This window comes from Panthera onca, chromosome F1 (genome assembly GCF_046562875.1).
Source record: "Panthera onca isolate mPanOnc1 chromosome F1, mPanOnc1 haplotype 2, whole genome shotgun sequence".
Lineage (NCBI taxonomy): Eukaryota > Metazoa > Chordata > Mammalia > Carnivora > Felidae > Panthera > Panthera onca.
In genome coordinates, this window is record NC_138355.1 from 4,906,405 (window position 1) to 5,171,388 (window position 264,984).

At 55.6% G+C, this 264,984-nt stretch overlaps 7 protein-coding genes and 1 long non-coding RNA gene across 18 annotated transcripts; 2 read left to right on the plus strand and 6 right to left on the minus strand.

The window, feature by feature from the left end:
• Positions 1–74,279: 74,279 nt before the first annotated feature.
• SRP9 (signal recognition particle 9) lies at positions 74,280–84,642 on the plus strand. Of its 3 annotated transcripts, none has more exons than XM_060643298.3 (4): positions 74,280–74,486; positions 79,477–79,545; positions 83,458–83,610; positions 83,972–84,642. In XM_060643298.3, the coding sequence occupies exons 1-3, from the start codon at positions 74,415–74,417 to the stop codon at positions 83,575–83,577; spliced, it is 261 nt and encodes an 86-aa protein (XP_060499281.1). In that variant the 5' UTR covers positions 74,280–74,414; the 3' UTR covers positions 83,578–83,610; positions 83,972–84,642. The 3 variants fall into 3 exon arrangements, with proteins under 3 accessions (XP_060499281.1, XP_060499282.1, XP_060499280.1); XM_060643299.3 differs by having other exon boundaries at positions 84,220–84,642; XM_060643297.3 differs by lacking the exon at positions 83,972–84,642 and having other exon boundaries at positions 74,281–74,486; positions 83,458–83,914.
• Positions 84,643–105,863: 21,221 nt separating this feature from the next.
• Positions 105,864–133,253, plus strand: EPHX1 (epoxide hydrolase 1). Of its 3 annotated transcripts, none has more exons than XM_078441307.2 (9): positions 105,864–105,882; positions 118,508–118,695; positions 120,452–120,632; positions 126,434–126,661; positions 127,133–127,262; positions 127,673–127,872; positions 129,117–129,225; positions 132,274–132,390; positions 132,835–133,253. In XM_078441307.2, exons 2-9 carry the CDS (start codon positions 118,513–118,515, stop codon positions 133,034–133,036), a joined length of 1,350 nt encoding a protein of 449 aa, XP_078297433.1. In that variant the 5' UTR covers positions 105,864–105,882; positions 118,508–118,512; the 3' UTR covers positions 133,037–133,253. The 3 variants fall into 3 exon arrangements, with proteins under 3 accessions (XP_078297433.1, XP_078297431.1, XP_078297432.1); XM_078441305.2 differs by lacking the exon at positions 105,864–105,882 and adding an exon at positions 106,409–106,539; XM_078441306.2 differs by lacking the exon at positions 105,864–105,882 and adding an exon at positions 108,161–108,381.
• A 639-nt stretch (positions 133,254–133,892) lies between these two features.
• TMEM63A (transmembrane protein 63A) lies at positions 133,893–161,764 on the minus strand. 4 transcript variants are annotated; one of them, XM_078441018.2, is made up of 24 exons: positions 161,654–161,748; positions 158,694–158,867; positions 157,210–157,409; positions 154,603–154,682; positions 152,869–152,935; positions 151,983–152,020; positions 149,564–149,706; positions 148,442–148,493; positions 148,164–148,272; positions 147,229–147,299; positions 145,774–145,854; positions 145,201–145,324; positions 144,981–145,114; positions 143,857–143,994; positions 142,571–142,724; positions 140,375–140,481; positions 140,196–140,282; positions 139,716–139,778; positions 138,285–138,447; positions 137,845–137,950; positions 136,323–136,490; positions 135,555–135,670; positions 135,255–135,317; positions 133,893–134,760 (listed from the first exon to the last, which is right to left on the minus strand). In XM_078441018.2, the coding sequence occupies exons 3-24, from the start codon at positions 157,393–157,395 to the stop codon at positions 134,587–134,589; spliced, it is 2,424 nt and encodes an 807-aa protein (XP_078297144.2). In that variant the 5' UTR covers positions 157,396–157,409; positions 158,694–158,867; positions 161,654–161,748; the 3' UTR covers positions 133,893–134,586. The 4 variants fall into 4 exon arrangements, with proteins under 4 accessions (XP_078297144.2, XP_078297142.2, XP_078297141.2 ...); XM_078441016.2 differs by lacking the exon at positions 158,694–158,867 and having other exon boundaries at positions 149,576–149,706; positions 161,654–161,764; XM_078441015.2 differs by lacking the exon at positions 158,694–158,867 and having other exon boundaries at positions 161,654–161,764.
• A 2,397-nt stretch (positions 161,765–164,161) lies between these two features.
• On the minus strand, positions 164,162–171,140 carry LEFTY1 (left-right determination factor 1). The gene is made up of 5 exons (XM_078440575.2): positions 170,223–171,140; positions 166,970–168,189; positions 165,714–165,960; positions 165,164–165,406; positions 164,162–164,879 (listed from the first exon to the last, which is right to left on the minus strand). The coding sequence occupies exons 2-5, from the start codon at positions 167,217–167,219 to the stop codon at positions 164,522–164,524; spliced, it is 1,098 nt and encodes a 365-aa protein (XP_078296701.1). The 5' UTR covers positions 167,220–168,189; positions 170,223–171,140; the 3' UTR covers positions 164,162–164,521.
• A 13,491-nt stretch (positions 171,141–184,631) lies between these two features.
• Positions 184,632–188,005, minus strand: PYCR2 (pyrroline-5-carboxylate reductase 2). The gene is made up of 7 exons (XM_078441348.2): positions 187,821–188,005; positions 187,670–187,740; positions 186,740–186,919; positions 186,421–186,642; positions 186,137–186,229; positions 185,782–185,945; positions 184,632–185,263 (listed from the first exon to the last, which is right to left on the minus strand). Exons 1-7 carry the CDS (start codon positions 187,885–187,887, stop codon positions 185,098–185,100), a joined length of 963 nt encoding a protein of 320 aa, XP_078297474.2. The 5' UTR covers positions 187,888–188,005; the 3' UTR covers positions 184,632–185,097.
• Positions 188,006–193,400: 5,395 nt separating this feature from the next.
• Positions 193,401–197,360, minus strand: LOC144614851 (left-right determination factor 1-like). The gene is made up of 4 exons (XM_078440698.2): positions 196,673–197,360; positions 195,423–195,669; positions 194,876–195,118; positions 193,401–194,601 (listed from the first exon to the last, which is right to left on the minus strand). The coding sequence occupies exons 1-4, from the start codon at positions 196,920–196,922 to the stop codon at positions 194,244–194,246; spliced, it is 1,098 nt and encodes a 365-aa protein (XP_078296824.2). The 5' UTR covers positions 196,923–197,360; the 3' UTR covers positions 193,401–194,243.
• A 22,496-nt stretch (positions 197,361–219,856) lies between these two features.
• On the minus strand, positions 219,857–234,116 carry SDE2 (spliceosome associated SDE2). 4 transcript variants are annotated; one of them, XM_060643306.3, is made up of 8 exons: positions 232,940–233,130; positions 232,056–232,110; positions 228,405–228,522; positions 226,678–226,789; positions 226,263–226,432; positions 225,463–225,577; positions 222,887–223,373; positions 219,857–220,189 (listed from the first exon to the last, which is right to left on the minus strand). In XM_060643306.3, the coding sequence occupies exons 1-8, from the start codon at positions 233,047–233,049 to the stop codon at positions 219,968–219,970; spliced, it is 1,389 nt and encodes a 462-aa protein (XP_060499289.3). In that variant the 5' UTR covers positions 233,050–233,130; the 3' UTR covers positions 219,857–219,967. The 4 variants fall into 4 exon arrangements, with proteins under 4 accessions (XP_060499289.3, XP_060499290.3, XP_078297256.1 ...); XM_060643307.3 differs by lacking the exons at positions 232,056–232,110; positions 232,940–233,130 and adding an exon at positions 233,940–234,116; XM_078441130.2 differs by lacking the exons at positions 232,056–232,110; positions 232,940–233,130 and adding an exon at positions 226,997–227,992 and having other exon boundaries at positions 228,405–228,493.
• A 1,676-nt stretch (positions 234,117–235,792) lies between these two features.
• LOC144614907 (uncharacterized) lies at positions 235,793–240,565 on the minus strand. Its single transcript, XR_013553211.2, has 3 exons — positions 239,907–240,565; positions 237,308–237,383; positions 235,793–236,897 (listed from the first exon to the last, which is right to left on the minus strand). It is a non-coding gene; the product is annotated as an uncharacterized LOC144614907 (long non-coding RNA).
• Positions 240,566–264,984: the final 24,419 nt, after the last annotated feature.

The following is a 264,984-nucleotide window of genomic DNA, read 5'->3' on the forward strand; positions in this document are numbered from 1 at the left end:
AGCCAGGGGTTAAATACTTCTAGTAGGTGAATTGAACTGCAAATCAAAAAGGAAATGAAGGGCAGAACAGAACCTCTCCTTCTCCTCTCTCTGCACTAACAATACCTGCTTTAGATGGAAGCCGATACGGATAGGCTCTACGTTTGAGAAAAGTGATGTTCTGGAGCCACAGGAATGTGGGAGCGGAGCGTGGCTGTGATTGGCCCACGATGTTATCTGCCAACCTGCCAGGCATTTACGTACCTCGGTTCATCCGACATGCCTGGCCTGGGAGGTGGGTCCCCTGAGGGTCATCCTCACAGCTCCCCAACGTGAAGCACAGGGAGGTTAGGAGGCTGGCCCCAAGCCACCCAAGCAGTAGAAGAGAAAGCCGGAAAGGCCGGTTCCGCGGGCCACGCCCTTAAACTCTGCCCCCAGTGGCCTGTTCGATTTCACTTCCTTGATTAAAGACAGAAAAAGAGAAAAGGGCTCAACGTCCACTTAGGAAACGGGACTAACATTTCAAAACAAAACAAAACACTCACAAGTCACTTACCTCTTCCTTTCTGCCCCAGGTAGTCCACCCGGTAAATCCTGGGGCTCAGGCCACCCGGCTATAAATAACCACCACCTGCCCCCCCCCCCCCCCCCCCCCGCAGGCAGAGATTTGGAGCCTGAGCCTGAGCACCCAGGCTTGTACCTCGCACAGTGTAGGGACCCAAAAAATGAGCTCAAAGAGTCTCCAATGAGACACCACTAATAATGTCTGTTTGTTTGTTTTCCAGAATAATAACGCGACTGAGAGTTTGTTTGCTTATTTTCCAGAATAATAAGGCTACTGAGAAGTGACCCCTTCGCCACCCCCTCACCTCAGGTATCCCAGGCTCACGAGGAGCAGAGGAACGGGTTCTTGAACCAACTCAGTGAACCAGGAGCTCGTGTAGAAACGCTTGGAGTGTGTTGGCTGACATTTTTGGTGGGATACAGGGCAATCGACAACAAGGCCAAGCCCAGGTGTGTTTTTAAAGGGATCTCCGGGGGCGCCTGGGTGGCGCAGTCGGTTAAGCGTCCGACTTCAGCCAGGTCACGATCTCGCGGTCTGTGAGTTCGAGCCCCGCGTCAGGCTCTGGGCTGATGGCTCGGAGCCTGGAGCCTGTTTCCGATTCTGTGTCTCCCTCTCTCTCTGCCCCTCCCCCGTTCATGCTCTGTCTCTCTCTGTCCCAAAAATAAATAAAAAACGTTGAAAAAAAAAAATTAAAAAAAAAAAATAAATAAATTAAAAAAAAAAAAAAAAATAAAGGGATCTCCAGAAGGATCTGCCTTCTCTTTCTTATTAATCTTCCAGTCAGTATCAGGGAGGCGAGATGGGGGAGGTGCCACACCCCCTGGGTGACCCCACGCTGCCTGGAACTTTGGTTGTCTGCAGAGCAATCGGGCATAAAGTCTCAGTCTAATAGGAGACTTAAAATCTCTGTAAAGGACTCGTCTATTTTTCTTCCTTTATCTTTTCGGGAGAGACTTTTTTAGGCCTGAAGGACTCACTAAAAATATATCACCAATGCACGTGGTTATAATATGTCAGGGAAAGGCCTTGGATGGAAGCCTACTTACTATCTTAGCCTCTCGTCCGTGCTTTCTTGTCTAATCCAGGTGGCATTTCAGATCTGTCAAGCATCTCGTCGTTCATGTTCCTTTAAATAGCTCCCGTTTTGTGTGTTTTTTGCAATGTTGCCCTCACTGAGCGTCTCACTGAAGTTGAGTTTACTCAGCGTCTCTCACTTGCAAATAATATTCCCCTTCAAAAGCTCACAGTCTGGGGGAGCCTGGGGGGCTCAGTCGGTTCAGCGATCGACTTCGGCTCAGGTCATGATCTCGAGATTTGTGGGTTCGAGCCCCGCGTCGGGCTCTGGGCTGACAGCGCGGAGCCTGGAGCCTGCTTCGGATTCTGCGTCTCCCTCTCTCTCTGCCCCACCCCCGCTCATGCTCTGTCTCTGTCTCTCTGTCTCTCTGTCTCTCTCAAAAATAAACATAAAAAACATTCAAAAGCTCACAGTCTGGTCTTTTCCTTCTTATTTTTTACTTTATTTTCTCCCCTATTGCTAATGAGACGATAGCTTCGAGTTGCTTGATTTGACTTATTTATATCTTCCGGCCTCTGTTCGGTATCAGGCCCGGTCTGGTGTTCCTTTCTGACTGAACGATGCCCAAATTAAGTTAAGAGTCAATTCCTAAGACAGCTGGCCTGCGATTCTTCATCTTCCTCTGGTATCCAGAGCACCAGACGGTCTGTTTAACATTGAACGTTGGCGTCTCTAGCTAAGCTCATAGTTTATGTCAGGTTTGACTCCCGGGACTTTCAAAGGAACTCTGTTCTGTGACTGGATGGGGGGTTACAAGCAGGGAGGGAAAGGTTCGCACCGTCTAGGTGGTGAGCAGAGACGCAGAAAACCTCTTGACGTGGGGCAATCTGATCTCTTCAGTGCCTCCTTGACATCAGTCCATCGCATGGAGGCCCGGAATGGTCTCCTAATGGTGGGGTTTCTGGTGAGACGACACTGAATGGTATACAGCAACATGGGCCCTGATGCTAAATCTAACACAACTACTTAGCCATTATTATCAACTTGTCAAAGAAAAGGAGCTTTTCTGCTTTGTCCTTCCCTCCAGGTCCCTTTAGCAGGCTTCTGATTGCCACTGACAAAAACCCAACGCCAAGTAGCTTAAGCAAAAACAAAGAAAGAAAGAAAGAAAGAAAGAAAGAAAGAAAGAAAGAAAGAAAAAAGAATTTACCATGTATTTCAAGTGGGATCTTCAGGCTAAGCTAGATCAGGGCTCAATGTCACCTTCTCCAGCTTCGTGCATTGACCTAGTCTCTCCTACTGCCCAAGTCCCAATGTCACATTCTTCCAGCGCTGTGATCCCCAAGCTGAACAGCCTGTCCAACCAGCAAAGACTCCAGACCAGCTTGAGCCGCATGACCATCCCGAACCAGTCCTCAGGACCAGGGTAAAGAGGTTCTCCAGCTGGCCAGGAGAACATGGGTCATGGGTCCACCCTGTGGTCACATTCTTTACAAAAATGATCACGATAAAGATAATTTATGCTAATAGATAATATTAGAATAGTCATAATAATACCCCAGGCCTTTGGGCTGGTCTCCCACATTGATGCTGAGCTCGGTCACGTGACTCACTGTGGCCAATGAGATAATAGCAAATGTGACACAAGCAGAGACTTGTAAAGTCTTGCTCACCGGGGCCTGCCCTTACGTGTTGCTCTTTGGAAACCAAAAATGCCACGGACACGTGAAGAAAGCTGGGCTCGTTTGCCAAAGAATGAAAGGCCACATGGACAGAAGAGAGTTGCCTGAGTGGAGGTCCTGGACCAACAGCCTGTCAACCCCAGTTTGTGAATGAGGGTTCTAGACCATCCAACCCCACCTGAGCCGATCCAGACCAAAACGACTGCCCAGTCAACCTACGGAACCATGAGAAATAATGGTTATCGCTTGAAGGCCGCTTAAGATAATGGGCAGATTGCTATGTAGCAAGACAACTGATATACCGATTCTCTTCAAGAAGTCCCCACGGTGTTGGAGTAGGCCAATGGCTGCTGTCGTGAGGAGGCGATCTGTGGGAAAGCCCAGCCGAAGCGTGTCCAGGTTCCGATGTCAAGGGCCACTCCAAGGACTCCTCAGGGTCCACGTGGGGACAGCACACCTCCTCACTGGTTGATTGGTTGATACACTGGAGAGTTCTTCAGGCAGAAGAGAGCGCAGGAAATGCAGGATGGGCAAGAGTGAGCAAAATGATAAAAATTCAGGGCCTCAAAATAAATAAAAACTTTAAAAAAGAGGGGGCGGCGCCCGGGTGGCCCAGTGGGTTAAGCATCTGACTCTTGGTTTCAGCTCAGGTCATGATCTCACGGTTCGTGGGTTTGAGCCCCGCATCGGGCTCTGTGCTGACAGTGTGGAACCTGCTTGGAAGTTCTCTTTTTCCTCTAAATAAATAAATAAGTAAATAAATAAATACCTTTAACGTAAAACAAACTAAAAAAGTTTCTTTAAATTTTTTTTTATGTTTTTATTTTGTTTTTGAGAGACTGACAGAGTGCGAGTGGGGGAGGGGCAGAGAGAGAGGGAGACAAAATCCGAAGCAGGCTCCAGGCCCTGAGCTGTCAGCACAGAGCCTGACTCGGGGCTCGAACTCACGGACCATGAGATCTTGACCTGAGTCAAAGTTGGACGCTTAACCGACCGAGCCACCCGGGCATCCCTCAAGCCTTGACTAAAATCTCATTTAAATGTTCCAAACTGTTCCCAGTGGGCTCACGAGATATTAATAGTCATTGTGCTCAAGTTTAAGGTTCCAGTGGGAACAGTACCCTTCTTAGGCCATCAGGTTGGTGGTGAGGGTAACTATGAGGACGATACTCCCTCTAATCCACTGGACTCTTCAGAATCACTTGACAAAGTTCTCAGTGAGGGACCACTGTCTGGCTAAGGAGCCAGGCGTGAGTTGGGATGAAACCCAGGTTTCTCTCCGATTTGAAAAAGACACTGAGGTCATCCTCCAGAAGAGTTCAAGAAGACCATTTCCTTCCAAGGAGAGAAGAGGAGAGGAAGCAAATATTCCTGGAGGTCTCAGAGCAAAATGTTAGATCTTGGCCTGTCGATGTACCAGGCGGCAATCCAGGGGAGTAACTGCAGAAAAGCTAGAGTTTGTGAAAGATCCAAGGAGGCTGTAAGAAGGAAACTTAGAGCTCAAGACACTTAAGTCTGACAGATGTGGATGTGGGGGTCAGGAGGAGGGAAGAACCAGGGCAGACTGGAGAGGAATGAGAGGCGCTTTGCAAATACTTGGGGCGAAGTGTTGGGCAAGGGGGTCCCGGACCTAGTCGATTACGTGTGCCCTCACCGGAGGACCCCTCCGTGTTTTTCTCCTTGGGGTCCCAAGTCACTCTCTGGTGCCCTGGACAGGTCGACTGGATTGTCATGCATGCCAGAGGTGGAGCGGCTTATAACAATCACTTCCTTTTTATTATTATTATTATTTTAGAGAGAGAGGAAGAGAGGGGCGAAGGGACAGAAAGAGAGAATCCCAAGCAGACTCCATGCTCAGCAAAGAGCCGGACATGGGGCTCGATCCCACGACCCTGGGATCATGACATGAGCCGAAATCAAGAGTCGGACGCTCAACCGACTGAGCCACCCAGGCGCCCCAATGATCACTCCCTCTTAAACGGTTGTAACAGCCAGCTTGCGCTGAGGGAATGATTTCTCATGTAGTAAAGCGTCAGGAAAGGCGGGGGGTGGCTGGTGTCTCAGTCAAAACTGTCTCTGTCTTTTGTTTTTACCTCCCTGAGTGTTAGTTTCTTCCTCTCCAATTGGCTCTAACCGCGGCCGCCAGCACCTCCTGGCTCCCCTCTTACTTGGCCATCAGAGGGGGGACTCCAACGGACTCCAAAGGACCGTGGGCGAGGAAACAGAGACCGACTTTCATCGACTCGTCTGGGCCGTGTGCCAGCACCCAGTCCAGCCTGGGTCCCACGCCTGGCCGGGGAACCCTTCTAGAACCAGACCCTGCAAGGAGAGAAAAGGAGGCTCCTCAAAAGAAGAGAGGGGTTTTCTCTGAAGATGGAAATAAGACAGCTGCACACTCTTCTGGCTTCCTTACAAAGCCTTGCTGCTTCCCAATGGACCGCTCGTTTAAGAAGTCAGATGGAAAAGAACAGAATAAGGTCTAAATAATGGCAGAGTGCCTACGGACCGAGTTCTGGGCAATGTCTCTCTCTCTCTCTCTCTCCCTTTATTTTCTTTTTTCATTTTATCTCCCTCCATATTTGACTTCCTCTTAATGTTTTATTTCTAAGTAATCCCTGCACTGAACATGGGGTTCAACCTCAGAACCCCGAGATCAAGAGTCGGACGCTCAACTGACAGAGCCAGCCGGGCGCCCCTCCGCGTTTCTTTTCACCTGGATGTGTAATCAAAATTGTGAACATAACAATAAAAACGAAAATACAGAAGAATAAAGAAAGCTTTTAAAACCAGCAGTATTAAAGATAACCCAGTCGTCTGCATAATAGAGATGCATTCAAAACACAGAAAAAGATTAAGATAACGTTTCAAACGGGTGGAAGGTGGTTTGTCAATCCTTAAATTATTTCTAATTCTCATGGAGTTTGTGATTACCCCTACTAACATCTTGTTGAGTTGCTTTTAGCCAATGTGTGGAACAGGGGCTTTGTATTATATTGCCTACTGAATTTTACTGTATAAATGTCTCCCTTTGTTGATTGGATGGACCAAGAGGTCCTCTCTGTATTTGTTTCTGTCTGTGCCCGTTTGGATTATTTTCAGACATCAATCCAGGGGCGCCTGGACGGCTCAGTCCGTTTAGTGTCCGACTTCACTCAGGTCATGGTCTCACGGTTTGTGGGTTCGAGCCCCGCATCAAGCTCTGTGCTGGCAGCTCGGAGCCTGGAGCCTGCTTCGGATTCTGTGTCTACCTCTCTCTCTGCCCCTCTGTCACTCACGTTCTGTCTCTCTCTCTCTCTCTGTCTCTCAAAAATGAATAAACGTTTAAAAAACATTTTTTAAGACATCAATTCGTAACTAAATAGAACCAAGAAGAAAGCCTGTAAAATCGGATCAACCGCCATGTTTTTAATTGATTTCATCCACCGTCTAAGTTCAACTTATTGTTTTTAAATAAAATGTATTGTACTATAATAGCACTCCCTATGTATACATTATTTCAAGGAGCTTTGGCAAATTTATAGGCCATGTGACCACCATTACAATCAAGGAAAAGAAAAAGTCCATCACCCCAAAAAGCTCTTTGGTGACTCCTAGTTTCCTTCCCTCCAGGCTGCTTTGTGTCATTACACATTAGGTTTGTTTTTCCTAGAGTTTCATACAGATGTGATCTCGCAGTGTGTACTCGTACATCACGTCCTTTCACATAATGTATTTGTGATCCTTCCAGCCTGTGTCCAACAGTAGATCGTTCCTTTTTATTGCTGAGTAGTATTCCACTGTATGGATAGACCGCAATTTGTTTATCCATCTATCTGTCGATAGACAGTTGGGTCCTTTCCAGCTTTTAAGCTATCGTGCATACGGCTGGTACGAACATTCACGTACAAGCCTTTGTGGGAACGTATGTTTTCGTCTCTTTGGGGTAAAGGTTTCGATTTGGAATGGCTGGATCACATGGTTAGTATATATTTGACTTTGACTTTACAGAAAACTGCCACACTGGCTTCCAAACTGTTGTGCCATTTTCTATTCCCCGTATATGAGAGCTCCCTTCACTCCACATCCTGTCAACACTTGGTCTGGTCGGCCTTTTCAATTGTGACCATTCTCGTGGATCTGGGTTGTTATCTCACTGTGGTTTTAGTTTGCATTTCCCTGGTGCCCGGCGATGTTGAGTGCCTTCTCGTGTGCTTGTTGGCCATCTGTATACTTCCCTTGGTCCTTGTTATCGCCGCTCTTACGTGGTTAGGCTCTCTGGTCTCAAATGTAAACTGCTAATTCAACTCCACTGCAAATCCAGGTCTGATCGTATCCTCACCCTACTGGGAAGCCTTCACGGAGCCCTATTTGCTCAGAATAAAGTTGGCACAAGACTTTTTTAAGACCAATTTCCTGCCACTTTCCTTCCTTATCTTTTCTCCCTATGCTTGCATTAAGGTCCAGCTTGAAAGCCTCCTCTTCTGGGAAGCCTTCCCAACCTCCTCAGGTAGAGCTAACATCTATCTTCATGCTTCTTTGGCGCTCGGCGTGAGCTGCTACCACAGTCCCCACCGCACCTGATGCTGCCCGCCTGCCCGGAGTGTAACTCTTCAAGAGCAGCACATTTTTTTTAATGTTTATTAAACACTGCACCCTCCTGCACCCCGAGGACCTTGCAATGACTCCTGCTTGGAACGGGATGCGTGACTGAGCGGACAAACACAACACCTGCCTTGAGACCGACGTCCACCCTCTGTAGACCTCCATTTCCTCATGTACACTGAACGTACGAGAGCCGATTCAGAACATCTTCCGGGTCTAGTGCTTTGAAATTCTATATTTTGTATTGGAAAGCGGGTGAAAGGGTAGGTTTCACCGCATTCCAAAACTGGTTGACGGTCCAGGGGCGCTAATTAGATGACTGGATTGTCTTTGGCCATGATGCTTGCAGGAGCAGCGTCTGATGTGAGAGGAAAGTGACAAGGTGAAAATGGCTCCCTTCCCAATCACCTTTGCTGGCAGACTCGGATGATGAACACATTGCACCCTTTGGGGCTAAATCTCAGCGCAGCAGCAATAGCACGTTCTTACGTGTGCCCGCGAGTCCATGCCATTAGGTTTCCATGTGTCATGGGCTTTTGCTTCCACAGTTTGAGGGAAGGCAGAAGGAAGAATGATAGCAGCGCCTGGACGGCTCCGTCCGTTAAGGGTCCGACTTCAGCTCAGGTCATGATCTCACAGTCTGCAGGTTCGAGCCCTGCATCGGGCTCTGTGCTGACAGCTTGGAGCCTGGAGCTTGTTTCAGATTCTGTGTCTCCCTCTCTCTGCCCCTCCCCTGCTCATGCTCTGTCTAGTCACAATTCAAGCGACCTAGTAATTCTGACTTAAATTGTAACTTGTAGTATTGATCATCTTTAAAAAAATTTTTTTTAAGTTTATTTATTTATTCTGAGAGAGAGAGTGTGTGAGTAGAGCAGGACAAAGAGAGAGGGAGAGAAAGAATCCCAAGCAGGCTCCACGCTGACAGCAAATAGCCCGACACGGGGCTCAAACTCATGAACTGTAAGATCATGACCCGAGCCGAGATCAAGAGTTGGATGCTTAACCAACTGAGCCACCCAGGCGCCCCTCATCTTTTTTTCAAAAAAAGGTTGTTTACCAGGTATATCAAGTTAAAAATATATGATGAGACTTTTTTTTTCTGTATATAACAGGACAAATATTGTTTTAAATAACGCAGGTTATCTATCATATGTTTAGACCCGTAAAATCCAAGAGTTTCTTTCCCCCATGATTACCCTGGAAAAAGTCAGAAATCGAAGCAGTCTATGAGAGCTTCTGAACTTGGTTCCGGTGTTGCAGCATTTATTAGCTGGCAACAGCCAGGGCCAGCTGTATAATTTGGATTTCAAATTTAGTAAGTGGTAAATGATTCGTAAGACCCAAAATACACCAAGCTTACAGCAGCGACAACATTGTTCGCAAGCATTTCAGAAAGACCACAAGCACGCTGCCAACATGTATTAATTGTTCTATAAAAAGACGCACGTGAAGACACGCTCCGCAAAGGCCTGATGGAGCTGAAACCGCATTCGAATAACCATGAACCGTCAGGTAACTCAGAAGTGAAAGCTGCTCGTGGAATTCTGTCACAACAGCCTTCCAAGACCCCTTCATATTTTGTAGGAGTTTTGTCCAAATTAGGGCCATTCTTCCTCCTCTGACAGTTTGAGAGCCACACGGGATTGGCCCATTCTACAGGTGTCTTTCCCATACGTAGTAGGTCGATATTCCCACCATTTTCAAAAAGGTGCCAGGCCAGAACTGCCCCTCTGGCTGGCTGTCTTCCACCATCTAGAAAAGGAGAGAAACGGTCTTGGGAAAGAGTCTACCCGGCGGGACTCCTGTAAAAAACAGGTTTCGTGGGTTTTTTGTTTTGTTTTGTTTTAACTCTACAGTATCCCCAAGAGAGTTCGGAACAGGAAAACCTCCCAAACGCATAATGTGAAGTGATTATTTTTTCAGGATGCTTACCATGCAGCTATCAAAAAGGAAGTTAATTATTTAAAAATATGGAGACATGGGGAAATGCTCTTTAACATACAGTGAAATGAGAAAACCAGGCTCTCAGATTGTAAGAATAGAATAAGGCCAACATTTATTTATTTATTTTTTAACGTCCATTTATTTTTGAGGGAGAGAAAGAGCACGCGAGAGTTGAGGAGAGGCAGAGAGGCGGGGACAGAGGATCCGAAGCAGGGTCTGCGCTGACAGCAACCAGCTCGACGCGGGCTCCAACATATACACACGGGTACAATATATGTACCTATGTACATAAGTACGTATACATATGTGTGGGCTGTGTGTTGGGGGGGTCGTATAGAATGGAGGGCTATGCAGAAAATGTTAATCAAAGTTATCTCTGGACAGTGGCACTATTTTTCTTTTACTTACTTTTCCATAATTTCTAAATTTCCTATCATGAATACTTCTTATTTTGTAATAAAAAGGTATTTTTTAAAAGATCTTTTAAAATAATTGATTATAGGCCTCTTTTAAGGGGCCAGCTCTTCTGTGCATTGAAAATACGATTTGGGGGGCACCTGGGTGGCTCGGTTGGTTGAGTGTCCGATTTCAGCTCAGGTCATGATCTTACGGTTTGTGAGTCCGAGCCCCGCATCGGGCTCTGTGCTGATGGCTCAGAGCCTGGCGCCTGCTTCGGATTCTGTGTCTCCCTCTCTCTCTGCCCCTCCCCTGCTCGCACTCTGTCTCTCTCTTTCTCAAAAATAAATAAAAAATTTTAAAAATTAAAAAAAAAAGGTCAAGATGGTAAATTTTATGGAATGTGTATTTTGCCACAGGAGGGAAAAAAAAGTAACATCTCTTAGCAGAAATTTAGGGATCTCTAGCATCACTTTTGGAGTTTGGGGGGTTGTTTTTGTTTTTTTTCCCAGAAATCAGAGACAAGTGCTTATTACTTCTCTGGAATGTCCTATTTTGTTCTAGTCACTCTGGGACTGGCTTAGTCGGTAAGTTATATCTGTATTTCACACTCACATGTCAGTAGTAATGGTAAGTGGACGAGGGCCGGGGACTTGGGCCTCTGGAAAAAGGATCAGAGCAGTGGTAATGTAAACGCTCGCAAGTCCTTCTAGCCATTTCAGAAACTGCTACTTCCTTCCCCCACTCCCAGTAAAATGTCCAAGTTTTTGAAAATCTTAGGTGTCTCTGAACCCTTTTAGAAATATAAGATCGTATGACTGTACTTTACTCCATACCCATCTATAAAGTCACTTGTCTTAAAAGACAGAAAACATTGATGGACCCCCCCCCCCCCGCAAAATTCAGTTACTTGAAATGGCTATACACACGTGGCTGCAAACCAGAAATGTAGACAAATACTTGACTTAATTATAACATTTGGTCCAACGCTCCTAACCTTGAATGAAGGAGAGATTGTCTCGTTCATCGGAATGACTTCCTTAACAATGAACCATTCATTCGCATGTGATTGCCCCAGAAGGAGAGAATTACCGGTTCTTCAAAGTAGCTTTATAAAGCAAAAAGTTAGCCTTTGGAGGGGTCAGAAAGGCTGGGAACAGGTAGAGGCAAGAATTTGGATCTGGATTCATTCAGCCGGTTCCACATGGATGTTTTTGGTCTGAGTTCTAAACCAGTGGCCCTATTCTGATTTTTTTTTAAATTTTTTTCTATTTACGTTTACTTATTTTTGAGACACAGAGAGAGACAGAGCACAAGTCTGGGAGAGGCAGAGAGAGAGAGAGAGACACGGAATCCTAAGCAGGCTCCAGGCCGTGAGCTGTCAGCACAGAGCCCGATGCGGGGCTCAAACCCACAAACTTGTGAGATCATGACCTGAGCCAAAGTCGGACGCCCAACCGACAGATCCACCCAGGTGCCCCGCTATTCTGATTTTTAATGCAAAGAAGTCTTCATCGTGCTGAACACAGCTGATCTAAAGGAGACTTTATGTGACCAGCACAGCAGAGGGAGCAAAGGCTGAGCAGGCCAAGTGGCCCCCGTCCTCTGTCTTGAAGCCAAGGTAAGACATGGGTACAGAGGTAAATAATGGAGGACGCATCTACTTATCCCCCTCGGGAGACAGTTTTTCACCCAGAATCGTCTACACAGCACCGTTCACCTGGGTTGAAGTCTCCTTAAAATAAAACAACTCCGTGCAGAGGGCTCTTGTAACGACAAGAAATCTATAATACCACGGGGCTTGACTAACCAAAGTTAGCAATGGGTTTTAAGGCAAGAAGAAAGAGGTTCGGGAAGACGGGGAGAGACAGTTCCTGCAGAAAGGCAGTTGGAACGAAGAGCTGACCCTGGGAGGAAGAACACAGATGGGGGATAGCGAGATGAGCCTGTGCTCATTATGGTCGTTACTGGTACCATGACAGTTTGACTGGCACAAGAGAACAGGAGCCCAAGGAGCGTGAGAGATTTATTCGAGGTCAGACAGCCAATCAAAAGGCAGGATGGAATCTTTATTCCACGTCTCTTGATTACACATGTTGACCGTCAAACTGCGGAGGTCGTAATTACAATGTTCGGCATTTGAATGGGAGATAGAGCATTTTCCTAAATCGTAAAGAACCAAAACGTATTTGTTGGCCGGGACCGCTTTAACAGAGCACCACGACTGTGTGGCTTAGCACAACAGAAATCATTGCCTTCGTCCTGGAGACAAGAATCCAAAGTCAAACTGTGAGGTGACTCCTCCCGAGGGCCACTCCACGTCTCCCGCCTAACTTCTGGTGGTTTTCTGGCAACTTTTCACATCCCTTGGTTTCTGCCAAGAGACTTCACTCTCCACCTTGATGTTCATACAGCGTGTTCCCCGTGTACGTGTCTGTGTCCAAATTTCCCCCCGTTTTTTATAAGGACACCAGTGATCTTGGATTAAGGGCTCACCCTACTCCTGTATGACCTCATCTTAACAAATCACATCTGCAGTGACTGTATTTCCAAATAAAGTCACGGTCTGAGGTCCCGGGGGGTCGACACATGGATTTTTGAGGGGAGGCAATTCCACCCAGAGCACACCTCTGCAAACCCAATGGCTCATCATCGATGCTTTTATTCCAGGAACTCTGTGGGACTAGAGATGATTTTAAGACCCTCTACTCTGCCACAGTGTAGTGACGCTGAATGCCTTAGGGCAGATATGTCTCCTGGGCGGCTCTGTGGTTAATTTTACTTTATTCTCAGGAATAAGCAATCATGAATACTTGATGGGCTCGTGAGCCAAATGCTTGGAATCCGTTGTTTGCATTCAGATTACAGGACACAAAGACCTTCACTGCATTTGGAGAGAGAGACCGGCAAATGAGGCGTCCACCCAAGAGCCTGGTCCCGAGGGTCACCTTTTCTGCTTTAACATTCAAAGGCTGATCCCAGGAGCAAACACTTTCCCCAAACAAGGGTCTCGCCTCATCCACTTACCAACTATGAAAACAGGTTCAGATCGGTGGTGTAATCGATGCCCTAACACAATCCGCGAGGACAGCCTGAGGGGGTGTTCTTTTTTTCTTCTTCTTCTGTTTGGTCCATTTTTTGTTGGTTTTGATGGAAATCTCTATTTTGAGAGGGAAAGTTATAATTGCTTACTGGAAACAGATGTTTTTTGAGTCAGTGGATTAGATGTTTTTATGACTATATTGATTTCGGTTTCATGGAATGTTGCGCACATTCAAATATTGTATACGTGGATACACACATGAAACCTATCTGTAAATTACCAACTGTAACAATAAAATAAGTACACGTGAAACCCACCACCCCGATTAAAGACCAGACATCACCCGTCACTCCCCGCTCCCCCGGGATGTACGTAACGTCCTCGACGTGTTGTTTTGCCTAGCGGTGTGTGGTACTCCCTGAAAGCAGTGGAGTGCAGGACGCCCGGGGGGCTCAGTCGGCTAAGCGTCCGACTCTCCATCTCAGCTCAGATCTTGATCTCAGGGTTGTGAGTTCAAGCCCTGAGTTGGGCTCCACGCTGCATGTGAGGCCTACTTAAAAAATAAATAGGGGCGCCAGGGCGGCTCAGTCGGTTAAGCGTCCGACTTCAGATCAGGTCATGATCTCCTGGTTCATGGGTTTGAGCCCCACATCAGGCTCGCTGCTGTCAGCCCGTCGGCGCAGAGCCTGCTTCGGATTCCGTGTCTCCCTCTCTCTCTCTCTGTCCCTCCCCTACTCGAGCTCTGTCTCTCTCTGTCTCTCAAAAACAAATAAACGTTAAAACAATTTTTTAATAAATAAATAAAACTGGGGCGTCTGGGTGGCTCAGTGGGTGAAGCGTCCAAATCTTAATTTTGGCTCAGGTCATGATCTCACCATCATGAGATCAAGCCCCACGTAGGGCTCCACACTGGCAGGGCGGAGCCTGCTTGGGATTCTCTCTCTGTCCTTCTGCCCCTCCCCCATGCTCTCTCTCTCAAAAAAGAAAGGTTTAAAAAATAGATAGATAGATAGATAAATGGAGGGTAGTATATGTAATCTTTGCTCGGCTCTTTGCATTCAACACTGTGGCTCTGGGATCTACCCCTATGGCCACACGTAGTTCTCACTCCTTTTCATTGTCACGTAATCGTCCCTTGTGTTGATGCTCCAGTTTACTCGTCCATCTTCCTGGAAAGGAACACTCGAGTCGTCCGCAGTTTGTGTGAATAAACAAACATTCCACGGGTCTCTCGGTACGTATGTCCCGAGTTACTCCGGGGCATTGGTTTTCAAACTTAAAAAAAAAAAAAAAAATTCTGGACACGCGTCATAAACGTATTCTGCACATACAGTAAGAATTGTATACATTTTCAGTCCCCACGTGGGAACTCACACTCAGATGAAGCACTTGATGAGACAGAAGTTCTCCTTACTACGGACAACGTCCCTTAAGTTTCTCTATTGTATTCCACGTGGTTTGTTACAAATGCTGGCTGTGTACTAGGACTTGGGGAAGCCGAAAGTTATACTTGGATTTTCGACTGCTCGGGGCCCACTGCCTCTGGCCTCCCGCCCTGTGCCAAGGTCGACTGTGTACCCAGGAGTGAAACCGCCAAGCCGTAGCTCTGTGCACGTTCAAGTTCACAACCAAATGCCACAGTGTTCTCCAAAGGGACCCTGCTGCGAGTCTACACGCCCTCTAGGGGTGGGGGCAAAGGCCCCAGTGTCACACCCCCTCCCGACACCTGCTCGCTCGCGCTAACCGGCGGGCTGTGCAAGGACATCTCACCGAGGTCTGCATTTGCAGTTCCCGGAGGAATGATGAGCCCGGACGTGTTTTTGAGTCTTTCCTCACCTTCTCCGCGACGTGACCACTCCTGCCTCTTGCCCACTTTTCTGCCGGGCTTTCTGACATGGCACCTTTTGGACAAATGGCGTCATGGCGTGGGCTCGTCTCACCCAGGGCTTACGTGGGAAGATAACCCCGTTCGGGGCGCGGGGAGCCAAGGAACTTGAGCTGGTTTGGGGGACTGAGGGTTTTTACCACCGAAGCCTTCCCGTCACCCTTGTCAGGAGCAAGCGTGCCTCAGGACTACTGCCCTCTCTCAGCTAGACCCAGGGCTCTTTCTCTTTGTCCCTTTCTTGAATGCGTAATAGTTGTCGACGATGACAATCTGAGGCTGTCAACCTCTTTTCACTGACACGGCTGAAGAGACAGCCACTTCCCCCCCCCCCCCCACCGCCCCTGCCCGGTGCCCTATCATATTTCTTTTCCACCCTTCTTACTCCCCTGCCCCCCTGACACCGGGATCATGGGCTCCTGCACACTCTAGAAACTTCTTTTGATGGCACCCGTGCTGTCATCTGGAGCTGAAATTCTGGACCTTCTCTCTGTGTCCCCAGAAGAGGTGGAGAGTCGCAGGCCACCGTGGGCTGGTGGCATTGTCGTGGCGCTGCTCACGGACCCCTGCCCGCGCGTCTCGCCCAGGGCCCCGTGCTGCCGCATCTGGGCCACCCAGGCCTTGTCCCAGGAAGCCTTTTGCGGCCGCGGGGTCCGTGAAACCACATCACAAACGGATGATGGTTTTCCATGGTGACCATGTTATAATTGGGGTCGGTGTTGTCGACTAAATCAAGCATAAACGTAGCCACCCCAATATCATTAAACACAAAATTCGAACAATACACAGGCCTCCGTAAGGATGAACTTCTGACCCTGAAAACGAGCGAGGTTCTGTTCGCCGCTCATGTGACCTGGAACACGACTTTGTTATGACAAGGGTCACGGGGCTCCTGTGGCTTTGTTTCGACGCCGTTACTCTCGGGAGCGGCTCTGGGCCCTGCTTCCCACATTTCAGGGCTCCCACCCTGGGCTTCTTGGAGCCCACGCACCTGGAGGGAAACTTTGGACTTGACATCCAGCCCCTCGGGCGCCCACCTCTAAGATGCCAAGCCAACAAAAGCAAAGGGACCAACAGGCCCCCTCCTCTGCTTCAGCCAGAGAACACTTGTTTTCTTTTTTATAAACTGAATCCCGTGTAAGAACTCGTTTTTCTAAATGCAACTTCTTATTTCTTTTTTTTTTAATTTTTTTTTAATGTTTATTTATTTTTGAAGCAGAGAGAGAGAGAGAGAGAGCATGAGGAGGGGAGGGGCAGAGAGAGAGGGAGACACAGAATCCAAAGCAGGCTCCAGGCTCCGAGCTGTCGGCACAGAGCCCGACGCGGGGCTCGAACTCACAGACCGCTAGATCACGACCTGAGCTGAAACCAAGAGTCGGACGCTTAACCAACTGAGCCCCCCGGGGCGCCCCCTTCCAGTGACATTTTGATGGCTGCTCAAGGACCCACAATCACCCCTGTCCTGGCTGCTATAACCTTCTGTGTCCTTCCTGTGGCCGACCGGGGCTGCCTCTCCAGATCGATGCCCCAGCAGTGGGGACACCTCACCTCCAGGTTGGTATAAGGGTCTGTCGTCAGTCGCCACGTGAGTGGTCTGCAACCCTATTCTGGAAGAGAATCAGCAAATCCAGTGGTTTTAGAGTCGAGAGAAGTCTTGGGGCCTTGATGCTCGTTCTAATCTGGGAGGGGGGAAGCTGCTTTTGGATTTCCGAGACCCCGGGGAGCTGGGGTGTGGGGTGGGATCATACTCGACACAGACCCCCCCCCCCGGGGACCAGAGAGCTTCCCTCCTTGCAGAAGTGGGGTGCAGGGGGCATGGGGTGGGACACAGCCGGGCCACCATCTCAGGTCCCCCAGCGAGTCTGAGATCCCCTTTGACCGTCCTGAATGAGATCTCTGCTCTGGGGCCCCCTATCCTGGTCCAACCTCCTTTGCTTTTATTTAGTTTGTTCGGGTTTATTTATTTATTTTGAAAGAGAGAGAGTTCGAGCAGGGGTGGGGCAGAGAGAGAGGGAGAGAGAATCCCAAGCAGGTTCTGCACTGTCAGCACAGAGCCCGACGCAGGACTCAAACTCACAAACCGTGAGATCATGGCCTGAGCCGAAACCAAGAGTCAGATGCTCAACCGACTGAGCCCGCCGGGCGCCCCAACAGCCTCCTTTGCTTTTAGAGAAGGCAACTGAGCGCAAATGGCTTCTCCAAAGCCACACGGTGATGTAGCAACAAAGCCGGGACCAGAACCCGGATATTCCTGGGGCGTAGGCTATGCCGATGCACCGTGACGAAACTCTCGGTCCCATTTCACACTATAGCATCAGCCCACCGTGCTCGGCGGAAAGAAACGTCTCTCGACCTTGGCCTCTCGTCTGTCCCACCACGGCTGACATTCCTGCTTGCCCTCCAGAGTCTCCTGCCTGGGGCGCTGCCCTTACCCGAGGGTCCTCCCCTCTGCCTGCCAGCACTGTCTTCTCTTCCCCCCCACCCTTCACTCCGAAGACACCCCCTTCTGTCTCACCCCAGCACCTGGACTTCTCTCTCTCCTCCTGGTCTTGGCACAGCACGTGCCCAGGACCCCTCGGAGGACAGATCGCCTGGAAATCCCGTCTCACGACAACCAGGAATAAACGAGCAGGGAGCCACACAAGGCTGGTTATCTGGAAAAGTCCATCACTACCACCGTAGACACTTGGAGCCACGTTCTCAAAATGAATGAGTGTAGGGAAGGGGCCGGATTCCCCAAAGACGGCGCGTCCTCCGCGGCCCATACGTTCTCCCTGTCGGCACCTTTCCGGCTGAAAAGAAATGGGAAAGCCGTGCGTGAGCTCCTCTCTGCTGTTCTTTAGATCAAGAAGGAATCCCACATGCTTCCACGGCCTCCATATTTCTCTCCCTTCTCTCCTTTCCTCTTTGTTTGAGGATCCAGACCATTGAACAGACAAGGGTCAGAGCTAAAAATAAACCCTCATTTCCTTGCACCGCCGATGATGTCATTCGCCGTGTTCTTAGGTCTCCAGAGTCCACACCAGACGCCCAGGCACTTGCAGAATAAGGCCTCGGATGGCAAATGGCTTCCTGAAGTCCGGGGCATTGGCGCGGCCCCGGGGCTGGGCTCCCCCCGGAGAAATTCATCCCGATCGCTGTTCACGTCCGTCACCTTTCACCCCGAGATCTCACCCAGATTTGTCGCCAAGCACATTGCTTACCAAGAACACTGCTCTCGGCAAAAGGAGGCCCGGGCTCCGCAAAATGAGGCGAGGGCCTGAGTGGCTGGGGGCATCTCCAGCCAAGTCAGGAATAAAATGTACTTTGTGAAAAGTAGAGAGAGATGTGTGAGACAGGTCCAGGCCAGGGTGGAGGGGGCAGGGCCCGCGCCCAGCAATGCCCTTTTCCTGGACCAAACACTTATTTTTTTTTTTTTAATTTTATTTTGAAGTCACCTCTATACCCAACGTGGGGCTCGAACTCACAGCCCCGAGATCAAGAGTCGCACGCTCCACCAACTGAGCCAGCGGGGCACCCCTGGACCAACCCTTTCTACAGAGGTCTGGGGAGTCCTGTCAGTGGCCTCCTCCTAAGACCACGATCGGCAGAGCGCGAAACACGGACTTCACCGACTCCACCCCTTGGTTTTGGAGGGTTAACTTCCTGGTAAACAAGGGTGAGAAAATAATGCACAACGATACTCCCTCCATACTTCTCGTGAACGTGGGCTTCCTAGGTCTGAGTACCTGGCGGCTCCCCTCGGTGATTACCATCTGGGGCGTTGGATGCTTCTGCTCTTTCTACCGACGTCCTCGAGTGTCAGCCAGACCCCCCAGCAGACGCAAAGACGTGATCGTCAAGCATAAAGAATGATCTCTTGCCTCCACAGGTGACAAAGCCCAGAGTGGCATTTGTCAATCTCAGCTTTCCTCGCTTCGCCTGAGTTTATTTATAGAGGCGAAGCCAAGCCTCACCCCCTCCACATTCTCTCCCGCGTCCCTGTGACCCAGCTCAAGCTTGAGCGAGTTTGCTGGTGGACAGTCAGTGAGGTCTGAATATTTACATAGAGTCAAGGAGGAACACACTTCAGTATTTTAAAAGCCTGGCCTTAAAAATAGCGGTACAAATATTTCAGGATGAAAAGAATCAGCCCCAAAGCCCTTCGTTAGCCCGTTCCCCGCACCCCCCCCCCTTTCGTAACCGGAAGACTTTTACGTGACCCACTGCATCTGGGGCCGGTGTCGTGTTTGCGATGTTTATATAGTAACCAAAACCTCCAGATAAATATTTTGTGTCGTTACAAAACGTTGAGCAGGCCCCAAACTTGGAATAATCTGAAAGAGAACGAAACACTCCATGTGGGGCAGTCGGGAATCCCCCCCCGCCAAACCGTTGCCGATGTAACTTGGACATGGGAAAAGAAAGAGCCGGCCCGAATGGTTGCCACATGTCTGCCGCGAGTGGACTTTGCAGGGGGGAGGGGAGGCGGGGGAAGGGGGCACGGAGGAGGGGGCTGCGCCCAGTGTCCCGACAGCTGGTCACGTGCGGCCCACCATCTTTGCACCTGTCAGCTGTCGCCCGGTGGACGTCTGTGTGATAAATGATTAACGGTCTCCACGGGGCTCTTCTTAACACTAAAAAATTCAGTGCATATGGTTCGGGCCGGCCCTCCGGCCCGTCCTATCTGGTGGTCATCGTGGAGGTACGTTTGTTCCCCCGGGGCCGTAAAGAGGAGTCTTGCGGCTTGTAGGAGAATCTTGGAGCCAATGACACAGAGCGTCAGTCTTTAGGGACGTGAGAGGAAGAAACCGTGTTTGGAGCCTTCGCGCAGAGCCTTCTAGAGGAATACGCGGGGTCGGTGCGGCGGGAGCGTGGAGAAAAAGGAACAGGAGCTTTGTAAAGACAAAGCGCACAGCTAAACTGATAGCATTCCACAGGAGAGAGAGAGAGAGAGAAAGAGAGAGGGAGGATGGGGAGAGGACGCTCCCAGGCGCGCACGCATCACGCGTGGCTGAGGGTTCGCGGGAACGAGGGGGCCGGTGGTCTATGACATAGGAACCACAGCTGTGGCCGCGTCCCAAGGTCGTCGTGAGGAATAAAAGCTGCAACGTACAGGCTGCTCACGACACCGCCGGGCACACGGTGAGCCTGGCCCACAGTCACCGCTACGACCCTGACCCGACCTCTGAGACGCTGCGAGCCACGTTTCGCAGCAACGACCAGAAACCTCGAGCGGCAAATCTTCACAAGGGCTTTGATCCGGAGCAGGGATGTTCCCGGGTCTGTTCCCCGAAAGCCCTGGCCTGGGGCGGCGGCAGCCCGTCCCCACCCAGGAGAAACCCTACCCTCACCCGGGCTGAGTTAGCAGAAGGCTGGCCTCCTCCCCACGCGGGGCCTTTTTGCCCTTGAGGAGTTCAAAGCATTTCTGGAAGCTTTGCTAATGGGGCAAGGAAGGCTGGGTGGAACCTGAGATAGCTCCCGCCAGGGCCTCGAGCCAACAGCTGTGGCGACGCATTTGCGGTGTCCCGTGTCACTGCATCTGACCCCGGGCCCGGGGATCCCTGACAAATGGTTTTCATCTGTCTGGAAGCCAACAGGAGGTGAATGGGAGCCAGACTCTGGCCCCAACAATGGTTCCCTGTGCACGCCGCCCCCCCCCCCTTATCCTCGTCCCTGCCAGGGAGTCTGGGGGGGAAGGCGGGTTCCCACACTTCGGATCAATGAGGGGACTATTTTCTCTCCTGTTTTCAGGACAGAGTTGTTTGTTTGTTTCTTTGTTTGTCTGTTTCGCTAGGACATTCAGGGAACTTTCTTGTCCCAGGGAACCTGACACCTGGGGCCCGCCTAACCGGTTTTGAGCACTGACCTTCATTTGAGGAGGAATGGTCACGCTAACTGTCCTTTCCTGAGCACCTACCGAGTACCTCGCAGTGTCACAGGTGCGTCGTGTACATTGTCCCACTTACGTAACAGTGTGTCCCCAGGACCCCGTTATCGAGCAGGACCCCCTCGATAACGGGGTCCGGTGATGGCCAAGGCGGAAACCGACTCGCTTTCCCCTCCACGGGCGGCCGCCTGGTGTTTTAAGGAGCATCTCAGAGCATTTTGTCCTTCTCAAAAATAGCTTATAAAGTTTCCTGGTCATCAAAGTAACGTATGTTGATGTTAGAAAATTTGCAAAATGTGAAATGCATTAAAAAGTACTAATTCTACCACCCCTTTAACTGTTAGAGTTTTTCCTCAGGTATTTTTCTGTGCATATATTTATACTATTGCTTCCCCCCCCCCCCAAAATTGGGAACCTGAACCTTTTCAGACTTTCCATAGAGTTTTAAATCTACTTAAAATACCAGGAAACCTATTTCACCCGGTGAAGAAACCATGGGCTTCTGAAGTTCAAATATAGCTCAGAAAGCCGGCCAAGCAATTTCTAAGAGGAGACTATATTTGGCAAAATGCCTTTTTCCTCCCTGACAGAGGCTTTAAGTGCCTGATCGGTTATTTTTCTGGCAGTGGGACCGCTTTCCAGAGGCAACCGGTGGCTATTAGCATCATTACAAGTTCTTAAACCTCTTTAGGCATTAATCATGCTGCAGATGTCGCAAAAATTTAGTGGCTGAGAAGGAACATACATTAAAGTCTCCAGCTGCCAGCTCAAGGTCACAGGGACTATAGCCTCGTTCTCTTAACGTGGACGTCCAGCCAGACCCCATCGGTGGCATTTTACTGTTGTTAGAAACCAAGGAGGCTTTGCTCTGCATGTAATTTAGCATTTTCTATTTTCACTCGGCCTCCCGGATAGCTGTGTGAGTTCCTTTAAAACATCACTCCTTGGGGCGCCTGGGTGGCTCAGTCGGTTAAGCGCCCGACTCTTGGTTTCAGCTCAGGTCATGATCTCACGGTTCATGGGTTCGAGCCCCACGTCGGGCTCTGTGCAGCTCAGAGCCTGCTTGGGATTCTCTCTCTCTCCCTCTCTCCCCCCCCCTCTCTCTGCCCCTTCCCCGGTTTACTCTCTCTCCCTCTCTCTCTCTCTCTCTCTCTAGATAAATGAATAAAATTAAAAAAAAAATTTTGGGGGGGCGTTGGTTGAGCGGCCGACTTCGGCTCAGCTCATGATCTCGCGGTCCGTGGGTTCAAGCCCCGCATCAGGCTCTGTGCTGACAGTTCAGAGCCTGGAGACTGTTTCAGATTCTGTGTCTCTCTCTCTCTGCCCCCCCCCCCCCCCCCCCGTTCATGCTCTGTCTCTCCCTGTCTCAAAAGTAAAATAAAACATTTAAAAACAATTTTTTTTGAAAGTCACTCCTTGGATAGAAAGCCCATCATGGGGTTCTCTCGTGGGCACAGAGTTTATACTCTGTTTTGATTGTACCTTTGCCCCTGAGATACGAAACAGTAGCATTTTGCCTATCGTGTCCGATCACATGGGATTATTTGTAGTAGAGGCGGCTTTGCCTGAAAGACAGCCAATAATCTTAAAAAGCTCTTTACGCTGGAGACACGCACGGGCTTCCTGGCAGGGTGTGCCTAGAATCGCAATGTCTCCTCTGCCCGGAACTGGCCCTTGGTGTCCACACCTTCTGCGCCCGCGTGCACAAAGGTACACGGATTGCTTGGGCGCTGAACGTGGTCGCCCTCTTCGACAACTTGAACTTCATCCCCGGACGTCGTACGAACCATTTCTGCAGGAGCATGCCAGCGGGACGGCCCTTCCCACGGCTTTTCCAGGCGGTGTTGCGCGTCCACTTGAGAAATGGCACGGGGCGATCGATTTCACCGGGGCCCTGTGGGTACGTACGGAAAAAATGTGGGAGCTGTGTCACAAACCACAGTGGTTTGCGTTCCGTGTAATTTGAAGACAAGATTCCTTTGCTGCCAGTCACTTACCTCCCATGTGACCTCCGTCGCCAACATTTCGTAACCGCCGAGTTTTTGCCAGCGCCCGCATGCAGAGATGGGTTTGTATTGAAAAGCACATGAGAACAGCACATTCTGATGTGGTTAATGTATCAGCAGTTTCCACCCGAAGCCTTGATGGCTGCCCGGTCCCTTTCAGGAAACAAAAGACCCGGGGAGGCCAGCTCATTCTGTTAGGGCTCCTGGAGGGAAGGGGGACAGGACGTCAGAAATAAAAAGAAAAGCCTTCTTCCTTTGAATTACCCGAACGTCCAAAGATGGGCACAGTCACAGGGGAGAGTACTGGGCTGTGCATTTTGATCTGATTTTTCGGACCATCCCCTTCCGACTGGGCAGCTCAACTGCGGCCGAAAACCAGACTCACAGCGGCTCCGACGCATAGAGGTTTCTTTTTTTTCCGAGTAACAAGGAGGCGGGAAGCCGGCGGGCCGGGCCGGGTCATCAAAGACTCAGCCCTTCTTCCTGGTCCACAAGCCTCGCCAGGTCAGGCTGTGTCCTTGCGTTTGCCCCGTCACGGAGGCAAGGCCGTGTCGGACGCCTAACCGGCCTGGGTTTTTAAGGCAGGAAGAAGGGGTCAGGGCCATGCTGGCCAGAGGGCCTCCCTTCATCTGGGAAGTGACAGGTCTCCCTGAACCCTGAACCGGGTCACGTGGCCACACTCAACAGGCTCGGGTGCTAGCTGGGAGCGCCGCCCTTGTGAACAGCGTGGCTCCGTTAGTGCCCAAGTGTGGTCAGAGGCTACTTGGGGACCGCGGCGGGGGCAGGGTGCTGAGCAGTCGTTCACGTGGGTTCCCGGAGGGGTGGGCATCCCACGCAAGGGCGTCCCTTGCTTACGTGACAGCAGTCCAGAAAGTTCTGTGCATACGTGAAAAAAAAAAACTGTTTTAGTTGATTTATTTTGTTAGAGAGAGTGAGCGGGACAGGGGCAGAGAGAGAGAGAGGGGGGCATAGAAAGAATCTCAAGCAGGCTTCACACTCTCGGCTCAGAGCCTGACGCGGAGCTCGAACTCACGAACCGCGAGGTCACGACCTGAGCCGAAGTCAGATGCTTAACCAACTGAGCCACCCAGGGGCCCCCAGGTGTGAAAATTTCTGTGATAGAATGCTAATTCCCCCTTATAATTAATTATTATGAAATCGCACTGGGTTAAAATTAAATTGGGTCATTTCTAAAAGGTAAATCTGACCATTGTAACTCCCCCTTCCGCCCCCCAAACCCCTGCACTTAAAACCCTTCAGAAACTTTCTGTAGCTTTGAAGGTAAAATGTAAAATCCTTGGCATGTCCCCTAGAGACCCCCGGGGACACAGCCCCTGTTTATTTCAGCAGCCTCTCACCTGCCTCTCTGCCTCAGGGCCCTTGCACCTACCCCTCCTTCTACTCAGAAGCCTCTCTCCCCCCTCTGGGCCTGGCACTCCCTGCTCATTCTCGAGCTCTAAGACGAGGGTTTCCCTGGAGAAACGCTCCCTGACCTCTCGGTCTAGCGTGGGGCAAACTCATACGAACACCAAGTGCCCCAATCTCCTTCGCGTGTATCTGAAATACTAGTCGGCAGTGAAGTGTTTCAAGTCGGCTTACCCTGCTAGAATGTCAGCTGGGCGAAGGCCCTAGCGTTCTTGTTTACTGCACCGGGTTCATTGTCTGCCGTGAAGTCAGCACTTAACAAGCATCACTGAATGAATGAAATGAAATATTAAAAGCACGAGACTGCTTTTGCTGACAATTATGCACTTGTGCCGCTCAAAACACGGTCCCCAAACCGGTGCCAGTCCGCAAGAGGTTGGCCGTTGACCTGCAAGATCAGTATAGACGCTGAAAGTCAGCATTGAGGGGCGCCTGGGTGGCTCGGCCGGTTAAGTGCCCGGCCCTTGATTTCGGCTCAGGTCGTGATCCCTGGGTCGTGGGATCGAGCCCCACGCCGGGTTCCACACTGAGTATGGAGCCTGCTTGAGACTCTCTCTCTCTCTCTCTCTCTCTCTCTGTCTCTCAGATTTAAAGAAAAGTCAGCGTTTAGAAACTTCATAGCAATTTTAAAAGTGTCACTCCATCGTTGGAAATTTTTAAACAGATAGTTTTAGAAACGTTCAAGCCACCAATAAAAGACAAGCATTTCTAACAATGGAGGGTCAGCTCCTCCCTCCCTGCGAGGGGGGTGGCCACGCAGCCCTCCCGAGTGGGGTCCTGTCCCCCAGCTTCACAACAAGTTGTTCCATGTGGACACGCGATGTCATTTGCCTGTGCCTCAGTTTCCCCCTGTGTAAATGGGGCTGATGACGATTCAGCAGGGCGATCCCACGCGGGGCGTTCAGAAACGCTACCTGAGCGTCTGATGTTATTATTCGTGATGCAGGAGAGAGCCATGTTGCACAAAATAAGAAAGGATTTTTAAAAAATAAAACACGGTTTTGATGCAAGTAATGCTTGGGCTATGAAAGCACGCTGAACAGGGATTGAAGTCAAACAGCACCGAGAATAAACAGCCCGCCGGGAGGGCGAGAGGCTGCGTGTGCCCCAGGCAGGCTGGGACCTGGCTCTGATCTCCTATCAAGGAAAATATTTGCACAGCAGGGCTGGCAAATTCGAGCACAGTTCTTCTATGGGAAAACTTGCAGTCAGAGAGGGAGGGATGCGTATATGTTTTTTACTCTAACATTCTTCTCCAGCTCAGAGCGGACGCCAGAAATCTCATCCTTAAGGCTGCGTCTTCTTAGTCGAACGAAGGCTCTCACGTAACATGCGTTAGCTTGTAGGTGGTAGTCTCTTTTGACGTTCTTGTCAGTCATTTACACTTTAGTATGAAGAAGGAAGTTGAGGGAGGCTTTTGCTCATTTCGTGCTCTAACGGGCCCTGGCTCCCTAACCCCACCCTGGCCCTGCAAGTCCTGCCCATCATGTTCAGCTTGGCTCATACCTTCCACTTGAACATCGCCCTGGGGCCGTCCAGCTTCGCTGTTCACCCGTCTCCCCGCCAGGACATGACTCGGCACGTGTCTGCACCCCGCCACCCCCCGGCTCCATGCGGCTCCGTGAGCGTTCATCTTATTCCTGTCTTGGCGCTCAGGGACCACACCTGATGCTTCCTGGTCCCCTCTCCTCCCCCGGCACAGACCTGCACACAGGACACTTCTCGTTGGGTGACGGGGAAGGCGAGGTAGAAGACCCAGGGCACCTGTGCCAGTGGAGGGAGTGAGGGGCAGGCAAGGTCATGGTGACCTTAAGAGAGCATTTTCGGTGGGGCATACACTGGGGGTCGAGCAGCAAGGGGGCTGGAAACAGTGTGGGCGGGAATTGCAAAGGGGAGTCTTTTTTCTCTCTCTTTCTTGCTTCCCTTTCCTCGTTGTCTTCTTTCCGTTTTAAACTTTTTTTAAGTGTTTATTTATTTATTTGGAGACAGAGAGAGCAAGTGGAGGAGGGACAGAGAGAGAGAGAGAGGGAGAGAGAATCCCAAGCAGCCTCCGCGCCGTCAGCGCAGAGCCCGACGCGGGGCTCGAACTCACGCACCGTGAGATCATGACCCGAGCCGAGATCAAGAGTCAGACACTCGACCTCCTGAGCCCCCCAGGTGCCCGTCTTTCCGTGTTACTGAGGTCTAAGGGCCCGGCAGCCACGTGCAAGGTCGAGGCGCGCAGCGCATGAGGACTTGACTTCCAGGTCGTGAAGCGGTGGCCACAGCCGGCTCGGCGCGGGTCGCCCCATACGCCCGCAGAAAAGCGAAGAAAAAACGGTTTTCTTCCTCGTGACGAGAGCTTTGAGAATTTACTCTCTTAGCGACTTGCACAGATGCCCCCACAGCAGCGTCAGCTACAGTCACCGGGCAGGACGTTAGTCCCCAGGGTCACTTGGCTCAACCGGGGGCTCCACCCTTCTGACCCCCGCCCCCACCGCACCTCTGGTAGCCGCCGTCCCTTCCCTTTCTCCGTGAGTTTGGACTTTGTTTCCCTTTGTTTTAGATCCTACGTGTAAGCGAGAGCCTGGGGTATTGGCGTTTCTCTGCCCGACTCGGTCCCTCCGCACGCGCCCCCGAGCTCCGTCCACGTTGTTGGAAATGGCAGGATTTCCTTCCTGGTACGCGCACATGTGTGAGTGTGCGTGTGTATGTGCGTGCACGTGTGTGTGTCTTCCTCGCCCACCGCCCGTCGATGCACGCAGGTTGTTTGCACGTCTGGCTGCAGGAAATAACGCACTAGGAGCACGGGGTGGGCAGCTGTCTCTTGCACACGAGCACGGGGTGGACGTGGCGTTTGGCTTCCCGGGGACAAACACCCCAAGTGGAGCTGCTGGACCGCGTGGGAGCCCCTCATGACCGCGTGAGGTGCTCCCGCGTGCTTCGCCGGTGCTGCCACCAACACCCGGAAGGGCTGCCTTTGGGCCACATCCACGCCAGGCCTGTCGTCTCTTGTCTTTCTGATGCTAGAAAGTCCTTTATAAAAAGAGGGGCGCCCGGGTGGCTCAGTCGGTTGAGCGTCCGACTTCGGCTCAGGTCAGGATCTCGCGGTTGGTGGGTTCGAGCCCTGCGTCGGGCTCTGTGCTGACAGCTCGGGGACTGGAGCCTGCTTCGGATTCTGTCTCCCTCTCTCTCTGCCCCTCCCTGGCTCACACTCTGTCTGTCTACCTCTCTCTCAAAAATAAACATAAAAAAAACCCTTTTTTTTTAAGAAAAAGAGTTTGTCGGGGCGCCTGGGGGCTCAGTCGGTTAAGCGTCCGACTCTTGACCTCAGCTCACGTCTCCATCTCAGGGTCGTGAGTTCGGGGCCCGCGTTGAGCTCCATGCCGGGCGTGGCGCCTACTTAAAAATAACTTAAAATGGGGCCACTTTTCAGCCGAGACCCCCCCAGCTGCCCCAGTCACTCAGTGTCACAGAGCTAGCAAGCTGTGGGGCTGGGGCTGTCCCACGTGAACAGCAGTGAAGGGAAGGACGAGGGACCCAGAGACGCAGGCGGCTTGGCAGGTTTGGTGACGGGAAACCGCGGGCAGTGGTCATCTGATGTCCTCTCTGTCTGTGAACTCAGGGTGGGGTGACGGCGGAGGGGCCATGGGAGAGCCGAGCACCTGGCAGGGTCCATCCGCCGGAGTGGGGACTGGTTCCCACTGGCCTCTCCCCACTTCTACCCTGCAAGCTGAGGGAGGGACGGAGGGCCTGTCTTGGAGGTGTCCCAGCCAAAATGCCAACGTAGTTCCAGAAAGAAGGAGGACTCCCTGGTCACCTGCTGGCACATGTCGGAACAATGGTCCTGCTGCGTCCTGGAAAACCGCGCGGCCACACCCCTGTCATTACCGTCCCTATAATCCTCCACCGGCTCTTGGATCAACTTTGTAATTTGTACGAGCGTTCGTTTTTGACTTGCTGAATCTCCGCAGCATGACGGCTTTTAGTTCTGGAATGTTCCGCTCACCCCATCGCTCATTCACTCATTCCACAAATGTTTATTGAGAGTCAGGCAGTGGCACCCGATTCATCCAGCGTGGACGCCCCCCTCCAGGGCCGGGGGACACCTCCGCTCCAGCCGGACTAGGACGGAGATGGTGCCCGGCCTGCAGGCAGCTTAGCCAACGTGTGTTGGCTACACAGGGCGGTGACTGTGACGCCAGAGGAGTTTAGGCTTCAGCTCCCACCTTTAAGTTGGAGACCCCGTCTTGCACTGGCCCCTTCCCAGGCTCTGGGAGCGGCCCTACTGTGTGCTTTCACGGTTATAAGGTTTTTGGGTTTTTTTAAGTTTATTTATTTACTTTGAGAGAAAGAGAGAGCACATGAGCAGGGTAGGGACAGAGAGAGAGGGAGAGAGAGAGTTCCAAGCAGGCCCCACGCTGTCCGTGCAAAGCCGGACTCGGGGCTCGAACCCATGAACCGCGAGATCACGACCTGAGCCGAAATCGAGCGTCAGACACAACCGACTGAGCCCCCCCAGGGCTCCCCGTCACGGTTCTACATTTTTATTAAAATTTCGAAAGTACGATATTTTCACTGGCGTCACCTCTATCTCTAACCAGCTCCCTCCGTCCCCTGCCCTCAAGTCAAGGGACGCTGGAGTGGCCACGGGCCTTTGGAGATCCGGCTAAGAGGAGCTACCGGGGAGACATTTCGTATGGGCCACGGGGAACATATTCAGGCTGCCTTTTGAGGTGTGCTGAGGTATCTCTTAGCTGGCCGGAGTAGGAGCGACTTCCAGGAACATTCCAGCCGCCCGCCGTGGAGACTCGCCCGTGCCACGCGAGGGAGCAGGGTCAGCTGTGGGGTCACAAAACTGAGTATGTCCTGGGCTCCTGGCACTGTGGGTGTGTGGGTGGCAGAGAGACCAGATCTTTCTCAAAGAGGGCCTCCAGAGTCGTTTAAGCCGCCGGCCGCTCGAAACGTGAACATACGCTGGGCCGGATGAACGCGCGGGCCTCCGTCTTCCCAGCGCTGAGAAACGGTCGCTCCCGCGTTCACCTGGCACTCGCAGACGCCCAAGTCCGGTTCAAGGCCTATCCTTGGTCCTAGGACATCCATCCAACCCTTCGAGTCAATGGCCCAACCTCCTGGATGTCGCCCTTGTGAAGACAGCTCGACCACTTTCTCCAACGGGCAGCTAGGTCGCCGTCAGCTATTCGGAACGGACACATCCGTCAGATCCCAACCCCCTTTCCGTAACATCCACGTAAATCCCGTCGCTGCCAGACTCGTTGGACCAAATGCTCTGTAAGCACCATGGTCACACCGGAAGCCACGACCGTGAGCAGCGACGTCCATCCGTTCATTCATTCAACAAATGTATGGAGTCCTTACTATGAGTCAAGCGGTGGGGGTGAAACATTAAATAAGACAAAGTCCCCTTCTTGGGAGAGCTTGCGGTCTCGTGGGGGTGGGGGTGAGCCAGCCGCACACTGAGAAGGGCGGTGATGAGCTCGTGGGTGGGGCGGCCCACGCGGGCCAGGCGAGTCAGGGAACGTTCCTGGGAAAGGCTGAGTCAGGCGCTTGGCAGGGATGCGGTGGCCCGGGCGGGTGGGGGACTGGATCAAAGGTTCCCAGGGCCGGCCTGTCATGAGAACCACCTGGGGGGAGCCTCACGACTCCCAGACGCACCCAGACCTACTGACTCAGAATTTCAGCGGGCTGAGCCTTACGAATCCGCCTTAAAAAAAAAAAAAAAAAAAAATCACCCAGTGGTGTTTTTTGATCAACCAGGTTTGGTAAGACGTGGATGCACTTTGTGATTCGGGGGTTGGGGGGGGGGGGGAGAAGCCTGCGGGAAGGGGGGCGTCATCTGGCGGGAGGAGAGAGAGGACACAGGTGGGGGGCGGCAGGGAGACTTTCCAGGCTGGAGGACCCAGAGCCCCCAGGTGGGCCGTGGGAACAGAGGGGGACACAGGCACTCAGCTTGGCAGGGGCCCACGTGGCTGCCGGCTAAGCCGGGCTCCCTTCAGCGGGCACAGCCCCAGGGGCACGGGGCACCGGGGCCTGCACCGTGAGCCGGACGGAGAAGGGCGGGCTGCCCAGCGACCCTGCGGCTTTCCGGCCCCCTGAGCTGTGCGCCCCGTCCAGCCTCCCCTTCTTAAGATCAAGACGCAGCTCGTGCTGCCATTTCTCTTTGAAAAAGGTGGGTTTTTTAATGTCTATTTGAGAGGGGGGGAGGGGCAGCGAGGGGGACAGAGGATCCGAAGCCGGCTCTGTACCGACGGCAAAGAGCCCGACTCGGGACTGGAACTCACAAACCTCGAGATCGTGACCCGGGCTGAAGTCAGACTCTGTGTCTCTCCACTCACGCTCTGTTTCTCTCTCTTTCCCAAAAAGAAATAAAGAATTAAAAAACATTTTTTTTTTAAAAAAGAGGAATGCTGCTCTGAACATTTGCCTATAAGTTTTTGCATAAGCATAGGCTTTCAATTCTCTTGGGTATGCTTGCAGGAGCAGAATTTCTGGAAAGCCCATGTTTAATTTTTTGTTTTTTAATTTTGAGACAGAGAAAGAGAGAGAAGGGGAGAGGGAGAGGGGCGGAGGGAGAGAGAGAATCTTCAGCAGGCTCCACCCCCCAGCACAGAGCCTGACAGGGGGCTTGATCTCATGACCCTGGGATCATGACCTGAGCTGAAATCAAGAGCTGGACGTTCCAGCGACTGAGCCGCCCGGGCGCCCCCCCACGTTTAACTTTCTGTTTCGCAAAGCAGTCGCTGCGTTTTACACCCGCACCAGCCGTGTGTGGACTTTCCCACTGCCCACACCCCCACCACTTGCTGTCACTGTGGCTCTCCTGGGGGGCAAAGCGGTTCCTCACTGTGGTCTCCATTCACACCTCCCCTGTGACGGACGACGTCCAGTGTGTTTTCATGTGCTCATTGGCCATTGTCTCTCTTCTCAGGAGAAATGTCTATTCGAAGCCCATGCCCATTTTTTTTTTTAACGTTTATTTATTTTTGAGACAGAGAGAGACAGAGCATGAGCAGGGGAGGGGCAGAGAGAGAGGGAGACACAGAATCCGAAACAGGCTCCAGGCTCTGAGCTGTCGGCACAGAGCCCGACGCGGGGCTCGAACCCACGAACCGCGAGATCATGACCTGAGCCGAAGTCGGACGCTTAACCGACTGCGCCACCCAGGCGCCCCAGGGCTTTTCGCTTTCTTAATGGCGTCCTTGAAGCATAAGAGTTTTTAATCGTGATGAGTCCAATGTATCTATTTTTTCCTCTGTCGCTCATGCTTGTGGTGTCATATCTAAGAAACCACTGCCTGATCCAAGCGCTTGAAGATTTGTTCCTGTGCTTTCCCTTGACAGTTTCATAGTTCAGCTCCTGCATTTAGGTCCACGACCCACTTTGGGCTCCTTTTTATAGGATATGATAGACACGGCTATTGTCGTTCTCTTGCGACTACTGTATCTTTGTCGTAAGCTTAGAAATCAGGGAGCGTGAGACTCCCAACTGCTCTTTTGCTGTTGTTTTTTCGTTGTTTTGACTATTCCGGGTCCCTTGGATTTCCATGTGAATTGTAGGACCCCTTTGTGGACGTCTGCAAAAAAAAAAAGGCAGCTGGGATTTTGGTAGGGAGAGTATTGGCGTCATCTGTTCTTGAAGTACGTCTATGAGGTCACTAAAGGAGTATTTATCACCTGTTAGTACTCCAGTATTTATTATCTGTTTGACGGATAGGAAACAGAGACCGGGACGGTGCATTTTTAAGCCCCTCTGTCACGGGGTCTGACAATGCTGTTTTCGACAGCCGAGCAGATGTCTCCTAAAATCCCATGATGCCTGTCTCCGTCTCTGTCCTCAATTTGCAAGCAACTATTTACTGAACAACTGCTCTGTGCCAGGCACAGTTCCAAGCACTCGACAATTTAAAGATCAAGCTTAAGAGAGGACCATTTGAAGCGTGCTGTCAAAGCAATTGTTCTTTCTGATTTAGAGAGACGGTGCCCCTTAGGGATGTCCGTTCTCTTGATCGTCCAGAAAATCCCAATTAAATTTTTTTAACGTAACAACTTGCAGGGGCACCTGGGGGGCTCAGTCGGTTGAGCGCCCCACTGTTGATTTCGGCTCAGGGCATGATCTCACGGTTGGTTCGTGGGATCGAGCCCCACGTCGGGCTCCGTGCTGACAGCACGGAGCCCGACGCGGGGCTCAAACTCACGAACCGTGAGATCATGCCCTGAGCCGAAGTCCGATGCTTAACTGACTGAGCCCCCCAGGCGCCCCGACCAGCAATTTAAAAACGTCGCATGAAGCCAGGGGACCCCCTTGGGTGCGGACGAGGCGAAGTTCACCTTCTGAGCCTGAGGACGTGGGAAGTCGAGGGGCAGGTGCAGGACTTAACCACAAGAGTGGCAGAGATGACTCAAGGTGGTTAAACTCACAGCCGGGACGGGCCCTGATTGGGAAGCCTGCACCCCGACGCGGTACGTGAATATCCGAGTCGATGCAAAACCCCAAATCTCGAGCCTCCAGCTCGCTTGAGCCCCCCCGACCCGCAGAGGTGAACCCCCTCCTTGCTCGGAGACGACTCTGTCTGTCCACTTGGGGACAGCACACCCCTCCCGCGGACTCCGCCCCCGTCCACCCTCCTGACCACTAACCAGGATGAAGCCACGGCATGGCCGGGCCAGAGACAGGCTGGGTCTGAGAAGGGCAGAGAGGCTGCTCTAGGGGAGCATCTGTCTCCTAGAGCCACTGGGAGACAGCGGGCAGGATTACGTGGGAGGCGTGGTGGCACGGGGGCGGAGGGGGTGGTGAGCAGGGGCGAAAGAGTTTGGAAAAGAGAGATTATCAGTTTGGGAATCGTCTTTCAGGACACAGGAGTCCAGGGGCACAGACTCAACGTGCTGCCTGAAGGTTCTAGAAGCGTGAAACCAACGACGGCCCTCGCTAAGTGAGGGAGAGATGCCAGGGTCGCCCGGCAGACGATGAGGCAGGGGAGACGAGGTTCAGAGAGGCGGGCATGCTGGAATCGATAACACTCTGTGCAGCAGGGGAGCCTGCAGACTGTACTCCCTGGGGGGGCCCGGAGGTAAGCGCGAGGGGGCACCAGTGTCACCAGGAGCCTGTCAGCTCACCAACAGTAACGGGGACTTTGGGGCGCCTGGGGGGCTCAGTCAGTTGAGCGTCCGGCTTCCGCTCAGGTCACAATCTCACGGTTCGTGAGTTCGAGCCCCCCGTCGGGCTCTGTGCTGACAGCTCGGAGCCTGGAGCCTGTTTCGGATTCTGCGTCTCCCTCTCTTTCTGGCCCTCCCCCACTTTCTCTCTCTCTGTCTCAAAATAAATAAACATTTTTGGGACTCCTGGGTGCCTCCGTCAGTTAAGCGTCCCGCTTTGGCTCACGTCATGATCCTGAGGCTTGTGAATTACAGCCCCGCGTCGGGCTCTGTGCTGATGGCTCAGAGCCTCGAGCCTGCTTTGGATTCTGTGTCTCCGTCTCTCTCTGCTCCTCCCCCGCTCGTGCTCTGTCTCTCTCTCTCTCTCTCAAAAATAAATAAACGTTAACACAATAACAAATGGTAACGAGGACGAGAGGACCCCAAAACAGCAAGGACCAGAAGTTAACCCCCAGAAGCCAGATGGCTGCCGTTATCATCATCCGGGGGCCGGAGCCCCTCAGAGGGCAGTGAACAGAACACAGCGAACATACCTGGGCGAAAAGCTTCTGCCCCGTCCGTAGGACCACAGACCGAGAATGGATGATCGGTAAGACGAGGTCAGCCGCTGCAATACACAGTCGTGCTCCTTTGCTCAGTTTCCGGAAAGGAGCTAGTTTGCAGACCCAGGACCCGTGGAGAGTTCAGGTCCCCGGTAGGAGGGCCCTTTAACACAACGGCAGTGCACGTGGCGGGCGTTCCCCCAGCTTTTCCCTAAAGCGGCCCGTGGTGTTTATGTCGGTAGCCGTGTGTTAGCTGCTCTTTCGAGGATCGAGACCCTGAGACCTGAAATTTCATCACGGCACCCCGGTTAGAGTGTGTGCGGAGGGGGGCCAGTTAGTAAATGGAGGCTAGCCCGGGGCTGCCCCCCTCCACTGGCCCCGTGTGTGCCCACGGGAGTCCACGGGCCCAGCAGGTGGTCATGTCCCCAGCCCCTGAATGTGTCATTAGAATGCACATACCTTGGGTTCTCGGCCTGCGGGATGCAAGCTATCCAGCAGAAAGGCCTTTGAAACGGCTTGGCCGGTACCACGCCTGTTCCCAGGAGCCAAGACAGTAAATGGAAAACAATCGCGCGTCAGCGGGGATGGAGAGGGGACGGGGTTTCGCAGCAACTCCTGCAAAACGATTGCAGAAGGAATTCAGGCTCCCGAGGGGTCTAGGGCTGGCGGTCCCCATCACGGCTCCGTTGATGGCCGGTCTGCGCCAGCACGCGTCGGGCAGACCCCAGGCGACGACAACAGATGACTGTGGTCCACCAGGAGGGAGCCACATCTGCAGCTGCCGTTTGCTGGGACAAATTAACATAATTGCACATAATATGAGGCCACGGAGCCAGGGAGTGTATTCTTTTCCGTCCCTACCAAAAGGGGATCAGAACACTGGATTCATTTGGAACAGACAACATATACGTTTACGGTCTTGCCCCAGGGTGGCGTTAACGCTCCTGCTCTCGGCGTGACGCGGTCCCGAGAGACCCGGACCGGCTGGGTGTCGATGACATCGCGCTCGTCGGACGAGCTGAGCCAGCAGGGACTAGTGCATTAGAGGCCTCCGTACCGCAGGATTCCAGAGATCGGGAGGAAGACACTCAATGTTCAGCAATATTTTTAGGGGCCCGGTGGTCTGGTGGGCCACAGGCCAACACGTCCCCCCAAAGTAAAGGATATGTTACTGGCTCCTGCACGTCCCGCCACAAACACGGGAAGCCCGCACCTGTAGGGCTCTGAGATTTACAGGCAGCACGTCGCACCCCCGGGAATATCACTTCCACCCACGCACCAGGCAGCGGGGAGGCCGGTCACCTTGAAGCGGGGCCAAGGGCAAGAGAGGGCTCTGCGGAGAGCATCCGGGCTGCCGCACTCGCGGCCCCACTGCGTGGACCCTACGGCCCGGGTGACCCTACGTGACTAGAGGTGTCAGCGGAATTTATGACACGCGCCAGCGGGAGAATCACAATTCAGATCCCCCAGGCTCCTGGAGTGAGTTCATGCCATCTGCAGCAGAGGATTAAATACCTTTCTAGAAACCTTCTGGCATGCCGGTAGGCCCTCCTAGAGACACATCTTGACCACGGGACAGGTGACCAGGCATCCAGAACTGCTCATCGTGAGCTTGGATGCCCAAGCCTTTGGCACTCTAAGCCAGACGGTCCTAAAAGGGCGCACCGTGAAATGGCAATGGTACATCCAGGATGGCCTGAGAGCAGGGCTGAAGGGCGGACGGGATCTAAGCCAGTTGGTGGGCCAGACCCCCGTGTCTACTGACCAAGCACCTCTCAACTCACTCCCATGGCTCCATGCGCATAGCAGGTTATGACCGGTTAGCGGAGAAGGGAAGATCCTAAGCGTGGTTCGTGGAGGGGTTGGCTCGATGTGTGGGTGCAAACTGAAAACGGAAGGTGGCCGCTCTGTGGTACCATTCGGGGGTGACCTCGAGAAACAATGGTAGGCGGAGTCCTCTCAGCGGCCAGACCTTCCGGTGATGAATCCGTCATCCGGTTTGTGAGAAAAAAGCAGCTGGGTGTGGAATAAACAAGGGCTCGTGAGTAGTGGTGAGCGGCTTGGCCTTGAAAGAGACACATCTGAAGGCGGGAACTAGGACGTCTGTGATTCGGACACATCGATGGACCTATGGGAGGGGGCGTGCCGTGCCGAGGTCACCGGTTAGCTCGCTAATGTCCCCGAGGTAGCACCTGCCGAGGAAGAAGTACTCAATAACCCGGTGGGCTGGAGTCACCCCAGTGCAGGCCACGGTGGGCGGGACACAGGCCACCCGTGGGCCCAATGGCGACAGTGCTCTCAGCGCCGCTGACCTGTGCGCCCAGCCTGCCAGCAAAGAGACCGGTCGGAGCTCCCTCTTTGGTCTCAACCCTCGAGGAGTCTAGCCAGCCGCCTTAGAAAGAGTCGAAATTAGATGTTTTTAACAGCAGACGGGCAGAAAACCGAGTATTCATGAGGTCTGGGCGGGAATGACTACCTTCATGGCTTTACAGCAAGAGAGGAAACCAGTGATGGGAAAAAATGACCAGATTTGAATATTTTAACACTTAAAACTTTTATGCAAATACAGAGGCAACAGACTGGGGAACAGTTTGCATTGGACTCGAGATGCAGAAACGAGGGGCGCCTGGAGGGCTCAGTCGGTTAAACGTCTGACCTTGGCTCAGGTCACGATCTCACGGCTCGTGGGTTCGAGCCCCACGTCGGGCTCGGGGTGGACAGCTCGGAGCCTGGAGCCTGCTTCGGAGTCTGTGTCTCCCTCTCTCTCTGCCCCTAACCCACTTGCACTCTCTCTCAAAAAATAAATAAGCTTTTTTTTTAATTAAAAAAATTTTTTTAACATTTATTTATTTTTTGAGAGAGACAGAGAGAGACAGAGTGTGAGCATGAGATTCCGAAGCAGGCTCCAGGCTCCAAGCTGCCTGCACAGAGCCCGACGCGGGGCTCGAACCCACGAGCCGCGAGATCGTGACCTGAGCCGAAGTTGGACCCTTAACCGCCTGAGCCACCCAGGCGCCCCACGTTTTTAAAAATTTTTTTAAAATAATAGTTTTCAGTGGTTGCAATGTATTTTGCTGGTGAGGAGGTACAGCCTTATTTCACTTGAGGCTTCCTTTTTCTTTTTTCTTTTCTTTCCTTTTTCTTTTTTGTAATTAATTCTGCAAGAGCTAGACAGGCACTCTGGGGACATCTCTGCCTTCCTCCAGGCGGGGCCTCAGCCAGCACCAGTATCCAAGGGCTCTGGGTTCGGTCGGCCGGCTCGGGGTCCCACCAGACCACGGGATCCACGTGGGGATCCAGAGAGGCCGGGGAGGGTGATGCCTGCCCGACCACCTCGTCAGAGGCCGTGCTGGAGCGGCCTGTTGAAGCAACCCCGTGGGGACACTGCAAAGTTGGCGACAAACCCTTTCAATCTGGGAACCGAGAGGTGGGAGCGCGTCCAGCTCCCCCCACCACCTCCCTCCGCGCCCCGCTTAGGGGACCTGTGCCTCCAGTCTCCGTGACTCTGGGCTCCGCGGGGACAGAGGTCCTGGTTCCACCGAGGGACACAGAAAAGCCTGCTCTCTGAGCTCCGGCTCCCATGTGGAGAGTCCCGGCTCTTTGTGCCAAACGACCGGCAGGCATCACGTCGGGGGAAAATGCAGCCGATGGGCAAGAGGAGGTAGGATGCTATGACGCATCGGGGGCAGGAGAGTACGTGTCCGCACGCAGGTGACTCCTGCTGTCCCCCGCCCAGTTCTGACGGCTCAGGGGCAAGGGCAGCCATGGTGGCCGAGAAGCACACGGTGACCCGGGACAGGTGCCTCAGAAAGAAGGCTCTGGGCCCCCCACCAGCAGAGGTGCTACCTGTGGGTGAGGGGAAACTCGGGTGGACACTGGGGTCAAGGGGAGAAGAGGAGGGTCAGCTCGAGCCCCCAAACGGTCTGCCCCACCCCCTTAAGTTGCTCCAGGAATAGCCCCCTGGGTCTGGAGGGAAATTTCTAGAGGGAGAGGATCTGGGCGCACGAAGGGTGGTTATAAGCGGTGCTGCGATGTGGTCCCCATCGGGACCCGGGGCCTTACGCCCGCAGCGGCCGGTGGGAACGCCAGTGCCCAGCCTCGCTGTCAGCCGTCCTGGGCTCACCCCTGTTGTGGAGTCTAGTTCCTTCCCGAGGGCCGTCCTCGGCCCCTGACAGGGGAATCGGGGACAGAATGGCCTGGCCCTGCGCCCTAACCCACGACAGCCCTGAATGCCCTTGGGGCTGGCGGACGGCCTCGAGGGGGCTGCTTGGCAGACCGATCCCGCCGCTTCCTCTCCCTGCTGTGGGAGCTGACCCCAGACGGCTCCTCGGGAACCGTCCCGCGTGCCCCCGGGGAGCCCACCGGGGACACAGGCATCTGAGCAGAACTGGAGGGAGCAGGAAGGGGAGATGGTTCCAGGCAAAGGGACAGCGAGCCCTAAGGCAAGACGGTCCCTGGGGTCAGGACAGCAGCAGCCGAGCCCTGCAGGGGAAGGAGCGGAGGGGCCGAGCGGGACCAGGACGCCATCACCGCTGGGACTGGGCTCTGTGTTCCGAGTGGAGGCAGGGCAGGGCTTGGATGCGAAAAGTGACACAGTCTACCTTCAAATGTAAACAAATCTGGCTGCTGTATCGTTGGGGCGAGGGTGGGCACCGGGGAACCGCTTAGAAGGGTTTGTCAGCCCCCCCTTCCCCGGGAGGGGGGGATAAGGACACAGCGGGAAGGAGTTGTAAACGAACCTGGTTCCAGGCGTGTTCTGCCAGCAGAACAGGGGGATCCATGCAGGTACGACAGAGAGAAACGTACTCAAGCCAACGGAAATTCCTCCCGCCGTGCTCTCAGGTCACTGTCCCTTATTTACGTTTTGCTGCTTTGGGTTTCCAGATATTGTTATTGAAAATTGTATAGAGGGGCGCCTGGGTGGCTTAGTTGGTTGTAAATAATAAAACATTTTTAAGAATGTTTGCATAGTACATTTACACAGTGTATTATTTTCTTTCTTTTTTTTAATGTTTCTTTTATTTTTGAGAGAGACAGACAGAGGTCGAGCAGGGGAGGAGCAGAGAGAGAGGGAGACACAGAATCCGAAGCAGGCTCCGGGCTCCGAGCTGTCAGCCCAGAGCCCGACGCGGGGCTCGAACCCACGAACCGCGAGATCACCACCTGAGCCGAAGTCGGACACTTAACCGACAGAGACACCCAGGCGCCCCACGATCTAGTGTTTTCAACCAATCGATCTTTAATGCTTTCTAGTTGTCAGTAAATGTTGTTCTACATGATCATTTTTTAATGAATTAATTCCCATAAAATTCCGTGAAATCAATCATTTTCATGAGTGTGTACTTCATCCCTTTTGGGGGGACTTTTAGATTATGTCTCAGCTTTTTACTACAGTAACCCCCATCACTCTAGGGTAAATGCTAAGAAGTGGGGTTACGAGGTCAAAGAACGCGCACATTTCTAGGGTTTTCGAGATGCAGTCCCAGTTGTCCAAGCACCTCCAAACTACACGATCTCCACACAGAGCTCTAATTCATAGATGAACATTGGCTTTTCGCTCAACGATGAACAAAATAGATGTGCCGAAACAAGCAAGAAGGAAGACACGAGCTCTCTTTGGAAGAATAATCGGCTTCCCAGGCAAGGACGTTACTTGCGGAAGAGAGAACAGAAGAGATAGATAGAGGGAAGGTAGCTGGACGCCTAGAACGTGACGAGGCAGGTGTGTACTCGTGCGGGACCTGACCTTCCAGAAGCTTCCGTCTGGCTTGGCCTCTGGTTAATGGGGCAGCCATCCCAGGGACTCTTGATCGTACTCTGCCTGCCTTGCACCTGTCCCCACGCAACACCCCTGTTAACACTTGTCCAACGCCACCTCCTCCTGCGGGTGGCTCTTGTAGGCTAGTCGTTGCTTTGGAGAGGCGCTAATACGTCCTCGTCCCTTCCAGCACGAACGTTTTCTGCTGGTTCACAGAAGAAATGGCGGCATTGGCAGAAAAACCGGGTCAGAGGTGGAATGCGGCTAGCACAGACTCCCACAGGAATCGGCGTCCTCTAAGATGACAGGCTCATAAGCCAGAGAAGACTCTTCTGTGGGGACATCAACAGCCACCTTGACCTCACGCCCTAGCCTCACGTCCCGGGCCCCAACCCAGGCTCATGGTCTCCCGTGGGCTCTAGCCCCTGGCTGCGATTAACGGCCCCACTTTTCTTAGCAGCCTGTGGAAGACACCTCATTTGTCACTCCTGACTCCCTCCCCTTTCCTTCCCGCGTCTGGGCTGCCGGCTGTTTCCATCCGCCCTCTCCCCTGCCCGTCCGCTCCTTCCCTCCATCACCTTGGCCTGCAAAAAGCTGGCAGTCCCGTGAACCGGGCTTCCACGAAGGGCCAGAGGACCTCCCGCAGCTCCACACGCGTGCAGGGTACCGTTTCTACTCTACTCTGGCCCCCTCCTTGCTTTTCAGCTTCAGCCTGCCTCCTCCCTCATGGTGCTCCTTATGATCGGACCCCCCCCCCCCAAAGCGATCACGTCCTGTGCTTCCATTCCAGCGTCCCCCTGGTCCCCTGGCCCCCGCCGCCGTCCTCCCTGTTTCTCGGTCTGCTGAAGCCCTTCTCATCCCGAAAGGCCGAGTGCCTTCTCCAGGCAGAATTCATTACCCTGTCTTCTGTGTTCCCACCACACTCCGTCTCCCGCCGGGGAAGTAGTGATCATGGTATCAGTTGCCTCCTGGTAGACAAGCAGTTCACTGAGGACACGGGGCATGTCTCTTTCATTTGTGGACTCCTAGGACCTCGCTCGATGTCAGGCATACAGCAGGTGCTTCCTAAACACTGCCCGAAACTAGGCTGACTCCGAACCAGATTCACGTCACCTGACCCTTATCCGGTGCCTTCGAAACGCTGCTCCGGAGCAAAGCGTAGGGAGGACGGGCTTCCCGTTAAGGCGGGGCGGACGGACTCCTGCCCCAACTCCCCGCCGGCCATTTCTGTCACCTGTTGAAATTCTAGTGGAAATGCACTCTTCTGGGTGTGGTATTACCTCCAGCTCCGTTGCGATTGTCCCTGGGAGGGATTAATTTTCACTACTGCTGACCCTAGTAAAGTGTTCGTGCTCGAGGGGAACTTGGAAGGTGCCCCAGCGCCTCTCCAAAGCAACGACCAGCCTTCAAGAGCCACCGGCAGGAGGACGTGGCGGTGGAGAAGTGTCTGGAACGCTGGAAGGAGGCAGGGCCAGGGCAGGGGTGAGGGGCTGCTTGAGGGGGCAGCAAGGAGGCGCGGGAGTCAGGGCAGGGGGTGCCCAGTGGGGGAAGGACGTGTGTGCTGGGAGGGAGACAGCAAAGTTCCTGCTACTCCCCAGTCTGGGCAAACGCGTTCCCCCTGGACAGTGCTGATCCCCAGTTCTGATTTCCAATCACCTCGCGTAAATCTCCTTTTTGCTAGAGTGCCAGAAGATTCTCAGGTAATTTTCCAATTTCAATTCGCCTTAATCTTAAAAATAAATACATGCCTCGTGGCGTTTTTTCAGAGGGGTGGGTGTTTGATGAAATAAAATGAGTGACAACAGGGTGTCACAACTCAATAGAGGTTTCGCGTGGCTGGTTTAGAGTTTCCCAGGGAGTGGGCGTTTGATGAACTGAAAAATGAAGCGGTTCCCAAGTCACTCTGCCCCTACTATGCCGATTTGCAAGCGCGTAACCTTCCTACACTGCTGGAGAGCTCCCAGCCCTGGGGTGAATGAACCCTGCAAAGCTAGTACGCGGAGCTCACCCGGCAGGCAGCGGGGAGAAGGCGCTGGAAGGAAACGTTAGCAGTCAGCTGATGGCAGCACGGCCCTGGGGGAGGCGGAGCCAGAGGCGGCACCAGCCAAGGCCACTGGACAGGCATCCCGGTTATGAGCCTTCCTGGGAACACTCAGGACAGCGACAGGTGGGAGCCCTGGCCTCACATTTCGCGCTAAAAGAGGCCACCGCCTGGGGTGCCCGGTGGCTCAGTCGCTTAAGCGGTTAAATGTCCGACTTCGGCTCGGGTCATGATCTCGCGGTTCCTGAGTTCAAGCCCCGCGTCGGTCTCTGTGCTGACAGCTCGGAGCCCGGGTCCTGCTTCAGATTCTGCGTCTCCCTCTCTGCCCCTCCCCCAACTTGTGCTCGCTCGCGCTTTCTCTCTCTCTCTCTGTCTCTCTTTCAAAAATAAATACACATTAAAAAAAAATTTTTTTTTTAAAGAGGCCACCACCTAAATGGGTTGAGATGCGCCATTCCGGCTCTTGGAAGTCAGAGGTTCACGGCGCCCGGAGAAGAGGGGAAAGGGAAAATTAGCCTTAAGTTAGCGTCTGTTTCTTCTCGGGCTCCGTGGTGCCTTTCGGGACTGGGAGAGACCAGGAACATCTTCCTATGTTCAAGGGCAATCCGTGACTTAACTTCACGTTGTTTAGCCCTGGATGACGTAGGGTCATCCGGCAGATGGAGAATATAGGAGCCTTTGGTGTGTGATGACAACCTCGGATTAATTGTCCGAATTGTGACCTTCCCATCTCCCAGACAGGATCCCTTTCTGCCAGAACCCGCCTCCAGGTCCCAGCAGGTGGTGTTGCCGATGTGGAGACACCTTCACAGGCGTCCTGCTGATCCTCAGGTAACTTTCATCCCTCCCCCCCCCCCCCCCCCCCCCCCCCCCCCCCCCCGTCCCCAAGGGCTCACTCCCTCTCCCTCTGGATTTTCCTGTTTCAAAACTCCGCCTAGCTGCCAGTGGATAGGACATCGATAACGCAAGTCAGGCCCCTGTGGACGTTGTCTGAAAACCAGAACTCTCTTTCAAAGGACATCTGTACCCGCTGTCCATATACGAAGCGAAAAAGAGAAGGTCCTTTGCTGAGCTCAGACGGGGGCCCGGAGCACCAACCTGCCCCTTCTAGCCCCTGGAGAGCAAATCCGTCCCGGGCTCCAGAATCCTGCCATCATCCAAATCACAAGGTCTCCATCTCCCAGGGAAATTTTGTCAGCTGGCATTTCAATGGCTGCTTTAAAATATTACAAAAGATCTGGCAGAGTCCCCACGGGAGGGGCGGGCACCTGCGTCCCGGCTTGGAAGCCAGCAGGCAGCACGGGGGAGTCTCGGTGACCACTGCCAGCTCGGCCCGGTGGCTCACTCGCTGCCACCCCGTTGGCTGTCGATGTGTCCCACGGAGCGCCTGGTTGAGGGAAGGCCTTAGGAGGAAGCAGAGAAGGGAGAGAGAGAGGGTCGGGCGGCGCGTCAGCTTGACTGTCCCAAGCCGCTTGCCTGCCGAGGCTTGTCCAGAAAACTGCCAGTGGCCGCTTGTGACCAGCCAGCAGGGAACAGACGTGCAGGGGCACACGCTCGGTGTCCCGGGGTTTCTGGATCCCGCACCCCTGTTGAGGGGGGCCACGCGAGCAGCTTCCGCTGGATCGCCTACTTAATCCAACACAGTCGTCGCTTGGATTTTTCTGGAAGGGGGGGGTGCTCTGCCTCAGTGAGCGGAGGAAGCTGCTTGGGTGTTGGAATTAATGAAGTGTAACGTGCGTTCTTGGGAACCGGTGAGCTGTTCCCAGGACAAGGAAGCCGTGACTCGAGGCCTGGGTTCGGGGGCTGATCTCAGGGGCCTGCTGGCCATAGCAACCCACCCCCTCCTCCCAAGTCCCGTCCCCGGCCCGACTCGCAGGCTCACTGTGTGCTCCAGCCAGGTCCCCAAGCTTCCTGTCCTCTGAAAACGGACCTGTCCCGCAGGGCACACGCCAAGAGGGTCTCCCCCTGTGGCATCAGGGACAGATTGTGACACTACTGTGGCCAGAGCCAGGGGGCTCCTGGGTGAGGGGCACTGGCCCCCCCAGAGCCTCGGCCCCATGGGCTCACCCTTGGGACTGTCCTGACAGGCAGCTTGAGGCAGTGAAGTCCGGGAATTGGGAACAGCACAGTCTGGGCTTAGGGACAATGATCATACATGCCTTACAGAGTCACTGCAAAGAAATGAGCTAAGAGATGTGAAGTCTGAGACCAGGGCTCTGCCCACAGCAGGTGCAGCGGCTTAAGTGTGAGCCACCTTTATTTTGACCCTGGACGTGCCTCTGTTCTATGCCTCAACCCCCCCCCCCCAAACGGGGCCACACTCCAGCCATGATGTCTTTCAGATGGGAAAACAGGGGCTGCGAGGGGCCATTGTACTGCCACCCGCCCCACACCCGTGTCCGGGGCCCCGCGGTGTGATGCGACGTGTGCCCCGGATGGGCTCCCACTTCTGTGCTCCAGAACCCGCTGGCAGGCAGACCACCCTTCTCCTCCTGCCCCAAGCTGGGAAGAAACACAGTCCCGTAGCCTAGATACGCGCATCTGCCTTTCCCCGGGGACGTGAGCCGCGCGGCTGTGACTGTGACCGCGGAGGCCCCGCCAGGCACCGGTGGAGCGGGACGTTCGGGAGCCGTGAGCTCTTCACGCCCCCCCCTCCCCTGTTTGGCCGCCCCTCTTTGGCCAGGCCCCGCCGTGCTCTGCCTCGAGGCACTGGAAGTCAGTGATCTCCGAGGTGGTTGGTTGTTTTAAGGGGATTCAAACGATCGCCAGTGTCTCGCGAAACAGAAAGTCCGGAAGGAAGGCCGAAATGCTTCCTTTCTTTCCTGCCTCCGACGACCCGAACCACAGAATCAATAACGCTGTTCCAAGCGTGTCCCCAGGATGAGACGAGAACCTGTTGGGGGGCCTGGCCGGGCGTCCGGAGCCTGCTGTCTCTGGCCGGGGCCCCGCTCTGCCCCGTGAGTGCCCGTCCCTGCCTGGGATGGCAGCCAACGAGGCCTCGCAAAGTTCTCGAATTTCACAGGGGGGCTTTGTACAGGGCTTGGGCCTTCACAACAGCGGGGGCGCGGTCTGCTTGCCCCGAGGAAGGCTCGCCATGTCCTCCTGGGATCCCACCGCCTGCCCTCACCGACTCTATCCTGTGGGCGCCTCCGAGCAGCCCGTGACATGGTGTCATGACCATTCCTGTCTTCCCTGAGGTCATGGACACTCGGGAGGGGGGAGCCCCACATGTTACCAAGGCAGCAGGGACAGGGGCAGGGTCCCAGCCCAGGCACAGGACTCCTGTCCGTGCTTCCCTTACCACGGCCGTCCCACATTCGGACATTTCTGGTGTCACAGACCATCCAGCCGCGGTTTGAGGACGTGCTGATTAGAGATCTCGGGGTAGCTGGGGTTCCGGACGTGTCGTGGGGAAGACGCTGTGGGGACCCTGTGCCTGGGGGGACAAGGGTCTAGAGGCAGAGCTCAGGGGTCACCCCTGCACGCTTGCCCCTGTGCTCACTGTTCCCGGTGGCGAGCAAAGTATTGATTGCGAGCCCCTCTGTCTACGGATCTGTGGGTTTTCTAACTTGTAAACAAAAGAGGCCCCGGGTGCTGGGGGCCCAGTCCGTTAAGCCTGGACTGCAGCTCAGGTCATGGTGTCACCAATCGTGGGTTCGAGCCCCGCGTGGGGCTCTGTGCCAACAGTGTGGAGCCTGGACCCTGCTTCCGATTCTGGGTCTCCCTCTCTCTCTGCCCCTCCCCCACTTGGTCTCTCTCTGTCTCAAAATAAATAAACATTTTTGGGGCTCTGGGTGGCTCCGTCGGTTAAGCGTCCGACTTCAGCTCAGGTCATGATCTCGCAGTTTGCGAGTTCGAGCCCCGCGTCGGGCTCTGTGCTGACAGCTCAGAACCTGGAGCCTGGAGCCTTCAGATTCTGTGTCTCCCCCTCTCTCTGCCTCTCCCCTGCTCATGCTCTCTCTCTCTCTCTGTCTCAGAAATAAACATTAAAAAAAAAAAATTCTATCGGGCATCTGAGTGGCTTAGTTGGTTAAGCATCAGACTTAACTGAGGTCATGATCTCGCGGTTTTCGAGTTTGAGCCCCGCGTCGGGCTCTGTGCTGACAGCTCAGAGCCTGGAGCCTGCTTTGGATTCTGTGTCTCCCTCTCTCTCTGCCCCTAACCCACTCGCATTCTGTCTCTGTCTCTCTCAAAAATAAATAAAAACATTACAAAAAATTTTTAAAAAGAAAGAAAGAAAGAAAGAAAGAAAGAAAGAAAGAAGCTTTCTGTAGCTGACGCACAGTCCCTTTTAACGGACGGCACGACCAGGCCATGACAGCAGCTGACAATCTTGTAGGTTTGCCCTGATCGCACCGCGATCGACACTGGTTTCCGCTCTACCGCCGTCCCCAAGGTGCAGAAGGGAGTTCGCCTTTTTCCTCCTTTTGCTTTTGCCACGCGGACTCACTCCCAGGGCTCAGAGCAAGGGGCAGGTGCGTGTGGGTCAGAAAGCCTGATGTGGGGCGCCTGGGTGGCACAGTCGGTTAGGTGTCCGACTTCAGCCAGGTCACGATCTCGCGGTCCGTGAGTTCGAGCCCCGCGTCGGGCTCTGGGCTGATGGCTCGGAGCCTGGAGCCTGTTTCCAATTCTGTGTCTCCCTCTCTCTCTGCCCCTCCCCCGTTCATGCTCTGTCTCTCTCTGTCCCAAAAATAAATTTAAAAAAAAATGTTAAAAAAAAAAAAAAAAAAAAAAAGAAAGCCTGATGTTACGCGAAGAGTAGATTTAGGGGAAGGTCACACTCCGTATTCAGATCAGTTTGCGTTCTTGGGCCTTGGCCTGGGAGGAGAGGAGGGTGCGGGGCAGGGAGCGTCCCCGGTGATCTCTGGAGTCCCCGTTTGACTGTCCCTCCCGGACCTGATAACATCGAGGTCCGCCGCTCCTGCCCTTCGCAGGAAGTTATTGTCCACGTTGAAGGTGAAAACGAATCGGTTCCAAGTAGCAGAAACCAAGTCAAGCCAGCTCACGCACGAAAGGACAAGTCACTGAGCGGGGTAGAGGGTTTCTCTCCGGCCCACCGGCGGGCAGGTGGGCGGTGGCCACAGGAGCGAGACAAAATTGGGGACGAAAGTGTCTCCACGTGACATCTCTGAGCCCACGTCCACTCCTCTTGCTCTATAATGGACTTTCTGTTTTATTTAGTTATTTTGAGAGAGAGAGGGCGTGGGGGAGGGGCAGAGAGAACGAGAGAGGATCCGAAGCAGGCTCCGAGCTGTCAGCGCAGAGCCCCATGCGGGGCCCGAACCCACGAACAGTGAGATCGTGACCTGAGTTCACCCTGTGCCCCGCACACCCTGCTGCCCCGTCCCGGTCAGGGGCCCCGGCTGCCACGGAGTGAGCCCTGGGCCGTGTGGCTTCTGCCTCCCGCCACCTGGCTTCTGGGCCAGCACACGTGGGCCTTTTAAGTTTTTGTTTATTTTTTTTTAGTAATCTCTACACCCAATGTGGGGCTCGAACTCACAACCCGAGACCAGGAGTCTCACGCTCCTGTGACTGAGGCAGCGGGCCATCTCCTCGGCTCTGGTTTGGGGGCCCTGCCTGCCTCCTCCCTCCCCCCAAGGCTCCCCTCCCCCAGCTCCCATCCTGTAGGGACCGGAGAGAAATGTCTCCCAGGGCCCGTCCCCTACTGACCCTCCCTCCCTCCTCCCACCGCCCCCAGTTTGGCCTCAGAGCTGACCCTCTGTGCTGACACCATCGTTCTCATCCTCCGGGCGGCTCATTACCCACCTTCACAGATAGGGACACAGTGACAATCTAAACCGAACGGAGAAAGCAGGAGACATTTTTTAAAAGAGAGGAAAAAAAGAACAGATAATTTCCAGAGGACATTAAGCTCCATTCAGGGACACAATCCCCAATCAACAAAATGCAAAGCAGGTGGTGGCTCCAGGGGGGCGGCTGAAAGGCAGCCCCGTCCCACGTGGCCTCTCTTGCTGGCCGCCCCACCCCCAGCACCAGCCCCACGACGTTGGGCGGGGGGAGGGGGGGGCGGTGCATGTCTGAAGGGTTCTGGGCCTCCCCTGCCTCCCTGAGCGCTTACGAGGCCTCCCTCACTGGGGAAGCTGAGTCTCCCTGAGAAGTAATTAACCCTCGTGATGTCTCCCGGAGCACTGATCAGGGTCGGGGGTTGAAGAGTTTGGCTTCTGGAAGGAGGGGAGGGCAGTCAAGCCTGGGCCCCCCGCACCCCGGCCCAAGGCAGTGGGGCGCTCCCAGCCAGCTCGGGCCTCAGGATTGTTCTGGGGGGGCCCCTACTCCCTAGCAGACTCTACCCGGGGGTCTGGTTCCTTTCAGCGTCTTTTCTTAACTCGGGAGTCAGACAGTAGCAGATGGGAAGAACCACCTGTGCTCAGAGAAGATACCAGGGGACTAGAGATCCAGACCGGGCCTCAGGGAGCTCACCGCCCCGGGGCGAGAGGCCAGACACAGAAAAACAGTCCATCGGTGCCGGTCACGCATTCGTGCGTCCAGCATCACGAGACAAGGTATTTCCCTGAGCCGAAGGCCAGGAGCACCAGCATTCGCCGTCTGTGAACCGTATCGGTTCTTCCTTCTAAGAAGCCTCAGGCTCCCTGCCAGCGTCTCGGGAAACCTTGGTCAGATTCCCCCTCTTTCATTCTTCTCCATTCCAAGGCCACGACGTCTCACTCATCCTTATTCCACAGCCAGGAGAGCAAGAAACAGGGGCCACAGGCCGGCCCGCCAGGCAACTGGCCCAAGGTCGACACAGACCCGAAGGTGCGGCCAAAGGTTTTAGAATCTCCACGGGCACCTCCGTCTTCACGCCCAGAATGAGTTCGCTGAGTGTCTAATTGTTAAGTGCCCTCTTGGAAGAGGCAGCGTCCAAGGAGAATCCGAGAATTGGGGAATGAGAGCCAGCACGCGGGGCTCGCTGTCGATACAGTGATAACGGAACGCGACGTTGACCGGGGGGCAAAGGGAGGCTGGGGTGTGAGTGATCTTCCTGTAAAGGACCGGATCCGAAAGAGGAAAGGTTTTGGGCTTTGTGGGCCAAATATCACACCTGGGTGGCTCCGTCGGTTAAACGTCTGACTTGGGCTCAGGTCATGATCTCGTGGCTTGTGGGTTCAAGCCCCGTGTCAGACTCTGTGCTGACAGCTCTGAGCCTGGAACCTGCTTCGGATTCTGTGTCTCCCTCTCTCTCTGCCCCACCCCTGCTCATGTTCTGTCTCTCTCTGTCTCAAAAATAAATAAAAACCTTTAAAAAAATATTTTTTAATTGTGTTAAATTACAGACAACATAAAATTTACCTTCTTCCCCGTAGGGAAAGGACAGTCTCCCCCCAAAAAATGATGCCAGGAGAACTGGATATCGAGAGGCAAAAAGATCTAATTGGACCCCTACCTTACACCATATACAAAAATTAACTCGGGGAGGCTGGTTGGCTCAGTCAGTTAAGCGTCTGACTCTTGATTTCAGGGTCTTGATCTCAGGGTCGTGAGTTCAAGCCCCATGCTGGGCTCCACGCTGGGTGTGAAGTCTACTTAAAACATTTTTTTTTGACTCTGGGCACCTAGGGGGCTCAGTCGGTTAAGCATCGAACTTTGGCTCAGGTCTTGATCTCGTGGTTCTTGAGTTCGAGCCCCGTGTCAGGCTCTGTGCTGACAACTCGGAGCCTGGAGACTGCTTTGGATTCTGTGTCTCCCTCTCTCTGCCCCTCTCCTGCTTGTGCTCTGTCTCTATCTCAAAAATAAATATTAAAAAAAAATTGTTTTTTAAATTGACTCGGGGCACCTAGGTGGCTCAGTAGGTTGAGCATCTGACTCTTGATCTCAGCTCAGGTCACGATCTCATGGTTCATGAGTTCAAGCCCTGCATCGGGCTCTGTACTGACAGCGTGGAGCCTGCTTGGGATTCTCTCTCTCCCTCTCTGTCCCTCCCCCTCTCAGACGTTGTCTCTTTCTCTCCCTCTCTCTCTGCCCCTTCCCTGCTGATGTGTGCGCACACACAAGTTCTTTCTTTCTCACAAAATAAACACTAAAAAAAAAAAAAAAAAAAAAGGACACCATCAGCAGATTCCAAAGACAAGTTTGAAATGAGAGAATATTTACAAAAGCCACTTTTCTGATCAGGGGTTAATACGCAGACGATACAAAGAACTCCTACAAGTCAACAACAGAAAAATCAAATAACCCAATTATAAAATAGGCCTAGGGCTTGCGTAGACACCTCTCCCAAGACGATGGCCAACAAGCATACACTCAACCTGACTAATTACTTGAGAAACAGAAATCAAAAACCACAGTGAGGTGTCACCTCACGCCCATGAGGATGGTCCCGATCAGAAGGAAAAACAAACCAACCAACCAGTAAATAAAGTGTGCTGGCCAGGATGTGGAGAGTGGGAAGCCTCGAGCACTGTAGGTGGGACCATAAAATGGGTGCAACCGCCTTGGAAAGCGGTGTGGCGTTTCCTCAAAAAGCTAAAAACAGACCCCGTGACCCCACTGACGGGTGTGCCGCTCACATCCGAAAGGACTGAAGCGCGATCTCAAAGAGATATTTGCACACCCATATGCACAGTAGCTGAGAGGTGGGGCCAACCCAACGGCCCTCAGTGGATAAATAAATGAGACACACCCATATGCACACCATGGAATATTATTCAGCCCTGCAAAGGAAGAAGATCCTGTCCGGTCACACGTTACATGCGACGGAACAGGGGCGAGACATGAGGACGTCGTGCTGAGAGTAATCAGCCCGTCATAGAAAGGCAAATGTTGTGGACTCCACTTCTGAGAGGCGCCTAAAGGACATTCATAGAAACAGAAGGGGGAACGTAGCCAGGGACGGGGAGAAATTGACAAGTGCTGGGGGACGGGTACAGAGTTTCGGTTTTGCGAGACAAATTCTGGAGACCCATCTTACGACAACGTGAAAACACAACACTACTGAGCCTTACGCTTAAAAACGCTGACGAAAGGGGCGCCTGGGTGGCGCAGTCGGTTAAGCGTCCGACTTCAGCCAGGTCACGATCTCGCGGTCCGTGAGTTCGAGCCCCGCGTCAGGCTCTGGGCCGATGGCTCGGAGCCTGGAGCCTGTTTCCGATTCTGTGTCTCCCTCTCTCTCTGCCCCTCCCCCGTTCATGCTCTGTCTCTCTCTGTCCAAAAATAAATAAAAAAACGTTGAAAAAAATTAAAAAAAAAATGTTAAAAAAAAAAAAATAAAAAAAAAAAACGCTGACGAGGATACATTTGATGGTATGTTTTTTTAAAGAAATATTTAAAGGCCCAGCCAGAAAAAAAATCTGTTACCATCCAAACTATTTTAAGTGTCCAATTCAGTGTCTGGGGATTAACAACCCTCTAAAAATTAAAAAAAAGAAAAAAGGGGGGGCACCTGGGGGCGCCTGGGTGGCTCATTGGTTAAGCATCTGACTCCTGATTTCGGCTCAGGTCATGATCTCACGGTTCATGAGATCGAGCCCCACGTTGGGCCCTGTGCTGACAGAGTGGAGCCTGCTTGGGATTCTCTCTCTGCTCCCCCTACTCGTGCTCTCTCTCTCTCTCTCTCTCTCTCTCTGAAAATGAATAAATGAACATTTAAAAAGCAAATAAAATAACAAATCAAAATGTAAAAAACCAGCCCTTACAAAAACAGGCTATCGCTAGATTTGGCCCACACACCATAGCTTGCTGACCCCTGGGCCAGACCGATTACACGAGACCCAGATTCGGCAAAATGCACAGGGTCTAATCCGGGACAAAGGGGAGTCATTCCTACACGAGGGACGGTAAGGTGGTTAAGACTCATCCCTAGATGTTCAGCTCTGCCTTGTACTGGCTGTACGATCTCAGACAAGTTACGCCCCCTCTCTGTTCTCAGCTCATCAGTAAAACTGGGGCGAGCACCGACCCTTCCTTGTGGCGTCATAGGGAGGCCCCCGCGAGAGGACAGGCAGAGAGCGCTGGGCGCACGGGAAGACCACGGGGGTGTCGGCCTCTAGGCCGGTCAGGAGGAAGAATCTGGAGCATTCCGTTCACGGCTGAGGCCGCTGGAATCCTGCGATGAGGTAGCGGTGGGATCCGTTTACTCCAGCGGACTGAGAGCTGTATGGTCCCCTCGCCCTGGGCCTCCCGTGAGGGAAGCCAGGCCCCCCAGGCTAACTGATGGGACATTGGACCTGCCCCTTGGCCGCAAGCTTCAATGCAGGGCAGGGCAGAGACTGTCCCCACCAGATACAAGTGGGGGTGACCGGAGCAGGAGGGGCAGGGGACGAGGGAGTCACAAGGAGAGCCCGGCGCAAGCCTCACACCAAGGGGCCCACACACTCTCTGTGTCACGCCAGTGGGTGTGCCCAGCGGTGACAGGGCCAGGGACAGGAGGATGGCCGTGCTCACACTGGCTCCTTAGCAGGCAGCAGAGAAATTCGGGATCAGGATCAGAATTCTGACACTCGCCCTTTAATGCCGGATTTAAAACAGCCTCCAGCTCCCACCCCCCAACCCCCCAGGCCAGCATCAGCATTCAGCCCCCTGTGGGCACAGCCCCGTGGGAGTCAGTGTGGGAAGCTAACTGGGAAACTTCAGCCGTGGCCATGGCCGTGGCGAGCTCACGTGGTTCCGAAACACGAGCCAGCGCGGGAGGCGGTCACGAGGACGGCGCTGGCTCCAGCCTGGTCCCTGAGTGCTTCCGAAGTGGGAGATGGGGCCTGGGGTTCGCACCCGCCCCCCCTCCCAGCGAGTCCCCAGGGGTCACTACCGGACTTGAAGGGCACCCAGGCCAGGTGGCGGGTGGGGATCTGTTTGGTTTTAGAGGAAAAACAACCACAGATCGGATTTCAAGGCTTTGAGTCTCTCCACGCCCTCCTTCCAGTCTTTTCTAAATAGCCTGGAGCCAGGACCACCCCCCCTCACCCCCCCCCCCCCCCCCCGCTCCAGGGGGGAGGTGGCCGGGCAGCCAGCCGGGCTCCAAGCCCCCAGACCACCTCCAGCAGTCTGTCAGGCTTTCCTGGAATGGGGGGGGTGGGGGGAGACAGGAATCTGTAGGAGTGTCCAGCCCAGTGATGACCAAGCCCGGGTGGTTCTGACACCAAGGGCAGGACGCCTGCAAGGTCCATACTGGGAACTCAACCAAGAACAAAAGAGCAAACGAGATCAATTTTCCTCCCACTGGAGCCAGGATTTTCTGAAGCCAAAGCTACCGATGTTCAGAAACGCCTTCACCCTGTGCGGGGACCCCACCCCCATCAGGACCCCCTCCGTCCCCCCTCCTCCTGAAAACCAGTCAGGTCCCTGCCCACTCACACCGGGACCCCTCCGAAGTGGGAGCAGCCAAAGGTTCACGAGTTACTTCCCCGAGGGTGGGTTAGCCCCCAAACTAGGGTCAGGAGTGAGGGCGTTTAGAGCCTAGAAGTCGCAAACCTCCCAGACGGTGCCCTCCCCAGCCCTGGGCACCGCGTCCAAAGTCAGGGAGGGGGTCGTGTTGGGACAGAGGACCACGTCACTCGTCACGTGTACCTTCAAACACAGCCTTTCCGCCACCCTTGGGGGGTTGTTCGGAGAACGGTGGCATCACACGTCGTCATTCCCTCCGCGGCATGCTGACCCCGCGGGTGTCAGACCCCAGGTCCAGGCGTCAAACCTCCGTGGCCGGAGCAGAAGACTGTCGAAGATAATACAGGAAGGTATGTTTAGACATCACGGCCCAAAGCTGGTTCCCTCTAACCGCATATTCCGGCTCCCACCGAGACAAAAATTTACATTAATTTGCATTTTAAACAATTGATTAGTCTTCCGAAGAGTACTGATAGACAGCAGCAATTACCAACCAAGTAATCAGTTGCAAATTGCCAATAATTGCTGTCATTTCGAGTGTGCTTTTTTTTTCTCTTCGTTTTCTTCTCTCGGCTCTGTCTCTGATTTTTTTTTTTTTTAAGGAAGGTCTACACCTGGGGGAGGCGCCTGGGGGGCTCGGTCCGTTGAGGACTGGCCCACGTCATGATCTCACAGTTCGTGGGTTCGAGCCCCACGTTGGGCTCTGGGCTGACAGCTCGGAGCCTGGAGCCTGCTTGGGATTCTGTGTCCCCCTCTCTCTCCGCCCCTCCCCCACTCACACTCTGTCTCGCTCTCTCTCTCAGAAATAAATAAACATTAAAAAAAAAAGTAAGTAGTACCCCCAAAGTGGGGCTTGAACTCATGACCCTGAGATCAAGAGTCACGTGCTCCACTGACTGAGCCAGCCAGGCGCCCCTACCTCTGCCTTTGATTTTAAACCAACAGATTTTTATCGACCTTTAGACAAGGCGTAGGCTAGGAACTGTGGTGCCTAAAACGGACACCATCCGAGTATTTGCAAATGAGATATTCGTGGTCTGGCGAGGGTAGGAACACGGAGAAGAAACCCAAATGTCAAAAGAATGGTAAGTGACGTGCGCCGGGCTCTGAAAAGGTGAAAACGACACTGGACGTTCGGGGAGTTTGGTCTTAAGTTGCTTAAGTCGTCAACGACTCCCATTTCCAGGGGAGTGTTGTCCTTTACCTCCGTGGTTTCCAAGCTTGGAAGTCTACGAGTGGTTGACACAAGCTCAACGAACGAAGCGCTCTATGGCCAAAACCACCTGGGGGACGTGCCAGTCGGGTTTTTTAACACGGAGTTGAGATGTGATTGACACACAGCCCGCGTCATCTCAGCGCCCACCCCGCGCAGAGCGTCACATAGGTTTCGAGAGTCAGGGTGCCTTGCAAACGAGTTCGAGACGGTGCAGGCCCCACACTCGACCTTGGAAGAGTCCCTCCTCCGCGCCCCGTTCCCCACACCCAGTACAAATTAGCATCTTCGTAGACACGGTGATTCTGGAGAGCCTAAACGTTCAACTCGGTTTACATGGCAGAGCTCAAACCTCATGGTCTCCCTGGAGTTTCCCTGAAAAGCCCAGCCCATACTCACCCCTCTTTCCTCAGATCTCCGAAAGCACTTTGATATCACCAATTCAGAGCTCCACCTTTGCCTGTCTTCTTTTTATACGGTTCCGAATCTCATACTGCCCAGCTCGGCCCAGAACGCACACTCTGTGTTCACTAACGACAAATCGGCCAGTTGTTAATTACACTCGAGGGTCGCGGAAAAGAGCGGACGCGGGACTCAGGAAACCAGAGTGGAGATACTGGCTCTGGCTTATTGACTGTGTGACCTTAGGAAAGTTACTTAACCTCTCTGGACTTGAGTTTCTTCAACTGTCCCTCATAAGGTCGCCGTGAGCATGAAGGTGAAGTGCCGGGCACACAGTCAGCATTCAATACACGTCGGCTGTTTTCATTACCAATCTGCAGTGCCTGCTGTCCTCGGTCACCGAGGGAGGGACAGAACATGGCCCGTGCGTGGAGAGCCAGACCTCGAGGGCACCCCGAAACACCGGCCCGAGACATTGATTGCTTATCTCTCCTGAGATCTCAAAGCACTTCAAAATCCCAACTTTGCAATTTTCCCGGGAGTCCCTTGACATAGGCTGGAATCCAATATAATTACCCTGGGTTGGGGTGGGCGGTTAGCGGCCTGCTCAAGGTTACTTCCCAGGGTCAACCGCAGGCCAGAAATAGAAGTTGGCTCCACGGTCACCTCTTTGTCTCAGCAGCTTCCTCTCAGCGTGGTTCTGGCAAAGATAAAGCACCAGGAGCGAGGCAGCACCTGGGGTGAAGGTCAAAGAACGGCGTCTGTGTTTAGCGCGGCCTTGATTGACGATGCTTTTGTCCCGTCGGCCTCTGCAGGCTGGCTGATCGCCCCAGCAGCCTCCCGTCCCTGCCCGAGCCTCAAAATAGTATTCCCTGACCTCCATTCAGCAGGCTCTGGAGGGAGAGGGAGAGCGGGGGCGCACCGGGCACGCCACGGGGAGGACTCCCCAGCACACAGCGGCTCCCTGACCTCAGACCTTCCTGCTCCCCACCCCCCGGGGCTGCCTTGGCCGTCGCCACACTCACTAGCTCCTTGGAAGGAGCCCACGGCTCCCTTGCCGCTTCCGTAAGCAGGAAAAGTTCTCTGCCGCCAGCCTCTCGCCCTAGCACGCATCCAGGGACCAACCTGGTCACCGGCCTATTTATGACCGTAAATGCGGTCCAGTGCAGGAAAGGGCACAACACAAAACCACATAAGGACAGCTCGCTGAGAAAACTCGTCCTGTGTGTGTGCCTGTGTGTTTTCAAACCCCTCTCTTTCCTCCCCCTCTGGTTCCTGAGTTCTTGCGTTTACAGTGATCACAGTTCACGGTTTATGGAGTCCCATGCTGCATCCGGGGCCTCCCTCGACCGCCCAGATTGTCACGGGGCATTTACTGCCTAAGTCACCCAGACAGGATGGGCAGGCGAGGTAGAAGGTGACTAGGAAGGGACAGTGATCTTTGTTGGGACCCCCTCATCGCCAGAAAGTGGTGTGAGGGGGTGACAGATGGACGATGGGGGAGCCCGGTGGGCCTGACTCCTTGCCGGTGGAGATGTGCAAGCAGGTGGGGACCGAATCGGGAAAGCATAGACGTACAAACAGTGAATTCCGGGCCACGCTCTGTCATCACGACAGTCATGCGCAGCGACGGTCTGATGACCCAGACGCTCTCCTCACGGCGAGAGGCACGGGTGGGGAGATCCGAGGGTAGCAGGGCAGCCAGGACCGGGGGCCGGGAGGCTGGGGCTCAATTCCTGATCATCTGCGCATTGTCTCTGCACCGTTGGTCAGCCGCTTCCTCCAGAGAGCCCTCCGGTTCACAGCCGCTGCTTGTAGGGCTTCACATCCGCTCTTTATCACGCAGAGCATGCCAAGCTCTTTGTTCCTCTGAGTCTCTCTGCCCTCCAGTAGTTGACAAAATGCAGAACACAGTGCTGCCTCTGCGAGAGAATGTGCTAGAATGTTCTGGAACCGTCCTCTCAAAGTGTGCCTGTCATGGGACACCTGGCTGGTTCAGTCAGTGGAGCGTGCGACTCTTGATCTTGAGGTCGTGAGTTTGAGCCCCGCATTGGACATAGAAAGAAAGAAAGAAGGAAAGAAAGAAAGAAAGAAAGAAAGAAAGAAAGAATCAGTGTGCCTGCCTAGAGCAGTGTTCCAAAATCTCACTTTTCACACTGAGAGCTAATATGCAAATCAAATAAAAAGATCCACTTATTTGCATTTTATATGTATTTTAAATGACCTTCCCCTGTACCTGATCTCATCCAATTATAGACACCATCAACAGAAGAAGCACCCCTTTTATTTTTGTAGACCACCAAGGGGAAAAAAAAAACTTACATTGATTGCAACACGCGTCCTGATTTCAGAGATATTAAAATCGGGGGGGGGGGGGGGTGGGCAGTGCATCTTAGAATTGATACAATATCACACGCAGAGTAATAATCTCCTTTTCATTAGCTTCTGGCAGTGAGTCAGGCCACCGCACCCCACCCTCTCTGCGAGTCTGATGTGAGGCCAGCCTGCTCCGGAGTTGATGCGGCTCGAGAAAGCCCGGGGGAAAGGAAGGTGGGGGTGAACGGATTCAGCGTTTCCAAGGACGAGGTACCACATGGGTGAGCAAGTCCAGTCCCCCCGCCTCTGCTTCCTGGGTCTGCCAAATAACGGAGCTCGGGATTCACGGACAGGGACCCGGGGAGGGGGAGGGACGAGCCTGTAAGGGGTCGCCCGTGTCCGAGGCAGTGTAGACCCTGCTGCAGGAACGGTCCCGGCCACGGAGCTGATCAACGAAGCCTCCGTGGAGAAGGCGTCCGACCTGAGCCAGGAGGCAAAGCACCTCAGGACCACAAAATGCAGGGAGGCGGAGAGACGGGCACCAGGACCAGGTGACCGTGCTGTCCTTTAGTGACAGCTGACCACGGGCAGCAAAGCCGGAGGAAGAGGTAGGCAGCTGACTTCAGGGTCGTACACAAATGCTTCAGGGTTTTGGACCTTCTCGGGCTGGCTGTGGCCACCATCCGGTTTTTGAGCTTGGGGGATCATTGATGTGAAACAACATTTCAGGGGAGAGGGGGGAGGCACCTAAGGAAAAAAATACAAGGAAAATACACCCCAAGATTTATTGGAGGGACTATTACCAGAAAGAGGACAGGACAAGACAGAGCGGTTTGGGGACACGGGTGGCAGAGGTCACCGACCTGGATGACCAACATGAGATCGGAGAAGAATCAGCCTTCAGGTGGCTGGAGGCAGTCGTGACGTTGGGGAGGGAACGGGAGGACGCCGGGTCAGGAATCGCTCGCACAGAGGTTCTGACGTCATGGGAAAAGATGAGAAGCAGAAAGGAAGGTTCAGGACCTCTCCGGAGAAACTGGTTTTTGTTACAAAGTATTTGAAACACGGGAGTAATATAGACAACAATAGAGAGGCACCTTGGACACACGGGGGGGGGGGGGGGGGGGGGGGGGGGGGGGGGGGGCTCCCAGACCCGGAGGGAGTGCTCCCAATTGGGGAGGGGATGCTCCCAGACCCAGCAGGGGTGCTTCCAGACCTGGAGGGGGGTGCTCCCAGACCAGGAGGGGGGATGGTCCCAGGCCGGGAGGGGGGTGCTCCCAGACCCAGCAGGGGGATGCTCCCAGACCAGGGGGGGTGCTCTCAGACTGGGAGGGGGTACTCCCTGACCCAAAAGGGGGGGTGCTCCCAGACCAGCAGACCATGCTACAAAGCCAGTCCAGAGAAATTATCAATTTCCTCTTCCTCCTGCACATAAAGGCTATGTTTGCAGGATACCGTAGTCTGGTAAGTGCGTAATAGCAGATGTCTAAAAAACAGTGTCCAAGAAAATTACAAACGAGGAGCATACCTCAATCAAAAAATACTTTATTGCAGGGGCGCCTGGGTGGCTCAGTCAGTTAAGCGTCCGACTTCGGCTCAGGTCACGATCTCACGGTCTGTGAGTTCGAGCCCCGCGTCGGGCTCTGGGCTGATGGCTCAGAGCCTGGAGCCTGCTTCCGATTCTGTGTCTCCCTCTCTCTCTGCCCCTCCCCCATTCATGCTCTGTCTCTCTGTCTCAAAAATAAATAATAAAACGTTAAAAAAAAATTAAAAAAAAAATACTTTATTGCAGTATTGCAATATTGAGTATTGAGTATTGAGTATTGCAGTATTGCAGTATTGAGCGCCTGGGGGGGGCTCAGTCTGTTGAGCATCTGACTTTTGATTTCAGCTCAGGTCATGATCCCAGAGTCATGGGATCGAGCCCCGTGTTGGGCTCTGCGCTGACAGCGTGGAGGCTGCTTGGGGTTCTCTCCCTCCCTCCCTCTGTCTCTGCCCCTCCCCAGTTCATGCGCGCGTGCTCTCTCTCTCTGTCTCTCTCTCAAAATAAATAAGTAAACTCAAAAAAAATACTGTATTACTAAAACATCCTAACCATCATCTGAGCTTCCAGTGAGTCGTGATTTGCCTGCTGCTGGAGGGTCCTGCCTCCCTGTTGGCGGCTGCTGACTGGTCAGGGTGGTGGGGCTGAAGGTTGGGGTTGGGGCAGTTTCTGAAAATAAGACAAGGTCGCCTCATCGATCGACTCTTGCCTTCATGAGCGAATTCTCTGGAACACGCGACGCGGCCTGATCGCATCTGACCCCTGGCGGAACTTCTTTTGGGACTGGAGTCCTGCCTCAGACCCTGCCGCTGCCTTATCGGCTCAGCTGATGTCCTGTTCCAAATCCTCCGTTGTCATTTCAACGGTCTGCCCAGCGTCTTCACCGGGAGGACCTTCCACCTCCAGAAACCATACGCGCATCCGGTCAGGTTTGACGAGGAGATCGCAGGCCTTCGGTCCCGTCTGCAGCCCCCACTTCTGACCCCGGTTCCCTTGCTGTTTCCACCACAGCTGCAGGGGCTCCCTCCCCTGACGTCCTGAACCTTCAATTTGTAAAAAATGCGATATCTGTGAAGCATAATAAAACGAGGTAGGCCTGATAAAAAAACACTCAGATATTCAAGTGTCCCTCTTCCCATGTATCTGCTTCAGATTCTTTTAAAAACATTTTTCCCCAAAGAAAAAACAAACATCGCAGATAAAACTGAGGTCACTCCCATTTCCCTCCTCCCATTCCCTGGAGAGAAACTCTATTCTCCTCTTGCTCTGTGGTCCTTCCAATTATTTTTGTTTCTCTTACGACCGAGAGAGAGGGACCCGAAAATATTAGGCAGGGATTTTAAATTGTTTATATACACAGTACAATAACATGCATATCTTTTTGAAATTTTCTTTTATTTCATTCAATACCTGTGCTATGTTTCGGAAATTCATCCATGATTATATACATGTATATTAATATGTATTATATTTATTTTAACTTTAATATAATATGTCCTTATATGCACATGCCAGGATTTACTTCTCCATAAACAACAAATCAATGGGCATTGAAGGTGTGATCCAAACATATGTTGTGCACGTGCCCAAGAGTTGTTTTTTTTTTTCATGTTTATTCATTTTTGAAAGACAGAGAGAGACAGAGCACAAGCAGGGGTGGGGCGGAGAGAGAGGGGGACACAGAATCCGGAGCAGGCCCCAGGCTCCGAGCCGTCAGCACAGAACCCGACGCGGGGCTCGAACTCACAAACCACGAGATCATGACCTGAGCTGAAGTCGGACGCTCAACCGACTGAGCCACCCAGGCGGCCCTGAAATTGCTTTTGTAATCTATGCCTTTTTCCTATGGGGTTGGTAGTTTCGGGATTTTGTTTTGTTTTGCTTTGCTTTTTTAAAGTTTATTTATTTATTTTGAGAAAGAGAGGGAGATTGGCAGACAGAGAGAGAGAATCCCAAGCAGTCTCCATGCTGTCAGCACAGAGCACAGCTTGGGGCTCAAACTCACAAACCATGAGATCATGACCTGAGTGGATATCAAGAGTCAGACAATTAACTGACTGAGCCATCCCGGTGCCCCTGTTTTTGTTTTTGTCTTTTAACTAATTTGTGGGAGTGCTTTATATATTTTGGGCAGAAATCCCCTGTCAGGTGCCTATGGTCGTAAATATCTTCTCCCCGTCTGTGGCTTGTCTTTTAACACTAGTCGGTGTCTTTAGTTTTCCTTTTCATTATGAAAATATTCAATCAACCACAAAAGTTGAGAAAAGAGTAAAATGAAGTCATATTATCCGTTACTCAGACTCAATTGCTAAAAGGCTTTGTCTCATGCACTTTACCTCTTTTTTCTGTCTTCTATCTCTGCTAACATATGTTCTTTTACTATTTTTTTTTAATGTTTATTTATTTTTGAGACAGAGAGAGACAGAGCATGAATGGGGGAGGGGCAGAGAGAGAGGGAGACACAGAATCGGAAGCAGGCTCCAGGCTCTGAGCCGTCAGCCCAGAGCCCGACACGGGGCTCGAACCCATGGACCGTGAGATCGTGACCTGAGCTGAAGTCGGACGCTCAACTGACTGAGCCACCCAGGCGCCCCTTTTACTATTTTTTAAAGATTTTATTTTGGGGGCCCCTGGGTGACTCAGTCAGCTGAGCGTCCGACTCTTGCTTTCGGCTCAGGTCACGATCTCGAGGTTCTTGAGTTCGAGCCCCAAGTCGGGCTCAGTGCCCGACGGGGCGGAGTCTGCTTGGGATTCTCTCCCCCACCCCTCCCCACTCCGATTGCCTGCACTCTCTCTCTCAAAATAAATAAACAGTTAAAAAGATTTTATTTTTAAGTAATCTACACCCAACGTGGGGCTTGAACCCACGACCCCGAGATCAATAGTCACGCGCTCCACTGACTGAGCCAGCCGGCGCCCCCCCGACTCACACATTTTAAAGCAAATCCCAGACTGTCCGTCACTTCCTCCCCACATACATCAGCAGCCGTCAAACCACGGTGGACACTCGGTAATCCTGCCACCGTGACACCTGCCAAAATGAACACTTTCTCCGCCACGTCACCTCGGACGTAGTGACTGTGGATACCTGGGAGTTTTTCACTGGGCTTTGATTTTTCTGTTGCCGATCACAGACGTCCCACTGCCTGGCCCCGGGGTTACCACGGCCATCCTTCTACGTGAGGACGACCCCGGAGGTTCCATCAGGTGGCAGCCAGAGAAGCCGGTGACAGCCTGCCCGCCCCCTGCGGTGTGCTCGGATCAAAGGGCGCAGATGTTTCCGGGGGGGAAAGGGGGGCTTGGGGACAAATACTAGATTCCCTTCGCTAGAAAGTCTAGGGATTCCTCCCTGCACTGCTGAGCCCGGCAAAAGAGCCCAAGTCACTGGAGTTAACGGGAAGATTGGAGCAGCTTTGGATAAGACACCAGTGAGGTAATGTCTGGTTTTTGTTGAATATCCCGGATAGATTACTCACCCTTGCTAGATACAAGGTGAAGATACCGTCGCGTACAAACGCAAATCCTGCGGGAAACGGGGCCCCCGCTGGCCCCGGACTGGGGAGCCCCTGTGCTGTCCCAAAGACCCCAGGCAAACGGCCCAGTCGGCTCTGTGATCTTTGCAAACTCCTTTTCCCTGGGACCCCAGGCCACCGCCGAGAAGCGAGGCGAGGTGCTCGCTTCCGGCAAGATCTCCTCTCTGGCTGCAGAAGAGCCTCGCGTAGCCAGAACAGGCCCCCAGGGCGGCGCTTAGCAACTCTTACCTTCTGGGCCCTCAATCCTGTGCCTGGACCAGTTCCTTCCATTTAAAAAGCACTTTCCAGGGGCGCCCGGCGGCTCCATTGGTTGAGCGCCCAACTCCTGATTTGCTCTCAGGTCATGAGGTCACGGTTGGTCGTGGATACGAGCCCCACATTGGGCTCTGCGCTGAGCCCGGAGCCTGCTTGGGATTCTCTCTCTCTCTCTCTCTCTCTCTCTCTGCCCCTCCCCGCCTCGTGCTTGTGCACACGCTCTCTCTCTAAAACAAACAAAAAAATTTTTTTTAAGTTTATTCACTTTTCAAGAGACGGAGAGAGAGAGAGCATGAGCAGGGGAGGGGCAGAGAGAGGGGGAGACAGAATCCGAAGCAGGCTCCGGGCTCCGAGCTGTCCGCACAGAGCCCGACGCGGGGCCCGGACCGCGAGATCGTGACCTGAGCCGAAGTCGGACGCTCAACCGACTGAGCCACCCCGGCGCCCCCAAGACAAATTGAAATGAACAAATAAAAAGCATTTCACGAAGAATTTCCACATGCATTGCTTCGATTCACAAGAACTTTGCAAGATGAGCAGAGAATAGTGAGGCCCGGCTTGGTTAAATGACCAGGCAGGGCTCCAAATGGGGAGCAAGGCCACGTGACCCAAGGCCACGTTTCCCTGCATCCACTGAGGGGGTTGGACAAAGCTCCCCAAGGTAGTCCCCTTCCCGGCCCAGGCCCGCCTTCACCCCGCCACACCCCCCTTGCCGTCTGCCAGGGCCCCCCCTCCCGCCCACAGCTGCCCAGGGCAGCCCGTTCTGCAAGGACACTGACTCGCCAAGCATCAGGGAAATGGGCCGACTGCCCCAAGGGCTCCCGCTTCACCCCACACACTCTCTGACCCTCGGCAGCGGGGTCCTTAAAAATGTCATTTCACAACGACCGTCCAGGCAGACAGCAGGGTCACGGGTGGTAATATCATCAGCGTTGGCCGGCCTGGCATCTCGGTGGCACACTCAACACTGGGCCAGGAAGGGTCTCCAGGGCGCGAGAGAGCAGCAAGCTGACGCTGTCCGCCACCCCACCCCGCGAGAGTCCTCCCCACCCGCCCGCCACCCGGCTCGGCTCTCTGTGCTGCGCGGTGCTCCCGGCTCCTCCTCTGCAGAAGCCACCAGCCCCCAAGGGGGCAAAAGGCTTTAGTAATCTGGACCTAAACAGCTCGATGTGGCGAATCACGTGTCGCAGCAGCACCTGCTGTCATGAAGGTCAACACCAGAGTGACTGCCTCTCACCGTCCCCGCCCGGCGAGCCGCGGCCAGAAGCCTGGGCCGAGCAGAAAGTCACGGTCAGCCCCGGTGTTGTATTTCACCGGTGGCTCTGCAAATTTTTTTTTAATGTTTATTTACTTTTGGGGGGGGAGGGTGGATCGAGAGAGGGGGGTACAGAGGATCCAAAACAGGCTCTGAGCCGCCATCACCGAGCCTGGCATGGGGCTCGAACTCACAAACCGTGAGATCACGACCTGAGCCAAAGTCAGACACTCAACCGACTGAGCCCCACCAGGCGCCCCGACAACGTGATTTTTTAAAAATAGAAACACAGTCAAAGGGGCACCCGGGGGGCTCAGTCAGTTGAGCATTCGACTCTCGGTTTTGGCTCAGGTCGTGACCTCGCGGTTCGTGAGTTCGACCCCTGTGTCAGGCTCTGTGCTGACAGCGTGGAGACTGCTTGGGATTCTCTGTCTCCCTCTCTTTCTACGCCTCTCTCTCTCTCTCAAAGGAAATAACATTAAGGAAGAAAGAAAGAAAGAAAGAAAGAAAGAAAGAAAGAAAGAAAGAAAAGAAAAATAAATTTTATTTTAATTTTTTTTTTAATGTTTATTTATTTTTGAGACAGAGACAGACAGTGCATGAATGAAGGAGGGTCAGAGAGAGAAGGAGACACAGAATCGGAAGCAGGCTCCAGGTTCCGAGCTGTCCTCACAGAGCCCGACGCAGGGCTTGAACTCATGAACCGTGAGATGATGACCTGAGCCGAAGTCAGAGGCTCAACCGACCGAACCACCCAGGCGCCCCAAGAAACACATTTTAAATATGTTCTTTCTCTCAATCCTCAGAATACAGCTGTGTTTGGTGACTGTGGATTCAAATGTCAGCCTCTCTTCCTTTCTTCTGATAAGGATGGAAGGGAAAATATGACCCCGCACCCAAAGGGAACAAACCGAGGCCACAATTGTTCAAGGGTAAATATGCACAGCAGGGGACCCTGGACTCCGACACAGCTCTCCTGGCCGCACCTGTCCAGACCCCGGGGTCCTGACTCCTCTCAAGTCCTTCCTCCGGTCGGTCCCCCTAAATCTCTCAGCCGTGCCCATCGTCACCCCTCCGGGCACGGTGCTGGGCTCTTGGAATCTGCTAGCTAAGCGAATTCTCTCAAAGCGCCTATGATGCTCCTTCTACACAGCAGGAAGCGGATGCCCGTGGTGGCTGTGGTGTCCCCAAACGGCGCCGGGGCCGTCTGGCTTAGTCCTAAGGGCTCGCCCGCCTCAGACTCACTCAGGGAGTCCCTCGAAGGCACCAACCGTCCGTATCCTTAGTCCCCAGCCCGAAGCACCGTGTCTGGGACAACGGATGTGCTCGGCAGCTACCTGCTGGGTAAGCACTCACGTAGCCCAGGACAGAGGCGGGGAAGGAGGCTTAGGAAGGCCATTCTGTCTGAGCCTGGACCCCCAGGCTTTCCCCGGGCACGAACTCCTTCCCCGGCTTTACCCAAGACCCCCAAACACCCCACCCTCCGATTGACTCTGAGCCACCGTCTCCTGCAAAGGCGGGACCTACTGCACGGCTCCGGGGGCCCCCAGCCTGCCGCCCGACGCCAGTCCCCGGGACCACACTTCTGTGTCTGCGCTTAGAGGCCACGGGCTCCCCGCGAAAGCTGGGACTCCGACTCGCAGCTTCCAAGGTCACGTGCGGAGGGCGGAATCAGATGGGGAGCCCTTCCCAGAACGTCCGGGCGAATCAGCTGCTCAGGTTGGGACAAATCCAGAACATGTGCCCACACGGGGCAGCGGATTGCACGCCCTAATGTGAGCCAGCTGGTCTGCAGAAATGGCCCACGGGAGGGACGGGGGCCTGGAAACCGCCCAGAGAGCAGACTCCTCGGGGGGGAAGTGATGAGTCGACTCTGCCCACGAACAAGGGCTTTACTGAAGTCCTTGCAACAGGCCTAGCAGCCGCTCGCCTTGGGGTAGCCAGAGCGGGGTGACCCCTGACCCTTGGCGGGGTGGGGGCGCCTGGGGGTTCAGTCGGTTGAACGTCCGACTTGGTCACGATCTCACAGCTCGTGAGTTCAAGTCCCGCGTCGGGCTCTGTGCGGACAGCTCGGAGCCCGGAGCCTGCTTCGGATTCTGTGTCTCCCTCTCTCTCTGCCCCTCCCCTGGCCACACTCTGTCTCTCTCAAAATAAATGAACGTTAAAAAAATGTTTAAGATGACTCTTAGATTCAAAGTTCTAAGGCATCTGGCCCCAGGCTTGGCACGGACATGGGTGAGCGTGGCCCTGGGGGCGGGGAACCGACGTGGCCACGCTGGGGGCAGCGTGGGTGCAGAGAATCGAGCCTGACACACAGATGTGCTAGGCAAGACGGGACAGGACGGCCGGACGGGACGGCTCAGCCTTGGGTCCGGAGAACAACTTTCTTCCACGTCTTCCTCTCTCAGCCACGGTCACTGCCGCCCATCAGCAAGCCAATTACCAGGTCCAATTATCTCCCTTCAGCCTCCTCCTGGCCCCAGCTGCCACGGCTCTTGCCAGAACTCTGCTCACCAACACCCTGGCCCTAAAAGCCCCAAGTCAGCGAGAGAAGGCTCTGCCCGCCAGGACCAGCTGCCGAGCTTCCCGACACCAAGATAGGCCACGGGAGTTCAAGGCCGGCTTCAGAGCGGTGCTGGGGCCCGTGGGCCGCTGCATCTGGACCGAGATGAGGTGGGGGCGCCCGGCCCCCTGGAACCGCAGCAGCCGATGGCCGCACCCCTACCCTAGGAGGTCGGGAGGCTTTCGAGGCCTGTCGCTCCACGGTCAGGGCTTGCCTAGAGCCGAGCCTGGGCCTCCGGGCCGAGCACGGCTGGGAGACGGGCCAGGGCTCACTCGGGGACGCTGGGAGAGTCCCAGCACCGTGCCACGGCCCGGCCACGTTCCCTTACGCTGCCAAAGCAGGTGTCCCACCTCTGCCCACGGGTGAGGCCGAGCCCCGCCCGTGTCTTCCTGCCCCGAGCAGGGGCGCTCACTCCTGAAGACGCCCATGCCGAGGAGCCCTCCGAGCGGTACCACGGTGACTCAGCCCCCCCCCTTGCGGCCCAGGGGACCAGGACCGGGCGCGCGTCGCCCGGGCAGTTGCGCATCCTGAGAAGCAGCAGAAGTGACTTGGGGCCACTGCTTGGAGAACAGGGGCATATTGTGCGGTTGGGTGCAGACGGCCATAGGACATCTGTCGGCCCTGTGCAGACGCCATCCGGGCCCCGCGCGGGGGGTGGACGGGCCGGCCGGGAAGCTGGGTGGTTTCCAACCGGAGTGGCAGGAGGGCGGCTGTGCCCGTGGGATGCTGGCGACCCACGTCCAGTAGAAAGGAGGTCTAGAAGCCACGAGGGACGTGTTTCCCCGCCCTCACCACATGCGTGTGACAGTCCGGATCTCAGCACGCGCACCTGACATGTCTCAGGGGATACAGAAACCCCACTAGTGGGTGATTAAAGAATGTTTTCCTAAAATCACTGGTCGGGGGGGGGGGCAGTTTCTCCCTGTGTCATCAGCAACACTGACTGAGCGGGACAGTCTGAAGTGTCTGGTTACAAAGGTCAGCGCCTGCCCCCTCCCCCGTCGCCCCCCCAGCCCCTGCATCCTGAAGACAGACCACAAAGGGCAGAAATGCTTCCCAGGAGCCTGAGCCACCAGACACACCCAGCTTGCAGCTGGTCGCTCACCGGGGGGACACGGAACACCCCACCTTTGTACCGAAGACAAAGGCTTTGCACACTTTGTTCCGTTCCTCTTTGGCAGTGGCTGGAGGGCTGGGTGAGGTGGGCAGAGACCAGAGCAAGGGACAGACACTCGGTGTGTGCCCAGCGTCTGAGGAGGAGAGCACGGCCAGAGGGGGGGACGGGACGTGGGACGGGGCAGTCAAGCCTCCGACTGGCTCAGGTCATGATCTCACGGTTGGTGGGTTCGAGCCCCGCGTCGGGCTCTGACAGCTCGGAGCCTGGAGCCTGCTTCGGCTTCTGTGTCTCCCTCTCTCTCTGCCCCTCCCCTGCTCTCACTCTGTCTTTCTCTCTCTCTCAAAAATACCTAAACATTAAAACATTTTTTAAAAAGACAAAGTCGAGTCGGGGTGCTGGGGGGCGGGTGGGAGCACCCAGCCCTCCGTGTCTCCAGGGGCCTCTACTCCCTTCAACGCTCTCTCTCCCAAGCCCACCAAACCCCAGGTACCCCAACCTCTCGCTGGGGAAGGTCCGCACCTGCCCCCTGAAAGCTGGTCTCTGCTCCCACCCTCTGCATTCGAAGGCCTGGCCATTCCGTCTGTCATAATCTGGCTTTTATCCTCAAATCCCAGCTCCCCTGTGCAGCCTGTCCTGATTCCCACCCACCCCCCACCCCCCCCCCCAGAGCAGAATCCTGAGACTTGATCGTGAACGCTGCTCATTACTGCTAGCCCTGTGCCGGACCCTGTCTTTCTTGTGCTGGGCCCACCCCGCCCTCACGAAACCCCAGCGAGTACCAGCTCAGAACGTGTCAATTGACTGCTGGACTGAATGACTGAAGACACAGGCAGCCGGGATCAGTCAGGAGCCTGCAGTCACCACTTCCCGGGCCACCCAGAGGGTTTCCAAGGCAGACCTCGCCGCCGAGTGGAGACGTCATCTGAGTTATTAATTAATGCAAACACAGTTCATCCAAATGCTCCAGGGCATGGTTAGAAAAAAAAATCCAGAACACTGAAAAAAAAAAAAAAAAAAGGATAAAAATAACATTTACCAGCCTAGAAATAACTCCCAGGCTTTTCTCCCCTCCTCCCCCCCACCCTGGGCCCCCGTCACCCTCCAGCTGGTTGTCCCCTTCCCGCACCTTCCCACTGAGCTTCTGTGGTGATTAACAGAACTCCCACCAGTGACTGCTAATTGGGTTAATGGAGGGACTGCGGACTTGTACTTGTCCCCGGGCTGCCGGGCCCACCGCCCTGGCTGCTTCCCGACTACCTGCCTCTCCTCTGTCCCCGGCTCACTAATTTGCAACAAACACCTCCATTGTCACCCACACGTGGGACTTTGGGGGTTCAAGTGAATCTCCCTAAGGCGGAGAACAGAGGACGCTGCTATTTCGGTTTGTCTCGCGGACAATGGGGCCATTCTCTGGGGCCCGTGGGCAGCGCGGGGACTGAGTGGTGGGGGGGGGGGGGGGGGGGGGGAGGGGGGGGGAGAGGCAGCCAGGCAGCAGCGTGCTGGGGCCCAGTGGGGGGAGCACATGGGGGCGAACCTGGGACTTCTCTCCCCAGCTTCTTGGGACTTGCATTTCATTCCAATGTATTTCAGATGCAACTGACAGCCAGGAGCCTGGGGATCTTGGTGTCCCCGCCTCCACGGGCGGGCCTCAGGGCTCCAGAACACCCTATTGTTTTCGAGATGTTTTCATTCTGCCCGAGTCTGTTTCACCTTAAACAGATCATTACCTGCCCAACTAGGGCAACGTCAGCCTTGTGGAGCGGGGTGCCCCTGGGACAGCCTCACACCTGGGGGCGCCTGGACCCGCAGAGGCTGGGGGTTGAGGGGGGCATCCGTGTTCTAACGCTTCTCTGATCTCTGAGCCCCTGGCTCCTGGAAGGAGCTTTGTCTCTTAGAGGAACTTTCTCTCCCTTTGCCCCTCCCGGCCTCGGGGTAATCCTACTGTCACCACCAGCTCCGGAGTGCTGGGTGGGGTCCCAGGGGCAGCTCTGGGCTACTCCCACAGACCCGCCAGGGAGAACTGTTTGGGGCACTGTATACAGTCACACCTTCTACTGTCTGGTCCTCACCGCTGAGCCCCTGGGAGGGGGGGGATGCTTATGTCCACCTGACTCCCCAGTGTGCCCCTGTGCCCAGGTCCTGGGGGCTCCATGTGTGGTCAGTGTTGCCTTGGGCTTTGACTGTCAGCTTGCCTTAGCCCTGTCCCCCTGTGCTCTCACTAGCGTGTGAGCTCCCCCCACGCAGCTTTGTTTTCACTGTAGCCCGGGAGAGGTGCTCCATGAGTAATTAATGAATTAAACTGGGCTGGAAGTTCCTGGCGATCAAAATAGGAGCCCAGTGCGGGGGCTGGGGGGGGGGGTGGGAGGCGGTGTCTCCAGAAAGGAAGGGTTGATGGAGCAAAACGTCACCGTCACCGAAGGCACCAGCAGCTTCCCCGGCTGAGCTGGGAGTGTGGCTCCCCGGGGACGTCTTCCTCGGGGGACAGGGACAGCTCCCTGGGACTTTCTGCTCACCACTGCCCTCCGCTGGACACAGGGACGCGTCCGCTTTCCTTCCTTCCCCACTCTGGACACAGCTACTGGGCTAACCGGTTTCTCGGTCTCCTCTTACCCGATTTGTTTCACCCTGACCGTGTGACCCAGGAAGGCACCGGAGGAACAGCGGCTGCTCTGACTCCCAGCGACTCGTGGGTTCATCAGACTTCTCACTTATAAGTCGCGTCGGGTGGGGGCGCCTGGATGGCTCAGTCGGTTAAGCGTGGCCTCCTGATTTTGGCCCAGACCATGATCTCATCATTGTGGGAGTCCTGCGTCGGGCTCTGTGCTGGGTGGGGAGCCTGCTCGGGATTCTCTCTCTTCCTCTCTCTGCCCCTCCCTGTCTCTCTCTCTCTTTCTCTCTCTCAAAATAAATAAATAAACATGAAAAATGAAAAGTAAGTCCCCTCAGTTTGCCAAGAAGCTGTTTTCATCTCCCTCCCCAAACGGAACTCGGCTGGGCCCCAGCTGGCAGGGATTTGGACACACGAATCTGAGGCTCGGGGAGGAAGGCAGGACTGAGCAGGAATTTGGGGGGAAGAACCGCAAAGGGGGACCCCCGAAGTCTGCTAACTCGGGACGGCTTCCGAAGGAGTTGGGGGCCCCAGGACGCAGAGCAGGTAAAGCCAGGTGGGGAGAAGGAGGGACAGGGCCTGGCAAGTCTGGGAAGTTTTAAAGACAACGGGGTGGGGAGTGGCCTCAAATGGGGCCGAAGAGTCTAGTCAAGAAAGGACGGAGAGGTGTCTGTGGGGATCAGCGGACACCTGTGAGAGCCGCTCAGGCTGCAGGGTGGCCGCAGGGTGGCCGGAGGGGACACATGCCACCCACGCGCTTGGGCTGACAGGGGGCAAGGATGGGAGAGCACAAGGGCTTTAGGTTTCGGCCTTGCTTGCTGGGCAACGGAGAGCGAAGTCCTGCACCGATCTGTGCAGTATAATCTACTCTCATACTTGGTTTCCACTTTTTCTTTTAATGTTTATTTATTTATGGGGGGGAGGGGAGGGAGAGGAGAGAGAGAATCCCAAGGAGGCTCCAGGGGCGGTCGGCACAGAGCCCGACGCGGGGCTTGAACTCAAGAACCGCGAGATCAGGACCTGAGCTGAAATCAAGAGTCAGAGGCTTACCTGACTGAGCCGCCCAGGTGCCTCCCAAGATTTTGTTTATTTTTTAAATTTTATTTCTTAATTTAATTTATTTTTTTTTTTCAAAAAAAATTTTAATGTTTATTCATTTTTTGAGAGAGAGAGAGACAGAGCATGAGTGGGGGAGGGGCAGAGAGCGAGGGAGACCCAGAATCTGAAGCAGGCTCCAGGCCCTGAGCTGTCGGCACAGAGCCCGACGCGGGGCTCGAACTCAAGAACCGCGAGATTGTGACCTGAGGCGAAGTCAGATGCTTCACCGACTGAGCCCCCCAGGCGCCCCTCAGACTCGGTTTCTTCATCACCTAGAAAGGAGAGTTGCACAGACCCATAATCCCCTATCCAAACTCCTTGCGGCCACATGCTTTTGGGAATTCACAGCTTACTGGATTCCACAAGGCAACACGGTGCACCCGCCGTGAACCACCTAACACCACCGGCACAGACCGGGCTCCACCCTGTGCTCAAACACGCCAAGTGGGACAAATAAAGACTCCAAACAACCTTCCAGGAGGTCAGGTCAAGTTTTCTACCAACAGAGTTACTAAGATACTTTTGTTTTTCTGGGCTTTGCAGATTTCCAGGGTTGTGATAAGGGCCGGAGGGCCCCCCTCACGGGATTGTTTTAACGCCCAAATGGGATACGTGTGTGTGACAGTGAAGCCAAGTGCACTTTACAGAGGGCACTCCTCTGGTAGCCTTCCGGAAGCCGCTTGTCTACAGCTGGGAAAATAACCTGGTTCAGAGAATGCATCGAGTGTAGCCGTGGGCACTGGAATGATCCACGGAAGTCTAACCTCTTCTTCATCCGCATTTCTCTCTCTTCAGGGGCCGGGCCCAGGCCGAGTGACGGGCACCCTCACCTTGGAAATCCCTGCTGTACTGTCACCCTTTCCGCCAAGGTGTGGTCTCCGTGAATCTGGGATGAGGTCCGCCTTGCAACTGACAGACGTTTCGTTCCTCGCTGCGACAGAGGGCAAAGCTGGCATTGTCTCAACTTCTATGGTCTTTTTTTCCTCTGGGTTTTTTTTTTTTAATGTTTATTCATTTTTGAGAGACAGAGCGGGCAGAGAGAGACTGAGACACAGAATCCGAAGCAGGCTCCAGACCCTGAGCTGGCAGCCCAGAGCCCGACACAGGGCTCGAACCCGCGGTCCACGAGTAGGACGCTTAACAGGCTGAGCCCCCCAGGCCTCCCGCTTCTGTTCTTGGTGGCTCTTCCACTCAATTCTCATTAACTGGGCCCCTGGCCCTCAGTCCTCCTCTTCATCATACCCTCTTTCCTACCCACAAGTGATGTTAGTAAAGTGTGGACAACGCAGCTCGCCATGTCCTCCCTCCCCATCCCCTGCAAGGCAGGGGGGAACCTTCCCCCGGTCACACATCTGTACCTTTGGCCCTCCCCTTCACGCTCTCTTTGAGATCCCGCTTTGCAATTTCTCCTGTACTTTTCATCTCTCTGTCTCGTACGATTCCATCTCTGGAAGTTACAAACAGGCGCAAGCTCTTTCCATCTTAAAAATTAACACTCTCGGGGGTGCCTGGGAGGCTCAGGCGGTTGAGCATCCGACTCTCGATTTCAGCCGGGGTCAGGATCCCAGGGTTGTGGGATCGAGCCCCGTGTTGGGCTCTGCACTGGGGCTGCTCTCTCTCTCTCCCTCTGCCCCTCTCCCCTGCTCTCTCAAATAAAAAATTAAAAAAAACAAAAAAACAAACCACTCTTTCTTCACCAATGTCTTCAAGCCACATTGTGAGCCTTCCGTGTATGGTTAGGCTCTGATAGAGTATAAAGCGGTCGCCTCCACTTTTCCATCTCTTCGCTTCTTTCCATCAATTGCACCCAGACCCCGCAGGCTGACGGCGGCCCATCCGGCCTAGGTCACCAACGACCACCATCAATCGACTTGTTTCGGGTCTTTGCACCTGTGCCCTGTCTGCCGCCTGAGATCACTGACTGGTCCCTCCTCAGAACCTGCTCCTCCCCTCACGTCAAAAACCCTCCTGGCCTCCTCCTTTTCTCTCTCTGACAATTTCCCCTCTGCCTCTTTTGTGGGCTCTGCTCCATCTTTCTAACCCTTCGAGCTTGTGGCTGTTCCCCAGGTTTGCCGTTAGTCTCCTTTTCTCAAGCTGTCCTCCCACGCTGTCCTCCCATGAGGAAGGCTCCCTGATGCCCTATCTGCTGATGACTGCTGCTTCACACCCCTCCTGCAGTTTCTGACGGAGACACCAGCTCAGCTACCCGAGGGCTCCACCTGGATGTCCCGAAGCTCAAGCCCGGAACTGAACGCCCCGTCTTCCCCAATCTCTTCCTAGCTTACTCTTTTTTCCTTGCCCCGTACGGGGTGACAGCTGGAGCCCTATGAAAGGCATTGAAAAACTCATCTATGGTGGCAGAAAGCAGATCAGTGATCGTCTGGTGGCAGGGGTGGGTGTTGGCAGGGGATTAAATATAAAGTAGCACAAGGGAACTTTCTGGAGATGAAGAAAGGTCTCCGATCCTGATTGTGGTATTGGGCATATTCACCAATAGGTATACACACATATACGTTGGTCAAAATGCAGCGGACTGTACGTTTAACACCAGTGTGTTTTACTGTACGTAAAATATAACCAAACAAACTTGGTGAAAGCAAGCGTCACCCCACTGCCTGGAGAGCCAAGGCACATCTCGTACCCCGGCGCAGGGCACCCTGGCTTCTTCTCTTCCCCCCGCCCCTACACACCCGCACACTCCCTGCTCCCAGATCTGAAGTGGGCCTGGCTGTCCCAGGCACCCCCGGACTCCGCTAGAGCGCCGGCGACCCCCAGGCCACCGCGCTTCTTCCGGGGCCCAGCGAGCCTCATAAAGGCCCGTCGCCCAAACTTTTCGGTTGCACTCCTGCGTTTCTGTCTCCTCCTCCCTCGCTAGGCTGCGGGCGCGACAGCCGGACCCGGTGGTCTCCGGGCTCCTGTCTTCTGCGCTTCCCGCCCAGCGGCTCCACCGCGGTAGCGGGACCCTGGGCCTGACCACGCAGTTCCGCTCCTCCAGTCCTGCAGGGGGCGCTGTGGCACCCTGCCACCTGTCTCCCGGCTCTCGACTCCTCCCGGCGAGCTCCCAGAGGCGCAAGCTCGCGGCTCCGCCCCTTCTGGCAGCATCCCTCCTTCCCATTGGGCGAGGGCGGGCCGGGCCGTCCAATGGGACGGGGCGTTGGTGCGAGGAGGCGCCGCCATCTTGGGACGCTGGGTCTTCGCACCGGTCGCTGGCTGCCCGAGGTGGGTGGAAGGTGGGCCGGGTCGCGCCGCCTGCGGTCGCGGGCCTCGCCTCCTCTCGCGCTCCGCTGCGGCCCCACGATGCCGCAGTACCAGACCTGGGAGGAGTTCAGCCGCGCGGCCGAGAAACTCTATCTCGCCGACCCTATGAAGGTAAGTCGCCGGCGGGGCCGCGGGTCAGGATGTCTTCCCTGCCGCCCGCGCGGCCTCCGGAGCTTCTCCAGTCTCCTGGCCGGTGCTGGTGGTGAGCGGAGACGGACTCTCTCCTCCCCGGGGAGCGGCCGGACGGGGTCCTCGCGCGGCCCTGCGCATGCCCTCCTCTCCCCCAGGCCCTCAACCTCCCCGCCGCCTTCGCTGGGTTTACGTGTCTCTCAGGGCAGGGCTCCTCCCCCTGCAGCCGCGGCCCGGGTGCCCTCTTCCGACCTCCTGCAAATAAAACCGGGACGTTTGTCTGTCCCCGCCGAGACACTTGAAAGAGGCCCCCCAGTTGGGAGGCATCCGCACCCCTTACAATCGTGGTTCTTAACCTTTCGGAGGTCGGTGCCCTCTTGAGTGAGAGTGCTTGCACCCTTTCCCCAGAACATCAGCGTTTGCAGATGGGTTTAGGGGGTTCGTTCACTACCGCCACAGAAGTCGTAAGTAGATGCCAGAGGTCAGGTCACCGTTAAAGGGCACGGAAGTCCCAGCGGCGGGAAGTTAAGCCTTCGGGTCTTGATTTTTCTTCCGCTGGAGGTTTTATTTATTTCGTTGTCATACCCAAAGAGTGTTTAAATAATGGGGCGCCTGGGTGGCTCAGTCTGTTGAGCATCTGACTCTTGATCTCGGCTCAGGTCATGACCTCAGGGTTCGTGAGTTCCAGCCCCGCATCCGGCTCTGTGCTGACAGCTGGGATCCTGGAGCCTGCTTCGGATTCTGTGTCTCCCTCTCTCTCTGCCCCTCCTCTGCTCATGCTCTGTCTGTCTCTGTCTCTCTCTCAAATATAAAGTAAGACATAAAAATAATAAGAAATAGCTCCTTGCTAATTAAAAAGCTTGCCAGGTTTCTAGACCTAGAAAAGTAGCAAGAAGCTGTAAGACAATAAAAAGTCCACTCTTTACAGTAAAAGGTTGCAATGATAAGAGGTGGTGGAACGGGTTAGATGTTTTGGGGGTTGAGTATGTTGTTTATGACCGGATCCCTGGCTCCTCCATTGGTCGACTTCCCTGTGTGCAGGGACGTTGCTTCTGGAGCTCCAGCTGCGGGGCAGTGCGGCCCAGGACGCGCGCCCAGCAGTACCCACAGCTACCAGAGTGTTTGAAAACAGGGCAAAGAACATACACGTTCCCATCAGGAGCCATCATGTTTCAAGAGCAGGGTCGGGAAAATGAAAATAAAATGGTAGTTACAGAGGATTGCTGTGAACACAGCCAGTCTAGAAGAGGCCAGAAGGGGAACCTTTCAGCTCCTCACCCCATAGAAAATCCCAGTGCCCTGGAAACCTCTGCCTCCTCATGACAGCCTTCTGCGGGTGTTTGTTGTTTTATAGGGATGAGGGGAGGAGTGCGGAGGGGGAGCTGGACCAAGTTTTCTTGGGCGCCTTCCAGGTGACAGCCATTCGGGTCCTTCTGCGTGTGATTTATGTGAGCGGTTAAGACCCTCCCTGGAGGGAAACGAACAGTCTTTGATACGTTAGCTGGTTTGCCCGGGGTCTAAGAGGTGAAGCCAAAGTTCGAACCCACTTCTCTAAACCCCGAGTCTGAGCTCTTCCTGCCGGTCTGTGAAGACGAAGGGACGTTTTCTCGGGACTCTGGAGCCGGTCGTGCGGAACCCTCTGTCCTCTTCCACCGGTTGAGCCCTTCAGCACACCCGCCACCTTTAACGTCGCTGGAGACGGTGTTCCCGCTGGACCACGTAACAACCTCCTAGTCGGTCCTTCTGTGTCTCCGGTCCCTCCTTCATTCACTCAGGCCACACCGTCTGAGACAAAAACCGACTTCTCTGTTTCCTGCTTAAATGGTGTGTTTACACCGATTGCCGGAGAAAGTCCAGGCTCCCGGTCCACAGTCTGACCCTCTCCAGTCTTTCTGGCTTTTCCTCCACTCTGGTGCCCTGACTTTCCAGAATTGTCTTCGTTCGTGCAGCTGCTTCAGCTTCTCTCCTGCCTTCTTCCCTAGAAGCAGAACGGCATGCATTTCCACAGCTGCCTTCAGGAAGCCTTCTCACCCCTCCCCTTCCCCCAACTTAAATCACTTGTTTTCTCTTCTAGCATTTCCCCCCGAGTATGCCTTCGTGGGATTTGATCCGTGCTGTCCTCTGTCTGGTGTTTTGGTTGAACTCATAAGAAAACAAGAACCTGATGGCTTTTCCTTTCTTTGTGGCGTCTGACCTGGTTGTCTTAGGTGCCCCCTAACTTACAAAATGGACCCTCTTACAGTGGCTCTCATTGCTCCTCATGAAGCCAGCAAGCATTCTTTTAACAGAGAGATGACTTTACATAGTTGTCCTGCTTTGTACGGTGTAAGGTTTTGTTGCGTTTCTGGAAAGCTGATTGTTTAAAACGGAATTAAATAGCAGAACGGAATTAAATAGCCCAATAAATAGAATCGGGTGTCCAAAGATAATCTAGTTGTAATTTACATAAGTGCTTGGTGAGTTCCCTTTTGCCCTTCACCAGAACAAATCTCATGGTGGCGGCCTTTTTGTCCCCCAATCCTGGGAGAGCAGAGAGCATGATGGGAAAGGCTGTAGGTTACAGCTCTTAATACCCCTTTTTATACTGTTTCCAGAATTGTCTTCAGATTTCAGGTTCTACGTTGTAACCATTTTAAAAACGTTCCTACTGGGGCGCCTGGGTGGCTCAGTTTGTTAAGCGTCTGGCTTCAGCTCAGGTCATGATCTCACGGTTCAGGGGTTCAAGGCCCGAGTCGGGCTCTGCGCTGACAGTGTGGACTCTGCTTGGGATCCTCTCTGCCCCTTCCTCTCTCTTGCGCTCTCCCTCTCTCTCGTTATTCTTAAAAAAGAATAATGTTAGCAAAGCTGTGAACTCTGTCGGGAGATGCTTTCTTTTAGGTGAGTCATTTTCTTGGCCGAGCAGTGAAAGGAATTGTGTAGCATGGCACTCAACGTAGGAATTATTTTGGAAAAGTTGAGGATGGAGACTTCTTTCCAAGACAGAGTTCTGCTTTTCTGTCGTAACGCATCGTGTCGTGCCATCATGATAAAGACGTGTTTGTGTCCGAATCCGCCTCCTGAGAGGCTGGAGGAGGGATGGCAGGGACCACCGCGGCGGGGCTTCCTGAGATGGATTTGGACCCAGACGCCCCGTCTGCTGTTTTTCCCACTGCTTTTCCCATCATTCCTCTGTGGCGGGGTGGCGGGTATTGCAGGGTAGGGAGAACTTTCTCCTCTGACCTCCTTAAGTTTTAAAACTGGGGACCCGCAAATCACCCTGACAAAGGACAGAGTAACAAGAGGAAAAAACCCCGACACGTGTGCACATGAACGTGCACGAGTTCACAAAGCAGTGTGACTGAGGAGACAGAATCGGGGCCTCTAACCTGTCTTACCAAGGTCCTAAAGTGTGGGAAGGAGGGTACCCAAAGGAAAGCGGGTTTGGAACTTCCGGGAAGAAGGGTATGCTGTGGGAATGTGTGGTAAATGAGAGTCGTAAGGTTTGCGATGCCCTCTTTTCCCAGTAAGGAAGAAAGGGACACCTTTACTCTTAGAAATTTATGTCGGGGCGCCTGGGGGGCTCAGTCAGTTAAGCATCCGCCTTTTTATTTCAGCTCAGGTCATGATCTCAGCGTTGGTGGGTTTGAGCCCCACGTTGGGCTCCATGCTGACAGCACAGCCTGCTTGGGATTCTCTCTCTCCCTTGCTCTCTCTGGCCCTCCCCCTCACACGTGCGTGAGCGGCTCTCTCAAAATAAGTAAACAAACTGGAAAAAAAAAAAAATTCATGTCACTTTTACAAAGGTTCATTTGTGTCCTGCTTGTAGCCAGAAGGGGCAGAGAGAGCTAATTGCTCTGAGCTCGGGTCAGTCCTTATGCCAGAGTGATAGGTTTGAGGTGGCATGGTGGGGTCCCCTTCAGTAAATAGACCGTCCCCAACTTAACGTTGGTTGGACTTTCGGTGCTGCGAAAGCAATATAAGTTCAGTAGAAAGCATGCTACGAATTTGAACTTCGATCTTTACTTGGGCCGGTAATCAGCAGACAACGCTCCCACGAAGCCGGGACCGCCGGTAGCGGGCCATAGCTCTCCATCGGCCACGCCATCAAGAGGATAAACAGCCGGTACGCTCCGAACCCCTCTGTACCCACGCAGGCATCGTTTGCAGTGTGGTGTTCGACAAATTACATAAGACGTTCAGCATTTTGTTATCAAATAGGCTTGGTGTTAGATAATTTGGCCCAACTGGAGGCTAATGTAAGCGTTCGGAACGTCTTTCAGGTCCGCTAGGCTGTGACGTTTGGTAAGTTAGGTATGTGAAATGCATTTTCGACTTAACGATATGTATTTTTTTAAGATTTTATTTTTAAGTAATCTCTACACCCAACGTGGGGCTTGAACTCAACCACCTCAAGATCAAGAGTCTACTGAGCCAGCCAAGCGCCCCCTTTCTTAAAAGTAATTTCTACACCCAGCATGGGGTTCGAATTCACAACCCTGAGATCAAGAGTCGGATGCTCTACCGACTAAGCCAGCCAGGCGCCCATGATATTTTCAGTTTATGATATTTTCATCTGACGGTGGGTTTATTGGGACATGACCCCATCATAAGTCAAGAAAGGTCTGTGTATCCTAAACCGACTGAACCAACCAGGCGCCCTTAAGAAAGGTCTGTGTATTCTTAATGCCAAACCACCTGAAGAGTCTCCTGGACGTTCCCTGCATGTGGGTGTGTTTTGGGAATTTTCAGTACATCTCTTCAAACTGGCTGCAAGTAAAATACCCGGCTTTTAAAAAAGTTTTTGAAAAACGAATTGTAGCGATAGGAATGGACAAAAATACCTTTTCCTACCTCATTTCGATAATAGCAAAGATGCTTCTGGGTGTTTTGGCTATTAATTCTAAAAGAGTGCTTTCAGCGTACCTGAAGACTAAGTTATTTTTGAAAAATGTGTTCTGACTTCACTGTTTCTAAATGTGTATTTTTATTTCAGGCACGTGTGGTTCTCAAATATAGGCATTCTGATGGGAGCTTGTGTATTAAAGTAACAGATGATTTAGTTGTAAGTATACATTTTTATTTGTTGCATACTTCCAGACTTGTTGGAATTAATCCTTTTGAAATTACTTATGTAGCATTTATACAGATCGCCTGTTAGGATGCTTACTTTGCATTTTGTTCCAAAGTCAACCTCATTCTAGAAGCTGCCTTTCTAGACTTTTGGGGAATAACTTCCTTCATCAATACAGTATGTCAGGTGTAATTTAATTACTTTCAGACTTGAAGCGAGAGGAGTGTGGAGACCCAAAGTGGACGCTCCTTATGAGCGTGTGAGAAGGTGATGGTATTTGAACACAGGTTCTAGGCTTTATAGTCCACCCTCTCTCCTTCCCCGTCTGCTCTGTCTTGTCACTTGCACACATCCCAGTAATCCCTCGGCCCCCTGCCACCTGCTCCCCACCGGCCACTGCTCCCCACCGCCAGTGGCCGTCTGCTGAGCTACTCTCCCCTGAGCTACTCTCGTCTGCTGAGCTACTCTGGGTGAGATCCCGTCAGCAGCCCCTCATTTTCAGACCTCATGTTCTCATCAGCTCGCATGTTACCGGACCTCCCTGCTGCTCTGATACAGGAAACCACTCTCTGGTGGGAATTATTTTGGCATCTGTGGTTCCATTTTATTTTTTTTCTCTCTTCTCTGTTTCATTCCTCTTTGCTAATAAATATTGGTTTCTCCAGGATTCTGTCCTTGGCCATCTTTCCATACTGCTTCTGGAGCGGTCCGTTCAGCCACGGAGCCCAGGACTGCCTGGGTCTAGGCCTGTCTCCAGATTTGTACATTTAGCTCATGCTTTTCTCCTGACTTGACGCCCAGCTCTCTGTTGAGCATCCTCGCGTCGGTGCTTCTCGGAATTAGCCCGTCTAGAGTGGAACCAGACTGCCACCTCCCGTTTCCTGGCCTTGGTTGGTTACACTCTCACCCACCTGCTCGGAAACCCTAGGATAATGTCAGGCTCCCTCCTTTCCCGTCCTCACCTGCACTGTTCTGCACTTGAAGAGCGTGTATTTTGATCCTCTCACGTGCCCACGTGCTCGCCCGGGCCTTCGGGAATGACTGGCCCGAGCGCCCTCGTCTCATGTCCTGCCACGAGGGCCCCGTCTTCGCTCTTCTCCCCTCAGTTCAGGGCATCGTCCTCACCTGGCGAGCCTGCCAGACTGGTCTCCTGACTGTGTGCCTGCCGCCAGTTCATCTTCAGTGGTCCCGAGGGACTTCCACAAACACACATTTGCTCATTAGGACCCTGCCGAGAAACCTTAGTGCCTTCCCCATCGCTGCTCGCGTGGCCGCAGCCTCGTGTCCCCTCCACCCTTCGCCTTTTCTGTTACCTGGGGGCTCCTGGGACCTGTGGGCTGTCGTGAGCTTTCCCACTTCTCCGTGCTTCGGAGGGATCTGTGTCCGTGTCTGCAGCTCTGAATCCCACCCCCGCCCCAGTGTGGCGAGACTGATGCTTCTCTTCCCAGACCCGGCTCAGAGGGTTGCTTCCCTCCAGCTTTTCTTTTTCACTCTCTTTGTCCTGTATCGTCATTGTTTCATCATATTTGTCTTTGTAGTAGATTGTGGGCTTCTGAGAGAACAGGGAGCAGAGAATTCTTACCTGTGTTGCTAGTGGTTAGCGTGATGTCTTGACCCGGAGGGTACTTAGCGAGCAGGCGTTTATTTTCCATTACTGTTTTCGTAAGGTTTAGTTTTTTAAGTTCTCTCTATGCCCAACGCGGGGCTCGAATTCACAACGCCAAGATCAAGAGTCACTCGCTCCATTGACTGAGCCAGCCGGGCACCCCGGTAAACATGTTTTTCGTAGGTTAGTTCTTTTAAACATCTTATAGTGACTGGAAATCACTTTTTGTCTCCGGTTACGTATTATACTTTTGCATCCTATATTTGTGTTGAAGGTCCCATTGTCAGGTTGCACAAATTCAGACTTTGCGTGACCACCACGTGTTCCGGGAACGACTTAAGTTGGGTGAGGTCACTGGAAACGTGAGACAGGACAAGTAAGCGGAGGTGCAGTCGGTCAGACCTGGAATCAAGGCGTTCGAATCCTAGCTCGGCCCTTTCCCGGCCCTTCAGCCTTGGAGAGGTTTGGGCCAAAAGTTAGGCTTTCCGGGCCTCAGTTTCCTGACCTGGAAGCGCCCCGGCGGCGGTCACTTACCCGACGTCGTGGCCGTAAACCACCTGTGGGGAAGGACACGGCTCTGTCCCGCCTCTTCTCGGGCCGCACGCATGTCCCTGAGCCTCGAGCGTTCACGCTGAGGATCGTTTCCCTGTGACGGGCACAGAGTGGAAACTGCTGCGTTCTGTGTTTAAAACAGCAAACAACACAGAACTGATGTTCACACAAATTGAGGACCTTCTGCCTCTGGTCGTGATTCTGCCTGGTTCAGGACTCCCGGGTGGCAGTCTTGGGGAGGACTTGATGCATCACTCCTGTGATTCCTGTGACCAGATCGAAATACGATCTTTTGTTTCTTTGTTAAAACTGCTGAGAGTTAGTCCGTGTTTGGAAGGAAGCAGACACAGTTGAACCCATTCTCCTGAACAGTAGATCTGGGAATCCGCTCCAGCGGTAAAAATCTGGTCTCTACTAACACTTGAAACAAGTTTGCGCACCTCCCTTGCTAATGCGTTTTAATAGTTAACGGTCCCTTCGCAAACTCAGCCTTGGGCTACATTTATTGTTGTCACCATGTGGCTTTGATTTTTCTATAATCCCATTTGTGCATCGGTTTTTCCTCCTCCCATGACTGATTTAAACATTTTCTATGAATCTGAAATCTTTTTTGTGAGACCGGAGTGACAAGGCAGATCCATTCGCCCTCACGGCCTCATCACGAGATTGTCACACCTCCCACGATGTGTGGGCAAACATTTTCAGTAAGTGATTTTGGAGGGCAGAGTGGATTCAGACCATTTGGGGATGATAAGATCGAACTGTAGATTACTTAAGTTGATGAACATTATTGCAGGATCGTTCATTCCCTTTGTTTAAGGCTCATGTGAACCCTTAAGATGGGCCGGAGAAAAATGGACCTATTATTACAAAATGAGGGAAAGAGCTGCCAGCTGAAATTTGATGTTTTTGAAGACTGTAGAAAAATGGTATCTGAGAGACCTCCAGCAGGTCTTAAGTACCTGCCTAGTGAACAGTGTAACTTACAGCAAAGAAGAATTTGATTAAAGAATTGGATTAAACATCGTACATCCCTTCAGCATATCAAGGTTGGACAGATTTATGCGGTTTAGTTGAGGCAGTGACCAGCTGTGAGCAAGTGATGCTGAATTTTCTCTTAAATTCTCATTACTGCCTCCTCCCCATCTCCCATTTGCGGTAGGAAAAGGGATCCTGATCCTGCTATGCTTTCCCCAGTATAACGCCATTATTTATGACCAGATCCCAGGGGAAAATAAGTTGATTCCAATCCTTGAGTCCTCATCAGACCCCACAGCAGGATTTAGCTTATTACTTAATTGGTCATTTTCGAGACACCTCTGATAGAGTTCATTTCATTTTTTTAATTTACAGCAGTGGAGTTGGGAATACTGTAAGATACTAAAGGAATGTAATTGCTGGGGTCTTAAAAACCTGAGCGTATTGGGGCACCTGGGTGGCTCAGTCCGTTAAAGCTTCCGACTTGGGTTCAGGTCATGATCTGGTTTGTGAGTTCGAGCCCCGCGGTCGGCTCTGTGCTGACAGCTCAGAGCCTGGAGCCTGCTTCAGATTCTGTCTGTCTGTCTCTCTCAAAAATAAATAAACATTAGAAAAAGAAAGAAATGATTGTATTTGCCTTAGTATGACCTCTGGAGGGAATGGGATAAAATGTGGTAGGAAAGACTCAGGTTTGTACCCAATCCTACATTTGCTACATTGTTAATCTAGTTTTATGAGTTAATGTGCGCTTTTGAAATTTCTGACAGTGTTTGGTGTATAGAACAGACCAAGCCCAAGATGTCAAGAAGATTGAGAAATTCCACAGTCAACTAATGCGACTCATGGTAGCCAAGGAATCCCGCAGCGTTGCCATGGAAACGGACTGAATGGTTTGGAAGGAAGATGACCCTTCTTTGGAAGTAAATATCTTTTGAATTTGAAAACAGTGTCGGGAGAGAAAATACCTTATGTAACTAAGTGGGCTCTTCAGAAGCGGGAGATCGTTTTTTGTACTTTTTTTGTAATGTTTGCGTTAGAGAGCTAGGACTGTAAATGCTTTCAGGTAGAAAGCCTTTATTTATTTTTGGAAATTGAACAAGAAATGCATCTATGTTGGAAACTTTTTGCAGATCGATGTTGGGCGAAATACATAATTATTCCATGGTTAAGTTTGTATCCGTAATTTGAAAATGAGCTGTCAATAAAAGCCCATTCTTCCTTAAATTTAGTGAATCTGTCTTTAAAAGAAAATGAACCGTACACATTTTGCTGCATTGATAGGTTTCTTTTGGAGCATAACAATTGTGTCGTTGAGGACCCACCACCGTCGGGTACGGTGAGTGGAATTCTGTGCACAGCAGCACACCGGTCTGTCTGTGGGCGAGGCGTCTCAGCTGTGTCTCCAAGTGATCATGGAACCAAGTGTGCTTGACCTAAAACGTTGCGGCTTTAGCCTGCATTTTTTACCATAAGGGATTTGTAGTATCATTCACTTGTTGAGCAGATCCAGCTTTCAGCTTTGAATCCAGCTTTCAGTGCCCGAGAACAACCGCAGTTACTTCAAGCGCATGGTCACTGCTGTACTGAGACCACCGTATTCCAGAAGGCCTTGCCACGCGTTTCCCATCTGTGTTTTCTCAGAAGGGCTAACGATGTGACCCGTGAAGTCTGCGGGTGTCTGCGCCACCGCTGCCCGTCTCTCCCTTCACCAGGATGTTGTGTGACTGTCACGATGTTATGTTGTCCGCTGAACCAGAAGTATGATGTTATTTGATACTCATCGTATAATTGTAACCTGAGTTTCACCACCTAAATGTTCGCGTGTTGCTTCCTATGTTAAAATATTTTTTGTTAGGAATTTGTCGTGTTGAACAACATTTTAACCTGGGAAATTCCGTCAGCCATATGACTTTTTTCATGTTTCCGAGAAGTCTATAAAATATTATATGGATGTATGTTGTCTCCTGAAGTTTTTAACTTCTCAAGAATTTATTGATTTCTTGACTGGCATATACTATATTCATTTAGTCTAAAATAAGCCTAGTGATACTGTAAGTAATTTTTTTTTTGTCTGTCAGTGCCTTTTATTGCATGACTTTCTGTGAAGATCTATGTTGATGGCAAGGTGGTTTTCTTGGTTAAGAAAAGTAACATCAAATAGTAAAGGGTATTTTGGGTTTGTGGTCCCCCCCGCCGCCTAGAATGAATGGGGTCACTGGAGGATTTTTTGGATCTTTTTTCTCTCATTTGCACCTTCCACTTCTTAACGGTACTTTGTAAAAATAACCTGGAAGGGACAGACTGGGATTCGGGGTCCTGGGGTCCTCGTAGCTCAGAGCAGAGGGTGCAGGCACGCCAGACTCCCCGGCCTCCAGTCTTGGCCCCACTGCTCGCCGACCCTGGTCTCAGGATGCTTCGGACACCGGGCTCGCAGGTGCTCCTGGGACTTGACGAGGGCTGAATGGCGTCACCTCTTTCAAGCCCTCAGCGCAGTCCCCGCAGCGGAAAGCTCCATCACAAGAGCTGTCGGCAGGAGGACAGTTCTCAGGGAAAGGGTATGGCCAGCCTTTAGTTTTATTTCATAATGTTAATTGAAGGATTATTTAGAGACAGCATCTGCCTTTTCTGCCGAGAGCTGTGTCTATTATTAAACGCTGCTTCTGGCAGTTGGGACGTGAGACGAGACTGCCCGCAACAGAGCGTGTTCTTCTGTGGGGAGAAGCCGAAATCCTTGAACCTAAAACTTGTGTTTATTTGTCCCTACACAAAATAAAGTTATTAGGAGAATCAGTTGGTAAACGTTTTGCATTTCTTAAACACCACATAAACAACAAAACAGCAAACATCGTACGTTCTGAAAACTGCAGTGCTGTATCCTTCGTTGTTTGTTTTTTGTTGTTTTTTCAATCATGAAGTGTTTCTAGACGCTGTAATCAGGCTTCCGGGGACGAATTTTGAGCACCTTGTCGGTGGCGTGTTTGATCCAACACTGCTGACGCTAAGACAAGCCAGGAGAAGTCACCGTGGTGATTGAGATTCCAGATGTAGTTAGCAGGTCAGATCGTCGCGTTTCGTGTTTCTCTGACAAAGGCCCACTCTCTGCACCTTGTGAAGTGTTGCTGGTCGGCCACACGTGTTCTCTGCCGTCAAGGGTTGGCTTCTCCCCCTTGGGCCTCCTGGCCGGCCAACCTTTTGTCTTAAAAATAATCTTTCTCAGCCACAGCTTTTAAGTCACCGATGAGACGCGGGATTGGCAGAATTTTACAGTCGATACCGCCCGCTGCCCTTAGAAATACCTAACGTTAACAACCGCCTGGTGGGCATGGCCTTCACAGTATTCTAAAACCAGTTCAAAATGAGACATGTGAGATTAGTTGCCCAGGAGCAGGAAGAGGTCCCGTCCTTCCCGCGTACTGAAAATGAACCTAAAAACCAGATCCCTGTATTTACTGCGCCCCTACCGTGCAACCTAGTAAAACCCGCCTTGTGGTAATGGCAGTATCATAGTAGTTCCTAGTATTTCTCTTCGAGATGCACAGAAAGTGTTCCCCTAGTACTGCGGTTAAAATTTAGGAGAGCGGAAGAAAGTCCCAAGCATGGCATCCCTCTTGCGCCAGTTGGGGGGCGCCTGGCTGGCAGAGGAGGGTGCAGATCTTGGTCTCGGGGCCGTGAGTTTGAGCCCCGCGTTGGGGGTAGAGGTTACTAAAAAACAAAGTAACAGCGCTGGTTGGGCTGGTTCCCGATGAGGCGGAGCTGAGTGCGTGGAACAGCTGTTTGAGGACCGTGAAAGGAAACCGTTGGATTAGGGGAGATGAGAGTCGGAAGTACCACTGAGCCAGCGGTGAGTCCTTTCTCCCCTTCTGGGATCCCCCCGCCTGAACTCGGCGCACTGAGAACCTAGAAGTGAGTCCCGGGGCGCAGACAGGGGACCTCAAGCCCTCTGGGTCTGGCTCAAGGAGTAGAAGGGTAACTCCTACTACGCCCAAGAGAGTGTAGAAATCCTTTGTTTTGGTTTTTTCCCTTGTTTTGTGTTCCCTTACAACCCTCCCCCAGGCAATCCCAGGATGGTCAGGGCATCAACTATAGCTGTGTTTCCAAGAGGGTAAGAGCCAGTCTCCACTGCATTTTTCTCTGCCCTCCATCTACTTGGCCTGGGTGTAAACACCGTGGCAAAAGAAGTCTAGTGGCCGGAGAACGAGAGAGAGAAGGAACCAGAAAGCACCAGAAGTCACAGAGAGGAAGAATTCAGAAAGTGACCTGGTAAATTGTGAACTCCTGGGTCCAGTGCCAGCCTGCACATATGTATGATCTGATCCTTTTCAGCAGACCAGAGACTCCGCCTGAACAAATAAAGAGCCCACCACCCAAATCCCGGACGGGCCACTGGGAGGCATTCACATGCAGTAGGTCCAAAAAGCACTGCAAAGATTTTGAAAGTTGAACTGATATTCCCAACTGCCTTCTGAAGGCTCGGATTCCAGTGTCCGATCAGTGTCCTATACACGTGAAACTAACGTTTTATGTCAGTTACGCCAGAATTAAACAAATAGATAAATAAACCTTTGCCTGCAACCTAACCAGGTTGACTGCCTGCTGAAAGAAAAACCTGGTATTTGCCATAGGATTTAAACAAGACCCAGTTTGATGATGTTCGGAACGTCAAGGAAACCATCCCGAATTACCTGGCATACCAGGAAATGGGGAGAAATCTCAACTCTCAGAAAAAGACCATCCGGAGATGCTAGCACTGAGATACCACAGATGTTGGGATTATTTGACAAAGACATTAAAGCAACTATTACAAAAGTGTTCCAGCAAGTAATCAGGAATAGTCTTGTAGGCAATGAAAAAACCCAAATCACAGCAAAGAAATAAAAGATATATATGTGTGTGTGTGTGTGTGTGTGTGTGTGTGTGTGTATGTATGTATTGTATATATATGTATATATATGTATGTATGTATGGAAGAACGAAGTGGAAATTTCAGAACTGAAACAGTAACCAAAATTAACTCCCAGAATGGTCTTTAGTGTAATGGAGGAAAGAACAAACTTGGGAGATAAACCAAGAGAATTTAATCTGAAGAACAGAAAAAGATTGGGAGACAGCAAAGACATGAGCAGAGCTTCAGAGATCTGCAGGACGATAATACAGGGTCTGACATTTGTGCCTTCAGAATCCCAGGAAGAGAGAAGAAAGCATGAAATATTTGAAGAACTACTGGCTAGAAACTACTCAAATTTGGTGAAAAACTTAAACCTATAGATTCAGGAAACTCAGAGACCCATGCCCCAACAAGTACATTTTTAATATCAAAAGATAGGTCCTAAGAGCTTTAAAACATTGCCAAGAGAAATTAAGATTTAAATGAGTGAGCTATTGCATTCACGTGTCAGAGGAATCCATATTATCAAAGTGTCATTTTTCCCTAAATTGATCTATACCTCCATTGTATCTCTAGTTAAAATCCCAGTAGGCTTTTTTGTAGAAATTGATACTCTTACCTGAAATTCACATGGAAAAGCAGAGGACCTGGTCGAGAATAGGGAACAGACCCACACACACGTGGATAACTGATATGTTATAGAAATGCAGAAACGAGTCATGGAGAAAGGACAGTCTGTTCAACAAATGGTGCTGAGATTATTAGATATTTGTTTTGGATTTTATTATGTAATCCACACCCAACATGGGGCTCAAACTCAACAACCCCAAATGAATTGCACGTTCCACCAACTGAGCCAGCCAAGTGCCCTGCAAATAATGTAAACTTTGGCCTCTGCCTTGTACCATATACAAATATTAATTTAAGATGAACCACAGGGGAACCTGGGTGGCTTAGTCAGTTGGGCATCTAACCCTTGATCTCAACTCAGGTCTTGATCTCAAGGTCGTGGGTTCGGGCCCCACATTGGGCTCTGCTCTGGGCATGGAGACAACTGAAAGGAAAGTATTTTAAAAATTTAAAATGAACTATGGATCTAAATATAAAGCCATAAAACTTCTAGAAGAAAATGAGGATTTTTGTGACCTTGGTTAGGCAAACATTTCTTAATCTGTATGCAGCCTATAAAAAAAAAATTAAAATCTTCTGTTCTTCCAGAGTCACTGTTAAGACAAGCCACGTATCAGAAAAAATTATCTGTGAGGCTCCTAGGTGGCTCAGTTGGTTAAGCATCTGGTTCTTGGTTTCAGCCCAGGTCATGATCTCATGGTGCGTGGGATCGAGTCCCGTATCAGGCTGTGCACTGTCAGCAGAGTCTGCTTGGGATTCTGTCTCTCCCTCTCTGTGCCTCCTCCACTCATGCGCTCACTCGCTCTCTCAAAATAAATAAACTAGAAAAAAAATTATTTGCAAAGCATATATATATAATATATATAAGAACTCTCATATAAAAAACTCTGAAAACTCAATAACCGCCCCCCCGAAAAAAAAGTACACAAAAGATTTGCACAAACACTTCACTGGAGAAAATGTACAGATGCCCAAAAGCTCATGAAAAGATGTTCAACATCATTAGTTGCCATTTAAAATCAAGTTTAAAAATAAGAAGAAGCAACCAGAATTCTCACGCAGCTGATCGGAATGTAACCTGATACAGCCATTTGGAAAACAGGCGGTTTCTTTTAAAATTATGCATACATTTACCACACACACAAAGGCCTGTATGTGATATTATGTGATATTATTTTAAAGTAGTCTCTACACCTAACATGGGGCTCAAACTCACAACCCCGAGATCAAAACTCGCATGTTCTATGGACTGAACCAGCCGGGCGCCCCAACTTCTACATGAATGTTGATAGTGGCTTTATTCACTAATAGCCCCAAACTGGGAACAACGGAAAAGTCCATCAACAAGTCCGGTTACTGGATAAACAAGTTGTGGCACGTCCACACGTGGCCATACCACTCAGCAATGAAAAGGAATAAACTGTCAACACACACAACAACATGGGTGAATCTCAAAATAATTATGCTGAGTCAAAGGAACCAGATGTGCAAGAGTTCCATACCGAATGATTTAACTTAGGTAGATTTCTGGAAACTGCAAAATAATCTACAGTGACTGCAGATCAGTGGTTCCCTTGGGGGAAAGGGGCACGTGAACAGAAGGAATTGCAGTGAGACGCGAGGAAACTCGGGGGGGGGGGGGCAGGTAACGGGGGTCTTCACCAACTCGCTCTTCCTGGGCTGCTCCCAGCCAGCATCTGACCACGGCAGGGGTGCCAGCAGCGAGCCAGTCCTGCCCCATGCGGCCTGGCCACCATTTTGGGTGGCACTGCCTTCTGAGGCTCTCCCCAGCCTCTCCCTTCATGGGTGTTTCTGCCAGTAAATCTGCACGCTTCCTATTCCAGCTTGGTGTGTTTTCTGGAGGACTTGACTTTACACAGTGCCTTCACGTGTGTGTCGTCTGAATTTGAAGATGTTTGCTAATTTTCTGTTGAGTTGTTGTCATTTCTTTAAGGGTTCTGGGGAGCTCGGACGAGTTCCTTAACTTCAGTGCCTCAGTTTCCTCCTATGTGAATGGCAATGATAATAATATTTACTTCATAGGGTTGTAATAAAGATGAAGGAAATTAATCACATGGAAAGCACTTAAGAGCGTGCCTGGCACATAGCAGTCTCTACGTGTTCGGTAAACATAAAAAAAAACAGCGATCCTGTGTGTGTTCAGAATGTCCTTTGCTATGTACGTTGCAAACGTTTTTGCCCAACCCGTCCCTCATGCTGCACTTTTGCATGGGGATGATTTGGTCCCTTGCAAACCAGTTTCTTTCCTGTGGCTGCCACATCAAATCACCACAAGTTTAGTGGCTTAAAACAACACGAATTTATTCCCTCAAAGGATCAGAAGTCCAAAGGGACTCTTAAAGAGCTGAGAAGTTGCCAGTAGGGCTCGCTCCTCCTGGGGCCTCTAGGGGAGAATCCATTTCTCTGCCTTTCCCGGCCCCTGGCTCACGGCTCCACATTACATCGCCCCATTTCTTTTTTTTTTAATTTTTAAAAAATGTTTATTTTAGTTTCGAGAGAGAGCAGGAGCAGGAGAGGGGCAGAGAGAGAGGGAGACACAGAATCCGAAGCAGGCTCCAGTCCCCGAGCTGTGAGCACAGAGCCCGACGCGGGGCTCGAACTCACGAACCGTGAGATCATGACCTGAGCTGCAGTCGGATGCTTAACCGACTGAGCCACTTGCACTCCATTTGCACCCCATTTCTGTCTTCACATCACCTCTGCCTCGTTTGTCCTTCTCGCTTCCCTCTTACAAAGACTCTTATGATTACGTGTAGTGCCCATCCATGTACTCCAGGATAATGTCTCCATCCCAATCACATGTGCAGAGTCGCTTTTGCCACCTAAGGCCGTATAGTCACAGGTTCTGGATATCTTTGGGGGAGCCATTATTTCTCAGCCTACTAGAGATGGGCCTTTTGTCAGACACAGGTTCCAGATTTGGACACTGGCCACTGTCTCTCCTAGTCAACGGCTTTACGGTTTGGGCTGGATGTCAGTGTGGTTGGCATCCACACACACAACTCAGAAGCACAGGAGAGTCAAAGCCTGTGAGCTCACCCTTGGCCAACTTGACCAATGGGGGCTGGGAGCTATTCATCCCGCTGGGTGGATGGCTCCGGGACTCAGTTTATAAAGCTCCTCAGAAGGTTCCGTAGAAGCAAGCACCAGTGGCCCAGAGCAGTGGCCAAGTTGAAAACACATCCTTGTATTGTCTTTTCCTCCTTTGAACCTCTCAGCCGTCACCCCTGTCCCTGGGATGATGTCCCAAATGAGCTACTTGTATGGAAGCCCACGTCTTACCCTCTGCTTACAGAAATATCTCAGAAATCAGAGCCAGGAAGAAAAAAGGAGGCAGGAAAAAGAGAGGAGAGGAAAAGCAGTTCAAGACTTGGATAACAGGAATCACAGAAGAAGGAAAATGAAGAAATCCTCAATAAGATGACTTAGGAAATGCTTGCAGAAGTAAAGGACATGACTCTGCAGACTGGAGGGCCCTCCTAGCGCCTCACGTTAACACGTAAAAGTAAACCGAGTATCAAAGCCAGTGACGGAATTTCAGAACAGTGCGGGTAAAGAAAAGATCCTAGAAGCTTCCAGAGGGAAAACGGGGTTCTTTAAAAGGATCGCGCATCAAAATGGCTTTGGACTTGGGGCGCCTGACTGGCTCTTGATCTCAGAATCGTTGAGTTCGAGCCCCACGTTGGGTGTAGAGATGACTTAAACAAATAAACAAAAAAAAAAAAAAAAGAAGAAGAAGAAGAAGAAGGAGGATGACTTTGGATTTGCCAGTGGCTACTACCAGAAACTAGGAGAGCAAGGCCATCAGACTTCTGAGGGGAAAATCTTTCCATTCTGGAGTTTTGCATTAATCACTGGGAAACAGCGAATAAAGACGTTTTCCAGCCACACTTCAATTATGTTTTGCTGAGGTAACAACCCCCACCAATCTCAGTACCGTGAACAAAGTTTAGTTTTGTGCTTACGTTAGAGGTAGCTGTGGTTCCACAATCCTGCTCCTGCTCCAGTGTCTTGACTCCAGGGTCGAGGAGGAAAGAGCAAAATCTCACAACAGCTCTCAAAGCTGGTGCTCAGATGTTCTGTCATATTCTCTTGGTCAAAGCAAGAGACACGTGCAAGCCTGCCATCGGTGACCTGGGGAATTATACTCATCTGCAGGGAGGCACCGGAGGTCACGAAGCAAAAGGCAGGATTGCCTGGGAACAGAATCCACACGATGTCTCAAAACTTTACCTCCCACCTCTAGGATGCATTCCTCCAAAATAAAGGAGTGAGCCAAGGAAGAGGGGGGTGTGGGATACAGGAAGCAGACTCGTAACAGGAGGGCCCCAAAAGGGTCCCCAGGGTGGAGGTGAAGGGGAGCCTGGCCGCAGTGGTGCACCAGGCGTGGGGCAAACACACTAGACCAGGCAGGTGGGAAGTCTCCACAGGCACTTAAGAACCATGAATTTGAAGCAAATCCAACCTGAATGAATTTACTCGGAAGAGCTGTGCATGACCGATTGGGGGGTTGGTGTTGAAGTTGGGGCTCCCAATCATGCAAAATTAAGACATGTTAATGTTAGGGAAAATGAGTTAAACAGGAAAAGAAAATTGATCATAGTTCTATAGATCAGCCCTGAATTGGCTTCATAACAATGAAAACAGTGAACAATTATATAACTAAAATTAGTTGGGGGATTTGGGCAAGGATGGGAGTCCACAGAGGGACGTCAGTTGAAGTAAGAGCTCACTTCCACATCTGTTGAGGCCTTCCACACGTAGTGGCGGAGATGTGAGTGGGGAAAAAAGGGAACCAACATAAATACACAAATATAAAAAGAATCCACTAGAAGGGTTAAACCTGGCTTTTCACTCTTCCAGGAGAACGGGGGTTGGGGGTGAAACTACTATTGTCTTAAACACTTTGAGCCATTTGACGCTTCAAATTAAAACTGACTAATGCTCAACATCATCATCATCAGGGAAATACAGATCAAAACCACAATGAGACACCACTCACACATGTCAGAATGGCTAACATTAACCACTCAGGCAACAGCAGATGTTGGCGAGGATGCGGAGAAAGAGGATCTCTTCTGCACTGCTTGTGGGAATGCAAGTTGGTGCAGCCACTCTGGACAACAGTATGGAGGTTCCTCAAAAAATTAAAAATAGACCTACCCTATGACCCAGCAATAGCACTGCTAGGAATTTACCCAAGGGATACAGATGTGTGATTTGTAGGGGCACATGCACCCCAATGTTTATAGCAGCACTATTGACAAGAGCCAAAGTATGGAAAGAGCCCAAATGTCCATTGATGGATGAATGGATAAAGAAGAAGTGTGTGTGTGTGTACACACACACACACACACACACACACACACACAATGGAGTATTACTCGGCGATCAAAAAGAATGAAATCTTGCCATTTGCAACAACGTGGATGGAACTAGAGGGTATTATGCTAAGCGAGATTAGTCAGAGAAAGACAAATATCATATGACTTCACTCATATGAGGACTTTAAGAAACAAAACAGATGAACATAAGGGAAGGGAAGCAAAAATAATATAAAAACAGGGAGGGGGGGCAAAACATAAGAGACTCTTAAATCCAGAGAACAAACTGAGGGTTGCTGGTGGGGTGCTGGGTGGGGCGATGGGCTAAATGGGTGAGGGGCATTTGGGAGGGCACTTGTTGGGATGAGCACTGGGTGTTAAACATAGAGGATGAATCATTGGAATCTACTCCTGAAATCATTATTGCACCAGATGCTAACTAACTTGGATGTAAATTCAACAATAAAAAAAAAAAAACCTGATTAAAACACAGGGTGGGGGGAGTTTAAAGAACAGCCCCCCCCCCCATCAGTGCCAAACTGGAACAAAATTATTTTCTAGTCAAATGAGGTGTAGAAACAATGCAGTGTCCGGGGCAGACCCACAGAGAGCTGAAGAGGGCCCTTCCTGACCTTGAACTTTGTGTTTACTTGTGAGCTTCTTGACTTCCTCCTGTTGACTTGCTTCTCACACAATTATGTCGTTGATCATTGCCCTTGAAACCCTGAGAACAGGGTACCGTCCAAGGTCTCGGGACACCTGGAGGAAGTGGTCTGGGGAGTCAGTGCAAAGTCACGTGGAAGAACTTTGGGGATCAGTGAGTAATAACCTACCTTTTTGGGGACGTGGGGAAATGTTTTCAAATCCAACAAAACATATCTTTCATTGGTGCCTGTTTTATAAATGTCAAATCCATAGAAAATCGAAGACTACTTCCTAGTAGTAACTCAGTACGTAGGATATATTCTGGATTAGTCATTCCTGATCTCCCCAACAGACACCTTTGCAAACTATCTTGCATCATGTCCACGGTCAAGTTTCTAGAAACTAGGGATTCTGCTCATGTTTTATTTATTGGGTGGTTCCCATGTGGGTGGTTATCATATGTATCGGTAGCCCCATATACTGACAGAAGACTGGCAAATATACTTGACTATGAAAATGATGAGTCGACACAGATATGAAATTACTCTTTTTATTTTATTTTTATTTTCTGATTTTTAGTAACCTCTACACCCAACATGGGGCTTGAACGCATGACCCTGAGATCAAGAGCCACGTGCTCCACCAACTGAGCCAGCCAGGTGCCCGATACGAAACCATTCTATATAATTAAATATTCTTACAAAATTCTCTCTCACCAGGACATTTTGTAAAATGCCTATCTGGTATCCCCACCCTCGCTTCTTTAATGTCCTGGTGGATTTGCAATCTGTTCATCTTGAAGTAATGAATCGTGGGCACTCTGCCCTCTTGAGAACCTAAACTGTAATAAAATGCGGGCAGGTTCTGATGCGATCAGCAAGCTCTCGGTTGGTGTCTGGTAAAGGAATTTATTGGTGAATATGGGGGGTGTCCAGATAGCAGATCGCGCAGGGCAGGAGTCCCGGGGGTGAGCCAGGGTGAAGGAAACGCTTGAGGTCAGGAGAGAAAGGGGCAGCGGTTTACAGGAACCGATCCGAGCCTGGGGTTTGAACTCAGGCACGACGCATGCTCTAGAATATGAAGGAAAAAGCAATGAACCGGGAGGGTCCGGTGACCTCAGAAAACAACAATTATAAGTTAATTCTTATTTGTATCCATGTGCGTGGTTTTTAAAAAATAAAATAATCAAGGCTTAGAATAAAATAGAAGAATCCCCATCCCTCATGTTTCTTATTCTACCTTCCAAGTCTTTTAGCATTTCCTTCGGTAAACGGAAATCACATAATGCGAATTTCCAGGTTTGTCGATTTGGGACATTGTCTATTGATTTTATGGTGGGTAAAGACTTAAGTCGTGTACCCCCACCTCCACTGCTTGGAATGCATCCTTCCCAACATAGTAACGGTGGCTTTTTGTTAGATCAGCAGTTTCCACAATCGTGACCACGTAAATACTACTCACAGCAGAGCCAAGCAGGGTACCGTGATTACGTTTTCTTTGTTTTTCAACTCTTTCTTTTGCTTATTTTTCTGTGTTCCTTTCCCTAGTTTTTTCCCCCCAAATCGACAAATGTCTATTCATTTTATTTTCCAGAAGCTTCTCTCTATCAATGTATGTATTTCATCCCCTCTCTGGGGACCTGCCTCCCGGTGCCCTGTGCCTGCTACACAGTTATCAGCCTGCTGTGCTCCTCTGTATTAGATCCCCTGTTCCCAGTGACCGTGTCCCCTTTCATAATTTACTCCCTTGTTTTGCCGGAGCACATCCGCTGGTTATGTCTCAAGAAAGGGTACACAAGAAATAAAAATGTTTTTAGTCCTTGCATGGGTGAACATGTCTCTAATTTGTCCCCATACTTCATTATAGGATTCTTTGTTGAAGATAATTTTCCTCCCTTTGAAGGCCTTGCTTCACCATCTTATGGCATCAGTGTTACTGCTAAGAAGACTGGTGACATTCTGGGGCACCTGGGTGGCTCAGTCGGTCAAGCGGCTGACTCTTGATCTCAGCTCAGATCTTCATCTCGGGGTTGTAAGTTCAAGCCCCGCCTTGGGCTCCACACTGGGCATGGAGCCTACTTAAAAAAAGGAGAGCATCTGGGTGGCTCAGTTGGTTGAACATCCACCTCCTGATTTCAGTTCAGTTCATGAACCCAGGGCTGTGGGGTCGAGCCCCACTTCAGGCTCTGCACTGAGTGGAGCCTGCTTAAGATTCTGTCTCTCTCTCTCTCTCTCTCTCTCTCTCTCTCTCTCTCCCTCCCTCCCTCCCTCCTTCCCTCCCTCACTCCCTCTGCCCGCCCTGCTTGTGCTCCCTTCTCTCTCTCTCTCTCTCTCTCTCAAAATATAGAAAAGAAGACTGATGACATTCTGACCAATGAGTGTTTGCATTGACCTCTTTATGTTTTTGTTTTTCTCTCTAGGAGTTTTTAGGAGCTTATCTTTTCTTCAGTATTTTGAAAGTTCACGACCACTTGCATTGGTGTGGTTCTGGCTTTTTATTGTGTCTTTTCAATCTGGAGACTTCTGTCCTTTCGTTTGGGAAATATTCTTGGATCATTTCTTTAGTTATTTACTTCTGTCTATATTATCTTTTCTCTCTTGTGGAACTCAGATTAGTCTGCAGATTTCTGGATTGATCTTCTGATTTTCTTTCTTTCTCTCTTTGCTGTCCTCCCTCCCTCCTTCCTCCTTCCTCCCTCCATCCCTTCCTTCCTTCCTTCCTTCCTTCCTTCCTTCCTTCCTTCCTTCTCCCACTGTCTATCTCTTTGGTTTGTGTTCTGTTTTTCTGGGAGAATTCCTTAACTCCATGTTCTGACTTCTCTGTTGAAATTTTTATTTCAAAAAGTGTTATCTAATTGTCTGAACGCTTCTTTGGTTTATCGCCTCCTGTTCCTGCTTCATAGATACAATTCATTTCTTATCTCTGTGGATATTCTAGCTTCTTCTTTTGCCTGTGAACACTTTCCTTCTGTGCTTTGCCTTTTATGTTAGAGGCTTTCCCCAAGTGTCTGATCATTTAATATTTAGGAGTGAGGCCCAAAAACACCAGTTGGAAGGTCTGTGTGCGTGGTGGGCAGGAGGACCCCAGGTTGGCCTCAGTGGAGGGAAGATGGGGAGCCACAGTTTTGTTATGAGGCCCCCAAGTGTCATTACCATTTGGCCAGTGGCCTTGAGGGTTTTTTTTTTCCTTTCCTTAGGGAGGGGACCCTCCCACATTCCCCCCATTGATGCTCGGACCCCTCTATTTTGGGTCAAAGAGCATCATCTTGGTTTAGAGGTTTATATTTTTATAACATCACTACATGAGTGGCCATCTTTTTTAAAATCATGTCCTCAGTGAGACTGAGACAACCAGGGGAACTAAGCAGCGTAGGATTAAGCACCCTTCCAGAATTAGGAGGATAATTTTTATGAGAGTTTCAAATCCCTCGAAAGTTGAAAACCATCCTCTAAATAACTCCCCAGGGTTTTAACTGTTTCAGGTCTGGCTGGGGGCAGGAGAAGTCCTTTTCATTTCCTCTGTGATCTCTTCTATGACCTTTTTTTAAAAAATTATCTATCTGTAGGCAGCAGGTGCCCAGCTTAAACTTTTTATGAACTCCTCCCTCAGAAGCAAGCAGGTAATCTAAGGCCCGGCGATTTTGATAGATGGCATTGTGCATTTCGGTTTGCTGCTTGGCCGGTAAGTCAAGAGCTCTGGCTGTTTCATTGGTGATAATTTCTACAACTGCTTGCAGCCTGATTATGCGGGTTAGCACATAGGTGGGAGTGCGGTGGCCCCAGCACCGTCCTCTGCCCAGGTGGCAGGGCCACGATATTGGATTATACACTCGGGAGGCCATTCGTTGTCTTTTAACTGCTGATTTGTGGGACATGCCGTTTCCTCTGAGTCTCCCTGTCCCCACACACTTGGACTCCCAAACGTCTCCCTCTGGCAAGCGGGAGCAGGAACAGAGATGGACAAAGAGTTCCCAGCACACGTGACCCTGACCAGCCTGGGGGGAGGGCTGTGTAGGCTGTCCTGCCACGTATCTAGGACAGTCCACCTGGACCCGCCATTTGATGGCTGCGCTGACACTGTCCCAGGCCTCTCAGAGAAGAGAGAAGTTAGACAAGGGGTGGGGATCTGGTTCAAGGTGACCTGGGGTCCCCCACCATTGGGTTTTCCGGGCAGTTAAGTTATAAAGTCTTTGGCCTAGGCAGGTTAAGTTTTTAACAGAGACGACGATGAACTTTGCCCCACCAGGCAAGAAGGTTTTTCCCAATAATTGAGCGTTTGAGAAGCCAAACCCCAGTAGGACTGGGGTATTTTGTTTTACTGTAAGGTTTGTGGGGATCAGATTTTCTAGTCTCTCATGGCCATTGTTTTCCCGTGTTGGCACCAACGAAGCATCCTGTCCACAAGAGGAAGGTGAGTGAGTGTTCACAGAAACCTCTCCCCACATTTGCAGCCGGCCCCGGGCGGCCTCGGCCAATCCCGTGGCAAAGAGCAGATCAAGAATCACAACGAGAGCAAGAAACAGGGCGTGACAGTGCGTCACAGCATGGAAACATCTAGAAAATAAGGACAGTCTTTTGTCCCACCAGACCTTCGATTCCCCAAGCTCCTGGCGTGCGTAGCTCAGTCAGCTTCCGGAGTGACTAAAGCAGGGCTGCGGTCTCCCGGAGCCTCTGGAGTGGAAGAATCTTCCGTGTGGTCAGCTTGCGCGGCGTGGATGAATCAGGAAAGCACTCCCGTCTTCGAGATGCCGGCTCCGCTCTGCCGTAGTGAATCCAGGGCCCCACTTCGGCCACCTTTCCTGCGGTAGGGGTGGACAAAATGACAGTGAACGGGCCCCTCCGGAGGGGTCTTAGGGGTTGGGCACTCCACCCCTTCACCCACACAGCGTCTCCTGGTTAAAGGGGCGAGCGTCCTGTGGTCAGACTCGCAGGGAATCGCTCCCTGACCCCGTGGTGCAAGGTGGTTAGGGTAGAGCCGAGGGCCCGCATCTGTGCTCGCGGGGTTAGCTTGTCTATCTCATTTAGATCCCCCCTCATGCCCTTGGTATTGGGGGGAGGGCGCCCATACAGGGTTTCGTAAGGGGAGAACCCCGTGGGCTTCTTCAGCTTCCCACGTGCGGCTGCAGTCTGCCTCCCGGAAGGTCCCTGATCTCTCCCTGCCTGATGTTAACCCTTCCCTATTCATCCCTCCCCTGGAACAGGGCCTGTGACTGGGTGGAGAACAGGGACGATGACCGCTCTGGCTTCTTCAAGCTGGTAAGGGGCGGTGCGGGGGTACAGCAGTTAGAGTCAACCCAAGGGTCAGCCCAGTGGCCACGGTACGGTTGACAGGGAGGCTGGCAGGCATGAGGCAGCATAAACATGAGCAGACGTGAAGAGAAAAACCCAAAGTAAAGATTCTGCCGACCAGCGAGACGGCATCTTAAGACGGCGTCTACGGTTTCCAAACCCGTCGGACAACCTCGGAGAGACCCTGACTTTGTAAACAACACACGTCAGGGAATCTCTCATAACCCAGGTGATGGAGAAGCAGGAGCATTAAGTAATCAGTGGTGGCTCTGTTTCCAGGAGTTTGGCCCTAACTTAGTGGAAAAAAAAACTTTTTTAAAGCCCCTGATGCTGGCGAGGTGTTATTTGGAGTTTTGCTGAGTATAAGCAGACAGTGTGCCTTACTTTGAGGTGTAAGACTTTTCCGAGAGCCAGGAGTCCGGCTAGAGAAAGAGTCAAAGCAGTCGTTCACCCTTATTCATTTGCAGGTGCTTGGGGAAGCCATACCTGGGTATTACTTTGTAAGGCAGAACTTTTATTACTTCCCGTGCCTTTTCTGTCTTGTAGGAGAAGGCCTTTACTCAGTTCGTACAAGTATTGGTCCATACCAGCAGGTGTTGGGATCCCTTTGACCTTGGCATCTGAGTGAACCTAACTGTCAGTCTTCCCTGGACAGCCTCCGGTCCCTCGATTATCTGGGAGAGCAAGTTTGTGGTTGAAAGGAGCGTTTCTAAGACGCCGATATTCCTGGCACAACTGTCCTTGACGATTTTTTTTTTTTTTTCTTCAGTAAACATCCTTTGGGCCCTTTGAGAAGTTTCGTCCCTCCCTCAATGAAAGGCCTAACGCTGTGTTTTATTAATCTTTTTAGCTCTGTGAGCTCGGTAATCATAATTGCCCAGCTCTGTTTGTAACCATTCCAAGGGCTGGAAACAGACCCCAGAGCCTAGGAGTCAGACCCCAGTTTAGTTTCTTGGGAGGGTAGGTGGAATTGGGTCTTTCTTAATAATTGATATAGCAGCAAACTATTTTCCTGAACCCTGGTATCTACAGCCTACGACATCCAGGAATTCCCCAAAATTCACACAATTGTTTATTCGGAGTTGGTTAGCACCACAGTCTCTAATTCAGTTATGACGTCCCTTCCCAGCGAGGGAGTAAGGCTCTCTGGCATTATCAGGAAAGAAAGAGAAAAAATTAGGTTTCCCAGAGACATCCCAGGGGCTGAGCGAAACATTTAGTTACAAGTTATCCGGAGACGCCTCTAATCGTCGTCGCGCTGTGTTTGGATGGTTGGAAAGGAGGACAGAAAAGTTCACTCTGGTCAACTTTTTTTAGACTTACCCGAGGCTCTGGGTTTCTGGTGGACAGTTGGTTTAGGGGAGCCACCGTGAAGAGCCCCAAGCCCCGGTCAGTCCCTTCCAGGGACACTGGTTGTCTGAGTCCTCACAGATACAGGGCCCCGAGGGCATTCAGATGTCCAGTGATCGTCTCCGCAGAAAGGGCATAGCTTGTGGGGTTTTCATTTCGGTTGTCCCCTCTGAGGACCTTCTCATTTTAGTGCTCTGAATTCACGGCCATATAAATGGCCATATAAATGGACCTCGGGAAGTCTGGTCTGACATAGTACGGAAGGCCACCACTAAGGCCTCAGATTTTTCTTTTCTTTTTTTTTTTTTTTTTTAATTCTCCTCTTGATCCTGGTTGTAATATACCCAACTGGCAGCTTGTAAGATCTCCTCCTTTTGGACCAACAGCAAGTTTTTGCCGTTTTCTCCGAATATCTGGGGCCCATCGAGTGACAAATTTGTCTTTTAGAATCGTCTCAGCCTCAGGGGTGTCAGGGGGGATAGCCGTATATTTCATGAGAGCCCCCTTAACCTTTCCAGGCAGGCCACCAGGGTTTTATTATGTGTCTGTAAGACAGTGGCTACTTTAGCATAATTGAAAGGCTTAACTTCAGACCTCCTGACCATATATAAAATTTCTTTTTTAAAGATTTTCCTTTATAAACCTTTTACAACTTTACTTTGCTTTTAGATTTGACCTAAGCCTTTTTTTTTTTTTTTTTTTTTTCCTCCTAAACAGCCAGTCTCATTTAGGACAAAATTATCTTTTTTTTTTTTTTTTACCTTTAACAAAAAATGTATTTTCATTCCTTATATATTTTTTATATATCCACTTTTCCACACGCAGATTGTTTTCCTTATTTCCATCTGTCTTAACTACATTTAGCAGAATTTTAACTCATAGAAACTTTAGTCTCCAGTGAAAACTAAGTATAACCAATTGTGACCTGTTACATCAGAATTTCTTAGGGGCGCCTGGGTGGCGCAGTCGGTTAAGCGTCCGACTTCAGCCAGGTCACGATCTCGCGGTCCGTGAGTTCGAGCCCCGCGTCAGGCTCTGGGCTGATGGCTCGGAGCCTGGAGCCTGTTTCCGATTCTGTGTCTCCCTCTCTCTCTGCCCCTCCCCTGTTCATGCTCTGTCTCTCTCTGTCCCAAAAATAAATAAAAAAAAAAAATAATAATAATAATAAAAAAAAAGAATTTCTTAGATGGCAAATTTTTGACTCAATTAAGCACAAAACATGTTTTCCCACAGATCCAAATATCCTTAGTTTTTTGCAACAAGTCAGAAGCACAAACCTACATATCTAGTAATTAGTGCTTTAGCCTCTTATCTCGTTAGACATCCAATGAATTCAATCCCAATTTATCATGCAAGCAAAAACTAATGTTTTAGGTTACCAAAGACTTTGAAAGCTATCTTTTTTTTTTATTTTTTTAAATTAGTTTTCTTTATTTTTGAGAGGCAGAAAGAGAGGGAGACACAGAATCCGAAGCAGGCTCCAGGTTCTGAGCTGTCAGCACAGAGCCCAATGCAGGGCTCAAACTCACGAACCGTGAGATCATGACCTGAGCCGAAGTCAACCGACTGAGCCACCCAGGAGCCCCTTTGAAAACTATCTTAACAATTACTCATGAAAACTATGAGACAGACGAAATTAACCATCACTTTAAGCCATCCTTTTGTTAACAAACTGGGACAGAGATAACATGAGCTCATTTGACCTTCAGCAAATCTAGGTAGAGTAAAAGTTCTTTCTTATTTAATGTTGATAAGCATTCTTTATCTCAAACCAACAAACTTAAATTGGCTCAAACATTGAATACGTTTTACTTGGGTCCACATAAGACAGTTTGTTCCCCGTGGTTGATTTTTCCCTGGGACGTTGGTGGGGAAATCTGACTTCAGGGGTCTTTGCTCCTTGACCTCTGGGGAGGTCAAACTCCAGGTTTGTTTTGTTTTTTTGTTTTTGTTTTGTTTTGTTTTGTTTTGTTTTGTTTTGTTTTGTTTTCCACCGGTGGAATTAGGCAGTCAGTGTCAGTCCAGAGAAGCCAGGGAATTTCCCTGAAACAAAGGGAGTTTCAGCAGCTGCTTGGGAATATTCCTTGAAGTCCCCGTTCTGAGGTAGAGTAACCAGAGACAGTTGGCTCTAATCATCACAGTCATTGGCCCAGCAAATGAGGGAGAGACAAGTCCCCGCACAGTCACACAGCGACTCCAACCCACCGCCGAGTGCCCAGCGCCTTAGAGTTGTGGCTTTGTTCCTCGTCCCTTTTGGAACAGCTAGGGCAGCTCCGGGAGGTGATCAGGCTCCCCTTCTGCCTCTCAGGGGCAGGTCTGCCAAGAGGAACCTGGGTTCTTACCAGTCTGATGGGCGGCGCTACCCTGCGCTGGTTCCTGGGCCTCACGGGTTCCGCTGGCACACATGGGGTCCTCGCCCCGGCCAGAGGGCTAGTCTCGCGAAGATCAAGTGATCCCCTGGTGCCAGGTGAGCCTCCTCTCCCTGCGCCCTGGGGTTCTCATCCCTGGTGACAAAGGAGGTGGAAACGCACCGTCTCTGAATCCCGGACGAGCCCCCAAGTCATGCAGCAGGATTTTCACACAGAGTCGTGACGTCAAGGCTTTTCTTTCCTGGAAGCAACTTTATTCCTGCCAACACCACTCAGTTGGGTTCCCACCCAAAGAACTGAGTCCCGAACACCACGTGGCATAGTTTTTTTAAATATATTTTCTACTTCCTTGTCTCCCGTATATGGTAACATGCAAACATGCAGTCTGATTCAGTGGTCTCCTGTTACAAGGTCGTGAGGGATGCTGTCACAGAGGCGTTTGGCCAGGTTGCCTTGAGGTTTTTTTGTTTTGTGTTTTTCTTTCCTTAGGGAGGGGACTCTACCACAAAACAGGGTTCCTGTTTTTTAAAAAAAGTGGTGGGTCAGATTTGGCCCGTGGGCTGTAGTTTGCTGATGCCCCACAGGTCTAGAGCAAGAATCTGCTCGCTTCTGGTTGAAGAAAGGTTTTCAGCTTTGTCTTGCTAACTCAGTCACCCTGCTTTTCACCTTACAAAAACTCGTTGACATTTCTCCTCTGCTGCTATCTTTTCTCCCACTCACTTTATCCCTGTGGCATTTACAGCTGTTTTCCCCCTCTGTAGTTATTTTCACGTTGTTTTCAGTAGCGGAGACAAATGCATGTTCGTTAGGTCCACAAGTTTTTAAGCTTTTTCTTTCAAAATAATTCCAAACTTAAAAGTTGTTGCAAGAATGGGACAAAGAGCTACCATACACCCTTTACCCAGTTACAAATTGTTAAGACTTTACAGCATTTCCTTTATAATTTCCCCCTCTAGATACAACCATTTCAGACCTGGTGTTCTATTCACTACTCCTTAAATACTTAAGTGTAGTTAAAAAAATTTTTTTAAATGTTTATTTATTTTTGAGAGAGAGAGAGAGAGACAAAGTGTGAGCAGGGGAGGGGCAGAGAGAAAGAGGGAGACACAGAATCCGAAGCAGGCTCCAGGCTCTGAGCTATCAGCACAGAACCCGACGCAGGGCTCGAACCCACAGACCTTGAGATCGTGACCTGAGCTGAAGTCAGATGTTCAACCAACTGAGCCACCCAGGTGCCCCTTCAGTGTATATTTTCTAAGAGCACAGATATTCACTCAGAAAAGAACTCAATTTTCCAAGATTTATGATGCTGTTGTTGAATCTACAGACCTTTCTCAGACGTCCCCCGTAAGTCCTTTCTAGAACTGTTCTCAGCCCAGGGCCGGGTCCAGGTACAACACTGTGGTTGTTTTTCAGGACTCTATAGCCTCCTTTAATGAGGAAAAGCCTGTCAGCCTTATTTTGTGTTTCGTGACACTGACGTTGTTTTGACATTGCCATTTTTGGAGATACAGGCCGTTAGTTTGTGGAACGTTACTTAATTTGGGTTTTGGGTGATTTTTCTCATGTGTTCATTTTTGACATAAAGAATGCTGTTTCCTTTGTGGTGAACCCAGAACTGATCTACAATTTTTATTTAAGATTGCCCCCCACCCCCACCCCCACCCCCCGGAAATCATTTTTCATTCTACTTGAGGTTCCTGGAAACTTTCCAGATGTTACAAGCACAGAACGGTCTTTGTTCTGATTTTTTTTTTTTAATCTAATGTATTCTAGAGGTCCCATTATATCCATTCTTTTGCTTCATAAACCTTTTCAGTGGCTTTTGACACATGACAGTGAATACATGACTGTCTAAACTTTGCCCTGTTGACTGGGACTCTGCCTTATTTATTTATGGACTGCATATACACAGACTGCGATTGGAAATGCCTTGCACTATCGTAGATTTCATATTCTAGTGCTGGGTGGATGATGGAAACAAGGAGGAGGGTGTTAGGACCCAGCAGTGAGCCCTGAGGTGACAGTCTCACCGCAGTTACTTGGTTTTATTTTTTTAATCTTTTATTTTTAGTTTATTTATTTATTTAGAGAGAGAGAGAGCACAAGCAGGGGAAGGGCAGAGACAGGGAGAGAGAGAAGCCCAAGTGGGCTCCAGCACCATCAGCCCAGAGCCTGATGTGGGGGTTGGAACTCAAGAACCTTGAGATCCTGACCTGAGCTGAGATCAAGAGTCAGATGCTTAACCCACTGAGCCCCCCAGGCGCCCCCACTGTAGTTCCTATAAAAACAGTTACTGAAATGTAATTCACACACTATGAAATCCACCCTCCTAAAGTGTACCGTTGAATGGGGCGCGCAGCCATCACCAGGACCTAAGTTGTACCATGATTTGTTACAGCAAATTTGAGTCCCTTGGTGAACCGGCCAGAACTTCTACGTGAAAGATTTGGGGGAAGGTTGGCGTGTGTGTGTGTGTGTGTGTGTGTGTGTGTGTGTAACAGACGGCAAGTTTTGGAAGAGTACAGAGATGCCAGGGCCCGCAGGGTGACAGAAGGCTCCTGCAGGAGGGCACCATTTCCGGGTGCGGCGCGAGCAAAGGCCTGGAGGCAGCGATGGTCCCGTGTGCCCGCTGGCCCGAAGCAGCCTCTCTGGGTGCAGGGGAGAGTCCGGGGCGGAGGTGAGCGGCCAGGCAGGAGGCCGAGGGTAAGTCAGTCCGCGGCACCCCGCCCCCGCGACAGGCCATCCGCCGGCTGAGGCTTGAGGGTGCCCGGCGTGGGGACAGTCGCCTGCGGAGCGCGGGAGCGAGGCGCCGCGGGGGCGCGAGCAGGTTACCGACCCTGGGCCGTCCCAGGGCCAAGGTCCGGGGATCGGTGCCCGCGGGAGCACTCAGCCCAGCACCCGCCGCTCCCGAGTCGGCGCCGCAGACCCGGGTCTTCACCGGGAGGACCGCGAACGGGCCCCGCTTTCGTGCAAGTGTGCCAGCGCGTGGCCGCGCGCGTGGGCGAGGTGCAGGGGCGGCGAGGTCTGCGGGGAAGAAGCGGGAAGGACACGCGGCGTGCGAGCCACCCCCCCCCCCCCCCCCCCCCCGAGACAGCCGGCCGAGGGGCCGCACTCGGACGCGCCTCTGCGCGATCAGGTGCGCGGCGGCGCGCAGGTGACGCGCCCTTCCCGGGTCGCCCGGGTAACCCGGCCGGGTCGTCCCCAGGCCGTGGGCCCCGCCCCCGGCCGCCCCTCGGGGCCGAGCCTGGGCGGGATCAGCGCGGGGGCGCCCGGGGCGGCGGAGCCACAGTCCCAGCGAACACGCGCCGGAGCCTGGGGCCTGGAGCCGACGACAGTAAGGGGCGCGGGCTGGGGGGCGGACGCGTCGGGGGGCGACTGGGGGCGCGCGCTGGGAGGACGGGTGTCGGGGCGCGGTCCCGGGGGGAAGAGTGGGTGTGGGGGCGCGGTCAGCGGGGGGCGGGCTCGGGGTGGGGGGGGCAGTGTGACTTACTCTCGCTTCGGGGACCCGCGTCTGCACCCGACGGAGGGCCTGGCGCGCCCATGCCTGCCCCCTCCGTGCCCCCGGGGCTGAAGGGGCGCGGCGCCCCCCCCCCCCCCCCCCCCGCCCCGCACTCTCTCCCGAGAGTTCTGCTAACAGGGTGCGTCGCGCCCCGCGGTGAAAAGCACGTGTTTGTCTCTGGACCCCTAAACCCTGCTCGGATCTTGAGTTTGGAAGGCGCTTTCTTGCCTTCGCTGTCCGCCGCCCCCGCCCCCGGGGGGAAAGGGGTGCCTACAGCCACCTGAGGGGACCCGGGCCTGGGACCCAGTTCGCCGTGTGGCCCTGAGTTGCACCCGCCCCTTTCTGAAGCCTAGGTGAGGCGACGGGATCGTGGGGGCAGCGGCTCTAGCAGTGGTCAGTCTTGAAAGCAGTTTGACTTTTTTCTCCACCTGCTCCCTCCCGCCCCCCACCCCTCACCCCCACCCCATAAGCCTCGGGGTCCGCAAAGCCTGGATGTGCCCTGCGCCCGCGTGGGCAGACACCCCTCCCCCTTTCTAGACTTCCCTCTCCCTGCCCGGGCAGCACCCCGGCTGGGGGGCGAGGAGGCCTGTGCATTCGGGGTCCCTGCTGTCCGTTCAGCGCCTTTGCTCGGATTTGTGAGCTCTGGTGGGAAATTGCTGAGGACACTGGCAAACGCTGTTTCTGTGCCCCTCCGCGGCATCGCCGAGAGCAACCGTTCTCAGGAGGCCTCGGGGGCTCCAGAAAGTAACACTGGCCTCTGCCCCGATGGCTGGAGGTTGTTGCCTGAGCGAGTAGGGGCTGGAGGGCAGAGCCCCACTGGGCCTGGCTTAGTAAGAAGTTCTGGGATTGTTCGGCTTGTATCCCAAACGTCCGCACTTGGAGGGCCATGTGAGGACACTCTTGTTTCCCTGAGGAAGCGTGGGCTGTGCTCAGGGGTGCCTTCTGCCCTGGGCGGGGGGCTCAGCAGGGAATGTGGACTCACTGGGCTCCCAGGTTTGCTGGGGAGAGGTGGACGATAAAATAAACTTGTAAAATGTAGAGTACGTGTGCCGTCGGGTGTAGAGCCCTGGAAGAGGGAAGGGGGGTGTCCGATGAAAGGGATGCCTCGTCTGAGAGATGGTGGTTGAATGACCCCGAGGAGTTGGGAGTGGCCGGTTGCCGTCGGGGATGACAGTGCACCGGGCTGAGGGAAGAGCAGGAGCAAAGGCCCTGTGGCAGGAGCAGTCCTGGCATGGATGAGCTTTAGGTCTGTTTGCTGCGGGCGGGCCTGGCTGCCAGCAGTGTCCTTTGGTGTGAATGACCTCTTGCATAAACTGAACCAGCTTGAGAGCGAGAGGACTCAGAACTTCTGAACCTATGCTGCCTCTCCCCCACCCCCCAGTTCCAGGAATGGGAGGAGCTCCACGGCCAGTAACTGCTCAGCAGGGCGGCCGAGGTGCTCCGACCCACGTGCTCCCCTGTGCCTTAGGCACTCTGGCCAGACCGGCCTCGGGGAGCAGGGTGCCTGCCGGAAGTGACCGAATGCCCTTGGGCAGGGGGGGCCTTTCGAGAAGGAGCACTGGCCATTGCAGGAAGCAGAGCACCTCCCCCAGGAGCCTCCCGCTCACGTCCGGGCACCAGCTGGAGCTCGCAGGGAGCCCCCGCCGTTGATCTGAGAGCCCAGCTTGCACAGGCTTGGTAATCGCTCACCCGACAGCTTTGACTTCCCTCCCGGGCTCCCGGCCCAGGCCCAGGCCCCACTTCTCCACCCTTGAGCGGATGACACAGAGCTGGGCTTAGGGGAGAAGCGAGGGCCGGGGGCGCCCGGCCGGCTCAGTCCGTAGAGCGTGTGAGTGTTGATCTCGGTCGGGGCCGTGAGTTGGAGCCCCAAGTTGGGTGTGGAGGTTACTTACAAATAAAATCTTAAAAATAAATGAACGAGGGAGATCTAAGCGTGAGCGGGTTGCCACCGCCGAGGGAGGAGCCCAGAACATACCCACCCGGGGCTGGGTGTGCAGAAAGAGCAGGTGCGTGTTGGTTCGGGGGGGCCCCCCTGGATCGCATGCCCAAAACCCACCTCTGCAAGGGCCCTAGAGCCCATCACTAGTGATTGGAGGGAACGCAGCGATGTGGACAGAGAACTGGTGTGGAGAGAAGAGCGGGGTCATGCACTGGCCGGGCCGAGACGTCCCCTGCCCGGGCCTGGTCCGGGGATGCAGGAGGACGGGCCGAGACGTCCCCTGCCCGGGTCTGGTCCGGGGACGCAGGAGGCCGGGCCAATCTATCTGCAAGGCTCCTCGTGGCTCAGTGGGTGGTGACTGTGTGGTTAAGTCCAAACTGATCATCAGGGAAGGAAATTTGTAGGCGGGGTGCGGTCGGTTCAGATGGGGCTAGGGTGGGCTTGAAGCCTGTGCCAGGCCCGCTGAGGGCAGCTTCAAGGACAGTGAGGGCTCCGGCCCCAGGGTGCGGGGCAAACCCTGGGACAGAGGGCAGGGACTTCAGATCGACACAGAAGTGTCACTGCCCAGCCCGGCGGGCCTCCTGGGGACAGCGGGGGACTGCCGGTGGGTGTTCTTGGCCTGGGCCTGGCCCTTTAGGAGCAGACGCTCCCGGGTGCCATGGGGACAAGGTGGGGTGCAGCAGGGAGAAGGCCTCCCCCCGCACAGATCCCCCAGAGCACCCAGCCACCCGCTGCCCTGAGGAGGGAGAAGTGGTTGGTGCTCCAGGAAATCCTCCCTGGCGCCCGTGAGAGGACCTTGCAATCCCATCCCTGCTTACATAACGTAACACAGCTGAGCCAGCCAAGTTCAAACTGGTGTTTTTGCTTCTGCTGAGGTGTGTTTACCTTGCCAAGGGAGGTCCTAGTTCATCGTTTTTTGACTCCTGAAGGCCTGGCCGACGCCCCTCCCCCCAGCGGGGCTCACAGACCTGAAGTGGCCCCCCCCATCGTCCGTGTCCAGCGGCTGGGGACACTGTCCCGCTGCAGCTAAGCCTCCCCCTCTGAGGCCTCGCTGGAGGTGCTTGCATTTCGGGAACAAAAGGGCTCTTCTGTCTGAGGAGCTCAGAGATGTTCCAGAAGATTCCATAGGAGGAACAAGAGGTCAGGTCAGGAACAGGGGTTTCTGCTGCCTTTGGGGAGGCCGGGTAAACTGTGTTCAGGGGTCTTCTTGGGGCTTCTGAGCCGGTGGGCTCAAGAGAACGGCTTTGCCCGAGCTTCGTTTTTGTGAGTCTCTTTAAAACAGAAGGAACCAGCCCTCACTTGTCGGGGTTAGTGGGTGTTCGAAGAGCCTTCCCTCCCAGGGCTTCTCCCCGCTTCCTCGCAGAAGGCCGTGGTGCCCAGACGGACCGTCCCCGCCAGGGGCCCACGGGCGGCCTTCAGCTGGCTGTGTCCTGCCCCCGGAGCTCGGGAGGGCGCAGGAAACCGGTGACCAGGAACAGGAGGCCCGGGTGGGCCTGTGCCTTCCCTGAGGGCCACCACCCCGGGCAGCGGGGACTTGGCTTTTCCCTAGGGGACGGGCGCCCTTGGCCTCACTGAGTGGTGATCCTCCCATGTGTTCCCCTTCTTGTCGGGACTGGACAGACGGGGCCTTCTGGAAAGTAAGAGAAGTGCTTTGGTTCTGGGGCCAGGATCAGTCCGGTCAGTGACCAGCACAGCTCAGGGAAGTCTGAGTCTCTTACCAGGTTTTTGGGGGGTCGGGGGAGGGGGGCAAACAGATGTACTTTCCGGCTTTCCAGGTTTTTTTTTTGCCTGTGGGAGGACCTGCTTGCTAGGCCACATTGTCTCCGCAGGAGCTGACGGGCCCTGCCACCAGGTGCGGGAGGGTGACCTCGTCCCCCTCACCCGGCTCCGGTCCCCGCCCTCCCACAGAGGCAGGGCTGTTTTGTCCACCAGGACCTTCGATGGAGTTCCAGAAGTCGTTTTTGGCTTCTGCGACTTTTATTCCTTTTTGCTGCCCAGACTTTGCCGCAAGCAAACTAACCCCAGGCCCAGAACATTCCCAGACACCGGACCCCGGGCCCGAGGGGCCGCCCTACGGGAAGCACAGAGGCCCTTTCGCTGCCGTCCAGACGGGAAGGCGGCTTAGGTTCCTCAGCCAGGGCCCAGCCAGCAGTGCTCTCTGGTTACACAGCCCTGAGGAGGCGTCCTGGGCCCGGAGCACATTGGTCAAGGGCTGGCTGAGCTGGGGGGCGAGGGCGGCAGAGTGAGGTCAGCGCTGGGAAGGAGATCCAGGGTGCTCGGCCGGGCGCCACCTGGCCCGCTACCTTTATCCTCGGGAATCGGAGTCTTTTCTCTGCTCAGAGATGCCAAGTGCCGAAACCCCACGGAGCACAGCGCTCTTTCCTCGAGGCGGCGAGCTGTGGTCCGCTCGGGCTCCTTTTCTTGTCACTTAAAACCGATGGAAAACTGAGCCAGGAGACAGAACAGGGTCTCAAGTGACTCCCTGGGCGCGAGCCCCCAAGCCCCTCCTCGCATCATTCAGCTTCAGGCCTGCGTGGAAGGCTGCGTAGACGAGCCTGGGGAGGGCTTGACTCGGGCCGGCCGAGTCCCCCCAGAGGTGCCGGGGGCCTCTAGCCCAGCCTGGTGGCCTCCCTCCTCCCACCGAGGCCCCTGCAGCAGGTGCTGGGCGTCCCTCGCTTTCTGCCTTCCGCCACCCTGGGCTTTGGGGCTCATGTTCCCCGGGTCCCGCCTGCTCTTTCCTCTACAGAGACCACCAAGCTTCCTGTCGTGGTCCCAGCAGCACATGTCTTCAGGGAAGGTTCCCTCGGCCTCCGCCCCCTCTCACCCACCTGTCGCGTTCTCGGGATTTAAGTGCAAAAGTGAATGCCCAGGGCGCCCGGGGGGCTCAGTCGGTTGGGCGTCCGACTTCGGCTCAGGTCATGATCTCATGGGTCGTGGGTTCGAGCCCCGCGTCAGGCTCCGTGCTGACAGCTGGGAGCCCGGAGCCTGCTTCGGATGCTGTGTCTCCTTCTCCCTCTGCCTCTCCCCTGCTGGCACTCTCTCTCTCAAAACTAAATATTAAAAAAAAAAAAAAACCTTTTTTAGCGAGTGCCCGTGTGGGGGCACCACCCCTTGACCGAGGTAAGTCCTTGACTCCCCAGCTCAGCAAGGCTGGACAAGTGGGGCCACCAGCCTGAAGTCATGTGGCTGCCGAGTGGCAGGAGCACAATTGGAGGCCAGAGGTTGGTGCCTAAACACCGGCCGGCTGACCCCTGGCTCCCTGGACGCCCCTGTAACACCAGCAACACAAGTCCTGTCTGTCTGTCTGTCCACTCAGGAGCAATTGGAGAGTCGGGTTGGGGGGCGAGGGGTCTGCCGGAGCGTCCCCTCCAAGGCAGCTGTATGTCCCTTCACTGCGGCCCAGAGCAGGGCCCCCACCCCCCCCCGCACCAGGAAGCCTGCACCACCCCCACCCCCACCCCCACCCTGTTTTTACTTCTCTATTATTCTGCTTTGTGGTTGCCTGCAAACTGCATTTTCCCTTCCCTAGGGGCTTGGCTCTGGGCTGTTCTTTCTCCCAGGGCTTGGCTCCCGGCCTGGAGGAGGTAAACAAGGCCCTTGTCGTGGGCAGGGGTGCAGGGCCCATCCCGCCTCGCCCATCTTGAGTCCCCGTCCTCGTCTGGCCACTGGGGTTCCGGGGAATAGGCTGTGGGGGCAGAGGGGGCGCGGTCCGGACGTCCTCTCCCCCTCCTCTCTCCCCTCTTCCCCCCATCCCTCCCCCTCCCCCCCTCCCCAGGCTTTCCCGCTCGGTCTGGGCCAGCTGCCACCAGACCCAACAGCGAGCAGGGATGGCGTCGGGGAGCCCCTGGGAGCGGTGCGTTGGCGGCAGGAGGGCGGGAGGCTCCCTGCTCCGCCGCCTTGGCAGGCCCGCCCTGGCTCCGACGGGAAACCATCTGCTTTTCCCTTTCCGCTGGATGTTCCTTTGCCTTCCTCCAGAGAGGTGTGGGGAAGGCGGCGCGGGGCCCGGGGAGGCACACACACCCCTGCGCCCCACTTTCTGTCTGGCTCGCCTCCCCCGTTCTCGCCCTGCCCCGCAGTGTGCTGTCCAGACAGACCTCCCCCAGAAGGAGCCGAGGCCCTCGCTCCCATGTGAGTCTGAGTCACTGGCAGGAAACCCTCAGGAAGCAGGGCAGAGGGCAGAGGCCTCCTGTGCCCAGAGCTGGGCCCTCCCGGCCTCTTTTCTCGAAGAAGAGCCCCGGATGCCCGGCCCCCACCCCGGCCAGTACAGGTGCGCTCAGAGCTGGGCTTAGCTGGTCTGAGGGTTCTCGCACCTGCCTGGGTGTGAGGCCGGGGGAGGGGCGGGGGTCTTTGAGGACAGGCTGGCAGGACTCCCCACTAGTGTTCAGCAAGGTCCAGATTCTGAGCCTCATCTTCTGGATCCCAAACCCTGGTATCTGCCGGCCACCGGGCACCCTGGCTCTCCAGTCTTCCTTCAGGGGGAATTTGCCAGAACACCACCTCCCACCTACTCAGCCTTCTCCCTGCATCCCACGGCCCGTGTCTCAGAATAGTCTAAGAAGTAGATGATATATATAACTCCTCAAGGAGAATTCAGCCATCTTTCTGGGCACGAGCTCTGGAAATTTTCAACATTGTCAGTGAAAATTTTTTTATTTTGATTTATTTTTTGACGTTTATTTATTTTGAGAGAGAGCGCGGGCAGGTGCGGATGTGTGGCCAGGGGAGAGGCAGAGAGAGAGGGAGACAGAGAATCCCAAGCAGCCCCCGCGCCGTCAGCACAGAGGACGCGGGGATCGAACTCATGAACCACAACATCGTGACCTGAGCTGAGATGAAGAGTTGAGACGCTCAAGCCACTGAGCCACCCAGGCGCCCCTCGAAGAATTTTTAAATTCATTCTTTCAGCAGAGATTTTCTGAGCATCCAGTACGTGCCAGGTGCCGGGGACCAGCGGGGAGCCAGAGAAGACATGGCCTCTACCCTCGGGGAGCTTACTTCCGGGGTGCGGTGGGAGGGTGGGGGCGATATTGCCGCAGGACCTTGAACAGATGTGACCGTGACTCGAGCTAGGGGTGGGAGGCGCACAGAGCTGAACTAGGTCACGGGAGGCTGCCCGGAGGAGGGACGCTGGATTTGAAATCTGAAGGATGAGCAGGGGTTCAGGAGCTGAGGGGAGAGGGTGCTCCCCCACCGCAGGAGGGCGAGGAGGGGAGAGGAGGGGAGGGGTGGGCGGGTCAGAGAGCACAGGCCCTGAAGGGTTAACCAAGCATCTCGCTGTTTCAAGGACAGCAGGAAGCTGTCCCGGGGTTTACACCAGGGATGTGCAAGATCAGGTTTGTATCTGCAGAAAGTCACTCTGGCCACAGGGCACGCTGGGGGCGGGACAGGGAGGCAGAGCACGTGTGAGGGGACAGGACAGGGCCTTTGCTCTGCTCCAGGGGAGGCGGCCGTGCAGGTGGATTGAGATCGACTTTGGAACTTGCCGATTGATTGGCTCCACGGGGGGGTGGAACGAAGGAGGGGGTTTCAAAGACGTCGCCTGGGCTCTTGGCTTGCCATTCGGGGGGTGGGTAGTGCCCGCGACAGCGAGGGAACCCCGAAGGAGACAAATTCAGGGGCCCAAGGTCACGGTGCGATCGCAGATGCGCGAGGAGGGGATGTTGAGATGCTCACGAGCAGGGGAGGCGGCAGGGGGCTGCTGGGGTCTTGGTGGGAAACACGCACCTGTCTGTCTGTGCAGGGGTGACGGCGGGAGCCACGTTCGCGGAAAGGGTGGCCCCATTCGGACACAGGTTCTCTGGCGCCCCAGCCAGCTTCGTTGTTGACCCACTGGTTTCCGGAGGCCTGTGGGTTTCCAGATCGTCCTTTTTACCCCCCCGACGGGTCCTTGGCCGCTAGAAAGTCACCCAGCAGGATCCCAGCCACAGCGGCTCAATTGGTCTTGTGTGGAGAGGGCGTCTGACGCACTGTGGAAGTGGGGCCGCAGGAAGGCCGTCGCCCTTCTGGTCTTTCCCCTTTAAAAAATAAAATTAAAAAAAAAACAAACCATAAAATAATCCCTCTGCCGAAGGGGCACAGGTTCGTTCTGTGACTCAGTCACAGCGCATTTCATCCCCAACCGGTGGCCAGTCTTACCCTTCTACCGAGAGAACAGGGAGACACCAGCTGCGGAGGCCACATTGTATGTAAACAGAGGTCAAGGTTCCGCAGAGAGAGGCCCCCTCCCTGCCCCCAGGGCTGGGGTGGGCGGGGCAGGGGCCACTGGTGTTTTGCATTCTGACACCTGTCAGGAAGTTGATTCTCACTTAGAGAAGCAGCCTGGGGGGCTCAGTGGGTGGAGCCTGCAACTCTGGATCCCAGGGTTGTGAGGTCGAGCCCCACGTTGGTTACCTAAAAATAAAATCTGTAAGAACCGAAAGGACAATTTTGAAGGCTGAGCATTTGTTGTTGAGAGTTTGTCCACGGGGAACTGGATATATTATTTCCCCGCCCTGACTTTTTTCAGTTAGTGAGGATGATGTTAAGGTTTATATAATAGAAAACTCAAAGCAGCGGTGGCTCAAACAATGTAGAAATGTGTTTCCCTGTCACACAAAGGAAGTTTAGGAGTAAGTCGTCCCGCGGTTAGCAGGAACCCATTTTCCATCATTGTCCTGGTGAAAACCTCATGGCCCCAAATGGCTACCAGAGTCCAGGCATCACACCTATGCCCCAGGAAGCGTGAAGGGGGAAGGGCAAAAGGTACGTGCTTCCCAGCCGAGTCCAGGCTCTTTCCAGTCTTCCACACACGGGCAGGATCCATGCACCGTTGTGCACGTTGTGCACTGCACAATCTTAGAGGATGCCACGCATGTCATCCTCTAGACGTATGTAGATCTACGTACAAGTGCTTTCTGGCAGATGGCAATGAGGCATCCTATGACAAAAGCAGCAGATTAGGTTAATTTTCTGGCAGCGTTTTGAAGAATGGGGTCTTTTCCTAATTCACACGGAGGTACTGTCTGGGCCACGAGCGGGGAGGAGGGGGGGGCTCCGCCCCAAATACACTTACAGCTCTTTGTCAGCACCTAATCGCCCCTTCAAATCCTCAGCTCGATGCTAAGCTGCAGGGAGCACCAGGAAATGCAGTGTTTAGCTGAGCTTTGCCAACAACAACAACGATTCCCTCCATTCGATTCCATCGCGAGGAAGGAAGGGGCCAATTTAGCCGCCAGGCTCAGCCACCCCGTGTCTCAACCCGAGGGCGCGTTTGGGGAGCCGGGGTTAGGGTGCCGAGTTTTGAGGAACTTGCCCAGGCCCCCTTTTTCTCACACAGCCATGCCGTGCTCCCCTCCCCAAGTGCCCGTCCTCGCCTCGCTCCGGAGTCTTGGCTTGTAATTTACAGGAGGGCCATCCGAATGGCAAACCCGATTTCTGAGTTAAAACTCCCGGCTTCATCATGCAAAAGGAACCGCGTACAAAGGAGGTGAGGTAGAGACCCGTCTCGGCCGGTGCAGGTAGAAATGGAAAGAGTGCGCCCCGGAGGTCCCAAGTGTCCACACCTGCGCGGAAGCCGGATGTAGATCCCAGAGGCTCCTTGCTTACACGGCGCACTGTCTCTCGGCCTCGTAAATCCCTGTTTATCCTTAAAACTCTGCTCCCCGCTCATCCGTGCAGCCTTTGTGGCCGACTTAACCACTGCTGCGTTTGCACGCTTCTCCTCGTCTGTGTAGACGGCTGTCATCACTTGTTCATCTGTCTGCCTGTCCTACCAGAGCATGAGCTCCTGCGGCACAGGGCTGTGACCCACCTCCTGTGCCTGCAAAGGGCCGGGCTCACGGTCACAGCCACGCGGTGACCGCCGAACCCGCCCGTGGTCCCACGAGCCAGTTTGCGTTTCCCCTCCCGGGGCCCCGATCCGAATCTCTTACCTGAAAAGAACGAGTGACTTCTGGTGCCTTCCAGACCGCATTCAACTTACAAGAGTTGACTTCGGCTTTTAGGACCAAGCCTCAAATGAGGTGTACATACGGTTTTGAAGCTTGTATTTTTGCCCCGAGCCTAACAGAAATACCGCCTTCGGTGAAACTCCGAGGCCGACGTTCCGTTTACCGGCGACGGGAAGCACCTGCCTGGCTTGACCTCCTGCGTTTAGAGCCGTTACCTTGCGGGAGTCAGGCTCCGAATCCTCAGAAATCGCCGAGTAAAGAGTCAGAACCCGGGCGGGGGGCCGCAGTCAAGGGCCGGCGTGCAGGCTCGGGAGGCCCGTGACCACGGCCACCCCAGGCTCCCCACGGGGTGTCCCCGCGGCGGTGACCCCGTGCACCCCTGAGTTGTGTCCCGCACCTGCCCGAGCCTGGCTCCTCAGGTGTCTCTGGCCCAGGCGACACACGGGCCTGTGCCCCCTGCACACTGTCATCGCGGTGAGTGCCGGGCCGGGCCCCACCACCAGAGGAAACTCCACGCTGCCGTCTCGTGGCCCTGACAGTGGCCTTCCTTTAGGAACGGTCTGCGGGACGTGCCATTTTGTGTCTGGCCCGTTCGGTGCGGACCGTTGGGGGCCCCCCTGCGTGGACGGATGGCGTCGGGGACGTTTCTAGGTGTGGGGCTCCCCACCTACAGCTGCTCGGTGTGGCGCACCCTCGGGCACCTTCGGGCTGGGTCTGCGCCTCGGGGCGAATCGCGGAGTCCTCGCGTTTGTGAATGTCGAGTTCTAGTAGATTCTGCCAGTGCTCCGGAGAGGTGGTGGGGAAGTCTGCTGCTAGATGTTGATTTCTCCTAGCTTCTCTCTAGGAGTGACCGCCACTACGGTTCCGACGGTGCCCTCCACGTGCCCTCGCCTCCTTAAAGGGAAAGGTCTCACTTGAGTCTCCTGGTGGCAGGGCTGAGGCCTCCCCAGCCTCCCCGCCTCCCCGCGTCAAGCTGGGGTGATGGCCGCACTGTCTGTCATACACAAAAAATCACCAGATCGAACACTCTAAGTGGGCGAATTATATGGCCCGTGAATTATGCCTCGATAGAGCTGTTTTAAAAAAAAAGCTGAGGGCCCCTGGGGGGCTCAGTGGGTTAAGGGTCCGCTCAGGGCATGATCTCAGGGGCGTGGAGCCTCCTTTAAAAAAATACAACTGGGGGGCGCCTGGGTGGCTCAGTCGGTTAGGCGTCTGACTTCAGCTCAGGTCACGATCTTGCGGTCCGTGAGTTCGAGCCCCGCGTCAGGCTCTGGGCTGATGGCTCAGAGCCTGGAGCCTGCTTCCGATTCTGTGTCTCCCTCTCTCTCTGCCCCTCCCCCGTTCATGCTCTGTCTCTCTCTGTCTCAAAAATAAATAAAAACATTAAAAAAATAAAAAAATAAATAAAAATAAAAAAAATAAAAAAATACAGCTGAGCCGCGTGGCCGTGTTCGGGCCCCCAACGCTCCCCGGGCCCAAACCGGGTGCGCCCGGCCCCTGATGGACACCCTGGGGACAGGCCCCTCCCAGAGACAGCCAGGGGCGGAGCCTCAGGAGCCCAGCATTCCTGGGGGTGGGGGCGCGCACACACACACACACACACACACACACACACACACACACGAGGGTGGAGAGAAGCTTCCAGAAGCATGGAGCAGAAGGCCCCTTAGAGAAACAAGAGGCCTCAGAAGTGCAGCCCCAGCATCCAGGGCCGCGAGAGGCCACCCTGTGTTGGTATTTTCCCAATTCGGTGGATGAATGTCACAGCTCTTGTCTTTTTCCTGCTGGTTTCTGTTTCTTCCACGTGCTCAGACTCTTCTTTCACAAGTTCCCGCAGTCGGGGGCTGGGTGGGAGGGAGGGTGGGGGTCGGGGTCTCGGCCGGGGGTGGGGGTGGAGGGGGGTCTCTGCACTGACGGGCCCTCCTCGCTCCTGCAGGAATCATGTGGCTGGAGATTCTCCTCGCCTCAGTGCTGGCCTTTGTCGTCTACTGGTTTGTTTCCCGGGACAAGGAGGAAACGCTGCCACTAGAAGATGGGTGGTGGGGCCCCGGGGCGAGGCCCACGGCCCCAGAGGACGAGAGCATCCGCCCTTTCAAGGTGGAGACGTCAGACGAGGAGATCAAGGTGAGGCCCCTTCCCCAGGCGGGGCTGAGCCGAGGGGAGGGCGGGGACGCCTGGCTGTGTTCCCCAGGGGGGCTGGGAGTGGGGTGCCCTCCGCTGTTCTCACACCGGCCAGGGGCAGATCCTACAGAGACGTGCCCAGCCCACCCCGTGCCCACCCCGTCCCCCTCTGCCCACCCGCCCCTCTGCTCCTCCCTCCCCTGCCCAGAGCCCGGCAGCACCAGGTGGGCAGGGGGTGCCAGCTGGCCCTGGGCGCGGGCATCACGGGTCACAGACACAGCTGCTCTCCCCTCCTCCGCTCCCTCCTGCCACCCTGGGGGTGAGTTTAGCCAGAGAAAGCGAGCAGGTTGTCATCAGGGCCTGGGCGGGGGTCCTGAGTGAGACGCAGGGCCGTGGTGACATCAGATGCTGGGCCGGCATTGGTAACGCGCCTGCTCTGTGACAGCTGTTCGAGGCCCCATTCAGTCCCCGTAGGAGGCAGGACCGTCGTTCCCTCTGCAGGTGCAGGAATTGAAGCTTTTTACCCAAGGTGACCGAGGGATGAGCAGGATTTGAACCCAGGTCCCTCAGCTCCAGAGCCCAGCCCCCACCCTGCACGCTGGAGTCAGCTGGGACGTGACCAGGGGGGTGTGCTGCCGTGGGAGCTGGGCCAGGAGGGTGACCCGGACGTCCCGTCCCGTTCTGAGCTCGTCGGAGCACGTGTGCGTGCAGGCACGGGCTGGGTGCTCGGAGAAGAGAGGGGCCCTCTCTCCAATAGCTCCTAGTCCCGTGGCTGAGAAAGGAAGGTGCACAGAGAAAAGGTAGCTGAGAGATGAGCAGGGGGTACGTGCTTTCACAAGTGCCCAAGTCGTGAGATTTCCGAGGAGGAAAAGAGTACAGAGCAGAAACTGGGCTGCGCCCAAGAGAAACCAGGCTGAGGATAACGCCTTTCGTGGGTTCCTAGACTTGGAGTCTAAAACGTCCGGAATCTGGGAGCCCGGGGTGCTATGGAGGACACCGAGGGGGCCCGGGCTGGTCCCCTGGCCTCGCCCGCTAGGCTCACACCTTCCTTCTCTCCCGGTCTGTCATTTTATCCCAGCCGAGTTACGGCGTATCGTTCAGTGCTGTGTACCCGCGTCCGCAAACCACAGCCCTGGGACAGATCTGTCTGCCCCCCCGGGTTATACAGCCCCCGTGTTAAGAATAGCCTTTACATCTTTAAAATGGCTGAGGACATAACAAGAATAATGTCTCGTGACCCGTGAGAACCACCTGGCCTTCAGACGTCAGTGTCTGCGAATAAAGTTTTACGGGAACACAGCCGTGTGCATTGGTCCGCGCGGTGTCTGTGGCTGCGTCCACGCTGCGAGGACAGAGTGGGCCAGCTGCAGCTGGAAAGGGCCTAGAACGTTCATAGTGCCTGGCCTCTTACAAAAAAGTGTGGCGGTCCCCGCCAGAGGTCAGCCTAGGTCCGTTAAAGATGCATGTAGCGGTGATGCACTTAAAAACAAAGAGGAGATATACGGGTGACGTCGAGGGTGAAGGACACAGCTTCGGGAACAGCTGCGGTCATGGGAAACGAGGTGCCTTCTGGGGAAAGCGGACGACCCCGAGGGCACCTGTGGCGGACCCGGGGCACCTCACCCTCCCCGAGGGACTTGGCTTCGCCTCCCCTGTCACGGTATCTGGCCGCTGCGGGTCTGCTCGCCTTCTGGAAACAAACCTTCTGTGCTCTGCCCCACCCACCCCTCTCTCCCTGGGGTCCTGCATTTCGCTCCAGGACTTACACCGCAGGATCGACGGGACCCGTTTAACCCCACCTTTGGAGGACAGCCGCTTCCATTATGGCTTCAACTCCAACTACCTGAAGAAGATCCTCTCCTACTGGCGGAATGAATTTGACTGGGGGAAGCAGGTGGAGATGCTCAACAGGTACCCTCACTTCAAGACCAGGATCGAAGGTATGTTCCCCAGACGCCAGCGGGAGAGGGGTGTGCGTCTCAGGAGCGGCCTTGTAGCTGCCGGAGGGGCCCCGGACCCAACTTAGGATCCAATTACTGGTCCTTGGGGTGTATTTACGGGCTGACCTCACTGGGGCAAAAAGGATGCAGAGTCCCCACGAATCCAGTGGGCTTTAGAGCGAGGCAGGAAGACACGTCAGTAATTTGAAAGCCAGAGATACGCAGAATCTGGTCCGCCGCTCCGTGAGGGTTTGGAGTCCGTGACGCCGTGACTGCTCAAGGGCGCTCGGTCCGGCGGTCAAGGTCCTGAGAACGATTGCCCTCCCTGTCTGCGGCTCGAGACCTGGCGTCCTGCCGCTGTGGGACGCCGCTGTCCCTCGGCATCACCTGGGAGGTCCCTTCCCGCCCAAAACTGTCTTGGCAAGGTGACCTCAAGATCATTTGGGGTGAGGGAATAGTTTCCTGGGCGGAAAAGCATTTTCCCCCAGTTCTGCTGAGAAGTAACTGACGCCCGTCACCGGGTAAGTGTGAGGTGTGGGGCATGATGGTTTGATTGACATCTGCTGTGAAGTGATCGCCTGGGTGGGGGGAGAGGGGGTGTGTGTGGGGGGGGGGTTCAGCTCACATCCAGCTTCTCCTGCAGAGACGATACAAGGAGAGAACAAACTCCTCTCCCCGTGTTGAGCTCTCGGGACTTAACCTGAACCTCCCTACGTACCCACAGCAGCGCCAGCTCCCGTCACCAGGCTGGACGGACGCCCCCAGGGCTCACCTTGACCTGGGGTGTGCACCTTCTGACCCCTCCCTCCAGCTCCCCCGCCCCCAACCCTCCTCTCGTCTCTTTTTTCTACGATTTCGGCTTTCGTTTCGTTTTAGATCCCACACATAAATGAGATCACGCGGTATTTGTCTTTTTTCTGTCTCTGGCGTGTTTCACTTAGCGCAGTGCCTTCAAGGTCCACCCATGTTGTCATAAATGGTAAGGCTTCCCTGGGGCGCCTGGGTGGCTCAGTCGGTTGGGCGTCCGACTTCAGCTCAGGTCACGATCTCACAGTCCGTGGGTTTGAGCCCCGCGTCGGGCTCTGTGCTGACAGCTCGGAGCCTGGAGCCTGTTTCGGATTCTGTGTCTCCCTCTTTCTCTGACCCTCCCCTGTTCATGCTCTGTCTCTGTCTCAAAAATAAATAAACGTTAAAAAAAAATTAAAAAAAAAAAATAAAAATAAATAAATGGTAAGGCTTCCTCATTTTTTTTTTTTTAACTTTATTTATTTATTTTATTTGCTTGAGAGGGAGAGAGAAAATCCCAAGCAGGCTCCATGCTGTCAGCACAGAGCCTGACTCAGGGCTCGAACTCATGAAACTCAAGGTCAGGACCTGAACCTGAAATCAAGAGTCAGACGCTAACTCGCTGAGCCACCCAGGCGCCCCCAAGGCTTCTTCGTTTTTAAAGGCTGAATAGTATTCCATTTATATTTATAGAGAGAGACCACAACTTCGTTATCTATTCATCTACTGATGGATACTTAGGTGGCTTCCTTGTCTCGACTACTGTAAATAACGCTGCAGTGAACAAGGGTGCGTCATCATCATCATCATCATCATTTTTAGAGAGAGAGGGAACCTGCGAGTGAGGGAGAGGGGCAAAGGAGGAGAGAGAGAATCTCATGCAGACGCCATGCTCAGTGCAGAGCCCAACCCGGGGCTTGATCCCACGACCCTGGGATCGTGACCTGAGCCAAAATCGAGAGTCGAAATCTCAACTGACTGAGCGCCACCCAGGTGCCCCCGTTATCTTTTTATATATATTCCCAGAAACGGAATTAGTGGACCATATTTCACTTTTCAGTTTTTGAGGGATCTCCATCCTGTTTTCTAGAATGGCTACACCAGTTTGCATTCCCACCAGCCAGCAGTGCACGAGGGTTCCCCTTTCTCCACATCCTCACCAACACTTGGTATCTCTTTTTGTCTTTAAAAAAAAAGCTTATTTATTTATTTTGAGAGAGAGCAGGGGTGCCCCTTTTTTGATCATGGCCATTCGACAGGTGTGAAGTGGTATCTCAATGTGGTTTTAATTTGCATTTCCCTGCTGATGAGTGATGGTGAGCATCTTTCCATGTGTCTGTTGGTTGTTGTCTGTCTTCTTTGGAGAAATGTCTATTCAGGTTCTTTGCCCATTGTTTTAATTGAGTTATTTGTTTTTCTACTATTGAGTTGTTAGGAGTTCTTTATGTACATTGGATACTAATCCCTTATCAAATGCATGGTCTGCAGTTAGTTTCTCCCGTTCCCCAGATGGCCTTTTCGCTTTGTTGATGGTTTTCTTTGCTGTGCAGAAGACTTTTAGTTGGATGTAGCCTCCAAGAAACTATCATCAAGACCCACGTCAGAGAGCTCTGTGTCTGTTTCCTTCTGGAAGTTTCATGGTTTCAGGTCTTACATTTAAGTCTTTGATCCATTTTCAAGTTCATCTTTGTGAGTGGTGTGAGGTAGGGGTCCAGTCTCATTATTTTCCATCTGACCATCCAATTATCTCAGCGCCATTTACTGAAGAGACTGTCTCCTCTCCATCGAGTGTTCTTGGCTCCCTTGTCAAAGCTTAGTTGACTGCATATGCCCAGGTTTATTGTGATTCTGTTCCGTTCATCTGTTGGAAACACTTATTTTAACCCCAGAACGATTGATTGATTAATTGATTGATTGATTTAGAATGCTTATTTACTTATGTTGAGAGAAGGAGAGAGCAAGCAGGGGAGGGACAGAGAGAGAGGAAGAGAGAGAATCCCAAGCAGGTTCCACACTCAGTGGGGAGCCTGACATGGAGCTCTAACCCATGAACCGTGAGATCATGACCTGAGCCAAAATGAAGAGTCAGACACTCAGTTGACTGAGCCCCCCAGGCGCTCCTTGGAACAATTTCAAATTTACAGAAAAATAGTGAGGACGGTACGGGAAGTTCCCCTGTACCCACTCCCAGTTTCCCCTTACTGTTAACCTTAGTCTGGTACATTTGTTACAAGGAATGAACCAGTACTGATATGTTAATACCTCCACTAAAGTCCATACTTTATTCAGATTCCCTTAGTGTTAAAAACATCTTTACTTTTTAAAAAATTTTTTATGTTAATTTATTTTTGGTGGGGAGGGGCAGAGAGAGAGGGAGACACAGAATCCAAAGCAGGCTTCGGGCTCTGTGCTGACATCTCAGAGCCTGGAGCCTGCTTCGGATTCTGCGTCTCCCTCTTTCTCTGCCCCTCCCCGCTCATGCTCTGTCCCTCTGTCTCTCAAAAATAAATAAACATTAAAAAATAATAATAATAGGGGCACCTGGGTGGCTCAGTCGGTTAAGCGTCCGACTTCAGCTCAGGTCACGATCTCGCGGTCTGTGAGTTCGAGCCCCGCTTCGGGCTCTGGGCTGATGGCTCAGAGCCTGGAGCCTGCTTCCGGTTCTGTGTCTCCCTCTCTCCCTGCCCCTCCCCCGTTCATGCTCTGTCTCTCTCTGTCTTAAAAATAAACGTTAAAAAAAAAAAAATTTTTTTTTAAATAATAATAATAATAAAATAAAGACTGAACAACACAGTGTCCACAGACAATGGGATATGGCTCAGATTTCCTCAGTCTTCACCTGATGTTGTATTTCTTTCCCGGGACCCCATCCCGGACACCCCATTACGCTTTGTTTCCATGTCTCCCTAGGCTCCTCTGGACTGTGACAGTGCAGACTTTTTACAAAAGGCTCACAGATCCTAACTTGCCTTGAGCCAAAATAGAACCCTACATACATTCTATTTTGGAACGTGGTTTTCCACTTGACAACACATCCCGGGGTCCTTCCGCGTTGCTGAATGCACTCCTATTCGGGGGCGCCTGGGTGGCTCAGTCGGTTAAGCGGCCCACTTCAGCTCAGGTCACGATCTCGCGGTCCGTGAGTTCGAGCCCCGCGTCGGGCTCTGTGCTGACAGCTCAGAGCCTGGAGCCTGTTTCGGATTCTGTGTCTCCCTCTCTGTGACCCTCCCCCGTTCATGCTCTGTCTCTCTCTGTCTCAAAAATAAATAAATGTTTAAAAAAAAATTTTTTTTTTTAAATAAAAAAAAATGAATGCACTCCTATTCATAGGAGACCTTACCTCCTTTGGAACATACTGCACGGCGTGCGGTTATTTCGAATTCAGATTGTCACCTTTTCATCTGAGTGTAAAGTTAGGGAACACCCACTCATTCGCGCCCGTGCTGGCGTGCGCACGGCGGTCCTTGGAAGCTGTCCCCCAGGAGGGGACTGGTGGCTGGGGGAAGGGCCGAGGCCAAGGCTGACTGTTCACTGTTCCCTTGTATCCTTTTTGAATTTTAAATATTTGAATTTTATTTTCTTGCTTTTTATGTTTATTTTAGTTTTGAGAGAGACAGAGCACGAGCAGGGGAGGGACAAAGAGAGAGGGAGACCCAGAATCCAAAGCAGGCTCCAGGCTCCGATCTGTCAGCACAGAGCCGGACGTGGGGCTCGAGCCCACAGACGGCAAGATCATGACCTGAGCCGAAGTCGGACGCTTAACTGACTGAGCCGCCCCAGCGCCCCTAAATGTTTGAATTTTAAAAGCGAAGGGGTGCCTGGGCGGCTCAGTGGGTTGAGTGTTCGACTCTAGGTCACGATCTCACGGTTTGTGGGTTCGAGCCCCGAGTCGGGCTCTGTGCTGATGACGCAGAGCCTGTCTCTCCCCTGCTCACACGTGCTATCTCTCAAAAATAAATAAATGAACTTTAAAAAAAAAAAAATGAAGACAGACGTTAAAAATCAAAGAGGAAGCCCTCCTTGTTTCCCGGCAGGTCTGTGGAGCCCCAGGCACCCCAGACCCAGGCTGCGGGCTCAGAACCCGGGAGCAGAGCTGGGCCCGGGCCTGGCGGGTGGCGAGGGGCCTGGAGGGGGGTGTCCTGGCCCAGCACCCGCCGGGACAGAGGCTGGAGGCGAAGGGACAAGGGCCCTGAACCTCGGCCTCCCTGTGATCAGCAATGCCGTTGTCTCTGGAGGCCCTGCCTCACCCCCCGAGGGAGGCCCAGGCCTCCTTGCAGAACAGGGAAGCCGGCACAGAGGCTGGAGCCCGGGGGTAGGGGCAGAGAGGACCCCAGAAAGTTCGGGGCGTGAGGGTCGAGGATGGCAGGCAATGGAGAGGAGGGAGGCCCTCTGGGACCACCCGGGCCGGGGAGCCAGGGGAAGACTCTCGAAGGCTCGCTGGGCCCGGGCCAGGCCACCAGCGCGGGGACGAAGCTGGCGGCACCTGGGTGCAGCCACAGCAGGCCGCTGTCCGGACGACTCAGTGTTTCGTGCTGTGACGTCCTGGGGAACCCCGAGGTGGTCCCAGGGTCAGGCGGTTTCCGGGAAGGGAACAGCCCTTTAATAGCTCTCGCCTCTGGGTTTTTAAACATCCAGGCACCCCTTAACTTTTTTTTTTAAGTTCATTTATTCATTTTGAGAAAGAAAGAGTGTGAGCAGGAGAGGGGCAGAGAGAGGGAGACACATAGAGATGACTTACAAAAATAAAATCTTGGGGCGCCTGGGTGGCTCAGTCGGTTGAGCGTCCAACTTCAGCTCAGGTCATGATCTCGCGGTCCGTGAGTTCGAGCCCCGCGTCGGGCTCTGTGCTGACGGCTCAGAGCCTGGAGCCTGTTTTGGATTCTGTGTCTCCCTCCCTCCCTGCCCCTCCCAGGCTCGCACGCTGTCTCTGCCTCTCAAAAATAAATAAACATTAAAAAAATAAAGAAAGACAATATCTCCGATGCCTGCCGGCCTGACTGTGCTCGTCTCCCCAGGGCTGGACATCCACTTCGTCCATGTGAAGCCGCCCCAGCTGCCGCCCGGCCGCACCCCCAAGCCCCTGCTGATGGTACACGGCTGGCCCGGCTCCTTCTACGAGTTTTATAAGATCATCCCCCTCCTGACTGACCCCGCGAACCACGGCCTGAGCGAGGAGCACGTGTTCGAAGTCATCTGCCCTTCCATTCCTGGCTACGCCTTCTCGGAGGCAGCCTCCAAAAAGGGTATGGGGGCTGCGGGGGGCGGTGTGGACCAGGCCTGCCCGCCAGGCGGGGAGCCAGCACACCCCCTCGGGCTCTGAGGCGGGCGAGGAGCGGTGGTGACCCACGCTGGCCCCGGGGCCCCGACTCCCGTGCCCTCGGGAGCTCCCCACATCTGGGCCCCGGGCTGTCCCGGGCCAGCGAGGCTGACCGAGCCCCACAGGAGCACACTGGTGGCTGGCCTGAGCCCATCGCGCCCTCGCTGCTTGGCTGTCCCCTCGCTGTCCCTCCCTGCCACGCGGACGCCAGGCTCGCTCCCTGCGGGGCACTGGCCACGGCCTCGCCACCACCGTTGGGCCCCGGGACGCCTCCTCCCCTCCTGTGAGCTGCTGTCACCCTAGCGGGGGGCAAGAGGGGTGTGAGGAATTTCACAGGAGCCCAAGAGGACCCCACGAGTGACTTCCTGTGACTCTGTTCTCCTTCCCTCCCAACCAGGCTTGAATTCAGTGGCCACCGCCAGGATCTTTTACAAACTGATGCTGCGGCTGGGCTTCCGGGAGTTCTACATTCAGGGCGGGGACTGGGGGGCCCTGATCTGCACCTACATGGCCCAGATGGTGCCCAGGTGAGTGTGCGTGTGCACAGCCCCCGCGAGGTCACTGTGTGCGCGGGGGCGGCGGGATCTGCCTGCGGGGGGCCACCGGGCGGGGTGTCTGTGGGCCCAGGGGGAGAGGACGGAGGGGCCCCTGTCACCCAGCCGCGCCCAGAGCTCTTTGGTGTGGATCCTCTCCGTTCGGTATCACACGGGGTTGGTGACGCTGGGCCAGGTGCCCAGACAGAGAGGGGCAGATAGAGGAGGGGAACGTCAGAGTGGACCCTTCTGGTGGCCTGAGCCCTGGGAGAAGCCAGAACTTTCTGGAAACTCTGTATTTCCCCCTCCCCAACGCCTCCCTCCTCCTGCCGGCCTCCCCCCACCCTTGCCCTGGCCCTGGCCCTGACGCCAGCCTCACCGGGGCCCGCTCTCTGCCCTCACAGCCATGTGAAAGGCCTGCACTTGAACATGGCTTTCATTTTAAATGGCCGCATCCTGACCCTCTTCCTGGTTTGGCATTGCGCGAGGCTCTTCGGTTTCACCCAGAGGGATATGGAGCTGATGTTGCCCTTCAAGATTTTCTACAGACTGCTGCGGGAGAGCGGCTACATGCACATCCAGAGCACCAAGCCCGACACCGTGGGTGAGCCGGCGCTCGGGACACGGCGGCCAGGGCGGGGGTCACGCCCCTTCCATCCAGCCGGGCGCTGTGGGGGGGGGTGGGGGGGGAGCTCACCCGCCCCAGAAGCCGCGCTCCAGGGGTGCACACCTCCTGGGAGGGACCTGAGCTCTTTCTTAGGCTGCGTGTCTCCGCTGAGGTCATTTGAGGTCAATTGTCCCAGACGACAGCTTGAGCTGAATGCCGTGTGCACTGGCTTTGACTCCTGACCCCTGGACTCTACGAGCCTGAACGGAGCAGGAAGCCTGGGGGCCCGGCAGCCCCAGGACCGTGGGGGGTGGAGGGGGTCGTGTCCATTTGTAACAGATCCCCTATTTTGGACGTTTAGGCTGCTTCTTACTTTTCACTGATCAGAGCGTATAAACCAAAAGCCCCACCTTTTCTTTTTAAATGTTTATTTATCGTGAGAAAGAGTGAGCAGGGGAAGGGCAGAGAGAGGGGGAGACAGATTCCTAAGCAGGCTCTGCACCATCAAGCACACAGCCTGATGTGGGGCTTGAACCCGCAAACCACGAGATCATGACCTGAGAAGTCAAGTCGGACGCTTAACTGACTGAGCCACCCAGGCGCCCCAACCCCACCTTTTTTTTTTTTTTTTTTTTTTTTTTTTTTTTTTTTAGTTTATTCATTTATTTTAATGTTTATTTTTGAGAGGGGAGGGGGAGAGAGCGAATCCCAAGCCGGCTCTGCGGTGTTCGCACAGAGCCTGAGGCGGGGCTCAAACTCACAAACCCTGAGATCATGACCCGGGCTAAGATCAAGAGTCTGACGCTTGACCAGCTGAGCCACCCAGGCGCCCCCGGGTCTATTTATGTATGCAGGTAATCTCTACACCCAAAAGGGGCTCCAGCTCGCGACCCCGAAATCCAGAGTCGCACCCTCCACCAAATGAGCCGACCGGGTGCCTCTGAGACCCCACCTTTTAAAAAACAGCATTCATACAGATCTCGCTTGTGGACCTCCCCGAACACAGGACGCTGCCCGCGTAGTGGGTGGGCTCCCAAGAAGCCGTGAGGGTGTCCCCCTTTTACTCAGATCGGGATTCCAAGGCCAAGGGTTAAGTAGACGGGGTGCAGAGCACCCCAAGAGTTGGGGCAGAGCCGTGCTCCGACCTGGGCGCCGCCCGGTGGGGCCCGCAGCACCCCGTGTCCTGACGGCCAGCTCGCGGGTCCCGGGCCTGTGTCACTCCCCGCCTCTCCCCTCGCCAGGCTGCGCTCTGAACGACTCTCCCGCGGGCCTGGCTGCCTACATCCTGGAGAAGTTTTCGACCTGGACCGATTCCGAGTTCCAACAGCTGGAGGACGGGGGCCTGGAGAGGTGAGCCCCCCACCCCCGCCCCGCCAGCCGTGGGCCCGCGTCCCGGCAGCCAGCGTCCCTCCGGCCGACGGCCAGCACCTTCCACTCACTGCCGGATGCTCCTCAGACCCTCACCTCGGTGAACGCGGCGCCAGGTCCTCCGGATGAGGAAGCGGACAGAGGTCCGGCGACTGGCTCCGGGCCTCGCCGCGGAGGGGTCAAGACCAGGGTCTAGCCCTTGAGAACGTCCATGCTCCATTTGCTAAATAGCACCCCCGCCCCCCGGGATCAGGGGGTCCAGAGGGCAGCGATCACCTGGGGTCCCCCCGCTCTGAACCCAGGAGAGCCCGGTATTGTGGCCACCTGCCCGTGTGCCCCGGGGAAGGCAACCCTGGACGCTGCCTCAGAAAGACTGGGGAAGCTTCAGAGGCTGCAGCCTCTGCTACCCAGCCAGCCCTGACCCGGCTTCTGCAGCATCCATCCCTGTCTTCGTTACTTCGGGGGCACGCAGAGCGCCGGACTCCGTGCCGGTGTGGGAGCAGAGGGAGAGGGGGCTGGCTCCCTCCTCGGGCGCGGGGACCGTGTCTAGGCCATGCCGGGCACGCAATCGACAAGTCTGTAGTGGACAGATGAGCTCTGAGAGACCGTCCAGAGAAAGGAGGCTTTGCCTTGTCTGAGGGGCGGGGCGGAAATGACTGGGAGAATCTACTGGATTTGGGCTTTGAGGGATGAGTAGGAGTTTGCCGGCGGACAGGGTGGAAGAAGGGAATTTAGGCGCAGAGAAAACACCAGGTGCTCCTGGAAAGGCTGGCTCGGCAGAGGCCAGGGCAGAGGGCAGGGACGCAGGGGCCGGGCCATGAACCCGTGCACAGCCCTCACCTTGGGATCTGTTCCCCACCCCACATTGGAGAGGCCCCCGGGGGGATGGGCCTCCACCAGGAGCTCCTAGGCAGGGCTGGCCCTGTTCCTTGCCCAACAGTACCTGCAGCCAGGTGAGGGTCCCCACCAGACCGCCCCCCACCCCCGGGCTGACCACCCACTGTAGCTGCTGCCTGGCCCCCGGGGGCACCAGAGCCTGGAGCAGGGGCAGGCACCATCAGCTCTGTGTTCTAGAGAGATCACTGACTACGGTAGGCCGGAGACGGGTGTGGTGGTAGTTTCCAAGCCGGGACCGGAGCCGAGGGAATACGGGAGCCCTTAGCCACCTCGCTGAAAGCCCAGTTCACAGGGTTTGAGAGCCGATTCTAACCATTCTGTTCCCATCGACCGCTCTCCATTTGGAGGTTCCCTCGTCTCTGTTCCCGCTCCGGGCCGCTGTTGCTGGAGACTAAGAATGTGGAAACGAAGATGCCTGATGAACATGTTCATCATTCTGGAGAAGCCTCTTTTCTCCCAAATCCTTCGTATTTTCACATTGTTAATGCTCTCCCTTCCCCCGTCACTATCTCAAGCTGCACCGGTGGGGAGCAGGGCAGGGGTGAATCGTGGTGCCGAGGACAAAAGCATATTTGGCCGACAGCCTCCCAAGAGCCGACACAAACAAGTAAATTCGGCAAATTGGCTTCGGTTCGTCAAAGTCACTGCCCTGGAGGCGGAGAGCTGGACAGGCGCAGTGACGCTGCGGGGCCTCCCCCCGCGAGGGGGGCAGGCAGGGCGTCGTGGGGTCGGTGTGAGGGAGGTGGCAGGGGGGGCGGAGGAGGGGTGCCTCGAAGTACGCATGTGCGCGTGCACTTGCGTCCATGAGCGCGTGTCCGAGAGGGGCTGGGCACAGAGCACACTTCTGTCCCGGACGTGCTGGGTGCCAGGTGCCCACTGGGGAACGGGACTGACATCTGAGCCTGGGGAGGGGTCCAATGGGAGGAAATGACCCTCTCTGTGCTCCAGGAAATTAGCAGTTGGCATCAGTGCAGGTGGGGCAGCATCGGGGGGTGCTGGGGGGACCCCTGGCTTACTGGCTGCTTACTGGGAGGGGGACGGAGGGAGGTCTGGGAAGACAGAACATAGTGAGAAGGGCGAGTGTGGATGGAGAGTTGCAGCGTCGGGGGGGGGGGGGGGTGCCGAGGCATGGGGGAGGGGTGGGGCAGGGGAGGGGAGGCAGAAGGCAGGCCCGAGTGGCATCGGACGGCAGACCGTGGGCAGGGGAGGGAGACTTGGAGGCGGATGGAGGGATCGGGCCCCCCGACAAGGAAGCTTAGATCTCCTAAGCCCCCAGGACTGAAATGGAGCAGGGAAGGCCCGAGGGGAGCTCTGTGCAGACTTGGGTTCCCTCAGGGAGGCTGGCGGGGTGGGGGCTGTGGGTGGCACGTGGCCATCGGGACGCACCGAGGGTTGGGACCCGTCCCCAGAGCTGGAGTCCCCTGGGGTCTGCGGACCAGCAGGTGGGTCTGGGTGGCCGAGGGCACTGGCAGGGCGTTGTGGGAATGAGAGGGGACAGGGTGGGAAGCTGGCGGGTCTGTGCACAGTGGATGTGGGGTTTCTAGGGTCAAGAGGACCAAATGACTCTTTCCTCCCCAAGGGTGGAGCCCCGCAGCCTGGGTGGGGTCCCCCTGCTCAGCAGTCCCAGCCTGAGTGTGTGTGTGTTGGGGGGGGGGGGTCTGCACAGGGCCCCATGACTCCTAGGGTGACTCACTTGGCGGGAAGCTTGTGGGTAATGCCAGGCGCGTCCAGGGGCTCCAAACGCTGCCTGGAAACCCCGTCCTGCCCAGGCCCCGGCAGGGGCGAGCCCACCTGGGGATGGTCCTCGAGGGCCAGAGGTGGGCAGCCACCTCCAGGCACCCGGTGGTGACCAGCCCAAAGCCCCTGGGTTCGGTTGTTCTCACCTGCTGTTTCCTGCCCAGGTGGGACCGCTCTGGGGGTGGTCGGGGGTGTGGGCGGCCGTGAGGGCCAGCGGAACCTGCCTCATGCACGGTCCGCATGCCGCGTCACCTGCCATCACAGTGGCTGGTGACCCTGGGCGGAACCTGCCTGTGCCCCGGTCGCAGTGATGTTTGAGGGGGGAAAGCAGGCGGGCCCGGAGGCTGCCCTCTGGTGCACCCGGGGCTCAGCGGCCGTCTGGTTCTGCTTCCGCAGAAAGTTCTCCCTGGATGACCTGCTGACCAACGTCATGCTCTACTGGACAACTGGCGCCATCACCTCCTCCCAGCGCTTCTACAAGGAGAACAGGGGGCAGCTCTTCAAGCAGGATCGGTAAGCCTGGCCCAGCCCAGAGGCCTCCAGGGCAGGGAGCCGCAAGACAAGCCGGCCTTGAACCCGAGGGCAGACGCCCAGCGTGAGAACGAATTTGTGGGCAGGCCGGAGGTGCTGGGAGAAATCTTGCGTGTCTAGAGTTAGCTCAGGAAGGGAACGCGGGGCCGGCCCGCTGTGCCACCCCTGCTTCCGGGGCCCCTTGGACCTTCACACGGAGACCCTCAGGTGGCAGCGGAGGGACAGGGGACACCCGTCCCACCTGGCCCTGTTCCCCAGCCTGGCCAGCCCTTCCAGAAAGGCCCTGGGTGGGTTGGAGTTGAGGGCGCGGTCACAACCCTGGCTCTGACCTCCTGTCCCCTCCGCCCCGTCCCTGAGCCCCCGCTGTGGGGACAGAAGGGGACCAGGATGCGACGTCGCCTCTCAGGGGATCTCTGTCCCTTCCAGGGTCAAGGTGTCGGTGCCCACCGGCCTGGCCGCCTTCCCGTGTGAGCTGATGCACGTACCGGAGAGGTGGGTGAAGGGCAAGTACCCGAGGCTCGTGTCCTACTCCTACATGCCCCGCGGGGGCCACTTTGCCGCCCTCGAGGAGCCGGAGCTGCTGGCCCAGGACATCCGCAAGTTCGTGGGGCTGGTTGAGCTGCCCTGATGCCACGGGGGTGGCCCCCGGGGCCGAGTCTCCCTCCCCGTCAGCCACCCCCTCCCAGTGCGGCCCCCCATCCCCCTCCCTCTCCCCCGCCCCGGCTTCTCTTGGCGAAGGTGTATCCCCACCCCTGCCCCCTCCCCTGCCCGTCCTGGGCCCCAAGCGCGCTGCACGCACCCTCCCACACGCAGGTGGATGCCGATAAATGATTTTAGTCCTCAGAGCGGCTGGAACCAGGTGACCTCTGCTTGTCCCGGCCCCACATGGGGTCCCCTCCCAGGAGAGCTGGCAGGCATACGGTCTGGGCTGGGGAAGGAGGCCCCACTCGACACCCCCCCCCCCCCACAGGGTGTCCTGGGCACCTAGAACACCCAGCAGGACCTGAGGCTGGGCGGTGCAGGGGTGGGATCTCAGGAGGCCTGGGCCACGCCCTGCCCCTGCAGGATGGAGCCCCACCCCTACCCCCTTCCCTGAAGGATGGAGCCCACCCCCCCAGCCCCACCCCACCCCTGCCGGATGGAGCCCCAGCCCCAGCCTCGCCCCTGCAGGATGGAGCCACCCCCCGCCCCCACCCACCTACCCCGTGCACAAGGGCCCCCCTGGGCCTCTGGCGCCCCCCGATAGCAGTGGGAGGCTGCTTCTCTGGCAGGTGCCCAGAACGGAGTCCCTGTCCCATGGGGAGAAAAATTTAGGCAAGGGGCCACCTGTCCTCACAGTTTAAGGGTGGTGCCTGGCCCAGTAGGGGCAGACACCCTCTCCTCCTCCCCCCTGCCCCGCTCAGGTTTCCCCCTGGCTCCAGGGCACTGGGAGCACTAGCCCCAGCCTGGGAGGGAGCAGGTAGATGGGGCCCTGACCTCACCAGTCTGGCCGAATGAGCGCTTTATTCATGGTCCTCCTGCCCTTGCCTGCTGCAGGGTGACCTGACCCAGCCACTGTCACTGGCAGTGTGACACGGAAACAAGGAGCCTGGTCCCTTCCTGCTCCCGCGGCGCAGCCCCGATGGGTGGGAGACGGCTGGATGCGGCGATGGGGGGGTCTGGGGGGGGGGGCCGGAAGAAACCTCGCCCAGCATCGCGGCCCCGCCCGGAGCTGCGCGCAAGCTCTTTGGTTATCGCTGGGTGTGTGCCCAGAGGTGGTGGGCAGTCCGTCCTCACAGAAGAGCAGTCCTTCGCTGTGTCCTCCCGGGTACCTGGGACAGCCGCAGGGGCTGCTGGGGCACCGTTCCCACATGTGGTCCTGCGGAATCACCAGGGATGTGTCCCAGCTACAGAGCTGGGACATTTATGCAGAAGGGGGACCCGGAGACGCACAGAGTCCCCGGCACGCACCGGCCCCCCTCCCCGCTGCTGTGACCAGAAAGGCCGCCGTTCCCTGCGTGGCGGCCCCGCCCGGTCTTCCTCGGCCAAGGGCCCGGGGAAACTTTCTGGGTCCGTCTTCCCAGAGCAGGTGTGCTTCACACAGGTCAGAGTAGTCCTGGGCCTGGTTGGGGCCCGAGTCAAGCCGCTTTTCCACCTGGGTCTCCTCCTCTCCGTCCTCGGAGCCTGGCCCGGCCGCCCTCAGGCCTCCTGGTAGGCAGCCGGCCTGCTGTCGCTGTCCCCAGGGCCCTGGGCGGGACACTGCCCCAGGACGGTCCCACTGATGTCACAGACGGCTCCATAAGTCTGCTGATGCTGTGGGGACAGGGCCGTTCTCTCCGAGGACAAGCCGCTCAGAATCCGGGGCACGTAGGGCTGCCAACATACGGGGGCATGAGCACCTGGGGCGGGGGCTGGGCACGAGATTCCTCCCCACTCCCCCCGCCGGCCCCTCCCCCAGAGCCTGGCTAAGAAAGGCATTTCCGCCACCCGCCTGCCCGTCTCCTCGTCCGCGGAGGCAGGTGCACCCCTGGGTAGTGAATCTGAGAACCGTCTCCCTGGGGCTGGTCCAAGGACTGACACCCATCAGAGTGCCTGAAGCGGCTGGAGAGAAGGCTGCTGCTGACAGAGTCTCTGTCGCAGCCCTGGCTCTTGTCAGGGACCCGGAGCAGGACGCCGGGGGCTTCACGCAGCAGGCCGCAGCGGGCATTAGCCACGCCGGGAAGGGAGGAGGGCGCCCGGTGAAACATCCAGCCCGCGGGACCGGGATGCCCTCTCCCGTGACCTCAACGTAGGAACGTGGGTGCCACGCGGTCGGGGCCCTCCTGTCTGGACAGGACATGCTCGGCACGTTGCCCGGGGACACTCACCGTGAACGGCGGTGGCCTGTGGGCCTCGGCCTCGCTCCCTTTGTCGCTGGCCGATTCTTCCGTCTGCAGACACAGCAGAAACTCGCGATGAGAGACCAAAGGCCCTTCCCGGATGAACACCCTCCCGGCACACAGACCGGCACCGCTCGGGATAAGAGCACCAGCTGGTGCCAGGCTCCCGGCAGCAGGGGCCGGGGCGGGCGGCACAGGGCAGGGCAAGGGGCGGGGAGCGCAGGGCGCACCCCAGCCCCAGGCCTGCCCACGGAGAATCTGCACGCGCTGGGACGAGGTGCCCCTTACCCTGTAGTTCAGAGGGCTGAGGTGCTTGAAGCATCCGAAGCAGGTATAGACCAGGCAGACCAGGATGGTGAGCAGGACGGCCAGGAAGGTGAACAGGGTGAGGGGGGCCTTCAGACCTGGGGACACAGGGATGCCAGCCTCAGCGGGGGGAGAGGGGCCACGTCTGGGGCAGGAGCCGTGCGTGACCTCTGCCTCGGGCAGAAAGGGAAGAAAAGAGCGTCTGCCCCCCGCCCTCCAGCAGCTGGGGTGGTATCTTCATCGCTGGGACAGAGGGACCCACTGGCCTCGCCCCCGGTTGGATTGCAGGAACTGGGACACCGAGTCGATGGCCTGTGCCAACGGTCAGCCCCCTCCAGGCTCCAGCGTCCTGGGCCAGGCGGGACGGAAGCTCCCCCACCTGGCTGGGGCACGGTCACGTCCCGTCTGCCTTTTTCTTTTCCCCGAGAGTGTCCGTTTTCCCTTCTCCACCCCCACCCCCCAAAGAGCAATCTGGCCCGCTTGCCCGTCCCCTCTTGTTCAGTCCCTGCGGAGCTCACAGAGGGACTGCCTTCTAAGGCTTCTCGAGCGACGCGGCCTCCTCCAGGGTTCCCCGGGCTCAGGCCAGCTCGGGAACCGGGGCGTCGGCGCTGTCCCCAGCCAGCCCTCAGCCCGGGTACCGCGTTCCGACTGGACACCGGGTTGGATGCTGTCGGGCTGGCGTGGATGCGGAAAGAGGAGGCCGAGGGCCGCCACCCGCCCCCACCCCGCCCTGGTCAGAGGGCCCCTCACCCAGGCGCAGGAAGGAGAAGAAATAGAGCCAGAAGAGGCACAAGATGGGGGCGGCCAAGGCCTGGTTGACGGCCGCTAAGTGGATCCTTTTCTCCAGCTTGGCCGGGAGGTAGGCAAAGTACAGGTTGTGACGGTCCACCAGGTGCTTGAGCAGGATGTAGGTGAGGCCTGCGGACACGGGGCCGTGAGCAGCAAGCCTGGTGGGGACCCAAGGGCCCCCGTGCCCCCTCCCTCCCGGGGCATCGATCTGTCCACGGCGCCCGGCTGGTCCGCCATCTGACTACACGAAGGCAAAGTGGGGCTCAAAGCAGATCCCGGCAGCTCGGGAGCACTCTCGCGCTCGCTCGCTCTCTCCCCCGCCCTCTCCCAGCTTCCCCCTGACCCCAAGGAGTAAAAGGCAGCTGTCATTCTGTCCCTAGGGAAGACAGAAATTCTAGGATCATTTTGCAGAAAGAAGTTACTTTGTACCGAATGCCTGGCCCGACCTCTGCCCGGGCCCTCCCCCGCGAGCCCCCCACCGTCCTTCCGGGCTCCCTCTCTCTGTCCCTTCCCGGCTCCAGCTGACCCTCCGCACTCATCAGGCGGCAGGTGCCGGAGGGTCCTGCCCCAGGGGCGGCACACAGGGTGGATGTGCTTCTGTTATGTCAGGATCTTTAAAATTTTGTTTTTTTATTTTTTTTTTAAAGGTTTTATTGTTAAGTAATCGCTACACCCAACACGGGGCTTGAACTCACAACCTGAGATCCAAGAGTCACACATTCCACCGACAGAGCCAGCCGGGTGTCCCTGTTTTGTTTTCAAAGAGTAATACTTTTGGGGCACCTGTGGGTTCAGTCAGTTGAGCGTCCGACTTCAGCTCAGGTCATGATCTCACAGTACGTGAGTTCGGGCCCCACGTCTGGCTCTGTGCTGACAGCTCAGAGCCTGGAGCTGCTTCAGATTCTGTGTCTCCCTCTCTCTCTCCCCCCCTCCCCCACCTGCGCTCTGTCTCTCTAAAAAACAGACACTAAAAAAAAAAAAAAGTAAACCTGTTGATTTTTTAAATAGTTCAAGAGTAAACGGAAAACTAAAACCTCCTCCCGCCCCTAAACCTCAGCTGCAGTGCCAGCAGTGTGCTGGGTGTTCTACTTCCTTCTAGAATCTTCCACCCGTCTGCAGTTCCTCACTTTTATTTTAGCTGCAAGATCTCTGTCTTTAAAGTCAAACAGTCCTCAGCTCAGATCCCGGGTCTACTCCTCACTCGTGTCACACTGAGTGTGAAAGGGGCCACAAACGAGATGCGTCGAGCGGTACGAGTGACAACCCACGGAGCGCACACATTCAGAGCGCGTCTGCCGCGCGGCGCGGTCACCCGCGAGCCAGGCGGTAGCTGCCGGACGCTGGGATCGGGGCGCCGCCAGGGATGGCCAGCAGGACCAGGGATGTCCCCGTGGCTCCCGGGCGCTGCAGAAGTCCTCAGTGTGCGGGGGGCACCCCCAGGGTGCCCCGAGGGGTCAGCCACCGCCCCCGGGGCCACACTCACCGAAGGGCGCGATGATGGGGCAGGTGATGCTGTAGGCCATGATGACGGTGAAGACGCACAGCATCCACGCGTACATGGCTCCGAACTCGTACTGGAAGGCCTGGTTCTGTGCCGAGAGGGCACGCCACCCGCCCACGCCACGGGGGCCGAGAGGGGAGGACTTTGGAGACGGGAGGCTCACGGCTGCCCCCTGCCCCACGGACCTCTCCGGCCCGCCCCGGGTGCCGTCTGCACGGACCTCTCCGGCCCTGCTCGCTTCACACCCAGGCCGCCGGGGGGAAAGGAGTCCCGTTCTCTCAGTGTTTCCCTTGCTCCAATCGGGTCTACGCAGCAGGCCCGAGAGTCCCGCGTCTACGCAGAGGACAGGTGCAGAGTGCGTCCCCCCCCCAGGACGCGCCTCCCGGGTGATCACCGGCCCCGTGGAGGGGGGCGGGGTGTACCTGCTTGATGTTCCTGCGGTCGGCGGCCGTCTTGGCCACGACCATGCGGCAGGTGTAGAGGACCAGGCCCGGCAGCCGCAGCAGCTCCATGCCGTTGCCAATGAAGGCCGAGGCGATGACGTAGTTCACGAAGAAGGCGCCCTGGTCGGGCAGGAAGACGCACCTGGGGGGCGGCCGGGCTGTGAGCCTCTTTCCCGCCCCGGGAGGGGCGCTCGGCGGGGCGGGAGCGGAGCCCCTGCATTTGGTGCGGATGCTCGCTCCGGACCAGGTGCGGCGGGGGAGGGCACGGAGGGGACAGGCGCCCCAGGGCCCCTCGGCTGGGGCAGCCAGACACTCGTGGGCAGCCCTGGGCGCAGGGCCGCGGGTGCACGGGGCCCGCAGGCTCCAACTCGGGAGCACGGGGGCACGAAGGCTGGGGTCCAGCTGAGGTCACTGAGAGCAGGGCCACTGGCGTCGGGGAGACGCAGGAGAACCCGTGATGGGAAGAGAACCGGGACAGGGCCATCCTGGAGCCTTCGCGGACGAAGGCGTGATGATGTGTCAGACGCGGCTGATGGTTCATGAAGGTGAGGGCCCAGCCCCGAGCGCCAGATCTGGCCATCTGGAAGCCACAGTCCACCCAGACGGGAGCTGGCCGGGTGTGTGGGTGCCCGCCTGTGGCCGCCAGCCCCCGAGCCCTCAGCCTGACCAGCAAGAACCCACGTGGAATAATTCGGTCTAATCTTCCCAGGAAACTCGGCCAGCCTTCCTACCAACCCTGGGTTGGATGAGTCAATGCCAAGGCGGGGGGCCGGTATTAGGGCCCAAAGGGTAGGGCAGTCGGGGCTCAGGCCGAGTTAACGGGCTGGGTAGCCCAGGGCAAGCTATTCCAACATCTCTGAGCCTCAGTCTCCCCATCCATAAAATGGAGAGACAATGGCGCCTACCCCCACAGCTTGTCGTAAAGGTTCAACGAGAAAAAGAATAAAGCATTTAGCCCGCAACGCCCTCTCAGGGGGACACACCCCAGAGACAGGTTCAATTCTGTTCTCCGGGGGTAAACAGGGCCCGGGCCCAACCACACAGCCGCGTGGCCGTCCCCACCCCGGCCTCCCCGGCACCACTGGGACCCACGGGTTCCTTCTCCCCGAGCGGCTCCGTTCTCAGTAAGTAAGTGAGTTTCCAAGAATGAACAAGACTGCCCCTGATGGAGTTTCAGCCTAAAAGATTAACCACACTTCTGCACACGTGGCACAAAGTGGGTCAGCTCCCATAGGGCGGCCTCAGCCCTGCCAGGGGCCGTGGGCTTCCCCGGCCCCGATGGCCTCAGGAGGAGACGTCTGTGCCGGGCACAGGCCGCCGCGCCCCCAGCCCCAGCGCAGCCACGGCCGAGCCCCCGTGGGACCTCTCCCCGGGACCGTGGCTCCAAAACGCAACGTGGCCGATACTTACTCCAACCTGATAGAGGCTTCGGAGGAAGTTTTGTCAAAGAGCCACCGAAAGAAAAAATCCAGACTGGAAGAAAAATGAATCCTGTAAGAATTTATGTCCAGCCCTCCAGGTGATCGCGACCCGTTTTCATTCTTCCCTGCTCTCACCAGCAGGCGGGACATCGGGACCCCCATCTGTCGTCTAAGGTGCCCCCACTCCAGAGCAGCCTATGAGGGGCTGCTCCAACGGCGGCCCCCTCCCTTAAAATCAACACAGCCGTGACTCGACCCTCCCCCTGGGCGGAAATGTTGTCTTCAAGCTTCCTTTTAAGGAAGAGAGACCGGATCTCCGGAACAATCCGTGAGCCTGCCGCCCAACGGCACCCCAAGTGGGAGGGACCAGCTTAAGTGTCGTCAGGGATCTGCATCCTCTAAAACCACTTGGGGACGGAGCCGTCCAGACCCTGACTGTGAACTCAGGGCAGGAGGTGATGACGCGTACCTGGTGAGGCCGAGGGACGGCAGGATCAGCACCATGAAGATCAAGAATATATAGACCTTGGACATCATGATCTCGTTTTCTCCTGACCTGCAGGAAGTCAGAGGTGAGCCCTGCCCGGTGTCCCCCCAAGACCCCTGCTGGGCGCCCACGGACGCCGTCGGGCGAGCGTCCTCACTCACTTGGTCCAGTGAGACTCCAGCAGCGTGGAGTAGTAGACAATGGTGGGGAGCAGGGCCGAGAAGGACCACAGGAGGAGGGTCGGGAAAAACTGACTGATGACCGGGTCCTGCAAAACACGGCCCACAGAAGACACAGGTGGAGGGGCTGTGGCCACGGGGGCTTGGAGGCCACGACCTGCTGTCACGGCGACTCCAGGAATTCCCGGTCGCCCTTGCCTTGCCCCCCAGGGCCGACGCTGTGCCCCATACAGAGCAGGTGTCCCGTGCCGTTGGCCGAACAGACCAGAACGGCGCTTGGTGTTAGTAGGGCTGGATGAGCAGAGAAAGTACCTTCACATACAACCGATCTCCACCTGTCTGACTGCCCAGAGCGACCGCGCCCCACCCCCACCCCCACCGCCAGCTCCCCTCTGCACAACCAAGGTCAAGTGGGAACACGGAAGCCAGGGCCTCCCCAGGAGGCCTGCCCGCTCAGCTCCCTCCCGCCCAGCAGTGACCTAACTCTGCCTGTGCCTGATATGCTCACTATTGCAATCACACGAGCTGCCTACTTTCCCTGATAAAACAGGCATTTTTAAAAAGCTGCGTACTGGGGTGCCTGGGTGGCTCAGTCGGTTGGGTGTTCGACTTCGGCTCAGGTCATGATCCCAGGGCCGTGGGATCGAGCCCCACGTCAGGCTCTGCACTAAGCCTGGAGTCTCGAGATTCTCTCTCTCTCTCTCTCTCTCTCTCTCTCTCTCTCTCTCTCGCCCTCTGCCCCTCCCCCACCCATGCACACTCTCAAACAAAAAATTTAAAAAATGCTATTGAGGGGCGCCTGGGTTGTTCAGTTGGTTAAACATCCGACTTTGTCACGATCTCGCGGTTTGTGGGTTTGAAACCCGCGTCGGGCTCTGTGCGGACAGCTCAGGGCCTGGAGCCTGCTTCGGACTCTGTCTCCCTCTCTCTCTGCCCCTCCCCTGCTCGCACTCTGTCTCTCTCTCTCTCAAAAATAAAATAAATATTAAAAAAATTTTTTTTAATGCTATTGAATGAGACGAGAGTAAATGAACTGTAGAAAACGGACGGAATGAGATCCAGGAGGGTCCTGTTCTTAGAACAGTGTTGCAAATATCTGTAGATTCTTGCTTTACCATAAGAAACCGAAACTGGTTTAGGGAGAATCGACAAAGAGGGTTCCACTCGGCGGATTCCACCCTCAAAAGAACAGACTTGGCCATACATCCAAAGATGCTCAAAGGTGTGAACGCTGACACGCTTCTAAAGATAAACAAAATTCTTAATGTGCGCAAGGGGTTATTATTGTTATACACCGAGTCGGGTAAGAAGGCCTGGGCCACACAGCAGCTTATGTGGTCACCATCACCAGAACCCCGCAAGGATCATCCGGCAGGTGCCTTCGCCCCAGCTTTGGGATGAAAACCCAGCGTTCGGAATTCGTCAGCTGGGGGACGGCACAGCGAGGCCCTCACGCCTTCTAGCCCCGCGTGCTTGCCCTGAGCGTGACTGACTGAATGCCAAGTGGAACTGGAGGAAAAAAAAAAAAAAGATTTAGGGGGATATTTCAACAGAGCCAATTATGGGAAATCAGTATCTTTTTAATTTTTTTACGTTTATTTATTTATTTTGAAAGAGCGAGCAGGGGAGGGAACAGAGAGAGAGCAGGAGAGAGAGAATCCCAAGAAGGCTGCACGCTATCAGCTCAGAGCCCGACACAGGGGCTCGATCTCACGAACTGTGAGATCACGACCTGAGCCAAAACCAAGAGGTGGACGCCTGAGCCCCCAGGTGCCCTGGGGAAACCAATATTGTTTTCAAGCAGAGGCCACTTCAGGAAGCGTTTCGTTGTCTCGATTCGTCTAAGATTTTAAATAATCATTTGTTGCCTGTCTAGAATCAACGAGTCGACGATTATGTAACAGATACTTAACTTTCCATCAGTATGTGCCGTTCAGTTCACACGACCCTACCATTGAACGTTCAGATTGATTTTGAAAACACGCACAGGCATGCGCGTGTCGTAAACCAGTGTCGTAAATGTGGCCACACCTGCTCAAGGCCTAAAGGCACGGACGTGAGCTGAAAGGCACGGCTCCTGGTTCAGCCCCCATGTCCCTGGGCTCCGGCCACCACCACCCCCCCCCACGCCTTCTCGTCCCCAGCCCTGCAGGACGGGCTTGTAGCGTGGTCACTCACGTTGAGCTCACGGATGGGTTTGGTGACATTGAACTTGTCTATGGTGGACAGGATGATGGCGGGGGTGGTCAGGAAGAAGAGCCCCACGAACAGAGTGAAGTTGATGCCCAGCCACTGGAGCCACCAGCGGAAGCCCTGGACGGAGAGGTTCTTCCTGCAGGAGGGGACACAGGCTTGGAGGCTGAGACCCCCCCCAGGCCGGGCTGCCGACCACGCCCCCGGTGCCCCCAGGTGGGTCAGCGGGTCACATCGAGGCCCGGCGAGAGACCAGACTGAGGCACTTGGACCCCAGGAGTACAGGTGAGCCCTCTGTACCGACCTTCAGCTCCAGCAAGGTCAAATGCGGGGTCCCCTTGAGTTCAGAGGGAAAACAGGTTATCCACTGCTCACACGGCTCCCCGGCCACAGCCCGGGGGCCAGAACCCACCAAAGGGACTCCACGGTCACCCAGACAGAACGAGGCTACGACACGGCCACGTCCGCAAGGCCTGGTGACCAGCGACACGGGCCCCGGGGGCTGGGTACACGCAGAGGGAGGGAGGGAGGGGACAGCAGTGCCCAGGCCCCACGGCGACCATGCTGGCCTCTCACCCCACCGAGAACACAGCAGCACGCTGCCCCCACGTTTGGGAAGCCCTGTGAACCATCAGAGGCCAGCTCGGAGCCCCGGAGACGCTCCCAAAGCTCGCTCTGGGCGGGGAGCTGAGGCCAGCCACGCTGGGGGCTCTGCTGGGGCTGCCCTCACCCCCGGCACTGTGCTCAAGGCTCACCAACGGCCCCCGTGGACGCGGCCAAGCTCAGCAGCGTGTCCCCAGGCTAGACCTAACGCCACACGACACAGCAGCCAGGGGCTACCGAGCCCGGAACCGGGGCTGGTCCGACTCAAGACAACATACACGCCGGATTTCAAAGCTACTGAGTATGAAAAAGAGACGCATCTCCACCAGAGGGTAACTGATCACATCAGAGTGATAATACTTCGGATATATAAGGAGAGAGAGATTATGAAATTAAGTTGAACAGTTTCCTTCCACTTTTTCAACGCGGCCGAAAGGAAACTGGAAATTATAGACGTGGCTCCCGGACACCCCGGATGCCGGGGGGCATCACTGGAGCGCAGTGCCGGGTGTGGATGCCCCCCCCCCACCTGACGCATCCCCCTACGCCCGCCCCAGGCCCAGAGCGGAGCCAGGAGCTATGGTGGGGGGGCCCTGAAGGCCAGCTCGCACCTGTGATGCCCGGCCTGGGGCCCCTCCCCCCTCCCCGGTCCAGGGCCGGGGCCTCACCAGCAGATGTCCTCGGGGTACGTGGCAAAGGAGACCGTCCACTTGGAGATACGGAGCTCCGCGCTGCAGGAGGACGGCTGGGGCTCGCCTTTGCACCGGAGGCTCTGACACTTGCAGGCGTTGAAGTCTTTGAGGATGCTGCCAGGAAGGAAGAGCAGACGTGGCCGTGGCCTAGACACCCGGGGCACCGCGCACATGCGCAGAGTGAGGGCAGACGCCGCGGGGCCCCGGGGCTGTTGCTCTATCAGCAGGTTGCTAGGTTAGCCGTTACTACAGCTCACGGGGAGGACTTGGCCTCATCCTCAGGACCACGCGGCGAGCCGGGGGTCACTCCTGCCTCCGCGTCAGGATCCCGAGGCTCTCCGGCTCAGGTGCGCACCCCGTCTGGCCACTGCACCCCTGGACCACGGCCGCTCCCTGCGCCATCATCACCCCCGGCCGCCCAGGAAGCCGGGGCCGCGGACGCACCGCGCGGCCGGGCCAGGGCCTCGCTGTCCTCACTTCTTCCCACCCTGACGCCCAGGGCCCCCCCGGACTGCCACCTGGACCCCCGCCGTCTCCACGCCCCTCACTCCTGCCTCAGCACGCCCCCCTTTCCACGAGCCCCTCCTGGCTCTGGCCTGGCTGCAGGGGACTTTTCCCGGGTGTGCGGTGCTCGCAGAGAGGGCAGGGAAGGGGCACTTGTGTGGCCGCCTGCGTCCCCCACCCCAGGCGTGACGCCACTCCAGGAGCCAGAGCCCGGTGCTGGGGCCCACGTGTGCTCCGCAGCCTGGCCCCGGGGCCGCCAGCTCTGCAGCAGGGAGACCCCCAGTGCCTGGGGTCTGTGCATCTGTGCAACGGAAAACCCAGCACAGAAGATCATCTGCGGTCCAGAGTGGACATCTGAAGGGGGGCGGCAGAATGCTGGACGCCTTCCCTGGCACGGCTGGTGGGAGCTCGGCCCGGGGGTGAGGCCACGTCAACCCACGAGGGACTCACCTCGCGCGAGGATCACCCCGCGCGTGTCACACGCACCTGGGCTGGGATGATGGGGGGAGTGTGGCCTGCCCCAGCCCCAGCCCGTCCCAGGGGCGGGTCGTAAGTCACCTGGAGGAGACAAAGGGCCCCGGACGCGCCCCACTCACTAGGTGGCCATGGACTTCTCCTGGAAGGTGACGAAGGCCATGCCCAGGGGCTGCTCCTGCACCCGGCGCTCCTCGTCCGCGATCCTGTCCAGCAGCCTGTCCCTCATGCGCGCGTAGTAAGAGACGGCATCCTCCTGAGGACACGCGCCCCCTTGTGACCACGGGCCCTGCGCGGGCGGCGGGGACCCCGTGGCACTCCCGCGGGGGGCCGGGCCCTCACCCACTCGCACCCCGGCACTTTGCAACAGCAGAACTGGCCGCAGGGCCTGGGGTTGATGAGGGTCCACTGGCCTGTCTTCGCCCGCAGGTTCGTGTAATAGGTCAGGCTCTTTTCTGTCTTCTTCCTGCAGGGGTGGGGGTAGGGGGGCACACGTCAGAGTCACCATAACCCTGCGGCACAGACCCCACGCCCACTGTCCAACCGCCAGGCCCAGGAGCTCAGCTTTCTTTTTTAAAGTTTATTTTGAGAGAGTCAGACAGAGAGCGAGCGCAAGCCGGGGAGGGGCGGAGAGCAGGGGAGAGAGAATCCCAAGCAGGATCCGCACTGCCCAAGCGGAGCCCGACGCGGGTCTCGAGCTCACGAACCGATCCGAAACCAAGGGTCGGAGGCTTAACCGACTGAGCCCCCCTGGCGCCCCAGGGGGTCAGCTTTCCAAACAAGAAAGGGGCAGAGCCCCCCCTCCTGCCTTCCCCCCTGGGGGCTCCGCCCAGGCCCCCCACCAGCAGCGAGGCGGCAGGGTGGGCGGCCCAGGAGGGAGGGACAGGCTTCCGGCCACTGACCAGCCCCGCTCACCTCTCCCTGCACAGGTGAATCAGCCTGGCCACGTCGTAGCACAACTGTACGTCCACCACTTCGCACGTGGGATATGCGTCCCTGTGCGCAAGGCAGGCCGTCGGAAAAGAGAACCCCCCCCCCGGCAGGAGAGATCCCCCCCAAGTCCCCGAGGGTACTCGGGGTACCACAGAAACCTCTTTCCTTTCGTCTTTTTACAAAGGGTGAAATTTTGAAATTCAACACAAAGAGGCCTTTTTTTTTTTTTTAACAGCACGAAAGCAATCGCCTGAAACTGAAAGGCTCGTGCCCGCTCGGCTGTACGTCAGCGGGCGCGTGTGGGGCCAGATGAATCCGGTTCGTGACCTCCTTCACCCACCCGGAGGAAGAGCACTATCGTCTGCTCTGGCTCACGCCTACCTTGGACCGTGCGGAAATCCTACCCAGCGTGTGGCCCCTTTTTGAAGATCACAGACCTTTCAGGTTCAATGAACGCAGGGGGCTCGCAGCCCAGCAAACGTCTACACCCGCGTTAACAACCGTAGTACGACCCTCACAAGTGCGCTGTGTGTGGACTCACACCGGCCGGGTGCTCCCACGGTATTCACTATGCCGTCCTCACCATAGCCTGGGAGGTTCTGTCCCCATTTTACAGATGAGGAAAATAAGGGCCGGAGAAGTTAAGCGACTTGTGCCCAAGGTCACACCGCGAGTGGCTGTCGGAGCCCAGATGTGAATCGAGGCAGCCGGGCACCAGTGGCCGCTAAACGATGCTTCCTGCCCACCAGACACGCAGAATCAGGCTCTCGCTCTCTGTTTCTACGAATCGCCGTCGTCCGCAAATAGTGCTGAGTTACACCGTGGTCACCCCGAGTCCCCGCGGCAAGTTAGTGGCTGCGGGACTGGGAGGGGTGCATTCGGACTGAATCCTCAGCTCGCCGCCCGGGGCAAGCCCTCCAGCCGGGGTCCCGGGGCCTCTGCACCTGCCCTCCCCTCTCCTGCTCCACACCCCCCTCCCCTGCATCCCTGGCACCACACACACACACACACACACACACACACACACACACACACGGCCTCCCCCAGAGGAGCCCTGCCTCCGCCTCCACCGCAGGACTCCTTGGTGCAGGTGCTCCCTCCAGAGACACCCGTGGGCGGACGCCTGTGCCAGCGCAGGCCCCCCCACCCCCCGGAGACCCGCTCGTGCCCTCGAGCTGTTTCTCTGCACCTACAGCCTGGCCTGTGCTCCAGCTGCTGTGGTCCCCCGGGGCGGCCTGCAGCGGACAGGCCTTCTAGACCCCAGCCTTCTAGACCCCAGCCTTCTAGAAGCCTTCCACAGCAGGCTGGCACACGGCGGCCATGGGATGCTCGCATGGCAGGGCCAGGCCCTTCGTCAAGTCTCTGGGCGCCCAAAGAGAAGACAGAGCGCCCGCCTGAGGCACCTGCCCCGCCTGGAGGGGCCACAGCCCTGCTCACCGGAAGTGGGTCTCCACCGTCTCCTTCTTGCTGTCTCGGGGGAGTCCCGTGATGAACAAGGTCCGCCTCACCTGCCAGAGACACACATGGGGGCGGGGGATGTCACCCCAAGGCACGCCAGTCCCCAGGCGGGCCCAGGGTTTCCGCCCTGTTCAAGCCCACCCAGCCCCGCCCCTCCCCACGGAACACAGTGAGAGCTCAGAGGGGCCGGTGCTCCCCTGGCAGAGCCCGGAGGGGGTCCTTCACATGCTTAACTGACTGACCCCCCCCCCCCAGATGCCCCTAATCAGAAAGATTTTAGAAGCTAATGTCAGGCATCTGGGTGGCTCAGTCAGTTAAGCGTCCGACCACTGATTTCGGCTCAGGTCACGATCTCCCGGTTCGTGGGATCGAGCCCCGTATCGGGCTCTGTGCTGACAGGGCAAGGCCTGCTTGGGGTCCTCTCTCCCTCTCTCTTTGCTCCTCCCCTGCTCGTGCTATCTCTCCCTCTCTCTCTCTCAAAAAATAAACACATAAAAACCTTAAAAATAACAAGTGAATTGGGGCGCCTGGGTGGCTCAGCCGGTTGAGCGTCCGACTTCAGCTCGGGTCACAATCTCACCGTTCGTGGGTTCGAGCCCCACGTCGGGCTCTGTGCCGACGGCTCGGAGCCTGGAGCCTGCCTCGGATTCTGTGCCTCCCCCTCTCTCTGCCCCTAACCCACTCGCATTCTGTCTCTGTCTCTCTCAAAAACAAACATGAAACAAAAAGAAATGTATGAAATAAAAAAAAAAATTAACAAACGAATGAACGAAAAGCTGAAGTCAACCGTGAGCACAAACATGCCAGCCAGGTCCCACAGAGGCCTCTTTAAGCACACGGCTCCCGTGTCCTGGCAACAGGCCGGGTCAAGGCTCCGCTCTGGCCCCACCCGTGACCCTCCCCGCCTCGCTCACCGAGTTCTCCTCCTGGTACTGGATGGACCGGGTGTGGTGTCTCATGAAGCCCACGGTGAGGAGGAGATAGATGACGGCAAAGACGGTGTGCAGCCAAAGGAGGTCATCGCTGAGCGGGGACACCTGCCATCAGGGCCCGGCTCCCACACAGGGTGGGGTTTGGGGGGGGGGGGGCGGGCCCTCCACGTCTCCTAACCACCCCCCACCCCCACCCCGCACAGCAGCACTGCCCGGGGCGGGCGGTGCCCGCGAAGCCCTGGCCCCCGCCCCGTACTCACTCCGTCTGCAGGTTTGCGATGGTCGTCCTCCCAAAGCTGTAAGGGTCTTTGTCTGCAGACAAGCAAGACACTTAGTCCTAGGGTCACACTAGGGAAGGGGGACGGGGGCGGCCCGCCTCGGTCCGTGGGTCTCTGAGGAAGCACGAGACGGCCAGGCCCGTCAGAGGACAGGGACCGGCCGTCCGGTCTTTTCAGAGCTGCACCAACCCAAGGCCCCGCTTTACCCCACAACCTCTTCCCGACCCGCCGCGTGGGTAAGTCACAATCGGAATTTCTCTTGCTTTGAGATTCTTGTGACATTCCTTGAGAATCTGAAACCCTCCTGAACGGGTCCCAAAACCGAGCTGGGAATCCCTGGGCATGAGAAGTGGATTCGTGGGGCCCCTGGCTGGCTCAGTCAGCAGAGAGTGTGACTCTGGATCTCGGGGTCGTGAGCTCCAGCCCCGTGCTGGGTGGAGAGAAAGAGAGAAAGAGAAAAAGAGAGAAAGGAGAAAGGGGAAGGAAGGAAGGAAGGAAGGAAGGAAGGAAGGAAGGAAGAAGGGAGGAGAGGTAGGAAGGAAGGAAGGGAGGGAGGGAGGAGGGAGGAAAGAAGGGAGGGAGGAAGGAAGAGAGGAGAGGGAGGAAGAGAAGGGAGGGAGGGAGGGAGGAAGGTGGGGAGGGAGGGAGGAGGGAAGGGAGGAGGGAGAGAAGAAGGAAGGGAGGGAGGGAGGAGGAAGCGGATTCTTTGGCATTTTGGAAGCCAGCCTCCCGCACTGGCAGGACACACGGTTCCAGGCTGTGACTTTGAGCGTCACGAACATCTCCCACACCCACTCACTGTGGCCTCCCGATTGTGATCGCGTGGGGGCAGGAAAGTATGAAACGCTCTCCGAAGGCCCCCGATCCTACGAGTCTTGGGGTTTTATTCCCCTTACTTAGAACCGAAGCTCACACCGGGGGCCAAGCTCCTGGCCCAGGCTCAGGTCCGGGGGTGGGGGGTGCCTCTTGAGAGGCACGGCCAGGCAGAGGGGAACGTTCCGGAGTCACCCCGAGGCCTCCTGACACCTGGGCCCGCCCCAGCCCCACGAGCCCCCCCCCAACCCCACCCCGGGCCGTGAGTCACACAAGACGAGGGGACATTACCCAGCAAATCACCCGAGAGGTTGACGGGCAGGATGACGCACAGGGACAAGCAGCTGACGACCACCAGCAGGAAGATGACATGTCTCTGGAAGGACAGGTAGTGGATGGCGTCCTCCCCACACCGCTCCAGAATCTGGTCATCGCTGCCCAAGACACGCACAGGGGACCCGGGTGAGCGGCAGGGCCGGGCCGGGCCGTCCTGTCTCCTCACATCCCAGGACACCGAGCTTTTTCGGTCGCACAGCTCAGGAGGGCGGAGGCAGGGCAAGCCCAGAGCCTCCTTCCCAGCGCCCTGCACCACACCCCCCACACCACACCCCCAGGCACCTGCTGCCCGCATCCCTGCAGACACGTGTGCAGGGGGAGGTCCCGCAGCCCCTCCTGCTTCTGTCAACATGTCAATTGTTCCGGGCTCCCCACCCTGCCGTCCGGCCCCCTCCCTGTGTCCTGCTGGCCTCATGGGGGCTCCGCCCTTTCCTCCTTGCCCTATTTGGACGCTCCGGCCCCCTTGGGGACCTGGAAAATTCCAGGCGTGGACAGCCAGAATGCCACAGAGGGAAAAGGGGGGTCTCCCTGAGGGTCCGGCTTCCAGAAAAGCAGGAAAATCCTGCACGGGCAGTGGTAAGAGAAGCGGGTGTCACGGCACCAAAGCAGATCCGAGAGGTGGGAGACCGGCGGGAGCCACGGGCCACACGGGAGGCGGTGAGGTGGGCACACCAGGCCGGCCGGGCACCGGGCGGATGCTCAGAAGCCAGCCTGGGGACGGACGCTACCCTGCGTGCTGTTTACCTGGAGGACAGAGCTTTGCACCTGACCACACCGGCTGCACTTCCCAATCACCTGTCAGAAAGTACCTGCCCTGCCCCCAACCGTGCGCACTAAACAAACAGGATGGGGGCCCAAACCTAACCCGGCGGCGACTTCCGACTTTCTTTCCTCGACAGGTTTTCTGGAGACACACCTCTGACCGACTCCCTATCTTGCCAGGAAGGCAAAGCCAAGGAAACTGAGGGGATGCTTTGAATGTCACCTGCGACACTGGCCGCGAGCAGCTGTTAGAATGCAACTGTGGCCTTAAAACAGTCAAAGTAGCCCTTCTGCAACAGGAAGGAGTGGACGCTGAAAACGTATCTAATACAGTGTTACAGGGACACAGGGAGTCCCAGTGTCTGATACAGTGTTACAGGGACAGAGTGGGGACACTCAGAGTACCAGTGACAGCCCCCCTCCAGAGAAATGCCTGTGCCAGCAGAGGGAACTGGGGGGGGGGGGGGGCACGGAACAGGGTGGGGTATGGAGGGGAGAAAGGGGGTATGGGGAGAAGCGGGGGTATAGGGAAGGGAAGGGGGATATGGGGAGGGGAAGGGGGGTATGAGGGAAGAGAGGGGGTATGGGGGAGGAGAGGGGGGTATGGGGAGGGGAAGGGGTATGGGGGAGAAGGGGGGGTTGGGAGGAGGGGAAGGGGGTATGGGGAGGGGAGGGGTGTATGGGGAGGGGAAGGGGGGTATGGGAGGAGAAGGGGGGTTGGGGGAGGGGAAGAGGGGTATGGGGAGGAGGGTCTATGGGGAGGAGGGGGGTGTGGGGAGGAGCAGGTGTGGGTGGAGGAGGGGGTATGGGGAGGAGGGGTGGAGGGAGGAGGGGTACAGAGCAGATCTGCCAACGGCCTTTGCGGGTTACCATGAACTGAGTGGGGTCCCCACCGCCGGGACAGGGGAGCGGCCTGAGCCCCACCCAGCAGTGGCCACAGGCCGCAGTCCCCCAAGGGGCACCCGCCGTGGGCACGTGTCAGGGGAGGGTCTAGGACACCTAAAATCCTGTGTGCAACGGACCCGCGCTCGGAGTGACCTGCCGCGTCAGGAGGAAACGCGTCCCAGTGACGGGATTTCGCGGTGGTGGGCAGGCAGGGGCCGGCCGACCCACCTCTCCCACTGTGTCGCCTGGGCCCCTCTTACAGTCGTGGAAACTGAGGCCCAAGGAGAGGAACGTACCCGACATCCCGCAACCACCGCATTTCATCAATTCTAAGAGGCCCTCCTCTTTCACCACCTCCGAAACCGCGCCTCCTCCTCCGCTCCCAGCCGCTCCCAGCTTCACAGGATTTCTCCCCACGGGCCCCAAACGTTAGAAACAAGGAAACTTGGAAGCAGAGGAGTTGAAGGTGCAAAGCGTTCCTGCCCAAAGCGAGGGGGAAAGTGGCTTGTGCGGGCCGTGTGGGCCACCTGCGTGCCCGGCCCCCACACGAGGCTCCGCCTCGAACCCAGAAGCATCTAGGGACCCATCTCGGCGTCAGGCATCCCGGCTCCTTTCCTCCTCGCCGGCCAAGCGCAGAGGCAAAGCCACCCGAGGAAAGACAGGCAGACACGCGCGCCCACCCGCTAACACACCCACCCACACTCACGCACACACCCGCTGTACTCACTGCAGGCGGAAGATGGCGGTCAGCCAGGGACAGCATCCCTGGGAACGGAGAGATCAGGGATTAGCTTTGAGCATCTCTGTCCCCGGGAGGCGGATGGAATCACCGCCTCTGACGGTCACTAACCATCTAACCCCCCGTTATATAGAAGCAGCGCTTTTGTCCCAAATCCAGCAAAGGCCACGGCTTGTCCCCAAGGCGACAGAGTCCACCGGCCCCCAGTCCTCTGGGACACGCACCCTGTGCCTGGAATTCTCGTAAAAACCCCTCAAGTTTTGACAGTTTGCTCCAGGGCCGAGGCCTGAACTTGAACCGAGAGCCGGTGAGAGCTCAGAGCGGTTCTGGAACTGTTCTGCTGGATGGCCCGCAGGGCTGACCGAGACGCAGGACGGACACAAGGAAACAAGCCTCACGGATGGGACAGCCCCCCCCCCCCCCAGGTGGGACTCTGGAGGGAAGAGGGTCCGTCGGCTGACTGTCCATCGCGTCTCTTGATCGTAACCCCTCCGCCCCCAAAGCTGGGCTGGACCCCGGCCCGCTGGGCACCTCCTCAGGGTCAGGTGCCAGGGAACCCGGCTGGGCCGCCCACCTCTGACTCGCCGCTAGCAGGCACGTCAGCAATGAACCGTCACACAGATCCCTGCGTGTGATCAGAGCCGAGCGCTGGGACCACAGGGGACTCGGGAGCCCCTGCCTCAGAGTTAACCCCGTGTCACCCCCTGGGCCTCCCCGCTGCACCCTCCCCGCGGTCCGTCCCAAGTCCAGAGGGCTCACCACCAGCACCTGCCACTCAGGACGCGGGGGGCCAAGTCGGCCCCCGAACCGGTACCCGGCTGCCCTGCCCCGCCCCCACCACGGCCACAGCCACGCCTGTCCCGTCAATACCAACCAGCTCGCTTTCAAAATCTTGTTGCCCAAAAGAGGACGACGATGACAGTCTCTGGAACCTGGAGTCGCTGGGAACACAAAAGGGAAAAAATGCCAGGAAATCCTTTTTCGAAGTCTGAAAACCTCCGTCCGGTATTCCGTCATCCCTTAGAGCCCGGGACCAAAGCTGTGGCCTTCCTCCAAGTCTGGGACAAGATCTAACTCAGCCCGTGAAACACACCCACCAGGGCGGCGACCGCACCTGGGCGTGCAAGACGCGAAACCCCCGCGTTACTTGGGCCAGGTGACAAGGGGTCAGGGCACTGGCAGGCCGTCCCCGCGCCCCGCACCCTGGGGCCTCGGCTCCGGGCCCACCCAAGGGGACTTCAGACTGTTGACGTTTGCGATACGTCTCCCGGCACGTCACATTAACCTCGTTTTATCAAATCGACACCACCACTGGCTGCAAGGGACATAATAATCTTATGAACCGATGAGAAAGACTGAAGTGTGACCGCCATTGATGACAAGCGGCACCCCACTTTCAGGGACAAGAAAATGGGAGCGTGGGCGTCTGGATGCTGGGGGGGGGGGCTCCCCTCCCCTGCCCTGTGTGTGGGGGGTTGGTTGAGGTGTGTGAATTATGTTCATTATCACTTCCAGTTTTCTAGAACCGATTCCAAAACCTCACTCGCAGGGGCAGAAGACAGGAAGAACCTTGACTTTCAAAGCCTTCACAGGCAGCTCTCTCATTTGACCTTCTGGGTGCCCTGCGGGGGGACAGGGGACAGGAGAAGAGAAACCCCAGAAGGTGGGGACTTGACCACGGCCTTGCAGCCAAGGAGGAAGCAGGGCCTCCTGGGGTTCACAGGCTCAGTACCTTTCCAGTGCACGGCCCCTCCTGGGACTCGGGGTGCCACAAACACATCACGTCCCCAGAGTCCCCCCAAAACTGTCTAAGGCTCCCAAGAAGCCCTCGGGGCAAGGTGAACACCCTCGGGCTTTCGCAAATGCCAGGACCCAGGAGGCAGGAGGCGGCAGGGAGCTTTCGCAGCGACGCGGCCCGTGCCTCGCACAGAGACCACAGTCCAACGCCTGTGCAGCAAGGGTGGAGGTCGGCCTGGGGAAGCCGAGCGGCCCGGTGGGGGGAGCCTGGCCACAGGGGTGTCTCCCCCCACTGCTTCCTGTCCTGCATCTGACACCAGGTCCCAGGCCGTGTGACAGCCAGCCGGGGCTGGAGACGCCAGGGTACGGACCTAGAGGACGGTCCCCCCTTGAGGAGTCGTGAGCAGCCAGCAGAGCCCAGGTGACGTCCAGCCAAGGGGGTCCCTGCTGCACCAGACTCACCCGACGCTGGCTGAGTGAGGGCCACCGGCCCACGCTGACCCTGAGCGGGGACAGGAGCAGCTCCCCGGGGGCTCGCCTCGCCCCCAGCCCCCAGCTAACTCATGTCAGAGAAGGGACACTCTTTCAACATTCAGGGTGAGGAAGAAGAGTGGCATCCCTCTCAGCTGATAACGAAAGCCCCGAGTGTGTAAAGCAACTAGACTTCCTCCAACAAGGTTCACGGCCAGGCCACGGCCGTGGGAGAGGCACCTGTGGTGAGGAGAGACGGCTTCTGACCCAGGCCTGGCGGACGGATGTGCTCAGTGAACACAACGTAGTGTCAGCAACACGCGTGGGCCCCCAGCCCCGTCCCAGTGACACACACACACACACACACACTCACGCTCTCGAGGTGACACGTCCTGGTTACCTGTCTGCTTCTGACACCAGGGCGATACGGCCATAATCCCAGAATCTCCTTCTTATGATGGAAAACACCAAGATCAAACACTGACAGGAGAAAAGAAACCAAGTAAAGTGACTTCTCATTAGAGACACCTGCCTTAGGGGCAAAGCCCACCAGCCTGAACCCAGCGGGGCTACAAGGGCCCAGAGAGGACACCGAGCCGCCCGAGGCCACACAGCTCAACCATCCGACGCTTTGCCCACCGTCTTCACGAGCGCCTGTCGCCGATGCCAGGGCACAGAGGCCACGAGCCCGTCCCTGAGCTGGCCCCGGCGCCCTCCTCACCACGAGCATCGGCCCCGCTCTTTGCTCTCAGGGCAGCAACAGCCAGGACCCCCACCCCACCGACCCTGCGCTGATCAGCCCTCAGTGCTCCTGAGCAGGAAGGCGAGACCAGGCCTCACAGCCGCCCAGGACCCACTTCCTTCCTCTTACACAGAACTGCACTTAATTACAGAGCGAGGAAGCAGAGCTCCCCCAGGCCGAGCCGGGTGCTCCCCCAGGCAAGCCCCGAGGACGCCAGCATGGGGCCTGGAGGGGGGACAGTGCCCACCGAGGAGCCTGGGCTCTGGCAGCTCGGTCTCCACAGCCTGGGGCCCTCAGCCGATCGCTCTAAACCCCGTCCAGCTGTAAAATCTGTAAGCTCCACACCACCTCCCCCGCGTTCACCTTGGCCGTCCTCAGACCCGGTCTTGCCTGGACAGACCACCGCCCTTCAAGGTTCAGGGAGGGTGACACAGAGCGGTTTTCAATTCGCCTACCCCTGCCGGCCTCGGTCACAAACTAGGCTTTCATTTCATTTTCTTTTCATTTCATTTCATTTCATTTCATTTTATTTCATTTCATTTCATTTATTTCATTTCATTTCATTCTATTTCATTTCATTCTATTTTATTTCATTCTATTTTATTTCATTTTATTTTTTATTTTCATTTTATTTTCATTTTATTTTCATTTTATTTTATTTACTTATTTTTTTTTAGGAACTAAGCTTTTTTTTTTTTAAGGTTTATTTATTTATTTTGAGAGAGAGACAGAGAGAGCAACCAGGGGAAGGGCAGAGAGAGAGAGAGAGAGAGAGAGAGAGAGAATCCCAAACAGGCTCCCCCAATGTGGGGCCCAAACCCACGAACTCGGAGACCATGACCTGAGCCGAAATCAGGAGTCAGATGCTTAACCGACTGGGCCACTCAGGCGCCCAGAACTGACCTTTTAAATGTGGGTTTGTCTCCCTAAAGGGAATCCAGAGGCCAGAACCCCACAGGGGCCGCGTCCCTTTCGGGACCGTCTCCAGGTGGGCGGGGAAGCTGGTGACTATTCCCGGAGGCAGGTGAGTCACGTCTCAGGACAAAGCTGAAGGCCGTCCGGCAAGTGCCCCCCCCAACCCCGCCGCCCCCTCTGCTGCCTTCTTGGGGTGTGTGTCTCATGCGCCCATGTTCTCCCAGCCGCTCTGGCTCACGTGTGCACCCATCACGTCCCCTGATAAACACCCAGCTCCCCTCGCCGGCGCCCCTGCAGCCGTGTCCACCCTCGCTCTCCAGCACCCCTTCTCGTTACTCCCACCAGCCCTCAGCGTCACCGGCGCACCCCCGGGACCCCCACCCCTGTCACCCGAGGCTGGTGTTCTCAACCTACACGTGGACTCCAAGAAACAGGTTGTCTGGCACCTAAAAGCCCTTCTCATAAATGTTTTTAAAGTTTATTTATTTGAGAGAGAGAGAGAGAGAGAGAGAGAGCGCGCGCGCGCGCGCACGAGCCAGGGAGGAACAGAGAGAAAGGGAGACAGAATCCCAGGCAGGCTCCTCCCCATCAGCACAGAGCCCACTGTGGGGCTCGAACCCATGAACCGTGAGATCAGGACCTGAGCCGAGATCAGGCGTCGGACGGTTGACCTACTGAGCCCCCTGGGCGCCCCACAGAGCCCTTTCTCGTGAAAGCGACCTGAGTGGCAGGTGGGTTCCCATGCCAGCCTCTAAGGTGCCACTGTGAGGCAAATCCTGGGGCAACAGGGCGGATCTGAGTCCTGGGGACACCCCCTCCCCAGTACGAGCTACTCATTTATACCCTCAGCGGGAGGTATGGCCACCCCACAGGCAGGAACACAAGAAGGGGCCCCGTGGCCCCCGGGAATCCCACCCAACCACCCGCGGGGGAGAAGAACAGCGTACTGCAAACCGGGGGACCCCCTGGGAACAGGCAGGTCTGGGCCACTGAAGGCCGTGAAGGTGGGCCTTTCCCCAGCTGTGTCCTCTGCTCCGTGACTGATCCCCTAAAAGGCCCAGGACCCAGCCGGGGACAGGAGGTGACATTTCTAAGCTGGGAGGTGCGGCCACTCTATTCCAGCCCATGCCTCTGGTCCCTGTGGACTGACCCCTTCCACGGGCCTCACCACGCGACAGGCTGACTCTGTGACCAGAGGGACAGCTGCGTCACCCGCAGAGCGCGGCTCCCCGGGGTACAGCAGGTGAGGGGCAGAGGTGACGTGTGAACTCGGGCACGCCTGATCCCATACCTGAGTTTTCCAGAAGGCCCGGGAGGAGAGCGGGGGACACGATTCAGGAGGGGACTCACCAGGAAGCAACTGACATCTATGAGCAGGACGGTGGGGACGCCCCCGAAGGTGACCCCCTGGAGCACGGTGCTGTTTTTGGCCGTGTTGTAGCAGTACGAGTCGTTGGGCTGGTCCCCGATGCCCAGCCGCTCACGCACGGACACCGCCTTGGACCGCCACAGCTCCAGGATCAGGGAGTTGTTCATCGTGCCCCTCCTCCCTGGAGAGCAAACCGGGCAGACAGTCAGGGCCAGGGGTCCCCGGAGGGTCCCCCACCCGCACTGGCAGGGCCCGAGGTGGGCACAGGGGCCGCTAGGCGCAGCCAGCAGCAAGCAATCAGGGAGAGGCGGGCACCGGGCCCCGCGTGCCTGGCAGAGCCCAGGAGAATAGCCCCATTGTGGGAACGGTCCCAAGGGTCAGATGGCCCGGTGGACAGCTCATCAGGACACAGCAGGGAGGGAGGTGGGGGGACAGGGGCCTGCCTCCTAAGAGGTGCCTGAGCTCCTGCCAGGAAAGTCCTCCCCGGGGAGCCCCTGGGGGCTTGGGGGGACAGTCAGGGGACAGAAACGAAGGAGATAAAGGTGGGAAAGACGAAAACGCAGGAAGAAACAAATCAGGAGGAAGGGACGTCCATCCAAGTACGCACACACGTCAGCTCCAGGAAGGCCCTGAAGGGGCAGCCAGAAAGGGCAAGGGGGGTGGTGGAAGCGGGTGGGAAAGAGGGGCACACCCCTGCCCTCCCGGGGAAACCCCCCCCCCCCCACCTCCCCAGTCTAACAGGAAGGCCCGGCCTTTTCAAAGCAAATACGACTCCAGGTTACTCCAGGCTGCTCGTAGACCTTTCCTCTCTGAGGCTTCTGGGAGCCCCAGGAAGCTAGGAAACCACCAGTGTTTGTCCCTGTCATCGAAGGCCCCCGAAGGCCCCCGAATTAGCGCCCCCTCACACCGTCTGTGGCTGGAGAGCCAGGAGCGATAACTCAGCAACCCTTCCTCAAGCTCCGACTCGTCTGTCAGGGAACTTCTGCGAGGTCTGCTATCTCTAACCTGCCACAGGGACAAAAATCTTGGGGACCAGAAGAAAAGGGACGGAGATATTTGGACTACCTGGCGATGCGGCTGGGGTGGTGACTGCCACTTCGACCCCCAGGACGGGCTGGCTGGGGACAATGTCTCTCACACACACACACACATACACACACACACACACACACAGGATGGACTGCAGGAAGCGGGTAGAGGCAGCTCCAAGGGCAAGGATGACCCAGGAGGCTGAGTCACTCTCTCACCCCTTATGAGAGGCTTGCCAATGGCCAGACAATGTGACGCCAGAGCCACGGAGCTGGTGGCCCTCAACAGAGTCACAAAGACTACCTCTGGGACGCAGATCTTGGTTTCCCTGCTTTAAGGGTCGCCCAGCAGCACCACCCCGGACAGAGCGCCCGGCCTGACGTTGTGAGGCCAGCGCCTGCCCCCCCGCAAAACCCCTGTCCTGCCTCACACATACCAGACGCCCAGGGAAGGAAGGACTGCGGGTGAGTCCCTGGGCGAGGTCCTCAGCCAGTGCTGGCAGAGACAGGAACAGTCCCGGCCGCCTCCCAAGCTGCCTCAGGCCTGCCACTCACTTCCTGCTGGGCTCTCCCGACCCCAGGACCGGGCCGCACGGCCTTTCCAGGCCTCCCTGAAGGAACGCAGAGTCACCAGGAGCTGCCTTTTCCGCTTTGGCTCACGCCCGCCCCAAGCCTCTGGACTCAGGGCCTCACATGCAGCCTTTGGTGTTTCCACCCTGCTTCCCCCGCCCAGCTCCCCCCCCAATCCCCCACCACCACCCAAACTGGTTCTGGGCGCTCCTCTGTGCTGCCTGCCCCTCTCCTCCTCCTCCAGCATCAGCAGCCTGACCTCTGGCTCGAGGCCTCGCTGGGCCCAGGGTGGGTCCACTCCACAGAAGCATGGGTGGCTGTGGGCCCCCGGTAAGGGCCTCCCCAAGGGTAGCTGCTACCCAAGGGCCAGAATCAGGAAAAGGGACACAGCAGAACAGGGAAGGCTTGAAAGGTAAAGAGGAAAGGAAAAATCACGCCCATAAAATGCTCACAGAGGGAGCACTGTCCCTGGAAAGGAGTGGCTGCTGGGGGCAGGCAGCCCTGGCCGATGGTGCTTGAGGCTGAGCAGAGCAGAGGTCCCCTGGGAGGAAGCCCCCCGAGGCTCCTCGTCTTCCTTGTACCCCCTTCCACCCCGGGCACACCTCTGGGTCCCTTCCCTCCTGCCAAACTGGCTCCCTGGCTGGTTTTACACAGTCCGATAAGAACTGGCCAGGTCGGCCAGCAAGGACTGCCAGCCTGGTGGGGGGGGGGGGGGGCCTCCGGGCTCCCCAGAGCCAGCCCCCTTCCGGGGGAGGGCACAGCTTTGGGGGGTGGTGGTCTCTCTCAGACCTTTCAGCTCGATCGTGGACTGTCCCTGCGCTGGACACACATGGCGTCCAAACTCTGCTGAAAGGTCGCGCTCCCTCCAGGGCCAGCTCCCCTGCACTTTCCCCAACAGGACGCTGGGGACACAGCCAGCACAGGGCAGCCTCGCGGGCTGGGAAGGAGGCCCTCCTTCATGGATGTGCAGTCCTCCCTGTGTGCGTAGACAGACCTATGTGAGTGCCTAGCACGTATCTATGCCTTCCAGAGGGTTCTCCACTACCAACGTGAGGGCAGGAAAGCCACAGTCACCCTGGAGGCCCCGCAGCCCCTGGAGCAGCAGGTGACTCGGGTCCCCAGCTCGAAGTTCAGCCCAGGTGCACCCCAGAGCCTGGCCGTGGCCGTTGGGAGGGAGGGCTGGGTCCAGCAGCTGGTCTCCCACTTGCCACAGTGCTAACCCACGGCCCACGTGTGTCCAGCAAGGACCGGCCCACGCAGCACACCTGACCACCTCCCCCTTCCTTCCGGAAACGCCAGAACGTAGCACCAGGTGCGTGAGCATCATCAGTTCTTACAAAAAGGCCCCACACAAATTCAGGGTATTTTTATCATCGCAGATCTTCCGGTTTTGTTACAATAACAAGACCACAAGCAGCCCGGGTCCCTCCACCACGGGAGGAGCGGACTCGGAGCTCCCAGACGCAGAAGAAGGTTGTGAAGGAAACACAACGGGGGCGGGGGGGGGGGACCCAGGAACCTGGACAGCTGTCCACCTCCAGAGATGTCAGCCCTGGAGCGTCAAGAAAACGGCCCAGCCTTTGGCTACAGTGGGAGGCAGCGCGCCCAGCAGATACCTGAGCAGCCCTGGAGTTTGGGCTCAGACAGCGGCTTACACGCTCAGTGCCTTGACTTCCTCCCCTGTGAAGCGGGGTGGTGGTATTTCTCTCAACCCGGGCTGTTGGGAGGCACACGCCTGAGACCGTGTGCATGAAGCACTCAGCCCAGCGCCTGGTCGGTGAGCACCCAAAAGGCTCCTGGCTTTTATTTTAAGTCACTTCTCCAGCCAATGGGAAACACAAGGTCAGCAGCCGGTCCAGGTTTTTCCCCTGTTAGTGCCCAGGGAACAGCCAGGGAGACCTTTGCCCCAACACTGAACAAAGAAGTGGTGTGAAGAGAGGTTTCTGCTTCTGCTCACGTCCACGTGGAGGCAGAAGCGACTCAGGGCTGTGACAGGTGTCCCGCCGGGAGGGGAGGAGGGAGGAAGACAGTGATGTGGGCCGGAGGGGAAAGGAGAAACAATACGGGTTGTTTCTCGGGTTGGGTTCGGGATGATCTGGAGTCTGTCCCCATCCCCCACGGCCTCAGCCCTGTCTGAGCAGGAGCCAGGGCCTCAGAAAGGCGGGTCTCCCTCCCCTGCCCCCTTGTGCCCGGGGCTGCACTGGTGGGCACAGCCCCCTGGCTTAACCGCGAAGCCTGGACACTGCGGGGGTGGCGCGCAGGCACTCCTGGGCCTGGAAGGAAGCTCGAGGTCGTCTGGTCAATCACCCCGGGCAAGTCCTGCGCCAGCGGCCGCCCCACCCGGGGCTGGGACGTGCAGGCCGCCCCGGAGTCTCAGGTAGCCCGTCGTCTTATCAGGTCCCCGAACCCGACGGTTTGGGTTTCCAGGTGGAGATCTCCTCCTCCTCCCCTCCCTGCAAGGCCCCCTCCCCCCACACCCCGGCCTCCCTGGACTCCAGCAGGGCCGCGGGCAGGGGTCACCGAGGAAAGGGCCCAGTGGCTCCCACCTGCCCGGGGAGGGGAGGAGGGACGCCCGGGGGGGGGCGTCCGAGAAGGAAGAGCCCCCCCCCCCCCGGCTGCGCTCCTGCTCCCCGGCCGGCCGGGTCAGCCCCCCAGCGAAGGCGGGGGGGGGGGGGGGGGAGGGGGGGGCGGTCCAAGACGGCTGCGGGGAAGCTAGAGAAGCACGTCCCCGCCCTGCCCGGAGAGGGGGTCCGCGCGGGCCAGGACCCTGGACTCGGCCCCGGGAGGGCTGCGGGCGACCCCGACCCGGCGCCCCTGCCCACCGTACCTGCGGCGCCCGCGCGGCGGCTGCACCTGACCGGCGGGTCCCGCCCCCGAAAAGTTTCAAAGTGAAACTCCGGGCGCCTCCCGCACATGCGCACCGCGGGCCCAGTTTTCGGATCCCGCCCCCGCCCCCGCCGGACCGCGCGCCGCCTCGGGACTTACGCCCGGAACCTGACCCCGCCCCTGCGCACCCGGGACCGCCCCGCGGGGGGAGGGGGCGCAGGTCCAGGGGTCCCGGGGCGCGGGGGCGGCTGTTCCTGGGGCCCTTCTAGGGGACCCGCTGGGGAGGGAGACCTGGATGGCGTGTGCCCTTGCAGCCCCGGCCTCCTGTGGTTGCAGCGATAAAGGCGCTCTCTTATCTCCCTACTCATCACCGTGACCCTGACCTGAGCCCCGGCCTGTGGCTCCCTGCGCTGGGCTGGGGTCCGGGTGTCTCCTGTTGCTTCCCTGAGGGGTTTTTTCCGTCCCATCTGGCCTCCTCCTTCTCCCCACCCCGCTCCCGCCCCCACTAGTTATTTCCTGGAGTTTGCAGAGGGCCCCTGAGCTCGGCCCGGTCCGCTCGGCCCCGGTCGACTTAGTCCCTGCGCTCTGCCCCTGCTCTTGGCCCTGGCCCGCTCGGCCCGGTCCACTCACCCCTGCGCTTGGCCCCGGTCCGCTGGGCCCTGGACCCCTCCGCCCGGTCCACTCACTCCTGCGCTCAGCCCTGGCCCGCTCAGCCCTGGTTGGCTCAGTCCGGTCGACTTAGCCCCTGCGCTCGGCCCATGTGCTTGGCCCTGGTCTGCTTGGCCCCATCCACTCACCCCTGCGCTTGGCCCCGGTCCGCTGGGCCCTGGTCCCCTCCGCCCGGTCCACTCACTCCTGCGCTCAGCCCTGGCCCGCTCAGCCCTGGTTCGCTCGGTCCGGTCGACTTAGCCCCTGCGCTCGGCCCGTATGCTTGGCCCTGGCCTGCTCAGCCCAGCCCGCTCAGCCTCTGCCCTCAGCCCTGGTCCACTCAACCCTGATCCACTTAGCCCCGTCCGCTCAGCCCCTATGCTCCACCCTGCAAGTTTGTGGACATCTATCCTTTCCTGCTCTTACCTCCGCTGCCCAGAGCCTCACACTTGATCCCCCCCAAGGTGATGGGGGTGGGGGGTGTTGGCTGGATGTCTGCCCCCCCCCACCTCCCCAGACTTATCAGACCTCCTCTCACACCCCTCTCCTGCATGTCCCCACTGCCTCCCTGCCTCAATTAATGCCACCAGCACCTGCCTGGTCTGTGCTGAAGGGTCCAGGGAAATGCCTGGTTCTAAGTTTATCTATTTTGAGAGAGAGAGAGAGAGGGCACACGTGCACAAGACAGGGAGGGGCAGAGAAAGACCAAGAGAGAATCCCAAGCAGGCCCTGCACTGTCAGCGCAGAGCCCCAGGCCCTGCTCAAACTCAAGAACTGTGAGGTCATGACCTGAGCTGAGATCAAGAGCCAGATGCATAACCCACTGAGCCCCCCAGGCGCCCCAGCAAGTGCCTGGTTCTAACTAATCTTTGTAATTAGAATGGTGAAGCCACCCACTGACCAAAAAAAGAAAAGAAGAAACGTCAGGGTCTTTGACTTCACAGCGAAGGGATTTCTAAATTTTATTTTCAGTAGGTTAAGTTTATTTCAAAATCAAGAGAAGGCCAAATGGGTGAGACGGTGTGTTGAGGTAACTAACCACAGCCCCTGTTATGGATCAGACAGTATGAGGGGTGCTTGGGAAAACACGGTTTCCTTAAATCTCCAGTAAGTATATGGGAGTCAGGAATCGTTCTGTTTGATGGGGAAGGAAATAGGGGTTTTCAGAGTGTGGAATTCAGAGCTAATTAATGCTGTGCAGACCGGCTAGGAATTAAGGTGTCCTGGCTGGGATCCTGCGACAAAGTCACAACAGCCCCTATAATCTGGGCATTCTAAATTGTCTGGGGCCCCCAGGTGGCTCAGTCGGTGAAGCATCCGACTTTGGCTCAGGTCATGATCTCACAGTCCTTGAGTCCCAGCCCTGCTTGGGGCTCTGTGCGGACAGCTCAGAGCCCGGAGCCTGCTTCGGATTCTGGGTCTCCCTCTCTCTCTGCCCCTCCCCTGCTCACGCTCTGTCTCTGTCTTTCTGAAAAATAAACATTAAAAAATAATAAAAATAAATTGTCATAGCCAGCGTTTTCCACAGTTGCTCCCCTCATGTGCCCCTAAATCTAAAGGAGTGAACTACAGGCTTGTGCGACTGATGATTTTCATCACAGACTTTTTTATTTTGTAGGAAGTAGAATTGAAACAAAGCCGGCTTGCTGTGCCCCGAACCGTAAGGCGTCCACCACGACAAAAAGAGGTCTGTTTCGATTGTAAGAGGACAGACACACAGGGCTCAATGTGTTTCAATCCTAGCTTCCTGTGTTGCTCGGCTCCTTCCTTGATTTTCTAAGCAGGTTGACCTAATCTCTATAGAACTTTCTGTTCCCTTGGGGTTCCGGGGAAAATAGAGAAATACAGAATAAAACGTGTTTCATTTGTTTATTAGATAATGCCCTTACAATCCGGGTTGGAAATGCATAACCCGTACTTGACTGGACCACGTAAGCCCTTTCCACAGAGCTTAGCCCAGACCCAGTGAGGGGACGAGGAGACAGTGACAGTTTGGGAACTGACAGAGGTAAGTGCTTGGGATGTGCAGTGAATGACCAGAGCAAAGCACGGGAGTCGTGACCCTGGGCAGAAAAATTAGGAGGTGAGCTGAATGGACACAGGAAGCGAATTCTGAGCTCAGTAGATTTGCCCAGCGTTAGCCATCAGCAGTCCTTAGTCCCCAGCTGTCCCGATGCATGGATGCACACAGAGGCAAGTCCATCGGAGGCCACGGCCAGCCCTAAGGCCCCAGCCTCCTGGGCACGGGCGCCCCGTCCCACGCGCAGCTGCACTTCTCCACCCTCATGTTGGGCAGGCTGACCACCTGGGGCCTGGGCCTGCCACCCTCCTTGACGCCCACGATCAGGGGCAGCGAGGTCGTCTCCGAGGCGACGCACTGTCGCGGCCCCGGGAACGGCCGCCTGAAGGTCGGGGGCTCCGGGGGCTGCTGGCACGCGCCCACACACTCGTAGGCCAGGAAGCCCGGGGGCTCCAGGACCCAGTTCTCGGCCCACCGCATGCCCCGCAGGTCAACGTAGGTCTCCTGGCGGCAGCAGCGGGCGCCCTCTGTCGCCTCGGGGTCACAGTCGCCCTGAGCTCTGCGGGGACAGGAGGGGCGCAGGTCAGCTGAGGTCACGGGGGGGGGGGGGGGGGGGAGGGGGGGGCACCTGGGAGGGAGATTTACCGCCAGCTCCGGTCACGTTGCACAGGCTGGGGTTTGCGCCGGGGACGGGGAACCACCAATAACCAGACCCTGCGCAGTACGTGACCTTAGTCCCGGGACGGGGGGGAAACCCCGCGTCCGTTGATTCCCACGGCGCCCCTGGGAGACCCCACGCCAACCCGCCCGTTCGGGGGGGCCCCCGAGGGCACAGGCGCCTACCCGTAGGCCCCGAGGTCCAGGGTGTGCAGCTCCAGCTGGGGCTCGCCCTGCCCCGTGCCCTCCTGGCCCTGGGACGCAAAGCGGAGCAGCGTGTGGGCGCCCGAGGCCCGCGGGCCCAGGTGCGCCCTCTGCACGGACACCTGCAGCAGCAGCGGCTGCCCAGACCGGCCCAGCTGGCGCCAGAAGTTCACGGCCTCGGTCACGTCGAAGGCCTTCCAGCCACTCCCCTGGAGGGACACCAGCCTGCGACACCCGTGGAGACGGGGGCCTGAGCTGGGGCTGGGGACACCCCCTGGGGGGAGCCTGCCCCCCCCCTCCCTCCCTTCTCTCCCCCCTCCCCCACACTAGGCCCACATGCCACCCTCTCCTTCTCCCCCTCCAGCCCCCTCCCCCTCCCTCTTCCCCCCCTCGGGGCCCACCCGCCCCCTCCCCCCTCCAACAGCCCTACCCCCCAATCCCCCACCAACCCCTACCCACCCTGCCTTGCTGGGCCCACCTGCGCGCCCATCACCTCCCCTCCCCACTGGCAGCCCGGCCACGGCCTCCCCACCTGGAGTCCACCAGGTAGGTGCGGTTCGAGCTGTCCTCGTGGATGCGCAGCCACTCGACGGTGACGCGGGCGCGGGCGCCGTGCGGGGACAGCCGCTCGAGCCTGCGCAGCGCCGCTTTGGGGACCGGCTCCTGGAAGAGGCGCAGCACGGCCTGCACCAGCTCGCTGTTGGGCGGCAGGCGCCCCTCCATGCCGAACACCAGCACGTGCGTGGAGGCCTCGGCCGCCAGCAACCTGCCCGCCACCTCTGGGGACGGGAGCAGGGTCAGGAGGCAGGTCAGGCCCGCTGGGAGGGCGCGGGGCCCAGAGCCAGTGAGCAGAATCCCCCAGGAAGGCAGGGAGAGGTGGGGGCGGGGCCTCACCTGCACAGCCGCCTTTTTTTTTTTTTTTAAGTTTATTTATTTATTTTCATAGAGAGACAGAGAGCGAGTGAAGAGGGAGAGGGGCAGAGAGCGAGGGAGAGAGGGAATCCCAAGCAGGCTCCGTGCTGACAGCGCAGAGCCTGACGTGGGACTCGATCCCACGAACCCCGAGATCACGACCTGAGCCAAAACCGAGAGTCAGACGCTTCACCGACTGAGCCCCCCAGGCGCCCCGACACGCAGCCTTCTTCAGGCGAAGGCGCTCAGCTAAAGTGGGAGGGCCAGCGGAGAGAGGGAGGCAGAGAGCCACCGTGGAAATCTGTGGTCACCAGCCGAGAGTGGCCTTTCCAGGAGGGAGGGCAAGAGCCCCGACTTCCTCTCCTCTCCCTGCCTGAGGGGCTCCTGCCCAGTGAAATGTCCCCAACCGGAGGAAGAGGCGCCTGGGGCCTGTCGCCAGCTCCTGTTCCCCAGAGGCACCAGGCCCCGTGTCCCCAACGCCTGAGGCTCCGGGCTGACGGTGGGACCACCTGACCACGGGCCACGTGGCCGCCAGCGGTCAGCTCTGCAGAGCGTTCAGGACCAGCCTCCTCGTCCCCAGGCCTCCAGGCGCCTGACCGGCCAAGGCCATCCTCCCTGTCACTAGCCCCAAGTCCCCTTTCTCTGTCTCCCCTCTTCCCACGGGACTTCTGCACCCACAAGGGTGTCGTTCCTGCCTCGCCTCTACCAGTGGGGCCCCTGGTGCAGACAGAGACCAGGGCCCCGGACGCAGCCACGCTCACAGTCCCATGGAGCTCCCCCCCCCCCACCCTACGACGGCCGCCCCGGGACAGGCCCGCCGGCCTCAGCCTCCCCACTCCCAACGAGCACCAGGCTGTGGCGGGAGGGGGACCTCACCTCGGACCCTCTGGCTGAACCTCTTCCCACGGGAGTGGGCGCCGTGACTGCGCCGCAACAGGGCCACGTACTGGGCCCTCACGTGGGCCGGGGTGACCAGCCCCTCCACGTCGCGCTGGTCCAGGACGGGCGCCTCTCGGAGGCCCAGCTGCCGCAGCAGGCTGGCCCGCACCTGCTCCCCGGTCAGGGCGGCCCCGGGGCCGGTCAGGGGCAGCGCCCAGAGCACCCAGCACAGCCACAAGGGCCTCATGGTGCCGCCCGGGGATGGGGGGCGGGTGTCAGAGCACACGCGTCCCCCGAGGAGGCTCAGCGAGGGTCCCAGCCCGGTGTGTGGAGGGCCGGGCTGGGCCAGCTTTATAGGCAGCCCTGAGCTGGGCCCGGGTGGAGGGAGGAGGTCACACCCCTCGGACCTCCTGGGAGCTCAGCAGCCAGACGGTCCTTGGGCCTCGAGGAGGGGGCCGTCTGGAAAGGGCACAGAGGCCCGTCTGGACTGTGGACAGCTGGCTGTTGCTATCTGCATGGTGGCCGGGAGGCCCTGCCTTGCTTCGCGCCACCTGCCGTTAACCTCACAGATGTGTCTCCTGGAGAAGAAGCAGGCGTCTCCTCTGTGCCACGTTTCCAGTCTCCCCAGTCACAGAACCGACCGGAGTGTGGCCCTGGCGTCCAGTTGCTGGCTGCAGGTAGAGTGCCTGCCCGCCACCAGGGCTCTTGGATCAAGGACCAGTTCTGGTGCAGGGATGAGCCTCCGGCCTGATGCTCGCAGGGTGGTAGGGACTGCTGAGATCCTGGGCTGTCCCCGGTTGGAAATTCCTGCTCCGGGGACCCTTCCCAGGCCAGGGAACCTATGATCATTTAGCACCGATGGGTGGGTGTCCAATAAGGACCCTCCCTCCCCCTCTTCTTGGCTGTTCACGGATTCAGACATTAGAGGGGGGAAACCAATCCATGGCCCCTTCCGACTTCTGAGCCAGAAACCGAGGGGGGACATACTCAGACTCACTAATTAGTTGCCGTTTATCTGAAGTCCGGATTTCAGTGGGAGTCCTATACTTTGATTTGCTAAATCTGGCAGCCAGAAAGCCAGTGTGGATTGGGACATTTGTTACAATGGGCCGCGGCAGCCCCATCCGTGGTGATGCGGAGGCGGGAGTCTGGCTTCCACCTGCACAGGGTCCCTTGGGCCAGAGATGCTCAACGGCCCTGGGGCCAGATCCTGTGTCCTGAGGGAGGAGAGGGGGGTGAGGGAATGAGGGATCAGTGCCAATGCCTGAGGGCCTGTTTGGACCCAGCCAAGGGCACCGTGGGGGACACCGGACCGGCCTGAGATGTGGGCAGCGAACCTGGCACCCAGCTCGTCCCGGAGAGATGGGTGGTGGGGGCCGGGCTGGGCAGGCGGTGGGAGCCACCACCTCCCTCTGCCCCTTCGGGCCAGGATTTGACCCCAGCCAGAGTCCAGGCTGCCACGTGAGGGCCACGGGAAAACGTGGGCTCGGAGGTCACCTTCGGCCTCCATGCTGGGGGACGAGCCCGACCGGACCTGGGCTCAGAAGCAGAGGGGACTCAGGGCAGTGAAGGCTGGAGCCCAGGAGTGGCTTCACGTCGGCATCACCCTGTCCCTTCCTGTTCAGGGCCGACTCTGCTGTGGGTGTCCCAGCGATGGCCCGAGGCCCGGCCCCAGGTGCCCTGGGCTGTCCCAACCCTGCCGCCCTCAGCCTCCCAGACCCCAGGTCTGGGGCCCACGTGGCCCCGTGGGGCCCTCCCAGGACGGCCGGGGTCCATGGGGCCGCCCTTGCCCAGGGTTCCCTCCACAGGAATGGGGACCCACGTTTCAGTTCGTCCAGCCCCTTCCCGGCAGGAGTGAGTCCTGGGCTCTCCTCGCTGTGCCACCCACGAGCTGTGTGGCCTCTTGAGTCACTGAACCTCCCTTCTGACAGCTATCTGCTAGTCAGCTGGGTGAGGCCAGTAGAGCCTTTCTGGAAGGACGCCTTTGCATTCAGACAAGGAGAGCTGATGTGGATCCGGGCTCCTAAGCCCCTCCCCATGAGCTCACAGGATACACATTGTTAATGCCCCCATCTGACAGATAAGGAGAGCACACACAGGCAGGTGATGAACTTGTCCAAGGTCAGGGGCCAGGCCGGGCACCCCTCAGTGCTCTCATTAACAGTCTACGACCTTGGGCAAGGGCCTCAACTGCTCTGAGCCTCTGTGAAATGTCCACATTGTTTTCCACCCAGGGTGTGGGGAGGGCGAAGGAGAACCGTGAGGTCCCCAAAGGGAAGGGAGGCACCAGGCTGTGCCGGGGTGAGAGTGCCCACTGTGCATCCCCCAAAATGGGCAGTGGGGCACCCTTTGGCTCCTAAACACAGCTTTGCAGGGAGTGCCTCCCGTCCCCTGGGCCCCCACGCTGCACTTGGGCTTCCTTTCCTGTCAGCTGCCTCTTTGTCCCCACAGGTGTCCCCAGGACACAGAGAAGGAGCCAAGTCATCAATAAATATTTGCTTAATTAATTGAAGAGAAAGGGAGGGAGGAAGAGAGGGTTATGGAGATGCATGGCTTCCAGAAGATCCTTCTTCAGGGCAAGATTTGGGGAAAGAGACTGGCTTCTGTGGGCATTTTTGTTTTTGAACGTTTTTTACTGGGTAGTCAAAAAAGAGAGTATTATTGCTGACAACTCTCCCCAAGAGAGAAAGAAAGAGAAAAGGGAGGGAGGGAGGAAGGGAGGGAGGGACGGAGGGAGGGAGGGAGGGAGGAAGGAAGGAAGGAAGGAAGGAAAGGAAGGAAGGGAAGGAAGGAAGGAAGGAAGGAAGGAAGGAAGGAAGGAAGGAAGGAAACAAGGGAAGGGAGGAAGGAAACAAGGGAAGGAAGGAAGGAAGGAAGGAAGGAAGGAAGGAAGGAAGGGAGCCGTCTGCGCTGGCCTACCGCCTAACAGTGATCGTTCTGTTTGGAGTTTCTGAGCCCTGGGCCTCTGGGTCATTAGAAGGGAGAGGGAGGGCAGCGTCTGCACTGAGGAGGGGTGGATGGGGAGGAGGGCGGGCCAGAGCGCTGTGGACAGAGACCAGCAGGCGGCAGGCGACAGCCGCCATCGGGAGCACAGCCTGGAGATGGGCCGGAACCGATGCTCGTCCTCCAGACGACCACCTGGGTGTTTTCTCGACCCGGGCCGTGGTTCACCGACGGGGAGGGAGCCCATCCACCCGCCGGGATCGCTGCCTGTCCCGGGGCTCCTTCGCTGGTGACCTACCTGTCCTACCTGTGTCACCGATCCCAGGTCCTACCAGAGCTTCCCTGCTTTTGTTCTGGGCGGAGTGAGGCCCGCGACACAGAGAGCAAAAGACAGTCTCGTCAGATACGGCGTGGAAGTTGCGGGGAAGGGGGCCCCGTGGGAGCTGGCGAGGAACCAGCTCCAAGCCCTCTGGGGCCCAGCCACCCTGCCCCCTCCAGCGGCTCCCCCTGCCCCAGCGCCAGAGGAAGATGCAGGGGTGGGGAGGGAGGTCCCCGTGCAACCACGCATGCGCCCACCGTGCACCGCTGCGCGGAGGCTGGTGCGGGTCCCCATGCGGCCCTCCGGGGGGCACAGAGGACAAGCACTGGGGGGGGGGGGGGGTCCTCCCCACACACCAGCAGTCCCAGTCCAGGGCGCCAGGAGCCCTGCAGGCCCCTTGTCACCCGCCAGAGGTCAGCCGCTGGCCGCATTGGTGGTGTGGGAGCCCCGAGCCTGCCTGGGTCACACGGGCAGGAGGACGGTGTGGGTGGGACAGCTCAGGGACAGGAAAGCCAGCCTCCCTGGGATTCTGGTGGGCTCTGAATATGGGGACATGGGGACCCCCACATTGACCTGATGGCCCCCACCTCCAGTCCGGTCCCTCCTCCCCCCCATCCCCTCAGGTACTTCCAGCCTCAGACAACTAAGTGACACTGTCCCAAACTGTCCCCAGGGAGAGAAAAGGGCCAAAGGAGGCTCCGCAGCTGCGGGAGGCCTCCTTCCTCCAGCCACTGCTCTTGGACACAACCCGGGCCACCCCACCCCTGTCCCCAGACGTGCCCCCCAGATCGCGGTGCCCCCTCCAAGACAGCTTCTGGCCCAAGGAAGCCTCCAGACTCAGGGGGCCACTCCACCCCGTAGTTGTGGGGCTCTGCCTCTCTCATCTCATCTGGCTGAGCCACCCAGGCGCCCCAAACTTAACTTTCTTAAAGTAAAACATTGTGAACATTAGCACTGTGAAAGACTCCTCCTGTTTATTAAGCGCCTACTGTATGTATATGATGGGCACTCTGTTGACATGTCAATTAACCCCAAGACGTTCCTTGCCAAAAAAAAAAGGACATAATTCCTAGTTTACAGGTGGAGACATATTGAAGAGGGTAGAAAACTCGCCGGATGACACGCAGCTCGTGGACGGCACAACGAGGAGAGCCCAGGACTCACTCCTGCCGGGAAGGGGCTGGACGAACTGAAACGTGGGTCTCCATTCCTGCAGAGGGTGCCCCGGGCAAGGGCGGCCCTGTGGACCCCGGCCATCCTGGAAGGACCCCAAGGGGCCACGTGGGCCCCAGGCCCGGGGTCTGGGAGGCTGAGGGCGGCAGGGTTGGGACAGCCCAGGGCACCTGGGGCCGGGCCTCGGGCCATCTCTGGGGCACCCACAGCAGTGCTGGCCCTGAAAAGGAGGGGACAGGGTGATGCCGACGTGAAGCCGCTCCTGGGCTCCAGCCTTCACCGCCCCGAGTCCCCAAATGTCCTCAACTGCAGGCCCTCAGTCAGAGCTGTCGAGGGTCTCCTCGTTCTCCCCACCCCAATGCCCCCTCCTCCCCTGGGGGACAGCAGGTCTGGCTTTGAGATGACTTCCCCGCCCAGCAGACCCCACAGAAGGCCCGGCTCTGCCCAGACCCACAGCCTGGGGGGCAGGGCCCCTCTCCGTGCATGACAAACGTGGGGGCCGACCCCCCCGTGACCAATGTCCCTGTCCACAGTGGCTTTCTTCTGTTTGATTGCCCCGTTGTCTTACGTCCCCAGCAAAACTCTTGAACCCAAGTGGAATCCACATCCGGGAGAGGGGCTGTGTTTGCAGAGGGCTAACAGGTCTGGGAGAGTGGCCCTCTGTCTGTCTCCACTGGTCCCCGTGCTGGGTCCACACTCAGCCTGCTGTATTGAAGGCAACTCACCGTGTCTCTGACCCCGGGCCAGAAGGGCCCCCTTGAGCCGCACACGGCAGGAGGCCAGGGAATGAACCGGCTTCTCTTTCCTCCCGGCTGCGGGGGCGTCTGGCCCGACCCCCCACACTGGGGGGTGACCATCTGGAACCAACCATCCATCCCTCGTCCTGGAGGCTGTGACTGCCGCCTTCCTCTGCCTTCCCCGCCCCCACAGTCCACAGGAATCCCAGACAAACTTTAATCAGAGGTACTCTATTAATTAAAACCCTCCCGAATTAACTCAAAACGGATCACAGATCTAAGTCCAAAATGCAAAGCCACAGAGGTGTCTGGCTGGTTCCATCAGTGGAGCAAATGATTCTTGATCTGGGGGTCGTGAGTAAGAGCCCCACATCAGGGGTAGAGTTTACTTTTAAAAATATATGCGGGCGCCTGGGAGGTCCAAGCATCTGACTCTTGATTTCGGCTCGGGTCATGATCTCACAGTTCATGAGTTTGAGCCCCGCGTCGGGCTCAGTGCTGACGGCTCGGAGCCTGGAGCCTGCTTCTGTTTCTGTGTCTCCCTCTCTCTCTGCCCCTAACCCACTCCCATTCTGTCTGTCTCTCTCAAAAATAAACATACGTTAAAAAAAAAAATCAAGTCAATTAAAACACAACAACCACCAAGCAAAAACCCTCCAATGACTTCCTGCTGTACTTTTGGATGGAACTCAAATATCTTAAAGCCCAGGCTGACCTGGGCCAGGCTCACCCCGCTGCCTCTGAGCCCACGGTTCCCCACTTGCTCCTCGACAGCCGGTCACGTGGGCCTTCTTACCGTCCGCACACCTACCATGCCGGTCCTACCCCAGGGCCTTCGCACTAGCCGTCCCCTCTGCCTGCAAGGTGCTGAGCCCTGACCTTGGCAGGGTTAGCTGATTCCTATCAACCAGAACTCAGATCAGACGTCACGTCCTCAGAAAGCCCTCTCTTGCCCATGCATAAAATCTGTGCGTCCCTTCCTGCCCCCACCCATCAAGGTCTCTCTTATCATCCAGCTTTATTTTCTTCCTGCTGCTTGGTGCTATCTGAAATCACCTTCTTTATCTGTTTGTTTAACTGCTTGTGGACCGACTCCGCATTAGAATGTAGACACCACGGCTCGGTGACTTTGTCCGGCCCATTCACGGCTGTGTCCCTGCGGGAGAATGGCTGCCAGCCCCCTGTGCTGGATAGTCGATCAATATTTGTTGATTGCATAAATGAAGTAACGAATGGCAAGATGGAGTCTTAGCTCTGTGTGAACTTGGTGAACGTCTCAGGATCTCCGTCTCTTCGTAAACTCGATTTTTCATCCAGCTCCAAAGCACTAGGAGAGAGCGAAGGGTGGGGGGCTTCTCCCTGCACAAACCCTCGTCCGCCTGAGAGGCTGCAGGTTCCCGCCAAGGATGGCCTCCCGGGGACCGGGAAGGGTCGTCAGCTCCCCAGCTGTGGCCCACCTGCCCCGGAGCCCCGGGAGCACCAGGCTCATGAGGGCAGGGCCGTTCCTCATGCAGCGAGCCCTGCTGTGGACCGGGAAGTCTCTGCACCCGCCTGGGACCCCGGTCCCAGCAAGGAGCGGGGCCCCAGGTCCGCACAGGGGCCCCAGTTGGTTCTGTGCTGTGGGGCTGACCCTGAGCCTTACTGAGGAGGTGAGCCCGACTTCATTTCCTTCTCCGGAAAATAGCTCTGAGGTGTGCGGTCTCCCCAGGCCCAGGAGAGGCTCTGGCCCCACCACCCGGGAGCCCACAGGGGCCCTCCCCCCGGCCCCCCGGTCCCAGGGCATCTCCTAAGAGGAGGGCACCTTGTGCATCTAGTGGGGGCCACACTGGCGGGGATGGGGTGGGGAGAGGGAAGCCCCACAGGACAGGGCAGAATCAGAACAGCAGGAAACACCCAGACCCCAGCCCGGCACAGTGCAGAGCGCCACAGGCGGGGGCTGTGGTCACGGTCACGGGCAGGCAGGTATGGAAAGGCTCAGAGCCGCCAGAAAGGCTCTGAGGGCAAGCTTCCTTGTTCTACAGACGGGGAAACTAAGGCCTGCTGAGGTCCTTGCTAATGGAGGGTCAAGGCTGGAGTCAAATGTCTCGGTCATGGGACGCCCCCCCCCCCCCACGTCTCCAACCCCAGGCCCCCGGAGCCCCACGCGCCCCCCATGCTCTGTGCAGTGGGCCCACGGGGCTTTCCTGCGGGAGAACAAAACTCCAGTTAGAAAGCCTCACCCCTGCAGTTAAAACTGGAGAGACACGGCAAGTGAGGGAGGGCCGGTCCCCAGGGCTCCGTGTTCCCCGTGCGGGGCTCCAGTGTCCTGCCCTGAGCCCTGGAAGGGAAGGAGGCTGCGGGGGAGGTGGGAGGCAGGGGGAGCAGTCTCGGGCACCTGAGGGCCGGTGTGACAACAGCCCCCGGGGTGGCTGAGGGAGCCTCGAGGGGGCACGGGTGGGACCAGTGAGCTGTGTGACCTTGGGCAGCCCAGGGCCCTCTCGGGACAAGAGGGATTCGACCTGCGTGTGCTCACGTCCCTCCAGCGACGCTGGCTCGAGACCATGGCCGTCTGCCCTGGTCAGGAATCATCCAAGACGTGTCTCTGTTTCATTCTGAGTCCCTTTTTACAGCTGGAGGTTTCCGCGAGAGGCGTCCGCTCTGTGTGAGCAGCAGTTGAGTGAAACAGAAGCATCCGCTGGGGTGCGTGCATGTGCGTGTGTGTGTGTGTGTGCGTGATGGTGCAATCCCTTCCCTGCAGCACTGGGGACCGAGGGGACATGAGCAGGCTAGCGGCGGTCCCAGGAGATGTTCTGGTGTCTCCGGAGCGGGGACAGCTGTAGGGAGACTCCAGACATGGGGAGCCTGGGGACAGCAAAGGAACAGAACGGGAGACACCACAGCCCCGACCGGCAGTGGCCAGAGGTGACCCCCATGACCGCACTGGTGGGACGGATGACTGACTCTGCAAGGTGGAGGCAGCCGCTCCAGCCACGACCTTCGCCTGCCGCGAGCCTCCCCACTCCCCCGGGTTCTGGTTCCGGAGCCCAGCTCCCTCCACCCGGATCACTTGTGGCCTCTGTCGCTGGCCAGGCCTCTCCTCCGCCTCGTCCTGCGAGCTCCCCGCACCCCCGCGCCCCTCCCCAGACTGCCTGCCCTTTGCTCTCTGGTCCTTCTCTTCCCCTTCTCCCTGTGACGTCCCTGTTCCCCAGACTCTGCGTGTTATGGGCTGAATGGTGTCCCCCAGAATTCATGGGCGGAAGCTCTAAGCCTCAGATCTCAGAACGTGACTGTACTCAGAGGTGCGGCCTCTAAGGAGGTGACTGAGGCAAAACGAGGTCGCGTAGGTGCCCACAGGGGATTTTCGTTGCTGAAACCCTCCGGGGGCTGGGGGACTTCTCTATACAGTCCGAGGAAACGGATATTCTGATGTCCTCACTCGGATGTGCACAGAGTCCTAACTACCCGGCTCTAAGTTACGCTGAGGCTAGTGCGTCCACACCCGGGGCCTCGGCCTCTGCCCCCACGTGTTGTTCGGAGGTGGGGTCCCCCGGCAGAGTGGGTGCTCTCGGGCTCTAAGTTACTGCGGCTCACCACAGCCCTGGGCGACCCGGAGCCTCGTTCTCCTGGCTTGTAAAAGTGGGGATCGAGACGCCCACTTGACGGGGCAACCAATTCAGACGGGCGACCAAGACGAGGCCCGGGCTTGTGAGGCTCGGGGCGGCCGGCGTGAAGGGCCCGGGCCGGGCCGCGACCTGTACTCGGCGCTCAAGGACGGCGGCCGCTGTTCGGTCGTTTCTCACAAGCCTGACCTCCTTGCAGGATCTGGCAGGTCAGTGAAGGGAGTCGCCGAGCGGGAGGCCTCGGCCCCTGCTTTCCCTCACCTGCCCACGGTCCCCACCGAGCCCCTTCTCAGCGAGTGAGGGTGTTTACTGAGCACACAGGGTGAAGCCTGTTGGGGGTGGGGGGTGGGGGCAGCTTATGTGCACAGTGATCACACAAACTCTTTTTTTTAAAGTAGGTTTCACGTCCAGTGCGGAGCCCGACACGGGGCTTGAACTCATGACCCTGAGATCAAGACCCGAGCTGCAATCAAGAGTCAGATGCATAACCGACTGAGCCACCCAGGCGCCTCTTAAATTCAGTTTTTACAGTTTTTTTATGCTTATTTATTTTTTGAAAGGGAGAGAGAGCAAGCGAGCGTGGGGGAGGGGCAGAGAGAGAGGGAGACACTGAATCCGAAGCAGGCTCCAGGCTCCGAGCTGTCAGCACAGAGCCCGACGCGGGGCTCGAACCCACGAACCGTGAGGTGGTGACATGAGCCGAAGTCGGACATCCAACCGACGGAGTCCCCCAGGCGCCCCTGCAGTCTCCTTTCTTAAGTGGAAATAGGCCCGCCCTCCACCCCCTGCTTAAAACCCCCGTGGGTGCTCCCACCTTCGATCGTGGGGTCCCACAGCCGTGCCACGCCAGCTCTGGACGCCTGCCACGCGGAAGACGCTACCGACGCCGAGTGCCGGTGGGCAGTCCCCGCCTGGCACAGGCACCTCTTCCCTCTGGAAGGTCCCCTTATCTTTCAGGCCCAATCTGCAGTGTCACCGCCTCTGCGGGCTCCTCGCGAGCACCTGCCGTCCGCTCCCGGCGCTCTTACCGCCTGTTGAGCGTTGACCGCCCGGAGGGACGGACTTACGGCCGTCCTTCCACGTCTCCTTCCCCCACCAGATCGGAAGGCCCTTCGGGGAGGAAGAGACTGGGTCACATCCGCCGCTCTGGTGTCCCACACACCGTGGGGCTCCGGGCGTGCAGATCGAGTAAATCACTGACCGGTGACCTCACGCGAGTCTCCCACCGAACCGGGTGCTGCCTCCACCTCCGCCCGCGTCACCCCCCGCGGCCGGGGAAGGACAAGGTGGCTTCAAGGCCACCTTCCGTCTCTGCCTTGCCTGTCCCCTGACCCCGCGGTCCCCGGGGTGTCCGACCCCCAGGGCTGCCCTGGACATCTCAGGATACTGACAGCAGCTCGGCGAGGGTCTTGGTAGGTGAATACTTTGTAGCTCATTTCAGATAAGCCGTAAATAAATGCCTCCCGACAGTAACGGCCACGTCTTTTCTCCGTCTTCGGCTCCTTTCTGGCGTGTCTCCTCGGACGCCCAGGCGTGTTGGCTGTGGCCACAGCTCGACTCCGTCCAACAGCATCTCTCAGACTCACAGGACGTGCCGGGGGGCGGCCCCCCCGACCACCCGAGGACTCTGAGGTTTGGGGTGGGAGACGAGGACCCGCCAATTCAGACAGGCGACCAAGACGAGGCCGGGCGCGTGTGGGCGAGGCTGGGTCTGGGGTCTGGGCTCAGGGAGCATCTTGGAGAGCAGAGGGCAGTAAGAGTGGAAACGGGACTCAAGGCTGCTTTCCTCTCCACTGGCCTCCATTAAAAAAGGCAGGCGAGGGGCGCCTGGGTGGCTTGGTCGGTTGAGCGTCCGACTTTGGCTCAGGTCATGATCTCGTGGTCCGTGAGTTCGAGCCCCGCGTCGGGCTCTGTGCTGACCGCTCAGAGCCTGGAGCCTGTTTCAGATTCTGTGTCTCCCTCTCTCTCTGCTCCTCTCCTGTTCACGCTCTGTCTCTCTCTGTCTCAAAAATAAATAAACGTTTAAAAAAATTAAAAAAAAAAAAAAAAGGCAGGCGATTGGGGCGCCCGGGGGGCTCAGCCGGTTCAGCGTCCGACTCTCGGTGTCGGCTCAGGTCACGATCTCACGGTTCATGGGTTCGAGCCCCCGCATCGGGCTTTGTGCTGACAGCACGGAGCCTGCTTGGGATTCTCTCTCCCTCTCTCTGCCCCTCCCCTGCTCGCTTGCTCTCTCTCCTTCTCTCAAAATAAGTAAACAAACTTAAGAAAAAAGAAAGGCAGGCGACCGGGGGCACTGGCTGGCTTGCTCGGTGCAGCGTGACTCTTGATCTCCGGGTCGTGAGGGTGAGCCCCACGTTGAGCGTAGAGATGACTTTAAAAATAAGGGCAGGCGATCACTTGGTTTGAGAACCAGTCTGGAGCCAGTGGTGCCGGGAACAGGGGCTGTGGCTGCCCCCTCCCCCCCGCCCCCCACCAGAGCTCTGGATCTGGGACCTGCCTTCCTAGCTGTTAAGTCCCCTGAGCCCCAGATTCCTTTCCGATCCCCATGAGAACAAGAGCAACTCCTGGTTATTGGAGCAGCGTCCTGTTGGACCGAGCCCAGCAGGTGAGTTCCCGGAGGACAAAGCAACTTGCCTCAGGTCACATGGCTACCAAGGGATGTGACTCTCCAGACCTCTTGGTGAGACCAAGGAGAAGCCTGGACACGGGGTGGGGGGGGGGGCCGCTCCACAAGGCCCTCCCTCAGCCGGGCCACCCAGGAGGCAGCGAGGGGTGAGGGCGGCCGAGAGGTCACCTGCCTGCACACCGGGGACGGTGATGCTGGGGGCAGGGGCAGAGGCTCGGAGGAGGAGGAAGATTCAAGAGCTTCCTTCTAAGGGATACTAAGCCGCTTTGTCACTGTGTCGCGGGGAATACGTGAAATCACCTGTCACAGCTGGCAGAGGCAATGAGATGGCTCCGGTGTCCCTGCAGGGTCTCCTCACGTGTCCGGCGACCTGGGGCCTCAGCGGTTAGCGCCTGGTGCCCTCTAGTGGCGCAGCTGGGCAGTGGGGCACCGGCAGCCAGAGCACGTCTTCCCGGGCTGTCCCTTTGTCAGGGGCACGTATGGGAGCCACCTGCTGTCCCTGAGCGCTCTCTGGGGGACAATGGGGGACACTGGAAAGAGGAAGTGGGGTCTGAAGACTGGGATTCTGGCCCCAGATGCCTTAAATAAGTGCCTTGGGTTATTCACGTGAGCGAAGGGATGCCCACGCCCCCCTCCCCCCACCCCACCCCCGCCTGCCTCAGGGACCCTGGAGAGACAGGTGACAGCTCCTCGCCAGGTCAAAAGCATTGCTGAAGAGCAAACTATTGCGCTCATGAGAAAACAAGTGACAGCGCAGGTCCCGGATGCCAAGGACGGTTGGAGGGCTGGTGTCGGGGAAGGGGCTGGGGCAGGGGAGCCAAGGAGGAGAAGGCGTCCCCCGCAGAGGCGACGGTGTAAGTGCGGCCGGGGAGGGCGGCGGGGAAGGGCGTCAGCAGAGACAGACACGTCCGTGCAGGGCGAAGTGAGCCTCCGGGGAGAGCCAGGCCATGGGGTTGGAAATGCTCACTTCCTGTCCCTTTCTCTTAATCCAAAAGGCAGGTAGGTCCGTACTGCCCAACCCGATCTACAGACTCAATGCTCTGCCTATCAAAATTCCAGGGGCATTTTTCACCAAACTAGAACAAACCATCCTGAAATTCGTGTGGACGCACAAAAGATCCTGCACGGCCAAAGCAAAGCTGGAGGCGCCAAACTATGTTACAAAGTTACGGTAACACAAACAGTATGGTGTCAGCGGGAAGACAGACACGTTGATCGAGGGAACAGAACAGAGAGGCCCCAAATAAACCCACACGCATACGGGCAGGTAATTACGACAAAGGAGGCAAGAGTATACAACCGGGGACAGTCTCTTCAATAAATGGCAGGAAAACTGGACAGCTGCATGCAACAGAATAAAACCGGACCATTTTCTCACACCACACACAGGAACTAACTCAAAATGGATTAAAGATCTGAAGGTTAAGGCCTGAAACCATAAAACTCCCAGAAGAAAACATACGTGGTAAACTACTAGACATCGGTCTTGGTGATGATTTTTAATTTTTTAAATGTTTATTTCTTTTTGAGAGACAGAGAGCATAGTGGAGGGGCAGAGAGAGAGGGAGACACAGAATCCGAAGCAGGCTCCAGGCTCTGAGCTGTCACCACAGAGCCCAACGCGGGGCTCGAACTCACAGACCTTGAGATCGTGACCTGAGCCGAAGTCGGACGCTTAAATGACTGAGCTACCCAGGCGCCCCCTGATGATTTTTTTAATTTGACACCAAAAGGAGAAGGAACAGAAGTGAAAATCGGCAAGTAGGACCACATCGTACGAAAAAGCTTCTGCACAGCTCAGGAAGCAATCAACAAAATGAGAAGGTGGCCTACTGACTAGGGGAAGACAGCATATCCGATTAGGGGGTTATAGCAGAAATAGATAAAGAACCCACACAGCTCAACAACAGTAACAATCATTTCATCAGAAAATAGGCAGAAGATCGGAAGAGGCGTTTCTCCAAAGAAGACAGACAACAGCCAACAGACACGTGAAAAGATGCTGAACATCACTCACCATCAGGAAAATGCAAATCGAGACAATGAGATACCACCTTACGCCTGTCAGAATGGCTAAAATCGTAAAGACAAGAAAACAACCGGCGTGGGCGAGGATGCGGAGAAAGGGGAACCCTCGGGCACCATTGGTGGGAATGCAGACTGGTGCAGCCACCGCGGAAAACGGCGCGGGGATTCCTCAAAAAATTAAAAACAGAAATACTACTCCACTTCTGGGTTTTCATCTGAAGGAAATGAAAACGCTGACTCAGAAGGGTGTCTGTCCTCCCACGTTCGCTGCAGCGTTATTTACAATCGCCAAGACACAGGAACAGCCATCCATCGACAGGTGAACGGACGAAGAAAATGCGGCGTAAATATGAGGGAATATTACTAGGCCATAAAAAAGAGTGAGACTTTGCCATTTGCGACAAGGACGCATCTCAAGGGCATTATCCTAAGTGAAATTCGTCAGATAGAGAAAGACAAAGACTATATGATACGATCTCTCTTACATGTGGAATCTTAAAAAACCAAAAACCAAAAACCAAAACCAGGATCATAGATACAGAGGATATTGGTAGTTGCCAGAGGCAGTGGCTGTGGGGTAGATGAGATGGGTGAAGTGTTTTTCTTGTTTAGTTTAAATGAATTGAATAACTTGTATTTTTTTTTAAGTATAATTTAGGGCGCCGGGGTGGCTCAGTCGGTTGCGTATCTGACTTCAGCTCATGATCTCGCGGTTCGTGGGTTCGAGCCCCGCGTCGGGCTCTGTGCCGACAGCTCGGAGCCTGGAGCCCGCTTCGGATTCTGTGTCTCCCTCCCTCTCTGCCCCTCCCCTGCTTCTGCTGTCTCTTTCTTTCTCTCAAAAATCAATAAAACACTTTACTGACTCAGAATGTCAGCAACTAGGAATTTGAAGTTTTTCCCATTAAAAGGGAAGTAGGAATATTTGCTTCTATGAAACAGAAAAAACTAAAACGTCTACTTCTTGAAGCACGTTTGCCAGAGGCTTAATACCGTCAGAACAAGGTTCCCACCCTCCAGAGTAGGCTGTGAGGAGGCCAGTCCCGACCCCGTCGGCTTTCTGGGTCTCCTTCCCAGGCCCCTGCCGGGGACCCCTGCCTCCACCCCAGCTCCTCACCAGCCGGGCCTTCCCGCCCTTCCTCCCGCGGAGGGCCCGTCGGAGGGGCGAGGACAGCTCAGGGCTTCGGAAAACGGGTCTTAGGTTTAGGCCATGGGCTTTCCTCCTCACTGGCTGCGTTCCTAACTTCTCCCAGCTCCAGTGTTCCCATCAGTAAAATGGGGAAATACTAATTCCACCATAATTCTCAAATTAGGGGCGCCTGGGGGCTCAGTCGGGTAAGTGTCCGACTCTGGGTTTCGGCTCAGGTCATGATCTCACGGTTTGTGGACTCGAGTCCCACGTCGGGCCCTGCGCTGACAGCGGGGAGCCTGCTTGGGGATTCGGTCTGTCTCCCTCTCTCTCTGCCCCTCCCCCACTCATTCTCTCCCTCTCTCTCTCTCTTTCTCTCTCTCAAAATAATAATAATAATAATTCTCAAAGATGAAATGAGGCCGTGCATCTTGCACATGTAACATCGCGCCTGGCGCTCGGTCAGTTCAGGCACTTCGCGTGTTTTAGGTCACACAGGAGGAGCTGTTGACCAGGAACAGCGACAGGGTGTGCTGCCTGGTAAGGGCTAGCTGGGCACAGGGACGTGTCCCCAGGTGGCCGGTGGAGAGCGGTGCAGACACTCCCCCCCTCTCCCCCCTTCTAACTGGGGAGGCCGCGTCTGCAAGCTGGCCGCCACGACCTCAAGGGAAAGAGAGAAAGAAAATCAGGTGAGAAGACCGCCTCGATGCCACTTTCCGGAAGTAACTACTGCTAACAGTGGGGCCGAGATTTGTACTGTTTCCCAGGAGAGCAAAACTGGGGCAGCAGAGAAGGAAGTTTGGGGGGTCCGGAGAGAAGCCAGCTGTGGAATGGGGATTGAGGCCTGCTCTGGTCCTGATGGGGGCGGGGGCAGGGGACGGGGGTGGGGAAGAGCAGGGGGCGGGGGCTGGGGTGGGGGGTGGGGGTGCCGGAGGCAGGGGGCAGAGGGCAGAGAGCAGGGGGCAGTGGGGAGGGGGGAGGGGGGCAGGGCAGGCAGTTACACACACACCTTCCTTACACCCCCAGCTCTCTCCGCACCGCCTTTTCTTCTGCCTGCCACGTTCTCCACGTCCCGTGTCCACACGTGTCCCTGGCCCCCGGGCCACCCCGAACAAGGACGGTCTTACTGACCGGGGACTGGGGCGCGGCCAGGCCGCACGGGCGCCGGGCAGGGGAGTCCTCGGCACGCGCTTCCCGGCGAGGCTGCACGGGCCTCCAGCACCAGCTCTTACTCCTAAAAGCCTTGCAGGGGGCACTCGGGCCCGAGCTCGAAACCTGCGCAGGCCTGACTCTCGGGGGGCCCCGTGACCCCCCCCCGGGAGCTCCCAGCCTCTGGCTCTGTCTGCCTGCAGCTCCGGCCCCCCCCCCCCCCCAGCCCAGGGCCACTCAGCTCTGTGGGAAGCTGGACGCACGTGTCCTCCGGGGGGTGACGCCCTCCTCCCTCTCCCTGGAGGTCGAATCCAGCCCTGCCCTGACCGGGCCGAAGGGCCGAAGCGAAGGGCAGGCGCCCTTAGCAGGCGAGGTCCCCCTGTGCCGGGTGGGCCCCGCGCACCAGGGACGAGCCAGGGCCCGGCAGTTGCAGGTCCTGGGTAAGTGCGTGTTGGTGGATTTAGGCCCGGGAGGGGGTGGCCTTGGGGGGGGTGACGAAAGATGAGGGTCACCCGTCACCTAGGCCAGTTCGCCAGCGGGCACAGCGCCCAGAGGACGGGATCGAGTGTCCGACGTGGGTGTGAGTCCTGGGCCTACTCTCCAGCCAATTGCACTCGGGCGACTCACTTCACATTTTTTTAATTTAAAAAGAATTTTTCTAACATTTATTTCTGAGAGAGAGAGAGAGACAGTGTGAGTGGGGGAAGGGGCAAAGAGAGAGGGAGACACAGGATGTGAAACGGGCTCCGGGCTCTGAGCGGTCGGCACAGAGCCCGACGCGGGGCTCGAACCTACGAACTGTGAGATCGTGACCTGAGCCCAAGTCGGACACTTTATCGACCGAGCCCCCCAGGCGCCCCAGGTTTTTGGCAGGGTGGAGCCTGTCATTCTGGCCCCACAGGGACGAACCTGGCCCACAGGCTCTCGGGTCTGGAGTCGAAGCCCGGCGGTCTGACTCACGCGAGGGGCCCGCCACGTTCTAGACCGCGTGCCGGACCGCTCCGCACGGTCTCACTGCACACCCGCCGGAACCTTTCGGTGAAGCGTGATCCCCTATTTACAGGATGACACCTGCACACCGGACTCGCCAACATCTCCCCGGTTGCCCAGCTGAAAGTGGGAGGACTAGTGCACTCGTCGCGACGGGCACCCGGCGACGGGTGGACGTGCCAAATCCCTACGTCGTACACTTGAAACGAATACGACTGTAGGTCAACTAGATGGAATTAAAGTAAAAATAAACTACCAGCAAATTGGCGGCGGGGGGGGCGGGGAGGGGGGGATTGGCAAAAACCAAGACTTGAACCCAGCGACACTGATGCCAATGCCACAGGCGGCCAGCCCCTGGGGACACGCGCGAGGGACACTGGCCTGCACGGGGAAACCGCAGTTCAGTCCGGCTGTGTGGACGGCACACCCAGCCTCGGCCCCACCAGCGACCAGCGGCTCCATGAGAGCTGCCCCTGGGCCTCAGCATCTTGCGTAAAGTGAGAGAAAAATCATCCCCCCCACAGAGAGCGCTGGTCTGGACCCAGCGTTCAGCAGGTAAGAGGCCCGACAGAGCTGGCAGCTTCCACCTTTGTGTCCGGGCTGCTGCCCTCCCTTCCTGCACCCCAGCCACCAGGCTCTTCTCTGCCATGAGCTCTGGTCCATTCTAGAACAATCTCCTGACCTGCTCCCGGGGGCCGGGACGGAGCAGAGTATCTTTCCAGCTCTCAGGGTCTAGCCCACAATTTCTTGTCTTTAGACAGTGCTCCCCACAGAAGCGGGGGGCACCCGGTAAGGTCCTGGAGTTCTCTAGAAGAAATTAAGATTAAGCATAAAAAAGCAAGGGAACAGGGGCGCCTGGCTGGCCCGGCTGCTAGGATGTGCACAACTACTGACTTTGGGGTCGAGAGTTCAAGCCCCACGTGGAGGGTAGAGCTCGTGTTAAAAAAAAAAAAAAAAAAGGCAGGGAAATACAAAATAAAACTTTATTGAAGCAACTAAACAGCAAACCAGAGAACACTTTGTTCCATGGGACACCTAGGGCAGGCGAGTTAAATATCCGCGCACTTTTCTAATTGGAACAACTTTAAGTTGCTCATACCTTTCCTGTCTGTAACTCAAAGCAAACAGCCCCGCTCACGTTTGTACCTCTGTGTCCTCAACCCGGCAGCAGGCCGACCCTGCCTCGGGCTCCGGCTGGAGGACGTGACCGAAGGAGCCGTCGGCTGCAGGTCTGCAGACCTTCTTGCCGAGCGGGACTCGGGACGCCCCCACCCACCGCCGGCATCAACCCCCCGAGCAGCGTCCCACAGACGGGATGGGAAACCAGCGTGGCCCGGCCTGAACGCATCTGAGGAGGATTCGTCACAAGGCCCTGCACACTAGGGAGCCGAACCCGGCCCTGCACAGCCCCTCGGGGATCGGAGGCCTGGTGGCCTCACTCCTTCTTGCCTCCGGGGGCCGGGTTTCTCGTCAGGAGCTTCCCGGAGTTGGAATGGGTCAGCGTGGACACCGTGGGGGACTCCAGCTTCACTCTGTCCAGGAGGGTCTTCTTGAGTGCGGCCGGGGAGATCTTCTCCTGGTCGGCCATGGACTGCAGCTCCCTGCGGACAGAGCCCCGCGGGGGTTACGGGAGCCCGAGCTTCACGAGGCTGCCCGGTGCGCACGACCCCGGGCCCCCGAGAACCCGAGCCCGCCCCAAACCACAAGCCCCCGGATCAAACGCGCCCGGAAGCTTCTCAGAAGTGCTCTTTAGCTACGTGTGAGTCACTACCGGGTGTGCAGCTCCCCACGGTGCCTGCGGTCACAGGAGGAGTCGGCATGGAAAAGCCCCGGGTTTGGAGTCAACGCTTCCCCGGCCCTGCCTCCACCACGTACTGGCCGCCTGAGCTTGGGGACGTCGTCTCTGAGCCCCACCTTGCTCACCCCGATAGATCACAGCCACCCCGCCACCACGGCCACGGTGGGCATTAGCGAAGTAAGGCCTGCAAGCTCTCAGGTGAATCAAGTCTAATGAACCGTGGCTCTGACCGGAGCACAGACTCTGACGCCGCTAATGGACCAGGGACGGCAGGATCTGCCCGACGGGGCTGGCCCACGGGCCACGGAGAGATTAACCCACCGTGTTCGGATACAGGAGGCCTCCACGGCGTTGATGAGCAGGGAGCGGAAGCCCCCGCTCTCTAGGAAGTGCAGGGCGTGGATGGTGGCACCCCCGGGCGAGCACACGTTGTCCTTGAGCTGGCCAGGGTGCTGCTCTGACGCCAGCAGCATCTTGGCAGCGCCCTGGGGCGGGAGGGAAGGAGGGGGGGCGGGAGCGGCCGGTGGGCCTTTGGAACTTCCACCCTTCCCCACACCAGCCCCGCCCTTCCCCAGCCTTACCCCGGCTTCCCCACCGTGCCCCACCCCCAGTTCAGGGACCCACGGAACCCCCATCCCACACCCCGGTCCAGAACGTGCAGCGTGTAGATACCAACCAGCAGGGCCTGGGCCCCCAGTCGGACGGCCAGGCGCCGGGGCAGGCCCATCTTCACCCCGCCATCAGCCAGCGCGTCCAGGGCCATGAATGCCTGCGGGGACACTCGCTGAGCCCCAGGGCAGCAGGCACTCGGGGCATTCCCTAGGGCCCACTCTCTCCCGGTGACCGGAACTGGCGACCGGAACTGGCCGCAGAGGCTGACCTCCTCCGCTAGCTGGCCACACCCCCAGCCCCAGTCTGCCTACAGCCCGCCTGCCGCCCTGGGTCCCCAGAGGGCCTCACGTAGGCAGGCCCGCTGCCGCTGAGCCCGGTGACGGCGTCGATCAGGTCCTCCTCCACCTCGGTGCAGAAGCCCACGCTGCTCATGAGCTGTTCCAGAAGCTGCCCGTCCTCCACCAGGGCGTGGGTGCCCGTGGCGTACACCGTGGCGCCCTCCCGCACCACCACGGGCGTGTTGGTCATGCAGCGAATCACCTTGGGGGCCGGCTGGAACGCCATCAGCTTCTGGGACGCGGAAGAGGCCCAAGTGAGTCCCTGCGGCGCAGCTTCCACCGGCACCCCGCCCCCTCCCACAGGAGCACCCGGGGAAGAGAGGGGGCACCTTCTCCACAGAGCTGATGGTGACACCGGCAGCACAGGAGACCACGATGTGCCTGGCCTGCACGTCCGCCCCGATCTCGTCCAGGATGAAGGGGATGATGTGCGGCTTCACGGCCAGGAACAGGACGTCACTGTGCCTCACCGTCTCCTTGTTGCTCCGGGTCAGGTTCACGCCCATCTTCTGCAGGAGGAGATGGTCCAGGCTCAGGGCGCAGGGCGGCCTCGCTGGGCCCATGTCCTCTTGGGGAGCAAGCGAGCCCCTGCCAAACCCACTCTGCCCCTGCAGCCTGGAATTCCTGTCCCTCGGGGAGTCTGCCCCTCCCCCCAGGGGCCCGAAGTCCCCTGTCCCACTACTAGGCGGGTGAGCTAAATGCTGGATACGAACAAGCTTCTCCGAGGCAGCCAGGAAACAGCTGTCTCCCATCCAGGGGTTCGCATGGAAAAAGGCACAGGCAAAGGGAACGGTGAACCGGGAGCGCCCAGTGGGAGGCAGAGGAGTTGGGTCCAGCCTTGGACCATGACTGGACACCTGTTCGCCAGGCCGCGCGGTCTCCGCGTGGTCCAGGGGCGACCCGGAGGTCACCCCTCCGCTTTGGACTCCAAACTGAAAAGCGGGGCCCTCCAGTTCTGGGAGCTGCCCAGATTTAGGGTGAAGAACTAACTCAGCCAGCTTTCCCAGCGATCACTCGTGCCTCAGAATAACTCCGAAAAGGGGCTACCGTGGGCTCCGCTTTGCAAAAGAGGAAACTGAGGCTCAGCGTGGTTGAGCACCTTAGCGTCGCACTGCCAGCAGGTGAATTAGGCAGTTTGTTCGCGGCGCATCAGTGTGCCGGGCGCTTAGCACACCTCGGCCTCCATCCGTGTCGGGCCCACCCCGCGCCGTCCGCCCCCTCGCCCGCCCCTCGGCCCCGGCCTCCCCGGCCCCGCCTACCCGGAGCGAGGACACGGTGGGCAGGTCCATTTCCGGGGAGCTGGCTATGATCCTGTGGGCCGACAGGATGCCTGCGGAGGACGGGACCCGTCAGCCGGCGCCCCCGGGAGTCCCGGACGCGGCTGCGGCCCGTCCGCCCCCGCGCGCTCACCTGCGGCCGTGAAGCCCCGCGCCAGCGCACAGGCCAGCTGGCCCGCGCCGATGAAGCCCACGCTCATGACCGCGGGAAGGGGCTCGGCGCCGCCGGGGAGCTGCACGAGGCCGGGCCGACAGAGCCCCCAGAGGCCCGCGCGCGCCCCGGAAGCCAGACCCGCGGGGCTTCCGGCGGCTTCGGGACCCCTCCCCACTGCCTCCGCGACAGACGGCGCCGCGCGCCACGCGAGGGCGGCCAATCCGCGGCCAGAAGCTCGACGGACCAATCCGCGGCCAGAACCTCGGACGGACCAGTCCGCGGCCGGGAGCTCGGGCCGTGTGCCCGCCCCTTGCGTCCGGGATTGGGCGGTCGGAACCTCCGGAGCGGAGGCCGGAAGTCGTGTCCCCAGCTGGCGTGTTCGTCTGGGGGCTCCTCCAGACGTCCGGGGGTTCCGGGCGCGGGTCAGGCGGAAGTGTGGCCAGAGTTGTGCCTGGGGCGGACCGGCCGCCGCCGACTGTGGGCGGGAGGCGTCAGCGGGTTGCAGGGATGAATGGGGCGGGGATCGGGCCGGCTAGCGGCGGCGCGCACCCGGCTGAGCGGGGCTGCCGCTGGAAGCCCCAGCTGCCCGCTCGCTCCCGGCCCGCGGGCGTGGTGGCCGAGCAGCCGGTCCTCGGCTGGAACCTGCAGGGCTCCCAGGAACTGGTCCCGAGGCGTGGTGGATAGGCTCCTTTCCGGTGCTTGGGAGGATGGACTCCTGAAGTAGGGAGGCGGCCAGCCCCCTGCCGGTCGACCGCCGTCTGTGCTTCCTAATTCGCCCTTTCCGGTTGATCTCCACCCAGGCACCCACCGGCGGGCAGAGCGTCCCCCGTGGGAACCGAGACTTACCCCTGGAGCGCAGGGACCGCCCTGAGCCTGGTGCCCGACCCCAAGACCGTGGTGACCTGACCTTCACTGCCCACCTGCTCGGACCCACGACCTGTGTCCCACACTTTCTTTATATGAACCTGGACGTGCTTTGAGCACTTTGGAGACGGTCTTTGAGACCCTAGTCTGCAGTCTCCGGGTGGTGGTCTCACCGAAATAAATTCCTTTCCTGTTTTCCCACCATCCGTCTCTCTGCCTTTGATTTTGTGCGTGGCCAGCACCCGAATCTGGTCTGTCTGGGACCCCCAGGGCCGGGTGCTCTCGCCCCCTGCGCCCCGGGTACAGGTAGGGCCCCGCCAAGTACAGGGAGGTCTATGCCTTCGCCACCCCACCACTCGGTGTATACGCCCCACACACGGGCGGTTTCCACTTCCATCCGCAGTAAAGGTGTAAGTAAGGGGCCTCGGGGACCGGGTGACAAAAAATACGGAGGAAGAACGCAGCATCCCTGAAGGATTAGCAGGAGCGGGAGAGACCGTGGCCTCCCCAGCCCCTGTCTGCCTGCGGTTCTGCAGCCCCGCCCCTGCCCCCTCCCTGCACCCCTCCCTGGGCGGCGAGCTTCCTCTACCTGCTCCCCCTGAGCAGGCCCCACCCTCTCGGTTCTTGCACCCTTAAAGGTGCAGGCCAAATGGTCACTATTTTTATATTAAAAGTTTTTATTTGTTTTTATTTTTTTTAATGTTTACTTATTTTTGAGGTTGAGAGGGACAGAGCCTGGGCAGGGGAGGGGCAGAGGGAGAGGGAGACACAGAATCTGAAGCAGGCTTCAGGCTCTGAGCTAAGAGCACAGAGCCCAACTTGGGGCTTGAACCCAGAACGGTGAGATCATGACCTGAGTGATGTCGGATGCTTAACCAGACTGAGTGCCCCCAGGTGCCCCATAACTTTTTCTGATTAGAAAAGGAATACAGGCAGGGGCGCCTGGGGGGTTCAGGTCAATCAGACTCTTGATTTCCGCTCTGGTCATGATCTCACCACCTCTTGAGATGGAGCTCCTCGCTGGGCCTGAAACCTCAAGATTTTCTCTCTCTCCTTCTGTGCCTCCCCTGCTCCGGCTCGCGCTCTCTCTCTCTCTCTCTCAATCTCTCTCTCTCTCTCTCAAAAAAGAAAGAAAGGAATACATGCATATTGAGGAAAATACGGGAAATACAAAAACAGTAAAAGTTAAAAAGAGTCAAAATCACCTACAATCACACTTCCTAGGGATAGTTTTTTGGAAACATTGTTGGTGTATTTCCTTAACGTTTTATTTTACAGGCGTATAGACTTTTTCATCCTTGGAAATAAATGATAAACGTAACAGTCGTGAAATTTCTATACTAGACACGTAGTAAGCATTTCCCAATGCCACTGAAAAGTTATATGAAACAAGATCTTAGTGACTACTTGGCATTCCATTATGTGGACGCGCCACACAGATGTAACCGCTGTCCCAAAGGTCAGAGTGAGGTCCATTCATTACACAGATGCCTACCAAGCCAGGTTCTGGGGAACAGCCATTGGCAAAGCAAAGTCCCTGTCCTCACAAACTTACATCAGTTTTTAATATTATTCACACTACTGTGAGGAAACCTTTGCCTAACTCTTTGGTTATTTCCTTAGTTACATGTGGTTAGTGGCTTTTGTTTTTTAATATTTAAAAAAAATTTTTATTTTAACGTTTATTTATTTTTGAGACAGAGACAGAGCATGAGCAGGGGAGGGGCAGAGAGAGAGGGAGATACAGAATCTGAAACAGGCTCCAGGCTCTGAGCTGCCGGCACAGAGCCCGACGCGGGGCTCGAACTCACAAGCTGCAAGATCATGACCTGAGCCAAAGCCGGACGCTCAACCGACTGAGCCACCCAGGCGCCCCATGTTTTTTAATATTTATTTTTGAGAGAGAGACAGACAGACAGAGCATGGGCAGGGGAGGGGCAGAGAGAGGGAGACACAGAATCCCAAGCAGGCTCCAGGCTCCAGCCTCCGAGCTGTCAGCACAGAACCTGACGCGGGGCTCGAACCCACGAACCGTAAGATCATGACCTGAGCCCAAGTCGGACGCTTCACCGACTGAGCCACCCAGGCGCCCTAACATGGTAGTGGCTTTAAAGGCTCCCCATGACGGCCACCCTCCCCTCCTCCCTCCCTCACCCCTACCTCCTCCTCCATTCAGGGGGTTTCAGCTGCTGAGGCCCCTCCCCCCTCCTCCCTCCCCACAGCGCCCGCCCCCCCTTCCCCGACAAAGTGCCCCCGCTTGTCCAGGTGCTTATCCCAGGGGCCCTCCTTCCTGGCCTCATGAGCAGGCTCCCATGTTCTAGGAATGGACGTGACCCACACATGACCCAGGGAGGATTCTGAACTGCTTCCCGCTAACCCTGTGGCAGAGCCCTTGCCCCCAACCCTTCCTGACCGAGGAGGTTCTCCAGGAAAGCACACTGTGCGTGCAGTTCTTCCAGCAACCCAGCAATTCGTGTTGGCTGTAGAAAGAAAAATGTAGTGTGATCAAAGGGAAAAACGATCATTGCTTTTAATCCCACCACCTAAAGAGATCCCACGTGACTCTTCAGAGTATAGCTCGACGCCTCTTTGGCTTACAAATCGGGCACGTATTACATCTGCGTCTGATTTCTTTATTTTTTTAGTGTTTATTTATGTTGAGAGAGAGTGGGGGTGTGAGCGGGAGAGGGGCACAGAGAGAGAGAGAGTCCCAGGCAGGCTCCATGCTGTCTGCGCAGACCCCGATGCAGGGCTTGACGTGGGATCGTGACCCGAGCCAAAGTTAGGAATCGGATGCCACCCAGGCTCCCCGCTTCAAGTCTCTGGGACTTCCTCTTCGGCCTCTGTTGGTTCCCACCCTGCTGGCAGCTCCCGGCTGTGATCTGAGTCCGGCCCCCCGACACGGAGGACAGGGAGGGACGGAGGAAAGAGGCCGCTCCAGGTGGGCAGGGGGCAGGTGCAGTGAACACAGGGAACTGACCTACGAGGCCTGTCTTGGGGCTGCAGGACGCTGGACCCCCGCACCTGCCCGCCACGTCCTAACAGGTCACAGAGCGGCCGCAACGGGGTTCGGTCACCCATACCCTCCAGATGGTCCCGGCGCCACATCTCTGTCTCAAGGCCGTCCTTGGGGCAGCTTCCCGGAGAGGGCTCCCGGGGCCACATTCCAAGGACAGCAGAGGAGGTGAGGCACCTCCATTGCCCGGGTCCAGCTCACAGGTCAACTGGCAGTCACGTCCTCTCATTGACCTTCCCAAGTAGCCTCATCTCTGTGCCTCCAGCCAGAGAAAGTTCTCTGCTTTGAAGGACTCATGTGATAAGATCGGATATACTTGGGTCATCCAAGATCACCTCCTCATTGTGAGGTCTGTAACCTTAATCCCATCTTCAAAATCCCATTTGACATGTAACCTAACGGGCTCCAAGGACTGGGGGGGGTTGGATGTACTCGGGGAGAATATTCTGTCTCCCGCACTGTCTCCCTGCGCTGATGAACACGTCCTTACATTTTGAAACGGAGTCAATCTCCTGGATTTGTTTTTTAGCTCACATCGGATGATGCGAACAGACTCGTCCCTGCCCCTGATGGAGTGTGACTGGCTGGGGGTCCACAGGTCGTTTAGAGCCACGGAGAGGTCACGGAGTAGCTGGTAGGATTCTTTAGAAGGGTATGATATCCTTCCTGTAGAGAAAACAGCTGTGCCTGGTGCCCACAGCATCCCACGCAGAAGGCTGTCTTCTGGAGGTGACCTAGCCATCTCTGGGTCAGAGCCACGGCCTCCCTCCCCACCTCCAACGGTATGCCTGCCACGTCCTCAGACCCTGGCTGTCCAGAGACTAACGCCACCGTCCCCTCCACTGTCCAGTTGTTCTTCGTTAGCTCTGCGGGTAAACTGAGTCCCAGATCTTCAACAGCCATGCAGAAGGGACTCCAGCTGACTGGGAAAGGTGAATGCAGGGGGACTGCCCGATGTGGCGGCTTCCAAATGACCCGGTGACTAATGCCCGTGTCGTCAGCCCGGCACGCTTCCTGGGGCTTGCAGCGGGAAGGAGCTTTATAACGCATTCTCCACAGATCTGCATCGCCTCGGTCTTGATTTCTTCACCTGAAAAATGGGACTAATAATACCTACCTCAAGGAATCCGTTGCAGGAATTAAGTGCTATCACGTATACAAGGTGGCCTGGTTTATGGGGAGCGCTCAGGACGTGTTAGCTTGCCTGCCCCACCACTGTCACCCCGTGCCCTGTCCCCATAAGAGTTAAATTCTTTCTTTTTTTTATGTTTATTTATTTTTGAGAGAGAGAGAGCACAAGTGGGGAGGGGCAGAGACCGAGGGGAATGGAGGATCCCAAGCGGGCTCTGCTCTGACAGCAGCGAGCCCGACGCGGGGCTCGAACCCACGAACCACGAGATCATGACCTGAGCTGAAGTCAGACGCTTAACCGACTGAGCCCCCCAGACGTGCTTTCTAAAGCGGAGGCACATGTGAGCGATCTAGTTTACTAGTTTTGGAATGAGACTCCGGGGAGGACACACAAAGGAAATGTAGTCCAAACTTGGCGATTTCCGTCTTCGGCACCCCAGAGGTTGGGGGTCTGTCACCCCCTCTCTTCATGTCATCACGTGACCTGGTTCCCCGTTACCGCCCCCGTTCGTCTTGTAAAGAGTGCGAGAAACAACGAACTGCAGAGACCCAGTGAAACATCACTTTATTTTCTTTGGGCCGACACTCCATTGTTTTTGCTACATTTGTTTTAAAAAAGGAAACACGTGTGGGTTCTGGTGGTAAATTCTCTAAAACGGGGGGGGGGGGGGGGGGGGGGAAGAAGCTAACTTTGCACAGGCAAAGCCAGGTCTGGGGAGGTGCAGGTGAGGGCAGGGCTCCCTGCCCCAGAGGGTAATGACTCTTACAGCTCATTCCTACCTCCTCCTTTTTCAGAGGAACCCGGTGGCCCAAAGTCTGCCCCATCTGCCTGAGGTCACAGGTGTGGCCCTGCTGGCTCCAGAAACCAGGTGTCCTGGGTCCCTGCCCACTGCCCCCAGCCGGACGCCCCTCGTCCTCCCTCCCAGCCATCTCCCAGGGAGCGGGGGGACCCAAGGACGTTTACAAAAGTCCAGAATGGGTCAACGTGTTGGGGAAACGGTTGTAGGGGAAACGGGAAGTTTTTGGTTGTGTTTTAATCCCTCCTGCCATAGAGTACATCAGTCTGTTTCTCCCATTCTCATCATTGGGGTGTGTTGTCCCCAAGCTTCGTTGGCGAATTTGCCAGAGAAGGTCCCGGCTGACCATCTGTTTGTGCTTGGCTACATCCTCTACAGAGCAGTCTGGGATTCCTTCTGGAACTCGGCAATCCCGCTGCGTTAGTTACTCCTGTAAGTGCTTGGGGTGAGGGAGGGACAGGAGGACAGGGGGAGGGGCACGTAGGCAGGAAAGTTACCGCAGGGGCCAGGGCTATGGTGCTAAATTGGAAGGTCTGCACCAAGGCCCCGGGCGGTGCACGGGTCCATCGGAGACCTCGGTGGCCACGGCCAGCCCTAAGGCCCCAGCCTCCTGGGCACGGGCGCCCCGTCCCACGCGCAGCTGCACTTCTCCACCCTCATGTTGGGCAGGCTGACCACCTGGGGCCTGGGCCTGCCGCCCTCCTTGACGCCCACGATCAGGGGCAGCGAGGTCGTCTCCGAGGCGACGCACTGTCGCGGCCCCGGGAACGGCCGCCTGAAGGTCGGGGGCTCCGGGGGCTGCTGGCACGCGCCCACACACTCGTAGGCCAGGAAGCCCGGGGGCTCCAGGACCCAGTTCTCGGCCCACCGCATGCCCCGCAGGTCAACGTAGGTCTCCTGGCGGCAGCAGCGGGCGCCCTCTGTCGCCTCGGGGTCACAGTCGCCCTGAGCTCTGCGGGGACAGGAGGGGCGCAGGTCAGCTGAGGTCACGGGGGGGGGGGGGGGGGGGCACCTGGGAGGGAGATTTACCGCCAACTCTCGTCACGTTGCACAGGCTGGGGTTTGCGCCGGGGACGGGGAACCACCAATAACCAGACCCTGCGCAGTACGTGACCTTAGTCCCGGGACGGGGGGAAACCCCGCGTCCGTTGATTCCCACGGCGCCCCTGGGAGACCCCACGCCAACCCGCCCGTTCGGGGGGGCCCCCGAGGGCACAGGCGCCTACCCGTAGGCCCCGAGGTCCAGGGTGTGCAGCTCCAGCTGGGGCTCGCCCTGCCCCGTGCCCTCCTGGCCCTGGGACGCGAAGCGGAGCAGCGTGTGGGCGCCCGAGGCCCGCGGGCCCAGGTGCGCCCTCTGCACGGACACCTGCAGCAGCAGCGGCTGCCCAGACCGGCCCAGCTGGCGCCAGAAGTTCACGGCCTCGGTCACGTCGAAGGCCTTCCAGCCACTCCCCTGGAGGGACACCAGCCTGCGACACCCGTGGAGACGGGGGCCTGAGCTGGGGCTGGGGACACCCCCTGGGGGGAGCCTGCCCCCCCTCCTCCCTTCTCTCCCCCCTCCCCCACACTAGGCCCACATGCCACCCTCTCCTTCTCCCCCTCCAGCCCCCTCCCCCTCCCTCTTCCCCCCCTCGGGGCCCACCCGCCCCCTCCCCCCTCCAACAGCCCTACCCCCCAATCCCCCACCAACCCCCACCCACCCTGCCTTGCTGGGCCCACCTGCGCGCCCATCACCTCCCCTCCCCACTGGCAGCCCGGCCACGGCCTCCCCACCTGGAGTCCACCAGGTAGGTGCGGTTCGAGCTGTCCTCGTGGATGCGCAGCCACTCGACGGTGACGCGGGCGCGGGCGCCGTGCGGGGACAGCCGCTCGAGCCTGCGCAGCGCCGCTTTGGGGACCGGCTCCTGGAAGAGGCGCAGCACGGCCTGCACCAGCTCGCTGTTGGGCGGCAGGCGCCCCTCCATGCCGAACACCAGCACGTGCGTGGAGGCCTCGGCCGCCAGCAACCTGCCCGCCACCTCTGGGGACGGGAGCAGGGTCAGGAGGCAGGTCAGGCCCGCTGGGAGGGCGCGGGGCCCAGAGCCAGTGAGCAGAATCCCCCAGGAAGGCAGGGAGAGGTGGGGGCGGGGCCTCACCTGCACAGCCGCCTTTTTTTTTTTTTTTAAGTTTATTTATTTATTTTCATAGAGAGACAGAGAGCGAGTGAAGAGGGAGAGGGGCAGAGAGCGAGGGAGAGAGGGAATCCCAAGCAGGCTCCGTGCTGACAGCGCAGAGCCTGACGTGGGACTCGATCCCACGAACCCCGAGATCACGACCTGAGCCAAAACCGAGAGTCAGACGCTTCACCGACTGAGCCCCCCAGGCGCCCCGACACGCAGCCTTCTTCAGGCGAAGGCGCTCAGCTAAAGTGGGAGGGCCAGCGGAGAGAGGGAGGCAGAGAGCCACCGTGGAAATCTGTGGTCACCAGCCGAGAGTGGCCTTTCCAGGAGGGAGGGCAAGAGCCCCGACTTCCTCTCCTCTCCCTGCCTGAGGGGCTCCTGCCCAGTGAAATGTCCCCAACCGGAGGAAGAGGCGCCTGGGGCCTGTCGCCAGCTCCTGTTCCCCAGAGGCACCAGGCCCCGTGTCCCCAACGCCTGAGGCTCCGGGCTGACGGTGGGACCACCTGACCACGGGCCACGTGGCCGCCAGCGGTCAGCTCTGCAGAGCGTTCAGGACCAGCCTCCTCGTCCCCAGGCCTCCAGGCGCCTGACCGGCCAAGGCCATCCTCCCTGTCACTAGCCCCAAGTCCCCTTTCTCTGTCTCCCCTCCTCCCACGGGGCTTCTGCACCCACGAGGGTGTCATTCCTGCCTCGCCTCTGCCAGTGGGGCCCCTGGTGCAGACGGAGCCCAGGGCCCCGGATACAGCCACGCTCACCATCCCGTGGAGCTCCCCGCCCCCTCGACGGCCGCCCCGGGACAGGCCTGCCGGCCTCGGCCTCCCCGTTCCCAACGAGCACCGGGCTACGGCAGGAGGGGGACCTCACCTCGGACTCTCTGGCTGAACCTCTTCCCGCGGGAGTGGGCGCCGTGACTGCGCTGCAACAGGGCCACGTACTGGGCCCTCACGTGGGCCGGGGTGACCAGCCCCTCCACGTCGCGCTGGTCCAGGACGGGCGCCTCGCGGAGGCCCAGGTGCCGCAGCAGGCTGGCCCGCACCTGCTCGCCGGTCAGGGCGGCCCCGGGGCCCGTCAGGGGCAGCGCCCAGAACGCCCAGCACAGCCACAGGGGCCTCATGGTGCCGCCCGGGGATGGGGGGCGGGTGTCAGAGCGCACGCGTCCCCCGAGGAGGCTCGGCGAGGGTCTCAGCCCGGTGTGCGGAGGGCCGGGCCCGGGCCAGCTTTATAGGCAGCCCTGAGCTGGGCCCGGGCGGAGGGGGGAGGTCACACCCCTCGGACCTCCTGGGAGCTCAGCAGCCAGACGGTCCTTGGGCCTCGAGGAGGGGGCCGTCTGGAAAGGGCACAGAGGCCCGTCTGGATGCCGCACCAGCCCAGGGCCTCTGGCTATTGCTGTCTGGGCAGCTCAGTGATAACTTTAGTGTCTGTTGAACTTCCCTGGCCGTGCCCCAGTCCTAGTCTGCGAAAAAGGGGGCCCATTCTGGGAGAACGAGAGTCCTATCAGGAGACCGTTTAAGTCTCTCCTGGAGACTAGTGTGGGTCTCCGTTTGGTCATCAGGCAGGAAGGACTCTGGGTTCCTGCAGCGAGCTTCCCCAGAAGCCCCTGGACTCATGTTGCCCCTTTCTCTGTCCCTGCCAGCCCCCCATCCCCCCACCCCGGCTCCTCTCCACAGGCCCTGGGAAGACCGTGTCCCGTCCATGACAGAGGAGGCCCCTGCGGTCAGGACCGGCTCTCCAGGGGTCCCAGGAAGAGCAGTTTTGCAAGTGTTTGCTGTCACATGACAGACTCGAAGCTCTTTAGGCAGGAACTTCATTCTGGGGGCCCTCCATGCCCTAAAACAGAGGCCACAGCTGCCCAGAGTCTCGTCCTGCCCACAGCCTCAGGTATGGCGCCCACGGGGGTGGGAGCCCCCAGTGCCACAAAACGCACAGTTGAGACTGGCTGGGTTCAAATATGGGGCAGGTCTAATAGCCAGCAAGTTCCTTATGCCTCAGTTTCCTCATCTGAAGGATGGGTAACAATCCGGTCTACTTCACAGGGCTGGTCCGGAGATCAAACGGATTAACACGCAGAGGATGTTCAGCCCGGCCCCTGGCAAGTAGTGGGTGCACGATAAGGGTTTGCCACCCTGATCACCTGTCCACCCAGTGCACCTCCAGGGCACGGCTTTCCTAAAAATGCCAGTAACGAGAACAATCGTTTCTCGAGTGCCCCCTGTGTGCCAGGAAGCCTTCTAAGCTCTGAACACGATTCACAGCAGCCCGAGGCGGCAGGCGTACCCTCCCGACGCGCAGCCAGAGCTCTGCCCAGGGAAGGAAGGTGTCCCGGCTCACTCAGCCATTGGAGGCCAGGAGGCCAGTGCCCAAATCTGTCCCCAGAAGCCCCCGCGTGGCGCAGGGGATTTGGGGAGGTGCAGGAAACATGTGGGCCTCATAGCCCGGTGTTCTGACACGGCCTGTGCCTGAGCGCCAAGGGGCCCCGCAGCCAGGAAGCCCCCCGCCTCCTCTGAGGTTCGCTGCGTCACTGACAGGTCTCCCACGCCACCCCCCTGCCTCTGTGCTCCCACACATCCCAGGCAGAGGAAGAGAGAAACTTCTCGTGCTCAAGGGCAGAATTGCCACCATGGGCGTATGCATATGAAATATGTAATAACCTGTAATAACGGTGGGGGGGGGGCGGTGCTTAGAACTGGAGGAATAATAACACTGATCGTGAACCTCATGGTAACATTGCCTACGGGTTACACACGTTCTGAGTGCTTTGCACACATTAACTCTTTTGTTTACACTCCGGTGTAATCCACATGTAACATTGTTAGTTTCACGTATACAAAGTAATGACTTGATTTGTTTACTGGGCCACCTGCTCCCCACAGTAAGTCTGGTTCACATGGGTCACTGGGTCACCACACGTAGTTACAGAATTGTTCTCCTTATGCCGAGAGCTTTAAGATAGTACCGAAAAAAAAATTTAATGGTTATTATTCACTTTTGAGAGAGAGAGAGCGTGAACGGAGGGGACAGAGAGAGAGGGAGACCCAGAATCCGAAGCAGGCTCCGGGCTCCGAGCTGTCAGCACAGAGCCCGACAGAGGGCTTGAACTCATGAACTGCGAGATTGTGACCTGAGCTGAAGTCGGACCCTTAAGAGACTGAGCCACCCAGATGCCCTATTGTCCCCGTTTTGGAAAGAAACTGAGCCACGACACTGCTCCCTGGCTTGCCCGAGGTCGTCCGAAGGGAAGGAAACGGGTTTTGGCACATATGTCCCCGGTACGTGGAAGGGTAAGACAGAAACCCGGCAGCAGCCGGACCAGAGGAGAATCGGGGCCTCAGCTCCTTCTCCACCGCCCCCGCCCGTCCCCACCCGCCTCGCATCTGCAGAATTAGTGTAATTCACAGGCAGGAGCCCATGTCAGAGCTCACGTCTCCCATAGTCTGAACGCCCCTGCACGGCGAGGCGCCACCCCTCCCTCCCTGCCCCCCCCCCTCCAGCGGCCCCACAGGCCTCCCGCTCGCTCTGGGCCAAGTGCATTCTCCCGCAGAAGGGAAGCTGTCGCTTTTCTTGGCGAGTGATTAGCAGGGACTTACTTGATGCAAACATTTGGGCCAAAAGGTGCAGAAGTGTCACATTCCCAGGCAAGCGGGACCGTGTCCCTTAGTCCTGGCAGCTATTCTGAGCTGGTGTCCCATAAATATGCAACGGTCCATCACCCTTGCCGAGGGGTGAGCGGAAGCCCGGTGGCTTATCACTGGCCAGTAGGTGCCAAGGAAGTAACACCTGGGCTGCCTCTTGCACGCCAGGGACCCCTCCCCGGGCCCCCAACATCCCGGCCCCAGGAGCTCCCTGGGGCTGGAGCCTCGCGGTGAGGCCGATGGGCCCCTGTGCTGGTTCCAGCAAGGACGAGGTGTCACAGGCTGCTGTGAGCGGACAGGATGCTCCCCTCCGCCGACACCTCTGGGAGCCCCCCGTGTCCCAAGCCCCTTTTGCACCAGGGGTAACCAACCGGTTACCCTGAAACTTCACTTTCCCAAGAAGAAAGTCAAGCAGAAAGACCCGCAGACCTTCCTCTGCTGGAATCTCTGCCTCCCCCAGGCCTGTCACCTTGCTCCTGGCCTGGCCTCCCAGCACGGAGAAGACTCTAGAGCCGAGTCCTGAGTGCGAACTGGACCGCGAGTCAACACCCAGCACCTCTGACTGAGGAATGGGCTTCTGGGCCCGGGTGCTCAGGGGGCCGTGGGCACCTGGGCAGGTGACTCTCCAGGATTGTGGGGACCTCCCTCAGGGGAGAGCCTGGGGGCCCTCAGCTCCCACCCCAGAGGGACTGCCCCACAAGGTGCCCCTAATTCTCCCCCGCATGCCCTACTCTGTAGCCTCAGGGATCTGAGAGCTGAAATGCGCCGTCCAGGCCATTCTGCCCGCCCCCCGGTTTTACTTTATTTATTTTTTATGTTTACTTGTTTATTATTTTGAAAGAGAGAGAAGGAGAGGCAGAGAGAGGGGGAGAGAGAGAATCCCAAGCAGGCTCCACACTGTCAGCACAGAGCCCAACGCGGGGTTCGATCTCATGAACCGGAGATCCTAGCCTGAGCCCAGATCAAGCTTACCCGACGCAGCCCCCCCAGGCGCCCCTCTCCCCCACCCCCACCTCCCGTTTTCAAAGCCAAGAAAACCGAGGCTCAGAGAGGCGACCACTTGGCCAAACTCGCACAGTCACGGATGGCTGACAGTTGAAGCCAGGCCGTCCAGTTCCCAGGCTGAGAGCTCCTGCCTCACGCTGAGGCCGGCAGGGCGCACCCGGCGGCCCCAGTGAGCTGGGGACTCGGTCATTCCGGGTCGGGCTTGGACTGGACGGGGGCCACAGAAAAGCAGACAGACAGGCAGCCCCCCTGACTCCTGAGGTTTCCTGGGCACAGGCTTTTGGTCCCGAATGTGGATTCCAGGCCGACTGAAGTTCTGCTGGGGAAATAAAGTAATTGGGCAATTAGCCAGTGGCCAAAAAGAAAAAACACGAATGTGGATTGGGACGCTTTTTCCGAGGGACTCATCAGCCAGCAGGAGGGAGGGTGGTGGCCTTTGTCATGCGGGGCGGGGAAGCAGGCCCACCCTGCAAACACTGTGACCTGTGGACAGTCTGGTCTGGCAGCCTGTGGGGTCAGAGTGGGCTCGAGAAGGGGGAGAACTACGAAATCACCTCTTCTGACCTCGTGGGAGGAAGACTTACAAAGCTGTCGAAATCAGCCCTCGCTCCCCCGGGGCTTTGTAAGGCAGAAGGCCAAGCCACTTACCACCCTGTACTGTAGGTTTCCAGTTCTGTAAAGACCTTTTTTTTCAGGTTTGTGTGTTTGTTTACGAAAGAGTGAGAGTGAGAGAGAGAGAGCGCGAGCTTGAGCGGGGGAGGGGCAGAGAGAGAGGGAGGCACAGAATCGGAAGCAGGCTCCAGGCTCCGAGCTATGAGCACAGAGCCCGACGCGGGGCTCGAACCCACAAACCATGAGATCATGACCTGAGCTGACGTCAGATGCTTAACCAACTGAGGACCCCGGTGCCCCTTTCTCGTGACTTTCTGGGTGACGTTTTCCTTTCTCCGCCTTACCTCCTTGTAAGAATACAGTATATAACACACAGAACATGCAACCTACACGTTCACCAGCTATGCTGTCCGTAAGCTCTGGTCCACGGCAGGCTGTTTATTGGTGGTTAAATTGGGGGGGAGTTGAAAGTTCCACGCAGATTTTGACTGCACAGGGGTTGGCGCCCCGACCCCCCCACATCGTTCAAGGGTAGGCAGTACTCCGCCCCCCTACGCATGCACACTCGGGCTCAGCACACGACCCAAGTCCCCTCCCTCCTCCTCAGGTGGCCGGTGCACAGCCCAGCCTCCCGGCTGGCTCCGACCTCTGCGTCGGGGACTCCTTGGTTCCTGCGGTGGCTCTCCCTGACCCGGTGCTGCCCAGCCCAGTCTTTCTGCACAGCTTGGCCGTGGTAGAGCCACAGCGCGGGCCACCCTGAGCTTTGCAGGAGGGCTCCCCGCCCCGCACCTGCCCCGTTCTGGCACCTTCCCTCCCAGGTCAGGTTTATTCTGTGGGCGAGCCCCGGGGTGCGGTGATTTCTGCCCGGAATCACCCAGGAAGCTGCAAAATCACGGACGGCTGGACCCCAGGCCTCCTGAGTGTGCCTCGCTGGGCTACACGGTCCAGGAATCTGACAGACGCAGGGGGGAGGCTGGCTGGGACTGCGAGAGCAGGCCTGTGAGGGAGACGACATCTGTTCTGCCATTAAGGGCATGGTAACCTGGCCCGTTCCAGACAATTCCTCGGCTTCCTGATTGCCTGAGAGAGGAAAGAAAGGGCTCAGAAAAAAAAAAAAAAAAAAAGGAAAAGAATTTTTGTCGTGAGGTCTTTTCTGGGCTTTACCTGAGCGTTCGAGAGTAAGAAGAGAGGGACAGAAAGGGGTTTCTCTCTCTAAACGCTCCAAACACAATCACGATCTATGCAAACGGAGGTTCCTATTCAACACTCTGGAGTTCACACCCTGTGGGTCAACATTTCCCTCTAAATCTCTGTTAATTCTCGGGGCGCGGGGTGGGGGTTGCTCAGTCGGTTAAGTGACTGACTTCAGCTCAGGTCATGGATCTCGCGATTCGTGAGTTCGAGCCCCACGTCAGGCTCTGGGCTGACAGCTCGGAGCCTGGAGCCTGCTTCGGATTCTGTGTCTCCCTCTCTCTGTCTCCCCCTGCCCCCGCCCCTGTCTCAAAAACGAATACACATTTAGAACATAAATAAATAAGTATTCTCCACCACCACCCTCTCCTGCGAAAAAACTCTTTTCTGTCTTTCTGGCTATCTTCACTTTCCAGAGCCCTGGCTCAGGAGCAGGAGGCCAGTGCTAAGTCTGAACCATGGCCCCTCTGCCTGGGGGACCCCCAGCCTGTCACTTCTGTGACACAGACCCAGGTTCCTCCTCCCGAGCACCCCTGGAGGCTCTCCCGAGGCCCAGCCCGGCTCCCCGCACCCCCCCCCCCACCCCTGCCACCAGCAGCACCCTGGCCTCTCACAGAACAGCCCGGGGAAGGTCAGCTACTGGCTGGCCCTCCGTTTCTTCTTTGCCTTGGAGACAGTCTCCACTGGCAGGTGTTACATAAAGTTCACTTCCTTCATGAAAACCCCTCGCTGGTGCTCTGACCACCGCCTCTCTCCCTGCCCGGTCCTCCCTCTGTTCCCTGGATGCCCTTGACCCCTCATGGGAACACTGGGTGACACTCCCTCTTGGCAATCTGGTGCCGGACAGAGTTATCAGCTTGGCCGGGGACGGACAGCCTCTGGTTGGAACCAGTAATCCTGCCCAGCCCGGTGCCTGGCAAACAGCTGGCACTCAGGGTTGGCGGGGTGGGGATGGGGGGCAGGGGGAGGGAGGAAGGGACGAGAGAATACATGGGTGGGCGAGTTCTTTTCTTTAATCTTTATTTGTTTATTTTGGGAGAGAGAGGGAGAGCATGAGCAGGGGAGGGGCAGAGAGAGGGAGAGAGAATCCCAGGAAGTTTCTGTGCTGTCAGCGCAGAGCCCGATGGGGAGCTCGAACCCACAGACCGCGAGATCGTGACCTGAGCCGAAGTCGGACGCTTAATGGACTGAGCCCCCCAGGCGCCCCTAGACGGGCAGTCACATTTTCCAGGCGGCAGGTACCGAGTCGGTCACGTGGAGCCAGAGCCCGGGAGCAGCAGCAGGGAGGCTCTCTCTGCAGGGCGGCTGATAGCGGGGAGGAAGGATGTGTGGGCTCTCCGGGGGGGACGGGGCAGGTGGGCTAAGGGCACAGGGGGCCCCCGGGAGGCCGTAGCCTTTTGTCAGGAGCTGTCTGGGGAAGGAAACGAGCTTTGGCCCTTTTGTCCCCTCCGGCCTGCTTCCCCCACTCCCCGCTCTTCATTAGGGAGTGTGACACCGGGGCCACCGCGCAGCCCCCGCACCTCCTGGGAACACCTGTTGCTTCCTGCGCGGCTCTCTCTGCCCCTTGAGCATTTGGCTCCAAGAGGTTCCTGGTGGGAGCTGGCGGGGTTTCTAAAGAGACGAGTGGGGGGGGGGGGGTGTGTGCGTGCGCATGATGTGTGTGTGTGTGTGTGTGTGTGTGTGTGTGTGTGTGTTAACTTACACGACCCGGTGGACGCCCCGCTCAAAAACCCCAGGTGCAGCCCCTCCCCCGCTCTGCAGTCCGTCCTCCCCTCAGAGTTTCAACAATCCCGTGGGTGACTTGGTCCCTCTGTCGCTTTGCAAACGTGTAAACAGCACACGCAAGCCTGGCGCCTCGGCCCCGGGGCCGCAGACGGTCTGTTGTGTCGCCAGATAAATGCAGGGGTCCTGCGTCTGCTCTGGGGTCACCTGTGCCGAGCCGGTGCTCGCAGCCCTGGGGACAGCTGCCACCTGGGAAGACACGCAGGAAGACAAGGGGTCTGCCCAAGTCTCTCCAGGGACAGGTGCCTGGTGTCGAGGCTCGTGGCCGAAACACCAAACACGTACCATCTCACGGAGGCTGGGCCACGGGGCCAGGAGCGGCTTTGCTAGATGGTTCTGGCCCAGGGTCCCTGGGGGTTGCGGTCAGGATGACAGTCAGGGCCGCGGGGCGGCCTCCAGCTGGGCTCGCTCACCCCTCGTGGACCCAAGGCAGCGACCCCAGGTGGAACTCTCCAGAAGCTCCAGGACGCAGCTGGAGGGAGGAGGTCAGGGCTGGAAGTAGAAACCTGGGAATTGTCTAGATGGAAGTCGAACGGGATGTCGCAGAAGCCAAAGTCTGAGACCCATTCTGGTTTTAGTTTCAAATGTGACACTTTGGCATTCATTTTGATTTTCTGAAATTCTCAACTAAGACAGTATTTATCTTGACTCCTGAGTTTCCGGAGCCTCCTGAATGTCGCGTGCAAGCTGAGTGCGTCACTGACCCCCCTCTGGTCCCAGCCCTCGTGGGAGAGGGGATGAGGAGGGGGCAGGAGGGGAGGAGGCTCGGTGGAGACAGGCCCTCGCCCCTCCGGCTCCCTGTGCCCCCCTCCGCTGTGGCCACATCACCAGGCTTGCTCCCGAATGTGGGAAAGGTGGGAGGAAAGCTTAGAACTTTCTAGAGCCCAGCCTCAGCCTCTATGGGACGTCTCCGGGCAGAACCCCCAGTGGCCTTTGCCCTCACGTCAGTTTCTTCCCTGGGGGGTGGCTGAAGCCCATCTAAGGGCAGAGCCCCTTGTGAGGAGAGGAGGTAAGTCCAGGCAGGGACCCCAAATGGTGTCCCGTGTCCCCTTTCCTCAGCAGAACCAAGAACAGGGGCAGGCTGGGGCCCCGTGGCTGCCTGCCCCTACCCCCACGGCGTGGCGCCCACGGTGTGTGTCTGTCCGGGGCTCCAGGCCCTCACGTGTCTCTACCCTCAAAACAGTGGAGGCTGGGAAGGGAAACTGAGGCCAAAGTGCCCAAACTAATTCCATGTCAAGGCCACGCAGCCTGTCAGGGGCCCCACCGGGATTTGAACCCAGGGCCCCTGAGCAGCCAGGCTGCCCCACTGCTCCTTAATCTCGTGGGGAACAAGCCCCTGATCCCAGTGGATGGGCCACTTCTGGGTGGGGGGCTCAGTCGGTTGAGTGTCCGACTTCGGCTCAGGTCGTGATTTCGAGGTTCGTGAGTTCAAGCCCCGCGTCGGGCTCTGTGCTGACAGCTCGGAGCCTGGAGCCTGCTTGGGTTCTGTGTCTCCCTCTCTCTCTGTCTCTCTCTCTCTCTCAAAACTAAATATTAATAAAGAGGAAAGGAAAGGAAAGGAAAGGAAAGGAAAGGAAAGGAAAGGAAAAGAAATAGAGTGATGAATCAGGAAATGTGTGCCTGAGACCCAGGCCAGACCGGCTGGCCTCTTCCCCCAGCAGAGACCCCCCCCCTCCCTGCTTCTGAGTGGCCCCAGCGCCTCCTGCCAGGCAGTGTCACCCTCTGGTCAGGCCCAGCTGGCCCCTGAGCCATCGTCCCCATCCTCAGAACAAGGAGAAGGCCCAGCCTTTGCAGGGTTGTTAAATCAGTACTTATGAAGCACTTAAAACGGTTGCCAGAACACGGAAAGCCCCAGGTAAGTGCTTTATAAAATAAAAAAAGGAAAAGAAAGGATCCCAGAGGCTGTTTAACTGACCCCGGGGCCCTCAGACAGGACCCATCCACGGAGCAGGGACGGAACAGCACAGCCTGGGCGGCAGGAAGGGAACATCACGCAGGCAGGTGGTCAGTGAGGACCCCTTGTGAAGAGCCGGCAGTCAGCAGGTGTGTTTACAGGAGCCGCCTTTTTTTTTCCCCAAGTTTATTTATTTTGAGAGAGAAAGTGTAAGTGGGGGAGGGGCAGAGAGAGAATCCCAAGCAGGCTCCACACTGTCAGCGCAGAGCCCGACGCGGGGCTCGAACCCACAAACCTCGAGACCATGACCTGAGCCGAAGTCGGGCGCTTCACCGACGGAGCCACCCAGGCGCCCCTTAATGTCATCTTTATACTCTCTGTGTTTTCCAGAATTCTTGCAAGCTTTTGTTCCAGAATCAGAAAAATGAGGGGTTTTTTGGGGTGTTGTTTTTTTTTTTTTTTTTGCGGCTGTTTTGAATGCACCGATGCTGGTGTTACAACAGATAACTCGTCACAACAGACGGCGTTACAATAACCTGCCTGCTTAGAACCTTGGGTGAGTGACGTAACCAGTGACACTGGGTCTGGTTAGGCACAATGAGGGGCGAAAAGAATGCCAGATGCGGCGGCCTGGCAGAAAGCGCCCATTCCCTGACTCGTCCCTTCGCCACGCTTTGTGCCAGAGGGGATGCCGCGGGGGAAGAGTCGTGCCCACCCCAGGGACGTCGGACTCAACCAGGCTGTTTATGGATCGGCTGTTTGCTGCCCTTACACTTTGGGAAAACGTTCAAGTGCTTCTTGGCCGCACAGGCTGAGCTACACTCCTTAACCCACAAAGTCAAAGGAACTTCCTTCCAAGCCCTCAGATGTAGAGCGTTTGCGAAATGGTCTTGCAGACTAGAGAGGGGACGTCCACGTGGCCGACAAACCCCAGCCTCGCTGGTCATCGGGCCACAATCCGCTGTCAGGAAGGACAGAAAGGGTTGACATTTCTCTGTGTCTCCCAAAGCCGAGCGCATCCGTTCCTATGACCGGCGTAGGCGTGTACCCGACAGAAAAGGGTCACGCGTTCCTCAAAAGCATGTGCTAGGCCGTTCATAGCCGGCCGTCGGTGATGCTCCCACACCGGAAACCATGCAAAAGTCCGTCGGTCGTAGAACGGACGCGGCAGGGCAACAAATGTGAATGGACAACTAGCCCGAGCGGTATGCGGAATCCCACATGGACGCGCGCACAACAGAACTGACTTCGCGTTCGGTTTCCAGAAGCCAGGATGGCATGTGCCCTTGGGAGGCGCGGCCCCGGAGCAGGCCTCAAGGGGCTTTGCCGGTGCTGGTGACGATCAGATTCTCGCTGCGCGTGCTGGTCACACAGTTCCGTTGTAAACAAGCCACCCTGTGCACTGCGGCTTAGTCACGGGTTCTCTGTAAGTGACATTCAGCAGTACGTTTATTGAAAGGCCCCATTGGGGCGCCTGGGTGGCTCAGTGGGTTTGTTCATTTCCATTTGTTTTGGGGGCGCCAGGGTGGCTCAGTCGGTTGAGCGTCTGACTTCGGCTCCGGTCACGATCTCGAGGTCCATGGGTTCGAGCCCCGCGTTGGACTCTCTGTTGACAGCTCGGAGCCTGGAGCCTGCTTTGGATTCTGCGTCTCCCTCTCTCTCTCCACCCCTCCCCCGTTCATCCTCTCTGTCTCAAAACTAAATAAACGTTAAAAAAGAAAAGAAAAGAAAAAAGAAAAGAAAAGGCCCCTTAATGAAAGGACGAGTTGAGAGCAGGAAGAAATACTTCCCTAGAACATCACCGAGGCTTGCCCGCCCTCGAAACCAGGGCCTGGTCGTCTTTCTCTCACCACGTAAGTTTACGTGTTTCTGCAGACACGCGTGATTGGAAACTAAGTTCCTTTTTGCGTATATTGGATCGATTTCCCGCCAGTACGAACTTCTGAATGCAGATGAGTGGAACTTGCGCTCTTTCTCTAGGGAAAATTTTCAAAGAAGTTTCTTATGTTGCCCTGGGTTTCTTTCTTCCCTGTGGTTAAACGATTCGACAGGCTCTTTTCTCAAGCTCTTTATTTTTCCCCCAATGTTGTCAGAGTCTCTGTCTCCTACATCCTGTGAAAGGAAGGAGAAGAGCCTGGGGTGGGGTCCCCTCCCTCGGCGTGAGGTGGGGGGACCTGACCCTGTCCCGCTGAGTGATCCGGGGGTACGGGCGCGGGGACGGGTGGGAGCCGGGACCCCGATCGGTCTAGGTCGGCCCCTTCCCAGGCCGACCGCTGCCTCCAGTACTGCTGTTGTAGATGAGCTTGTAGGACAGTCACAAGCCACGGGTTCAGCCAGGCGCCCATGAGCACATCCTCCCCGAGCCTGGCAGCTGTGACCCAGACGCGGCCTGGGCCTGGACGGCCCCCCTTCCAGGAGGGGAGACAGACAATAAAGAAGACACCAGAGAAACCAGATAAGGGAGAGGAAGTAAACAGGGTCATGAAAGAGAGAGTGACAGGGTGGCCTCCCCCAGAGGGGCGGGGGGTCATCTGGGATGGAAAGGGCCAGCATGAAGGGGGGGCGGAGAGGGCCGATCCAGGGAGGCAGCAGGGGTGTGGGGCCCAGAAAAGGCGAGGTGTGTGTTCCAGGAAGTGGCCCATGCGGCTGCAGACAGAGGCAAGGGGCAGGGGCTGGAGGAGGAGGGGGTCCCCGGCCATGGGAGGCCCTGGGAAGCCGCTAGGAGTTCTAGGCCAAGAAAAGTGACACGATCTGATTTGCATTTTATGTTTTAAACTTTTATCTATTACGTAATCTCTACCCCCACCGTGGGGTCAAACTTTTGACCCTGAGATCAAGAGTCACACGTGGGCCGCCTGGGTGGCTCAGTCGGTTGGGTGCCCGACTTCGGCTCCGGTCACGATCTCACAGCCCGTGGGTTCAAGCCCCGCGTCGGGCTCTGTGCTGATGGCTTGGAGCCTGGGGCCTGCTTCGGATTCTGTGCCTCCCTCTCTCTCTGCCCCTGCCCTGCTCATGCTCTGTCTCTCTCTCAAAAATAAACATTAAGGGGCGCCTGGGTGGCTCAGTCAGTTAAGCGTCCGACTTCGGCTCAGGTCATGATCTCGCGGTCCGTGAGTTCGAGCCCCGCGTCGGGCTCTGTGCTGACAGCTCAGAGCCTGGAGCCTGCTTCGGATTCTGTGTCTCCCTCTCTCTCTGACCCTCCCCCGTTCATGCTCTGTCTCTGTCTCAAAAATAAATAAACATTAAAAAAAATTTTTTTTAGGGGCGCCTGGGTGGCTCAGTTGGTTAAGCGTCCGACTTCGGCTCAGGTCACGATCTCGCGGTCTGCGGGTTCGAGCCCCGCGTCGGGCTCCGGGCTGATGGCTCGGAGCCTGGAGCCTGCTTCCGATTCTGTGTTTCCCTCTCTCTCTGCCCCTCCCCCGTTCATGCTGTGTCTCTCTCTGTCTGAAAAATAAATAAACGTTAAAAAAAAATAATAATAATAAATAAATTTTTTTTTAATAAAAAATAAAAAAAAATAAACATTAAAAAAAATTTTTTTTAAATCAACCAATAAAAACCCACATGTCGGGCCACTGCAAGTCTCCAAGCCCGGCACGTGTCAGGGCACAGGACGCTGGCCTGGAACTCGCATCCATAAGGGCTCTCATTCCAGCAGGGTCTGGTCCAAGAGCCCCACTCACTCCCGACTCCTGGGCTTTGTCTGACCGCACAGGGTCGTAACTCCAGCCCCCCAGCACTAGAAGGCACTGGGCCCAAGAGGGGTGCTTTAGGGAAGTGCCTCGTTGAATCCTGAGGCCACCTAGGAGGCAGGGACGCTGGCCCCTATTTCACAAGTGAGGACGTAAGGCTCACGGAGGTCGAATGGTCAGCCGGCCGGGCCGGGGTGGGGACGAGGTGGATTCTCCTCGGGAGACACTCAGACCCTCACCCAGAAACCCTAGGGGCCCCACAGGGGCAGAGGGCGACGCAGAGGTCCTCAGAGGCCTTTCTGGCACCTTCCCCTCTGGGCCGCGGGCTGGGCCCCGCGGGCTGGAGGCTGAGCCCGGCCTCCCCGAGGGGTGCTCTGGGGCCATTCTGCGGAGGGAGAGGCCGGCCGACCAGGCCGGGCTCGGGGAGGCTGGGCGGGCGAGGAGGCCGGAAGGTGATGGAAACAGCAGGGCCTCAGAGCCCCAAGTCCTCGGCCTCTCTGCGTCGTGTGCCTGGGTCAGTACTGGTCAGCCTCAGTGTTTTGTCTGTAAAACGGGGTGGAAACAGGGTCTGCTTTGAAGGGCGGTTGTGAGAAGCAAGATAGAAGGTGTTTGCACAGCGCTGGCGCTCAGATGCTGTGTTTATCTGGGGAGGCCCGGCGGGGGGAGGTCTGCTGGGGGCTTCAGGGTCAAGGGCGGCCGCCAAGCCTCCCCGCTCAGCCCCGGGCACTAGCTGCGTACGGGAGACCTCGGGGTGGCACGCGGACCCCCCCCCCCCCAGCTTGATAGCCTCGTCGTGTCAGGAGCGGGAGAGTAGCTTTCGACCCCCAAGTCACAGATTAGGTAGGGGACGTGGGAGATCGGGGCGGGGAGGGGAGATAATCCGTTTCACACCCCCAGTGATAATTCCGGCGAACCTTCCCCTGTATGTCCTGGGACGTCTTCCCGAGGTATAACCTTTGTTTTCGCATAATGATCTTGCGTTCTCTACGCACGAGTTTTATATCTGGCCGCTCTTACCTGTACCCCAGGTGCGATATTCCGTTCGTACGTCTTGCCATCATTTTCACCCGTTCTTTCCCCTTTACCCAGTTTGGGACTCTCCGTTTTTCCAAAACCCATGTTTCCATAAAGAATGAATGCCCAAATGCTTTCAAAATTGTTTTTATCAACAAACCCTATTTCTTTATATTTTACTTTTGTTTTTGAGAGCAAGCCTGCGCATGCGGGAGCACCAGTGGGGAGGGGCAGAGAGAGAGGGAGACACGGAATCCGAGGCAGGCCCCGGGCTCTGAGCTGTCGGCACAGCGCCCTACACGGGGCTCGAACGCACAAACCACCGGGAGATCATGACCTGAGACGCAGTCTGAAGCTTCACCCACTGAGCACCCCCCCCAGGCGCCCCGCCCCCCAATATGTTTTATAACACAAAAAGGAAGCGGTTGTCGAATATGCAAATTCCTCCAGCAGAAAACAAGAGTAAGTGAGTAGGAAGGAAGCATTTATGGAGAAGCAGAGGTTTGGGGGGGACTGTAAATGATGGGTTCACGGCTGCGGCGCGGAGGCAGAGGGGAACTGGGAGAATCCAAGAGCCAGGAAGGACTGAGTCTGGTCCAGTCCAGGCCGGCCGCCTCTAACCGTAAGCTGTCCCTTATTCTGTGTGGGGGACGGTGGGTCTGAGGGTCTGAGGGACCCTCCCCGCCGCCAGCCCCTCCTCGCTTGCCGATCCCGTTTGTAGGCGCCCAGCTCCCCCTGCTGGCAACAAGGGCCTGCCTTCCTCGCAGAGCTGGGCGGCGAATGGAGACCCCTTGCTGCATGTAGGACAGCCTCTCACATGGGCGCTTGGGCTGCTCTCGGATTTGCTTTCGGTAAACCATTCAGTTCCGGTCATTTTCCTCAACAGCCGTCCAAGGCATCCCATGTCGGCAGGCGCAGGTTTCAAACACACCCTGTGGATGGGCCGGGTGATCCACTGATGAACGGGGAGAATATTTGGAATTCTATTATCGCCTTATAGGATACATCACATTAGTCCAACAGTACGTTCCCTCGTTCAATAAATATTACCCGGCATGAACGAAGCAGGCAAAAATCTCTGCCATGAATGGAGCTTATTCTCCGTGGGGGGAGAGGGATATTTGATAAGTAAAATAACTAGTAGGGAGCACTGGCAGATGGGAAAGGGCAGCGGCTAGTCCCGACTGAGTGAAACACACCAGATTTCAAAGACTTAGTACCAAAACAAAACAAACAAAAAAAAAGCAAACTATCTTATTATTGTCTTATATTGATTACATGTTGAAATGATATTTTGAATATATTGGGTTCAATAAAATGTTCGTTTTCTTTTTTTATTTAATTTTTTTTAATGTTTGTTTATTTTTGAGAGAGAGAGAGAGAGAGAGCATGAGCAGGGGAGGGGCAGACAGAGAGGGAGACCCAGAATCCCAAGCAGGCTCCAGGCTCCGAGCCGTCAGCCCAGAGCCTGACGCGGGGCTCGAACCCACAGACCACGAGATCACGACCTGAGCCGCAGTCGGATGCTTAATTAACCAGCGCCCCTGTACTCTTTAATGTGACTGTGGGAAAATTTCAGATTACGTGTGCGGCTCACGCAGCTTTTCTTATTTTTTTTAAATTTTTTTTCAACGTTTTTTATTTATTTTTGGGACAGAGAGAGACAGAGCATGAACGGGGGAGGGGCAGAGAGAGAGGGAGACACAGAATCGGAAACAGGCTCCAGGCTCCGAGCCATCAGCCCAGAGCCTGACGCGGGGCTCGAACTCACAGACCGCGAGATCGTGACCTGGCTGAAGTCGGACGCTTAACCGACTGTGCCACCCAGGCGCCCCTCACGCAGCTTTTCCATCGGACGATGGTGGTCCCCAGAATACTCCGGCACCTTCTGTTTATTGAGCACCCACAAGCTGTCAAGCATTTACCTACAATCTTATTTAAGCCTCGGGAGCCGAGAATGGATAGGACCCCCATCTCATGGCAGGTTTAGGGACCTGAAGCTCGGAAAGTTTACGTAGCTCGTTTGAGAAAACGCTACTACAAGGTGGGAAAGGCAGGATTTGGTCCACCAGGGCCACACTTTGGGCCGACGCTTTCCGGCCAGTCAGCACGGCGGCAGCACTGAGGCAGCCCCAGCCGGCAAGATGCCCCTTCCGACAGGTCACTTTGGCCGGAGGCTCCTTCGTCGGCCTGGCCGAACCTTCCTGGGAAATGCGTTGCAGTCTGGGACTCCTCCTACACTGGCCTCCCTTCTTCCCTCGCCTTCCATGGGAGTCCTGCGTCTGGACCCTTCCTGCCCACTTCTGCACAGGCCCCCAGAGGATCTCCTGGACGTCTATCTCCTCCCAAAAGACCTCCATTCATGGACAGGTGGACATGTTAAACAAAAAAAAAGAGTATTTGCAAAGAGATCAACTTGAGGGATGAGAGGAAACGTGTCCCCATGAAAGAAACAAGATCTGGTTAAGCGTCTGACCAACTTCGGCTCAGGGCATGATCTCGCCGTTCGTGGGTTCTTGCCCCGCGTCGGGCTCTGTGCTGACAGCCCGGAGCCTGGAGCCTGCTTCGGATTCTGGGTCTCCCTCTCTCTGCCCCTTCCCCACTCACATTCTGTCTCTCTCTCTCTCTCTCAAAAATAAATAAAAACATTTAAAATTTTAAATAAACATTTAAAAATTGAAAGAAAGAAAGAAAGAAAGAAAGAAAAAAGAAATAAAGAAAGAGATTCGCCAAGCCCAGCGTGCACGTGCACATTTATAAGACCAAAGCCAGCGTGACCAGGTCCGATCTGGAGGGAGAAAGATTTTCTACGGGAAAAATCTAACTGTTGAATCGGCAAGGACATGAAGAGTGGTAAACGGCAGACTGGATACGACAGAAAACTCAGGTTCCGTGGGAACAGAGCAGAGAAAAAAGCAACAATTGAGTAGTAGGAAAAAAATGGTCTAAAATAAGGCCAGTCTTGAAACCTCAAAAGGGTCACCCGATACTAAGAACTATTAAGGAAGAGACCACGCCTAGAAATAACCTGGCGACTTTTTAATGTTTTTTTCATTTTTGAGAGACAGAGCGCAAGTGGGGGAGGGGCAGAGAGAGAGGGAGACACAGAATCCGAAGCAGGCTCCAGGCTGTCGGCACAGAGCCCGACGCGGGGCTCGAACCCACGAACCGCGAAATGGTGACCTGAGCCGAAGTTGGCCTGACGCTTAACCGACCGAGCCACCCAGGCGCCCCACCTGGTGACCTTTTTTGATTGAAAGAGAAAGAAAATATAGAAGTGTCTAAGGAGAAAAACTCACACCGTATGTAATGAAACAGAAATGACACTCAGAAACAGGCGTAAAGCTTCTTCCTCTTCCCTGACACCGAAAAACAATAGCAAACATCTGGGCGTTTGAAAGCCAAGGTTTGGATGCCCCAGTCAAGGCCTTGCCTGTGCGAACCAACAGAATGCCGGCCATGTGAGGGTTCAGAAAGTGCACCACTCACATACTCTTGATATTAAAAATAAATAAATAAATTAGGAATACCAGAGGACCAAAGACAAAAATAAAGAATGAAAGGCCTGGCCAGACTTCAGGCAGCCAAACGATGAACACTCATTTGGGCCCAAATAAAAACCCGAGCCATTACAAAAAAGGGAAGGGAGGGGAGTTCAGATATAGTAAAAATAATAATAAATAAATAAATAAATTAATTAATTAAAAGCAATTAACGGAAACCAGGAAAAACATAGTAAAACCTCTGGAAGGTTGTTTTCTATCACCATGAAACGAATACTCAAGACATGCTTGGAAATACCAAAAAACGCACTTCCTTTTGAAACTTCGGTCGATTCCCTCTGTAGACACCTGAGCTCAATCCCAAGATTTGTTTCGGCCTCAGAAACGTCGGGCCAGATGCTGGACGTACGTCCGCACCTTGCTCCCCCTTGCAGACTCTCACCTGCCCCAGGGGGAATCTACAGATCACAGGGGATCGCAGAAAAGGGTTTTTCTTTCTCTGAAACTTGAAGCCCCGTGATCCCTCCGAAGTCATCTGATTCGGGGCCGTCCGCTGTCCCGTTTTGCCCAACCATGTCGCGGAATGCCAACCAAGAATTCCTGCCCCCTCTGTGCAGGGCATCGCGGCAGTGACTTTCATTCAGGAAAATCGTCTGCAAAATCAGATCACGTAGGGCGCCTGGGCGGCTCGGGTCATGATCCCGGTTCGTGATTTCGAGCCCGGGGTCGGGCTCCGAGCCCGCTAGGGATCCTCTGTCCCCCTCCCGCTGCCCCTCCCCCGCTCTGTCCCCTACTCTCTGTCTCTCTCTCAAAATAAATTTAAAAAAAGAAAGAAAGTTGGGGCGCCTGGGTGGCTCGGTCGGTTAAGCGTCCGACTTCAGCTCAGGTCACGATCTCACGGTCCGCGAGTTCGAGCCCCGCGTCGGGCTCTGGGCTGACGGCTCAGAGCCTGGAGCCTGCTTCTGATTCTGTGTCTCCCTCTCTCTCTGCCCCTCCCCCATTCATGCTCTGTCTCTCTCTGTCTCAAAAATAAATAAACGTTTAAAAAAATTAAAAAAAAAAAAAAAAAAAGAAAGAAAGAAAAATCAGATAACACCAACAGCTTAGAGAGTGTCTTCTAAGTGCTGTGCAGGGTTTAGCGCTGGACGTTTATACCTTGTGTACCCTCTACCACAACCCTACCCCTACTCCTTTTACAGGGGGCTGGCCTGATTCCAAGAGAGGCCAGTTCACGTGTCCAAAGCCACACGGCGAGTGAAGCCGCACGAGAGCCAGGACCACAGGGTCTCCAGAATCTACGCTCTCAACCGCGACACTAAGAGGCGTCGCTCTCCCCGGGACGAGAGCGCGTCCGCGCGAAACCAGGCACACCGTCTCATCCCACCGAGTTAAGACTCAGAACGGGTGTGTCCGAACGGTTCCACCAAGTTCAAATGACCCCTTCGGATCTCAAAATCTACGCGTCTCTTGGCAGTTTGCAGACCGATGCAGGCGCACACGCATCCGTAGTGCGATAGCAGAGGGTCGGCCTCTGGTACGCCGACCGGCCCTCCCGTGACTATGAACTATAGACCCCAGACGGGATATAAAAACCCAGCTGAATACACTGCCGAAAACCAGGAGCAGGCAGAGACCGGAGGGGCGCTGACACTTAGAAGAGGCGAGGGCTCTAGGGAAGTCTCCTACTCTTACAGCTTTGGCCCCACCCCTGGGCACCGTCCCCGGGGACTCGCACACCGAGGACATCTGGGAGGCACAGGACAGAACCGATTCTCCGCATCATTTACCGCGTCCAAGACTGAATCTGAAGCCGTCTCATGGGTGAGGAATTGGGAGAATGAGACCCCTTCTCAAGAGAGGCCACCAAGACTGACGCCGAGATAATCCAGAGTCAGGCTGAGCAAACAAGGGAGTCCGCGATCGTTAGGCGAGGACTCAGCTGTCCTAACCGTGCTCAGGGATGTGCCGGAAATCATGCGGGTAATGTGAAGGCAGGAAGTGCCGGCAGAGAGACAGAAACTTAAAAAAAAAAAAAAAAAATCCATAAAATGGAAATTGTAGAACTGAAAAATATAAAATCACAAAATCCAGTCAGTTCCTTATACGGGCTTAGCAGAACGGAAAGGAGATCATCAGAGAACCTTCTACACAGCAGAAGTTGATAGGCACGTGTGCGTGGGAACGGGGTACAGAACACTCAGGCACGGAAGGGACCACACAGAGGCCTGCTGGCGCCCTTGTAGGCAAGGTCTCTGAAGGAGAGAAGAGAAAACATAGGACAGAAAAACAATCTGAAAAAACAACGGCCACAATTTTCCCAAATCTGATTAATGGTATTAAGTTTACAGATCCAAAGGGGCGCCTGGGTGGCTCCCAGTTAAGCGTCTGGCTCAGGTCATGATCTCACAGTCCGTGAGTTCGAGCCCCGCGTCGGGCTCTGTGCCGACAGCTCAGAGCCCGGAACCTGCTTTGGATTCAGGGTCTCCCTCTCTCTCTGCCCCTGCCCCTCTCATTCTGTCTCTCTCAAAAATAAACAAACGTTAGAAAAATTTAAAAAAAAAATTTCTTCAGGCCAAAGGGAAATGATACCAGGTCTCTAAGTAGGAATGAAAAGCATCAGAAATGGTAAATATGTGCATAAATATAAAAGACTTTTCCTCTTAATTTAAAATACATAACAAGACCATAAAAGACAGGGATGGTAAACAGAACTATACAGTTGCAAGATTTCCACATTAAAAAAAATTTTTTTAATACTTGTATTTGAGAGACAGAGACAGAGCATGAGCAGGGGAAGGGCAGAGAGAGAGGGAGACACAGATTCCAAAGGAGGCTCCAGGCTCCGAGCTGTCGGCACAGAGCCCGACGCAGGGCTCGAACCCACGAACTGTGAGATCATGACCTGAGCCGAAGTCGGACACCCAAACTGACTGAGCCCCCCAGGCACTTCTCAAGATTTCCACATTTTATGGGAAGTGATACATTAACTCTAGGTAGACTGAAAACCTGAGAATGTATATTGTAACTTCTAGAGCCTCCGCTAAAAAAATTATGCGAAGACAGTACGGCTAAAAAGCCAGTAAGTTAAAATGCAATTCTAAAATAAAAAACTAAGCCAAACAGAAAACAAGAAAATGATAAACCGAGGGACACCCAGGGGGCTCAGTCAGTTGAACATCAGACTTCGGCTCAGGTCATGATCTGGCAGTGCATGGGTTCGAGCTCCACCATCAGGATCCTCTGTCCCCCCCTCTGTCCCTCCCGGCTTGTGCTCTCTCACTCAAAGGTAAATAAACATTTTTTAAAAATAGAATAAAATGATACACCCAAATCGAACTATACCAATAATCACATCTAATGTTAATAAACACACAAAAAAGGCTCAGCCTAGGGCACCGGGCTGGTTCAGTCAGTGGAGCATGCAACTCTTGATCTTGGGGTCATGAGTTTGAACCTCATGTGGGGTATAGATATTATTTTTTAAAAATCTGTCTGGGAATGCAGGCTGGTGCAGCCACTCTGGAAGACAGGATGGAGGTTCCTCAAAAAACTAAAAAGAGAACTACGCTACGACCCAGCAATTGCACTACTAGGCATTTATCCAAGGGATACAGGTGTGCTGTTTTCAAAGGTGCATGCACCCCCATGTTTATAGCAGCACTATCGACAAGAGCCAAAGTATGGAAAGAGCCCGAATGTCCACTGATGGATGAACGGATAAAGATGTGGTGTGCATACACACACACACACACACACACACACACACACACACACACACACACAATGGAGTATTACTCGGCAATCAAAAAGAATGAAATCTTGCCATTTGCAACTACGTGGATGGAACTGGAAGGTATTATGCTAAGCAAAACTAGTCAGAGAAAGACAAAAATCGTATGACTTCACTCACATGAGGACTTTTGAGACAAAACAGATGAACATAAGGGAAGGGAAACAAAAATAATATAAAAACAGGGAGGGGGACAAAACAGAAGAGACTCATAAATATGGAGAACAAACCGAGGGTTTCGGGAGGGGTTGGGGGGGGAGGGGGGAGATGGGGTAAATGGGGGAGGGGCACTAAGGAATCTACTCCTGAAATCATTGTTGCACGATATGCGAACGAATTTGGGCGTAAATGAAAAAACAAATAAATGAAATTAAAAACTAAAAAAAAATCTGTAAGTGATAAGGACATAAATAAATAAGTGGCAGGGCCAGAACAGATAAAAGTGTGAGATCCAAGTATACGGGGTCTACAGGAATTTCCCTTCTTTTAAATAGAAAGACACAGAGAGGTAAGAAGTGAATGAACAGAAAAAGGTATGCAAACGGCATCAGAAGGCTGGAGAAGCTCTAATTCACATCAGATACAGTGGAGTTGGAAACAAAGGACGTCACCAGAGGTAGAGAGGGAAGTTTCGTAACAACAAAATGCTCAATTCATTCGTAGGATGTAACATAACCTAGTAACAGACCTTCCAGATATGGAGTAAAATCGATACAATTAGAGGAACGGGACCATGGCACAAACACAGTAGATTAGAACACCTCTCAACACATGACACACAAAAAAATCTGTAAAGACACAGAAATGTGAACGCTAGTATTAATTACCTAATTGGTATTACAGAACAAATTCACCCACCGTTTCAGAAAACATATTTTTTTTTCAAGTGTATGTGGAACGCTCAGCAAGACAGGCCATATACGGAGTCATATCATGAGTAAGACTACAAAGATTGAAACCATAAACATATTCTCCAACCTTGATGGAATGAAAGCACAAATCAGTAAGATATTTAGGGGAAAGAAAACAAACCCCTGTTAAGTAGGCAATATACTTCCAGATAATCAACCCAAAATAAATCTAACACCAATCTAAAGCGGTGCTTAAAGAGAAGCGTGTAACTTTAAATACTTGTATCAGAGAAAGGCCTAGGGGCGCCTGGGTGGCTCAGTCAGTTGAGCATCCGACTCTTGATTTCGGCTCAGGTCGTGATCTCACGGTTCGTGGGTTCAAGCCCCGTGTCAGGCTCTGCCCTGGCAACGCGGAGCCTGCTTGGGATCCTCTCTTTCCCTCTCTCTGCCCCTCCCCTGTGCACACTCTCTCTCCCTTCCTTCCTCTCAAAATTAAAGAAAACTTAAATTAAAAAGTAAATAAATAAACAGGGAGGGACCACCATGAGTAATTATGTCCAAAAAACTAACAACTTGGGTCAAATGAATAAATTCCTCGAAAACACAGCTGACCCTTGAACAATGCAGGGGTTAGAGGCATCGACCCCCGGGCAGCCAAAAAGCCGTGTATAACTTTTGACGGCCCCCAAATACCCCGGCTACCCCTACCCTCCTGTGGACGGGAGGCCTGAGAACATAAACGGCGGCTGAACACCTACTTTGCAGGTGGCATTCTCACAATAAAGTGAACTCGAGAGAAGAAAACGTTACTGGGAAAAATCCTAAAATACGTTTACAGTGCTGTGCTGTACTTACTGAAAAAAACCCACATACCTGTGGACCCATGCTTCCCAAACCTGTGATGTTCAAGGGTCAACAGTATGACTTGCCTAAACGACACAAGAGGAAACCAAAAGGCCGACCAGCCCTATAGGTATTAAAGAAAACGAAATCTGTTATAAAAACCCATCCCGCAAAGAAAACTTCCGGCCCAGACGGTCTCACACATTAATTCTATAAAGAGCGAACAAAAGGAGAGTTGGAACTGGGTTAATAAAAAGTCAGCTTTAATATCAACAGGAAGAATGGCCAAGAGCCACCACTATGCAGGTCAGAAACGCCAGACGATACAGGAGGAGTTTATCGGCCAGGGCCATTCATTTCTTCTTCCCCCTCGGCGGCCTGGCGAACAGAGCGGGGTCCATCTGTTCCCTGGCCAGGCCGCGGACAGAAAAGAGCCTGGCGGCCCGCTCCCGCAGGGTGCCCCCACATTTCAGCCCCCGGGCCGTCAGTTCACTCTTGAGCCTGTCCAAGCCCAGCGCCTCCATTTCCGCCGCAGAGGTGAATGCCAGCAAATCTAGAGTTGCCAGACCAGTATCCTGAGAGGAAAGAAAAGAAAGTATTTAAAACCAGCTCCTCCCCCTGAGGACTCTCCTTAACTGTCCACGGTGCTCTGCTGATCAAGGAATTCTCATTTAATTACCTGTATCTCGCTACTGAATTTTAATAATCGTCTACATGTCATTCCACACAGATTCTCATTACGAACACTGACGACCATGAATTTCTCATCTGTACATTTAGTAACAAGCATTCAGAACAGTCACAGAAGTGACAAGATGCCCAGATCCCTTTTTTAAGTGTATTCATTTCAAGAGAGACTGAGCGGGAGGGGAAGGGGCAGAGAGAGAGGGAGAGAGAGAGAATCCCAAGCAGGCTCCACGCTGTCGGCCCAAATCGGGGCTCGAACTCTCAAACTGCAAGATAATGACCGGAGCCGAAACCAAGAGTCGGACGCTTCACCGACTGAGCCACCCAGGCACCCCCCCCGCCCCCAAGATTCTTAATATGACTTTCCTTCTTTTTTGGATTTTCCAGTAGGTCAAACAGCAAGACACATCCAGCCCAGCCCCACACTGTTACAACCAAGAGTGGCACCCTCGGAAAGTTTAACATTCATGAGACTCCAGGCCCGCACATCTTCTGATTCCATCACCCTGACACTCTCTAACTTAATGATTAAGACTGTTTGAGTTCCCACGTTTATAACTCAACAAATCCAAACACGGTTCAACAGCCTTGTAATCGTTCGAGCCGTCCGGCAGCCTTTCCAGACTCTCAGACGCAAGGAAATACTTCTAGCCAGGGACGCTCTGCAAAGGACAAAAATGTTCACATACGGGAGTTTTTAAAAAATATATCCAATGGGGCGCCTGGGTGGCTTAGTCGGTGAAGCATCCCGACTTCGGCTCAGGTCATGATCTCGCAGTCCATGGGTTCGAGCCCCGCGTCGGGCTGTGTGCTGACGGCTCAGAGCCTGGAGCCTGCTTCCGATTCTGTGTCTCCCTCTCTCTCAGCCCCTCCCCTGCTCACACTGTGTGTCTCTCTCTCAAAAATAAATCAACATTAAAAAAAATCATAAAAAAAATATATTCAAGAAGAGTAATTTTCCGTCACAGTAAGTTATTTTTCAATCGTTCAAGAGTTCTAGGGACAGAATCTTAATCCTTCTTGTTGAACTTTATTTTTTAGAAAGAACCACTTTGGTAGATTTCAGGAGTAAATCTTGGTTTCATTATTTCTGGCCAAATCCTAAATCACCACCTACGGCTGCACATGGTGGTGAGAAACACATCAGTACCTCCCCACCAAGAACAGTTTCCATGACTGAAGGCTCAAAGAAGTCAACCGGGTCTTACTCCTTATCTTATGCCTAAAATATCCCTTTACTCACATTTCTATGACTTCAGACAGGAAAAAGCTTCTAATATATAAGAATACTATAGGGGCGCCCGGGTGGCTCAGTCAGGTGAGCGGCCGACTTCGGCTCAGGTCACCATCTCAAAGTTCATGAGTTCAAGCCTCGTGTTGGGCTCCGAGCTGTCGGAGCCTGGAGGCTGCTTGGGATTCTGTGTCTCCCTCTCTTTCTCTGCCCCTTCCCGCTCACACTCCGTCTCTCTGTCTCAAAAGTAAACATAAAAAAAGAGTAACACAAAAGCTACAGGCTGACCCCTGCAGAGATGGCGTGAGAGCCAAATTAAAGCCCTTTGCATAAACAATTCCACTGTCCTCCCTAGAGAATGCAATCGATGCCTTCCTGCTTTGTAATTGAGGGCAGGGAAGGTGCTGGTTAAACAAATAACGAAAGGCTTCGTGTTTACCGAAGGACAGCAGGTAGTTCCGGGTGCGTCTAGTCTAAAAAGCAAATCGTTATTAGATCAAACGGTAAACGCTGAAGAGTCTTCCTGGAAGCTGGTCCACTGAAGGCCGTGAGTCCTGAACAACAGGAGGGACACTGTGCGCAGCGAAAACCATCCTTTGATGGCGGGATGCAGAGCTTAAGATGCAAAGACAAATTAGAAGGCAGCTGCCCCTCTCCCTGCGGAGAGAGCGTCACATCCCGCTGACGCCAACTGTCCCAACAGTCTCGCACGCGAGAAAGAGACAAAGCAACCGGGGATTCGGTGCTAGAAAATGAGCACGTTTCAGCCCCTCTAAAATGCCATCTGCCGCATCACGCCTCGTTATCGTCTATGTTATCGACAAAGAATAAACGGGGGCGCCTGGGGGGCTGCGTCCGTTGGGCGTCAGCGGTTGGCTCCGGTCGTGATTTCGCGGCTCGTGAGTTCGAGCCCCGCGTCGGGCTCGCTGCTGTCAGTGTGGAACCCGCTTCGGACCCTCTGTGTCCCCCTCCCAGCCCCTGCCCCACTCGCGCGTGGGCGCCTGCACTCTCTCAAAAATAAACATAAAAAAAAAAAGGATAACCGATACCAACTAAACTGTGATACGTGACATGTGTCCAAATTCACAGATTACTAAAATGGTAAATGCGCAGCTTAGGACCGATAAACTAGGGAACCAGGGACACCGCCCCGTGGCAAAATGACACACACCCCAGACTTGAAAAGAAACCAATCTAGGATTTTCGGAGGGGTTAGGCAAGCTTCACTCCTCGCACCGCTGGTCATTTAACAGACCTTCCCCCAAGCAGCCCAGGGGGGAAGCACGTTTTCATTTCAAGGACTTACTGAGGCTGTAAGGCTGACGTGGCCAGAGACGGGACCCCAATCACTTACCGTGTTTCCTGACCGGCCGTCCTCCGGTTTGGTCACGCGCGCGCTTCCCCCGCACTCTCCGGGCGCTACCTCGGCAGCCGGGTCAGTCGCCTCCTGTGTCTGTGCCTGTGTCTCTTCGGTCGGTCCTGCCCCGGCCGCCCCCTCTTCTGCGGGCTCCTCGCCCCCGGCCCCTCCCTGCTCCAGGCTCTTCTCTGTTTCCACGGCCACGGTCCCCTGCTCGCGCCCCCCGGCGGAGGTCCGGCCCGGCCCGGCGTCTGCGGAGACTGCACACCCAGAGCCTGGCCCGGGCGCCTGCGGCGGCCTAGAGTCCGCAGCCTGCACGCCCGCCCTCGGACAGCTGCCGGCAGATTCGGCTGCCGCCTCAGCGCCATCGCCGTTTCTGGGAGTGTGGAAGCTCACTCCTGAAGTGCCGGGAGCTTCTTCCCCGTCGCCATCCGAGGTCTCTGAGCTGGACTCCTCCACGGTTTCTAGTCCTTCCGTGCCCAACCTGCAGGGGACAGAAAGGCGTGACACCACCCCCAGCTTCTATGTGGGACAGAGCCCCCGCCTGTCCAGGGAGCGGGCCCTGTCGGATCCAAGTATCTGCTCGCTGGAGATGGAGGGCAGGTAAGTTCCAGAAGATACTCCCGGGGATAAACAGATGGCGAGATTCAGTTACAACCAGAACCCGCCTGGAACCCACTGTCCTAAAGATCCGAGAAGGACTCCTCTTTATTTAAAAAAATTTTTTTTTTTAATGTTTATTTATTTTTGAGACAGAGACAGACAGAGCATGAACAGGGGAGGGTCAGAGAGAGAAGGAGGCACAGAATCTGAAACAGGCTCCAGGCTCCGAGCTGTCAGCACAGAGCCCGACGCGGGGTTCGAACTCACAGACTGTGAGATCATGACCTGAGCCAAAGTCGGCCGCTTAACCAACTGAGCCACCCAGGCGCCCCAGGACTCCTCTTTAATAAAGGCGTGAATCTCTTAGAGCAAAAGTGATTTTGTCTAAAGCTATTTTTCCTATCTCCTATGAAATCTCAACTGTTAGAAACTAGATAAGACAACAAGCAGTTAAAAGGAAAGTCTGTAATTGCCCCAAACTGGAAACTTCCCAAGCTATCGACAGGAGAACGGAGAGATAGAAAAGATAATACTTGGCACTAAGGAGGAACGAATGACGCATACAATCCCAGCCACGGGCTGCAAAGCATCGCGCTAAGTGAGAAAAGCCAGACACGCAGGGCTGTGGGACACCCCCAGAAAGACAAAACCATCAGAACAAACACACCACAGATCAGCGGGGTTTGGGGTTGGGGGCACGGGAACTAACTGTGAAGGGGCACACCGGCAACTTTTAGGGAAATGCGATATTCTGTATCTTGATTTTGGTAGCGGTTACACGATTTTTCAACACTCACACAACTATTCAATCAGAACGTGTGAACTCTGGCGTATATAAATCGTATCTCGGGGCGCCTGGGTGGCTCAGTCGGTTAAGCATCCGATTCTTGATTTTGGCTCAGGTCATGATCTCGCGGTTCGTGAGTTCAAGCCCCACATCGAAGAGCCTGCTTGGGATCCTCTCTCTTTCTCCCTCTCCTTCTGCCCCTTCCCTGCTCACACTGTCTCTGTCTCGCTAGCCGTTGCCCCAACACACGACACCGCTACCTTTTCTCTCAAGAACGCTTGGTTCCTATTTCACAAAGAACACCCCGGATTCTATGCTGGACTCGCAGAGTTACGTGGTCTTCGGTTAATAATTTTCTTTCTATCCCCAAGGTGGAAGCCAACAAGGAAGCAAGATCCATCTGGACGGATTTTCTAGAACTCGGCCCAAGGGATTTTCTAGAACTAGTAACTGGAGGACCAAGTGGGAAGGGCGGGAGAGCTCCCGGGGACGGACAAGAAAAGGCACCACTGTGCTTTCCAGCGGCAAGTGCACAAGCAGCCAGGAGAGGTCGGGCAGTGGCCAAACACGTCAGTAACGACCGTGAAAAACCACAGAGAAGACAGAACAATCTAGAAAGTACAGCTTCCACCAAGAATGTCTGAAAGTTAACTCTTTCAATGCCAAACAGCAATTCAAGTATAAACTTACTTTCCGGTGATCTTTCACTGTAAAAAAAAACCCTGCTCCTTTAGACGGCATGCCTGGTACTCGAGGCAGAAGCCATGAGCGGTGTGTCCAGCGTGACAACCGTGCAGACCTGAAGACCGAAGCATTCTGGAAATTTCTGAGCTCCCTTCAAACATTACTTTAAAAAGTGTTTATGCCAGGGGCGCCTGGGTGGCTCAGTCAGATAAGTGTCCGACCCTTGATTTTGGCTCAGGTCGTGATCTCACAGTTCACGGGTTCAAGCCCCACGTCGGGCTCTGCACTGCCAGTGCAGAGCCCGCTTGGGATTCTCTCTCTCTCCTTCTCTCTCTCTCCCTCCCTCCCCCTCCCCTCCCCCCCTCTCAAAATAAATAAGTGAACTTAAAAAATAAATAAATAAAAATGAAAAACTACAAGTGTTTACGCCAGACAGACAAGAAGGAAATGCGTCAGTCTGCACAGATCTCTTCGCGATGAAAACGAAGCATATGCTTACCAAAAGCATTTCCTCTTCCCTGAACTGGCTCCTCTGTCCGTTTTTGATTTGTTGGGTCGTTTCCGACTCTCCCCAATTTCCGCCGACACCACCTTGCTGGAAGCAGCCTGCATACCTAACCACAAGTGTTAACAACTCAGTTACGCTGTCAGGAGTAAGGACAATTAAAGAAGTCATACCCAGTACGGACTACAAGACAACTGCGTTGTCATCCAAAGCTCCGGATCTAGTCTCTTATCGGACCAAGATTTGCTACGGTTACTGTGAGAGTCACCTCAAATTTACACAGAGCTAAGCACTGAGCATCCCGGCTCTGGAAGCAGGTTGGAAAACACCGGCATCCAGTCTGCAGCCCTGACACGGACAGGTTCGTGTCCGGCCTCCCCACGCCTGCTGGTCTGCCCCCTTGTACACATTACTTGGGTATCACTTTGTCATAACCTCCTGACTGAAAAGATTCCTTCTTATTCAGCCGAACCCCCAACGGCCCCAGCATTAACGCTCTGGATACAAAACACACACACGGAAGCCGAGGACCATCGTTCTCCTTAAAATACCATTAAAAACACTGACCTAAAACTAGAAACAAACGTGCTGAGGTCTCAACTCCTCCTGAAGACACAGGACAGCCCCACCGAGCACAAGGAGGTTCTTACCTGGGGCCCGCGGGAGTCAAGTACAAATACCGTGTGAGTGTGCCGTCTGTTCTGGGGTGTAAGGAGCGTGGGTTTTCACTGAGTGGAGACCCCCACCCCCCGGCCTCCATCCGGTCCTCGGGGGACGGCGTGACTCCTTCTCACCTTTGAGGACCGAGTCCTCCAGGCGCTCGGCCATCTCGTGGCACTGCCGCTGGTAGGCGGGGTTGGCCGAGCAGGGCCTGGGCTCCGCCAGCTTCCGCTGCAGCCGCTCCAGACGCTTCTGCTCCTTTTCAGCCTCTCGCTCGGCCTGCTGTTTCACCCACTCGGCCATCCTGGGATGCGAGAGACGCTCACGCACCCGCCCGTTTACGCAGAAAGAGCCCCTCCCCCGCGACAAATTCGCCCTGTCCCGTGCGTGCTGTGACTTTCCCTCGGACAGGGAGAGATGAAAGTCGAGAGCGATGGATGAGAGCACTAACGTTTCAAGTCTACGTTTCCGTACGCACGGCACGCGCACGACCACCACCGACAGAAAACACCGCTCTCTTGGAAACAACCAAAACAGGGGGCGTCTCACGCTTTCTCGTGGTTGACATCTCGCAGCCTCCGCCCGCTGAGGTCCCGGCAAGCCTCTCGGTTGGTCGTCTTCTCAATCTGAGCACCAAGCGCGCGGAGCATAGATCCGAACCCTGAGCAGATACACACATTTGGAGAGAACAGGTGAGGGGGTTCGAGGGGGTGGGTAAAGGCCAATTCGCGAAAACGGTGTTCAGCCACAAGAGTAAAAAGGATCTCTTTCATTCTTTCTTTTTCTTTCTTTCTTTTTTTTTTTAAAGAAAGGGATGTCAGGACCCCACCCAGGTAAAAGTACTGATAATCTCGATTCAGCCTCACACCTTCGCCCTTCCTTTGGATCTCCGCAACACTGCATCCACGCCACTGGGGCTCTTCGGAGGGCTTTGCCCAGTGCCACAGATCCCAAGATTCCCGGATGAAGAACTTAAACAAAACTTCATGGTGAGGGGCCCGTGGGGTGGCTCAGTCTGCTAAGCGTCTGGTTTCAGCTCAGGTCAAGATCTCACAGTTCATGAGTTCAGAGCCCACACTGGGCTCTGTGCAGAAAACGTGGAGCCTGCTTGGGGTTCTCCCTCTCCCTTCCCTCTGCCCCTGCCCCCTCCCCCGTTCGCATTCACGTGTCCCCTGTCTCTTTTTTAATTTTCAAAAAAATTTTTGTTTTTGAGAGAGAGGGAGCACGCACGCGAGTGGGGGGGAGGGGCAGAGGGAGAAAGGGAGACACAGAATCCAAAGCAGGCTCCAGGCTCTGAGCTGTCAGCACAGACCCTGACACGGGGCTCGAACCCAGCAACGGCGAGATCATGACCTGAGTCGAAGTCGAATGCTTAACCGACTGAGCCACCCAGGTGCTCCAACTCTCTCTCTCTTAAATATACTTAGAAAAAATTTTAATTAAAAAATTAAGAAGTAATTTATGGTGAGATTTTGCAGTGAGTTTCAAAGGAAAAGCAATTTTAAGTTGTCACTGGCTCATATGATAAGCTTCATTCTCACGGACACAGTTTCAAACAGCAGCAGGATGATTGTAATTCGATGCCAGCTCTCTGAAAACCGCACCAAATCACGGTAGGTGTTGAGAAAGCTTCGGGATTACAGGCCAGTACATCAGGAGAAATACCCAGAACCACGGTAATTCTCAGCGTTTGCTCTTTTAGTTTCTTTTCCCTCTTAATCTACCCCGACCTGGAAATGACTGTTATTTCACAAGCCGATTTAGTTGTTTTAACGTTCCTCCTTCAGCAAACTGGACAGAGTAATGATCATCTCTCATCAAATCTTCCCCGAAGTTTTAGAACCTCGGTTGCCCGAGTGTTACCCTGCTGACGAAGGTAGAAACTAATCAGACAATATAGTCCTCAAAAAGAATAAAAGAAAGGGGTGCCTGGGTGGCTCGGTCAATTAAGCGTCCAACCCTTGATCCTGACTGAGGTGATGACCTCCGGGTTCGTGAGATCAAGCCCCGCATCAGGCTCTGTGCTGACTAGTGAAGAGCCTGTGTGGGATTCTCTCCCCGCCCCCCGCCCCTCCTCTGCTTGAGATCGCTCTCAAATAAACTTAAAAAAAAAAAAAAAAGGAATAAAAGAGAAAATATTCAAAATTAGGTAAGTAACTAAAGGATTTCAGAAGGCAAACAAAACCGGAAACTACAGAGGCCAAGGAGCTGGTGAATCTAACGCACGGGGCTCAAGGTGGGGGCTCCACGGTGAGCAGCCACCGCTCCTGTCCTACCTCCTTTGCCACCGTGGAGCCTGGGTTCCAGACTATAGACGGCGCCATGCCGCACTCTGTCGCTGGTGTCCGTGAGCGATCCGTCACACTTCACAAAGAAGCATTCCACTGGAACATCCTAGAGACAAGTTTGGGGTTTTTAAATGCTGTTTACGAGACGATACGAGTCTCCTGCAGGAAGGGGCCTGGCCCGTTATCTTTTCATTTACTCCAGTTACACGCAGACAGCGAGTGGTCAACAAGCATTTGCTGAACGGAAAGTCGAAACTACTGAAAGAAAAAAGTCATTTCGCACAATTTTTTCCTGACACCCCACCATGATACGTACGAGAACTTTTTGTCTTTCGGGTGAAAATAAAAACCGCTGCCTTCTTCTCTGGCGGGAAACCAGAGCCAAGGTAGGGAGCTGTATGGGGCTCAGACCCAGTAACTCTGCAAGTCCCATTCTGTCCTGACTTTTGTAAACGGGGAATGTCAAGCCGAACAGGTTTGGAAGTGACCGTAAGTATTCTGGGCCAGCTGGCGGCGGTGATCTCTGCTCGTGTCCCCGACTGACAGCAGAAGCCGGCATAGCCCTAAGCCCGCTCCGTGTATCTCAAAAATTCTCAGAACAAGTGATAGATAAAAAATATATAAACTGTTAAGTCTTTCTAACCAAGTCTGTGATGCCATAAAGTGAGACAACAGAGGAGTACCCTCCGAAGTACACAATTAAATCTGTAACATCAAGTGCTAAGAGACCAAACGCCAACAAAAGGAAAAATGCATGACTAGCGGGGTGCCTGGGTGACTCTGTCCATTGAGCGTCGGACTCTTGATTTCGGCTCAGGTCAGGATCTCACGGTCGTGAGATCAAGTCCCGTGTCGGGCTCCTCGCTGAGTGTGGGGCCTGCTTGGGATTCTCTCTCCCCCTCCCTCTGCCCCTTCCCAGCTTGCGCACACAAGCTCTAAGAATTTTTTTTAAAGTGCATGATTGGTATCTTCCTAAAATAGACACAACGAACACTCACTCTGAACCACACCACACAGCTATTTCAACAGGAACTATCTGTTCACTCAACAAATATTAAGTCCCTACTGTTTGCCAGGTACTTTCTAAGCACTGGGATACTGTAGTGAATAATACAGTGAACACAGACCCTCCCTCACGGAGCTTACACTCCAGCGGGGAAACCCAGATGACGAACACACGAAGTACATACTATGTCAAATGGCGATGAGCAGAGTGAAGGGGCAGCATACGCAGACGGGCATGGTGGTAATACATTTTACATACAGGTGGTCAAGAGGAGCCTCTCGGGCCAAGTGACATTTGAGCAGAGAATTAAGCAAATGGAGAGAACAGGCCACGTGGGGGACAGCACTCCAGAGAGCCCAAATGCAAAGGCGGGCAGGAGGGATAAGCCTAGATACGCATGGAACAGCAACCCCACCGATGTGGCTGGAAGAAATCTCCAAAAGGGGAAGGAGAAGGCCTTAGAAGCCACTGTAAGGACTCTGGTTTTACTCTGAATGAAGCCACTGCAGGGTTTTGAACAAACTGAGAGCTGAGTTATAGTCTTTAAGGATCACTCTATGGGGCGCCTGGGTGGCTCAGTCAGTTAAGCATCCGACTTCGGCTCAGGTCATGATCTTGCAATTCACGGGTTCGAGTCCCGTGTCGGGCTCTGTGCTGACAGCTCGGAGCCTGGAGCCTGCTTCGGATTCTGTGTCTCCCTCTCTCTCTCTGCCCCTCCCCTGCTCACGCTCTGTCTCTCTCTGTCTCAAAAATAAATAAAACATTAAAATTTAAAAAAAAAAAAGGATCACTCAAGCTGATGAACTGGAAATGAGACTACAGAAGCAGAGACGTCAGCGAGAAGCTATCATGACAATCCAGGTGAGACGCGAGGGCCATCTGCACCAGGGGTAGTAGACGGAAGGTGATGAGGACCGTGAGGGGCCCTAGTGCCCTGAGTGAGGGCAGTGAGATCAACAGAGGAATACAGAGGAGCCCAAAAATCTGGTCTAAGGGGAAGAGTGAGACGGCACGTATTTGGGGAGAGTACTGGTCTCATGCTGGGTGTGCTTCTTTGAGAGGCCTAATAGCCATGCGAGATGCGGGGTAACCCGGTGGGGACACAGGTCTGGAGTCTGGGGCAGAGGGCTGGGCTGGAGCCTTACATCTGGGAGACGTCAACACACCGATGGTACTTACCGCCCTGAGAATGGACGAAGTTGCCCACGTGGGGGAGGAGGGAGCGTCAGAAGAAGGATCAGAAAACTCGGCCCGGCCACTCTAAGGTTTAGAGACCAGGGAGATAAGGAGGAAGCAGCAAGAGACACTGGAAGGGAGGCTAGTGAGGTGGAAGAGAACGAGGGTGACATCTGGACCGGTAAGCAAAGCATGCCAAGGAGGGAACGGTCGCCTGTGCCCACGGAAGCTGAGAGGCCACGAGAGAGGAAGACTGGAAACTGATCACCAGATACGGCAACACACAAGACCTTGACCCGGGAGGCGCGAGTCGGTCTGCTGGAGTGATGGGCACAGAAGCCCGACTGGAGGACGTACCGAAGGAGAGAGGTTTACGTTCAAGAGTATTTTCTATAAAGAAAACCAGGGAAGATGAGGGGACAGCTAGAAGGGATGTGGGCTCAAGTGTGCGCACTGGGAGGACTGATCCAGGAAAAAGGGAAAACACTGGGAAATGCAGGGGAGAGAGAACTAACGCTAAGTAAGCCATTCAGTAGGGAAGACGGGACAGGACACTGGGCAAAGCGAGGGTAATTACAATTTTTTTTTAAATTTTTAACATTTACTCATTTATTTTCGAGAAAGAGAGAACACAAGCGGGGCACGGGCAGAGAGAGAGAGGGAGACACAGAATCCAAAACAGGCTCCAGGCTCCGAGCTATCAGCACAGAGACTACGTGGGGTTTGAACCCACAAACCGTGAGATCATGACCTGAGCCGAAGCTGGATGCTTCGCCGACTGGGCCGCTTAGGTGCCCCCAAAATTCTGAATAACTTTAAAAGACATTCATGCGAAAGCAGAAAAATTATATACACCACACTCCATTTCCAAACAAGAACTGCTTGTTAAGACAACTGATCAACAAAATTGCATTTTCTACTTGTCACATGCTTTCAACAATCACTAGTAGAAACCAAGAGCAAAGGAAATTTAGAATCAATTCAAGGGCCTTTAACCTTTGCACATTATCAAGTTTTTCAAACACAAAGCCTGAGGCTACCAGAGACAGACCAGTAGTTCAACAAAGCCAAGTTTATTGACTCACTGGGGGGGGGGGGGGGGGGGGGGGGGCGGGGATTGCACTCGCAGGGGTGTCTCACCACCACCACCAAAAAATAATTGTTGCAGGATTTGGGGCAAGGGTGGAATTTGGGTGAAATTTAAATGAAAGCGTTTTGAGAGACTCAAAATGAGCTGAGCTGTGTCTAAAAGGGGCAACATCAGGTCCAGACTACGAAGTAGATTAGATCCAGGCTCCTGTCTCCTTGGAAACCACAAAGTTAAGATAAACGTGGAATGTCGTGTTCAGAACTCCGAATCTGAAGTCCTGCGCCCGGGCTGGAAATCCAGATAGAGTGCTTCTCTGGATCAAAGGGACTTAGATTCTCCAGGCAAGAGTGGGATGCTTCATTCTTACCGATAACGTTTCAAACAGGAAAGTGTCTCGTAGTCTGTAATTTTCTAGATCGAGGCTTCTCGGTGAATCAGAAAGCAGGAGACGGCCGAGGGAGTCACGATGACATTTCACAACCGCACCAGGTCCCCGGGAGAAATAAATTTCCTATTAACTCTGCAGCCGGCTTCATCTGTGCTATCCTAGCCTGCAGACCAGCCAACAGATTTTTACTCTCTCGGTGGGAACTAACACTGACTTCATCCTGCGTCCCAATAATTTGGCTTTAAAAAGCACAGATGTGGGGCGCCTGGGGGGCTCAGGTCACGATCTCACAGTTCCTGAGTTTGAGCCCCCGCGTCAGGCTGTGTGCTGTCAGCTGGGAGCCTGCAGCTGCTTCGGATTCTGTGTCTCCCTGTGTCTCTGCCCCTCCCCTGCTCATGCTCTGTCTCGCTCCGTCTCTCAAAGATAGATAAATGTTAAAAAAAATTTTTTTTAATAAATAAATAAATAAAAATAAAAAGCACAGACGTGAACTTGAGCTACTTTTATTTGTTCCAGTATCTCATCAAATGCCCTTTTATAAGTTTCTTGTTTCTGTTCACACATGCCACAGTCATATTTCTTGAGCACCCGACTGAATCCTTCATTTATATTTCTCCCCTCTTACTTAGAATTATTCTTTCCAATACTTCTCATGATTAAGATCCTATTCTTTCTGGTCATTTTGGATCAACTGCCATGAGATAAGAAATATTTTCAGAGATATTAAAAATCCCATGTATTTCGTACTACATTCATGAAATAAGATTTTCAGAGATATTAAAATCACTAAACTAATGTTGCACTTATTCATGAAATAAGATTTTCAGAGATACTAAAACCTATTTTGTAAAATAGTTCCCCACCTGGATGGCCAAACACACCTCTGACAGCTTTCACACTGGACTGCAGTGTAGAAAAACAAATGGGGAAGCTGAGAAACCACATTATTTGCAAAGACGTGTTGCTTCCTCATGCAACCGGTCCAAATACAAATTCGGTTTAGACTGCAGTGTTAACATGTGTTAAGCCCGTAAATAACAAAGCAGAAGAAACAGCCTGGGAAAAGAGGGACTTCGTGAGGTTATAAAGAAAAACAGACGACTCCATCAAGTGCCAAAATTAAAATTAGATTCAGGGAGACCACCGAAGAACCAAACAGGTTCAAGGTTTACCAGTTTACGGCTGGTAAAAGCTGCTTGCTTGACTACTAAGTAAACCGCACACAGAACTTGACAAGTCCGTGACAGGTGTTCAAAAATATGCACGGACAAATGTGACCGCCAAATGAAGAGATCTAAACGACAGACCGCACGAACCCACGCCCTCACCAGGACACGAGTGGGAGGGCTGGGCCTCGACCGGCGACCCTACCAACCCATTTCCCGTCTCCCTCCGCCACCATCCTGTGGCCCGGGTTTGGACAGGGCACTCTGTCCCGGGTTGGAGCTAACCGGGCTGGGTGATCAGGGGACAAAACGCATAGGGTGCATGCAGGGGAAATGTAAGGAAATGAGCCTCAGAAGCCAGCGGGTCCAACGGCCTCCTGAACGCACGGAGGAACAATGCCCCGGGGCGCTGAGAGTCCAGACCGAGGGCGGGACTGAGCGCCTGAGAGCGGAGGGGCTGCTCCCCGCTCTGGAGGGAGATAGAACCACCACCACCCCAACACCCCAACACAAAAGCAAAACAAGGCCTCAGCATCAGCTCGAAGCACCTCCGCACTGGGGGGCCTTCAGCCCCAGAAACACAACCCCAGGGAAGAGACGCGCCCCCGCCAGACCCTGGTCACCCAGCCCTGCCCGGCCCGCCCCGCCCCGCTCCGCCCGCCGCTGTCTCCCTCCTCCCGGGGAGCTCGAACCCCACCTGATCCTGGCAGTGCCGGCGGATCACATCGCGTACGGAGCACGAGGCCGAGGCACAGCGCACCGCCTGGCACCCGAGGCCGGGGCCGCGAACCCACACCAGCGCCGCAGCCTCCGCCATCTCAGCGAGCGACCGCCGGGAGAGAAGGAGCCACGACTCGCCCGGCGCGCCTCGATGGCGTCACGGGGCCTTCAGCGCCCCGCCCCCACAGCGGCCGCTCGCCCCGCCCCTCCCCTGGGGCCAGTCACGTGGGCCGGGCCCTCGCGCCGCGCCGCGCCGGCGGGGGAGGGGAACGGGAAAGGCCTGGAGGAGGCCGATAAGGCGCCGGAGCGCGCGGGCGAGGCGTTGCTAGGAGACGTTGCTGGGGCGGGGCTCGGGGGACCCCGTATAAAAGGCCGCGCGGGGCCGCGTTTCCAGCGCTCTGGCCGCGAGCGATAAGGCGGGTGCGGGGCGCCGCCCGCGGGCCTCGGCCCCTGCGGTGACGCCGCGCGGTTATTTTTGGGTCTCGGCGAGCCGGGGCCGGAGGAGGCGCGCTCCCCGGGGGCGGGAGGCGCGGCCCTGCAGTCCCGGAAGCGGTTGGGGCGGCCTCCTCCGGCCTCGGCGCCGCCCCGCCCAAGGGCCAGGGAGCGGCCGCGGGGGCTCCCCGGTGGCCCAGCGCCCACCTCCTCGGCAGCAGCTGCCGGCCGCGCGCAGGGCCTTCTTGCTTCCTGCTGTCGGCGCCGTTTGCTCACCGCCTCCCCTCTCCCCCTGCAGCGGGCCGCGCGAGGGCCGGGGTGGGGCGAGGTGGAGAGCCCAGCGGCCCACGGTGCGAGGACCCAGGGGCGATGGGGACCGCGGCTGGCCGCCCGCACGGCCAAGTGCCCCGCGGTGCAGAGGGCGAGGCAGGCTGACCGCCCGGCGCGGGGACTCCACAGGGCTGACCCGAGGTGGCCACCCTATGCGGTTGAAGACACTGGGCAGAGGACACCTCGCAGAGACTCGGAAGTCACTGAAGGGTGGCTGTAGGAGCGAACTCGGAAGGTCAAGGCCCCTGAAGTTACAGGCTCTAACTGGTGTGTTTATTTCCCTGACACCAGAGGGAAATGGACGCGAAGAAAGGGCCCAGGGACAGAAGAGTTACACCAAATGGTGAGGATGTCGTGCCTCGAGAGCACTGCTTCCGAGAGTGGCTCTCGTGGTGACCCTGGTTGGAGTCCATGGGGGCCGCACCAAGTATGAAAACACAGTGGGGGGGGGGGGGGCGCGCTTGAGTGGCTCAGTCAGTTAAGCCTCTGACTCTGCGTTTCTACTCAGGTCACGGTCTCCTGCTTCGTGGGATCGAGCCCCACGTGGGGCTCTGCACTGACCCCACGGAGCCTGCTTGGGATTCTCTCTCAACATAAACAGACATTTAAAAAGAAATTTAAAAAAAGGCACCTGGGTGGCTAAGGTGGTTGAGCGGCAGACCAGCTCAGGTCATGATCTTGCCATTTGTGAGTTCGAGCTCGCTTTGGATTCAGTCTCGCTCTCTCTGCCCCTCCCCTGCTTGCATGCTCTCTCTCTCAAAAATAAATAAACATGAAAAAACAAAGAACACAGTCCAAACTTTGGAAAACTTGAGCCTCCCCACTGTCCATCCTCAGTGCCCCCTGAACATGCAACCTCGAGGGAGCCAAGCCAAGCCCCAAGCCTCTTTGTTCATTCATTTCTTCTTCTTCCTTGGGATTAAAAAAAAATGGCTATCTCAAAGGTCCTCCTCTCCGACAAGCAAGCAGACAAAAGACCACCTTCGCTTTATATAACATTTTTGTTTCAGGGCAATGATTCAAATATGTAAAGATCAATTAGTCCTTTTTAGTAAGGAAAGTCCACATCATTTATTTACTGGCATTAAATCTCATCCTTCTAAAACCAAGTCTGAATGAAACTGTTCACTCTTTATCTCATTCTTACACTTAAATTCCTATTATTGAAAAAAAACAACTCGAGGGGCACCTGGGGGGCTCAGTGTCTGACTCTTGATTTCGGCTCAGGTCATGATCCCAGACTTTGGTGGATGGAGCCTGCAGTCACACCAAGCCTGGAACCTTCTCTCTCCCTCCGCCCCTCCCCCACACAATGGTCTAGCTCTCTAAAATAAACAAATGAATAACAATAATGAGGAAACTTACCTAAAGCTAGAGCTCTGGCCAAGGACATAGGAGTAGAAAAAATTCTAGGAAGATAGCTCATTAGCTGGGCAGCTGAGAGTATACAGTGGTGTCTAATGGGCACTGTTGTGTGGCCAGGCTGGTCGGCAGTTATGGAAACATAGAATTGCTGTCACCTTCCCCACCTCATGGTGTCAGGGGAGGCACAGGAAGATGCATGTAGGGTTGGGACCAGTAGGTGGTGAGTGGGTGGAGGTCAGTTCCTCTATTAGCAAAATAGTGTAGCCCTGCTCCGGGGACATATTCGGTGTTCTTTCCAATAAGGCACACTTTGTTCCTGCCCGCGTTCTCCAGAAGGTTGACTCTGGCTCCACCTTTGCTCTTTGAGGACTGGCTGGGGCCGGGAGGACACTGTGAGAGCGTCCCGGGGCGATGTGGGATTATTGTCCCCTGCCAGGAAATGACAGCTCCCGACAATGTTTGTGTGGCAACCCATGGACGGGCTCAACTGAGCCAAAATGTCACACTGGTCCGCAAGAACAGGAAGCGAGTCTGGACATTCTGGCAATTTTTACCAATGACAGCAGGGCTCCAAAACTAGTGAATTTGTAGACTACGTCCCTGTGTGACATTCAGGGCACACTTATGTGTTTTCAGCCATGTTCATGCTCAGGGGCAAGAAAAGGAAGTGTTAATGCCATCGTTATGACAAAAGACAATGGTACGGCTTGGTTCCTCCTGTGCCACGAACACAAAAGTGCATAAACTCCTAAACTGGCAAGTGTTGCCTTCTAGATGGTTCCAGCCCCAGGAACAATGAGGTCAGCTCCTAGGATGGAAAAACAGCTTCTGGGTAGGAGCTGTGGAGTCCACACTGGGGGGTGGATGGCGTGGGAGGCGGAGCCTGACACAGGGACCCAAGACGTGTGGCAGCCAGAGAAGGCACAGCCCCACCCTGCCGCCTTTATTGGACAGAAGGAAACAGGGCACGTCAAGGGCGAGGTGGAGTTGAGGGTAGAAAAGGTGTGCATTTAGCACTGGTGCTGGGCAGGAGCCGGAGAAGACAGAGGTTCCGGAGGAGTAGGGTGGCGGTGCCCGGCCGGGAGAAAAATCTGGACCCACAGCCAGTGCTGGGTACAGAAGCCCACCTCTCTGCAGTGTCCACGAGAAGGAAGGATCTTCCTTCGGGGTGGACTTTCATCAATAAATTCGGTCACTCCCGATCGCCCTGGATATTACCTTGTTTGATTTATCACAACACTCGCTTCCAAAGGCCTCTTGGTTATCCTCATTCGTAAGTCGCCATCAAATAATGCTGTTGCGATAAAAAAAAAAAAAAATTTAATTTCGGTCACTGTCTTAGAATTATAAAGCAAACTGGCGTAGCACACATCTTCCATAAATGGAGTATCTGAGCACTGGAAGTCTTTCAACATTGAAATTCAATTTCTCTCTTGGCAATAAAGACCCATAGTTCTTTATGAATTCTGCATGGCCAAGCCATTGAAAAGGGGATTTTTCTCCTGGAAAACCCATAGGTCTGTAGGAATATTTTTTAATGATCTGACGTTAGAATGTGTTGACTGTATTAGGGTTTTCTAGAGAAACAGAGCCAATAGGGTGGATAGAGAGAGAGAGAGAGAGAGGGAGGGAGGGGGGTACAGGCATACCTCAGAGACATTGTGGGCTCCGTTCCAGACCGCCACAAGAAAGCCAATATCGCAATAAAGCAAGTCAAAGGAATTTCTTGGTTTCCCAGTGAATATAAAGGTTATGTTTACACTATACTATAGTCTATTAAGTGTGCATTAGCATCACGTCTAAAACAACGCACACACCTTAATGAAAAAATATCTCATTGCTAAAACACCCCAACCACCACCCGAGCTTTCAGTGAGTTGTAATCCTTTTGTGTCTGGGAGGGTCTCCATATTGGGGGCTGCTAGTTGGTCAGGGTGGTTGGTGCTGAAGACTGGGGGGCTGTGGCAATTTCTTAAAATAAGACAGTGAAGTCTGCCTCATCGATGGACTCTTCCTTTTTTTTACTATCTTTAAAATTTTTGTTTAATGCTTATTTATTTTGCAGAGAGAGACAGACGGAATCCAAAGCAGGCTCCATGCTCTGAGCTGTCAGCCCAGAGGCCAACGCGGGGCTCGATCTCACAGCCCAAGAGACCATGATCTGAGCCTAACCCAGGCTTTGGACCCTTAACCAACTGAGCCCCCGGGCACCCTCTGATACACATTTTAGAAGCCCACCAAACAGGGTAGAATTTTGAACATTCATGAACACGTGGGTTAAACGCTAACGAAGAAAACTCAGCTGTCCAATACGGTGGCATGTGTCCCCAAAGCACGGGATACCGAGAGTCGTAGCTGCTCCGGTCCCCTCTCCTGAACACCTATTGTACTTCAAGGCAGTTCAAATAGAGGGTCAGACAAACTGTTTTGTGTACAAATAACCAATTTTCTCCAGTTACTATAAGATGACGGTGATTTCAACACATAATTTCTCTTTTAATTACCCAGAGCTTTGTGCCCCTCTGGATGAGAAGATAAAGGGATTCTCCGATTTTCTGTAAATTCGTAGAGGGCTCTCCTTTGAATATTTACTAAAAATCTGCAATGCATGTATCTGGGCTCTCTGAAGGAGTCATAAAGGAAACAGAATGCATGATGTCCTGTAATCACCGTGGAAAGCCTCTGGACGCTGGCAGAAGGTTCTAAACAACACACGTTAGCTGCTGCAATTTGAAGATGCAAGAAAGTCATACACAGCCTCCAGCTGATATTAATATTAAATTAAAGGAGGGGGGCCCCTGGCTGGCTCAGTGGGTGGAGCGTGTTGACTCCTGAACTCAGGATTGTGAGTTCGAGCCCCACGTTGGGTGCAGAGATTACTTGAAAGTAAAATCTTGGGGCACCTGGGGAGCTCGGTTGAGCATCTGACTTCGGCTCAGGTCACGATCTCGCGGTTTGTGGGTTCGAGCCCCGCATCGGACTCTGTGCTGACGGCTCGGAGCCTGGAGCCTGCTTGGGATTCTGTGTCTCCCTCTCTCTCTCTGCCTCTCCCCTGCTCAAGCTGTCTCTCTCTCTCAAAAATAAACATTAAAAAAAGAAAAGAAAAAATTTTTTTTAATTTTTTAATGTTTACTTATTTTTGAAAGAGAAAGAGACAGAGTGAGAGCAGGGAAGGGGCAGAGAGAGGGAGACACAGAATCCCGAGCAGGCTCCAGGCTCCGAGCCCTAAGTGGGGCTTGAACCCACGAACCTGAACCACGAACTGGGAGATCATGACCTGAGCCGAGGTCAGACGCTTAACCAACTGAGCCACCCAGGCCATTCCGACAGGCGTGAAGTGATACCTCACTGTGGTTTGGATTTGCATTTCCCTGATGACTAATGAGGCTGAACACCTTGTCATGTATTTTGGAAAATGTTCTTTGGAAAAAGTGTCTGTTCCGGTCCTCTGCCGTTTTTAATTGGATCATTTGCATTTTTGGTATTGAGTTGTGGGAGTCCTTTATCTACGTGTTGAATATTAACCAATGGGGTGTTAAAAAAAAAAAAAGAGAGAGAGAGAGAGAGAGAGAAACCGGGCAATTCCTCAGGGCATTTACGGAGCTCGGTTCATTGTAATACATAAAAGCACACTTTGTTCTCCATATACCCGCAAAACCTACGTTACCATATGTGTTTTTTTCTGGCTTTTAGCATCGGTGCTGGTGAGCTATCTCGTTCTTTCTGCCTCTGGAGGGACAAGGTAATAACAGAACACAATGGCATTACTTGCCCTCCTCCTGCTCGGGAGCAGAGGCCAGCGCGCAGAGGAACTTACGGTGTCGAGAGAGCTTCTGTATCGTCCCAGCTCCCACCGAAGATTTAGTGGCCCGCCGTGTGAGTTGGTCGCTCAATTCAATTCCACCGCCATTCATTTCTCACCTCCTAAGTGCTGGAGAGGAGAGGTGGGCGGCAAGGGACCGGACTCAGAGACAGCGACATAAACAGGCGAGGGTCTGTGCGCCAGATGCTCCAAATCCCTAACAAATACAAGCATCTTAAAGCATCTCAGACCAACACCGGCTGTGGCGGCGCACACACGCACACGCGCACGCACACGCGCACACGCACGTCATCCCGTAGGCACGTAGGAGAGACCGGAGCAGAGACGCCGGGTTTGGGAGGGGTGTGCGTGGATAAGCTGATTGGGGACACACGTTCGCGCACACGCGCTACTTTCTAGAAAGGCCCCGAGGAGCAGAGCTCGGGGTTCAGGAAACAGCGCGAAGTCCATCCGACGTTACTGTTAAACGCGTGTGCAGCCAGGGGGCGCCTGGGTGGCTCAGTCGGTTAATCGCCCAACTTCGGCTCAGGGCATGATCTCGCGGTTTGTGGGTTCGAGCCCCGCGTGGGGCGCTGTGCCGACAGCTCGGAGCCTGGAGCCTGCTTCGGATCCTGTGTCTCTCTTTCCTTCCCCCGTTTGCACTCTCTGTCTCTAAATAAATAAATAAACGTTAAACACACACACACACACACCCAGCCGGGGGTGGGGGGAAGGGGTGGAAGCCGCAGAAGATAACGGCTGGGGAGTCGTTGGGCTTTTTAATGCCAGGCTGAGGCATCCAGACCTCAATCTGCACAGAAGGAGAGACCACAGAAGGCTCTTTCTGTTTCTGTTTGCGTTTCTGTTGAAATACAGCCGCCGCACAACGTTGCACTCGTTTCAGGCGTACAACATAGGGACCGGACAAGTCTACACTGTGTCCCTGTCATGCTGTGACAGGCGGCCACCTGTCACCCTGCAGCGATTACAATACCCCCGAGTCTTTTCCCTGCCTGTGCCTTCTGTTCCCGTGAGCAGAGCAGGTTTCAAACAGAGAAGAGATGATCAGACGTGTACTTTACAGCAATGACCCTGGAGACTCCTGGACCCTAGACTCCTCTTTGACTAGTATGGAAACAGGCTCAGAGAGGTTGAGTGGCTTCACCCAAGTCACACAGCAAGGTGGGGTGGGGGGTGGTCAGAGCCAGGATTTCAGCTCCGGGTCTGATTCTGCAGCATGGAGACCTACAGTGAGTCTGCTGTTCCCAGGGAATGGGGCACTGGCGGGGGTCAGAGAACAGGTTTGGGGCGCCGAGGAAGCAGAATGGACAGGCGGCCGCCCAGAGAAATCACCGCCTGGAAGAGAGTAGGTCACGGAGCGAGAAAGGAGACGTTTGGCCGATCTCCAGCCAGGCGACTTCTTCCCGCCAGAAACCCCCAAGGTCACTGCCAAGTACTGAGCGGGGCGTGTCCGGGGCTCCCTTCGGTCGTGTCTTTATCATCAGGGACCTTCTTGCCAGATGCCTTTTCGCCGCCTTTCCGCGGGTCTGTCTGCCCCCCCCCCCCCCGCCCCCGCCACAGGCCGCCCCGTGAGTTCGTGTCCGTGATATTCTGCTGTTATCTGCACGAATCTGGAAGACGCTTGTGTGTTTGCGTCACAGACCTGTGCAAAGAGAAAAACCCCAGGGAAAGGCCAGCTGCTGCCATGGACTTTACGGAATGCAGGTGCAGGCAAACACGTGAGGTCCGCGCCCAGCCCAGAATCCCATGACGGGTCTTCGTACCTTGTTTGCACGTTGAAATGGTCATTTGCTGTCCCCGAAGCAGGGGCCCTGTGTGGTCACTTGCACGCCATCTGGGACTTTCTTCAGGACTTTCTTCAGTGGCTTCCTGGAAACACCATTACCTTTTTTATGAAAGCTCAACACTCACAAGAAGGCAAGACCTGTAAGACGTCCAAGCTGCCTGCCCTCAGGGTGTCCCAGTTGCTCTCAGGCCCCACCCCCCTCCCCCCAAAGCTTGCTTAACCTGCTGGATTCCCTAACCCAGTGACCGCCTCACCTCTATCTATCCGTGGCCTCAATTTGTAAAGCCGAGGGTCATCACAGATCCCCGTACTTTGTCATGCCCCAAATCTGATGGCTGTCCAAGGCCTTTACACCTCTCTCCCAGCCCTTCTGCCCCCAGGGCTAACGCCTGGTTTCAGCCCTCCCCACCTGGCCCCCTCTGCAACGCCCACCTGTACTCCACAGCTGCCAGGGACCTCCCTGAAACCGACTTAGTGACGTCAGATAGGGGACAGTCAGGTCCCCAGACTGGCCCTGCCGACCTCCGCCCCTCCCCCACCGGACTCAGCCCTGCTGGCTTCTTCTGCTCCTGTGTCCACCTCCTTATCCACCCCTGCCTGCCTTGCCCCAGCATCCCTCGCCCTCCGCCAGCCCTCCGTGCTTCTAGCCTCCAGATAGTCGGTGCTCGATACGGATTCGGCCAGGGAACGTTTACTCATTGTCGCTAGCTGCGTTGGAAGCTTTATTTTTCCTAACTTCAAGTTCTTGTTTTTGGGTGGGGATCGCGTCCTATTTGCTTCAAAACAGCAGAGTTTAAGCTTTTTCTCCCATCGCCGTTCCCAGACTAGAAAGGCTCTGACGTTTGGGGGCGCCTGGCTGGCTGAGTCAGAAGAGCGTGGGACTCTTGATCTTGGGGTCGTGAGTTCGAGCCCCACGCTGGGTGTGGAGATTCCCTAAAAATAAAACAAGCCTCTGACCTTCGTTATTCCAAGTGGGATTGAGAGAGGGGTGTTCTCTAGGACTATGGAGGCAGCTGAAACTCTGTTTATACCCAAATCTAGTCTCAAATTACGAAAGGCTTAACGTGGGGGTAGAGCTAAAAGCAGCAGGACAGGGGCGCCTGGGTGGCTCAGTCTGTTGAGCATCTGACTTCGGTTCGGGTCATGATCTCGCGGCTCGTGGGTTCGAGCCCCGGCCCGGGCTCTGTGCTGACAGCTCGGAGCCTGGAGGCTGCTTGGGATTCTGTGTCTCCCTCTCTCTCTGCCCTTCCCCGGCTCGTGCTCTCTCTCAAAAATAAGTAAACTTAAAAAAAAATGTTTGAAAAAAGTTACTCAAAAGCAGCACAATAATCTTGAGTCCTGGAGAATGCAGAAAACCTAGAGGCACACAAATGTTCTTAGTTTTAATAGAGTCAAATGTATCCGTGTTTCCTTTTGAGCTGAGCGGGTTTTCCTGTCTTAAGAAATGTTTCCAACTCCGAGGTCAGAAAGATTCACGTGTGTTTCCCAGTCGGAGTTTGTTATGTTTTGTTTTGATATGAAAGTTCTTCATTTGGTGTTGAGTTTTATTATAGACCGAGGGAGGGATTCTGCTTCATCCTTTTTCATGCGGATAATAATTTCATCCAACTCCATTTATTGAACAGTCTCTCCTTTCCTCACTGTCTTAAATGTCACCTCTGACGTCCGGCAGCTTCGTACCGGCCCGCTCTATTCCGCCGGTCGGTTGGTGCCCCGGCCACGACTGCAGAGCTCTGATTACTATCATTCAAAATAGGCCTCGGTGTCTACAGGGACAGATGCGTCTGACAGATATTTTACAAGCATCTCGTCTCCTGTTCTCAGGAGCAAAAACCCAAAACAACCCAAATGCCCCTCAGGACAAGAGTAGCTAGACAAGCTGTGGGTTTCTGTTTTCAGTTTATTTATTTTGAGGCCGAGGGAGCGTGAGCAGGGGACGGGCAGAGAGAGAGGGAGAGGGAATCCCAAGCAGGCTCCGTGCTGTCGGCTCCGAGTCCGACGCGGGGCTCGATCTCCCCAACCACGAGATCGCGCCCTGAGCCGAAATCAGGAGTCGACCGCTCGACCGATTGAGCCCCCCCGGGGCGCCCCCTTGGAGCAGCTTTGTTTTATCCCCACGGTGCAAAATGATTCGGCAGTTACGAGAATGAACTACAGCCACCCATGACGATACGGCTGAACCTCAGCAATCCGTTAAGTGAAAAATTAAATTCCGCAAGATTGCATTCAACACAACATACCCTTTGCGTCAAGTTAAAGATGACCGAAATAGAAACGTACTTTTCCGGAATACACCGGGATGGACTAAAATGGTGTAAAAAGAAAAAAAGCAAGGGACTGAGAGCAGAGGATTCAGGACGAAAGGTTCCTTCAGGTGGAGTCCCCGGTGTCCGCGGGGGCTGGGTTTGGGGGTGCCTGTCACGTGGTTACAAAGAACTCAATAAACACATGCATGAATGAGGAGGATGTGTTTAGCCCAATGCTGAGGGCAGAAAGATTAAATAAAATAAAAGCTGTAGAAATGGGCTTTGCGAATGTATGTTGAGTTCTCAATGTGCCGGGACCGGGGGCACCCAGCGGGCCTGGTCGGTACAGCGTGTGGCTCTCGATCGCGGGGTTGTGAGTTCAAGCTCCACGTCGGACGTAGGGCTTCTTTCAAAATAAATAACTGATGGGGGGGGCGCCTGGGGGGCTCGGTCGGTTAAGCATCCGACTCTCCGTTTCGGCTCAGGTCATGATCTCACGGTTCCTGGGATCGAGCCCGCGTCAGGCTCTGCACCGAGGGCGTAGAGCCTGCTTGGGATTCTCTCTCTCTCTCTCTCTCTCTCTCTCTCTCTCTGCCCCTCCCCCGCGCGTTCTCTCTGTCTCACTGTCTCTCTCTTAAAATGAATACACTTTAAAAATAAATAAATAAACAAACAGATAAACAAGTACCTAAATACCTGCTCGGAAACGGCCTGACAAAGATGTCATAAAAACTGGCAGACCCGTGCGATTTAAAAACAATACAAGAAAAATCACGCTGTCCTGCGTGTGTAGACAGCACGCTCCTGGTGGGTAATACAGGGTTCTCTGCCCGGCGTCCCTGTCTATCGCTTCCTCTCCCTACGGCCCCAGTTAGCAGGGGAAAGAATTTCTAGTTTCCCCATGAAGACACGGAGTTGGGAGGGTTGTTCGTGCGAGCGTGGGGTCCACTCGAGGTAGACCATAGCACATCCTTCCCCACCTGCCTCCCTCTATCCATGCGTGTTCTTCCTACGGACCAGCGGTTCTCGAACCTCCGCGCCATCCAGAGGAGGTGTTCGAACGGAGTGCTGGGCCCCATCCCCAGGGCTTCCGATTCTGCAGGCCTGAGAATTTGCATTCCTAACAAGCTCCCGGGGCTGCCCGAGACCACGTTCCAGAGTCCCAGATCGAGGCACTTGGGTCGTGACAGACCCTGGGATCCCTGGACCTTGGGCCATCTACGAGAAGCCATTAGAAAGTGTGGAGTCCGGGGCGCCCCGGGGGGCTCGGTCGGTTGAGCGTCCGACCGCTGACGTCGGCTCAGGTCGTGAGTTCGAGCCCCGTGATGGCCTCTGCGCAGACAGTGTGTCACCTTCTCAGGACTCTCTCCCTCCCTTTCTCTCTCTGCCCCTCCCCTGCTTGCACACCGTCTCTGGGCCTGCGATCGGGACGCACAGTCAGCTATCCACGGAGGGATTGGGGTCCAGAGGTGATAGGCCAGCCGTGATAGCTCAGGAAGCATTTTCCCGTCAGAGTAACGCAGGGAGGAGGCACGCCTGAGTTATCAGCCGCTCGCATTTGCCCAGAAGAGACGTCCTCTCAGGGAAGCATGGCCTGAATTGGGCTCAAAGGGCGTCCAGAGACTGAGCGTCGAGTCCGGGCCTCCTCCGCGGCCTGTCTGTTTTCCTAAAGTCTGAGTCAGGAGCCAAGGGCCACGCGCACCAACGCGCAGGGACGAACCCAACAGTGAGCCCTTGAGGCCGGAGCACGAGCCTGGTTCACCGACGCCAGACTCGGGGTCAGGGCCGGCACCTTCTCCCCGAGGGTCTGGAGCGACATTTTCACCGTGGGCCTCGTCACTGCCGCCGCTGCAACCGAACGGCAGGCTTTCCGGCCCACGGGCCCTGGCAGAAGCCGAGGACTTCTGGTCTCACGCGCTAGGCTAACCGAAGTCGCCCCTTGCCAACCGGGAGGTGGCTGGAGCCAGCCTCGCTGCCGAGAAGCCAGGTGGCCCGAGGTGAGGACACTCGACGTTTTCCAACACCTGCGAGGCAAGCTCGAACAGCATCTTGTGGTGATTTACTGCTTAATTACAACCGTACCCACGTCTGCCCGGGCCTGTACCAGCTGGGGACGTCTTTCCCTGTCATCCAGCACGAGGCAGTCACAGCGGCAGCTTCTGAGATGACCATCGTTTACGGTTCACGAGTTATTGCTAAAGAGGTACCCAGCCAAGTCAACCAAAACAAGGATGCGGGAATAAAGCAAAGAGAAGAGAGAGAGGCAGGTTGTTGCCAAAGGAAACAGAGGTTGGCAGGGCACCTGGGGGGCTCAGTGGGTTAAGCGTCTGACTTCGGCTCAGGTCACGATCTCACGGTTCGTGGGTTCGAGCCCCTCATCGGGCTCTGTGTGGACAGCTCGGAGCCTGGAGCCTGCTTCGGATTCTGGGTCTCCCTCTCTCTCTGCCCCTCCCCTGCTCACGCTCTGTCTCTCTCTCTCTCTCAAAAATAAATAAACATAAAAAAAAAACTCAAATTAAAAAACAAACAAGAGGGGCGCCTGGGTGGCGCAGTCGGTTAAGCGTCCGACTTCAGCCAGGTCACGATCTCGCGGTCCGTGAGTTCGAGCCCCGCGTCAGGCTCTGGGCTGATGGCTCGGAGCCTGGAGCCTGTTTCCGATTCTGTGTCTCCCTCTCTCTCTGCCCCTCCCCCGTTCATGCTCTGTCTCGCTCTGTCCCAAAAATAAATAAAAAACGTTGAAAAAAAAAATTAAAAAAAAAAAAAAAAAAAAAACAAGAAAACGGAGGCTGGAGACGCCCTGAGCTTCGACGTGATGCAACATTCTCCAACCTGGGCCACGGACGGGTTTTCGATCGGGATCAAGAGACCCCTGGAGCTGTCCCACGATGGGGTGCAGGAGTGGGGAGGGGGGACAGAGACAGAGAGACAGAGACAAATACATACTTCCTGGAGAGCAGAAGTCAGGCCAAAATCTCTACTTCCAAAGTGCCTCTGGGCTTCGATACCCTGAGCACAGAGGATCTGACGCGGGAGAGCCAGGGCATAAGACTGACCAGGGTGACCCCAGCAGCGAGGGGACAGCTGGCCCCGAGTCCACTGTCTCCCGGCCGGAGCATGAAAAGGGGCATCCGGGTTTCCGTCTTGCTCCAGAAGCCAAGCGTTCGTCACCGGGATTTGGAGTTCCCTCCAGCCTTAAATTCGATTTTCCTGCACGTCCCCAGTGGCGTCGAGAGGTGCCCCCTCGGTGGCTCTGGACCCTCCTCCCGGTCTGGGGAAACCTGAGGCACGCCAGGAAATGTGGTCCGAGGCTTTGAAGGAGTCACGGGAGCCGTTGCCGTCATTCTGGAATCTTCTAAAGTCCCTTTCATCTGAAGATCTCAAAGACCCACGTAAACATTAATTATTCTCACAGGACTGGTTGGAGGTAAACAGATATTACGATCCCCTGAGCCTCTCACCGATGCTTCGTCTACACCTGCAGACGTCAGTTCCCATCCTATTATTCGCTTCACGAAAAAAGTAACTCTTTTCCCGCAATTTGTAGGGAAAACGAACTTGCCTATTCAGTACGTAGCCGTGGGCCAAAGTCTCTGGGCTGTACAAAGAATTCCCCCGCCCTCAGGGAGCTCACAGCCTATTAAAGAGATAAGACAAGTACACACAATGAATAATAACATAAAAATTATTTTAAGACAGGACACGGTTAGTGCGAAACGAGAGGTTTTCCGTGGGAAAGAGCATCATGGCTGCTGGTAGTCCAGGAGAGCTTCACGGAGGAGGAGTTGGACTGGACCTTGGATACTCCGTGTGTGTGTGTGTGTGTGTGTGTGTGTGTGTGTGTGTGTAAGTGAACACGTGCATTCCAGCAGGGGATGAGAGCAGGGACAAAGGGACTGAGGTAGGAACGTGCCTGACTCCTTTAGATGCCAGACGGCTTGATATTGTCACAGCTAGAAGAACAGTGACCAATAAGATGGCAGAGACCTAGGGGGGCCGGGACCAAATGGTGAAGAGCCTCGACAACAAATTCTCAAGATCTGGGGGCACCTGGGTGCGTCAGTCGGTTGAGCCTCTGACTCTTAATCTCAGGGTCGTGAGTTCGAGCCCCATGTTGGGTGCAGAGACTACTTAAAAAAATTCTCGAGATCTTGACTCTTATATGGGGGCGCCTGGGTGGCTCCGTTGGTTAAGCATCTGACTTCGGTTCAGGTCACGACCTCGCAGTTCATGGGATTGAGCTCCACATCAGGCTCTGTGCTGGGCTCGGAGCCTGCTTGGGGTTCTCTCTCCCTCTCTCTCTCTGCCCACCCCCTGCTCTTTTGTGCGTGCCTCTCTCTTTCCCTCTCAAAATAAATAAACTCAAAAACGAAAATAAAAAATAAAAATACGGTCAAATATTCTACTACCTTCTAAATAGTCAAATATCCTTAGCTCAGTAAATTTCTAGAGTCAGAAGTGATAATAATGATCGTACACAGTTGTATGGTCCTTTTAAGCACTTTACCTATATTGACCCATTTAATTTTTTTAAAAAGCTATTATTCACAAAGGGCCAAACATGATGCCAAAGCCGCAGGATAGAGAGATATAACCATAGGAAGCTGGTTGACTAAAGGTTCAGGTAATGGGATATGGGATTTTTTTTTTTAAGTTGGATTTTCTCAACAAGTCATTTTTTCAAAAAAAAATTATATACATATATTTTTTTTCCTGTTGTATATGACCTGTCATTTATAAAATGACAGAACCCTTGGGGCACCTGGGTGGCTTAGTTGGTGGAGCGTCTGACTTCAGCTCAGGTCACGATCTCACGGTCCATGAGTTCGAGCCCCGCGTCAGGCTCTGGGCTGATGGCTCAGAGCCTGGAGCCTGCTTCGGATTCTGTGTCTCCCTCTCTCTCTGCTCCTCCCTCGCTCACGCTCTGTCCGTCACCCTCTCTCTCTTTCAAAAATAAATGATAAAAAAAAAAAAAAACATTAAAAGAAACCCCAACAGAAACCTTGATACTTACAAATCAATGAATCTCATTAGCGTACATTTGAGACACGGACATACCGTGTGCATACGGACTTTGTATTCTTGCAACTGTAGTTTGAGCCAGATGATGTCACAAAATACAGAGGATAAATCTGGGTCCCAACTGAAGCGAACCACCCCCAGGAAATTCAATACAGACGGCAGAGTTTAATTGTTTCACTGTCTTTCCTCAACCTTTTTGGGGGAGGACCCCTCCAGCCCTCTGCCCTGTTCCCCCCACCTCCTCACCTGCCTTCTTCCCCCCTGTGTCTCCCTCGGCCATTTCACAAACGTGTCGCTTCGCGGCGTCTCATCTGGATTGCTTTTGTACGTTTGGGTACGAGGTAAGCAAGTGGATAAAACGTCAAGGAGAGTAGACCGTATCGAAGATAAGAGCCATTCCAAAAATAGTTGTCTGCCTCTCAGGGTTTGTTTTTTTTTTTTTTCATGCCAGTAATGAAGCTCGCTGCCTTTAATTATAGTTTGAGACACTGTGTTGAAATATTTAATCTCAGAGTAATGACTGGATTTTAGTTTCCTAATTGGCATCCGTGCGTTCAGCATCTGTGCCAAAGCCCGAATCTGAGAAGCAGCACAAAACCCAAGACACGGACTATATACCTAAAACTTTCTGATACCTGGCGCCTTAGCTCCAGGGCAATCATGTCATAACCAAGGAAGGAAGGATACATATCACATATTTTATGATTCCGCTTATCTTTTAATCACTAACCAACAACCTGTTCGAGTGTAGGAGTCAAACAGAAAGCCTGTGCGTGATCAGCGTACAATGAAGAGTAATTATAGCCCCGAAGGACCCTTGGCCTCGGAAACAGATCTTGGGCTCATTCTCGAATGGTATCTCAGCTACCTGGGAGTAGTTCCCAGAAGGTACTGCCCCACCCACAACGGGGTGACTTATTTAAGACCTTGTGAAACCAGTTGAAAGGGCTAGAAGGAGAGGCTGGGTGGAGAAGTCATCGGCTTGAACTCTGCCCCCCCGAAACTCTTTCCTGCCGCCCTGGGAGGAGAACCCCCAGATGCGTCGCTTACGCCTCTTGCTCCCATCGCTGCTAGCTTCGGAGCATCTGGGCCAAGACACAAGTCTCCATGCACAACAGCCTCTTTGGAGCGGGCCCGATACTTGCTGTGGGCGTGGGACCTACACGCTCACATTCCCTGAATAATGTATGCTTCCTTTGGCGGTGTTTATCCAGCCTAAAGTTACACACCGTGGGGGTGGAGGTGGAGGTGGAGCTAGAGGTGGAGTCAGCTCGTAGCGCTCCGCTGCTAGTCTTGCAAACGTGGGAAAACAAACCCCGACGGCAGCAGCCCTCTCCACTCAGGACAGGGTCTAACCAGCCACACTGGGAGCTTTGGAGCTCCCGGAGGCCACGGCCCGCACGTTTCTCTGAAAGTGCAGACCGAGAGGTCTCCTGCCACGTGTGAGTAACAGTGCGTGGGACGGACACGAGGCCGGCGTGGGGACACGGTGAGTAACCACGGGAGCCACTCCCAAACACCGAACCACCCTGCTGGTTACTGAATAGGGTCACCGTGGCAGGCCTCCGGGGGCCACCAGATGCGGGCGGACGCCGGGCGCCCACGCTGACCCCTGCGGCCGCCTGCGTGTCCCCTGCATGTCATACGCCGCATCCTAAGTCCCCCGGGGCAGAGCCCCCCGTCTCAGCTTTTACTCTTTCCACCTTCAGATGAAGGGGCCCGATCACGTTCCGGAGGCCGCGCTCCATGCTGCTTCGTGAAACGGGATCTTTCTCCTCGCGTTACAGAGAAGAAACTGACGCTCAGGGGACAGCCCGCGGGGAAGAGACGGCGCCAGGAAAGAACCCACGCCCATCTGACTCCAAAGGTGACACTCTTACCACTTCCTCATTTCCATCCCCCCCCCCCCCCCCCCCCCCCGCCAACTCTGGCGGGAGTAGACCAGCAGTGGGGACGCCAGCCCCCAAGAATCACGCGCTCTGCTCCGGTATCTGAAGGAACACAGCAGCAGCAGGTGGGAAGAGGAGCTGGTTCCTCTCGTTCCGCTTTCTCCACAGCGACACGGGCTGAAAACCCCCTGTGCTTCCCCCCTGCACCCACCGCAAGAACCAGCATGGCCTCGGCCAGAACGAAATCGAAGCTGTTGCCAGAAAAACGCGTGCGGTTCGGTTTGGGCCGCTGGGGATGGAGGGCCCAACTTTCAGCAGGATTTTTAATCCCAACCCACGAAGCGTGGGATCACGGCCTGAGCCGAAGTCAGACCCCTGGCCCACCGAGCCGCTTAGGTGCCTGGAGAGTGTGTTAAGGCACTGTGGCAGGTTTACAGACTTGACAGTGAGAAAACCCACTCTGTTCTCATGGGGTTTACGAGCAAGTGGGAGAGAGGAACGTTCAGCAAATAGTAATACAAGTAGGTGTGAGATTCTACGTTGATGATAGAGTGTCATTCACATAATCTAAAAACCCAACAGGAACATCACCGCTCATTTTTATAAACACACATTGGGGGTGCCTGGGTGGCTCAGTCGGCTGAGTGTTCAACTCTTGATTTTGGCTCATGATCCCCGGGTCGTGGGATCGAGCCCCATGTCGAACTCCACGCTGAGTGTGGAGGCTGCTTAAGATTCTCTCTCTCCCTCTGTCCCTCTTCCCCATGCACACTCTCTCTCTCTCAAATAATAATTAAAAAAAAAAACCACACACATTGTATAATAAAAGCATAAAAATATGAATGGCAGAGAAACACAATGAGATTCTTGATCACGGTTTCTCTGACAAGGGAAAAGAACAGGACGGGGGAGGGGAACGGTGTTCAAAGTGGATTATAACCATATCCGTTTTGAGTCTGGTTCATCTGCGAAGAGAAGGGAAACATTTGAAAGAAACATTTGTTAACACTGTACGTTCTGGCTCGTGACTGTATAGGTTCCTGATATGGTCTCTGAATTCCTCTCAATTTCTCTTGTCAAAATAAAACACGTTTACAAATGTTGTATGTCACAGCCACGAATGACTGCTGAAAGGGCACTGCGGGAGGCTATGGGGGTCTTGGGGTGGGTTGGAGGCATGGCCAGGGACTCTTCCCAAGGAAGGAGCAGAGCCTGTGGGAGTCGGGAGGGTCTCCCCCCAACCCCAGGAGTTCTAGAGTGACACGGGAGACGATTCTGGAAATCCAGATGGCAGGGACGTGGACGGGGCGGTCAGTGATGGATATGCAGGGGAACGGACAGACTCAACAGAAACCGAGGAGGTCAAATGGCCGGACCTGGGTGGGGACTGCAGGGGAAGGGAGAAGAGGGAGCCAGACAGGGGCCTTCGTGTTCAGCTCTCGCCCTCCTGCGGGTGCCGGCGCCCCTTGAGCTGTGGAACGCCGAAACGAGGCCAAGTTCAGCGAGGAGCGCCGTGGATTGGGTTTGGGACTTACCGATTTTGAGGTGCCCGTAAGACATGCACGGAAAATCGGGGTACGAGTGAGAAGGAAGTGGAGATAGATAGGGGCCACCCCAAAGCCAGTGACGCAGCTTGACTGATTGTCAGACACGCCCAGGCCCGGCCTTTCCTCTGTGACGCGTCCACACGGCCACTCTCGGGTCGGCGGCTGAGCGTGCAAAAACCCGCTTCATTACACCGTGAGGATTCCTGGGCTATTAACCCGTCTACACCCGGGCAGCGTAACCCTTCCCAGCTTAGTTCCGCTTGACTAAGGTGTTGAGGATTCTGTCTGGATTTCCATTTTGCTCCTGTCCACCACCAGGCCCGCTAGGCTCTCTCTCGAATCTTTGCGGGTCCCTTTCAGGTCCCTTTCGGCTGGACTCCGCTGCGGTCTGAATGTCTGTGTCCCCCTCCCAAATTCTTCTGTTGCAAACCTAACGCCCAAGGAGGTGGGGCTCTGGGGGGCGATTAGGTCCCAAGGGCGGAGCCCTCATGAATGGGATTAGTGCCCCCCCCCCATAAAAGAGGCCCCGGAGAGGCCCCCACCCCTTCCACCTGGTGGAAGCAGGTCTCCATCAGACACAAAAACCACCTCGGTGGGAACTGCGGCTGGGGCCCGGCCCTGCGGGGGACCCTGGGAGACAGCCGCGGACACACCTCCGAATTTTCCTGCCCGAGGGGTGAGAAAGTGAGGGACCCCCCCCCCCCCCCCCCGCCACGTCCCATCAAGTCCACGGGAGTCAAGTCCAGGCATGTCTGTCCGTCACGTGGAGGGAGAGAATTACACGTGGGTGGAGAATTACATACAGGTGCCCGGGGTAGGGCAGCCTTGAGAACGTCCTGGAATGCCGTATGGGGAGGAGATGCGCCTCCCACGAGGACTCTCACACCCCGGGGTGACAAACAGACTCTGAGGTGGCCCCCGTAACCCCCACGTCCCAGGACCCACCCCCTGATGTAATCCACTTTCCACGAGGGGGGGCGGGACGCGCCGTGACCCGCGATCACCGGCAGAATGTGGCAAAGGGGACGAGGTTGCGTTATAAAGCTTCCCGTCCTCGATGGCCTTGCAGAACAAGCCTCCAGAAAAGCGCGGCCCGCGGACACTGGGACCACGGCGTCTTGCGGGACCCGGGCCTGACTGCACCTGCCGGGCCTCCCGACCCCCGGGGCGTGAGATAGCGAGCAAGCATGGCTTTGAGGCTCGGGGTTTCTGGTCATTCGCTGCACATCACGGGAGCCAAACGCGCTTCCTCGTCCCCTGTGCCTCCCGCCTTCTCCTGGGGCCTTTCCTCCGCCTCCACCGCCAGGACCTGTTTTCCCTGAAACCAACGTCTCGCTTTTTTTTTCTTGTTACAGAAATAATACATGTGTATCCTACAACGTTTATAAAATCTCTATAAGCAGGGCGCCTGGTGGGGGGCTCGGTCGGTTGAGCGTCCGGCTTCGGCTCGGGTCATGATCTCCCGGTTCGTGAGTTCGAGCCCCACGTCGGGTTCTGTGCCGGCAGCTCGGAGCCCGGAGCCTGCTTTGGATTCTGGGTCTCCCTCTCTCTCTGCCCCTCCCTCGCTCATGCTCTCTCTCTCTCTCTCTCTGTCAAAAATAAATAAAACATTAAAAAAAATTTTTTTTAAATTACTAAAGGGGCGTCTGGGCGGCTCAGTCCATTAAGCACCTGGCTCTTAATTTCGGCTCAGGTCATTCTCACAGTCTGTGAGTTCAAGCCCCGTGTCGTGCTCTGTGCCGACAGTGTGGAGCCTGATTCAGATTCTCCCTCCCTCCCTCCCCCCGCCTCTCTCTGCCCTTCCTCTGCTAGCACTCTCTCTCTCTCTCAAAATAAATAAACTCTAAAAAAAAAAGTAAAAATTAAAATTAAAAGGTTATTTTTTTTAAAAAAATCGGTGTAAGCCAAAAGAAATTGGCGAAATTCACTCAGCCTTTTCGGAGGTAAGTTCAGACGCTCGCACGGGGCTTTCCCTGTGAGTCCCACGGGCATTTATTCCTTTTCACCCCTGCTCTGGACGAACCTTTGCCCAAATATAAGTTTCTAGTTAGAAACGATTGCAGGCACATGGATTGTTCCTGGGCTTTCCCGAAGAGGAGCTCACTCCAAACGCCCACCTACTTGGAAGGAGAGGGTATTCCCGGAGAGAAGAGCTCCCGAGGGACAGCAGAGCCATCGGTCACCATTTGCTCCGAGGGGGTCTCAGAATGCACGCAAGAGGACACACGAACCAAGTGTCTAAGGCCGTGGATCCTGGACGCGTTTTCGGTAAATAAAGGGCTCCCGAGCTGGGAATTCAGGGGCGGAATGTAGCAAAGGAGGGACAGCAGGGACAGCGTTTTTTTGTACCCTCCCTTCCCTTTTGTCTTCGGTCTTCACCCCCCCGGCAGGGGACGGCACACTCTCCCGCGGGCTCCGGGCTCCGAGTCTCCAGGTGGCGGCTCTAAGGCATTTCCTCTTTTCTCTCTTCCTCCCCAGCTGTCCCTCTTTCTGCCGCTCACAAAGCGGTTTCAATTCTACCGGGATGTGGCCTCCGTGAGGCCACCGGCCCATCAGTGAAGCTCCGAGAGCTTAGACCTAGAGGCGAAGCCCCGTGCGCTCACCGTGACGTACTTGTCGTTGTCGCTCTGGGCGCTCTCTGTGTCCCCAGCGCCGCGGGCGCAGCCGAGGAGACGATGTGAGGCTGGAGAGGGGCCAAGGGGGAAGCCAGGAGCTCAGCCGCCACGGCACGGCACGCCTGCCAGGGTGGTCGTAATAATAAAGACAGCGACAAACGTCGGGGAGGGTGTGGAGAAATCCCTGTACCCCTGGCGGGAACGCAAAACAGTGCAGCCCTTCGGAGAGCAGCCTGGGGGTTCATCCGGAGTCCCTCCCAGAGCTACCGCACGACTCAGCAATGCCACTGCTAAGTAGACACCGGAGCGTCTGTTGACAAAAGTCACACGGACACGAATGCGCCCAGCAGCCTCGTGCATAACAGCCCAGAAATGGAAATAACCCAAATGTCCGTCAAATGCTGAAAATGGAGAAGCACATCCCATTCAGTGAAACTGATTTGACCATTAAAAAAACAAAAAACAAAAAACAAATCACAGTCCCGGGGCTCCTGGGGGGCTCAGCCGGTTGAGCGTCCGACTTCGGCTCAGGTCACGATCTCGCGGTCCGTGGGTTCGAGCCCCGCGTCGGGCTCTGTGCGGACGGCTCGGAGCCTGGAGCCTGTTTCGGATTCTGTGTCTCCCTCTCTCTCTGCCCCTCCCCCGTTCATGCTCTGTCTCCCTCTGTGTCAAAAATAAATAAACGTTAAAAAAAATAAATAAATAAACATTAAAAAAATAAAAAAAAAAAAAGAAAGAAAAGAAATGCAGTCCTGATACGTGCTACGATGTGGATGAACCTTGAAAACCGGTATGCCGAGTGAAAGAAGCCAGACATCAGAGGCCACTCATTTTATGATTCCATTTCTACGAAATCTCTACGCCAGACAAATGCTTGGAGACTGGAAGCAGATTGGTGGGTCTGGGGCCACGGATGGGAGGTTGGGGGTGGATACTGATGAGGTCAGGGTTTCTTTCTGGGGTGATGAAAACGTTCTCGAAGCATGTGGTTGCGTGCACAGCCCTGTGAGTATACTAAGACCCCTGAGCTGCACGCTTTAAAAGGGTGAACCTTTTGGGATGCGAATCATAGCTCAATCAAACATTTTTTTGTAAACAACTGAATATCAATATATCAGAATATCCTGCGGTTGTGTTTTTTTGTTTGTTTGTTTTGGGGGGGTTTTTAAAAATTGTTTTAGTTTATTGATTTTGAGAGATTGAGCGTGAGCACGACTGGGGGAGGGGCAGAGAGAGGGAATCCCAAGCAGGCTCCGCACCTCCAGCAAAGAGTCCCACGCGGGGCTTGAACCCACTAACCGCGAGATCATGACCCGAGCAGGAGTCAAGAGCCGACCGAGCCACCCAGGTGCCCCTGTCTTGTCGTTTTTTTAAGGGTTACACGGAAAACTTTTATTTTTTATTTACCACTCGCGTTTAAATTACGGGAAGCTCCGGGGCAGAGGCACTTTCCTCTGCCGGCTTAGTCTGATCTTCAGTCACCGCGTTCTGAGCGCGTTCCAATGAACTCGTCCCTTGGCGCAAGATGCGCGCTTCTGCGAACAGGTGGACGAGACGCGCCCTGGGGTCTCCGGACGGGACTCGGGCCGCTGACCCTGCATCCTGCAGCCAACGCTTGCTCTTTGGAAAAAGAGGGCCGTCCCCCACACCCTGAGGCCACCGGGCGGTGTAGCCTCTTCTCTCAGCGTTCTGAGACGCCTTCTCTCCCGTCAAGCCCACCCTGTCCTTGTGTTGAAGGTGTGTCGAAGGTGTCCTGGTGGTACTTTCGCTTCGACTTGCCAATGCACGAAAGTTCATCTTTTGTCGAACGAGCGTATCTCGTCCTTTGCTGGCACCCGTTCAGTGTCTCGTGCGGAAGTACCTCATGGCCGAGGCTCCAGCGATTATGGGACTTTCCGGCGCTGACCAAGGTGACCAAACTCTCGTCGCTAAGTGCCTCCCTGCCACGTGGCCGGCCATCGCGGCCTAAGAGCGCCTATGAGCCGTATTCCCTTCTCCTGGATCTTGACCTCTGAGAGCAAGGCTCTCCACGCGCCCCGAGGCTGCCCGTCGGGATGGACACCCTACAGTGTCACTCACCTGAACACACAGAGGAGTCACACACGCTGAACGACACACGCCGTCAGGAGCGCGGAGGTGTTTACTCAGCACACGGATGGCCGTTCCCCACTGTTGCCGCCGTGTCGAGGTTCAGTCTCCCCACGTCGGGGAGCTAATGACAATTGCCTGTTTGCCTCTCTACTGAAGACACCGATCTGCGTGACGGTTCAGCGGGTGACAGCGGGGAAGCCGAGAACCTGCAGCCCACGCCTCTGTCAGGGCGGGTCATCGGGGCCAGGTTTCGCCGGTTCTACACCTGTCTGTGTGCATGTGTGTGTGTGTGTGTGTGTGTGTGTGTGTTTAGTTCCGTGTACATCTCCATCTCCCTTTTATTTAGGCTGCCGGGTGCTGCTGGTTTGGTGACCACAAAACAGGTGTGACGGCCACCACCGTCGAGAGCCCCCCGTCACCCGTCTCGCTGGTGTGTGGCCCTTCTGGCCAGCCATCCCTCCTCCCGTGCACCTGGTCCCTGCTTGCTATCTCTACAATTTCGTCGTTTCACGACGGTGAGACGAACAGAACGACACGCTCTCGCCTTCCAGGCTGACTGTCTCCACCGAGAGGGCTTCTTCGGCCATGCATCCAGGTGCCCGTGTACCCGCACCTCCTTTGGTTTAGATGCGGAGTCATATGCCACGGTACGGATGGACCACGGTGGAGGCCACCACAGTGGAGGTCATCGGTTTGGGCACCGGGGGGGGGGGGGGGGGCATTGTTTCCGGTTTGGGGCCAATACGAAGAGAGCCACGACGAACATCCGTGCGCGGGTTTTGGCGTGGATGTAAGTCTCCATTTCCCTGGGACGGGTTCCCCGGGCGCTCACGGCGGGGTCACGTGGGACGTGCTGATTTAATGATGAAAAGACCCAACCACGGTCCTTCGGAGACGGGCTGTTCCGTGTCACACGCTCTCCGGCGACATCCACGTGGTCCGATTTCTCTGTGTCCTCGCTGGCATTTACTGTTGTCATCGGTGTTTCTTTTAGCCATTCTGATTATACATATATATTTTTAAAGTTGAACAAACATGCATCAGACTTTTGGCAGAGTGGTTATTTCTGGGGTTTGTGTGTGTGCGTGTGTGTGTGTGTGTGCGTGTGTGTGTGTGTGTGTGTGTGTGTGTGTGGAGGGAAGTGCTTAACACAATGGAGGATTTTTTACTTTCTATGTTGTATATTTTTACAGTGTTCAGATTTTGCCTAACTCGGGGCAATTTTGCGTAACTGAGCCCGGCCGGCTCAGCGGGTGAAGCGTTTGACTCTCGATCTCGAGGTCGTGAGTTTGAGCCCCACATCGGACGGGGAGTCTACTGAAAACGATGTCTTTTGTGGGTCACCTGGGGGGGCTCAGTCGGCTCAGCGTCTGACTCTTGGCTTCAGCTCAGGTCGTGATCTCACGGTTCGCGAGTTCGAGCCCCGCATGGGGCTCTGCGCTGGCAGCTTGGGATTCCCTCTCTCCCTCTCTCTCTGCCCCTCCCCTGCTCTCTCTCGCTCTCTCTCTCTCTCAAAAGAAATAAACTTTAAAAAAAAATCTCTTTTTTTGCATAACCCAGTGAGTGTTTGAAATCTAAAACTTAGCGAGGATTTTTAAAGAGTTAACAGGGAAAAAGTAAAGTATTATAAACTAGTCTGGGGAAGAGCTTGCCCACAGAGGAAGGGAGAGGTGGGCGGTAGAGGGAAAGTTAGCATCGAGAGAACGTTCTCTCTGATGGAGCCCAGAAAAGAAACCAACAAAAAGGGGAGAGGCTGATCGTTCCGGACGGAGGGAATGTCTGAGAGCTGGCTCTTCCCTGTTTGGCCAAGACCCTCCCTCCTCTGCCCTACTCTGTGTCCCTCTCCCTCCTGCTTCCAGAATTCTCTATACAACTGAGAGGCAGGAGGAGGGAGAGGCGAGGCTTGCTGCTCTCCAGCACAACTGTACCCCATTCTCCCAGGCACCCCTCACAGGGCCCCGGGATCACTGTCTCCCCTGGCCGGTATGGGGACCCAGAGCAGGAAAGTGAGGGGACACCCAGGTCTCTGAGCCCCAGGAACGCCGGGGAGGGTGGTCCGGTGGGGACATCTGCAGGGGAGCAGGACCTGGTGCCCGATTCCCTGGATGTTCTTGGTGAACCAGGAGGCCACGGTTGAACCACGGAGAATCAGACCGTGCTGCCTGAAGATGTGGTCACCTTGGCCCCTCCTGAGGAATAAGGCCCTCGCTCTGCTCTCTTATTTAGGCTGCCGGTCGCTGCTGGTTTGGTGACCACAAAACTAACAAGGGCTTAGGGACACCACCCCCGGGGCTGGTCCGGTCCTATCATCCTTGCTCTGTGAGGCTGGATGGGGAAACTCGCCCCGCGCCTCAGCTCTCTCGGCCGTAAAATGGGGGGATTTGCTCCGAAGTTTCAGAAGAATAAAAGACTTACACGAGGAAAGCACCTAGAATAACGCCCGGCCCTCGGCGGGCGCCGAGGACACATCGGCTGTAATTAGTCCAGAGGGAGCGGCGGAAGGGGCCGCCCGGAAGAGGTGGAGAAGGAGAGAGGACCGAGGACAGGTGACGAGTCCCCGAGAGGAAAGCTGGGGCCCGTCTAAGGTTGTCCATTCACGCCAAGACTGGTGTGGGGTGTTCGCTGTTTAACAAGAAATGCGCTGGGCCAGGCAGGGCTAGGACAGGTATGTCTGGGCTCCGTCTTCCGGCCACCCAAGGGAAGGGGATGGCGGGGTGGCCCCACGAGGACAATGTGCTGATCCAGGCAGGTAATTGGGGCTGGAGGAACAGGAACCCACTGGAGCTCGCCGGGTCCAAAGAGGGTGTGAAGGGCAGGACCCTGCAGGAAATCTCACTTCTTAGATCCAAGAGCAGGGAAGGGGGGCAGGGGGGGCGCGTGGGTGGAGCCTCAGGGGACCGATGGACGCAAGGGGAGGCTCCCCTCTGCTCTCCCAGGGGTTCTGGTCCCTTCTGCCCCACCTCACTCGGGGCTGCTCTGCTCATCTCTGTCTCGACCAGTGCCCTCTGCTTAATTTTCTCTCCCACGGCCACTCTCAGCTATCAGATGCCGGCAGCTAATTCACAGTGTAGCCCGCCAGCTGGGGGTCCGGGGGCCAGACTCCCAGCCCCGGTCCGTCAGCAGCGGGCAGGGTAGTCTGTCCGCCTCAGCAAGCGCATCGCCCCTTGAGTTTCCCTGCAGGATCGTTTTGTGTTTCTCTTCTCGAGTCGCGATGTCAATGTGAAGACAGAAACTTGGGGCCTTTGGGTTCTGGCCTTTTCGTGCTTGGTCAGACCTGTCCACGTTGCCCTCCCACCTCCTAGGCCCAGAAGATTGTGGCTTGGCACTCTCCAGAAATCCTTCCAAAGAACACAAAGGCCAGCCCCCACTCCCCCCCCACCCCCCCACTGCCTCTCATGCTCACTCCGCACAGCCCTGGCAGGTGCAGAAGTAGCCTGTCTCCCTGCGAGTGTCAGGTAGGGAAAGAAGCGGTCGGCCCTGCCTGCCCACTGTGGTCATGCGTCAAACCTCAGGCATGAGAGACATTGGCTCCGTAAATTCCTAGGGAGCCTCCTGGGCAGGTGGCCGTGACCCTCTCCTGCCAGCAGAAGGACCCAAGGGTACCAAATGCCACAGAGGGACACCGCTGTCCTCCTGGCCCTCACTCAAGAGACAGACGTAGGCAAAATGGTCTAGTAGGTGACGTTCGTCCCCAGTATGTCCTCCCCTCCCCTTTCTGCATCTCCCTCCAAGTTTCCAGCTGGTAGCATGCCTGGGGTGGGGGTGGGGGGTCACCTGCCCTCCCCAAAGTCCCTCCCCTCCTGCCCTCCCCAAACCCCCTCCCCTCTTGCCCTGGGAGCCCTGCTCCCCCAGAACAGGTGGCCCATCTCACGGAGTCCCCAGGTCCTAAACACACAGACCGGACTCCCCTTCCCCAGCAATTTCTGTGACTCTGACGTCATCGCCTGTAAACCGGGGGCAGGGGAAGGGATGATTTCTGTGCCCTTTGAATTCTAGCGCACAATACACGATGCCTGTTTTAATTAACCCTTTAATAGAATGAACAAATGACTGAATGAATCTTCAGGACTTTCATCAATACCTTTGTATTAAAACTAAATTTGGAGTTTATGTAATAGCGGCCGGGGGGTGGGGGAGGCAGGGGGGCACGGAAACCAGAAAACCACCATAAAAAGGAGCATCTGGTTTTTTCTCCAGCCTCCACCCTGGACCCGGCGCTGAAATGAGGCTCTTCTCCCAGGACAGGCAAAGCGGTCATCTGAACCCCCCCCAAAAAGCCCCTAAATCATGGCTAAGAAGTTGTAAACTTTCGTACAGTGTTTCTGTCAGTCAGGACTGATGGACCTGCCTTTGTACAGAATGACGACACCTGCCAACAGAGACGCTTCCTGGGTCGGATAGTAACTCAAAAGACCCATTGTTTTAGCCACAGGAGGGCAGGGCATCGATTTTATTTGGTGCCCCGATATCTAACGCTGCCCTGAGACGATGGCACCATGGGTGGCCTTAAGTCACTGACACCACAGTGGCCAGAGCGGGGACCTCAAATAAAGCCATTGGCACGATTCGTTCTGGCTGGCAGCCGTCATTGCCCGTTCACATGTATGTATGTGTGGGAGCCAGGAAAATAATTCCAATTTCAAACCAGGGGTCCAGTTGCCAGACTGTGACGTCAGGCCACGTGTCCTGGTGTTGTTGGTTGTGAAAATACGCATCACAATATCATATGGTTCTAATTGTACTTAGAAGAATTTTTGCATGAAAAATCTTTCCACGATAAAAGCCATATAATCATATTACTAACATTTTGGAATATTAAGAAGAAAAAGATCCCACCCATAATACCACTAGCCTGGTGTATAGGTAGGTATATACACAAGTGTATAATTTTCCCAGCACGTTACCAAAATAAACACACAATTTTATATCCTACTTTCTCCAACCAAATTACCCTTTTTTAAATTATTTTTTTAATGTTTCATTCATTTTTGAGAGACAGAGAGCTTGGGGGGGGGGGTGCAGAGACAGAGAGGGAGACATAGAATCCGAAACAGGCTCCAGGCTCGGAGCCCCACGCGGGGCTCGAGCTCGCGACCCTGGGATCATGACCTGAGCCGAAATCAAGAGTCGGACACTCAGCCAACTGAGCCACCCAGGAGCCCCCAAAACCCTACTGTAGAAAGGAAAGTACAGGTACAAAATGGACAAGAAACAGAAGATATGCTAAAAATGGTAAAAACTGGCCGGGGGTGTCTTTAAGCCAGGTGAGCAGGAGGAAAAAAAAGATAACGCACACACCGCCTCGTAGGAAAAGTCTTCCTTCTCTGTGAATCCCTTGGAAGGCGCCATTGCCCCGCGTCGTCTTTCGAGCTCTGCTCATAGATGCACTACGTGGGAACGACTCTCGTTTTGCAACGTGGTCGTAAACGGGGGCCAGACACAGACCAACCAGCTAGGCTCTGACCCAGGGACGGGGACATCAGCACTCGCGGGCACCTGCGGAGTCAGGTCCTTCCCACGGGGTTTCTCCCCTAATAAGCCGGGATCAGAGCGCCTGCGCGGCTCAGTGGGTTGAGCGTCCGCCTTTGGCTCAGGTCACGGTCTCACGATTCGTGAGATCGAGCCCCGCGTCGGGCTCTGTGCTGACAGCTCGGAGCCTGGAGCCTGCTTCCGATTCTGTGTCTCCCTCGCTTTCTGCCCCTCCCCTGCTCATGCTCTCTCTCTCTCTCTCTCGAAAATAAACACTAAAAAGAAGAAGAAGAAGAAGAAGAAGAAGAAGAAGAAGAAGAAGAAGAGAGAAAGGTGTTTGGTAAGTTTCACAGCTCACATGGCAAATGATTGATACTTACCCTCCTTACAGGAAGATTTTTGCACTTAGATACTAATCTCTCTGAGGGGCGGTGGCTCAGCCGGTTAAGCATCCAACTTTGGCTCAGGTCATGATCTCACAGTTTGTGAGTTCGAGCCCCACGTCAGACTCTGTGCTGACAGTGTGGAGCCTGCTTGGGATTCTCTGTCTCCCTCTCTCTCTGCTCCTCCGCTGCTCGCAATCTGTCTTTCTCTCAAAAATAAATAAAGATTTTAAAAATTAAAAAAAACACAAAAAAACATTGTGGAGAAAGGTTAGGACTCATCCCCTCCCCAACACTCCCTGCCCCCGAGGCTTCCACTGAACCCCGAGCGCCTCCCGAGGATGCGTCACCCCAGGCTGAGGGTCACCCCTTTCTCAATGGGGCAGGAGCCACATTTTTCCCTTTGTAGCAAATGCCTCACATAGAGAAGGTACACAGTAGGCACTCAATAGATGCTGTCAAACTGCCCTCGTCACCCCTCGTGAGCCACTAGAAGGTCCGGGAAAGACCTGTGGGCAGACCCTGGCCTCACATCTGTAAAAGGCGACTTTGCTGTTCCCACTTTGCCAGGAGCCGGGGTCACCTTCTCCCAGTTTTTATACTTTAATTTTTGCTGATGAGAGAATACAATCTTACTGCAAAAAAATTAAAATCTGAGGGCGCCTGAGCGGCTCAGTCGGTTAAGCAGCAGATTCTTGATTTTTAGCTCGGGTCGTGATCTTGGGGTTCACGGGATCGAGCCCCGAGTTGGGCTCTGTGCTGGCAGCGTGGACCCTGCTTGGGATCCTCTCTCTCCCTCTCTCTCTGCTCCTCCCCTGCTCGCTTGCTCTCAAAAATAAAGATTAAAAAAGAAAAAGAAATTAAAATCTGGGAAGCACAGACTACAATAAAGTAAGAAACAAAAATCTAACCCATCCAAATACCCACTACGTTTTAACCGGAATTATTTGGATCGATGTTTTTTAATTTTCTTTTCCCATTTGCTAGCACATATACTGACTTCTAAATTTTCCAAGCACTGGGCCGATTAGGAAGAGGGATTCTAGGCCCACAAATGAAAATTTGTAGGGGCCCTTAGTGCAACAGATAAACTTTTAGTGATCTCTCTCTCTCTTTAATTTAAGAGAGAGCTCGCACCCTCGAGGGGCAGAGAGAGAATCTCAAGCAGGCTCCATAGTCAGCACAGAGCCTTACGCAGGGCTCAATGTCACGACCGTGAGATCTTGACCTGAGCCAATCAAGAGTCAGATGCTTAACTGACTGAGCCCCCCCAGGAGCCCCTTGGCGATCTCTTAGTGTTGGAGTTTCTTTGTTTCCTGCTAAGGTTAAGGGACGGAGGGACAGAACCTTGCCTCTATAATGACAAGAGATGCCCCATCAGTGACTCCTGGTAGGTAGCTGTGAATAAGCCACTTTGGTGTCCAGGATAGCCCAGAAGAGCCAGGAAAAGCTGATCACCCTTGGAGGGAGTGCAAAGGTATTATCCCGGATAACTGAGTCTTATATAAAGTGGGGGGGGGGGGGACCCTTCTCCATGAAATAATGGACTTTTCCTGTCGATGCTGAGTAGCACTGGGGTGTCCTTGCCGAGTATCCGGGGAAGGACAGCACTTGCAGGCCCAAAGATGGCCCAGGTGGATTCAGTCTCTCTCTCTCTCTCTCTCTCTCTCTCTCTCTCTCTATCCCAGGGAGATGTTAACGCTCCTTTGTGGATGCAGCACAGAAAGATCTTCCTTCCTCCCTCCTGTTCCTGCAATCACCATCCTGCCGCAGAGACTGAGGCACATTGTGGGGCTTGGAGTAACGCGTCTACCTCTTCCTTAAGCTTCTTCCCTAACCCTCATGTAGGAGTCCCGGGCCGTGCTATGCCCTGGGGGACACTGACTGGCTACCCAGCAGGGGACGGAAGCCAAATCAAGCATGACGAATCCTCTAAAGGTGACCAGGCCCTGCCTGCCTCCAAAGAGGTCACGGCGTGCACGTAAGAGTGAACACGGCCATTGCACACTGTGGTCATACACGGCAGA

Bases quoted from the DNA above. Each gene is read 5' to 3' on its own strand.
- SRP9 (XM_060643298.3), top strand. From the start codon at position 74,415: ATGCCGCAGTACCAGACCTGGGAGGAGTTCAGCCGCGCGGCCGAGAAA. The intron at 74,487-79,476 runs GTAAGTCGCCGG...TTTTTATTTCAG, and splicing joins ATCTCGCCGACCCTATGAAG to GCACGTGTGGTTCTCAAATA. The intron at 79,546-83,457 runs GTAAGTATACAT...AATTTCTGACAG, and splicing joins AAGTAACAGATGATTTAGTT to TGTTTGGTGTATAGAACAGA.
- SDE2 (XM_060643306.3), bottom strand. From the start codon at position 233,049: ATGAGGAAGCAACACGTCTTTGCAAATAATGTGGTTTCTCAGCTTCCC. The intron at 225,578-226,262 runs GTGAGAAGGAGT...ACTTGTGGTTAG, and splicing joins GGAGGACTCGGTCCTCAAAG to GTATGCAGGCTGCTTCCAGC. The intron at 220,190-222,886 runs GTAAGTGATTGG...CTTTCCTCTCAG, and splicing joins ACGGCCGGTCAGGAAACACG to GATACTGGTCTGGCAACTCT.
- LOC144614851 (XM_078440698.2), bottom strand. From the start codon at position 196,922: ATGAGGCCCCTGTGGCTGTGCTGGGCGTTCTGGGCGCTGCCCCTGACG. The intron at 195,119-195,422 runs GTGGGGAGGCCG...CGGGTGTCGCAG, and splicing joins ACCTACCTGGTGGACTCCAG to GCTGGTGTCCCTCCAGGGGA. The intron at 194,602-194,875 runs GTAGGCGCCTGT...CTGTCCCCGCAG, and splicing joins CTGGACCTCGGGGCCTACGG to AGCTCAGGGCGACTGTGACC.
- TMEM63A (XM_078441015.2), bottom strand. From the start codon at position 161,741: ATGTGCGGGAGGCGCCCGGAGTTTCACTTTGAAACTTTTCGGGGGCGG. The intron at 152,021-152,868 runs GTTGGTATTGAC...CTCCGTTCCCAG, and splicing joins AAGATTTTGAAAGCGAGCTG to GGATGCTGTCCCTGGCTGAC. The intron at 142,725-143,856 runs GTGAGGCCCCGG...CCCCTCCTGCAG, and splicing joins TACCCCGAGGACATCTGCTG to GAAGAACCTCTCCGTCCAGG.
- LEFTY1 (XM_078440575.2), bottom strand. From the start codon at position 167,219: ATGAGGCCCTTGTGGCTGTGCTGGGTGCTCTGGGCGCTGCCCCTGACC. The intron at 165,407-165,713 runs GTGGGGAGGCCG...CGGGTGTCGCAG, and splicing joins ACCTACCTGGTGGACTCCAG to GCTGGTGTCCCTCCAGGGGA. The intron at 164,880-165,163 runs GTAGGCGCCTGT...CTGTCCCCGCAG, and splicing joins CTGGACCTCGGGGCCTACGG to AGCTCAGGGCGACTGTGACC.
- EPHX1 (XM_078441307.2), top strand. From the start codon at position 118,513: ATGTGGCTGGAGATTCTCCTCGCCTCAGTGCTGGCCTTTGTCGTCTAC. The intron at 118,696-120,451 runs GTGAGGCCCCTT...ATTTCGCTCCAG, and splicing joins CGTCAGACGAGGAGATCAAG to GACTTACACCGCAGGATCGA. The intron at 127,873-129,116 runs GTGAGCCGGCGC...TCCCCTCGCCAG, and splicing joins CACCAAGCCCGACACCGTGG to GCTGCGCTCTGAACGACTCT.
- PYCR2 (XM_078441348.2), bottom strand. From the start codon at position 187,887: ATGAGCGTGGGCTTCATCGGCGCGGGCCAGCTGGCCTGTGCGCTGGCG. The intron at 187,741-187,820 runs GTGAGCGCGCGG...CGTCCTCCGCAG, and splicing joins GCGGGGCTTCACGGCCGCAG to GCATCCTGTCGGCCCACAGG. The intron at 185,946-186,136 runs GTTGGTATCTAC...CTCCCGCCCCAG, and splicing joins TGGGGGCCCAGGCCCTGCTG to GGCGCTGCCAAGATGCTGCT.